The sequence below is a fragment of the Garra rufa genome, chromosome 11 (assembly GCF_049309525.1).
Source record: "Garra rufa chromosome 11, GarRuf1.0, whole genome shotgun sequence".
Lineage (NCBI taxonomy): Eukaryota > Metazoa > Chordata > Actinopteri > Cypriniformes > Cyprinidae > Garra > Garra rufa.
The window spans coordinates 5,232,978-5,448,292 of NC_133371.1; the positions used below are offsets into that span (position 1 = coordinate 5,232,978).

Genomic DNA, 215,315 nt, shown 5'->3' on the forward strand with positions numbered 1-215,315 from the left:
ATTGTAATGCATTACTTTCCCCAACACTGAAAATAACATGCATTTTGTATGATCTTGCATGAGCTCTCTTATTTTGGTCAAATAATAAACAAGGTGTATGTAAACTTTTGACCTCAACTGTAAATATTTTAGGAATGCAACTCGCAAGTATAAAGATAACTATAATGACAACTTGAGCCCTTTAAAGTCAGGTGGATTTTGTTCGTCTGTCAATGTGTAATCATGTATAAGATGGAAAGAACTCAATGGATGTTATTCCTCTTGGAATTAAAATGAATACTAAAATGTTATAGTTATCATTACAGTTTTAATCTTCAGTGTGAACTAGGCCTTAAATCACTGTTATTTCTTCTCTCTCTCCATGTTGTCCTGAGCTTGTTCTCTCATCCTGACCACCTGGTGTTGCTGAAGGAGCTGCACTACTCCTAGCTGATTGTGTGCCCTTGCAACGTCCTCTGCTGTCTCTCTCCAACTGCTCCTTATAGCGGGATCAGCACCTTTGTCTAGCAGAACCTTGAGCACCTGTGGATTGAATCACAAGATATAAGTTTCCTACATTTTCCCACAGGAAAGCCAAATCGCAGATGACAACTCAATTGGTGACCATAAAAGGCTTCTTCCAAATACTTAAAGTGGTCATCATTCTTGTGGGTGTGATGTCACACAGACAGAGGCCACTCCCACGATAGTTGATTGACATGAGCGCCTTACCTTAGCCCCGCCCTCATTGAGCCGAAACAGTCCGACTCCGATCGCCATTGTGTGACTCAGGTGCAGACAAGAATGTCTCCGATTGAGCGATTGAGGTGTTCTGTTGTTGGATATAATAATGAACATAGCAGTCGTCATTTACTGAAGATGCAGAGGAAAACGTTACTTTCGTTTTTAAAGGGGCCATGTCTTAAAATGAGTTGAGTTTTGCAGAGCTGATTTTGACAAGGTAAAAGGCTGTTTTTTTACACTACTATTGAAAATTTGCATTTATAAGTATATTATGACTTTTCATTAAGACCCTAAAGAATCACATGAACTTGTGGAAATGGGCATCCGATGACCCCTTTAATTGAAAGTCGATAATATACTTTGGTTAAAAATTCTTAACAGTAGTGTAACAAAACACCCTTTTATCTTGTCAAAATCAGCTCTGCAAAAGATCAACTTATTTTATTTCATGGTCCCTTTAAATGAGCTCTGCTCGCCCCGCCCCTCTCTGCTGTGGGATTATGAGCCGTAATGTTTACTTTAGCTGCGTTTAGCGCGTTCAGAAGAGAAACTTGCCAACAGCCAAATTATTAAGAAAGGCCATTTGCAAAGATGCATAAAAATCCTTATATTCACTTCTGCTGTGGGTGAAGCTGCATCAGGAATGTTTCACACCAACATAAACGCATATGTAGATCGGGATCAGCGCTTTCCTTTCAAAAACGAAAGTAACGTTATCCTCTGCATCTTCAGCGGCTCAGATGTCGGGAGTAAATGACTACTGCTATGTTCATTATTACATCCAACAACAGAACACCTCAATCGCTCAATCTGAGACATTCTTGTCTTCCTCTGCACCTGAGTCACACAATGGAGATTGGAGTCGGACTGTTTCAGCTCAGTGAGGGCGGAGCTAAGGTAAGGCGCTCATGTCAATCAACTATCGTGGGAGTGGCCTCTGTCCATGTGACATCACAACGACAAGAAGCTGAGAATGACCTGATTTTAAAAAGGGGATATTACTTTTAAAGATTAAAAAATACCACTGGGTGTTCACAAACTGCCAGCACACATTTATGTTCAAACTACATGTAAAAGTTAGATTTGCATCCGATGACCCCTTTAAATTTTTTTAGTGTAGAGTATAAACTTATGGAAAACATAAAAATGACACAGAATCAACACACCTTGCAGTGACCCCTCTCAGAACCCAAGTGCAAAGGTGTCTGTCCGAGCCGCTCCACAGAATTCACATCTGCCCCATAGTGCAGCAAAAGTTTGGCAGCCTCAACATTGTCCCTGAGCGTTGAGTAGTGCAGTGGGGTCATTTTGAGGTTGTCCTTGTCCTCAAGTCCAGCTCCATTCAGAATCAACAAGTGCACCACAGCCCTGGAGCCGCTGCGGGCAGCCAGATGCAGAGGAGACGCCACATCCCCATCCCTGACATCAACCTTAGCCCCTCCTGTTAACAGCTGCTGGAGGATCTATAGGGAAGAAGAAGATACGGTTTAACCCTCTGGTGCTCTTCGGTCACTTCTGACCGAAAAATTTTCTGTTTAGAATTTTTAAAAATCACTGCTTAATCGGAATGACATGAAACTCGGTGACTTTTATGCCATTTGGAATGTCAACACAAAAAAAAATTGAGGGCATGATTCAAGCAGGCTAAGTGGTCGTAAAAAAAATAGTCACACTTGTGCTCTTCGGTCTAAAATGACCGACCATAGGAAATGAATGGGAAATCGACAAAAATACAAATATTCAGAGAATTTTTGTGTGTACAATCTACAAATCCTCCACAATGCTGAAAAAAAGTACACAGCAGTGAAGGGGTGACACTCTAAAACACACCCATTCATAAACACACCCATTCACACACACACGCACACACACACACACACATTAATATACACACCTCTATTCGGTCACTTTTGACCAAAACATTTTCGGTTTAGAATTTTTCAAAAAATCACAGCTTCAACAGAACAGTACCAAATTCATTGACTTTTATGGCATTTGGAATGTGAACACACATAAAAAAATTAGGGCACGATTAAAAAAAACTAATAATAAAATAAAAACTTGTGCTCTTCGGTCTAAAATGACCGACCATTGGAAATGAATGGGAAATTGACAAAAATACAAATATTCAGAGAATTTTTGTGTGTACAATCTACAAATCCTCCACAATGCTGAAAAAAGTACACAGCAATGAAGGGGTGACACTCTAAAACACACCCATTCACAGACAGACACACACACACACACACACACACACACACACACACACACACACACACACACTAATATACTCACCTCTATTCGGTCACTTTTGACCAAAACGGTTTTGATTTTTTTTTTTAAATCACAGCTTCATGAGAACACTACCAAATTCAGTGACTTTTATGGACACACATAAAAAATGAGGGCACGATTCCAAAAAAAAAAAAAGAAAACTTGTGCTCTTTGGTCAAAAATGACCGACATCAGGAAATGAATGGGAAATCGACAAAAATACAAAAATATACAGAATTTTTCTGTCTCTTTCTGACACATCCACACACACATGCACAAATGAACTGAAACACAGCAAATTGAGAAGATGTAAAATAAAATAAAAATATATGTATAAAAAAATTACATATCCAGAGTGCAAAAGACACACACTCTCTTGCATATACAAAAAAATAACACTTCAAATCATATTTAAAACAAAAAACTATCCCAAACTGGATAATAAATAGTCTTTGAGATTGTTTAAATGTATGTTCAACTATTCCACCTAATAAAAATGCTGAATCAATTGTCTAAAAACAACTAGGCAATTCACAAGCTGCTTTGTAGCTTACTATACAGGCATCAAGTTACACCTGCCATTGCAGATGTTTTTCTCGTTTTTTACCAACAGATGGCGCTAATCTGCCTTCAAAAATTAGTGTTGAATGGCTGAGTCTCTATTTCAACCTGAAATACTGCATTCATTAAAAAAAAATAAAAAAAAAAATTAAATTAAAATTTTTTATTATTCTCAATGGCAAAAAATGGATATTAATTACAGCATAAATATTCATTATTACCACCAAACCCTCTCAAAATTCAAAAGAAAAAAGAAAAAATATTATTAAACAAAAATGAATTGGAATGGTTTTACTGAAAAAATTACAGGATGCGTTACAGGTGTCCGGTCACTTCTGACCGCGAAGAGCACACGTGTGACTGCTAAACGAAGAGCACCAGAGGGTTAAACGAGACAGACGACGGAGGAAGGAAAACAGAGAGTAAAAGAAAGATCAATTGGTGCTAAGGAGACAGGAACAGCACACTGCCCTTCACCCACACAAATGCCATCTGTTTCACAGCATGCATTTGGCTTGACTCTGACAGAACGTAGCCAAAAGGGCAGCAAGACCTTGAATTTAGAGTCTTGGCAAATGCAAGTTAGGCTGTGGTAATGGGGTTGATTGGAAACAAATGCATTGAGGTGTTTATAGGACACTTTATGTCTACAGATTGTTTCATTTCAGCATCACATGATCAGTGCTGGATAACATTGGATAGCATTACATTATTTAATCTTGTTTTAAACCATCTAACAGTTTCATGTATCATTTTACATGTCATCAAGCGGCATCTCACTAGCCAATTTTCCACACTTTAAATAATTTGTTACTTAAACTTTTCTGAGTTTCCTGAACTTAAAGTTATAAGGCATTATAACTTTAAGTTCAGTAAATGCAGAAAAGTTTAGTCAACTTTGATATTTGAGTTCATTCAACTTAAAATTTTAAGGCAGCCAGGTAGCTTACCCAGCTTTTAAGTTTAACAAACCATTTTTTTTGTTACGTCAACTCAAATATCTAAGTTGTCTCTTAGTACAACTTAACATTTCAAGTTGACTATACTTATTTAAGCTGACTGGCAGCAGGGTAACAAACTATGTTAAGTTTACTCAACAAATTGTGTTTTTTAGTTTTTTTTTTTACAGTACAGCCACAAACGTAATTGAGTTTTTAACATTTTTCCTAAAAACAGTTAGTAACTGTGATGTTTTGCCCATCCATGTTATGGGCAACCGTGGTATTTTTATTTGTATATGTCTAAATATCCAACATTGAATTAACAAACTGTAGTAGTACTTAACTGAAAAAAAGCTTGTTTTTTTTCCCCCAAAATGTTATATGTATGGTTTGGCTCAAACCTTAAATTGTAAGTTCATATTAATCAAAAACATTTTTTTTAAAATGACAAAACATTCATACTATGTTTATACAGTTCATACAGATTATTGATTATAAACACACACTTAATATATTTTCTTTAGACACAAGCCAAAATGTTTCATAATGTAGGTCAACATAATATTTTGGGGGGATTTTTACAATTTCACCATAAATAAAAGCTTAGCTATAATATAAAACTAGAATTTTAACTTAAGATAAAGATTTACTTAACCCCTTTACTGTCATCCCTATTTTTGAAAAATTCACGAGAGTGCACTATCCAAACTTAAATTATTATAATTCATAAGCGCTTTTAAATACAGACCTAAGGTTGGTCTCTTTTTAAAGAAGTCAATTAGCAGATTAGTGAAGTCTAAATTTAGTAGCAGTTTAAATTTACTGTAAAGAAAATGTATTGTACTATTTTTTCTTATATTATACCTAAAATAAATAATATGTCTAGTTGTGTTCCAAATTTGAAGTTGATATAAAAAAAATTGAGGTTCATATGCAATTTTGTTTAGGCGTTATACCAGAAAAAGCCACAGTGGCCACCCAAACTGTATTGAATTTTTTTATGAATTTCTGTCCCAAATCTATCAATTTCTCTCTTAATATTACATCTATCACAAAATAAAAAAGTTTTGATTCTAAAAGATCGTAATACATTTTGTAATATGACACCCCCGCTAAGGGGGAGGAGACCGCTAAAAGATTTTGAAGTGCTATTTCTATGATAACGCAATATCTGATTTCCAAAGGATTTTTTACAGGAAGAATTTTAAGATTTTAAGCTTTCAAATGGTATATAAATTATGTTGATTACTAAAACATGTGATAGGCAAAAAGGCAACGGAATAAAGACTTTTTGTGACAGAGGTCAGAACTCCTGTTATGATGTAGATTTGTAATAGACTCTTGGTGCACTCTTGTCATAAATTAATCTAACATTGTTCCTACATAATTTGTAACAAAAAAAAGGTAAAATATCTATTTAGGAGTCTTAAACCTTTCCAGTGATATATAGTTTGTCATGATTACATTAGGATTTAATTGTAATTTAGTGAAGTATATTTAGGCATCCTGTATACGGGATGGTGACAGTTAACAGGTTTTAATAAAAATAAAGACTTAAAAAGACTTGAATATTTACATTTTTTTCTATGGGAAGTGTTATTTGCAAACTAAACAGAACAGGTTTAAACTAGAAACCATAATTTTCAATTGACTGATATAAGAAATGGTATTAATTGACTGCATCTTGCACATTCTAAAGCATTTGTGAAAACCTAGAGTTGCATTGCAACTTCTTAAACTGCTTTAAACCATGTTTACACTGCAAAAAAATGCTTTTTTTCTTATATTTTTTGTTTGGTTTCCAGCCAAAATATAAAAAAATTCTTAAATCAAGAAGTAAAAATTATTTTCTTGTTTTCAGAAAAAAAATAAATAAATAAATAAAATAAAAAATCTTATTTCAAACAGAAAACAAGATTATTTTTCTTACCCCATTGGCAGATTATTTTGCTTGTTTCAAGCAAAACACACTTAATTTTGACTTGACAATAATTTTTACTCATCTAGAAAATCCTTCTTGATTTAAGAATTTGTAGATATTTTGGCTGGAAACAAGACAAAAAATCTAACTAAGAAAAGCATTTTTGGCAGTGTAAAAGTTACCAGGTTGATATTACAAGCCATTCTTAGAATAAAACTTTAAGACTTGCCAGTTTAATGAAAATCAAATCTTTGAAGGTAGTAATAACTGTAATTTTTGCTTTTTTGCTTTTTTCTACAACAGTCAATTATTGGGGTATAATCTTTTTTATATTGTTTATGCTCCTAAACCAAACAAACGATGGTTGGTTGTTTTACATGTTAGTATGTTTAAAGCTGATCAGCTCATATTCAATCACCTTCTTGTCTCCAGAGCAGGCACAAAGGTGCATAGCTGTGCGGCCGTTAGGACCCCTCATATTGGCATCTGCACCTCGGTGGAGCAGTAGCCTCACCCCCGCCTCATTCCCCACCAACACCGCCAACTGCAGAGGGCTCATGCCCACACCTTTTCCTCCCTCCACGTCTGCCCCATTATCTAGCAGGAGTTCTGCCACATCCCCCCAGCCTCCAAAAATTGCCCAGTGCAGGGGTGTCCACTTATGAAAGTCCTGGGGGTTCGGTGAGGCCAAGTGCTGGAGCAGAACCCGAGCCGTGCCCAGGTGTCCGCTGGCTGCAGCCAAGTGAAGGGGCGTCTGGCCGGAGCTGGACCGTGCTGAATGTGACGCCCCCTTCTGGAGGAGGAAGTCTGTGGTCTCGGGGTTTCCTCCACTGCAGGAGCGGTGCAAGGGAGTGCAGTTGAAGAAGTCCTGGCTATTTACCTCCACTTGGCCAGTTTGCAACAGGAACTTGATCAGCATGAGATGACCCTTGAAAGAGGCGTGGTGGACAGCTGTCCAACCATACGGGTCCCTGGAAGTGCAAAATAGCACAGTCAGCAAAAATATGTCTATATATTTATTTTGGGAATAACACAACAACCTTTTTATGGTATTAGACGTTACTATTTTTACACTGGTGCCTTATGTTACTAACGTGTGACACAAATACTTATTTCACTGAGGCATAATAATGAAAAAAGTGCAACATAAACAACAATATAGCAAAAAAATGTTAACAAAAAAGTGGTAAGTGTAACTTGTCATATTAAAGTTAAAATATTTTTTTCTACACTGCAAAAAAATGCTTTTCTTACTTAGATTTTTTTTGTCTTGTTTCCAGCTAAAATATCTAAACATTCTTAAATCAAGAAGGATTTTCTAGACAAGTAAAAATATTTTCTTGTTTTCAGAAAAAACAAGCCAACATTAAGTGTTTTTGCTTGAAACAAGCAAAATAATCTGCCAATGGGGTAAGAAAAATAATTTTTTTTTCTGTTTGAAATTAGATTTTTTTGCATACCCCATTGGCAGATTATTTTCTTGTTCTAGGTAAAAACTAATTTAATTTTGACTTTTTTTAAAAAACAAGATTTTTTTTTACTTGTCTAGAAAATCCTTTTTGATTTAAGATTTTTTTGATATTTTGGCTGGAAACAAGAAGTTTAATTTATATTTAAATGTAAAAATGTAATCAAATAGTTGGTCCAAATATAAAAATTTAGTCATTATTTACACAGCCTCGTGTCATTCCAAACACATAAAACTTTGGTTAATCTTCGAACCACAATTTACTTTAATCGTATGCAAAATACACTTTTACATGTTCTTTGAACATAAATGTGTGTTGGCAGTGTGTGTACACAACCACTCTATAATGATAAATATCCACCTTTTTTAAAATCCCTAATAATAATCACTTTCTCAGATCAAGCTTTTCTGAGGTTCCTGGCAGAATTACGTAGATCTACAAAGGCCCCTCCCACAACTATCGATTGACACGGCCGTCTCACCTTAGACCTGCCCTGAGTGAGTTGTAAACAGTCCACCATTGTTTTTGAAGGGCATGCGCCTCTGATCTGCTTAAATGCGTCTATGTTTGAAATTTTAACCTAAGTATGTTATAGTCTTTTCATTAAGAACCATATCAACTTGTGGAAAATGGGCATCTGATGACCCCTTTAATGAAACCTGATAGGTTTCTGTTCCCCTATTGAAAGTGTAGCCAAAGTCAACCAAAAAGTTCCAAAAAGGTAAAAAAGTCTTCGTAAAATGAATCTATATGAAATGAGCTAAACTGATTTACGTCTAGGCGAAGAGATATTATCCCTTTATATGATGAATATATATATTTTAAGGCTTTAAACTAAGTTTAAAGGGATAGTTCACCCAAAAATGAAAATTAGATTTTTATCTGCTTACCCCCAGGGCATCTAAGATGTAGGTGACTTTGTTTCTTCAGTAGAACACAAACAAAGATTTTTAACTCAAACCGTTAAGTCAACGGTTACCAAATCTTTAAGACAAAAAAAAAAAAAAAAACATACACAGACCAAACCAAATTAAACACTACGGCTTGTGACGATACATTTAGGTCTGAAGACACAAAATGATCAGTCTGTGCAAAAAACTGAACAGTATTTATATCATTATTTACCTCTGATTCACCGCAATGTCCAACTGTCCTGAGCACGTTCACAACAGCCGGCGTGTGACGCAATAACATGATCTGGTAATGTAGTCAGTGAAAAGTCAACACTCCCAGATGAGTTCGCATAAGGAAACGTAATCTTTTAGTTTTTAATCAGTTGCCAGAATCAGGATAAGCACAAGTAATTACCATTTTGAGAGGCCAATATGCACTATGTAAACAATGAGTGACATATACGCATTATAGACCGCTTTTGCGTATGCATCTATCCTGCCCTCCAAAGGCAAAGTGCAGCATCTACGCGAACACTGAAACTGAGAAAAATGCCTTTAAAGTTTTTACAACTGCTAGTCAAACATGAAACGGGACAAAATTGAACCAGAAGACTTTGCCACAAGACAAAACAGTTGTCACAAAGTCCATTTTAAGCCTTAACTCAATTTTGACCAAATGTGTAGTTACTGCGCTTTGCCTTTGGAGGGCAGTATCTGGGTGAACGCAGTCTGGACAGAAGAATGCTGCAGTGAATCAGAGGTAAATAATGATATAAATACTGTTCAGTTTTTTGCACAGACCAATCGTTTTGTGTCTTAAGACCTCAATGTATAATTTGGTTTTGTCTGTGTATGTTTTTTTAACTCTTAAAGATTTGGTAACCATTGACTTCCATTATATGACTGACAGACTGCAACGGTTTGAGTTAAAAATCGTCATTTGTGTTCTACTGAAGAAACAAAGTCACCTACATCTTGGATGCCCTGGGGGTAAGCAGATAACCATACAATTTTCATTTTTGAGTGAACTATCCCTTTAATGATCATTTATCAACCATTATAGACAGATCTACATATAAAACATCCAGAATTGGATTTAGTTTGCAGTCTGGATTATTTTTTTAAGATCCCCTGAATCCTGATCAATGCAATCGATTCAGCACCACCACCTTGGACAGCGCCACATGTGAGAACGTATACCTTAAGCAACTTCCTAAGGTAAAGTTAGGGGTACATGTGTGAAAAAGGCATACCTTTAGTCAAGAGTCTTCATAGCCTACTAAGAAATAACTTCATTCAGTAAATGCACCCATAATCATTCAAAAAATGTGCAGTATACGTGTTTGGAATGACATGAATATAATGGCAGTTTTTTTATTTTTTATTAATGAACTGTTCCTGCAAGGTTATAAATCACTAACTGGCAGTTAGCAGGCACGCCGTCTTCCAGCATGGCCTTGACTTGGTCCAGACATCCCTCCCAAGCAGCGTAATGCAGCCTGCGCTCGTCCAGGAGAGAGTGTTTGGGTTTGGGTCGACGGTGGATCCTCCACTGTCTGGTTCCTGCAGCCGTCCGGACCTTCCTCTCCACCGACCCCATAGACACCGAGTCATGGAGCTCCAACCACCTCCAGTGCACCTCTGGGCCTGCGTGGGCCATGACTGGAGAATAGTCTGTGGAGGAAAAAGGTCATGGTGTGAAGTTAGCAAAAACAAAAAACAAATAAAGTATTTATTTTATTTTCATTGCTCATTAGGAAGGATCACACTGAACTAAAAGAGTATGTACAGTTGTAAAAAAAAAAAAAAAAAAAATGAAAGTTTTTAATAACTATATACTCATTCCACCAGGGGGTGGTAAAAGTTTACAGAAGTTAGAAAACTCTGAGCCAGTTTGGTTACATCACTAAATTGGACCTACATTTAAAGTATGATCAATTTCCAGTTTGTGTAAATCACTGGAGCGCTTACGTAACTAATAAAGTTCCAAAATTTCAACAGAGATCAGTGCATGTTTTCAAAGACTCTTTTGATCTGTCTTCCTGCTGTAATTCCATCTGGAGACACGGTTGTCATGGTAACAACGGCTGCAATTACTATTTTAGAGGTTTTCATTAACTTTACTGGCAGTCTGTCATTTATAGAGGACTTACACATGGAAAACATTTTAGTGATATTATTAAGTCTATAGGGTTTTTAATTCTAAATCTCTCCGCAATATGCCACACCATCTGAGACAAAGTTTAATACAATGCTGTTTTTTCATGCACCTGTCAAGTTTGAGATTTTGGGCTTTTTGCTTTCTCAATAAAGTGTTTTTTTAGACTAGTGGAAAGAAAACATCTAAAATACACTGTTAGGTGTTTCTTTTATAGCACTTTATCTATTTTTGTCAATAGATTTCAATTACAATGCATAAAGGCCGTTTTCTCAAAATGAGTTTTTCTCCTACATTGAGCCATAAATCTCCACTTCAGTAGCACTTACACACACCACACTTTACATTTTTATTCCTGTCTATATCTTGAAGATTTTTACAGAGGGATTTGTTCATATACAATTAGCTTGATTTTATACAACATTTTACTTTTACTAAAAAATGCATGGTTTTCTGTTGGTTTAAAAAAAAAGAAGTTTTTTTTCTGAATTATGGAGACAAAATGAGATCCCCTCTGTAAAAACATTTGACTCTAATATGTCAAAAAAAAAAAAAAAAAAAAATTAAACAAGAATTTTAAAACTGACTTGATCCAGTGTTTAGATTTTTGTACTAGAAATGTATGCAAATTATCACATATTTCATTAAATAATTTATCATTTCCATATTTAAACCTAACATTTTCGAAAACTTGTAATACAAAAAATGTTTGCAGTTATCAATGTAATCAGTCATCTGAGTAAGTAAGGTGATAGCTATTAGTTAATTTTTTTAACCTATTCACCTGCAGTCTCTCGCCTTGTTTGAAAAAGTATTTATTTTAAAGTTTGTTTAAAATAAAAGTTGCTACAATTTTTTTGTTCACCCAAAAATGTCAATTCCATCAACCTTTACTCACTTATGACTTTCTTTAATTGTGGATTGTGGTGTGTTGTTTTTAGTAACCACTGACATCCATTGTATGAGCAAAAAATACATTTCTCAAAATAATCTTCTTTTATGTTCCTCAGAAGAAAGAAAGCAATGTAGATTTGCAACTCTAAGTATGTGACAGATAAAAAAGAGATGTAGTTTAAAAAGATTACAGCGTAAGTGTTATTCTTAGTGTGAAAGCGTGTTCCACGTCAAGCTATGAGCCACAGGAGATCTGGAGGCGTTCACGGCCTGTCATGTCGTGGGAGTTCGGGATTATGTGGGCGGACAACTGGCTCCTGCCCTTGCCATTTATCAAGGCAAAATATCTTTTAAAACGCAACCGCACAGATACACTGCTGCTGATGAAGATTAACAACTAGACATTTAAAATATAGAGCTTTTACAATGAAATTATTTGAGTCATAGTTCTTAGTAACAGCTATTAAACTGCTATTTTAAATGGCACCACAAACACTTATCAGTTCATAAGATAACTTGCATAATTTCTTGTGAATTTAAATGAGCATTTGCACGAACACACATTACCAGAGATTTGCTTTTCAATGTGTGGATCCGTCCAACTGAGTTGACTGGAAAGGAGACAGAAGTTACCTGTGAGTGCCAGTTACTCCATGATGTCTTGCTTCTCTCCAGTGTGCTGTTGAATAGATTTCTCAGGGTGACATAACACGCAAGTCCGGTCTTTCCACCCCCTGTGATATCGTTCATCAAGTGTTTTATGTTCATCTGAGGTTGCTATGGTGAGAATGGGCTTTTCAGAGCACTGTTATTATATGATGGCACAGACGAGAGAGTGAGAATGAGAGAGAGAGAGAAAGAGAGAGAGAGGGAGGTTTGGAGCTGCGCATGCCTGATGGTTGCTGTGGCACAATTACATTACATTACACACTGTATGCAATTGTCTCTTTTACTGTATTACATTGTATTTGAGATGTGCTATATTTGAGATTTTGCTTATTGAAATCTTTTAACAATTAAATGCATTTTTAATGTTTGGAATGAGTATAGTTTTCCATCAGGGTGTTAAGGAAGCAGACCGACGAGAGAGGTAAGTGAGAGATAATAAGGTTTATTTATAAACAGCAGAGCAATGAAGAGGATGACGTGCAGAGCCGGGTAAGTAGAGCTGTATAGATGAGTATTGAATCTTGGATGGATCGGAAGGTTGATTTAGGATGATTTCCTTTTTTGCAGGAACGATGAGAGGAGGACTTCGAGTGAAGATACACACGCACGCCGGCGGTGACGAGATGCAGACTTATGGCACACACACACACTGGAGACTGGAAGCGGCCGATTCTACAGACAGAGTGGAACAGAGCAGATATACAGGTAAGTAGTCACAGGTAAGTAGCAAGGTAGGTTTCGTGAACTTTGGCAGAGTTGCACGATGAGTCCGCTTTCGAACTAATGAGCCCGGACACTGATGGCTGTGTGTGGTGTGCTTAAATGTGCTGGGGTTGATTGCGTGCAAGTGTGTGTCTTTAGAATTCAGGTGAGAGTGATCGCTGTGTGAGGGAGGTGGAAGAACCTGGCCAATCCGTGACATTACCCCCCTCCCCAGGGCCCGCTCCTGAGGGCCGAGATCTCCGACGTCGCGGTGGTCTACCTCGTCCCCGAGGTGCTGGAAAGTCAGGATGAGTGTTGTGGAAATCCTCCAGAAGGGCAGGATCTAGTATGTCATCTCTAGGTACCCATGATCTCTCTTCTGGTCCGTATCCTTCCCAGTCTACTAGATATTCCAAGACCCCACCGCGACGTCGGGACTGCAGGATCTCCCGAACAGAGTATATGGAACCTTCCTCCAGGACCAAGGGGGGAGGGGGTTCCTCTTCGTGGCCAGGTTCTGTGGAGGGAAGAACAGGAGGGTGAAAAGGTTTCAAAAGTGAGACGTGGAATGTGGGGTGAATCCTGTATTGAGGTGGAAGCTGGAGTTTGTAGGTGACGGGGTTGACCTGTTCCAAGATGGTGAAGGGGCCAACAAATCTGGGACTCAGTTTCTTCGAGGGCAGGCGCAGACGAATATCTCTAGTGGACAGCCAGACCTTCTGACCAAGAGCATAAGTGGGACCTGGAATCCTCCTGCGATCGGCGACGACCTTGGTTCTGCGCACTGCCCTTTGGAGATGGTGGTGAGCCTCGTCCCAGACTCTCTCGCTCTCCCGGAACCAGTGATCCACTGCGGGCACCTGTGATGGTTCACCATTCCAGGGGAAGAGTGGCGGTTGGTAGCCTAGCACACACTGGAATGGTGTGAGTCCTGTAGTGAGTGGGTTGCCGCAGTGAATTCTGGGCATACTCTGCCCAGCCCAGAAACTGGTTCCAGGAGTCCTGGTGACCATGACAGAAGGTCCGAAGGAACCGTCCCACCTCTTGGATTTTCCTCTCGGTCTGTCCATTTGTCTGAGGGTGGTATCCCGATGAGAGGCTTACGGTCACACCTAGGAGCTGAAAAAAGGCCTTCCAGACTCTGGAAATGAATTGGGGTCCTCTATCCGATACTATGTCTTCAGGGATACCGTAGTATCTGAACACGTGGTTAAATAACTTTTCAGCGGTCTCCAGGGCAGTAGGGAGACCCTTCAGAGGCAGAAGTCGGTAGAACTTGGAAAAACGATCAACAATGACTAGAATACAAGTGTTCCCATCGGAAGGGGGGAGATCGGTCATGAAGTCCACTCCTAGGTGTGACCAGGGACGGTTCGGGACGGGCAAGGGATGGAGCTCTCCCGCAGGTAAATGTCGTGGACTCTTCGAGATGGCACATTCCTTGCAGCCTCGGACATATCGCCTCACATTCCTTGCCATGTCAGGCCACCAGAAGCGCTCTGAAAGCAGCGAGAGGGTGTTGTTGGCCCCTGGATGTCCAGTGCCCAGGGATGTGTGCGTAGAGTGGATAAGATCTACCCGTTGTTCCCGAGGGATGAATTGACGATCTGGTGGACAGCCCGGCGGAGATCTGGTTGCTGGAGTGGCGACGGCTGGAGGATTGGACCAGTTTATGGGGCAGATGATAATGTTTCTTGGAAGTATAGGTGTGGACGTTTCCGGGGATTCTTGGGTTTCATGGATTCGAGAGAGAGCATCTGCTCGGACATTTTTGGAGCCTGGACGGTAGGTTATTTTGAAGTGGAACCGGGAAAAGAATAAGGCCCAACATGCTTGTCGTGGACAGAGCCTCTTGGCGTCTCGAAGATATTGTACGTTTTTATGATCCGTTATGACCTGGAACGGGTGTAGAGCTCCCTCCAGCCAATGTCGCCACTCCTCCAGAGCGAGCTTGATAGCCAGTGACTCGCGGTTGCCGATGTCGTAGTTCCTCTCCGCTGGGCTGAGCTTCCGAGAGAAGTAGGCGCATGGGGAGGAGTACCGTTGTGTTGTGATAAGACAGCTCCGACGCCGGTAGTGGATGCGTCCACCTCCACCACGAAAGGGAGATCTGGGTCAGGGTGAGTCAGGAGTGGAGCTTGCATGAAGGAGGTCTTGAGGGACTGGAATGCTGCGGAAGATTCTGGAGATTAATGCAGAATTGCAATTAAATTTGAATTTAAAGAAGCAGAATAGAAATTAAATACATTTAAGGGGAGACACTGCAGGCAAAAACCTTTTTTCATGAACCTATCGAGTTTGAAATTTTGGGCTTTTTGGTGTTTAATAAAGTTTTTTTTAGACTAGTGGAAAGAAAACACCCAAAAGCACTTTATCTATTTGTGTCAATAGATTTCAATTACAATCCATATTTTTAAAGCCCGTTTTCTCAAAATTAGTTTTTCAACATGAGTCATAAATCTCCACTTCAGTAGCACTTACACACTAAACTTTACATTTTTATTCCTGTCTATATCCTAAAGGTTTTTACAGAGGGATTTGTTCATATATAATTTGCTTGATTTCATACATTTTATTCCCCCAAAAATGGTAAAAAAAAAAAATACACGGTTTTCTGAATTATGGAGTGACGAAATGAGATACCCAAAATCCCCTCTGTAAAATGTTTGGACTCTAATATGTCAAATAAATTAAACAAGAATTTTGAAACTGACTTCATCCAGTGTTTTGATTTTTGTACTAGAAATGTATGCAAATTAGTGCATATTTCATTAAACAATGCCTCATTTGCATATTTAAACCTAACATTTTAGAAAACTTGTAATACAAAAAATGTTTGCAATTATCAAAGTAATCAATCAACTGGGTAAGTAAGGTGATAACTATTAGTTTTTTTTTTTTTACCCTATTCACCTGCAGTAGCTTGCCCTAAATAAATTTAATTCACATAAAGTTTAAGTGTAAGATTTTGGTGGCATGTTTACATGGCTCAAGGGGTTCTGACAGAAATGTCTGTTCTACATAACATGGATATATTTGTGACCCTGGACCACAAAACCAGTTTTAAGTTGCACTGGTATATTTGTAGCAATAGCTAAAAATACATTGTATAGGTCAACATTTACAATTTTTCTTTTATGCCAAAAATCTTTAGGATATTAAGTAAAGATCATGTTCCATGAAGATATTTTGTAAATTTCTTACTGTAAATATATCAAAATGTAATTTTTAAATAGCAATATGCATTGCTAAGTACTTCATTTGGACAACTTTATAGACGATTATCTCAGTATTTTGCACCTTCAGATTCCAGATTTTTAAATATTGTCCTATCATAACAGTCCATACATCAATGGAAAGCTTATTTATTCAGCTTTTAGGCAATGTTTAAATCTCAATTTCAAAAAATGTACCCTTAAGACTGGTTTTGTTGTCCAGGGTCACATTTGTGTATTATTGTGTAATTAATTATGCAACTATTCTTGTCTTTTCACATAAAATGTTGGACTAATGAAATTCCTTTGCTGCCTGAGAGTTACATTTCACTGATTTATAATTTAGTTAAATACTGTTGTTTGTGGCCAGTTCAATTTAATTTATGAATCAAATGTCACACAAACATAATGTCTCTTAGACATTGTATTGTTTTTTTTCTATGCCTTTTTTGTGTATAATACTGTGTGAAATAACAGCATAAATAGGCAGCAATGATAAATGATGAGTAATGATGGTTCTTTGGAGTTTTGAGAGAGACAGGTTTAAAGAATTAAAGAGATAGCTCACCCCAAAATCAAAATTGTATGTTTATCTGCTTTCCCCCAGGGCATCCAAGATGTAGGTGACTTTGTTTCTTCAGTAGAACACAAATGATGATTTTTAACTCAAACCGTTGCTGTAACGTATCTGGTCTTCCCTGTCATCATGAACTCTTGCACCACACTTCATGGACTACAATCCCCATAAGCCACTGCACCAATCACTGCACACATCTGTTCCTCATTTCCCACTGATCTGATTGCTGCAAACACCTGTTTCACATTTACCCAAATGCATTTAAGCCACTCACACACACAGCCACCTTGCGAAGTCTAATTGTTCCCATGGTCATTATTCTAAGCGTGTTTCTCTGGATTGGATTGCCTGTGTATGACTCTGGACTGTGTACCCCGTTATTGATTCCTGCTGCCCGCCATTGTTGGATTATCTGTGTATGACTCTGGACTGTGTACCCCGTTGTTGATTCCTGCTGCCTGCCATTGTGACCAAGGCTTGAGTATTGAACTGTTTCCCGGATTACCTACGTTGTTCCTGTTTTCTGGCGTTTACTCCTGTCCGTTGACTATTCTAATAAAGCCTTGCAAATGGATCCTCACTCTCAGTCGTCCCGTTTGTGACAGAAGACTTCGCCAAACCAGGATCCAGCGGCTTTGTTTCACCCCCAGCATCATCATGGACCCAGTCGACCAACTTCTGCTCCTCCGACAGGAAGACCTCCCCATTGAGGATTATATACTCCAGTTCCGTAAGTTTTCTCTCCAAGTACCCTTTTATGATGAAGTGTGGCTGAAGGACTTATTCCGCCGGGGACTTAATGAGCCAACTAAGTCAATGTTGCCAGGAGGGGAATTCAGATGTCCACTAAGGGACGTAATGGACTATGCACTATTGTTATGTGGCTCTCCGCTTACTGTGGAGGTTCTAGAAGGGCCACAGTACAAGATGTCTGCTAGCTTCGAGCCACAGCACAAGAGGTCTGCTAGCCCAGAACCACAGCAGCCACACTTTACCACGGGGTGGCAAAGGTTAATTTCTAGCGTGGAGGACCCACCGCTGCTGTCGGCTCGAGCAGCTGGTCTCCCAACCAGCCCTCCAGTGACTGCGCCGCCAGAGCGCCCTCCAGTGACTGCGCCGCCAGAGCGCCCTCCAGTGACTGCGCCGCCAGAGCGCCCTCCAGTGACTGCGCCGCCAGAGCGCCCTCCAGTGACTGCGCCGCCAGAGCGCCCTCCAGTGACCGCTCGCTCAGAGCCTGCTCTTCCAGAGTCTCCGCTGGAGACGCCCAGCCCTCCTGAATCTCCGCTGGGGTCGTCCAGTTCTCCAGAGCCCGCTCCTCAAGAGCGTCGTCCAGAGCCCGCTTCACAAGAGCGTCGTCCAGAGCCCGCTTCACAAGAGCTCCGCTCCACTCCGCTGGTTCAGCCCTGCCTTCCAGACACTCCGCTGGTTCAGCCCTGCCTTCCAGAGACTCCGCTGGTTCCGCCCAGCCTTCCAGAGACTCCGCTGGTTCCGCCCTGCCTTCCAGAGACTCCGCTGGTTCTGCCAAGCCTTCCAGAGACTCCGCTGGTTCATCCCTGCCTTCCAGACACTCCGCTGATTCAGCCCTGCCTTCCAGAGACCCCGCTGGTTCCGCCCAGCCTTCCAGAGACTCCGCTGGTTCCGCCCAGCCTTCCAGAGACTCCGCTGGTTCCGCCCAGCCTTCCAGAGACTCCGTTGATTCAGCCCAGCCTTCCAGACATTCCGCTGGTTCCGCCCAGCCTTCCAGACACTCCGCTGATTCAGCCCTGCCTTCCAGAGACTCCGCTGGTTCCGCCCAGCCTTCCAGAAACTCCGCTGGTTCAGCCCTGCCTTCCAGAGACTCCGCTGATTCAGCCCAGCCTTCCAGACACTCCGCTGATTCAGCCCTGCCTTCCAGAGACTCCGCTGGTTCCGCCCAGCCTTCCAGAGACTCCGCTGGTTCAGCCCTGCCTTCCAGAGACTCCGCTGGTTCCGCCCAGCCTTCCAGAGACTCCGCTGGTTACATCCAGTCGTCCTGAGATTCCTGTCTGCCCGGTTCTGGTCACGGAGCTCAAGCATGGACTGTTCCCACCCACCCTCCCTGCTGCTCCAGTCCTGCCACCTCTGTCTCCTGACAGTCCCTCTACTCACCCCCATCCCACCTTCGTGGCAGAGGACTTGCCGTGGGACTGCCAGTCGCCATCGGTGTCCAGACTGAAGGACCCCTCACCATCACCTCCAGTCTCAGAGTCCTGGACTCCACCTCGGTCCTCCGACCCTGCGGCTCCACCCCGGCTCTGTGCTCCCTCGTCTCCGTTGTCGGCCGTCGGCCCAACAGCTCCTCCGGGCTCCATCGTCTCTCCGGCTCCGCCCCGGTCAGTCGTCACCCCACCTTCGCCTCTGGACTCTACTCCTCCGGCTGCGCCTCGTCACTCCGTCCTGCCGGCTCTGTGGACCTCCTCCCTCCCGTGGGCACAGCCTCGATCCTCTGTCACTCCGGCTCCGCTGCGTACCTCCGGACCTCCATCTCCGCCGGGGTCGCCAGAGCCTTGGGTTCCGCCTTGGCCCTCCGGATCCTCTGTGTCGCCCAGGACCATCGACTCTCCGGTTCCGCCTCGGGCTCCACCGGCTCTACCTCCGTCGGTCGGCCCCATGCAGGAGCCAACCCTTCCTCCTCCATGGCTTCTCCCTCCGTCGGCTCCGCCTCATTTCGTGGTTCCAGTACCACTACATGGACCTGGCCCTCCATCCCTCCCCCTGTTCTGCCTCCGCTCCACCACCCTCAAGATTGTTAAGGTGGTTAGAGCGTCTGGAAGCCGCTCCTTGCGGAGGGGCTATGTAACGTATCTGGTCTTCCCTGTCATCATGAACTCTTGCACCACACTTCATGGACTACAATCCCCATAAGCCACTGCACCAATCACTGCACACATCTGTTCCTCATTTCCCACTGATCTGATTGCTGCAAACACCTGTTTCACATTTACCCAAATGCATTTAAGCCACTCACACACACAGCCACCTTGCGAAGTCTAATTGTTCCCATGGTCATTATTCTAAGCGTGTTTCTCTGGATTGGATTGCCTGTGTATGACTCTGGACTGTGTACCCCGTTATTGATTCCTGCTGCCCGCCATTGTTGGATTATCTGTGTATGACTCTGGACTGTGTACCCCGTTGTTGATTCCTGCTGCCTGCCATTGTGACCAAGGCTTGAGTATTGAACTGTTTCCCGGATTACCTACGTTGTTCCTGTTTTCTGGCGTTTACTCCTGTCCGTTGACTATTCTAATAAAGCCTTGCAAATGGATCCTCACTCTCAGTCGTCCCGTTTGTGACAGTTGCAGTCTGTCAGTCATATAATGGCAGTCAATGGGATCCACGGCTTTGAGAGTCAAAAAAACATACACAGACAAAACCAAATTAAACCCTGCGGCTCGTGACGATATACTGAGGTGTTAAGACGCAAAACGATTGGTCCGTGCAAGAAACTGAACAGTATTTCTATCATTTTTTACCTCTGATCCACCGCAATGTCCAACTGTCCTGAGCGTGTTCACAACAGCCGGCGCATGATGGAGAGCAAGCAACCATAACTTCAGTCGATCAGGCTCAAAAGTTGGGAGTTTGCGCAAGCAATCATAATCTTTTAGTTTTTAATCAGTTGCAACAGTCAGGATAAGCGCAAGTAATTACCATTTTGAGTAGCCGTTGTATCCACAACATATTTGTGTTCTGTGTATGTTTTTTTGACTCTCAAAGCTGTGGATCCCATTGACTTCCATTATATGACAGACTGCAACGGTTTGAGTTAAACATCTTTGTTTGTGTTCTACTGAAGAAACAAAGTCACCTACATCTTGGATGCCCTGGGGGTAAGCAGATAAACATTGGATTTTCTTTTTTGGGTGAACTATCCCTTTAAGAACATTATGTATACAAATATGTATGGAGGGTGTTTTTGCTATTTAACTGCTGAAATGTCATTGTAACCTGTTGCAGATATTTCTCCTAAAATTCCTTGGGAGAAATAAAAAGAAACAAAGTGAATGTTGATACAGTAACCTTTGACTTCAGTATTTTAACAGTTCTGAATACAGTTTGAGATGTGACATTACTGAGATACTTATTACTTCACCAACGCCACTTTTGAAGTTGGTAAACAACAGTAGAATATAGTAGGGATGCACCGTATGTTCAGCAACTGAAATTATTCAGCCGAAAATAGCAAAAAAAAGCTCTTAAATAAAAGCCAAATAAGCAAAAAGACCAAATAAGTTATACCGAACAATTACGTGATGTGATCAAACAGAGGTGTGCACTAATGCAGCAAACAAGTGGCCAATCTGGAAGCATTTAAAACTGTCAGAGAAAGACAAATCATTCCAAGCACCGATAGTGAGAGACTGTTTAGTATCGCATCGCATGTCTTCCATGAGAAGAGAAGGAGCTGGTTGTTGCTGGTTACTGTATGATGACTGAAATCACCAAATGGCCTTCAACCATTAGTAAATAAACTACAGAACGTTATGTTGTCTAATACATGCACCATGTCACAGATCAGGCAGGAACACACGAACAACGGCGTAAATAAAAGACGTACATTTAATAAATCCAAAGGGAAACAGGCAGACACAGGAACACAGAGTGGAAACATTAAAGACCGACAAGAATACAGGGGAAAACACACACCTTAAATAGACAGACTGATTACAACATCCAGGTGACAACAATGAGGGAGAAACCAAAACACTCAGAACTGCGGGGGAAAAAAATGGGAGAAACCAACATAAAAGTCCGGGGGTGTGACATTACCTCCCCCTCCCGGAAGGCGTGTCCTCGCGCCGACAAATGGGAAACAGCAAACAGTCTCAGGAGGGGGTTTCGGCGGAGGACGGACTCCCGGGAGGAGGGCAAAAGATGGAGTCCAGGGTGGTGACTGAATAGTCCATGGAGGTGATGACGGAGGGAGGAGCCAAGGAGGTGACAGGAAGGGGCTGGAGCAGGAGGAGCCAGGTGGGACCCAGGCCGCAGCCAAGATGTAATCCCACGGTGGAGCCGATGGAGGGAGGAGCCATGGTGGAGGAGAGGCTGACGACTCCATGGGTCCGACCGACGGAGGCAGAGCAGGTGGTGGGAGAGCCCGAGGCGGAGACGGAAAGCCGAAGATCTTGGGTGACACCGCGGATCCGGAGGGCCAAGGCGGAACCCAAGGCTCTGGCGACCAAGGCGAAGATGGAGATCCGGAGGTCCGCGGCGGAGCCGGAGCGACAGAGGGCCGAGGCTGTGCCCGCGGAAGGGAGGAGGTCCGACGAGCCGGTGGGACGGAGCGACGAGGCACAGCCGGAGGAGTATAGTCCAGAGGCGAAGGTGGGGCGACGACTGACCAGGGCGGAGCCGGAGGCACGATGGAGCCCGGTGGAGCTGGTGGACCGACGGGCGACGGCGGAGACGAGGGAGCAGAGAGCCGGGGTGGAGCCACAGGGTCGGAGGGCCGAGGCGGAGTCCAAGACTCTGAGGCTGGAGGCGATGGTGAGGGATCCTCCAGCCATGACACCGATGGAGACTGGCAGACCCGCGGCGAACCCACCGCACAGATGGTGGGCTGAGGGTGAGCAAGGGGACTGACAGATGACAGCGGGGATTCATGAAGGCTGGACGGAACCAGCGGTGACTCTGGATGGCTGGGCGGAACCAGCGGAGATTCAGGCTTAGGCAGAAGAGGGAGGGTGGGTGGGAAATCCAGGCAGATGGGTATTTCCGTGAAACAGTCAATTAAGTCCCCAGAGTTGTGCTCTTGCTCACCCCCAGTGGCGGTGCAGTGGACGGGGCTCTCTACAGCCCTCTCTTGCTCCATGAAGCACTCCACCGTCGCTGATGTAGTAGCCGGCTCTCGCACCTGGTCGGAAGTTTTGACCCCATCGGCGCTCCATAACTCTGTCGCTCCGGGCTCGGGCTTCCCGTCTACGATGGGCTCATAATCCGCAGGTCGGGGTGGCTGGCTGGGCTCTGGGTCTGGAGTGGCACTGACGAGGTTCTCCTGGAAACGGGTGGGAAACGAGGGTTTGTTTCTCGCCAGTGTCCACTCCACAAATGCGGCGAAGTCCGCTCGAGGGCCGTCCTCGGACGACGGCGCTCTGCATGATGCGTTGAGGCTTGCATCATAGAACATACAGAGCGCGTCGTCCGGGTAGCTGGTGGTATGAGCTACGAGCTGGAACATCAAAGTGTAACCCTCGAGCGGTAAATCCCCCTGCTTCAGCCGGAGGAGGATGAATTCTGGACGGAGGAAGGACTCCATGGGGAAAACACTACGGAAACAAAAAGACTGGGAAAAACGAACGGGAAACAAAACGGAGGTGAACACGCCAAGAAAATAAACTGTATTGGTCGGTCTTTCTGTCACAGATCAGGCATGAACACACGAACAACGGCGTAAATAAAAGACGTACATTTAATAAATCCAAAGGGAAACAGGCAGACACAGGAACACAGAGTGGAAACATTAAAGACCGACAAGAATACAGGGGAAAACACACACCTTAAATAGACAGACTGATTACACATCCAGGTGACAACAATGAGGGAGAAACCAAAACACTCAGAGCTGCGGGGGAAAATGGGAGAAACCAACATAAAAGTCCGGGGGTGTGACACACCAATTGTATTTATTCTGACAGCGCTGCACCAGCTCCTTAGCCAGAGTTTAAAATCCAAAGCGCGAGGAAAATCCGCAAGATGAGATTCATTCATAAATCTGCTGCTGTTAACAAAAAGTAGGACTGAGGTCTTCTTGTGGAATTCCGCCAAAAATAAAAATCAACATTCATAAATGTTAGTATTGTTATTTTACTGTTGTTCTGTAAAATAAAATAAAACGTAAGACAAAAATAATGATAACAATCATTCCAACAGCTCTATTAATACATTTATTATAACATTCTCCTTTGCTTAGCAAGGCTGCATTTATTTGTACATTAAAAACACATGCCTTATTCAAGAAGGGGGTCTTAAAAATGACCAAAGAATATTATTTTACTAACTTATTAATTTAAGGTAATTGTGATTTGTTGGTAGGCTATAATGTCTACTAGAATGTTAAAAATGTTCAGTGTTAAGTAAATATTTTTAAACTGTTATTTTGTAATAGATTTTTTTCTTTAAAAAGCAAGCCAAAACTGTAAAAAAACACATTTTGGCTATTTAATTCTTGGAATGCTGAAAAAAATTGGCAAAATACATGGGGGAAAAACACACAAAACCATGTTCGGTAATTGGTCTTCGGCCCAGTGTTTCAATCTGTTTGGTTTCAGCTTCGGCCAAGAATTTTAAATCATAGATACTCTGGTAAAGTTTGTCTTGTCATACTCAGTTTGTAATGGAGTTCACATTTCCGTGTCAGATCTTATTTAGGACCTCCTGTTGTTCAGTTGACTTCAGGCATAAATTAGCAACCATACAAATGTGTTGTAAACACTGTCTTGACATAAGACATGAATATGACATCATCTTCGCTGGCGTTTATTTGCGCTTTGAGCATTGATTGTGAATGTTGTGCTAATGGCGGGTGGGTTTTGGGTGGTGGAGGAAGGCCTGTTTTTTATGGGCCTCAAAGGGGAGTCTCTTCAATAGTACATCATGTTTGTTTGGTTTCCCAGCAGGTTTCTGCCATTGACCTTCATCAAAGTACATGCACTGACCCACAAGAGGGCGATGTCTGTCTAGCAAAGATTTATTGTTACTTTGAACCACTAGAGGTGCTGTTTTAAACATTCATTAGACTGCTAGTCCAGTTTATATTAGAAGACATCAGTGATCTGAGACCTCAGTTGGTCCAGTGTGACATAATGTTGTGATATAATGTCCTCTATGTGCACAGTTTCAACCAACCACACCTGTTTTGCACGGTATCTGATGACTCCACATGCTTATTATACTACATCTTAGGATAAAAACTGTTCAATCTGCTCAATTCAAAATCTGCATGACTTTCGCTTTGCTTTGGAGCACAAACTTAATTTGAAGAATGTTCATGCTGCTCTTTTTTTAAATAACAAAATCAAACTCCAAAAAGGATCAAAAACACTTTAAAAGTCACTGTTTAATATCCTGGAATCTGCCAGTTTGTGGCATTTAATTTGCATGTTCACGTTCAAACACAAAAATGCTTTTCTTACTTAGATTTTTTTGACTTGTTTCCAGCCAAAATGTCTAAAAATTCTTACATCAAGAAGGATTTTCTAGACGAGTAAAAATGCTTATCTTGTTTTCATAAAAAGTCAAAATTAAGTGCGTTTTTGCTTGAAACAAGCTAAATAATCTGCCAATGGGGTAAGAAAAATTATCTTTTTTTAGTTTTCTGTTTGAAATAAGATTTTTTTTTGCTTACCCCATTGGCAGATTATTTTGCTTGTTCTAAGAAAACACAAGAAATAATTTTTACTCGTCTAGAAAATCCTTCTTGATTTAAGAATTTTTTGATATTTTGGCTGGAAACAAGAGTAAGAAAAGCATTTTTTTTTTACATTTAACAGAAGGCCTAATATACAGTGCATTATAAAAGTATTGTTAATACATTATTTTAATGCACCTTATGATCTTATGATTAGTTGTAACCACAGTTATAATACATTATAATGCTACACCTTTAGAAACTATAATGCATTAAGGCAAGACACTGCAGGTGAATAGGCTATAAAAAAAAGTACTAAAAGTTATCACCTTATGCTTACCCAGATGATTGATTGCATTGATAATTTTTTGTATTAAGTTTTCAAAATGTTAGGTTTAAATATGCAAAGAGGCATTATTTAGTGAAATATGCACTAATTTGCATACATTTCTAGTACAAAAAACTAAACACTGCATCAAGTCAGATTCGAAATTCTTGTAAAAATTTTTTGACATATTTCAAATGTTTTTACAGAGGGGATTTTGAGTCTAATTTTGTTACTCCATAATTCAGAAAAAAACTTTGAACAGACAGAAAACCTTTTTTTTTTTACCATTTTTGTGGGAGTAAAATGTTGTATAAAATCAAGCTAATTATATATGAACAAATCCCTCTGTAAAAACCTTCAGGATATAGACAGGAATACAAATGTAAAGTGGAGGTTTATGGCTCAGTCCAGAAGAAAAAACTCATTTTGACAAAAACAGCCTTTAAAAATATGTATTGTAATTGAAATCTATTGACACAAATAGTTGAAGTGCTATAGAAGAAACACTTAACAGTGTCTTTAGAGTGTTTTCTTTCCACTAGTCACTTTATGAAAAAGCAAAAAGCCTAAAATCCCAAATTTGCCAGATGCATGAAAAAAAAAAAAAAAAACTAGTGATCAAAATGTTTAAAACACATGGCAAAAAACTAGGGAATTTAACTATACTAAATACTGTAATGCATTACATAACATAAATTAAAAATGCATTATTCATATTCAAAGAAAGTGTGAACGAAACAAGAATTTACATGGCAGTAAGTTAAAAATCTGCTGAGTAAGGGAAAAACAACACGTTTTAAGAACAAAACTGCATGAACTAGATATACATTATGAGAACCTCCATGGTTATAACTGAGTGCAATATTTGGTCATTGACGAGTTATTCATTACTTCACTCCAAGTGTGTAAAAGGTTAGTCTATATGGATGGAACCCCCAGATTCCCTCTTCAGTGATTATGAAATCCATATGAAGCATATACAAACCATATACAAGTCCTTGAGTCCTTGAGGCTTTCTCAAAAGCCTTGTGGTTTAATATACACAGACATACCATAATCCATGTTAGAATGATTCATAAACCAGACTCTGAAACTAGCAAGCTTGCTGGTATGCAAGGGCTGAAATCTGCCAAAGCTCTCGCAGAACGTCACGTTCACGTCATTTAAGCGCTCCACTGACACAGCAGTTCCCGTTAAGAGCTCTAACAGATGGAATGAGTCAATGGCTGGAGGATAATTCAAACATCATACTTCAAAAGTACAGAGCGTTCAGGTTACTGAACGGACACGTATATGTGTAGAGAATATGTATAGTTTAGAGAAGAATGTGTGACTTCCATAAATCAAATGACAAATTGTGCCTTGATGATAATGTTTATGATACTAATGAGCAGTCTGGGTATTACACAATGGCTTTCAGGGGGGGGGGGGGGCTTTAGAAATAGAACACTTAGGGCACAATCCATAGTTTTTGTGAAACGCAATTTACCATAAAGTGATAAATGACTGTTAACAACACTGTCTAAGAATCTTTTGTCTATGGGGTTAAGGTCAGGCGAGTTTGCTGGCCAATTAAAGGGATAGTTCGAGCATTTAAGACATGAAGTTGTATTCAATCCTTATCAGCACTAGTGTCTACACACTGACCCACACTGCGTTCACCTCCCTGGTCAGAGTTCTGGCCGCTGGAAGTTTTTCAAGAAAGTAGTCACGGTTAGTTTCCGGGGCCTCAAAACTGTGCGTTTTTACGTGAAAAAAATATATGCGTTTCAAAGCTTGATTAATTTACATCACAAAAAACACTCCTGACAAAAAAAATCATACCTCAGTTTTAATCGGCACTATTTTCTTTCCGTTTCCATCAGTGGCGGTTCTACACGGAGGCCAAGGGAGGCCCGTGCCCCTGTAGACATGTCCTTGGCCACCCCTGTGGCCCCCCCTACTGACCAAATAAAAAAAATTAATTAATTATGGTTTTACACACGAGCGCCAAAAGCGGAACTAATGCGACGCATCGTTCTACTTAAATGGGTAAATTAGAGCGGCGCACACAAACACTGCAGCAACAATTAGAACTACTCTTGGATAGAGGAGCTACGATTTATTTCTCCTGTTGCAAGAGTCGAAGGTAAGCAAAACAATTTCATTTCGTGAGTGACTTGTTGTTCTTGCACATAACCGTGTTACTTTTGTTTTTCACACTGATAATTAAATCAAGTTTGTAAATGGCTTTGTAAAATCTTTGTTAACGTTAGTTAATAAAAATATACAGCTGTTCATTGTTAGTTCATGATCAAGTGCCGGTTTAGTTCTGCTGAAATTCTACACCTCTGAGAACTCTCTCATTAAAACAAAGAAAGTGTAGACATGATGTAAATAAGAGATTAATTGTACTGTGTAAATGTGATTTTATTACCTTTTATTAACTTTGAGAGATTGCGATGAACTACAGTAATGTATGAGTGACAGCTTTCCAGTGATTGTAAGGGGAGCGCGCACTTTTAAGACTATAATTAATTCAGAATTTGAATTCATTTATTCATGGATTCACTCTCTGATAACGCAACATCGCCATTGCTATCGTGCAGCACATAGGCTACTACATCAGTTACACAAACTAAGAGAAGGTAAAGCAGGTGCTTACTCATCAAAATATGTCTAAACAGCCGCACTGCACGTGTCGACACGCGCCCGTGAGTAAACATTATTTTTTTCTTTCACCATGCAGCAAACGTAAAAAAAAATTAAACCGTTTAACTTATAGTACTTCTTACTGTCGATTAACAGTGAACGGTCAATATGAGCATCCCTAAAATGTTTGTATGATTTTAAAGTAAAATAAAGTTTATAATCTTTAAATATCACTTGTTGTCATTTTTTAATGTGCCCCTCTGGTTAAACACTGGCCCCTTCTTGGCCCCCCTAGTCAAATTTGTCTAGAACCGCCACTGGTTTCCATCAATCCGCGCTGCTGTCAGTTCGCACGTTCCGATCAGCTGTTCCATTACACACTCGAATGACAACGACGTAAAAAGTAGAAAATTAACAATGGTGCGAACTTGTAAATTCCCAGGTTGTGACCACAAGAATGTGCAGGGATCGCCGTTCAGATTCCATCATTTTCCTGTTTCTGATATAGTTATGAGACAGCTTTGGCTGGTTGCCATCGGCTACTCTGCGGGAGCTAAAATATCCAGTATCAAGGATTTTCGTGTGTGCAGTGCCCACTTCAGCGAAGACGATTACATCCCCAACCAAGGAGGAAAAATCAAAAAACGGATTTTAAAGAGTTCTGCTGTACCAGTACCACGGGCAAGCTCTATTTACTAACTTTATGTCGCATACGACAGGTTTATTTTGAAGCTAACGTCGGTTTTTAGGCTAACGTTACACTGAGAATATTCTAACCGGGGCAGTGATAGCATCGACAATAATCGACTGTCTATGTGGTGAGAAAATCGGCAAATGTCATAACTAATGAATTTAATTGAATCTATATAACACAACAAAATATGATGCTTTGCTATATTTGTTATTGTCTGTAACTATGCGGAACGTGTGTCGGTATCATCGTGTTTATAAGTGTGCTTGAAGTCACATACAGGTAGGTCTAAACCAGGTATCGCCAACTCCGGTCATCGTGAGCTACATTCCTGCAGCTCGATGTTTTCCTATGACAGGACACCTTTCTCAAATGAGACATTCTGTACAAGCCTGCTAATTACCTGCTGATTTGAGTCAGGTGTGTTGCATCAGAGAAAAACTAAAACCAGCAAGACAGTAGCTCACGAGGACTGGAGATCCCATGTCTAAACTGTACAGTAAACAATCTGATGTTTAGACTCCTGTGGAAATCACGTGAAACGATGTCTAATATAAAAATATATATATCGTCTGTTCCGTCTGACATTGTGCTAAAATTGGTTTCATCATCAGAAGTTTCGTAGTCAGACATGTTGTCAGAGAGTCGCGCTATCAACAGCTGATCGGAACGTGCGAACTGACAGCAGCGCGGATTGATGGAAACGGAAAGAATATAGTGCCGATTAAAACTGAGGTATGATTTTTGTCAGGAGTGTTTTTTGTGATGTAAATTAATCAAGCTTTGAAACGCATATATTTTTTTCACGTAAAAACGCACAGTTTTGAGGCCCCGGAAACTAACCGTGACTACTTTCTTGAAAAACTTCCAGCGGCCAGAACTCTGACCAGGGAGGTGAACGCAGTGTGGGTCAGTGTGTAGACACTATAGTGCTGATAAGGATTGCATACAACTTCATGTCTTAAATGCTCGAACTATCCCTTTAAGAACAGGGATACCATGGTCCTTAAACCAGGTACTGGAAGCTTTGGCACTGTGTGCAGGTGCCAAGCTGTTGAAAAATGAAATCTGCATCTCCATAAAGTTGGTCTGCAGCAGGAAGCATGAAGTGCTCTAAAACATCCTGGTATACAGCTGCGTTGACCTTGGACCTCAGAAAACACAGTGGACCAACACCAGCAGATGACACTGCACCCCAAACCATCACAGACTGTGGAAACTTTATACTGGACCTCAAGCAACGTGGATTCTGTGCCTCTCCTCTCTTCCTCCAGACTCTGGTTCCCTGATTTCCAAGGGAAATGCAAAATTTACTTTCATCAGACAACATAACTTTGGACCACTCAGCAGCAGTCCAGTCCTTTTTGTCTTTAGCCCAGGCGAGACGCTTCTGACGCTGTCTGTTGTTCAAGAGTGGCTTGACACAAGGAATGCGACAGCTGAAACCCATGTCTTGCATACGTCTGTGCGTAGTGGTTCTTGAGCACTGACTCCAGTTACAGTCCACTCTTTGTGAATCTCCCCCACATTTTTGAATAGGTTTTGTTTCACAATTCTCTCCAGGGTGAGGGTTATCCCTATTGCTTGTGCACTTTTTTCTACCACATCTTTTCCTTCCCTTCGCCTCTCTATTAATGTGCTTGGACACAGAGCTCTGTGAACAGCCAGCCTCTTTTGCAATGACCTTTTGTGTCTTGCCCTCCTTGTGCAAGGTGTCAATTGTCGTCTTTTGGACAACTGTCAAATCAGCAGTCTTCCCCATGATTGTGTAGCCTACAGAACTAGACTGAGAGAGCATTTAAAGGCCTTTGCAGGTGTTTTGATTTAATTAGCTGATTAAAGTGTGGCACCAGGTGTCTTCAATACTGAACCTTTTCACAATATTCTAATTTTCTGAGATACTGAATTAGGGTTTTCATTAGTTGTCAGTTATAATCATCAAAATTAAAAGAAATAAACACTTGAAATATAGTCTGTGGAATGAATGTATACATTAAACAAGTTTCACTTCTTGAATGGAATTAGTGAAATAAATAAACTTTTTGAAGATATTCTAATTATATGACCAGCACCTGTATAATCAGTTGTGAGAAAATAAGTCATCACTGTGTGATAAAAGTTACTTTTTTTGTTTTGAATTTGCGAGATAAAAACATGCATTTGACCATATGCACGGAGCGTTCTTTAGAAGTTCTGCATAATCATAAGCCAGCTCATAAACTTTGCTGAAGCTCATTTTATATGTGCTATATATAGGTGGGCACTCTTGACAATCCTCTACTGCCTCGTTCTTATCAGAAACTGAAAAAAGTAATAATTGCAACATCGTAAATAATGATAGCGGCATGAACATTCAGTTTCATATTATTTAACAACATTTCATTTAAATGGGGAGCCTGGGAATCCCAGGAGAGTTAGGCTAACGTTAGCTAGATAGCGATACTTCTCTTCAAGGACATCTTAATCATATTCTTGATAATCGGTGACTTGCCTTCATAGTCATGAACACATTTTTAAAATCCTGTAATATTTTAAAGCCGTTATTATTTTTCAACTCTACAGCTGTGCAATAAAATTCACTTCAGAGATTCACTTTTCATTCATAAAGACAAAATGGAAAAAAAATTCTTTTCACAGAAAACGTCTTTTTTAAAGATGAAAATGACATGAAATTACCCATATAACCAGAAGATGGCAGCAGAGGATCACTCATTGGCTGCAGCTGCCATTTCAGTTTTTTCAAGACATCTTGCTTTTCAATTTATTATAAAATTACTAGTATAATAAATTGTAGTACTTTTACCGCACTTAAGTATATAGTATAACAATTGCGGAAAGTCATTAAAATAAATAAATATATAAATAAGCTCAGACACAAACAGCCCATAAAGGTGAATTATTTAAATACTTAGTTTATATATATATATATAGTTTACTACAAATTAAATAAGATGTGAATATGAATCAGTATGAATTTGAAATATTTTATATAATTTAATAAAAATCTTTTAAGCTTTGAATTGTGAAAGCTATTAAATAGCCTATATTTAACCAACACAAACTTGTTACCGCTGTGGTTCTGTTCCTCTGAATTTAGTCTTAATTATTTAATGCACAGCTCTTTTTTTGCCATCAGCTTGTAAGATGTTTTGTCTGGTTATTACTGTCAGTCATAGCAATGACTGGCGAATGTTTAGCCAATTTATTGCATATTTTTTTAAACTTGTGTTTGTCATTCTTGAAACGGTATACATGGACTTGGTCCTCTTAGACGAACAAAACCTTTCTTCGATTGTGAATGGATTATGTAGAGAAAACAAGCAAAGTACACTCCTATTATGGCACAGTACAGTTGACTGAGCTGGCTTGTCTAAAACAAGAAAGTAATCTGTGCATATGGTCAATTTTGAGATGAAAAGTCTGTAATATAAAATATGAAAAGTGAGAATTTTGTGATAAGACTTCAAAAAACAAACACATTGAGAGATAGAAACTTAGAATTTAAATATAAGCTAAGAATTGTGAGATGTAAACACTGAATCACGAGTTTATGTCTTGCAATTCTGAGTTTTTTTCTTCAGAATTGTGAGTTATATCATGCATTTCTATGTTTATATCACGCAGGTGAGAATGATTTTAGCTGTGTAATGAATCATTATATTATACAAGGCCAAGCTGTTGCATCATAAGAGTTTTTGAGTGCTACCTGTACTTAACGGTCATATATCACATTCCTGCATGTAGGCCTACTTCACTGAGTTAAAGCAGTATGTGTCAGCTTTGTTTTGTTATTTACTTGAAATGTTACGTTCAAGTCACAAATCAGCCTCTCTGGAGCCAGGAGTCCAATCAGGTAGAGTCAACGCTCTACAGAAAGGCTTATTAAAGCGAAATTTGAGGTAATTAAGACACATGCGGGACCCCACAGGGCCTCTAAGCAAATCACAGCCAGAGGACTCAATTGAAAACACATGCTGCCTCGCTTTTAGTGTACGCCGACTCGTGCTGTTTCTTCATCTCTTCGCTTTTGTCCCACTCAAGGATTTTTAACATGCATTTGATTTGCTTCTAATGCAATTTCCAAATCTTTTATATTTTATTATTGTTTTGCTTCTCTCTTCTCCCCCTTCAGTCTTCAGGGAACCTCCGAACAACAGTCGATTCTGGGATTTAATGAGGAGACTGTGCGCAACTGACTTAAACAAACAAAGATGTATCATCCTTGGAGAAAAGATTTTCTGCAAGTGACTGATTTCGATTCACTGTGGTTTTAAAGCGATGAATTCAAGACGTGTCTTGGCACCACAGATGTCCAAAAACAACCCCTTACAGAGTGGGGCAAAGGGAGAGGAAATATCTGGAATTCAGTTGCACATTGTTTGAAGAACACTGTTCTGTGTAAGTGACAAAACATCTTAAAAGCAGAGGAGTTTGTATGTGCAACATAAGGCATCTTTACACTGCTGAGTTAAGGCTGCTCTGTGCCTTAATCAAAATTCGGTGTAAAGACATAATGTTACATAAAAAAACAGAGTAAATTATGTCTGCTCTAACCCATCTCAGTCCCTAGTTTCAAAGTATACACATTCGAAAGGTGTAAAAGAGTGTTGGTGAGTAGGGGAGCGCGGGGCACAACCTAACACTTTTTGAATTTCGCGGTTTATGTAAATCCATGTGGGGTTCAGAGTACAAATTTTATCCACATTATTTACACACGTCTAGTACAAATATATCGCTTTTTTTTCATATTTACAGTGTATACGTTTTTCGTTATTTACCTCAAAAGAAAGGAAGTGAAACGTGACAACATGCCCCGTAGGTGGGGTACATTATAACATCTGAGGGGCACGTTGTAACACGACCATATGAACAATTGTTATCTGATCGAATGAAAAAAATATACACAACAAACTAAAATATTTTGTCAGTAAAATACATGTGTTAACTTTTTCGGTAACACTTTACAATAAGGTTCATTAGTTAACATTAGTTAACCACATTAGTTAACATGAACTAATAATGAACTGGACTTATACAGCATTTATTAATCTTTGTTAATGTTAATTTCAACATTTACTAATACATTATTAAAATTTTGTTAACATTAGTTAATGCAGTGTGAACTAACATGAACAAACAATGAACAATTGTATTTCCGTTAACTAACGTTAATAAAGATTAGTAAATACAGTAACAAATGTATTGATCATGGTTAGTTCATGTTAGTTAATACATTAACTAATGTTTAACTAATGAACCTTATTGTAAAGTGTTACCACTTTTTCAAATGAAGTAATGACGTTTAAAAAAAAAAATTGTCTAATTTTGGAGTTTGACAATGAACACATCGCAACAATGCTTTGAACAGCCCTGATCGCAACACACAGCTGTACAGTAGTTCAAAATAATGTGGAAAAATAAATGAAACACATTTAGACATTCAGAAAAACACTCCACACAGCTCTCATAGAACACCACACACATAAACGAGCCAAAATGCTTTACATATCTTAAAATAATAACTTCTGAACATGAAACATTGATTGTCAGCCTTTATTCATCTGTTTCTTGTGGTTTCTTATCAAAATCCTTAGAAGTAAATAGTGTAAAATGCATCGCTAATGTCACAGAATAGCATAGTTTAATAACAGCGGGGCATATTGTCACACAGTGTTACAACGTTCCCCATCTGCGCCACTGGAATAAATACAGGTTAGTGTCTTCTGCTGGTTTGTCAAGCATTAATAAAGTATCTAAACTGATAAATAACAAAATGGAGATTAAAATAATAGCAGATTTGTCTAATTTTAAATTAATACTAAAAACTGAACTGAAAAGATTACTTCAGGCAGAAATGTACTTTTACTATGGTAAAATAAATATTCAGCGATATCTTCAAAAGGCTTTTGAATTTTGGCGCACTTTTTTCTCTGCATAGTGTTGCTATGGCAACTAGTAAATACCATAAATTTGGTTGTGCTAGCATGTGGAAATATTTAAACCACGTGTGTTATAATTAACCCCGCGTTAGTTTGTGCCCGCTCCACCTTAAGTAAGGCAAGTTACATAATCAGATTACTTTTTTCAACTAGTAAAGTAACGGATTACTTTTTTATTTACAAGAAAATATCTGAGTTACTTTTTCAAATAAGTAACGTTAGTTCGTTTTTTTCTCATTTATTGACTGAAAACTCTTTGTCCCCATGTTGAAAGAAATCAGGAGTAAGTTGTTACTTTAGCTCTAGAATGAATGTGAACATGCGTTAATTCAAACTGATTTCTCAAAATGAATAAAAACAGAAAAAATGCAGCTCAGATTTTAATGCAAACCTCCTATAGTTAAATATGTTAAATAATGCAAATATCTTTTATGTATTTAATCCCATTTTATTAACCAGTGTCTTTGCTGCCGACCTTCAATGATTCAATTCAACCACACTAACAAGCAAAAATTAAGATAAACTAACATTTGTTCTTTTTTTTTTTTGCTGAAGAGAAACCTTTTTTTCCTGTGTTCTACTGTACAGATGTGAATTTACTTTTCCTTCAGCCTTAGGCTTTTGGTGTGAAAGGGTTTTTACATTTGTCAAAAATAGAACTTTTAATTTTTGAAAACAAACAAGCAAGCCCTGCCCAGATTTAAAAAGTAATATAATTAGTTACTTTTTTTAGGAAGTAACTCAATATTGTAATGCATTGCTTTTAAAAGTAACTTTTCCAAAACTCTGGTATAAACACACCGAATTATCTACAGACATTGTCTTTGTATTGTGAATTTACTACATTTTTATACAACATTTCTTGGTTATTGTAGTTAATAATATCTGTATTTTAACAAAACTATTCCAGCCAGACATAAAATAACTTCTAAATACCTTCTAAATACAGATTGTTTCTGTAAAAAGAAGGATAAATCCTTAAAAAAAAATGTGCTTACTGCATTTTTATGAATTATTACTTATTGTACATGGAAAAACTATTTGAAAAGTTAAGTACTATAGATGGACAAAGAAATGTTATAAAATAATTAATAAAATCTTAAATTTATGGTGATTAACCTAAAGGTTGGTTGGTTTTCTATGTAATTTGATGTAATTTATCAGTTTAAAAACAAATTATCAACTGTAATAAACTGTAATTTAATGAGTTTTGACCGTAAAGACTATTCTGTATTTTTACAGATTTTGCTTGTAATTTTGTGAAATGGTTATTTTCTGTAATTTAACGGAACATTTACCTTTTTTTTTTTACAGAGTGCCACTTTAGAAGCCCTTCGGTGCCACCTTTAAGCGTATATTAACGCATCTTTACACAGCTGAGTTAAGGATGCTCTGTGCCTGCTAAAAATAAAGTGTTAAGACGCAATGTTGCATAAAAGCTAGTCTAAATTAATATTGTGTTGTTTACTCTTATGAACGCATGTCAAAGACTGACACAGAAAAGAAGAAATTGTTAAATAAATTGTTTCTTTGCGGACAAAACGTATTCTTGTAGCTACATAACATTATGGTTGAACCACTGATGGCACATGGACTATTTTAATGATGTCCTTACTACCTTTCTGGGTCGAAAATCTCTCGGATTTCATCGAAAATATCTTAATTTGTGTTCCGAAGATGAACGAAAGTCTTACTGGTTTGGAATGACATGAGGGTGAGTAATTAATGGCAGAACAATTGATCTATAAGAGAAAAATAACATCAAAAGAAAACTATATTAGTGCAGGAGATACAAATAGAATTTTGTTGGATGGAAGTTGGTAATGCTGTTTTGGGTTTGGCTGAACTGTCACACAACTATTATAGATGCTGATCTTCCAGTATGTAAAAGATCCTCCTCAACCTCTCGCTGTCATTTCCTTTGTAAGTTTATGTATTTACAAGACGACCTTTGCTCATGCTTTCTTTGGCCTCGAGACGATATTTTCAGAGGAGATGGTAACCATAACCCTTTGACATCCAATCAGCACCTCATTTGCGAATCCACAATCAGAGATCACTGATCTTTCCTACAGATTGAGCTCATCTGTAATTCTCGTTTATGAATCTCTTATAAATTTATGAAATGAGCTAATGGCTCGCATGCGGTCATAGGAACAACAAATGTCCAGAGTTCCAGACACATGATGAGCAAACATAGTCCAGCTTCAAAAAACATCCAGACATTGATATACAACTTTAGCTAACAGTTCTGAACTTCGAAAACACTTTGCTTGCCAAATGTAATCTGTGGCTCTGCTCCAAAACTGGTCTATAGTGAGTTGCCTCACTATGTCTTCTGCATAGAAACTACACTATATTGCCAAAAGTATTGGGACACCCCTTCTAATGAACAGGTTTGACTACTTTAGTTATTTCCATGAGTACAAATCTTATGTTTAAGCATATAATGATATTCTAGGGAATTGTGTGCTTCTAATTTTATAGCAACAGTTTGGAAGGGACCCTTTTCTATTCTATAACACGATAACGCCTCTATGTATAAAGCAATGTTCAAATAGAAATGATTGATTCAGTTAGTGTGGAAGATAAGTCAAGTCGTAATCCCAGCTGAACACCTCTGGTGTGACTTTAAATGCAGTCCTTGAGCCAAAAACTCATATGTAAACTTGTACATATGGCTACAGTCATTTTAGACACTTCCAAAACTGCTGCAACAGAGATGGAAATAAATTTTTTAAATACATGAATTAGGCTTCCATCTCTGTTGCCACAAAAGTGCCTTTTTCTGTTCTAAAGAAGGGGGTGTCCCAATACTCATTGGTGTTTGCTGATGAGTTTTTGGCTCAAGGTCTGCATTTAAAGTCACTCCAGAGGTGTTCAGATGGGATTAGGACTTGCCTTTATGCAGAACAGTTAAGTTCTTCCACACTGACTGAATCAATAATTTCTTTTTGAACCTTTCCTTATACACAGATGCATTGTCATGTTGGAATAGAAAAGGGTCTTGTCCAAACTGTTGCTATAAAATTAGAAGAACACAATCCCCTAGAATATCATTATATGCTTAAACATTAATATTCGTACTCATGGGAATGACTAAAGTAGTCAAACCTGTTCATTAGAAGGGGGTGTGACAATACTTTTGGCAATATAGTGTACCTTCATCCTAATCAGCATGAAACCTCAAAAAGTCGTAAAGTTCTCAACACACTAATGTGCATAGAAATCCATAGAATAGGCAAATAATTGGGTAAAATATAGCATTTCTTTTTAGATAAATCTTATATCACTTACCCTCATGTCGTTCCAAACCCATAAGACCTTTGTTCATCTTTAGAAAACAAATTAAGATATTTTTGATGAAATCCAAGAGCTTTCTGACCCTGCATAGACAGCAATGATCTTATCTGTAAAGGATATTTGTGAAGCTGCCTTAAAAACAACTAAAATGCTAGAGAAAGAAAGACATCTGATATGCTATTTCGGGAATATTCTTCACTAGAGTTTAAAGTGAAATGCAATTTACCAGTTTATCACTTTAACGTTTACTCAGATTGTAAATATTCATTTAAAACCCATTCTACATTTTTGTCGCATTAACATCTGCACCAACTGTTACACTGCGTGCTTGTTCCAAAGTGTGGAACATTTCAAGACAGGAGTTTATTTGATCTAAAAGAGGCACCAAGGGCTGATCGGAACGATGAAGACAAAGATTTATCGAAATTCTTCTTCACTTTTCCAGGCACAAACCAGAATGCAGTCGAGCGGAAAGAACAACGCAAGCAGACCAGACCAGCCAAAGACAATAAATACTAGTAGCGGCAGGTCACACAACTGCTTTAACCCACATTTAAACACCACTTAGCTTTATTTTTTCCATTATTCTAGTACAACTGAATCATTTTTCCAACATCTGGGAATGCAGCACAGACATTTGCAGCTGCAACAAGACAAATTTATTTGTATACCAATTTTCCCAATCGTAACCTAACAGTCTGCTAATATTCTGAGAGATAATTGACATGTAATTGCAATTTAATAAGAGTTAGCTGATATGTAAGTTGCAAAGTTACCCACTAGAATGTCTAAAGTGGACTATCAAAATAAAGTGTAACCTGTAGTTTAACAAATTACCACAAAACCAGTCATAAGGGTAAATTTGTCGAAATTGAGATTTATACCTCATCTGAAAGCTGAATAAATAAGCTTTCCACTGATGTATGTTTGTTAGGATAGAACAATATTTGTGAATCTAAGGGTGAAAACAAAATCTTGAGATAATTGTCTTTAAAGTTGTCCAAATTAAGTTCTTAGCAATGCATATTACTAATCAAAAATTAAGTTTTGATATATTTACCGTAGAACATTTACAAAATGTGTTCATGGAACATAATCTTTACTTAAGGCGAGACACTGCAGGTGAATAGGGTAAAAAAAATAGTTATCACCTTACTTACCCAGTTGATTGATTATTTTGATAACTGCAAACATTTTTTGTATTACAAGTTTTCTAAAATGTTAGGTTTAAATATGCAAATGAGGCATCATTTAATGAAGTATGCTCTAATTTGCATACATTTCTAGTACAAAAATCTAAACACTGGATGAAGTCAGTTTCAAAATTCTTGCTTAATTTTTTTGACATATTAGAGTCAAAAGTTTTTTTACGGAGGGAATTTTGGGTATCTCATTTCGTCACAACATAATTCAGAAAAAACAGGAAATGCTATTTTTTGGGGAATAAAATGTATAAAATCAAGCAAATTATATATGAACAAATCCCTCTGTAAAAACCTTCAGGATATAGACAGAAATAAAAATGTCAAGTTTAGTGTAAGTGCTACTGAAGTAGAGATTTACGGCTCAGTGTAGGAGAAAAAACTCATTTTGAGAAAACAGCCTTTAAAAATATGCATTGTAATTGAAATCTATTGACACAAACAGATAAAGTGCTATAAAAGAAACATATAACACTGTTTCTTGGATGTTTTCTTTCCACTAGTCTGAAAAAACACTTCATGAAAAACCAAATCGAGCCATTGAGCCATGCATTTGTATATGTATATGTAATTATTGCGTGATGGCATTCATAGATGCCTTCTCTGAAACCATCATTGCTTTTATCCCAAAGGACCATCATTACTTTTCATAATTCATTGAGCAATATGCACCAACGGGATGAAAAAGACGTTTCAGATGAGTCCTGTTCCTCATCACTATACATTAAACATCAAATATGTTCTGATTGGCTATGACTGTATAACGTTGTACAGCTGTTTTGCTTTCAGTGCGGTTGGTGCTGGAAACTTGCCGCATCACGGCTGGTCATGACACAGTGTCAGTAAGGTCTCTATATGTTGACTGCGGAGGCCGAACAAAAATCTCTCTGCCAAGAGAAGACTCCAGACAGAACGCTTATAGTCCCAAGGGTCTTGTTCATGTTTTCCCAACTCAAGTTGGCTTTATGAACGGTGTAATTTACTTGCACACATACTCATGTTGGTAATGTGTATTTAGTACATATGGTGGTTGTATTTGTTTTGGAGCGGGTCCACCATCTCTCCTTGGTCTGTAGAGTGGAATTGAACATGGATATGTTTTGGCAGAGCTGCTGTGTCTACTCAAGGGGACCCAGGCACCGTCATATCATTCAGTGCAGTGACTGCTGTTTAGGCACGTAGCAGTAATTTAATGTGCAACCCATGAGGGCGCTCTGTCTGATGTGTGAACTACATGAAACACTACTGAAGTATGTAGGAAAAGGGCAACTTCACTGCTCAAAAAAGTTAGGGGAACACTTAAATCACACATTGGATCACGATGTAATGTTTGTTGAGAACAAAATTATGTGACAATTAAATCATCGAGAGCTGGATTCAAAATGAAAATCAAAAAATTGAATCGAAGTAAAAAGTAAAAAATTTAAATTAGAGGCTGAGTGAATGTGCATGAATTTCATTAAAGGAATAGTTTAACCAGAATGCATTCCTGTGTTGTTCTAATGCCGTATGCCCATCTTTTTTTTTTTCTGACCACAAAGAGAGATTTTTAAAGATGCTGTCTGTAATATTGACAGCTAGGGTTTGAAATTGGCAGTGTAATCCAAATTCAAAATACTGGAGAGCGCTGATTCTTCGGCCTTGCTCTGCTCAGACTCAACGCTCACACGGGTTGCCAGATTTAAGACACACAACAGAAACGAACACAACTGACAATGGAAGGTAAAACTAAGCTGATGAGTTAATTTATTAATGTTTAATATTTCTCTGGTCAGAGAGCTTTTTATGTAGATTTTTTTATAGTTGATGACTCAGTTCATGGCTACGATATGCTGCGTTTTCCACCAACTGGCAACCTGGGCTGTTTAGTAAGTGATTATATAGATCTTTATTATCCTGACCGCGGCCCACCGGTTGAGAATCACTGCTTTAGTATACACGCTCATGTTGTTAGCGCTGTTCGGACGATTAACAACTTAAAAACTAAATGACATTTCTCACAAGCGAGGTGGTCTTGAAGAAAATGAACTTAAAGTTTCACTATTTGCAGAGACGATGCTGCCAATCACTTCCCTGTTGAAAAAGAAACAGCATATGCTGGTTAGGTATGTTTTGGTGCTGGGATGCTGGTTTTAGCTGTTTTTTAGCTGGTTTTAGCTGGTCATGGTGCTGGTCAAGGACCAGCATAAACCAGCGAAGGACTAGCATAAACAAGCAAAGGATTAGCATAAACCAGCAAAGGACCAGCATTAACCAGCAAAGGACTAGCATAAACCAGCAAAGGACTAGCATTAACCAGCAAAGGACCAGCATTAACCAGCAAAGGACCAGCATAAACCAGCAAAGGACCAGCATTAACCAGCAAAGGACTAGCATTAATCAGCAAAGGACCAGCATTAACCAGCAAAGGACCAGCATAAACCAGCAAAGGACCAGCATTAACCAGCAAAGGACTAGCATTAATCAGCAAAGGACCAGCATTAACCAGCAAAGGACCAGCATTAACCAGCAAAGGACTAGCATTAATCAGCAAAGGACCAGCATTAACCAGCAAAGGACCAGCATAAACCAGCAAAGGACCAGCATTAACCAGCAAAGGACCAGCATTAACCAGCAAAGGACTAGCATTAACCAGCAAAGGACCAGCATAAACCAGCAAAGGACCAGCATAAACCAGCAAAGGACCAGCATTAACCAGCAAAAGACCAGCAAAGGACTAGCATAAACCAGCAAAGGACCAGCATAAACCAGCAAAGGACCAGCATTAACCAGCAAAAGACCAGCATTAACCAGCAAAGGACTAGCATTAACCAGCAAAGGACCAGCATTAACCAACAAAGGACCAGCATTAACCAACAAAGGACCAGCATTAACCAACAAAGGACCAGCATTAACCAACAAAGGACCAGCATTAACCAGCAAAGGACCAGCATTAACCAGCAAAGGACCAGCATTAACCAACAAAGGACCAGCATTAACCAACAAAGGACCAGCATTAACCAGCAAAGGACCAGCATTAACCAGCAAAGGACCAGCATTAACCAACAAAGGACCAGCATAAACCAACAAAGGACCAGCATAAACCAACAAAGGACCAGCATTAACCAACAAAGGACCAGCATTAACCAACAAAGGACCAGCATTAACCAGCAAAGGACCAGCATTAACCAGCAAAGGACCAGCATTAACCAGCAAAGGACCAGCATTAACCAGCAAAGGACCAGCATTAACCAACAAAGGACCAGCATTAACCAACAAAGGACCAGCATTAACCAACAAAGGACCAGCATTAACCAACAAAGGACCAGCATTAACCAGCAAAGGACCAGCATTAACCAACAAAGGACCAGCATCCAGCAAAGGACCAGCATTAACCAACAAAGGACCAGCATAAACCAGCAAAGGACCAGCATAAACCAGCAAAGGACCAGCATTAACCAGCTAAGGACCAGCATAAACCAGCAAAGGACCAGTATTAACCAGCAAAGGACCAGCATTAACCAGGTAAAACCAGTATCCCAGCACCAAAACATACCTAACCAGCATATGCTGGTTTTTTCAACAGGGTTTTGAGAGACGCACAGACTTGAGAAAGGTAATTCACAAACTTAATCTCTCTCTTCTTCTCTCTTTCTGTCTGTCTGCCTGTCTGCCGGTCCGTCTAAACTTCATTATTAACTGCATTAGTTTGCTATCAACGGCTCAAATGTCGTTACTAGGTCTAAATGATGTTTTGGAATTATTAACAAAGGCATTGGATGAGCTGCGTAAGAAATTAATCCTACTCACAATACTGTTTTAAAGACAAAAAACAGATGTCTTGAAATATATTGCAGAGGAATAATTGACTTTGGTCCGTTAAATTCTATGAAAATAATGCACACCCGAGGTGTATCATTACCTCGGGTGTGCTTTATTTTTTTCAAAGAATTCATGGCCCGTCGTCAATTATTCCTTACGTACTGGTTGTTATCTGGGAATATCTAACCTTGGAATGTGGTGACTGACCAATCAGAATCAAGCATTCCGCCGAGCCGAGTAATAATAGTAGTGAAATACTACTGGGTAAATTGCCAGTGGGTGGAGTCACACAGACCAAAACAAAAACACATTCTGATACAGAATAACTAGCTGTAGAATCGTTTTTCTGAGAAACAAGTATGTGAACATGTTTCCTAAAATCTGCAAACATATAGTATGTTTATGCTTTAGTACAGACAAAAAAATTACACAGCAACTTTTAAAAAATCTCCCGCGCAGGGCAGTGTATGGCAATCAACATCAAGCTTTTAAAAATATGCAAATGTGTGCACAGAGATAAACGGCCAGGAATTCAGGATATTCATTAAATAATGTTAAATTTTGGTTTGCTTTTGACCAAACCCTTTTGTATACCTACAGAATACTTGAAATATACGGCACCTTAGAGACAACTCTGGGATACTTTTGTGTCTTTTAAAAAATCTTGATGCCATACACTGCCATTACATGGATTTGCATGCGCTGGACATTTTTTTTTAAAACAAACTTATTTCATCGAAAAGGAAAAAAAAAAGGCATACAGCACTGGAGCAACCCAAGGGTGAGTAAAATTTTTGGGTGAACTATCCGTTTAAAGCAACTCATAATGTAAGTCAGTAGTAATGGCCCCTATAGTGCTTGTATGCACTCCCAACAAAGTTTAAGCATGCTCCTACTGAGATGACGGATGGTGTCCTGGGTGGACGTTGACCTGGGTCAGGGCATCAGTGAGCTCTTGCCGTGGTGCTGCTTGGTGGCTTTAAACACAATATCCCATAGGTTTTCAAATGGATTCATGTCTAAGGAACATGAAAAACTTACCTATATGTACAAATCACTGCAGTTTCCAATTGAAATCAACACTAGAGGCAGTAAAACTTCACACAAAATATAATTTGAACAGAGTTTTGATTAATAAAGCCTAATTTTTAAATGTTGTCAACACATATACAGCTTCATATAGTTTTATAATGCAGTCAGTTTGCTCGGTAGCTCACACGATATGACGTTGCACTTGGGTGAGGAAGAGCTCTGGTACAATCCCTGCAAAATGCTAAATGTTAAATAATACAAATATCCTTTATCTATTTAATCTCATTTTATTAACTGATGTCTTTGCTGCCAACCTTTGATGATCCAATTCATCCATACTGATAAGCAAAAATTAAATCAAGATAATCTAACATTTGTTTTCCTGTTTTATTTCTGAAGGGTTGACATTTTTTCTTCTGTGGTCTACTGTACAGACGGGAATTTACTTTTCTCTAAGCATGACGCGTTTGGTGTGAAAAGTCTTTTACATTTGCCAAAAATAGAACTTTTTATATTAAAAACAAACAAGCAAACACTGCCCAGAATGCAAAAGTAATGTAATGCATTACTTTCCATAAAAAGTAACTAAGTAACGTAATTAGCTACTTTTTTGGGGAGTAACTCAATATTGTAATGCATTACTTTTAAAAGTATCTTTCCCCAACACTGAGTATGAATACCATCCTGGAGGAGCTGTGTAACCTGATTGGGCTGCCTCATGCTACAAGTAGTAAGAAGGACCATAATAAAACACAAAACTGGAAACAAATGAGTCAGGAAGGATACGGAAAGAGCAATTGTGGCCAATTACTATACACTATTACACTCAACAAACATGCCACAGACCATCAGCCTGGTCTGACTTGCATTTGGCAGATGCCTTTATTCAAAGCAAATAATGTTGCATTCAAGAAAAACATTTTTATCAGTTCATTCATTTCCTGGGGATCAAAACCATGACCTTGCTGTCACAATACTCTACTCTTTGAGCTACAGGAATGACTTAATGTGTTGTGTCTTCCATAAATGCAGTATTGCATTAAAAATGTCTGAATAGCTATGTATCTATCATCAAACAATATCTAAACAACCACCCAGAACCTTGCACCTTGAAGTGTTTGAGATTCAAGGTAATGAAAGTAAAAGCAGCCATAATAATTCTATTGATTTATTTTTGGAAACTAATAAATCAGTTTGCATGTCATCAAACTGCACAAAAGAAAAAAAAATGTTTTTTTCATTTTCTTTTCATATCATTAGTCAGTAAAGGGTAGATTTAGTCTGTTTATTCCTATCTATAAAGAAACTTTGGAACATGTCAACTAACATTAATCTGGAATTATTTTAGCATTTAGTCATACAGTTGAAAACACTTGAAATAAATACAGATCAAAAGAAAAACAGACATTTTGATTTTATCCAGTGTTACAAGTATTACTAAAATTCCTAAAGTCAACATGAAATGCTCTTTGTAACCCTACATTTCAGTGTGAAACAATATATTCAACAACAACAAAAAAATGTGGAGCATGATTTGATTGTTTCTACTGAGAATCATCAAATCAGGACACAGGGTGTCTCATAATATGAATAGTGTTTGCTAAAACAATGCTTAAATAGATTTGGCTACTCGCATTATCCATTAGCTCACATGGATAATTGGATATCAAAATTCTTTGGAACAACATAATTACATGAATCTTTCACAACAAGACCCAGAAAACATTTTAAGAGAGTAATCTAGGTCAATTTCATGTATCGCTACATATATAAACATTTCTATTAACACTGAACGTCTTTGAAAAATCAGCTCTCACAGTCAGTAGTTCTTTCACTGTACATTCCAGTATTTTAAAAGGAAAACACAGTTCAGTGACTTCATTTGAAAAGGACAAAACCCTCCAGCATTCAATACAGAGAAAACAGACATTCGTCCCTCAGGAGAAACAACACAAACATAAGCCATGCTCATGTCACAGAGGTCATGTGCGCATGTGCACACCTTCATTTAGCAAGTAATTGGACAGATATTTATACAGCTGCCTGAAAGTGCATTTGATGATTAGATGAAACAAAAAGAGAAAACAAAACACTTTCAAAATAAATAAGCTCAGAGACCCCAACATCAGATGACCAGGAGAATGTTGATAGTTGGGAAATGACGTGAAACCATGAAAATGCAAATGTGTTTTTGGGGTCTTCACCTATCCTGGGACCTCGAGGCACCTTGCTGAGCTGAAAGCCCATCTGTTATGGGCCATTAGGGTGTGAGATCTAAATAAATGCTACAAGATGCTGACATGCATCCTGACTAGATTATGTTGTCAACTCAAGTAAATAAACAAAGGAACTCAACACTGTGAAGGAAAACAAGAAACATCTGCTGTCATATGTGTATTTGTTTTTTGGACGCTGAGAATTTCAACTATAACATTGCTTTTCACGTTACGTTTAGCCCTGGGTAAAGCCACATTTAACCCTGGGTTAAATGCTATGATGTAAAGGCCAACAGTTTAATAACAGAAAAGCAATCATAAACTGCTTCGATTATTGCTTACACTCTTAAAAATAAAGGTGCTTTAAAAGGTTCTTCACAGCGATGCCAAAGAAGAAGCATTTTGTTTCCACAAAGAACCATTCAGTCAAAGGTTCTTTAAAGAACCATCTATTTCTTACCTTTTTATAATCTGAAGAAGCTTCTTTCGCCACAAAGAACCTTTTGTGAAACAGAAAGGTTCTTCAGATGTTAAAGGTTCTTTATGGAACCATTCAGACAAAAATGTTATTCTACACTTAAAAATAAAGGTGCTTTAAAAGGTTCTTCTTTAGCATCGCTGTGAAGAACCTTTTAAAGCACCTTTTTTGTTTCCACAAAGAACCATTTAGTCAAGCGCTCTTTAAAGAACCATCTCTTTCTTATCTTTTTATAATCTGAAGAAGCTTCTTTCGCCACAAAGAACCTTTTGTGAAACAGAAAGGTTCTTCAGATGTTAAAGGTTCTTTATGGAACCATTTAGACAAAAATGTTATTCTACACTCTTAAAAATACAGGTGCTTTAAAAGGTTCTTCTTTGGCATCGCTGTGAAGAACCTTTTAAAGCACCTTTTTTGTTTCCACAAAGAACCATTTAGTCAAGCGCTCTTTAAAGAACCATCTCTTTCTTATCTTTTTATAATCTGAAGAACCTTCTTTCGCCACAAAGAACCTTTTGTGAAACAGGAAGGTTCTTCAGATGTTGAAGGTTCTTTATGGAACCATTTAGACAAAAAAGATTCTTCTATGACATTCTGAAGCACCTTTATTTTTAAGAGTGTATGGCATTGTGAAGCACTCTTATTATCATCATTTTGAAAAAAGTCAACCAAAAAAAAAAGGCTCAAGTGAAGAACATAAGTGGCCAGTTTATTATAGAAAAAGCTTAAAAAATAAAAACTTCAGACATAATTGTGGCAAGCAGAGTCGAGAGCTGTGGGAATGGAGCGAGTGCTAATGAGCAACACCTGTGCGATACACAGGTCTCGAGTCCCAAAGAGGAACTATATAGAGAGATATAAAGAGCAGTAACAGCAGTGGAGGGAGAGAGAAGACCAGGCCTGGGACACTTATGTTTTTCGTATGCAACAGTTGGCTTGTTTAATTTAAGCCGGTTCCTGCCTTTTTCTTCCTGTATCTAACAAAACTTGTTACAATAAAATAAAACATCCTTTTGCTGTGGTTAACTGTTCTGACGGCTGATGACAAAAGGCAAAAATGCATGCAAAATATGCATGTTGAAATATTTTCTACACAAAACCTTAGGTTTATTATAGATTTTTCATAACCTAGCAATCAGAACTGAAATGCACAGTAGGGAATTGCACCATGCACATTGTGTTCAGTTCAAGTTTTAAATATTAATCAAAGATAACACAAGTAAGCACAACATGCAGTTTTTGAATGAAGTTTTTTATTATGAAGGGAAAACTAAATCCAAACCCACATGGCCCTGTGTGAAAAAGTGTTTGCCCCCTAAACTTAATAACTGGTTGGGCCACCCTTAGCAGCAACAGCTGCAATCAAGCGTTTGCGATAACTTGCAATGAGTCTGTTACAGCGCTGTGCAGGAATTTTAGCCCACTCATCTTTGCAGAATTGCTGTAATTCAGCCACATTGGAGGGTTTTGAGCATGAACCGCCTTTTTAAAGTCATTCCACAGCATCTCAATAGGATTCAGGTCAGCTTTGACTAGGCCACTCCAAAGTCTTCATTTTGTTTTTCTTCAGCCATTCAGAGGTGGATTTGCTGGCGTGTTTTGGATCATTGTCCTGCTGCAGAACCCAAATTCACTTCAGCAGACAGCAGAATTCATGGTTCAATTTATCACAGCAAGTCTTCCAGAGTCTTATCATCAAGATGTGTTCTGGCAAAACCGAGACAAGCCTTTATGTTCTTTTTGCTCAGCAGCGGTTTTCGTCTTTGAACATTTTTGCCCAGTCTCTTTCTTATGGCGGAGTCATGAACACTGACCTTAACTGAGGCAAGAGAGGTCTGCAGTTCTTTAGATGTTGTTGTGGGGTCTTTTGTGACCTCTTTTTGAGTCGTCGCTGCGCTCTTGGGGTAATTTTGGTCGGCCAGCCACTCCTGGGAAGGTTCACCACTGTTCCATGTTTTTGCCATTTGTGGAGAATTGCTCTCACTGTGGTTCGCTGGAGTCCCAAAGCTTTAGAAATGGCTTTAAAACCTTTTCCAGACTGATAGATCTCAATTACTTTCTTTCTCATTTGTTTCAGAATTTCTTTGGATCTCAACATGATGTGTAGCTTTTAAGGATCTTTTGGTCTACTTCACTTTGTCAGGCTGGTCCTTTTTAAGTGATTTCTTGATAGCGAACAGGTGTGGCAGTAATCAGGCCTGGGTGTGGCTAGAGAAACTGAACTCAGGTGTGATAAACCACAGTTATGTTTTAACACACAGGGCCATGTGGATTTGGATTTTTTTTCCCTTCATAAAAAACCCTTAATTTAAAAACTGCATGTTGTGTTTACTTGTGTTATCTTTGATTAATATTTAAATCTGTTTGATGATCTGAAACATTTAAGTGTGACAAACTTCAAATCATTAAGGGGCAAACACTTTTTCATATATATATATATATATATATATATATATATATATATGGCACAGTTTATATGTTATAATATAATAATTTGGCATTAAACTTTAGTGATTAGAACTTAAGTAAGTACAATAACCATGTATGAATGCAAATTTGTCATGTTGACTGAACTTAGGACTGGTTGTGGTGCTTAAGATATTGTTTGTCATTTAGTGTTTCTATAAAAAAGGGAAAAAACTAAAAATAATACAGATAAGATAACTACTACGAATTCTACTACTAATAACAATATAAAACACACTAAGGATTAATGAGATGCTGGGTTCATGATTATTAATCACGATGTCTGCTTTCGCTGAAACTGATTTGCTGAAATCAAAACAGGGATGATAATAGGTGAGCGCCAGCCAATGAGATTGCCGTTTGCGCATTAGCTCCGCCTACTACCGGAGAAAGCGGCAGTTCTTAAAAAATTCTGCATGGTATGTAAGACTCTCTCGCTTTGTTTCTTGTGTGAGACAAAGTGACGGCTAGTGCACTGCACATCCATTCAGATAAACTGAAAATAAAAGTAGTAACGCCACATTTTATTGTCAGTAACGGTAACGGCATTATAACAGGAAAAACAGTAATTTGTATGATTAGGGTTAGGGTTATTACCTAATTTAATTCTTTCATTGAACCAGGCATCAAAACAACACTTAAACTTAAACATAAACTGAGCTATATTCGTTTTTAGTGAATTCCCCCCACTGCATTTAAAAAAATATACAATATAAAAATCATGATTAGTGTCCAGACGCATGATAATCTTCAGAAGCCGAACCACAGTATCAACAGTGAAGCAGAAAAATAAATGAATTTTGATTGCTTCGAGATACAATTTCACCTTCACCCCCATAATTGAGCCAAACCAATTTGTCACAGGGCAGAACCTATTGTAAAAGACCCAATGTGTCTCGTTCACTACGTTTTGCCTTTGCACGACAAAATAAGTATTACTATAAATAAATAAAAGGCTTCTATTTGAGTCACTGTTACTGTACATCATTACTGGTACTAGAAAAAGGGACAAACTCTGCCTTGAGACATGAAAGCCCACCCCAGCGCACGAAACACAGCTCTGAAACAGACACCAGTGGAACGAATTTCTCTCAACGCCATTGTTCTGTGGTTCACTAGAACTTTGCAGAGGTCCTCTGTGTTATTCAAGACGACATTGATCAACGTTTTTGACACGCAAAGGCCAAAGAACAGTCCTTTGGCCAAAGAACAGTGTGTACTGAAATCTGTTTCGCCACTACATGTGGCATACATTCGTATCCCCAGTGGTGAATGCTTTCATGTGCTGATTATTAGAGGCACTTCTTGATGCGTTTGGTCCTTTTTTTGTGAAATCAATCCAGCTTAATTCTTTCATTGCTCTATGCTGTAACAGTTCACATGGAGTGCTAAATGTAGTATAATATTATTGCTGTCGAGATAACATTGGCTCTTGCTGTATTCTGGGAGCAGAGAAGAGCTGGCAGTGAAATTATGAAAAGATTATGAAAACCTTGTGTTTACTATATTGCATGAGGCAGGAGGGCTCTGTCAATTGATTAAACCAGGGTTTCCCAAGGGGGTTCGATCAAATCTAATAGTTAACTATACTGAATGTAAAATTAAAATAAATAAATTGCCATTTCATTATAATTAAAATTGTGTACTGTACAACAATTATATACTACAGTGTAATATGCAACTGTAATATATTTCTGTCTACTTTTATCATTTCATATATACTGCTACTAATACTACTAATGAAAATTGTATATATTTTTTAATATTATTAGTAGCCTTATTTGCATTAGAAAACCATGAACATGTAAATGTGTCGTTAAAATATTAAATATTATTAATTTAAAATCTCAGGGTGTAGTTCAAGTAAATATAAGTAATATTAAATCTAAGGGCTTTGGCTGACCGAAAAAAGTTTAGGAACTCCTAGATGAAACATTTTAATCTCTAATTTTTGTAGTTAACATGCTAACGCATTCACATTCAATAAAATCAGAATTTATAAAAGGAGAATGGAACTTTTACATTTTATGATTTGACTATTTTCTACTCTTATTCAAATTTAATGAGCAGTGCAAAACAACACGCATCCTCCTACACAATACTTAAAAAAAATCTAGAAAATGTTTCTAAAGAGCCAAGTAATGCTTTAGTTATGAAAATAAAAACTTAGCCTAATATAACACAAACTTTCATAGTTATTTTTATGCGAAGTGATCATGGCAAATTAGTTATTTATGTACAGGACACCCTACAGTGATTTTAACCTTTACATTTTTTTACTGTATGTGCTAACATGTTAACTGTGACAGCCCTAATTGTAAGTATCTCCTCTATATTTTTCTGGAAGACAAAGATGAAATGAATGAAAACATTGAAAAATGAGGTCTAGAACAGACACAGCTCAGTGTTGCTCAGCCTCATTGTACGTCACTCTTTTCTTTGGTCGTATCCCAAATGACGCACTTGATGTTGACTTGTGGCCTTGTGCCCTTTCCTAACAAGTCTGAGAAGTCCATAAGACTGTAGAAAGTCCCATTGATCATTTCATGATTCTAAAGGGTACTCCTTTTTGGTCACAATGTGCCTTTGATGCCCTTTGCCAAGCTCTCCGTACAAAGTGCGGTCTTTGTGGCTTACCATCGCAAGAATTTAGGTGGAGGATGACTGCGAGGTGGCATTTGAGATAGGGCCTTTGTCTTTGATATTGATAAACTGTCTTGATGAGAGTCTGTATGACAGGATCCACAGCAGAAGCATCAGAGGTATGTGGTGGCCTCGCGGTTTTCACGTTCTTTGGCCTGGGCCACGGCCACATTGATGCATTGCAGCCACTCTTCCGCATGCTTCTCGTCTTGAGCTTTCAGCACGTAGGTTTTGCTGTCGGTGAAGATCTCGAAGGCTCTGGGCAGCCCGCGGTCACGCCTCTTCTTTGCAACCACCTTAACGCTTTGCACTTTGCTAAGTTCAATTGTGCTGTTGTCCATTTCGTCCTTCTGTGAGTAACAAGAGGGAAAAAAGTGCCATCAATCAAAGCTAATGCTTCACGCTCTAACATTCAGGAAGCTTTGCATGGACCACAGCCATGTGCATTGAGCCAGTAGTCTAACTCAGACCCTACACTTCATCTACAGCTTGGAAAAAATCCAAAACATTGTCTCATTGGCGGCCACCACAGAAGATCTACTCTGAATTTTAACTCACTTTACTCTCAGACTCCAATCAAACCTGTTTCTTTTCTTGTGGAAAACAAGCAGTGCACTTATTACAGAAACAATATACATTAAAGGATTAGTTCACTTCCAGAACAAAAATGTACATATAATGAACGCACCCACTTGTCATCCAACATGTTCATGTCTTTCTTTGTTTAGTTTAAAAAAAAAAAAATTCTGGATTTTTCTCCATATAGTGGACTTCTATGGTGCCCGCAAGTTTGAACTTCCAAAATGCAGTTTCAATGCAGCTTCAAAGAGCTCTAAACAATCCCAGCTGAGGAAGATGGGTCTTATCTAGCTAAACGATTGGCCTTTTTTATTTTAAACCACAAATGGTCGTCTTGTCTAAGGGGCCATTCACACAGAACGCATCTTTGAAGAACGCGAGGGTCTCGAGATGCATTTTTGAGACATGATGCAATAACCACAATAACAGAAATAATAGAAATAGGCAAACACTAGAGATATTCAGTGACAGAGATATTTCTCTCCAAGCTCTTTTTAAGAAACAAGTTGTGATAATCGCTTGAAGAAATGTTATATAATTCAGGGTATCCGGACACAGCCACTATGAGTGCCTCCTCCAAATCTAACAGTTGTCATGCCAACTTTCTACTGTAAAAAACAACACAAACAAAATAAAAACGTTCTACTGCAAACAGAAGCTTGCAATGCTTGCCCCGCCTCCGGGTTCTTTTGACTGGTCCACTGCTTTGGAACTGACATTGATGAATGGCATTGCGTCTTAAATATGCAGCGCTCATGTGCAGTTTCAATGCAGCTTCAAAGGGCTCTGAGCGGTCCCAGCCAAGGAATAAGGGTCTTATCTAGCTAAACGATCTGTCATAAAAAAATTAAACATGCGTACACTGTGCACTCTGGTTAGGGTATGTCAAAAACTCCCATCTCATTTTCTCCTCCAACTTCAAAAACTTCTTACATTGCTGCAGAAATAAAGACCCAGTGTTTAATGTAAAGTAAATGTGCAAACAAGGTCAAACACCCTTTACAAAAAAAGGTAAAACAGAGATGTAGAACAATTTTGGAGGTTGGAGGAGAAAATGAGATTGGAGTTTTTTAACATACCCTAACTGTCTTGAACCGGAATACACAGAGTACACATGTTTAATATAAAGAAAATGACAGATAGTTTAACTGGATAAGACCCTTATTCCTCAGCTGGGACTGTTTAGAGCCCTTTGAAGCTGCATTGAAACTGCATTTTTAATCTTCAATCTGTTGAGCACCATTGAAGTCCAGTATATGGAGAAAAAAATCCTCAAAAAAATTATTTGCGAATAAGGAAAGACTTGAATATCCTGGATGACATGGGGGTGAGTAAATTATAAGGATTTTTTGTTTGTTTGTTTTTGGACAAAAAATTAATTGCATGTTAATTAAAATGAAAACATTTTAAAAGTGCATTAAAGAGTGCTTTTCCAACCCACTGAGGTAGGACTGTACATCTGTTTATGTAATTTAATAATCAATAATCACATCAGCGTTTTTTATTTCATTAATATTACTTTACCTGCAAGAACAGTCTTTTAACGGTATTCTTTTAAGATTTGAACAACACTACAAGTCCATACTCAATAAAATTGAGTGCACATCTTTTTCACAAGGGTTAGGGTGCACTTACATAATACACAATCTTGTGGTGGCTTGCGGTGAGTCAACCACTAATCCCTGTTGGGAATGCATATGGGATTGGGTTTAGGTTATGGGGTTTTTGGTTGAAGGATCAAAGCATGCATTTCCTCTCTAGATGGTTCCAGTTCTCCTGCTCTATTGTTCTGCCTGTCTCTCAGCTTGTTTTTATGAGGTGCTGTGCAAAGTTTGCCAAAAATGAGGCTTATCGTTGTTTGTGCCCACTGATGAGAATGAGCACCATTAAAATGAAAGAAAAACGACAGAATTGCTAGCAAATTCAAGGCATAATAAAAACAAGATACCGTGACAAGAGGCAAAATTGCCCTCAAAATCAAACTGAAAGCGTTTGTGTCACGGCTGATAAAATAAAGACGCTGTCAAGGCTTTGCTAAATAAAAGAACACAGCAAAGCACCACTTTCCAGATTAAGATTTACAAAGAATCAAGATTTAATGTGTTTACAGCTCTGACAAATGAATTCATTTTTACTAAAAAGCTTTCGCTGGCTTTGCATCAGAATACTGTGAGACTGATTGATCTTAGATTTTGAGTCGCTGTTTGCATGTCATTGGTTATGAATTCTCTTTTGCACAACCCTAAATGGCTTCAAGTTAAATGGACTCTGCTTTGTTTAAACACTACAGAGAGATTTTGACAAGCCGTTTTACTTTTATTTAGTTCATACAAATCCCTACAGGGAAAGCTTAGGTGAATCTCAAGAATAAGTAATGGGTTTTTAATAAAGAAATGAGCATCTTCCAGAAAGCAGTGCTCTAGATTAATAAAATATTATTCTGTTTATGTTTCAGGAATTAATTAGGCATCATTTATACACACATTGCAACACAAGGATCTAATCTAATGCTACTTCAAGAAATGATATCTGGGAAAAAAAACACATAGACACAGTGTCCAGTGTTTTTTTTTTTTCTTACAATAAACAACCAATTTAGTCCCAGTCTGAAGCTTAAACATAAGGGAGACAAATACAGAAATTTCTTGAAGGAGGGCATTTGCCCCCCAATTAAAATGATAATAAATTAATAAATTGCTTGATGGCTTAATTTGATTGCAACTTGTCAAGCAAAAAGTAACATTTTCCTCTACATTCACTTAGTGTCATGACATTATAAACCCATATAACTTTTTTCTTCCATGGAACACAAAATTAGATTTATATTATTCACCCTTCTTTTTTCAATATATTGAAACCAGACCAATGATCAGGGGAAGCAATACAATAGCTTTGGAAAGCAATACAATAGCTTTTTGTGAGAAATAGACATAAATTTAAGTCATTGTTCACTATAAACTTGGCATTACTCTTAGCTGTCACTGTGTTTTTCAAACTTGCTCCTTCGCAATCAGTCACAAGACACAAAAGAAGCACTGGCATTTGTCATACTTTGAGTGACATGTCTAAAAGCGGCATGAAAAGCAAAACAATATTAAGCCCCAAATGAGGGTGAGTAAATGATTACAAAATCTTTTTTGTTTTTCCTTTTTTAGAGTCTTGATGGTAAGGATAAGGAATGCAGAAATAATACATGTAAATGAGACACTTACTGATTTTCCTCTTCGGAACAAAAGCTGGTTGCCGGCAAGGGTGAAATAACGTGTTTTCCACCTTTTGATGAACTTCCAGCGCACTTGTTTCTCCTTCAGCTTCCCCTCAATGAGTGGCTGGCCATCCTGGTTAACAACTGGGCAGAAAGAGTCGAAATAAAATGGTCAGACAATGTTAAAGCAGAGGAAAGAATCAGAGTTGTAAACTACTGTAATTGTGCTTTGAAAAATGCTATGGGAAGGCCTTCAGCGTGACTGCGCTCTGAATCACGTGTGAAATCAGTCCAATGCAGGAGCAAGACGCCACGGGCGGGCAACGTAGTGACCAGAAAGCATAAAAGCATGCGCGGAGAGAACAGCATTAGCTTTCTGCCATTCAGCAAGTGTTCTGTGTTGTGTGTGGCACTTTTTGTGCCAGTTTGCTTCCTTTTATTCGAGAGTGATGTCTAAGTCCAGTGAGAAAGTTAAGGGCAACTATAAGCAGCAACACTTTAGGTTATGTGTTCCTCCCTGACCGCACTTTATTGCGGGTGGGGATGTACACAGCGTATGTGTTGTATACTTGGGGGCTGACGCTGCATAAATTTCGCCCTCTTTTGGTGCGTTCACACCGCACACTTTGTCTGCGTCAGGCAACGCACCTAACGCATCTAGTTTGACGCATGTACGTTGAAGCTGGCAACGCTTGCTTTTTGGTGCGTTCACACCGCACACGTCAGGCAACGCTCCCAACGCATCTAGTTTTCTGCACACTTCCCCTGAATAAACCATGGCAAACTATTGGGACTGGACATTTTGGAAACCTCTCATGAACATGTTTCGCTAGCTAACGAAATGGGAAATAATTACGTTGAGAAAAGATTTGACAACCCGATCTCTTCAGCGATCTTCATCCAAGCAAGTTCCTTTACATTCCTGTCTTTATACAACAATGAGGACAGATCATACAATTCTCTGCGATTGCAGACGGCTAGAATAAGTTTGTAGCCGTCTTCAATCGCAGAGAATTGTATGTTTTTGTTTTTTCTGCTCCCGCTTCATTCAAAATACGTGTGGTGACGTCGCTACAGTGAGACGCTCTGATTGGTTGACGCACTGCGTCAAGTGCGTTAAGTCCGTCAAAAGTTCAACTAGCTGAACTTCTGCGTTGCTTGCGTTGGCTGCGTTGACGCTTGAAACGCAGGTAACGCTTGAAAAGTTGACGGATCCAACGGACACAACGCAACGCAGAGCCTCTGACGGACCTCTGACGGACTCAACCATTGACTTTACATGTAATCTTGCCGTAACTGACGCATGGCGGTTTGGGCGGTGTGAACGCAGCATTTGAGGAAGGAGCCTTTACCAGTGTTCCTCGTGGGTCTGGTCCCGTTTCCACCAAGGCGGAGAGGGGGCTGCACTCGTGGGGTTCGAAACTGGATCTGGTGGAGGCAATTGAGATGGGCGAGTCCCTATCTTCTTCCTCACCCGCCAGATTCACTGCTTTATGGGATTGAAAGCCCACTCAGCGGTTTCTTCCCCCTGGGGAGAGGGCTCGGAGCTCAAAGAGATGATCTTGCATCGGCAGGTCTATGGCAGCGCTGGTGACTGCGGAGAGACACCTGTGGTCGACCCTGTGCGATATTAAGGAGAAGGACAGGGTCTTCCTCATGGACGCCCAGGTTGCTCCTTCTGGCCTGTTCGGTGACACCATTAACACCGTTGTTGACAGACACCAGGAGGCTCGTAAACAAGCGGCAGTGTTTCAGCGGTTCCTCCCTCACCACTCTCCAGCTTGTGGGGTTGCTGGGCAGGAGCTGCCCCAGCCGTGTACCAGCTCCTCGTACCAGGAGGTACAAAAACAGAGCATCGCCTCTTGCACTCCCCCCCAAGGCAAGGTCTAAGCCGGGATCTGCAAAGCCGAAGACGGACCTGAGGGTTTGTAGCCCAAGACTTTTGAGGGCAGGCTCTTCTGGGGGAGAACGGAACACACACCATCATATGGTGCGCATCTCTCCTCAGTGCCCTCAGGAGATCTGCCTGCCAAACCTGCCACCCATGATGCTTAAGAACACAGCGGTCTTCAGCGAGCGCTTCTCTCAGCCACCACCCGGGAACATAGCGGTACTGGGGTCTCGCCACCTCTACGGAGGTCTCTAGAACAGCTAGTTCGGCCACCCCTGCTGGTTCGCCACTTCAGGGCACTGAGCTAGCTGCTCTGGCTACACCAGAAGTCAGTCTCGAGAGGCTGATTCCATTAGTAGATAATTTGGCAGCGTGGAAGCTTCTGCCAAATGTGTCTCAGTGGGTCCTGCACACTGTATAGAGCGGCTACCACATTCAGTTCAGTTTGCCTCCGCCTCATTTCAGCGGGCTCTTTCCCACCCTGGCGGGTGCCGAGCAGGCTCTGGTAATGGAGCAAGAAGTAAGCACTCTCTTGAGGAAGGAGGGCATCGAAGTGGTCCCTCCTCATGATAGGGAGATCCGGGTTTTACAGCCAGTACTTCATAGTTCCAAAGAAGGATTTAGGGTTGCGTCCCATCTTAGATCTGCGGCAACTGAACCACTCAGTCATGCAACTGAAGTTCAGGATGCTTACCATCAAGCAAGTCGTACCTCAGATCCGGTCCGAGGACTGCTTTGTCATGATAGATCTAAAGGATGTATACTTCCACGTCTTTCCTCATCACATGAAGTTTCTGAGGTTTGCTTTCAGGGCCGAAGCATACCAATATCAGGTTCTTCCATTTGGCCTAGCACTCTCCACTCGCACCTTCACAAAGTGTGTAGATGCTGCTCTGGCTCCTCTGCGACTCCAGGGTACGCTCTCGTGCCCCCCCCCCCCCCCCAAGAGAGTTGGGGACTTGCAGGCCCTCTTAGTTGCCCCTTTCTTATCTTGCGCCTGGCATGGCCAAGGCCTTCTTTTACCCTCAAGTGGGGTATGTCCCCAAAGTCCCCTCCTCCACAACATGGCCCGTCGTACTCCAGGCCTTTTGTCCTCCTCCCTTCCAGGAGCCTGACCAACAGAAGCTTAATTGTATGTGTCCAGTGAAGGGGGGACCAACTGCTTGTGTGCCCCTGTTCTCTCACCTTAGTTGTGCCCTTCCACACTAGGCAGGGATTTCTACCTAGTGCTCTGTCAAAGAAAGTCACAGACAAGTTTGCAATAATTTGAGGGTGAGTAAATGATGAATAAAATTTTGGGTGGACAAGCCCTATAATATTAGCCCCTTTCACATAGTAATGCCAGCAAATTACCGTAAAATTCCAGAACCACTTTTCCGGTAAATACACAAAATCTGCTGTTCAGCAATGGTGTTCTGGCTTTTTACTGTCAAGAGACCATTCACACATCAGCACCAAAATACCATAAACTCTGTGATGTTAGTCATTGAAAAATGATACACAATAGTATAAAACTACAGTCCTGTAGAACTAATGAATAGAAAAGAAGGCAAAGTGCAACACAATGTTCAAAGACGTCTGAATAATATGCCTTTACATAACTATTAAGAAGCAGCAGAGCATACTGTAAAAGACCCAGAAAAATCACGTCATCTCTGTCAGATCTTTATGATTGGCCCAAAGCAGACATCTTACATCAACACGTCCAGACTCTATTTGTGGTCATTCCAGTAATCTTATTTTTGTCCACACAAACTGTGGCACGGTACTGCTAATTTACTGGTAATGTTACAACTTCTCATACCGGAAAATTGCTAGGACTGATTTTACTGGTATTTTTGAAAAGGTCCTGTTTACTTATGATTTGTTAAGGGTAATTTACAAGTAAAGATAACATGTGTGATGGGGACTGTATTCTGCCCAAAAGAAACAGAAAGAGTCACTTAGCATTACACAACACAATACTCTTCACCCGCACAGCCATCCTCTTCTGGACCTACTCCATGCTATTTACACACACTGAGAATTATGGGTAAAGTTTTCTCATTAGACGAACAAAGGAGCCTTGCTCTGTGTTTACCACTACGTTGAAATATCTGGTGTGGTTTCAGACTCGGTGAATATTGTGTCTCCTGCCTGTGTTTGCTGGGTCTGTCTGAACTACACAAAGCGTTTCACAGATCTCTCTCATGGGTCTATTTCAGTTAAACAGGAAGCTGTGTTATGGCCCTTCCAGGATGGTACAAAGCAGCCTATTGTCTGAGTTTTCCTTTTTTTCAGCAAGGAAAACAGATGAGAATCTGCAGTGCTTTGAAGGCCCGCTTAAGATTAAGATCTCTGATAATCACCTAACTATGATCCCACTGGAGCGCTGATTAACACTGGGGTAAAAATTACCGCTTTTGAACTGCCTACGTTTACTGGAAAACCAAAAAGTGCCACATCATTTGTGGGTTTTGTTGTTGTTGTTAAACTAGGTTAGTATAATCATTTAATTTTGGGATATAGGATACAAAGTAGAAGCTGAAACCATGAAAAAATACATAATTTTGTTTTTGTTCTTTAACAAATTGTCAGTAAAAAAAAGAAAATATTGATCTACACTTAAAATTAGCTAAAAAAACAACAACAATTCAACAGATTATGTCAAAACAATCATTTAATAGCTGTTGAATGAATGTCAAGACCACTAAAATGGGACAGTTTTTCTAACACATGTAGTAGTTTTCACAACTTATGTGATTAGTACCATTAATGCTGTAAAACATAAAATCATGTGACACCAAAAAAGTGATAAAACACCTGAAATTGTTTCACTTTGGTATTTCTGGTCAACCACAGGACAAAAAAAAAAGGCAGAACAAATGAGAAGTTTTAGAGAAGATAATGACTGTCCTGGTTGTTTCAAGCCAAAACTTTCTGCAGATGTCTGCTAGTAATGATTGATAGTTGAATTATTGTGTGTTTATCCCATGAGCAACATAATAATTCTCTATTATGTATTCCAAATTAATTCTTTTTCATTTAACTTTGATTTTTTACTCTCTTTGCCTTTCTCTGGCATGCATGCATCAAAGCACTTGGTTGTGTTTGTGAGAACTTGAGCAAAACAAATATAAAATGTATGTTTCGTAAATCCCAGAACATTAAAAGCATATGTGCTTCTAAATAAAAGCCTATGAATTGATTTCTGTTCTCTGTTTTTTTTATTGTGTATATGATATTGTACTGTCTGTTTGTGGTCATTGAAGCAAAATATACACAATGATAAGAGCAGAGGCCAAAAACTGATACTCAGCCAGTCCGAAGAATTTCGCATCACAAGCGAAATACAAACCTGCAGTAAACAGTATATCATAATAATCTGGATTTTGGCAGTACCACTTCACACATAGCACAGAAAGCAACAACAGCCGATGGGAAAGTAGTATGCGTAAGAAGTCTGGAGCGCCAAGTTACCAATACATCAATATATCTTTTGAGGTAAGTATTGTTTATTCCAGTTCTCCTATAACTGTAAATTCATGCATTGGGTATTGATAGTCACTGTGGGGTTTATTTTTGTGCTGGTTGGTTATGTTATATATTTTTCTCTGAGCTTTGGCTGGCGTTCTGCTTTACTGTTGATTTAGAGTAGCTAAAGAAAGAAGCTCTAATAGTCAGACAGGATTCCAGCAACCCCTGCTGAGAATGTGGATCCACTTCTATAGAACTTACTGGACAGGGTTTCACATATTTTAGCAAAGTTGGAGTACATCCAACTCCATGCTGAAAACAACACATACAGTAGGATGAAGGTTCAGGAGTTTATTCAGGGCTTTAAAAGGTGAAACATCACTATATGTATAAAATTTCAAAAAATAAAATATGAATTAGCTTTTATACTCTTAAACATAAAGGTACTTTAAAAGGTTCTTCACAGCGATGCCAAAGAAGAACCATTTTTGGTTCCACAAAGAACCATTGTGTCAAAGGTTCTTTAAAGAACCATCTCTTTCTTACCTTTTTATAATCTGAGGAACCTTCTTTCGCCACAAAGAACCTTTTGTGAAATAGAAAGGTTCTTCAGATGTTAAAGGTTCTTCATGGAACCGTTTAGACAAAAAAGGTTCTTCTATGGCATCGTGAAGCACCTTTATTTTTAAGAGTATACAATTAGAAATAAAAGTCTGGTTTTAATAAGTATTTCTACGTTTTATTGTGAAATTAGGTCCATTTAGGTCCCACTGGTGTCTTTAACTACTATATAGTTATGCAATAAATAAAAAAATAATTAATAATAATAATACATTTAAAAAAGATAAATAAAAGACTAAATAAGGTATAATTTGTTAAGATTAGTTATTGTATTAACTAACATGAACAAACAATAAACAATGCATTTATTACACTATTTTTTTTATCTTTGTTAATGTAAGTTAATAAAAATACATGTGTTCATTGTCTGTTCATGTTAGTTCACAGTGCATTAACTAATGTTAACAAACATTTTGTGATTTTAATAATGCATTAGCAAATGCTAAAATTAACATTAACTAAGATAACTAAATAAATGCTGTAGTTAACTAATGTCAACCGACCCGTAAAGTGTTACCAATGACTTTAGTGAAACAAAATACTAAAATGTACCTGTATTTGAAATACTTTTATTTTGTGCTAAGTATACTGTTGATGCATTTACATATTTATGTGCTTAATAAAAATACCCTGCAATTGTACTTTTGGTATACTAAACTGGTACACTTAAAACACTTTAGAAACAGTTAATTTAGTGCTTAATACACTTTAAATGTAATGAAGAAGTGCTGAGGTCCAACTAAAGATGTACTGAAGTATATTTGATTGTGCTAAAGTGTAACTATTGCAAGTATACTTCATTTATCTTGCATTTAAAAACTGATATTATACAATCCTTATTAATAGTGATATTAAATCACATTTAGGCATAAAAGGCATATTAAGAACTTCATTAAAAGGTGAAAGTTTTTGGAAAGTTATGAACACAAAGTTTTGCCATTTAAGTATGGATACATTATTAATAGTTTTATTTCATTATTATTATATAATAATATCTTTCCAAACAATAGTTTAAGGGGAGACACTGCAGGCAAAAACACAGTTTTTTTTACACTGCTATTGAGAATTTTTAACCAAGGTAAATTATAGACTTTTCATTAAGACCCTAAAGAATCATATGAACTTGTGAAAAATGGGCATCCGATGACCCCCTTTAATAATCATTTGTTCTAAAGGCAATGCTCAAGTATATTTTTTACCTAAAATTTAAATTAGACAGGACAGTGAGAGAAAATCAGTCAACAGATGTAGCAAGGTAGGCAGCATCATATTGGTAATTTTAAAGCCGTTTCACAGCGTTCTGTACTCCTTGTTTGAATTTCTCTTTGTCTTAGCCAAACTCTGGAGCACTCTCAAAGTACATAATGTGCTTCATGAGCTGACGACACAGCAGACTTCTGTCAGACTGTAACACTGCCAAGGTATGTGCTGCCTATCCAAGTTTTGCTTACCCTTCCCCAAATCCTTATTTCTGTAAACATTCACCTCGCTCTATTAAAACCCAACTCTCTGCAAGTGGAAGCTGTCCCACATTCCAAATAAGGAGAAAAGAGGGTAGAATGTGTGCCACAACCCTCGTTTAATAAGCGGCACTTGCTATTGAGGTTTCAATGAGTCTTTTATTCCCACCTTGGCTGCTGGATAGTGGTGTGTAAAAACATTTCCTGTCTCATTAAAGTGTCTCTTCGTGGCCTAAACATTTGCTTTTTCTAAAGTGAAGTGACGCCATCAATATTTCATGTACCGCAGCAATCCAATACTCCACCAAACAGCAGTGAACAATTTTAACATTCAGCTCCGGGGGTGTTAAATATTCAAAGTAGAAAAACATGAAGAGTAACAAGAGTACAGACCCAAAGCCTACAAATATGTCTATTGAGCATCTATTGAGCATAAAATAACATAAAATATTAGAAATACTGGTAATAGCAATTTTCTAGGATGGGAAGTTGTAACCAGTAGCATTAATCTGACAACTTTATAATAATCTTGCAAGATTAATGTGCAAAATCAGATTGATTAAACTATAAACCAGAGCCAGACTGATCTAAACGGATTAAAAAATGAACAGCTTTCTGCTGTTTATGTAAAGTCTAAAGATCTGACATTGCAGTCTCAAAATCGATTATTTAAGGTATTACTTCACCTCTGTGTGATGTCATGAACAATCTGTATATTGTTAAACCAGTATGGTTCAAACAATAGAGGGACAACCATGTTACTGTGGTTTTGGAAAACAGTCATGACTAGCTAGTTCAGGGATGGCCAACTTTGGCAGTTTTTTCTTCTTTATACCAAGGGGCCAGATTACTAATCCACGTCCACACACCTCTTACACTGTCTTAATCAATTTGCTTTTTACTGAAGGAAATTGAAGTATAATTAATGTAATTTGTTTTTAAAGATTTTATTAAAGGGGTCATCGGATTCCCATTTTCCACAAGTTCATATGATTCTTTAGGGTCTTAATGAAAAGTCTATAATATACTTTGGTTAAAAATTCTCAATAGTAGTGTAAAAAAACAGCCTTTTACCTTGTCAAAATCAGATCTGCAAAAACTCAGCTCGTTTTAAGACATGGCCCCTTTAAATGCCACGAGCTCTGCTCGCCTCGCCCCGCCCCTCTCTGGGATTACGAGACATATAATGTTTACTTTAGCCACATTTAGCATTTTAGCTTGCCAACAAGCACATTATTAAGAAAGGCCATTTACAAAGAAGCACAAAAAATCTTTATATTCACTTCTGCTGTGGGTGAAGCTGCATCAGGAATGATTCGCAGGAACACAGAGACATATGCAGACCGGGATCGCACTTTCCTTTTAAAAGTGAAAGTAATGTTTTCCTCTGCATCTTCAGTAAATGACGACCGCTGTGTTCATTATTACATCCAACAACAGAACACCTCAATCGCTCAATTAGAGTCTTCCTCTGCACCTGAGTCACACAATGGCGATCGGAGTCGGACTGTTTCAGCTCGATGAGGGCGGGGCTAAGGTAAGACACTCATGTCAATTAACTGTATTTCACAACGACAAGAAGCTGAGAATGAACTGATTTTAAAAAGGGTATATTACTTTTAAAGATAAAAAATCACTGAATAGATTTTTATCATTGTAGGGTGGTTGTGTACACAAACTACCAACATACATTAATGTGCAAATAACATGTAAAAGTTAGTTTTGCATCGGATGACCCCTTTAAATAAACTTGTGCATTTATATTAGTTCAGAATGGAACTTTGTTGTCAGTTGACAGCAATATTACCCCAACAAGCCAATATAAACATCTCAATTGCATTGTCTGTAAATTTGCAACAAACAAATGCACAGAGGTCTTATTCTTTATTAGTGGCCTATAGAACGTATTCAAAACAAACGAAGAGGACAGTTAAAGAGGGCTTATTTCAAATGGTAGCCTACCATAATATAGGAATCTGCAGGATTAAAATCAGTTTCGTGTTATTATATTTTTAACAAAATTTAAATTCGTATCAAAGGGGTGTTTAAACCCGGGACAAAATGCCCCCCATCCCCCTGCACTTTATTTATCAAACTAGTTAGAATTCATTTGATGGAAAAACAAAGGATTTGACGTTCAGAACAGAACAACTACAGTAATTGCCCATTGCCCCCTGGGGGAGTTTAACCCCACTGATAATGTTTGAGAAAAACTCTGAAAACATAATTATATTTTTATTAAATAAAACATACTCCTTATCTACAGGCTCTACTTTTCTCATATCATATATGACTGTGATGTTCTACAAAACAACAAGCTTTAAAAAATTTTCTTACTGCTGAAAATTAGATAATATACTGTGAAATCCATTTTCTCTCCGGTACATCACCAGTGTAAGCTTCAGGGTGAAAAATTCTACGTCACTCTTGTCGACATAGTCAGTACACTGTAAAAAGCTTTCACCAGATTCAACTTAAAAACCTAAGTTCAGCAGCTGCCTTAAGTTTTTAAGTTAAATCAGCTTAAAACTACAAGTCATTTTAACTTATTACAATAAAAAAATGAGTTGACGTAACTTGTGAGTTTAAATGGCTTAAGTTGATTTAACTTCAAATCTTTAGGCAGCTGCTAAACTTAAGTTTTTAAGTTGAAACTGGTGAAACGTTTTACAGTGTAGTTACAATACAAATGTATCTTGGTTTCATCTTGTGGTTATTTTGGGAAAAACACTAGGGGGAGGGTTTCTCCCACCCTATCGATAATTAAGTTAAACAATTATTATCAATCAATTATTATATTAATAACATAAAAATATATCTTAGTGTCTTAATGGTTTAGATTTTTATAATGAATTAGCTTGTCAATCCATATTTAAAAATATGTGCAAAAACAGCAGACGGGCTTATTGAAAATGCAAATTCGTTCTCTGACAGCAAGTTTTCCCTGCTGAAAATAAAAAGCTAAAACCAGCCTAGGCTAGTTGGCTGGTTTTAGCTGGTCAGGCTGGGAGACCAGCTAAAACCAGCTACTTCCAGCTTAAACCAGCTGGACCAGCCAACCAGCTGTTTTTTTTTTTTTTCAGCAGGGTCGCTTTCGGGATGTAGGAAATATAGCGGTTTTCAAACAATCCATGTATGGGTATCCCCTTGAACTTCTGTTTACTATCTTGAACGGAAAATTCTGTTTTCATAGTCAGTTTTTCTATTTATTATTTGCTAATGTTAGTGAATTTTTACGCTGTAATTAATACAGTGAGCGGCTGAAAACTAGTGAACTCTGCTGGTTGGAGATAGTATTTACATCATAAACTGAAAGCAATCTTTAAGTGGCTTACTTTTCAAATGTTTCAAAATTAATCATCCGATTCTAATGATCCAGCGGGCCATACTAAGAGACACGGCGGGCCTTACAGCAGCTAACTACGTCGCTGTACATCACTTTCCTGTTTTTTTCCTGTCTCTATATGATTTTCTATACTAGTTACGAGAAACAGAAATTATCCGAATGAAGTAAACTTCCGTATAACAAATTAAACATTTAACAAAAAAAGTTCCAGATGTTTTGCAATAGTTAGGAACATCTTAGCTGGTGAAGCTAGTCAAAATGCACTGACCTTCTAATGAAAATTATGAAGCAATTAAGCTGTCCACTTACAAGAACACATTGTTTTAGACCTCACTACGCAAACTGCACCTACGGCAATGCAGAAGCTCTGTTAAACACATGGAAAATGATGGTGTGTTTCAGCAATATCAGTGCTGAGGCCTGGGTCTTTCTTTTTTTAGTGTTTCAAATGCCTATAAATGATCTCAGATGAAACAGACATGCTCCATGTGCACCAATTTACAATATGTTCCATTGTTTTTGGGTAAACATTCAGGCCAGAGGCAAAACCTCCTCCATTGTGTCTAATTGATTCTAATGGAAAAGTCCTAGTAAAGAGCACATCTGTATGTCTGGAGAAGGTTCAAAACAAAGCAATTGTGGATGCACTTGAATGGGATCAGAAGCCTCTTTGTCTCAGTGATGGACCTCCTAATGCTGGACTGATGTAAACTGTCTCTGTTTCAGAAAAGAGACAAACCACCTTTTCCTCTAGTTTTTGTTTCTTTCTTCTCCTCATGAAAAGCAGATTTCAGCAATCATAACAGAGGACTTAAGCTGTATGTGACATCTGGAGTCCTGATGTGCTTTTGCAAAATTATGTAGCCGCTAACCATTAACTTCAGAGAAGGAACAACCGTAACTCTTCAAAAATCACGACTGCCCTCTAGTAAGCTGTTAACAGCTGCGCCCAAAATCTCAGCGAGTTGAACTCGACAACCAGATCAATTTGTGAACGAATCATTCAGACCATTTTTGTGAATCGCAGTGCTAGCTCAGCTTCTCCCAGTGCAAGCTTGTGACAGTTTTATGCAACACTAATAACCGTGGTATATTGTCGCAGGTTTGAAAGCGGGTCATTTATTACATGCATATGTTTAAACAATCAAATGTTATTTACCTGTGGCTTTCTCAGGGTTACTGCACATGAAACAGAGCCAGCCACCCTCCTCTTCACTGTAGCTGAACAGGTCAAAGAAACGAACCTCCTCCAGATACATCTGCAAACTGTCCACATCCTGAGAATGAATACAGAGAAGGAGTAATGAAAGCAGAAGAAGCTATTCCATAGCACTGAAGATGACAAATTAGAGAAAGAGCCATTGGCTACTTTGTCTACCAAAACTCAGACAGTGTTACGCAATTACGCCGCTTTCTAAAATACTTAATTTTGGTTATATTTAAAGTCAGCAACACATGTAACCTTTACAAAGAATGTTAATATTCAACAAGTTCAGTTAAAAAAAAAATAATTTAAGAAAGCAAAATAAATTTTTTGTCTATGATTTCGGCGAGTTGTGTGTTCGACAATATGTGTGCTTTATGAATATTTATTTATTTAAGTGTTGTTAGCTTATAAACAAGCCCTTACGAAAAATACGTTTATTCAAGTGTGCTATTAGTATACTTCTTTTAAACTAAAAAATAGGAAAGTATACTTTCTGTATATATTTGTATGTACTTCTCAGAAATGTGCTTTATATACGTCTCAGAAATAAACTTAAAATGACATTTAAATATACTTGACTTATACTTAGAAAAAGTCTAAGTATATTTGAGCTATACTCTCTGTGCTCTGAGAATCTGTGTTTTCATTGTTAGACGCTAGGGGCGCTATTGCACATCTTCTGTACAGAATTTTCAAAACACAAGTGAAGAAGAAACCGAAACAACAGATGCTTCCACATGTAATCTAACACAATCGTCAGACATAAAACAGCATCAAAACCATAGATATGGAAAACTGTGTAACGTTATGGAATAAAATGTTGACCCATGAAGAGGTGATAATGACTGTCAAGCTTTGGGGTGTTGATCGACTCCATCTACGTTTTGATTATCATCAATAGAATTTTTGTTCTAAATGTTTATTTATTTTTTATTTATGAAATTTAACCACATTCAAGTGTTTATAAAAAAGAATGCATGGAGCTAGAATTTTTGTTTACAAGCAGATACCCTGTTTTTTTCTTTTGATGTTTTGCATGTTCAGATATTCATATAACAAAATATATGCACATAGATACCTAAATAGGGACATAGTAATATACTTAAAGTATGATGTAAAGTTCACTTAAAGACAACCTACGAGTATACTTGCAGTATAAAAGTCTTAAACTAGTAGTTTACTGAGACTATACTTCAAAGTGCACTGAAAATGCACAAAAATTATTTAATTAGTATTACAATTAGTATACCTATAAGTTCACTTTTAGTATACTTGTAGTACAAACTGGAAACACTAGTTGTGAACTCAAAGTTTACTACTGTTTTACTCAAAAGTATACTTTTATATACTAGAAAGTGGGCCAATTTAGTCCCAATGAGTATTGAAATAGTACACTTAAGAGTATACTACTAGTACAGTGATATTTTTATACTTACTAGATAAAGTATAAATAAAAAATATACTTGAACTTTACTTAAGTATACTTAATAAAATAAACTTTAAGTATACTTCTTTTTGGCAAGGGTGTTAATGCCAAACTATTGGAATTAACTGCAAGCAAGTCACATTTCTTGTGCACATTTTTGTGGAATAGCATAGACATTGTTGAAATATGTGTCCTGAGACATCAAACCTCTTTCTGTTGAAACTAAGATTCTGCAATCAAAATAATCATCAAAATACAGCTGCAAGCAGGAATTACGGGGCCAAGCACAACAGAGGCAAAACAAGGAGCTAAGCATGGCTGGAACAATCAGAGCAACTGCAACAATAAGTGGTTAAAGACATTGTTAGATAACTTTAGTCAAAATGGCTCAAAAATCATAAATACAACCACTAGTGATACAATTTTCTTGCTTATCACTTTTGACCAGTAGGTGACGCTATTATCAAATTACTATGGTGTGGTCAGAGTGAGTTGACAAAGACCTCAATATATCAAAATGTCAAAGAGTTGCAGCCTCAGAATCAACTTGGCATCATGCCAACAATTCATTGGGGTGTTATATGAGAACGGTTTTGTCTATCAAAAAGATTCTGATACATTTTTGTTAGAATGGTCTGAAGATGATCTGAGCCAAATTTGGTGAAATTCTGAACAATGGTATAGGAGGAGTTTGAAAAAGTAAGTTTTCATAGAAATTAAAAATTTGCATTTTTTGAAATGTCATTATAAATTTTATACTGTTCCCAAACCCTGATGACACATACCAAGTTTTGTAATGATACACTAATGCATTCATGAAATGACAAAATTCAAAATGGCCAATGCCTAAAATAGTCAATATGGGCCAATTATATATGAATCAATTTGGCATGATGCACTAAATCAGCTAAAACCAGTTTTAAAAACTGTGACCTTTAGAAATTTAAATTTTGTCGTGTATTCGACTCTGCATTAGCCAACCCCGCTGAAAAAACAAAAAACAGCTAAAACCTACCTAGGGTGGTTGGCTGGTTTAAGCTGGAAGTAGCTGGTTTTAGCTGGTCCCCCTATCCAGCCTGGCCAGGTGAAAAAAGGTGTCCAAAACCCCTCTAAAACCAGCTTGACTGACCAGCTAAAACCAGCCAACCAGCCTAGGCTGGTTTTAGTTGTTTTTTTCACTAGGGTAGGAATCAGAGAGAAAAAAAATGCTTCTAAACTTTATAAACATGAGTGCAACTTTGAACTGTTGGTGGCACTAGAGGGTTTTAGTTAGAGACTCCAAACTTGTTAAGGTTAATGTTGAGACTGTCCTCTAACATTGTGCCAAATTTCATAACTTCCTCACATGCAGTTCCATGGGCTACCATATACTTCCAGAGCAGAAGAAGAAGAAAACTAACATATACAAGAGATTCCTATGCACCTTTGATTCTTGGCCCCTGAAAAGAAAGACAGCACCAAACTATTGTTTTGCCAATTAAACAACTTTGAGGTGCTCTCCGTCTGTGTACAGGTTCACTGAGATATCTATGCTGGCAAAATGGGTAATATTTATAAAAGAAGAAAGAAGAGCTACCTTGTGAATGTGAACAGTAACAACAAGGCAGCTTACTTTTGGAACAGGGCTAACACATACAATACATTGATTTAAATGTGAAGATTTTCATTGTTGAGAGTTTGTGGACACCAGCGAAGCGTAAACCACAAGCTAGCTTTGAGAGAGTTGTGATAAGTTGTGGTTAGCCTCTTAAGGCTGCATGTTCTCAAGATTAATAGAGGATGTTTAAGAGTCTCAACAGTCTTTAAGCAGGACAGATGCTTGATCTAGTTATCCCAAAATCAGTTTTTGAAGTCTTTCCGGAAGGCCGTCAATGGCCTGAAACAGCTGCGTAATGACAATCTGGGATTTACTTTACGTATTAGAGAGTCAATAGCACAGCAAGACAGCTGAGCTTCAACATCTAAATGTGCTTACTGACTAAAATTTCCAAAGGAAGTGAGGGTGTGTGGCCTTTACCAAGAGCAATCTGCCAAGATAAAGACAACCAATGATATCTGAAAATGATTACAGATATCAAAATAAGTGAAATGACTATTATACTGAGCTGAGAAATTTTGGAAATGGACAATCACAAACATCACACATAAGAGCTTGGAGAAAAACAAGGATTTTTGGAAAGTCCTTTCCAAGAAATTACAATCACTGGCTTGTGCATTGCCTCCACCCTTAAAGGGATAGTTCACACAAACATGAATTGTGACATCAGATACCCTCATGTCATTCCAAACCCAATAAGAAATTCATTCATCTTTGAAACACAGATGTAGATATTTTTAATGAAACCTGAGAGATTTCTGTGCAAGAACCAAAAAGGTTTGTTCTTGCGTATCAAGCTAGTATGGTTGAGCTGCAGTTGATCATATTTGATTTGCTCTATGTATGTGTGTTGATCATTGCTTACGCATGAATTAAAGCCTTAATTGTTAAATAAAGTGACCATACCCTTACCAAAACTACATATACTGCACGTTTATTTTATTAAGTGTACTTTATACTTTATGCAGGAAGTATAAAAATATCAGTGTACCAGTAGTGTAATTTTGAGTGTACTATTTCAATACTCTTTGGGACTAAATTAGCCCACTTTCTAGTTTATAAAAGCAGTTGCAATTTGTACTGCAAGTCTACTAAAAGTGAACTTATAGGTATACTGATACTGTATACTTTTTATGCATTTTAGTACACTTTGAAGTTTAGCCTCAGTAAACTACTAGTTTAGTAGTTTCATACTGCAAGTATACTTGTAAGTTTTCTTTAAGTTTACTTTACATCATACTTTAAGTATACTACTATGTCCCTCTTTAGGTATTCATTTGTATATATTTTGTTATATGAATATCTGAACATACAAAACATCAAAAGAAAGAACAGGGTATCTGCTTGGAAACAAAAACATTTTATTCTAGCTTCATGCATTCTTTTTTTTAAACACTTGGATGTAGGTAAGTTTCAAAAAATAACAATAATAAACAAGAAAATCTTGACAGTCATTATCACCTCTTCATGGGTCGACATTTTATTCCATAACGTTACACAGTTTTCCATATCTATGGTTTCGATGCTGTTTTATGTCTGATGATTGTGTTAGATTACATGTGGAAGCATCTGTTGTTTCGGTTTCTTCTTCACTTGTGTTTTGGAAATTCTGAACAGAAGATGTGCAATAGCGCCCCTAGCATGAACATATGGATTCGAGCAAAAATCTAGCTCAAATGTACTATTTCTAAGTATAAGTCAAGTATACTTAAATGTCATTTTAAGTATATTTCTGAGAAGTATTTAAAGCACATTTCTGAGAAGTACATAAAAAGTAGACAAAGTATACTTTCCTATTTTTTAGTTTAAAAGAAGAATACTAATAGAACACTTGAATAATTCTTTTTTGTAAGGGTATCTTCCCAGAATACTTCATATGGATTACTTTTACGGTGACTTTGCGGTGAAATTGTGAGCGACATTAAAAATATCTTGAATCATTGCATTGGATCATTCCAAAGATGAATGAATGTCTTGTGAGTCTGAAACAACATGAGGATGACAAATTGTGGTTAATAAAACTATATATCACAAGCTATTCATAAAATCCTTTTGAGGAAAATAAAATAAGCTATTTTGAAGGTATTTGAAGATCTTTTTTTGTCTTCTTCAAAATATATTTTGTGAGTCACACGAGTAAGTGAGAGAAATTTTGTATGAGCTATTCCTATAAGATCACGAAGCTTGAGTCATACAGAGCATTTTATTCTGTTTTTTAAAGCTTGGGGGAGGGGGTCTTTTCCGTTAAGAGGGTCTGATTTTCTACTTTTTACATTACAGTTTCACCTCAAGCGAATAAAACCAGGTCATCAGTCACTCCAGCTTTCTCAGACCTGAGGCTCAGAGAGATGAATGGCAGGAGTTTTCACCATCTCCTTCAGCAAGGCAGCACATTACTTAGATTAAGTCAGGGGACACAGTCCAGCTTCCCCAGATAACCGATCAACATTAAATTTGTTGGGGAAGAAAGTGCTTCAAGAAAACTGTTTCAAATTTCAGCTAAGTGGTCAATTCTCAGAAGACAACTAAAGCTCTAACAACTTCCATTAGAATACAAGCTGTTCAGATCAAAGAGTAATCTGAAACAAGGAGTACACAAAGAGTTTAATTTTCACTGAGAGAATATCACAATCAAGAGCTATTCTATCTCTAAGTTTAGACCAAAGGGAGACGAAAGACCATCCACCACACATCATATGTTTTTAGATTTCTCTTCATGCTTGCCTGTAGATTGATGCAGGTCATTATTGAACCCCCGCGGACAGCCTCTCTGGCTAAGAAGAGTCGAGTTGAGTCATCTTACTAGTGCTCTGCCATCACTTATTTCATGCCAACTAAATCAGTGTAAGAATCGACCAAGATATGTAACGTGCATTTAATTATTTGTGCCACGAAAATCTTTCAAATGGTATCTGATGTATTTTTTACAGATGAGTCAAGTACATAGATCTAAATGAGGGCCATGTGTACATGTTCTCATATGTAGAGTCCAGTAGGGGGGATTTGTGCTGTGGTTTATGTTCCTTATTAAAAGCTGGGCTCAAAAAAAATCTAAGTTGAGGAGGATTTGCCCAGATCGTTTACTCTAAGGTAGTAGTCTTGAACTGGTGGTTCTTAGAACTCATTTATTGTCTTTTTGTGTGCAAGTATGCACGTTCAAGTTCATCCTTTGTGTCATTCCCAAATGTATCCAGGAGTAGATCGAGTGAAGGGAGAGGAAGGGAGAACCCCTTTGCTTAAAGGAGTAGTTCACTTCCAGAACAGAAATGTACAGATAATGTACTCACCCTTGTTATCCAAGATGTTCATGTCTTTCTTTCTTCAGTCGTAAAGAAATTATGTTTTTTGAGGAAAACTTTTTAGGATTTCTCTCCATGTAATGGACTTCTACGGAGGCCCCGAGTTTGAACTTCCAAAATGCAGTTTAAATGCAGCTTAAAAGGGCTCTAAAAGGGTCTTATCTAGCAAAACGATTGTTTTATTTATTTTTTATTACAATTTATAACATTTTTGACCTCAAACGCTCGTCTTGTCTAGCTTTGTGTGAACGCTGTGTATTCCGGTTCATGACAGTTAGGATATGTAAAAAACTCCCATATCATTTTCTCCTCCAGCTTCAAAATCTTCCTACATCGCTGCAGATGTACTGACCCAGTGTTTACAAAGTGAACATGCAAAGAAGGTCAAACAGCTTTTACAAAAAAAGGTAAAGCAGCAATGTAGAACGATTTTGAAGTTAGAGGAGAAAATGAGATGGGAGTTTTTTTTACATACCCTAATTGTCATGAACCAGAATACACAGGGTTCACAGTGCTAGACAAGATGAGCATTCAAGGTTAAAAAGCTTATGAATTTTTTTTTTTTTTTAAAGAAAATAACTGATCGTTTCTCTAGATAAGACCCTTCTTCCTTGGCTGGAATAGTTTAGAGCCCATTGAAGCTGCATTTAAACTGCATTTTGGAAGTTCAAACTTGGGGGCACCATAGAAGTCCATTATATGGAGAGAAATCCTGAAATGTTTTCCTCAAAAAACATAATTTCTTAACGACTGTTGAAAGAAAGACATGCACATCTTGGATGACAAGGGGATGAGTACATTATCTGTGATTTATTGTTCAGGAAGTGAACTACTCCTTTAACAAGCCCAATGGGCATGTAGGTCCCAAGTCCAGTGCTTCTTAAGGTCCCAAGTCTAGATTCTGATAGTCTTGGAGGACTAAAGTCTGCTTCATTTTTGGCATCTGCTGGGGTCCCTGATCACCTGGAGCCTGCATGGTCCATCCCTCCAGCTCTGCTCTGGCCATCCACCCGGGTTCCTGACCCGCCGGAGACCCCTTGGTCTGTCCATCATGTCCATCCGCCAATATTCGTGGTCTGCCGGAGCCTGGCCTGTCCGCCCCCTTGTCTTTGTGGTGCATTACGTGTGTGAAGCATTGTATCTTGACCTTTTATTTGATTTTGTTTTTGTTTTTGTTATAAGCAAAGGTTGAGTGTTCATTACCCAAGCACCTGGCTTTCATTGGCCAGGTGCTCTTGTGTTGTGATGTTTGGTAAAGCATGCAGCTTATGAGACTTTTCATTGTCCACGTGCTTTTATATAGTCATGTTTTGTGTGAGCATGTGATATTTGTTATGTTTGTTTCTGTATGCTATTTGTTTTCTCACCCCTACTAGTTATCTGATTAGCTCATTTATCCCACCTGTCCTCCCTCGTTTATTCCTCTGTCCCGTGCCAGATCATTGTCAAAAGTTGTTGTGTTGTTGGTCATGTTCTGTATTGCCTTGTGTGGATACAGTGTTTTTGGTCAAATGTTTTTACTACACTCTAAAAAACGCTGGGTTATTTTTTTTAACCCAATTGCTGGGTTATGCCTTTTGTGTCACTATGTTAGGTTATTTTTCCAGTGTTGGGTGGTTTTTTGTGTAACCCAGCTGTTGGGTTAGTGGCTGGGTCAATCTCTCTGACCGACTTGGGTTACAGATGGAGAGCGTGCTTTTCATTCGAGTCCTCAGCACCGCCGATTTAGTGGACTTCGGTGAAAATAAGGTTTGGTTTGTGTACGTTTTATTCCATCTAGTTTTTATTGTGCTGTAAATTATTTTATCTTACACAAAGCAACATACAGACGAGACGTCAGTCAGCTAAATGCGTCAGCAACAATTTTGCGTGATGGAAACGCCTTGCATAACATAAACTGAGTTTATTCATTATAATATTGCTTCTGATTAATTCGGATTTTAAAATATGTTCTCAAAACTTTGTACTGGTTGTTTATTGACAGGTTATAAAGTCAGTCACGTTATGTGGCGGTCTGAAGTTCAAAGTTTCCCCGGGGAATAGCATATATTTCAGCGACACATAGGCACAAGACTCTGCACTATTTCAGTTAAAAAGTATAACAGAGAACCATTGAATACACTTGAATTAAAATATGACTTTTAAATGTTATATTTTTATTTCTAAAATGCTTGTTAAACGAGTTTAAATGTACAGTCAAACCCGAAATTAGTCATACCCCTGGCAAATTCTGACTTAAAGTTACTTTTATTTTACTTATAGTTTTTTTTTTGCCCGGAAATGACACAGGCTTCTCCCAAAAGGATAATAAGACTATGTACAAGAGGCAATTAAAATGTTATTAAATTAACATTTGACTTTCTACTCAGCCAACAGCAAGAAGGCTTGCAAAATAATGAAGAACAGATGAAGCGGAGATGGCCACAATACCAAGTATTGGAAGGATATTTAAATCCAACAGGAAAAAGGAAAAAGGTTGCTGTAGTATTTGTAGAAAATAAAGATGACCAAATAAATTTAACAGCTATGTTGGTGGTAGTTACGGCATATGTCTTGACCCATTTGATTCAGTAATCTGCTTAATTTTCAATGGGTTTGTGCTCAGAAAACTAACAAAATATCTCAGAAAGAGCGTGAGAGCGAGGCACACTTTTCTTACTGCTCTGCATACAGCGGCTGTACTAATGTGCTCCGCAACACCCTGATGTTAATCAAAACTACCATTTAAAATGGCACTGCTCAAATAAATATGCATGTGAATATGGCAAAGAAATAATCATATATATATAATAATAAAATAATCCTGTGTAAAAAATGTGCAATGAATGAATTTACCTGCACTGCAAAAATACTTTTCTTACTTAGTATTTTTGTCGTCTTGTTTCCAGTCAAAATATCTACGATTCTGTAATGTGGGTTTGGGCTTTGTTCATGTTCATGTTTTCATGTCTTTTATTTTGAAGTATAGTTGTCTTGTGTTTCTGCTATTGGTTCCTCTATTCAAAGTGTCATGCTTATCTTTATGTTTATGTCTTGCCATGTGGTTCTCTGTTCTGTTTGTTCATTGGTTGCTATAGACTTGAGCCTTGTTTCCCATTGGTTGGTTTGTCTCATGTGACCCTCATTGTTTGCTATAAGTAGCCCTCTTGTTGCCATTGTCTCTTGTCGTGTATTGAAGTATGTAAGCTGCTGGTGGTGAGTCTGTTTCTGGTCAAGTCTGCTCATGTCAAGTCAAGTCCGTTCCAAGTCTGTTCCAAGTCCGTTTCAAGTCTGTTTCAAGTCTGTTTCAAGTTAATTTCAAGTCCGTTTCAAGTCTGTTTTAAGTCCGTTTTAAGTATGTTTCAAGTCAGTTCCAAGTCTGTTTAAAGTCTGTTTTAAGTCTGTTTCAAGTCTGTTTTAAGTCCATTTTCAGTATGTTTCAAGTCAGTTCCAAGTCTGTTTAAAGTCTGTTTTAAGTCCGTTTTAAATGTTTCAAGTCAGTTCCAAGTCTGTTTTAAGTCTGTTTTAAGTCCGTTTTCAGTATGTTTCAAGTCAGTTCCAAGTCTGTTTTAAGTCCGTTTTAAATGTTTCAAGTCAGTTCCAAGTCTGTTTTAAGTCCGTTTTAAATGTTCCAAGTCTGTTTAAAGTCTGTTTTAAGTCCATTTTCAGTATGTTCCAAGTCAGTTCCAAGTCTGTTTAAAGTCTGTTTTAAGTCCATTTTCAGTATGTTTCAAGTCAGTTCCAAGTCTGTTTAAAGTCTGTTTTAAGTCCATTTTCAGTATGTTTCAAGTCAGTTCCAAGTCTGTTTAAAGTCTGTTTTAAGTCCATTTTCAGTATGTTTCAAGTCAGTTCCAAGTCTGTTTTAAGTCCGTTTTAAATGTTCCAAGTCCATTCCAAGTCTGTTTCAAGTCTGTTCTAAGTCAAGTCTGTACTATATCATCAAGTCTTTAGGATTATGTTCTGTATTTACTGTAAATAAAACTACACTTGGGTTCATCACATCTTGCCTTCAGTGGACTTCTGTTACTGATTCTTAAATCAAGATTTCTACACAAGAAAAATTGCATAATTTATTTAGTCTTTTAAGTGTATTTTTCTAATTTTGCAAATTATGTGCCAATGGGGTCAGAAAAATAAACTTGTTTCCATTTGCGTTAAGATTATTTTTCATGTTTTAAGTAAAATGTACGGTGCCCGCCAGGGGACACCTTCGGTTCACTTATGTTTGTCGTGGCCACGACATATAAACTCGTGGGAACATGATATTATGTTGTGGCCACGAGATCATTTTGTCGAGGTAACGACATCCTTATGTCGTGGCCACGACATAATATCACGTTCCCACGAGTTAATATGACGTTCCCACGAATTAATATCTCGTGGCCACGACATAATATCATGTTCCCACGAGTTTATATGTCGTGGCCACGACAAACATAAGTGAACCGAAGGTGTCCCCTGGCGGGCACCGTAAAAATGCACTTAATTTAGATTCTAAAATATTAAGAAAGCATTTTTGCAGCGTGAATGAATGAGGTGTTTAAACATCACTTTAAAAGGGGGGAGGAGACTGAAAGAAACTCTGGGTTTACCAAAGAAAACCTGTTCCCGACCATGGTAACTCTGAGTATAAGTTACTTCTGTTTCAGAAACAGGCTTGACTTTCCCTGCTTTCTCAGGTTTGACAAACCTCTCATTCTGAAATGGAAAACCCAGAGTTTCCCTCATTTCAGGGTTAACACACTCAGAGTTTTCATTAACCTCTTTTCTGAAACGAGTCCCAGGTCTGTTCATATAAGGTTGCAAACAGCTGGGAAAAACTATGATAAATGCAAAAAATATAACTAACCATATAAATAGCACATAATCAGGATAGCAACAATAAGGTCATTCATTTTGAGGACTATGCTACCTTTAAACAATCTGATCTGGTTGAACACTTGGCTGAGGCAAAATCCCAACCATGGCTGTTTGTCAAATTTGGATGAAAGCTAATAAAAGAGATGTTAACAGCAGGAACTGACATCTGTATCAGTGTAAATATATATTAGACTGTAGACAGGCCATGTGCTGGTGATTTGTTTGCACATGTAGACTTTCAGAGATTTTCTGAACATCCCACAATCAGCATAGCACTCAACAAATTGATTGTAAATGGTAGTTAAAGCTGATGTGTGTCATTGTTTGGATGGTAAAATACTTTCGCCTATCTCATTTTAATGTGCAGAGACAACTTTAAGTAGCCATTTCTTCGGCTGATTTCCCACAAGAGTGTAAACACTGGGTCTCTCTAATGCTATAAAAACACCTCTAATTGAGCAGCCCGATATGTCAACTTCTGGCTCCACCAATGGCATGACTGCTTATATCCTGTATATAAATGACAGCGTACAGCAACATCATTCAGATGACCAGCTGGAGAGTGTGTTGTTCACTCACACCATACTTTGTGAACTCAGTGTTTCATTTTCACATGTTCATTCTTCCAAATATAGTTAGCTTTTGCAAACTACCATACCAAATGGATGACACATAATTAGCACAAAGTTTGTACAAGGTGCAAATGAAGCCATGTGACCCATATCTATATGAAACAGACCCCAAACATTTATACATATGGACAGTGCACGGCATAAATGAGTACACCCCCTCTAAAACGTAACAAATTCAGCAATTACTCTTTACTCAGATGACATGTTAGGGTTCTTTGGAGATATAATGTTCCAACAAGCCTGCTTGATCAATTACCAAGAAGAATGTCAAAATTATTCAGCAAAATAAGATTTTCTTATCAAAGTGATGAAATGTTGTGTTGCAAAAATGAGTACACCCTCCTGAAAGTAATTAAAAAAAGCTATAAAGGGTTAAGGCTATTTTTGATCAAAAGGTAAGTGTATTAAACCAAAACTTTTAAAAACAAGTAATTTCCTGACAATTAAAAGTGTTTTATAGTCCACTGAATCATACTCAGACTTAATGCTGGCAGCAATGGAACCACTTGGGAGAGAACTGCCAGGAGATTTATTTTTTTAGCATAAAAGAGGACAATGGTACAAGAGGAACACCAAATTATTGTTTTAAAGGTTGTATCAGCGATTTCTAGCCTAAAACATAAAGTGTCAATTTCAGCTCACCTTTCTTCACGATCCGCTCGCTGCCTGCCCCATAAATTGTCTGTGAAAAAACCGCGTCTCTCTGGTCAGCCTAGGGTCCGAGATATGCCAAAAAAGCAAACAGTGTTCCAACCAATCAGCGTCAGGGGGTTCGTGTTGTGGACTTTCTTACTGGTGCTGGGATGTGAGGGAGGTGGAGCGAAAGTCCACAACACCAAACCCCTGACACTGATTGGTTGGAACACTGTTTGTTTTTGTGTGGAAAGGTTGGTAGTGCCGATTGTTTTTTTGGCATATCTCGGACCCTAGGCTGACCAGAGAGACGCGGTTTTTTCACAGACAATTTATGGGGCAGGCAGCGAGCGGATCGTGATGAAAGGTCAGCTGAATTTGACACTTTATGTTTCAGGCTAGAAATCGCTGATACAACCTTTAAGTATAAAAATATAGCAGAAGTAGCACCGGCATTCAAAAACAATAAACTTGTGACAAGGGTCATGAAATAATCAGGTCTTCACTTTTAAGTTTTCAGCTAGGAAAAGAGCACAAGAAATACCATGCAAGTGTCTCAGAGCCGGCAACATCTATGAAAAGAGTAATCTCACATAGTACAACACAACCTGCAGAGGTGACATGCATGGTTGTTGTGACCACTAGAATTATCTACTGTAGCCAAAGCACAATAAACTTATTTAACCTCTTCCAAGGTCCATATTTACAACATATAGACTTCTGGGACTCTGGTCTCAAGAAACAAAGTCAATCATTTCGGATCCAAAAGCATTCAAAATGTTCTGGTGTTGCTAGAGGAGGAGTACAGTGAGAAGTGCCTGGTTCCCACAGTCACGTTCAGTGGTAGTAAAGCTCTTATATAGGGATGTATGAGTACTAAAGGTATGAGGGAGTTGTGCTTTATCAATGATGTCATGAATTCACACACCACTGTGTGATGTAATGCAAAAACTTTAAACAGAAGATGCTACCCTCTCCTCATTGCCTGCATTATTGGGCATTTTTTCAGCATGACAATGAAGATATTCATTCTCCTAATGTGAAAATCTTTCAGTGGACATGTATTTCTGTAACATGGGGTTTTGTGTCATGTTCATGTTTTCATGTCTTTTATTATGTAGTCTTTTCATCATGCTGTTGTGTCTTGCTTCCCTTGCCCTCATGTATTCCTGTCATTGGTTCCCTAGTTCCATGTGTCATGTTCTGATTGGTTGTCTTTGGTTGCTATGTCTTGTTCCTTGTTTTTCATTGGTTGATTCTAGTCATATGTCCCTCATTGTCTAGTATAAACAGCCCTTGTGTTTGTATGGTTCCCTGTCACGTATTAATGTTGTAACCTGCTGTTGGTGAATGTTTTAGTCAAGTCTGTTCATGCCAAGCCAAGTCTGTTTGTTCAAGTCAAGTCACATCATTGTTTGGATTATCGTTTGTATGTTTGCACTTTGGATTTAATAAAACTGCACTTGGGTTCTGCACATCTCATCGTTCAGTGGACTGATTGTTACAATTTCACTTAATCTTAACACTCTTGAGCAGATGTGGGGGATTCTGTAGAGACGAGCTAAGCAACACTCCCCATTAAACACCAGGGCATTTAACCCTTGTGCGTCAAAAAAAAAAAAAAAAAAAAAAAAAAACTTACACAAAGGTGCAAAATGGACAAAAATGTCCATGTCCAAAAACTGTCATAAAAATATTATTTATTAATATTTTTTTCCACTTTCACTGATGTCAATTTTTTAACGTCTGTTCTATCCAAAGACACCAAACATTCATTAATTTTCAGAATTACAACCCTTTAAATGCTGGTTTGTTTGCATAATGCCACATTTTTTTAATGAAAAATAGTAGTTTATTTCCATATACTAAATGCTAAACATAATTGTATTTCTTTGCTTATTAGATTCTTGGGTGTGTCAGTGAAGAACAACAACATTAATTTTGAGGCATTTATATTTTTTACGTAGTGTTAGATTTTTTTAAAAATTGTACATGCCAAATTTGAAAAATGGCACAATCTAGTAAAAATGTAAAATTTGAAGCCTTGCCGATAGAATGAATTCCTATTAGTAAATATTGCATCATTTTATAGTCAAATGGCCCTGGGTTAAAAATTACAGTTTTAATAGGTTTCAATGTGGACATTTTTGTCCTTAAGGACCTGAGTGTGAGTATTTTTTGAACGAAGGATAAAATTAATTTTCTTGAAGGAAATGAGGGTGAAATATTACAATTTCAATAAAAATAAACACCTAAGCCAAAATTTATGCAGTTGGCATTAACACAGGCACACTTATAACAAAAAACAAATGCAAAAATGTCCATAAGGTCACACAAGGGTTAAGGAGGTCGTCATCCAGTAGTTAAACAGGACAGATGCAAAAATTTGTCATGAACTTGTACACTCAGTGCCAAGAAGGGTCAGAGCAGTATACTTAAAGTTCTGAATGACATACTAAGTACTAGAATATTCTACATCTGCTGAATTAAATCTAGGGTGTACTCATTTCTGCAATCCTTCATTTAATCAAAATTAAACAAAAACAAGATAAAAAGAAGTTCATAAAGAATGGAAGCCAAATGTGCCTGCTTCACATGCAACAATCAATGAGGTTTGTTTTCTCTTCTTAATGGTTAAGCTCCCATCTCCCATCGACTTGAGTGACACACAGGAAATGATTAGTCAGTCCAGTGAATCACAGAGACATATGACACATTGAGAGTGGTTGGATAATTATTGGATAATTAGTGGTCTCCGACAGTGTTTAACATGCCTGGAAGTTCATTTCACTTTCTATTTCTGATCCAAAATGTTGGGCAATCCGGGCCGGCAGCTTGCCAGTGTTGGGAAACAGAGCTGAACAATGGGACTACGCTATTCTAGTATGTCAAAAGAAACACGTCAACACCAACCTTGACTCTCAAAACCCCCAGCGTACACGTGCACCGAAATGCTAAGCCCCAGATGTGTGCAAGCATCAGGGGACAACAGCCAAAACCATGGGGCCTATACATGCTAGCTAACATGTCATCATTATCCTGTGGAGACCGAAAAAGTACCAGAGGTCCTTCTGTTTGTAATAGATACTATTGCAACACTCTTCCCAGTGTCCTTTTATAGAGCCTCTATTGGCCTAACTCACACAACACATGAACATATACAGTCACACATGGATGGTAATAGGATCCTATCCACCAGTCAGTAAAACAGTGATGAGAAGCAAAGGGGCTTTTCTATATCCTCCAAATAGTTTCCATTATTTACTATTATTTCAGTGTGATCTATCATTAGCAAAGTGACATACTTATAATGCCTTCAAGATGTTGTGTGGTGAAAATTCCTGTAAGACCTCCTGCAATTTTATTTTTGTCTACTTCTGAGAAGAGAGAAAAAAAAAATCAAATAGTTGTAAAGGCATATCGCTGGTGAGTTTAACTGTCTCTCAAGCATGTGGCATATGACCCGGTGCCTTCTAGCACTTAATCCAATTTTCACTGTCCACTCTGATCCACTAAACACAGGTTTACACACGATTTTTGCCAGCCGTCCTCCCACTATACTATTAAACCTGGAGTTACATTAGCAGACTCAAATTCTTGGTGTCGCACTGACTTTAAAGAACGAAAGCTTGGAAAGCTAAATGGACCTCAAGCTGTAGACATCGTGTTTGTTTATCCTTGAAAGTTTTTTTTTTTTTAACTGTACTGGATTTTTTTTTTCTCTCTTGTACAGTTTTGTAAAACTTGTCAAATGAATTCAAATCAAATCCTTGTGTAAACACTGTGGAATGCAATGTAGCACACTGTAAAAGAAGACTGTAATGACTGTAACAGCATCAATAGTAAGATTCCTTAGCAGTGTTGGGCATGTTACTTTAAAAAAAGTTACTTCTCACAAATAGTCAGTAACTAAGTTACATCATTATAAAAGTAACTAATTACTAATGTTAAATGAATTAAATGGACACTAAATAGAATTATTATTATAAAACATCGTACACTAATCTACACTATTTTTAATATTGCTGTAGAAGACACCTATCAAATTGTAAATATTACCAACCCTCTCACCAGACTAATATTAAATATCTGATACATGTACAGTGCCCTTCACTAATATTGGCACCCTTAGTAAATATGAGCAAAGGTGACTGTGAAAATAAATCTGCATCGTTTATCCTTTAGATCTTTCATTCGAAAAATTCACAAATTGTAACCTTTCATTGAAGTAAAATGATGGAAAATGGGGGGGATATCTCATTTTGAAATAAATGTTTTTCTGTAGTTCACGTTGGCACCCCTAAAAATTTGTCTAAGTAAAATATCTCTAAAGTATATTCCCATTAATATTACAATTTTTTTTAGCACACCAGGGTGGCTAGGAGTATAAAATTGTCCAGTCATGGCTTTCTGTTCCGAAGGATTATAAATATGAGGAACACAAAGGCCAAATTCCCTTAATCATCATCACAAGAAGTTAAACCAAAGAATGTAGTTCTGATGTACAGAACAAGTTTGTTGAGCTTCACAAAATAGAATGTGCCTGAAAATCCCCATCCCCACCATCAGGGCAATAATTAAAAAGTTCCAATCAACTATATCTATATCTCACTATATAACTATATCTATATAATCTATATCATCCTAATGCATGATAAGGAGGAGAGTTTGAGTGGCCAAAGACTCTCCAAGGACCACAGTTGCAGAGAATTGTTGAGTCTGGGGTCAGAAAGCCTAAAATAAATGATCAAACAGCCCCAACATCACCACATGTTGTTCCAGAGGGTTTCGAGAAAAAATCCTCCTGGCTCACCCAAAAACAAACTCCAGCATATTCACTTGTCAGACACGATTGGAACTACAAACAGGACTGGCTTCTATGGTCAGATGAAACTAAAAATGAGCTCTTTGGCAGCTAACCCTCCAGATGGTTTTGGTGCAGACAGGGATAAAAAAGTAGCCCATGCTCACGGTTAAAAATACTGCTGGGTCTTTAATGACGTGGACCTATTTTTCTGCCAGAGGTCCTTGATCTTGTTTAGATACATGGCTTCATGGATTCTATCAAATACCAGCAGATAAAAAATCTAACCCTGACTGCCTCTGTTAGAAATCTTATAATGGGCAGTGGTTGCATCTTCCAGCAGGACGATGATCCAAAACAAACATTAAAATCAACACAAAAATTGCGTCACTGAGCACAGGATGAAGCTTCTACCATGAACCCTGAACCCTGTGTAGAAACTGAAGAGAAGAAGCACCAACATGAAGCTGAGAAGAGAGCGATTCTGGAGAATCTAGAGAGATTCTGTATGAAGAAATGGTCTCTGATCTCTTGTCAGGTGTTCTCCAGACTCATTAGACAGTGTTGGAGAAAATGCAGAACTGTTATCTTAGGAAAAGGACGTTGCACTAATTGGATGCCAATAATAGTGGCCAACGTGAACTAGAGAAAAACATTTATTTCATAATGAGATTTCACCCCTAGGTTCTATTGTTTCAGTTTTTTAAATATCTGAAAGTACACTTACCATCAGTCAGTGAAGCGTTATAATATGTTATAATGGTGGTGATGCTTAAGATATTGTTTGTCATTAAGCATTTCTTCAAAACAGGGCAAAAACTAAAGATAATACTGATAAAATAACAAAACGACTATGAATTCTACTACTAATAACAATATAAAACGCACTAGGGGTTATCACCTTACTTAGTTGACTGATTACATTGTTAATTGCAAACATTTGTTGTTTTACAAGTTTTCTAAAATGTTAGGTTTCAATATGCAAATGAGGCCTTGTTAAATATGCACCAATTTGCATACATTCTAGTACAAAAATCTAAACACTGGATGAAGTTAGTTTCAAAATTCTTATTTTTTGGATATATTAGAGTCAAATGTTACAGAAGGAATTTTGGGTATCTCATTTTGTCACTCCATAATTCAGAAAACACTTTGAGAAAACGATTTTTTTTTCTACAGTTTTTTGAGGGTATAAAATGTTGTATAAAATCAAGCAAATTATATATGAACAAATCCCTCTGTAAAAACCTTCAGGATATAGACAGGAATAAAAATGTCAAGTGTGGTGTGTGTAAGTGCTACTGAAGTGGAGATTTATGGCTCAGTGTAGGAGAAAAAACTCATTTTGAGAAAATGGCCTTTAGAAATATGGATTGTAATTGAAAATTAGTGACACAGCTAGATCAAGTGCTATAAAAGAAACACTTAAAGGTGTCTTTTGGATGTTTTTTTTCCACTAGTCTGACAAAACCACAAAGGCCAAAATCTCAAACTTTACAGGTGCATGAAAAAACAGTGTTTTGCCTGCAGTGTCTCCCCTTAAAATACACAGATTTTTTTCAAGTGAAAAAGAACATTGCGCAATTAACAATAATAAACACAAACTGACATTCCCAGATTCCCTATGTGTCAAACTTCAAGTTTTTCATAATTATGTTTCTTCTTACTTCTTACATTATATAAGTTTGTTTTTTACCGTAAATGTCACAGGTTTTTTTTTCACAATGTTACAATTGTTACACATTGAAAAGCATCAAAACTTTTCGTTTTTAACTTAAAGCATAACAATAAATAAAAGAAAATAAATAAACATGAATAAATATTTGTCATGGTAGGTTATTTTTCCCCCAAAGTCAAAGACACAAACTTTAAAGTCTCAACCACAAAAAAAACCTTTTGAACATTTCCACCATTATTGGCCAGGAAAAAGACAAAGCCCCAATATACTCGCTACGTGGGTTCACATATGTCTACAGTATGTCTACACAGTACAAACTCATTTCACAAGAGCAAAAAAAAAAAAAAAAAAAAATGTATCCTATGAATGTTGGCAAAGGCTGTCTCTTTAAGCGTAGGCCAGAGAATAAATCAAAGGAAATGTCAAGGGTTAGGGCATCATTTGGGGGGATGTTTACGAGTGCATTCAAGAAGAGTTTGCTAGTGTCCTGCCTCGTATTTTCGCATGTGCTCATGTGCCCAACACAAACACATACCATATGTGTTCACAAAGTTCTTCACTGGACGATAAAAGACCCCAGGTTTAGAAATGGGAGGAAGACACCAGCTGTACGATGTAATTATTCCAGAGTTGACATTTACGATGTTTGATAGGATCATCAGAGCACTTGGATTTACATGGCACCACAAAGAGGAAATGACCTAAGGTAAACATCCCCGTCTCAGCAGCTATCATGACCTCTGACCTGTCACAGTTTGCGTGACGTGGCTGTTTTCCACTGTGGACGTGGCTGGAACGGAGGGCATATGTTGAGCTCTCTTGCAGTAATGCCATAGAAGAACTATTTATGGGTTCTTCAAAAACCTTTCATGAAACAGCTCTCAAAAGAACATTTTTTTGAAACGTCTAATGAACCTTTTGTGTAATGTAAAGTATCCATGAATGTGTTACCGTTAACACATGCATAAATTTCCACTGGTAAACAGTACCTTCTCCTCAAAGGCAATAAATGTAGTCCTTGATCAGGATCAGACATACTTTTCCTATCCTGCTGGGCCACTTCTTCCTCATAATGTCCTGCAGGAAGGACGACTGATTTTTCCTGCTTATTTTTTCTAGTTTAGAGTTGGGGATTATCAGCAGAAAGCAATACAAATCATTTATTACACTGTCTGTATACACTACTACTAAACTGTTGGAATAATTAAAGGATTAGTTCACTCCTGAATTAAAATTTCCTGATCATTTAGTCACCCCCATGTCATTCAAGATGTTCATGCTTGACTTTCTTCAGCCGAGAAGAAAATAAGATTTCTGAGGAAAACATTTTCTACATTTAGTGGACTTCAATGGGGATCAAAGGACTGAAGGTTCAAAATGCATTTCAATGCAGCTTCAAAGAGCTCTACACGATCCACTGCAAAAAATGCTTTTCTTACTTAGATTTTTCGTCTTGTTTCCAGACAAAATATCTAAAAATTCTTAAATCAAGGAGAAATTATTGTGTTGTTTTCAGAAAAAAGAAGTCGCAATTAAGTAGAACAAGCAAAATAATCTGCCAATGGGCCAAGCAAAAGATTTCAAGCAGAAGATTAATTTTAATACCCCACTGGCAGATTATTTTACTTGTTTCAAGCAAAAACTCACTTAAGTTTAACCTATTTTTTTTTAAACAAGACAATAATTTTTACTTGTCTAGAAAGTCATTCTTTATTTAAGAATTTTTTGATATTTTGGCTGGAAACAAGACAAAAAATCTAAGTAAGAAAAGCATTTTTTGCAGTGTCCCAACTGAGAAATATGGGTCTTATCTACTGTAACGATCTGACATTTTCTAAAAAAAAAATATATATATATATAAATGTATATACTTTCTAATTACGAATGCTCATCTTGCACTATAACCATTTTCCAAAGCATTCTTGCTCCCTAAGATGGCCAAAGACAATACTTTGTGACATATTAATACAACTGATGATCTCTCATCTCATTAACTCTTTAATTGTGAGTTATATTTTTCACAGGATTTGTACCCAAGGATTCCACATCTTAAGTCCAATTCTGTGCCAACTGAGCTTGAGCAAGCTTGTTTTGTATGGAAAGCAAAACATACGGAGCTGTAATCATAACTGTGTACAAAAACAATTACAAGTGCCCGCTGTTTTACCGACACTAGTGTTCATTTCTGTTGGAAACTGCAGTGATATGTACTTATTGGTACGTATTTCACGTTTCACAAAGTTCCCACAGGTATGTTTTCGTCATGAGATCAGGTAGGTGATTGCAAGATTTGTATGCACCAATTTTAAGGTGCCATTTTGTCTTTTTAAAAGTGAACAATCCCTTCAAACAACAAGTGCGTATTAAGCCAAATCCAGGGTCATTTCTCATTTCTAAGTGACGAGAAGTACTGCATGTGTTCATGTTGGTTCATTTAGTTACAGTGCAGCTTTAAAGTTTATGAAGCCTTTACAAGTTTCTATATTTCTGCATAAATATGACCCTAAACATCATCAGATTTTCATACAAGTCCTAAAAATAGACAAAGAGACCCAATTAAACAAACGAGAGAAATATATTTGCTTTGTCATTTATTTTTTGAGAAAAATAATTCAGTGTAATATATATGTGTAATGCTTTCAGTATCTGGTGCGACCCTCTTTTGCTGCAGTAACTGAAGGTAAAGTTTCTTGTAAATGCTGATCAGTCCTGCACAATAACATGAAGGAGTTTTAGCCCATTCCTTAGTGCAGAACCACCACCTGTGTGATGTTGGTAGGTTTCCTTCTATGAACTGCTTGCTTAGGTCCTTCCACAACATTTCAATTGGATTAAGGTCTGGACTTTGACTTAACCATTGCAAAACATTACCTTTGTTCTTCTTTAACCATTCTTTAGTAGAATGACTTGTGTGCTTGGGGTTGTTGTCTTGCTGCATGACCCACATTCTCTCGAAACTCTGTTCTGAAACAGATGTCCTGATGTTTTCCTTTAGAATTTGCTGATATAATTCAGAATTCATTGTTCCATCAATGATGGCAGGCTGTTCTGGCCAAGATGCAGCAAAACAGGCCCAAGCCATGATACTATCACCACCATGTTTTAAGCTGGAATGCAGAATGTGCTTTTCTCTGAACATACTGTAATAACTTTTCATTTAAACCAGTAAGTAAAATTTTGGTTTCATCCATCCATTAAACCATTCTCCAATAGTCCTCTGGCTTGTCCACGTGATCTTTAGCAAGCAATTTTCTTTTTGGAGAACAGTGGCTTTCTTCTTCCAACTCTGCCATGCGCACCATTGGTTGCTCAGTGTTCTCCTGATGGTGGACTCATGAACATTAACATTAGCCAATGTGAGAAAGGCCTTTAGTTGCTTAGAAGTAACTTAAAAGTTACCCTGGGAACTTTTGCAACCTCACAGACTATTACACGTTCTGCTTTGGAGTGATCTTTGCTGGTTGACCACTTCTCGGTAAGGTAACAGTGGTCTTGAATTTCCTCCGTTTTCACACAATCTGTCTGACTGGATTTGTGGAGTCCAAACTCTTTAGAGATGGTTTTGTACCCTTTTCTTGCTCTTATTCCGAGGTCCTCAATAATCTCCTTTGTTTGTGACATAATTCACTTCCACAAACATGATCAGACTTTGATAGATCCCTGTTCTTTAAACAGGTCACATACTGACATTTGATAGTCATTGCACTGATCGAAAACACGTCTGCACAGATGAACTCTAATTTCACCTTTATATTAACTACTAATCCAACAGATTCACATACCTTCGCAACACACAGATATGTAACACTGGATATTTTTTCTCAATAAATAAATGACAAAGAAATTATTTTTCTCTCATTTGTTTGAGTGGGTTCTCTTTGACTACTTTCAGGACTTAAATGAAAATCTGGGGCCAGTTGCATAAACTTAGTCTCTATGTTAAGTCAGTGTCTTAAGAACTCGTTTGACCAGCTAGCAGATAACTAAGGGGTAATCAGTCTTATATTTTGGATCCAACTTAGACTAATCTAAGTTTTTATGTAACCAAATTTAAAAAAAAATGACCAGTCTTAAAGAAAAAAATTAGATGACTAACTTTTAAGTCTGTCTAAACCTTTTATGCAACTGGCCCCAGAGATGATGTTTTGGGTCATATTTATGCAGAAATATAGAAAACTGCAAAGGGTTTACAAACTTTCAAGCAGCACTGTATGTGTTTGTGTGAGTGACAGACAGACAAAGACAGCATAAAAGAGGAAGAGCACAAAAGAAATGTTTGAGGACTTTACCTTCTTGTGAGGAACAGTTGTCTGGGTCATGGCCAGCTCGAAGCTGTGAGCTCCCGTCAGCTGTGTTTTCTCCCAAAGTTTCCTCAGCTGCTGAACACACTCATCCTGACAGCACAACGCCTCGCTCACTTTACTCTGCACACAGATATAATACACTGCTAGCTTGCCAAGATACACGCTGTTATAATTAGAGGTGTTTGCTAAGGCAAGCATCTTACTGACTCATGGTAAGATAAAATTAACCACTCAGCCAAAGTAATAAAATGAAAAACAAAGAGAAACACAATAGAACAAGTGAGAGATCTATTAGTATGCATACTAGTATGATCTATTTAGTCCCGTCTGTTGTTATAGTTAGCAGTTTTCACTCACCAAATTCTGCAATTTAACTTAGCGGTAGGGATGCACTGAATGTTTGGCAACCGAAATCAGCGAAAAGGCAGACTAAATTATCCCGAACAATGACGTGACGTGATCAATTAGAGGTGTGCACTAATGCAGCAAACATGATGGCAGTGTGGAAGCATTTAAAACTGTCTGAGAAAGACGCAAAAATCATTACAAGCACCGACAGCAAAAGAAGCGCAAAAGAGAAAGAAGAGAAAGAGCTGGTTGTTGCTGGTTACTGTATGATGACTGAAATCACCAAATGGCCTTAAACTATTAGTGAATAAACTACAGAACGTTATGTTGTCTAATACACGCACAAATTGTATTTATTCTGACAGCGCTGCACCAGCTCCTTAGCCAGGGTTTGAAATCCAAAGTGCGAGAAAAATCTGTGTGATGAGAATCAATGATAAATCTGCTGCTGTCAGCAAAAAGTAGTACTGAGGTCTTATTGTGGGTTTCCGCCAAAATAAAAGTCAACATTCATAAATGATAGTATTGTAATTTTACTGTTGTTCTGTAAAAAAGTAATTCTCCTTTGCTCAGCAAGGCTGCATTTATTTGTACATTAAGAAACACGTGCCTGATTCAAGAAGGGGGTCTTAAAAATGGCCAAAGAATATTATTTTACTAACTTATTAATTTTAAGTTAAATTGTGCTTTGTCGGTAGGCTATAATGTCAACTAGAATGTTCAGTGTTAAGTAAATATTTTTAAATTGTTGTTCTGTAATTGATTTTTTATATATATATATTTTTTTGAAAAGCAAGATAAAACTATAAAAAGCACATTTTGACTATTTAATTTATGCAATGGTGAAAAAAAATTGCTAAAAACATGGGGGAAAAACACGAAAAACTGTTTTCGGTAATCGGCCTTTGGCCCAGTGTTTATTTTGTTTGGCTTCGGCCAAGAATTTTAATTTGGTGCATCCTTACTTAGCAGCATGGAAAATATTTTTAAATATTTTAATATTTACTTTTATTCAAATTGTGAATGGATTGGATACAGAAAGTGGGCAAAGAGCACTTCTATCAGTCACTTTAGCTTAGCATGAGCTCTTATAATAGTTGGTTATATTTGTTTTATATTGTTTTGTCTGTTTGTTTTATAGCTTTGGTAATATATATCATATATAAACATATAAAACCCAAAACACAATTTATTTTTTCAAAAAACATGAAAAAATATTCTGGGAACACTAGTGAGCCCTGCTGGAAAAAAATTGCTAAAACCAGCCTAGGCTGGTTGGCTGGTCTTAACTGGAAATGGTTTTAACTGGTTTCCCAGCCTGAGCAGCCTGGCCAGGCTGGGAAAGTGGCCAAAACCTCTCTAAAAGCAGCCTGCTGACCAGCTATGACCAGCTAAACCAGCCTAGGCTGGTTGGCTGGTTTTAGCTGGTCATAGCTTTACATCATGCTTTGGCCATTTTTTCAGCAGGGAGTAGACTGCTTAATTCAGAAATTATTTGAGAGACTTGACATTGTAGGATATTGTGTTTGGCTCAGATTGTTATTATATTATGTAATACAATTTGACAAAAAGAGAGATGTGGTATTTTAATGCAATGCTACTAGTCTGGAACAACAGCTTGTTTTTAGAAAGGCTATAAAAGTTACTAGAAAGGTTACAGCCAAGCTACCCATCATGTTTGGAAAACATGTCAATTGGAAAATGAAGTTAATGGTATTGCCACTTTTAGTTATTTATACCCAACAATGATGCATTAACACACACACTTGTTTTACCATGTATGCATCAGTATATCTCATAGACTTCCATTATTTTTATATCAGATTAATGGTTTTCTATCCTGACCCCAACTATTAAACATAACCCCAACAGCAACCGCTACAAATCCCTTGATTCACATAAAAACACGATTTGGCCGATTTAAAAGCCTAGCCACTTAAAATGTCCTCACAAGTTGGCTGTCATGATATTTTATTACATAAATTAGGACATTAGGCCCTCACAAGTAGCTGAAGTACAAGTACAAACACACACATTCAGCCATGAAAACAGGTTTGAGTGTTACCTGCAGTGCCAGTAGCATGATTTGGATCCAGAGGTGTGGTTGGCAGCTACATAGTGAGAAACAGGACTTCCCGTACAGACAGTAGTGTCCTTTCAGTGGACAGGAGAAGGACAGCTTAGCTACACAGCCACAATGTGAGTCTGGAGCACAAACACACACATAAACACAGGAGCATGAATTGCTTATGAATTCTTTCGCCAGAAATGGAGCCAACATTCCCAAAACCACAAAACATCCTAAAATAAACTCTCAGCAGCTAAACTGCTCTGTCTTGTAATACAATAGTGAAGTCAGACGCCAAACCACTGCAGAAGAAAACAATCAAGTATTTTTCGGTAAAACAGGCACTTGTGATGCTTTAAGGCAATTTCAGACCTGTAGATCATTTAGTTTGTTCTGAAACAATGTTGCGTTCATTGGGCTGATTACCATGTTTATATATGCCAGTACGAACCAAACTGAATCTGATTCCTAAACAGATGTTTCAAACAACGCAGCTGTCAAAACACCCGTAGTATATGATTAAATACTGTAAGAATAAGTATTTTTGTATTTCATATTGGCCATTATATTGGTCCAGTCCACCAGACGGCATGCCAACAGACTGATGACTACCCTTACCAAAAAGAAGTATACTTCAAGTTTATTTTATTAAGTATACTTAAGTGAAGTTCAAGTATATTTTAAGTATACTTTAAGTAGTAAGTATACAAATATCAGTGTACTAGTAGTATACTTTTAAGTGTACTATTTCAATACTCATTGGGACTAAATTGGCCCACTTTCTAGTATTTAAAAGTATACTTTAAGTATAACAGTAGTAAACTTTGAGTCCGCAACTAGTTTACATCCATGTTTTCAGTTTGTACTGCAAGTAGTTTACTAATTAAATACTTTTTATGCATTTTTAGTACACTTTGAAGTATAGCCTCAGTAAACTACTAGTTTAGTAGTTTTATACTGTTTTAAACATCTCCTTGTAAACAAAACATTTTATTCTAGCTTTTTTTAAAAATATAAATACTTGAATGTGGGTAAGTTTCATAAATAAAAATAAATAAATAAACACCATTTTGAACAAAAAGACTACTCATGATAATCCAAACGTAGATGGAGTCGATCAACACCCCAAAGCTTAACTGTCATTATCACCTCTTCATGGGTCGACATTTTATTCCATAACGTTACACAGTTTTCCATATCTATGGTTTTGATGCTGTTTTATGTCTGATGATTGTGTTAGATTACATGTGGAAGCATCTGTTGTTTCGGTTTCTTCTTCACTTGTGTTTTGGAAATTCTGTTCAGAAGATGTGCAATAGAGCCCCTAGCGTCTAACAATGAAAACACAGATTCTCAGAGCACAAGTATAGCTCAAATATATTTAGACTTTTTCTAAGTATAAGTCAAGTATACAAAATGTCATTTTAAGTACATAAAGAACATTTTTTGAGAAGTACATAAAAAGTAGACTAGTATACTAATAAGTATACTAATAAGTATACTAATAGCACACTTGAATAAACTTCTTTTTCGTAAGGGTACCCATCTGATATGTCTGGTCATTTTACAGGTTGGTCACATGAGAGGTTCATTGTATTTTTTTATTTGGTTGTGCCATTTGAAACTATCTCACCCTCCACTGTAGATATTGGCGTTCCCATTGGCCATTGTGAAGCCTATATTGGTAAACCACTAGTCATAACTGTGTTGCTTTGTTCTGTCTATTGATTATAGAAATCACTTAAAATCAACCTCTTTATAAACATCATCAATCATGCATTCATTTTGGCCTTCACTGACACTATATGAATGAGGGAGAAGAAGAGTGAAGTTAGTATTATATTGAGTTTATGTTTTTGGGTTTGTATATATGACGGCCTGAATGTCCTTTGACTCTCCATATGTGTTTATGAAACAACACTTGGAGCGTAATTATGCTTCGGTTCTTATATTCTTTTTTTTAATGTGGCTCAGTGACATGTGGATTATGCATCAACTGTTTAATGAAAAAAGAAAGAAAGAAGAGAGAAACTGCAGTTGGGCCTCTTAGAATAACTAAGTCCTGATGGGCTGAAGATAAATGAGCGTATTCTTGTAAAAGAAAATGAGTTCATGGAACTGAAAGTTTCTTCCGCGAGACAGAGTAGAATGAAGATGAGTGAATTATACTTTGGTATTAATGAGGTTGATGTTTGTTTCATCTTAGTGACTCAAATCTTTTGAATGTGTTCATCAGTCACATTCGTATACTGGGTTGTTCTGTATACGTAACATCAACATATCAGCAGGTGGCAACTAGTGAATGTCTTCTTATGAGTAAGTCATTGAATTATTTACTCAGCAGTTTTGTTCAAGCCTTTTTTCAAATGTGCATGTCTACAGATCCATTAAGAGACTCTAAATTGAGTGATTAAACATCACTAACTTTTTATAAAGCAGTGACAATAAAGTAGATGCATTTTTGTCCTTTTTGTTGACTGCTCTGAGCATGACTAGACTAAAACTACACTAGACTTTCACATTTGCTAAAAATCAAAGTTTTTATATTAAAAACAAACAAGCAAGCCCTGCCCAGATTTAAAAAGTGACGCAAAAGTAATGCAAAAGTAATGTAATGCATTACTTTCCATAAAAAGTAGCTAAGTAACGTAATTAGTTACTTTTTTAGGGATTAACGCAATATTGCAATGCATTACTTTTAAAAGTAATAAAAAAAGCTCAAACACTTTCTTCTGATGTAGTGAAGCTTGTTTGTTCAGTGGTTCAAGCCAATGAAATGCCTCTTCACATCCACACTCGAATGCTTTTTGCTCGCTCTAGTTGTGCATTTCAAAAGGGAGATTAGACTAAATCCCAAAAATATATCGGAAATGACTAGTGCAAACCAACAGAGATCTGCTCTCATCTAGTGAAGTTTGCCAATAATTGGACACTGTTCATCAAATCTTTCACCAAATCCTTTCTGACAGCTTTTCCACACATAACTATGACATTAGCTGATCCTCCATGAAGTGATATGACTGCACTGAATCCCTCACACTGACACACACATAAATGCACTCACATGCCAGTTCAGCGGGTCGCCGACTGATCGATTACCTTACAGTTTCTCAGTGGGAGAGCTGTTGAATAATGTGAAGGGGAGGCAGAGACCCAGTGTTAAAAATGTATTTGCATCTGGATACCAGAGCCAAGCTGCCCCTCAGTCTGAACTTTAGACAATCACACCCAGTGCACTGATAGATGATAAATAGTGGTGTATGAAAATGCAAGCATCACTCTAACTATTGTTCGTACTTATATATGAACAGAACCTTAACCTTAAGAATTAAGGTAAGCATGTAACTCATCCTGCACTGTGCTATGGATGTGTCTGCCCACAGCGTCTTCTGAGATTTCTAACAGTCCGATTCTCTCAAGTTTGCACTCAATGCATCCCTGATATTAAGAACACATCTGGTTACTTTCATGCATCCTCTCACTTCTCTTCTTAAATATTGGAATTGAACTTTGATGGTTAATGATGACGAGAACACAAAATCTCACTTAAAGGAGAAGTTCACTTCCAGAACAAAAAATTACAGATACTTTACTCACCCGCTTGTCATCCAAGATGTTCATGTCTTTCTTTCTTCAGTCGTGAAGAAATTATGTTTTTAGAGGAAAACTATGGTGCCTCGAGTTTGAACTTCCAAAAAACAGTTTAAACGCAGCTTCAAAGGGCTTTAAACAATCCCAGCTGAGGATGAAGGGTCTTATAAAGTAAAACGATCGGCCATTTTTCAAAACAAATTGACAATTTATGTAGTTTTTAACCCCAAAAGCTCATATTGTCTAGCTTTGCATGTACTCTGTGCAGTCCTGTTCAAGGGTATTTTGAAAAACTTTTTTTTTTTACAATTTCAAAATTATCATACATCGCTTTTTTACCTTTTTTTTGTAAAGGGCGTTTGATCTCCTTTGCTCCGGGTTGGTACTTCTGCAACAATGAAGGATGATTTTGAAGTTTTTCGACATACCCTAACTGTCTTGAACCGGAATACACAGATTTTATGCAGAGCTAGACAAGACGAGCGTTTGAGGTTAAGAAGTATAGAAATTGTCAATTTTTTTAGAAAATGACCACTCGTTTTGCTAGATAAGACCCTTCGGCTGGGATCATTTAGAGCCCTTTGAAGCTGCATTTAAACTGCATTTTGGAAGTTCAAACTTGGGGGCACCATAGACGTCCATTATATAGAGAGAAATCCTGTAATGATTTCCTCAAAAAACATCATTTCTTTACGACTGAAGAAAGAAAGAGATGAACATCTTGGATGACAAGGGGGTGAGTAAATGATCTTGTGCTGGATCTAAACTTCTCCTTTAAGAACGCATATTGAGAAACTGCCAATGTGTTTATAAATAGGTAAATGAATCATTCACTAAAACCATTTGTTTAAAAAAGCAAATTTGTGCAATAGCATAACACTGCTGGTTAAAGACATGCAACGGTTCTGCTGTGGCTTTGTTTGGAACTATTTTCGTTGGCCAAATACAGCAAAAACAATAATAGCGTGTCCAAAATGTAAGTAATTTAATATCATATAAAAATCAGTTTCACATCTGGAATTGTGCTCATATTCAGGGAAAAAAAATGGCACTCTTTTTGCGATATTTTTTAAATGTTGTGGAGTTTTGCCAGGACACGCAACATTATCTCTACAGAAAATGTCAATAACCAATGTCATGGCTAATATTAGGCAATATTATAATTATAATCATCTTTGCTTGTTGACTCAGACAAAGCAACAGCTCCAATCAAGAAATTTAATGGAAAAAAGTGACAAAATTTTGATTGAACATTTGATCCTCTGCTGATTTTGTACGTTTGCTCACTGACAAAGAAATGATCAGTCTATAATTTTAATGGTAAGTTTATTTGAACAGTGAGAGACAGAATAACAACAAAAAAATCCAGAAAAACACATTTTAAAAAAGTTATAAAATGGTTTGCAGGAGCACTCCCTTTAAGAGAGTGCTCCTAATCTCAGCTTGTTACCTGTATAAAAGACACCTGGGAGCCAGAAATCTTGCTGATTGATAGGGGATCAAATACTTCTTTCACTCATTAAAATGCAAATCAATTTATAACTTTTTTGAAATGCGTTTTTTGTATTGCCTTTAAAATTATAGACTGATCAATTCTTTGTCAGTGGGAAAACGTACAAAATCAGCAAGGGATCAAATAATGAATATGAATGAAATGTATCAAACAATGTAATATGCTGAACTCTTCAATCTAATGAAATTCATTCAGTGTCAACATTATCATAACAGGAAGAATCTTGTTCAGTCAGAAAGCATCTGTGACTTGACTGAAAAAGTTGGACGAATCACACATGATTACATATTTCAACATATTTCAAAACATGGCAGGAAAACATTCTCCTCATGTTGAACTAGAAGCTGACCTGAAATTCAGTCTTGTGTAAACATATTCATGGTCAAATTAGTTGTCTAAAATAATTTCTGGATGAGAATGCGGTAAAACATGTGGAAGAGAGCTCTCCTTCTGCACTCCTCATGAATGCAAGGTATTTTTTAGGTGTTGCTCTTAGATTTGACAGGTTACCTTCAATGACACAGTGCTCAGGTATGGGGATTTGTTTGATCATTTCCGCACAGAAGGTTTTGATTTCTTCCATGTTGTCTCTTAGATGGATCCAGAGTCGGTCTCCCTCCCGGGGGTCTACAAACGCCACCTTTTGCCCCTCACTGTTTAGAGATGTGTCAGGTTGCTTCTCTGTGAGTTTGTGGTTCTCCTGTGGGGTTGTGGGGGCAGGACCGGTCTCTGGGCTGGGACAGGCCTCACAGACATCGGGTTCTGCACTCAGATCCACCCCTTCTCCCTCTGGACCGCTGTCAGAGTTAATGGATCGTGTGCGTACAGCGTGAAGAGCCAGACTCTTTGACCTGAACACGAGAGAACAGCACACGTCAAAATACAAAAACTCAAGAGTCAGTTCATTTATTTTAGGCTTTGAGTTATTAAAAAGTGCCATGCTCTACTAAAATACGTAGAACATATTTGTGCAGTGTTGTATTGTGCAATCTCAAATCTAAGACTTGCATTAATGCAGAGGGGACACTGGCACATTTATTTTGGTTTTGTCCTATTCTGTATGTTTTCTGGTCTAACATTTTTGAATTGTTTTCTAGTGCTTACAAAATGAATATTCAACCTGACCACAATCTGGCTATTTTTGGCAATTCTGATGTAATGGATGCTCTTCCTCATACTCATTAACAGGCTCTGATGGTAGGCATGATTGCAGTGATATTACTCAATTGGAAATATCCACAAGCTCACAGATGGTTGAATGAGATGCTCTACATTATTCAAATGGAACATGTTTTGGTGAGCTTTCCTCACAGAAAAAATATGAAGCCACATGGAGATCTTTCTTGAGATTCTTGGAAATTTAATTTTTGTATTCTGTAAACCTCCCCTTTTATTTTTTTATATATATTTCTGTACTATTGTATTTATAAAACAATTGAGAATATTGTCATTTATGTTTATATATATATATATATATTTTTTTTTATATATAATTCTTTTGCATATATTTGTTAATTGAGGCTGTCCAGTTTTTTTTTGGTCTAATATGTTTTTTTTGTTTTTTTTTTGCATTTGTTTTTGCATTTGTGTTTGTTAAACTTCCAAAACTTTAAATAAAAAAAAAATTAGAAAAAAAAAAGACATTAATAAAATCAATACCATACATAGTCCTACATACAGACCAAATGTAATAAAGAACAACAGTGCAGAGATGTGATTGACTATTTGGGTGGAGAGTCATTTATCTCTGTCTTAATGTTTAGCAATTTTGAGCTTTTAATCTACTTCTAAATTCTAAGAGGTCAGGCCCACCTGTTGAACCTCATCTCTCTGCGCTCGTCTCGCGCTGCTTGACCCAGACTGTGGCGTCTCTGAGGACCAGGAGAAGCAGCCTCTTCCTCCAACTCCTCCACCTCATCGCCTATCTTCTGCTCAAAAGCCTGGATCTTCACCTGCAGGCACTGGGTCTCAGTAAACATGTCAGAACTAGACTCGGCTTCACATGGCCTGGACAAATCCTGCACCTTCTTCTCCTCTCTGACGAAAAAAAATAAAATCATGTTTAGAATGGAATACAACTGCACTGCTTAGTGTATACCAAACTGTACTGTATACTTTTTAAAAACAGTATTTAGAATAGCATTAAAGGTAACACTTTAGTGCTGTACTTACTGTAGTAGTAACAGTTATGCATAATTACACGCAGCTAACCCTACACCTAACCCTAACGCTGCATTCACATTGGGTGTCAGTGTTCACGCTTCTCATTTACATTGAACAAGTCATGTTATCCATTGCATTTTATCACTGGCTTTGCTTGTGGCATCAGCCAATTAGATTGCCTTTATGCAAATACCCTTACCATACACCCTTATGTTTTTTGAGTAAAACATTTCAGGATTTCTCTCCATAAAATGGACTTCTATGGTGCCCCCGAGTTTCAAGTTCAAAGTATGAACTTCCAAAATGCAGTTTAAATGCATCCTCAAAGGGCTCTAAACGATCCCAGCCGAGGAAGAAGGGTCTTATCTAGTGAAACGATGGGTTATTTTCAAAACAAACTTACAATTAATATAGTTTTTAATCTCAAAAGCTTGTCTGGTCTAGCTCTGCGTGTACCATTTTGGAAAAGAAGATAAGCGAGAACAAAAAGAGAAGGAAAAGCAAAAGTACAAAACGGACAGTTCTATCCTGTCCTTTCTATGATATGTAAAATAAATCAATAAATAAATAACAAAACAATCCACTATCCGGATTTCTCTTTATTCGTCATCTTTCCTACGCAAACCTATTTTCCTCAAGAGAGAACAAATTAAGTCTTAGAAACAGAGAAATGAACAAAATGTTCATTTCAAAACATTTTGAACAAAACTGGAGTACATCTTTACCTCATCAGACGTTCAGCAATAAACATGCCAAAACAATCACCAGCCATTGAATATTGCAGTGGTTACAGGATTAGTTCACTTCCAGAACAAAAATTTACAGATAATGTACTCACCCCCTTGCCATCCAAGATGTAAAGAAAACATGTTTTCTGAGGAAAACATTCCAGGATTTCTCTCCATATAATAAACTTCTATGGTGCCCCCGAGTTTGAACTTCCAAAATGCAGTTTAAATGCAACTTCAAAGGGCTCTAAACAATCCCAGCCGATGAAGAAGGTCTTATCTAGAGGAACGATCAGTTATGTTCTACAAAAATGTACAATTTATATACTTTTTAACCTCAAACACTTGTCTTGTGTAGCTCTGCGTGAACTCTGTGTATTCCGGTTCATGACAGTTAGGGTATAGTGAAAAACTTCCATCTCATGTTCTCCACCAACTTCAAAATCATCTTACATCGCTGTTATATCCTTTTTTTTTTTGTAAAGGGCGTTTGACCTTCTTTGCATGTTCACTGAGTAAACACTGGGTCGGTACTTCTGCAATGATGTAGGACGCTTTTCATCATACCCTAACTGTCTTGAACCGGAATACACAGAGTTTACGCAGAGCTACACAAGACAAGTATTTGAGGTTAAAAAGTATATCAATTGTAATTTTCTTTTAGCAAAAAAACTGTGTTTTCGCTAGATAAGACCCTTCTTCTTCAGCTGGGGTCGTTTAGAGCTCTTTGAAGCTGCATTTAAACTGCATTTTGGAAGTTCAAACTCGGGGCACCATAGAAGTCCACTATATAGAGAAAAAACCTGAAATGTTTTCCTCAAAAAGCTATTTCTTTACGACTGAAGAAAGAAAGACATGATCATCTTGGATGACAAAGGGGCAAGTACCTTATCTGTAAATTTTTTGTTCTGGAAGTGAACTATTCCTTTAAGGTGGACAGGCAGACAAAGGCCTGTGGATTAGGGAGCTTTTAAACAGAAGTTACTCCATCATAGTAAAACTTCAGTTATTTTAATAAAACCAATCACCCATGGGGTTTAAAAATATATATAACTTATACATAACTGGGAAAGTGTGCATGATTGTGTGACTACCTGCTAAGTGCACTCTCAGCCTCCAGCTTGCGTCCCAGCAGTCGAGCGATGGCTGTGAAACTGTTGCTCATGCGGTAGATGTCCTTTCCTCCGCCGCCCAGGATGGAGGTGTAGCGATCGGTCAGACAGCGGATTTCCAGCAGTAGTGTGTGATGGGCACTGTGCTCCATACTCGCTAACAGAGACACCAGATACTGCAGCGCCCCGCGAGCCTGAACCTGCACAAGAATAAAAATATATGAAGACTGGAGGTTCTGCAACTAGGGGCGCAGCATATTCGAGGAAACGAATAGAGTACTGCATGGTTGAGATGCTCAGGCCTGAGCCCTGCCCTTGTCCAACAACTTATCAGAACAGAGCCCGTGTTGCAGCCATTAACTTAGTTCAGTTTTGGATTTTAATGGCAAAGTGGCTAGATTTCGTTTAGTTTCTTCATTAAGTTAAATTAGAAATATGTTTGGAACATTTTTAGGTTGGTCAAATTCAAGCTTTTGTTTTTTAAAGTACTGACCAAGCGGCCAGTAGCAATGAGTTGAGCATGTGTGATCAATTTAGCCTTGCCTAAAATAAAATCTACAGACATAAATCACTTGATGGATTTCACAATATTAATTTAAACATTTAACCTAGATAAATGTGCGCTGTTAGACGCATATCCAATCGTTTGTGCGGAGAGTGGAAGCTAAAGCGCGCTTTGCAGGACACGGCAGCAGCAGTGCAACCGCTTGCAGTTTTTTCTTAATAACAGTGGAAACCTAAAATACGCCATCATTTTTGCTCATAAAGGTAAGAGTAACGGTGTGTTCACACTACAGCGTCAAATTTGCGCTCAGTGCCGCTGGCAACGCTACCACGCCACTGCTTTGGGGAGTGTCTAATTTAGGGCTGAGCACGCCTCTGAAAAACAATGTTCACACCCTATTTACGTTCCATTGTCTTCTTTTAACGGCGGTTCGCAAACTAAACTGTAGCATATAATGAAAACATGCAAAGTACATTTACTTTTGCTTGACTTTTTCAATGTTACGTGATTTCAGCTCAGACAATCCACCAATTTCTGAAACATAATCTTGCCTTGCCTACTTTTCACAGCGATTGGTTGTCGGCGTTTTGCGCTCGAGATTTGCATAAAGTTGAGGAATGCCCAACCTTTTGACGCTCTCAGCTGCTCTCAACGCTTTCTCCGCGCCGCTTCCAATCCCAAAATGCACCACGCGACCGTTTACGCTAAACTTCCATATGAATGAATTGAAAACGCTCACTTCGCCCCGCTCGCTACATGCCTGTGTGAACGCACCGTAACACATCATTCGGAACTGCAAAAGGTCTAATTTTATTTGTGCGCGCTCAAAATCTCAACAAAACATTATGCTTTTGTAAAATAGCTAAAGAAAACAAACATGTGCTTTCCTCCATCTCTGTCTTTAGGAGGAACGCTTCACAAAAATGATCCAAAATTTAGCAAATATTTGCCTCACAGACATGATAAATGTATTTAGAATGCTTAAAATTGCTTCTTTAATTTACTAAAATGAAAGAATTAATGTAATAAAATGTTTTTTTGCATAAAGTTAATGTGAATGTGTAATGTGTAAATTCCGCCTACTCCACCAAAAAAAAAAAAAAAATTCAGTGGCCTCCATCCTGTCTTCACATTTAACATGAAAAACAGCAAACAGCAATAAAAACGTAAGCTTCAACTCAGTTAACTGGCTGATTTATGAGAAAAATAAAACGATGTTGACAAAGTTATAGGCTTGTTGGCTTTTCTGAGGTAGGCTAAACGTTATGTTACTATTATTATGACTTATTCACAAGATGTTTTATTGATTTTTTTTTAACTCTGATCGCTTAGATGAGACGTGTTTCTTATTTTTTTAGCATGCATTCAAATATTTTTTCATGTTTATTTCGTGCTGCAAGTATTAAAAAGGAAAAGATCATTGATTCACATGCCGCTTGATTCACATTTGAGGTGAATATAGTTATCTCACTACAAATTAAAGAGCGTAAAAACACATTTATTGTTTGTATTTTATCATAAAATTTACCAAATTTATAGGCTGAGACTTGCATGCTACAAATAATGAGTGGACTTGAAAACGTTAAATATTATTTCCAAGCATTTATATAGTAAATAAAACAGCTTGTGAATACTCACGTAATGTTATGTACTTTGTATGTATGTACTCAAAAAATTGTTGCATATGGGCCTGGGGCTGACTTGAAAAATAACATACAGTATTTCTAAACATTTAAAAGTTGTATTAATTTATATTCCTTTTTAAAATTTTGACTATAATTATTTAAACCTTTCAAAAAAGTACTATGGTAAAATAATGCAGTGATCATACCTCAACGTATACCATTTAACATTGTACATTTGAGAAACATAACTTCTTTTTAAACAAATGGTTGAAAAAATGGCTTATATAGGACAAGAATATTGGAACAAAATGATTGGATACATTACAGGACATCTCAGCGCAATAAACAATATTTTAAAAAACTAAGTAAGGTCCAGAAGTAGGGAAAGATCACAGAATGATGGATTCCATGAAAGGAAGTTTCTATAAATGTACAAAACAGGGACTACATTACGTCTTGCACAATGGGTGTGTGTCTGGCTGTGGCTGTAAGCATATCGAAACACTGTTTTCCATTCCTATTTTAAACTAATATGTGGATCTGATTCAAAACATGTTTTTGCCCAAGTCAGAGTGGTGACTCAAAGCAAAAACTAAATCGAACCAAAAGTGGGGATAATAAATTATCATACTGGCATCAGCAAAATGAATTCCCCTTTGAAAACATAAGATTTGTATATCATGATGTACTACTAATGTGTCAGAATCTGGATGTGAGAGGTCAAAAACAACCTCTGATATCATATACAGACTGATCTATCTCCATCCCATGATGCCAAATCTCAGGGTCTAAAGAAACAGTTTATCCATCAACAAAAAAAAAAAAAATTGTCAAGATGTCTGGTTCCATTAACTGTTCTTGAACATCTGCATTCTTTTACACCAAAGTAAAATACTCTGAAAATGGAATAAAAAAGCATGCTCACAATTGAATGTATTTTTATCTAAATAGAACACAAAATGAGTTTCACATTTGCAATTGCAAATAATTGTGGATTTAGAGAGTTTTTTTATCAGAATTGTGAGAAAAAAAGACAGAATAGTGACATATAAACTCAGAATTGTCCACATTGTGATAGAAAGTTGCAATTACCTTTTTTACTCAAACAAGCTTTCCATATTTTTACCGAAAACGTAACTGTTAATGTAACAGAAAATGCAGACAAAAACAACTAAATAAATATGACCCAAAACATCATCATATTTTCACACAAGTCCTGAAAGTAGACAAAGAGAATCCAGTCAAACTAATGAGACAAAAATATTTATTGAGAAAAATTATCCAGTATTACATATTTGTGCATTGCAAAAGTATGTGAATCTTTGATTTCAGTATCTGCTGCTGCTAAACATTTCTTGTAACTGCTGATCAGTCCTGATTTGTAGGAGTTTTAACCCATTCCCCTGTACAGAACCGCTTCAACTATCTGATCTTGGTGGGTTTCCTCCTATGAACTGCTTGCTTTAGGTCCTTCCACAACATTTTAATTGGATTAAGGTCTAGACTTTGACTTAGCCATTCCTAAACATGCACTTTGTTCGTCTTTTAACCATTCTTTGGTAGAATGACTAGTGTCCCTGGGGTTGTTGTCTTGCTGCATGACCCACGTTATCTTGAGAGTTTGTTGTTAAACAGATATCCTGACATTTTCCTTTAGAATTTGCTGGTATAATTCAGAAATCATTGTTCCATCAATGATGGCATGCTGTCCTGGCCCAGATGCAGCAAAACAGGCCCAAGTCATGCTACTATCACCACCATGTTTCACAGATGAACTAAGGTTCTTATGCCAAAATGCAGTGTTTACCTTTCTCCAAAAATAACGCTTCTAATTTAAACCAAAAAGTTTTATTTTGGTCTCATTCAATGTTCTTTTCGGGGAGCGGTGGCCTACTTCTTGTGACTCACATTTTGCTTTTAGAGTGATCTTTGTTGGTGGACCACTCTTGGGGAGGTTAACAATGGTCTTGAATTTCCTCCATTTGTACACAATCTGACTGACTGTGGATTTGTCAAATTCGAACTCTTTAGAGATGGATTTGTAACCTTTTCCATCCTGATGAGCAACAGAAACTCTTTTTCTGAGGTCCTCAGAGATCCCCTTTGTTCCTGCCATGATTCACTTCCACAGACATGATCAGACTCCAACAAGATCTTACTGATTAAAAAATACCTTTAAACAGATGGACTAATTTTACCTTCAAATGAACAGCTAATCCTAAAGATTCACAAACTTTCGCCACTCACAGATATGTGATATTAGCTCATTTTGCTGAATTAATAAATGACAAAGTATATATTTTTGCCTCAATTATTTGATTGGGTTCTCTTTGTCAACCTTCAGGACTTGCTACTTGTCTAGCCATTACAATTTGGCCCTTTTCAAACTCGCTTTAAATCCTTATTCTTGCCAATTTTTCCTGCTTCTAACACATTAACTGTAACAGTGTATATATATATATATATATATATATATATATACACTGTCACTGTTACTGTTATATTAGTAAATGCAATGTAATAATAAATGTAAATATAGCAGCAATTATGGGGCAAAGCATATGATTTTATGATTTTAAGCAAAAAGGCTGAAAAAAACAAATACAGTCACCATTAAAATGATTGAAAGATTTATCACTTTCGACCAGTAGCTGTTATGAGATTGATGTGGTGTGGTCAGTGTGTGGTGACAATGGCACAAATAAAGTTTGGTGTCTATATGTCAAAGCTTTGCAGAGATACAGCCTCAGAGTCATTTTGGCATCATGCCTCACATTTGTTGTGGTGCTGTACAAATATGGTTTCGTCTATCGACATGAAGTCCATAACTTTTTGTCAGCACAGTCTGAAGATTATCTGAGTCGATTCTGGTGAAAATTGGACCAACAGACAAGGAGGAAAAGTAGGTTTTTAACATATATCAACATTGCAGACAAGAAGTTCATCCAATTATCATCCAACATACCAAGTTCCATAATGATACGTCAATGCTTAATGGCTGACATGGCTGACTGAAATTTGGTATGGTTTGATTTGGCATGCTCCAACAAATCTAAAGAGAAATGTGTTGTGATTTTTGGCCAAACCCTTGAGAAGTTATTAGCAAAAATAGCCATTTTGCATATCTGCTGACCACTAGGTGGCACTGCACTAAAACACTGCAGGTAGCCTCTTGTCATGCTTGTTATAACACACACCAAGTGAAGATATAGCCTCGCATTCATTTTTGTGTGCTTTTCGTAGAATTCCTTTACGTGTTAATCAAGAACGATTTGACTAATCAACTTAAATTCTATAACTGTTGGCCAGCATGATCTGACGATGATCTGAGCCAATTTTGGTGAAAATCGAACAAACCGTCTAGGACGAGTTTAAAAAAGTATGTTTTTGAGCAATTAAAAAAAATCCTTCTGTGCCTTACAGTTTGAGTTAGAGACTCCAAAACTGCTACGGTGACATTTTAGACTGTCCTCTATCAGTGTGCCAAATTTCACAACTTTCCCGCAAGTGGTTCTATGGACTGCCATAGACTCAAGAGCGAAAGAAATGGATGAAGAAGAAGAACGCCAACAGATACAATAGGTGCCCCCTGCACCTTCTGTGCTTGACCCCTAATAATAAATGGAAAAATAAATGGAAAAATTTTCTCCCCCATTACATCTATTTTATCAATGTGCAATCCAGTGAACCTGACATGGTCAAAATAAAAACTGAATCATCAGAACCATCATCCAAGCAATTCCCCTGCATAATTCTCTCCACTGGATATTATCCCAACTTCTAAAAACATTTCAAGTTGGCGCTTTGGTGGTGATGACAATATGATTATAGCCTGTGATGTCAGGTTCAAGTGTTGGATCTTACTGAATTAGGTAAGACACTGGTTATTATTTATTATTCATGTTGGCTGCCATGCGAATGGAAAACCAAAGCACGCCTTCGGTATATGCTCTTGAGTCACTTAAATAATTATCAATATGACGCAACTTGGCCTGCTGGTATGTGCTAGTGGCTTCCACAGTCCTAATGTCAGAAATGTTATTCAGTCAGATGTGCACACTGAATAAATTAATTTAATTCAAAAATGAGTTTTACATTGATTTCATAAAGGCACATCTGAGAAAAAAAAATGCCTTTTTGATCATTCTTGACATAAAGGTCCTAAAACTGTGCTTTTCCAGTGCTAAACTCAAACACAAAAGGTACAATTTCAACGGTAAAGTGAAAGTATCAGGACAGAGCAATCAAAGAATGACAAGATGTAGCTTGTAACAATAAAAAGGAAGTAAATGACGAGGTGCAGTTTCTGTTCATCAAATCAAATGAGGGATTCAGATTTTTGGCATACACATGTGAATTTTACAGGTTGAGTGCATATGTAAACATCTGGTTGTGTTTAAATCTGATATGAGCTTTGGGCCAGAGATCAAGTAAAGAGTGCCAAGAAAAGCCTTGGCCAGCCAACTTTGTCCCGTAGACATCGGGCTGAGCTCTGGCTCAATAAAGCAACACACTTCATCTTACTGCAATCTCTGCTTACCACCACCACAAATTTGTGTTCAGCCTAATGAGATTTTTCATCAAAATTATTATCAGCCAAAGAGTCATTCCACGAAACCAGTCCGATTTGAGTCCCTCTGATCTTTTTAAGTTTATTTTATCTATTGGGTCACCAAAATCTATTTTTAAAAGCTTTTGGTATTAATTGAAATGTCTCCTTTAATAAGGTTTAAAAACATGACATACATTTTCTCTTTATATTAGAAATAATCTTGTTTTTTTTTCATGGCCCTCATAGCCTTCTATGAAAGTGTACTTGGGATATGAATAATAAAATTCGAAAAAGGTCCATACATTTTGTCTTTCTAATAAATATCTATCTGTGCTTTTTAGCTGGTAATGATTTTTTCTAAGTAAATTCATGATTATTTTTTAAAATCATATTATTTATTTCCATGCCTCAGTAACCCCTCAACCCCGTTACACAAATCAATCTCCCCGCATTAAAATAATGAACTGATCCTTATGTGACATCGTTAACAGGAAGTGACATCATATAAGTCTTCTGAACAACACTGTGAGCAGACACAGCAAGTTACCACCTTCTTTTATAACTATAACTTATTAATATTGTGGTTGTCAAGCTTAAAGATTCAACCCTGTTACATTAAATAAAGATAGAGAACTATTACATGTGAAAATAATCTTTGATATTTTAACAATAAACATGATTTCCTAATATTACGTATCTTATGAACGTATAATCTTATAACTATTTATATGTTAAGATGTATTTGTCTCTTCAACCCAGTTACAATCTTCAACCCGTTACCCCATTCTCAACCCCGTCACACCTACATTTTATTAATTATTTTTTAAGTTTATGAAAACGTTATTTAATATTTGTTGAACTCAGTCTGAAATGTTCAGAGCAATCATAAGAATACTGATTTTAGTTTAAATTCTGAAGTTAAGCCACTTCTTTGATCAAAAATGATGAGGTTGCTGTCACAAAAAAATCTATTTCAGGATTTAGTATAGCAAAAGTGTGAAAATTTAAGTAACTTTTATATTTGCAAATACTGAATTAGCGTGAGGGACATCTGATTAATAGGAAAATGTTGATTTCATTACAACTACATTTTATAATCATATTCAGAGAGCTCCCATACTGTCCATAACGGGGTTGAAGACTAATAGTGCCCATATCTTAAAATAATGACCAACGATAATAGGGATTTGATGCCTGAGGTGGAAAAACATGTTTTTCTGGAAGTTAAATATGTCATTAATCTTGAGGGGTGTTCAGAAAAGTAACACATTTTGGTAAAAAATCTATGAATGTGTAAATCCAAATCATACCGGTTTCATAGAATGACCCCAAATTGAATGCAACAATGCCTTATACAGTTTTTAGTTTTAGAAATCAGCCAAATGTCAGACAGACAGATCTTTGGTAAATCTTTGGATCTTTGGTAGAACTCAATAAGCTCTAATGATAATGGAGAAAGAGTGGTATTGTTGCATTGCATTGCAGAATTGATTTGGTACCACTTTTGGGGTCTATTGGTTATGATGCTGCCTTAGGAAGTTGCTCCATATTTTAAAAAGAAATGCTTTGATCTGAGTATTTTCTAAATTGGATTTAAATATTTCTCCTCATTGCTGTGATGCATGTGTGTACATACATTTTATACACTGAAAAAAAAATGATATGGTAAATTTCACCAATAATTACAAAGAAATTGCCATTCACACGTGATTAAATGTGAAATTTTAAAGTAAAAAGACTAATGTAGTATTTTTTTGTAAAACATACTTAAAAAAAATCAAATGTGAGTGATTATTTTGCGTCTTATGACATGGTCAGTAAAAGAGACTATATATTTGGTAAAAAGCTTATCTAACATGTCATTAAAAAAAGCTTGCAATAGCTCTAGTGACGCTGGTATCGCTTTTCTTACTTAGATTTTTTATCTTGTTTCCAGCCAAAATATCTAACAATTTCTAAATCAAGAAGGATTTTCTAGACAAGTAAAAAATATTTTCTTGTTTTAAGAAAAAATAGTCAAAATGAAGTGAGTTTTTTCTTAGAACAAGCAAAATAATCTGCCAGTGGGCTAAGAAGAATGTTTTTATTTCAAACAAAAAACATGATTATTTTTCTTACACCATTGGCAGATTATTTAGCTTGTTAAAAGTTAAAAACACACTTAATTTTGACTTGTTTTTTTCTGGAAACAAGACAATAATTTTTACTTGTCTAGAAAATCTTTCTTGATTTATGAATTTTTAGATATTTTGGCTGGAAACAAGATAAAAAATCTAAGTAAGAAAAGCAGTGTTCTCTGGTTCTAAAGGCATGTGCTGAAGTTTCGTTTAGAGCCAGGAAATGCACATTTAAAGAAATATGTGAACAGGATTGCAACCTTCAGTGTCCATGTAAACAGAATCTGAAATTGGACTGGATTCACTGTGAAAATTAGCGCAAATAAACATGCTTAAAACAACAAGAAACAATGCTTGTCTAAGGAGAGCAGCGTGATTGATGGAAGTAAAGGAGATCTGCCTCAGCACTGCTCTGTAATTACCAGTGAATTAAAGTGATTGATCTGCTTCTTTGAGTGACTCAGTTAAGAGTCAGCTGAAATGCAAACTGATCTGATCAGAACAACACCCTTTTCCCCTTGATGGGACACACTCAACATGTGTCTCAAAAATATAGTTCACCCAAAAATAAATATGAAGTCATAATTTATGTCTTCCTCATGTGGTTCCAAACTGGTATGACTTTATTTCTTCTCTGGGATATGCTCTTATTTATTCAATGGCATAGACAAAAGGACCTTCTGCAATGTTTTTGATGTGTTGCACAGAATGACATGAGGGTGAAGTATTGATGACAACACTTTTTGGGAGAACTATCTACCATCAGTGCATAACGGTTCCTTCTATGAGGGTCAGAATTTATTTTTTGCTTCAAAAAATAAATTAGCTGCTTCACGTGCAAAATAACACGTTTTATAACAGCTGCCAACAAGTCAAGTTTGCAAATTCCCAAATTAACTAGTAGGTGTTTAAGCTTTAAGAAGAAACATTTTAGGAATCTTCCCTCCCCTCTTGCACATTTCTAGACAAACATCAAGCATTTCTCAAAGCAGACTGCACTTCTATGTGTTTAATGGATGTTGGAAGCCTGCATTCCCATCGTTCAAGCTGTATATTTGAGTTACCTATTTAAGAGTGATTAAAGCTAGATGCTTAGTGCACATTTCATGAAGAGCTGGCTGAAATACAGGTAATCATAACACTTACCCACAGCTGGATGCTTTTCGTCCATTTTCTAAAAGTTTATATTTCTAGAGTCTTTCGCCTAATGCTCTCGGAAAATAAATGTTTGGCCTGTCTTTCTGCGCCGTGGTAAATCTACGTTTTATAGATTTTTTTCTCTCATTTTCATAAATTATGTCTTTAACAAGCAAAACAAACTTGCTCAGTTTCTCTCAGTCCTAATTTATCGCTTTCTAGTATTTTTTCAGTTCTGAGAACTATAGATGGGGTTATGGTTGGGGGTTACTACAAGTCTGAAAAGGTGATTTACTTGACTTTTAGAGATTTTTTATTATTATTTTTGTGATAAAATGAGGTGTAAAGGAATATTATGTACTAAATTCACTTGACATTTAATGTACAGTATCTTAACTCAACAAAAGTGAGTACAGCCCTCACATTTCAGCAACCATTTTAGTATCTTCTCAAGGGACAATACTACAGAAATTAAACTTGGATATATTTTAGAGTAGTCAATGTGCAGCTTGTATAGCAGTATAGATTTACTGTCCTCTGAAAATAACTCAACATACAGCCATTATTGTCAAAATAGCTGGCAACAAAAGTGAGTACACCCTAAGTGAACTTGTCCAAAGTGTCAATATATTGTGTTAGCACCATTGTTATCCGGCACTGCCTTAATTATCCTGGGCATGGAGTTGACCAGAGCTGCACAGGTTGTTGCTGGGATCCTCTTCCACTCCTCAGAGCTGCTGGACGTTAGACACATGGTGCTTCTCCACCTTACGCTTGAGGATGCCCCACAGGTGCTTAATAGGGTTCAGGTCTGGAGACATACATAGCCACCCCATCACCTTCACCTTAAGCTTCCTCAGCAAGGCAGTTGTCATCTTGGTGGAGTGTTTGGAGTCATTATCATGTTGGAAAAACTTCAATTTGGCCTAGTTTCTGAAGGGAAGGCATCATGTTCTGCTTCAGAATGTACAGTGCATAATGGAATCCATGTTTCCCTCAATGAACTGCAGCTCCCCAGAACCATCAGCACTAATGCAGCCCCAGACCATGATGCTACCACCACCATGATGACTGTAGACAAGACATGATTTTCTTGGTAGTTCTCACCAGGGCATCGCCACACATGCTGGACACCATCTGAGCCAAACAAGTTTATCTTATAGTCTCATCAGACCACAGGACACGGTTCCAGTAATTCATGCTCTTGGATTGGTTGTCTTCAGCAAACTGTTTGTGGGCTTTCTTATGACCCAGCTTCAGATGAGGCTTCCTTCTGGGACAACACCTATGCAAACCGACTTGTTGCAGTGTGCGGCATATGGTCTGAGCACTGACAAGCTGACATTCTACTTCCGCAACCTTTAAAGCAATGCTGGCAGCACTCATGCATCTGTTTTTTGAAGCCAGGTTCTGCACCTGACGCACAGAATGAGTGCTCAACTTCGTTGATCGACACTTGCGAGGCCTGTTCCGAATGGAGCTCATCTTGGAAAATCTCTGTATGACCCTGACCACTGTAGTGTAACTCCGGTTAAGGGTGTTACTAAACCTCTAATAGCCTTGGCCATCTTTGTGGAGAGCAACAATTCTAATTATCAAATCCCAGTTGTTTGCTCATGAGATGCAATGTTGAACATCCAGTGGTCAGTAAGAGAGAATTGTACTTAAAGCACCTAATTTTAAAAAACAAGATACACAACTTTGTATGGTCCTGTCAAGCAGACAAAAACATAAACATGATGAATAGGACATGTGGCTTTGCATGGTTAAATAACATACTGCTGCTATCACTTAAGGTGTCCTCACTTTTGTTGCCAGCTATTTTGACAATAATTGCTGTATGTTGAGTTATTTTCAGAGGACAGTAAATCTATACTGCTATACAAGCTGCACACTGACTACTCTAAAATATATCCAAGTTTCATTTCTATAGTATTGTCCCTTGAGAAGATATACTACAATGGTTTCTGAAATGTGAGGGGTGTACTCACTCAAGTCATTTGTGAGTCGCTTTGGATATAAATGTATGTAAATGTAAATTCAACTTAATATGCCATGTTGCTGATTTCAACAGAACTTTATTTTGACTTTTTTGTTTACACAATGGAAGACTATGAGCAGAAACCTGAAGAACATACAGGATTCATTATTTAGTAAAACATATTTAATATTGGATCTGTAAAGTTGTCTCAATCTACCTTAAGGGGTTCTTCCACATGAAGGATTTTCAGATTATGTATTATATATAGAGCTGGGTGATACATTCAATATGAAAGGGGTCATGCACTTTTTTATTATTATTTTGTGCTGTTCTCTGAGGTCCTCTTATAAAGTTAAAAAAAATTATATGTCCTCTTTTGACCTCCCTCATCAGATGTTTGAATAGGCGTGCCGGATTGTAGACTCGGAAGTAATAAAAGCAATAGTGACCACATAATAAAAACAGTTATTATTGTTGTTTAATGAAGCCGGCACAGCATCGTCTTTTAGTCTAAATCTTTCTGAAAATCCTGCTTTGAATTGTTTATAAACAAATCTGTGAAAAAATGAAGTGAACAAAAGACCAAGTTCTTACTGCCGCAGTAAAAATAAAGTTCAACCACTTTTTCCTAATGTTGGGATCAGAAGGTAGGCAATACAACGACTGTTTTTTCACAATTTAGCATTGCACAGCATCTTGTTGTATTCCGAGCAATCTTTATTTGTTGGTTTCTGTGTAGACCTGTGTTTGCCTTTCGTTATTTACACTACATGCGTGAATAGGTGGGCAGGGCTAAACAAACAGTGGTGTAGAAGCAGAGGTGGTTCAGACTGCCTTCAGCATAAGCTGTTTTTAGACTTAAAACAAAGTACTGAAGTACTGAAACTTACAGGATGTTTTTATACTACAATGACCTCTTATATGTCAAAATATCAAGGGAATTTTGGTTTCTCAGTTCATGACTCCTACAAGTGATATTGCAGTAATCAAATAATCAATACACAATTATTGAATATCATAAATGTCAAATATTGTGCAAAACTGTGGAAGATATCATCAACAGGGAATTTCACTTCTCTTGCAAACTGGCCAAGAAGTGCTTATGTGTTCCAGCAACTAGTTCCCCATCTGAAAGAGTTTTTAGTGCCAGGGAATATAGTGTGTCAAGGCACTGAGCATCTCTTAAAACAGAAACAATTGATAAAATTGCATCCTCAGCTAAAACTTGTGAAACACTTGCACAATTTACCCCATGCTGCACAGTGTCAAATGTAGCATGTAAATTACATTGCTGTAGGGAACATGCACTTTTTGTAACCAATTTGAACTATAGTGAAAAAAAGTTGCCACTAAATCTAACATTTTCACCTTTTTAATAAAATAGAAAGTGCTTCATGGGCAATAAATGACGAATACAGCCTCTCTTGCTATCCTTGTGTAGATGTCATGCAAAAGATTTATTGGTTTATTTGATTTAAAAGGTCAGGATATTGTGAGTGCTTGAAGTCAGAATGATTTTCTGTGGTAATCAACAACATGTCACAGATGCTCACCATAAAGCTTAAGCTGTGTTTAACCCAGAATATTCCTTCAATAAAAACACATGTGGTTAAATTGGTGTATATGCTGTATGCTTTACAAGTCTAAAGTGTCATTAAGATAGCTGGATCTACTTTATTAGTTTAATTTGTGTCTTTTTCCTCATATTATTGTGGTTTGTTGTGATTTGTAGCTGTGTCGCTTCTTGTGTGGACAGACTAATTGCTTGTTGCTGACATTATTAAATCACTTATTCACAATCATTTATTCATAACATCACTGCATGTGAAACTCGGATAGGATAAAGTGTTTTAAAGGGATAGTTCACACAAAAATGAAAATTTGACATTATAAATAATGTATAATAATAATAATAAATAATAAACAGTCAAGCCCAAAATCATTCATACTCCTGGCAAATTCTGACTTGAAAGTACTTTTATTCAACCAGCAAGTTTTTTTTTGACCGGAATTGACACAGGCTTCTCCCAAAACACAATGTACAAGAGGCATCATTGTGGAAAAAAAATATTTCTCAGCTTTTATTTACATTTGAACAATAAGTGGCATGTCCAAAATTATTCATACTCTTTGCAAACTGTCACAGATATGGGGAAATCCAAAGTTCTATACCATTCCAAATAGTCCAAGCTGTTGTAAAGCATCCTAATTACCCTGATTCATTGGGAACAGCTGTTTTAATCAACTCAACAGGTGAAAAACAGAAGCTCTCTGCTGTTGGTTTGTGGACAGTCATGGATAAGACAAAGGTCACTGAGGACCTACAGCTACAGTGCAAAGTATTATTAAAAAATACAAGATGTTCAGTGCTGTGTATAATCTCAGAGGACGTGGTCGGAAGCCAAAAGTGACACCTGTGCTGGCCAGGAGGATAGTGAGAGAGGTAAAAAATAATCCAAGGATCACCACCAAGGCCATCCTGATGAATCTGGGCTCTGCTGGTGGCAACATCTCAAGGCAGACAGTCCAACAGACACTGCACACCGCTGGGTTCCACAGACGCAGACCAAGGAGGACACCACTTCTCCAGATAAGGCACAAAAGACTGCTTGGCCTTTGCAAATGCTCATCTGGACAAAGAAGAAGACTTCTGGTCTTCTGTTTTGTGGTCAGATGAAACAAAAATTTAATTGTTTGGCCACAATGATGTAGCCTTCATTTGTTGTACAAAAGGAGAAGCCTTCAACCCTAAGAACACCATCCCCACTGTCAAACATGGTGGTGGGAACCTAATGTTTTAGGGTTGTTTTTCAGCCGGTGGACCAGGGAACCTAATCACAGTAAACGGCACCATGAAAAAGGAGCAATACATCAAAATTTTCAACAACAACATCAGGCAGTCTGCAGAGAAACTTGGCCTTGGGCACCAGTGGACATTTCAGCATGACAACGACCCAAAACACACAGCAAAAGTGGTGAAGAAATGATTAGCAGACAAAAACATTAAGGTTTTGCAGTGGCCCAGCCAGAGTCCTGACAAGAGAATCTGTGGAGGGAGCTAAAGATCAGGGTGATGGCAAGGAGACCCTCCAACCTGAAAGAGTTGGAGCTCATGGCTTAAGATGAATGGGCAAAAATACCAGTGGAGACATGCAAAAAGCTGGTCAGCAATTATAGGAAGCGTTTGATTGCTGTAATAGCCAATAAAGGTTTTTCTATTGATTATTGAGAAGGGTATGAATAATTTTGGACATGCCACTTTATGTTCAAATGTAAATAAAAGATGAGTAATAATTTTTTCCACAATGATGCCTCTTGTACATCGTCTTATTATCTTCTGGGAGACATCTGTGTCATTTCTTATAAAAAAAAACTTGCTGGTTGAATAAAAGTAACTTTAAGTCAGAATTTGCCAGGGGTATGAATAATTTTGGGCTTGACTCTAAATACTGTTCAGTTTCTTGCACAGACCGATCGTTTTGTTTCTCAATACCTCAATGTATCATCACAAGCCGCTGGGTTTAATTTGGTTTTGTCTGTGTATGTTATTTTTACTCTCAATGATCTGAAGCCCATTGACTGCCATTATATGACTGACAGACTGCAACGGTTTGAGTTAAAAATCTTTATTTGTGTTCTACTGAAGAAACAAAGTCACCTACATCTTGGATGCCCTGGGGGTAAGCAGATACACATCACATTTTCATGTTTGGGTGAACTATCTCTTAACACAGAAAAATCTTTAGATGATGTTCTGTAACATTAAAGCTGTTTTCCAATTTGAATAGTTTCTAGGAAAATTTCCAAACAATTATCTGATGAACGTTTTTGGAAGCTGCTGAAGCACGTTACAACACACCCTTGGTGACTGTGCACTGAGTCATTATTGCAAATAATCTACTAGTTGTTGAGTCATTATAAGGTAAACAGATGTTAAAAATATCACAGTTGGGCAGAACACGCAAAGCCAAATCAAAGCTGACAATTGTGCCATTTACTGGCACTGGTAGAAACAGGCCCTGTTAGAAACAATCGCTTGATGCCCCACACTGTGGATCACACATGGACTAGCTGCCTAGTTTCATCACTCAGACTGGGGTAAACATCCTTCAATTCTAAGAAACGTCCCAAAAGAATTATACAAAGAGCATGAACAAGAGGCAAGCTTGCACACTGGACCCTATACCACAAAAATGACACACACAAACCACTGTAACAAAGTTTCTAGTTATTCCCTCAGAATTCACCTGAGTCATGGAATTAGTGTCTTCCATAACAAACTTATTTTAGTTACCAAAAACCTAATATTCAGCTGTCCTCTATTACAAAAAAAATAAACATGACTTAAAATTTTAAAGGTTTAATTCCATTTTCTTAATATTTAGTTTTTTTGTTTTGTTTTTAATTCACCCCAAGACAAAATATGCACAAGCAATATAATTTTTGGCAGGGATTACATGGTTTACATCATTACTATCAACACTTTGGAAAGTCTGAGAAGTAAACTGTCCTTTCTACTTCATAGACAATCAAACTCTCAACAACAACTCACAGTCACAACTGCGGAAATAAATTAGTTGCAGCACTTTGCTTCCCTGAAATGCATCAAAAGAAAGACAAATAAATCAACTTCCTCTCTCGGAACCAAAGATGTCATCAAACATGCTCTTGAATCAATGCAGTCCCTTCACAAAAAAACACTTAGTAGGACATTTGCAAATAAACAAGTGGAAAATAGGAAAGTACACATTTAAACATGTCATTAACGTTTATGTAAGAATTTATTATGATGTGCTGCATCAAACAACAACACATTTTGCAGCGTGACTGCTGTTGACGATCCACGCCACGCGTGACCAAAAGGAAATGATAAAGAGGGCCAGGGAGAAATCTGATTAAATAATCTCTTATAAAAAATGTGATAATTTCTTCAAGATTTAGTGGGAAAGTCGAAAAGTATTTAAAGCCACAAATAAAGTACATAATGACCCTTACAAGAAGTACCGTGTTTGAATCAGATGTAGAGTCTTATGATTTCCGAGATGCAGAAAACGTGGACAGAATTGCACATTTTTGGAAATTAAAAAGTATTCGACCATTTAATTTAAAGGATTAGTTCACTTCCAGAACAAAAATTTACAGACAATTTACTCAACTCTTTGTCATTCAAGATGTCCATGTCTTTCTTTCTTCAGTCGTAAAGAAATTATGTTTCTTGAAGAAAACATTTCATATAATGGTGCCCCCAAGTTTGAACTTCCAAAACGTGGTTTAAATGTGGCTTTAAAGGGCTCTAAACGATCCCAGCCGAGGAAGAAGGGTCTTATCCAGGGAAACAATTGGCCACTTTTGAAACAAATTGACAATTAATATACTTTTAACCCCAATTGCTCTTTTTGTCTCGTCTCTGCAAAGTGCATGTGTAGTCTGTCTAATCCAGGTCAATACAGTTAGGGTATGTTGAAAAACTCCCATCTCGTTTCCTTCGTCTACTTTAAGATCACCCTACATCGCTGTTTTACCTTTTTTTGTAAAGGGTGTTTGATCTTTGTATGTTCACTTTGTAAACACTGGGGTCGGTACTTCTGCAGCGATGTAGGATGATTTTAAGGAAAATGGTGCCCCCAAGTTTGAACTTCCAAAATGCAGTTTAAATGCAGCTTCAAAGAGCTCTAAACAATCCTAGCCAAGGAAGAAGGTCTTATCTAGCCATTTTTGAAACAACCTGACCATTTATAAACTTTTAACCTCAAATGCTTGTCTTGTCTATGTACAAGTGAACTCTTTTTCTGGATCAAGACAGTTAGGGTATGTCGAAAAACTCCCATCTCATTTTCTTTCCCAACTTAATCATTTCTTATCAACTGAGAAAAAAAGAATAAAAGAACATCTTGGATGACAAGGGGGTGAATAAATTATCTGTACATTTTTGTTCTGGAAGTGAACTACTCCTTTAAAGGATTAGTTTTAGGATTAGCTCCGAAATGTGAACCTCCAAAATGCTGTTTAAATGCAGCTTCAAAGGGCTGTAAATGATCCCAGCCGACGAAGAAGGGTCTTGTCTACCGAAAAGATCTGTCATTTTCTTAGAAATATGTTTTTTTTATATATATATTTTAAGCACTGAAACTCGCCTAGCAGTAGGGCTGAGATGCTGCTTACCCCCAGGGCATCCAAGATGTAGGTGACTTTGTTTCTTCAGTAAAACACAAACAAAGATTTTTAACTCAAACCGCTGCAGTCTGTCAGCCATATAATGGGCACCAAATCTTTGAGAGTCTTTGAGAAAAAACATACACAGACAAAACCAAATTAAACCCTGCGGCTCGTGACGATACACTGAGGTCTTAACACACGAAACAATCGGCCTGTGCAAGAAACTGAACAGTTTATATCTTTTTTTTTTACCTCTGATCTACCACAATGTTCAACTGTCTTGAGTTCACAACAGCTGGAAGTGATTTGTCGCATGTATACGTCACTCATTGTTTACACAGAGAGATTGTGGGTACAACGACTACTCAAGATGGTAATTACTTGTGCTTATCCTGATTGTTGCAACTGATTAAAAACTAAAAGATTACTTTTGCTTGCGTGAACTCATCTGGGAGTGTTGACTTTTTACCGACTCACAACTTTTGAGCCTGATCGACTGAAGTTATGGTTCCTTGCTCAGTTATGAACGTGCTCAGGACAGCTGGACATTGCGGAGGATTAGAGGTAAAAAAAAAAGATATAAATACTGTTCAGTTTCTTGCACAGACCGATTGTTTTGTGTCTTGAGACCTCAATGTATCGTCACGAGCCGCAGAGTTTAATTTGGTTTGGTCTGTGTATGTTTTATTGATTCTCAAAGCTGTGGAGCCCATTGACTGCCATTATATGACTGACAGACTGCAACGGTTTGAGTTAAACATCTTCGTTTGTGTTCTACTGAAGAAACAAAGTCACCTACATCTTGGATGCCCTGGGGGTAAGCAGATAAACATCACATTTTCATTTTTTTATAACCATCCCTTTAAATAGTAAATCCCCTTTATCTGCCAAAAAATAAAGTTTAATTTTCATTTGATTAAAAGATAAATTAATGTTTTATGCCTTCATTTGAAGAAAAAGTCAAAAGACACCACACAGAATTTCTATTTTCTATTCTAACATTATTAAAAATACATTTTCAAATTAGGTTGTTTTAATGCATTCAAATAATAAGACATGCTAATGTGCATAAACAGATTTCATACATGGCCCTAAAAATGTCATTTTTGTTAAACTTGTAACTAATTGATGTTGAATTGGATATATAAGTTTCATGCTTTTAATTAATAAAACGGTAACACTTTACAATAAGGTTCATTAGTTAACCATTAGATAATGTATTAACTAACATGAACTAACCATGAGCAATACATTTGTTACTGTATTTACTAATCTTTGTTAACATTAGTTAACGGAAATACAGTTGTTCATTGTTTGTTCATGTTAGTTCACACTGCATTAACTAATGTTAACAAAATTTTAATAATGTATTAGTTAATGTTGAAATTAACATTTAACAAATATTAATAAATGCTGTATAAGTGCAGTTCATTATTAGTTCATGTTAACTAATGTGGTTAACTAATGTTAACTAATGAACCTTATTGTAAAGTGTTACCAATAAAACTTTATTAAACCCATAAAAACGAGTCCAGAAAAATTAAAACAGGAAAAATCTTGCTTTCAAAATTAATAAAAAAACATGTGACTCTACATGTAAATGACTGCGGTTTATAATGGAGTAGTATAATTACTTCTCTTTTGCTTATTTTGGAACTTTCTTGACTTTTCAAAAAAAAAAAAAAAAAGTGCACATGCTAAATCAATTCAATCCTGCCTTTTTTGCCTTTAAGTACAACAGGTTTTTGTTTTGTTTTTTTTCTTCACAAGAAGCAGGAACACTTTGAAAATGCAAATTCGCAGCATGTGGCGCTACGCAGAAATAAGGGAGCAGTTTGGCCTGTCTCGAGCAATCTTCTGAGATTTACTATCCAACAATAGTCTGATCCATTCTCCATGGTGGTTGAGCATGTGTGTGTGTGTGCATGCTTTTGCGCATGTGTTTGTTTTTGTGTAAAATTATCAGTGGCTCACGTTTCAGTGACGCCTTTCTAAAACCACGTTAACATTTCTTTCCGCTCTTTTTTTCTGCTGTCTCCTTCAATTGCCCCTCTGCAAATATGAAAGGAAGAAACAACTTTTTCATCATTCAGCAATTTGGCACGTATCCATGCGACTGCGTAACAAGCCAACACTGTCTCACAAAGCTTTCTAAACGGCAGGGAAGACGGCCACATGAAGCCAGTTTAGTAAAAAATTGGCCATTTCCTCAACAGACCTGACTAGAAACCTTATAGGTTATATACATTTGTCATGTCAACATACCCATCATACCCATAATCATTTTCACTAGGTTTGTAATTGGTTTTGGAAGATTATTTCATTCTTTCACAGTTACATCATAGTTGTACAGAAGTAAAAGCTGAAGACGGTGCCATATTTCCTTGATTTTTTTCCTGCTAGGGCATATGGGAGCTTTGAGTAGGTCCACTCAGAAAGTAACAGGATTCCTCCTTAAGTTTGTGCCATTTTATCTCCACATGGCCCAGATCACAACTGGTCAGACTGTGGTCCATTTCCAAAGCAAACACATTAGGCAACATTGAAAAACGGCCAAATATGCTGCAGGTATCGGTTTACCAAACAGATGGAGAATGCTAAAAAGAACGACGTGTTAAAATGATTCCTCATCTCTAGGCACAGCAAGCAGTTCTGGGACAGCTCAGGGATGAGCACAGCTTAGTAAGGCTGACACATCCAGAACTGTGTCAGCACTTCCAGGCTACTTAGTTAACAGGAAAAGGTGAAGAAAGCCAAAGTGAAGAAAGCCATTAGTGACTAAACAAACACTGAAGTAGCTGAAAGTGGAACGAGGGGTGGGGGAACTAAAGAAAATTAACCAGATTTTAGTTTCTGAGGAAAATGTGAGTGTTGTTTGCTTGTGCAAAAACCATTAACACAATACTAGGGTGCTGAAGGTGGTTGCTAAGATGCTGGAAAACTACCCAGGCTCACTGGAAATATGCGCCTCTACCTACATTTCTGCAAACTCAAAAAATTTGAATATCATTAAAAAGTTGTCACGCTGTAGGCAGGAACACACGAACAACGACGTAGTAAAAAACGAACATTTAATAAATCCAATGGGAACAGGCAGACACAGGAACATGGAGTGGAAACATCAGGATAACATCAAAGACCAACAAGAGTACAGGGGAAAACACACACCTTAAATACACAGACTAATTACAAACACAGGTGTCGACGATGAGGGGGAAACCAAAAACATTCAGAACTGCGGGGAAAACTGGGAGAAACCAAATAGAAAGTCCGGGGGTGTGACATTAGTTCATTTTTTTATTGTAACTTATTTTAAAAAATGAAACTTTCATATATTCTACATTCACTGCATGTAAAGTAAAACATTTCAAAAGTTTTTTTTTTTTTTGTTTTTTTTTTTAAATTTTGGATGATTAGAGTGTACAGCTCATGAAAGTCAAAAATCTAGTATCTCAAAATATTAGAATATTTACATTTGAGTTTCATTAAATGACCATACATACCATATAAATTCTAGGTATCTCTTGTTCTTTGAAACCACACTAATGGGGAAGACTGCTGACTTGGCAATGGTCTAGGGACAATCATTGACATCCTCCACATAGAGAGTAAGTCACAGAAGATCATTACTGCTGTTTACAGAGTGCTGTATCAAAGCATATTTAATGCTAAGTTGACTGGAAGGAAGAAATTGGGTAGGCAAAGGTGCACATGCAACGGGGATGACCGCAAGCTTGAGAATACTGTCAAGTAAAGCTGATTCAAACTATTGGGAGAGCTTCACAAGGAGTAGAATGAAGCACTACCAAGTCACTTCTGAAACAGAAACAACATCAGAAGCATCTTATCTGGGCTAAGGAGAAAATGAACTGGAATGTTGCTCAGTGGTCCAAAGTCTTCTTTTCAGATAAAAGTAAATTTTGAATTTCATGTTGAAATCATGGTCCTAGAGTCTGGAGGAAGACTGCAGAGGCACAGAATCCATGCTGCTTGAAGTGTGAAGTTTCTAAAGTTAGTAATGATTTGGGGTGCTGTGACGTCTGCTGGTGTTGGTCCACTGTGTTTCATCAAGTCCAAAGTCAATGCAGCCATCTACCAGGAGATTTTGGAGCACTTTATGCTTCCATCTGCTGACAAGCATTATGGAGATGCTGATTTCCTTTTACAGCAGGACTTTAGCACCTGCCCACAGTGCAAAACCACTTCCAAGCGGTTTGCTGCCCATGATATTACTGTGCTTTATTGGCCAGCCAACATGCTTGACCTGAACCCCATTGAGAATCTATGAGATATTCAAAATTACACCGCTCCACTCCGCGCTCCGCTCACATACTCTGCTGCCCAGACAAACTTTGTTTCTAATAACAGCCCTGGCCGCTATTAGAGACCGGCCATTATTTACCTCAGCTGACAGCGAGACCGGCCAATGTTGGAGACATGGCCGCTAATGGAATACAGGCCAATATTAGAGGATTTACTGTAATAAACATTTGTATTTTTATACTTCACCCACATCTCCTGCTTACTTATATGAGGGAACCGAACCTGTGTTCTTAATTTACTCCATTTTTGGGTTTTGAGTATTGTTCCCTAGAGTTAATTTCTAGGGTGACGTAGTCGGATTTCTTTACTGGTAAAAGGTTATTCACATATGCTGCTCATAGGGGACGACTTGTATTAACCCTTCAGTTACAGCATGAAATTATTTAAACCTATTACAATTTATCTCACAATTGCAAGTTTATATCTCCTAATTCGGACTTTATAACTTGATTTAACTCAAAAATAGTGAGTTTTCTGCCACCAGATAAAAAAAAACATTAAAAATGTCATCCCTGTTTCGGATTTGTAAGACTATCCCACTATCTAACGTCAATTTTGTTGAATAAAAGTGCTTATCACTGGGTTAAACATTTTGAAAATGACATCTAATCAATATAATCTATAATCTTTTTTTATTCGATTTTGTACCGTATCAGTGTCTATTCGTAAAGGCTATCTCTCCCAGGTTTTCTGCAACCATGATGCACGCACATCCTGAATGTTTTAGGAACTTAGGACAGTTCAATCCAATGAACAGACTTTACATGTAAATCTTACACCTTTGTTTTGATTTACAATGATATTTAATACAGCAAACATCTATTGTATCATAGTTCAGTCACTTCTAAAAGTAATGGCACACCTCTCAACAACTTCATAACAACCATTCATTTTTACAGTTTAGATTTAATAAAGCTATGTAATAGTTTTGGATGTAGCAATTAAATAATAATAATGTATTAGTGTAAAAAAGTGATATATGAAAATAAAACACAAGAAGAAAGGCAACTATGGAATAAAAGGAAAATAAAACTATGGAGAGAAAGAAAAACACTGATCATGTGTATGACTTAAACTTACTGTGGAAATAAAGAGAAATTAAAAGGATAGCGACAGAGATTTTAAGAGAAAGATAAAAGCTACAAAAAGAGGAAGTCTAGTGAAAACACGTGTTTGTACTAAAACAATGGAGCAAAAAGAGCAGAGTCCATTTTACGCTCTCCTGATTTCTCTAACATGATGGCATACCTCTGATAATGATACAAAAACTCTGGAACAAACAGTCCAGGGTGCCAACATAATAACAAAAGGAGAAACCACGGGATCCACACATGCACATGTTCCTCATTCATCTTAACTCTTCATCGCCTGTTACAATAACCGTAATGTTGCCCAGATCTGCATTGGAATCCCCCATTAAGAAACCAGGAGAAAAATGCACCGCTTGGCTGTTTAAGGATATAACTTCAATTTTAACAAAAATGTGAAGAGTGTCACATCTAATAAAGATCACAGCAGTTTTAGCGTGCTACGGCTCCTCTCCATTTCTACATTCACCCCTAAAGCAACACGATTACGGTCATCAAAGCACCACTTCTGTAACATACTTACCTCTTTCAACAATAAACCTCACAGCGATTACTGTCAAACTTTAAAGCTTCCCTTTGGCATGCACATTACCATAGCTCCCTGTGATAGTTTTCCTCAGCAGAAAGATATTGAACAGTCAGCCAATCAGTGTAGCAAAATAAATAAAATGTTATGTAATGTTAATAAAATGTTAAAGTGCACCTATTATGGAGTTTGAAAATTACCTTTCATGCAGTGTGTAACACAGCTCTATGTAAATGAAAACATCCTGCAAAGTTGTTTATCTGAAAGTGCTCTGTGTATAAAAGAATTTAAAAAAAATGGTGAACAAAAAATACCCCATAAATCCATGTTTACCCATAGATTCACAGCCCTAACTAGCTGGATTTGATGCATGAACACATTATAAATGCCCACCTCACTAGTCAGACCCACTGCCCCATGGATCTTAGCGATGTGTCCCAACAACCAAGGGTTCTTCTGACCCACATTTCTTAGCGTTGACAAGAAGGCAATGAGAGAAGCAGGGCTTGCCTGAGCCACGTTCACCAACACACCCAAGGCAGCGTCACTGAGATCACTGTCATTGATGTAACCAATCAATGATTGCACCAAAGATGACAATACCTGAGGAGACAAACAGACAAGGTCAAAGCATAAGCCCCATAATGCATTCAAAATCAGTTTAGAAATCAGTCCTTTGACTTTCTGACTCGTGATCGCTCAAAAAACAGTCAAAGTTTATGAAAACTACATATCAAAACATAAATATTTTTTGTAGATTTGTGTGTTTGCCCACTGACCTTGAAATTATCAGTCTATAATTTTAATGGTAGGTTTATTTTAACAGTGAGAGACGGGATAACAACTAAATAAATCCAGAAAAACGCATTGTACATTGATTTGCATTTTAACGAGTGAAGATTTCTGGCTCCCATGTGTCTTTTATACAGGTAAAAAGCTGAGTTTAAGAGCACTCTCTTAAAGGGAGTGCTCCTAATCTCAGCTTGTTACCTGTATAAAAGACACCTGTCCACAGAAGCAATCAATCAATCAGTTTCCAAACTCTCCACCATGGCCAAGACCAAAGAGCTGTCCAAGGATTTCAGGGACAAGATTGTAGACCTACACAAGGCTGGAATGGGCTACAAGACCATCGCCAAGCAACTTGGTGAGAAGGAGACAACAGTTGGTGCGATTATTCGCAAATGGAAGAAACACAAAATAACTGTCAGTGTCCCTTGGTCTGGGGCTCCACGCAAAATCTCACCTCGTGGAGTTTCAGTGATCATGAGAACGGTGAGGAATCAGTCCAGAACTACACAGGAGGATCTTGTCAATGATCTCAAGGCAGCTGGAACCATAGTCACCAAGAAAACAATTGGTAACACACTACACAGTGAAGGACTGAAGTCCTGCAGCGCCCGCAAGGTCCCTCTGCTCAAGAAAGCACATGTACAGCCCGTCTGAAGTCTGCCAGTGAACATCTGAATGATTCAGAGGAGAACTGGGTGAAAGTGTTGTGGTCAGATGAGATCAAAATCTAGCTCTTTGACATCAACTCAACTCACTGTATATGACACCAAGAACACCATCTCCACTGTCAAACATGGAGGTGGAAACATTATGCTTTGGGGGTGTTTTCTGCTAAGTAGACAGGCCAACTGCACCGCATCAAAGGGACCATGACGGGGCCATGTACCATTGAATCTTGGGTGAGAACTTCCTAACCTCATTGAAAATGGGTCATGGATGGGTATTCCAGCATGACAATGACCCAAAACACAAGGCCAAGGCAACAAAGAAGTGGCTCAAGAAGAAGCATATTCGGGTGCTGGAGTGGTCTAGTCAGTCTCCAGACCTTAATCCCATAGAAAATCTGTGGAGAGAGCTGAAAGTTTGAGTTGCCAAACATCAGCCTCGAAACCTTAATGACTTGAAGAGGATCTGCAAAGAGGAGTGGGACAAAATCCCTCCTGAGATGTGTGCAAACCTGGTGGACAACTACAAGAAACATCTGACCTCTGTGATTGCCAACAAGGGTTTTGCTAAGTCATGTTTTGCGAAGGGGTCAAATACTTATTTCACTCATTAAAATGCAAATCAATTTAAAACTGTTAAAATAAACTTACCTTAAAATTATAGACTGATCATTTCTTTGTCAGTGGGCAAATGTAGAAACTCAGCAGAGGATCAAATAATTATTGTCCCCACTGTACATGTTCATGTTTACCAACAAAAGTCAGTCAATATTGGAAAAAGGCTAAATATAAATATATAACAAATGTTTCTGACACAAAAAACTGACAAATAATAATAATAATAATCAAACAAACAAACATTGTATATTTTAAGGGAATTAAAGCACTACTACAGTTCTCTGCTGTTCCTGAAAGCACATAAGGACATGCTATCTGGACTCTTCACAGGGGATGTAATAAAAATAGTAAAAAACCCACAAACACACTCATTTGGTCCTGAACTTTTCTTTCATCAGAGGTCCCTTATGGTGTAATCATGTTGTGTAAAGAACCACAGCACTCTGGCTGGTTTATTTCAGTGCCGCCCACTCATTAACCAGAGTCCCAGGTTCCTATATGAGCTTACAGAGAAAAACTGGAGAAGATAGTAAAAGAATAAAAATGCGGAGCAGAAGGAAACTCGTAATCATCCTCCCACTATGGACAGTTTATCTAGATATATCTGTCTGTTATATCAAAGCAGTGATGACCTTCAAAAAGAACAGTGACTCACAGAAGAAATAGAAATTGTGTGTTGGTTGATATTCGTGTCTGACAAACTGCAGTGACGACTAGAGGCAGATGAGCCACATGGGTCACATGAGCTCTTCTCTTCTGCATGAAATGAATCCAACTACACCCTTTTAGCGAGGATTTGCTTAATCCCATCATTTTTCATTGCAAAACACTTCACCTTTGAATTGGCAGTGGTTGAGAGGACGAAGAGAGGATCTGGTGGGGCTGGGAGGGCAGCAGACAGGACGTCCTGTGAGAAGCAGGATTCCCAGCCTCTGTCAGGATGTGAAAGCCACTGACTAATCTTTATTAATCCTGTTTGCTTCCAAATCGCTATATAAACTAGCAGCACTGGGACAGAGAGAGCCTGGGGTATCTCCTCTCCCACATGATTTCTGATATAGAAGGAATGTTTTTGATGTACCTGTCTATTTGATTATCTATTAACACATCCATTTAAAAAAGAAAATATATTATGAATTTCTATGCTGGTAGGTGATGGTTCAGTGTTGTTTCATCAACTAGTATGACTGGTATAGTCTAGGGATGCACCAAAATGAAAATTCTTGGCCAAAGCCGAACAAAATTGCACACAAACACGTTTTTTTGTGTTTTTTCCCCATGTATTTTGCCAATTTGTTTCACCATTGCATAAATTAAATAGCCAATATTTGCTTTTTACAGTTTTGTCTTGCTTTTCAAAGAAAAGAATCAATTACAAAACAACAATTAAAGAATATTTATTTAACACTGAACATTTTTAACATTCTAGTAGATATATAGCCTCCCAACAAAGCACAATTAAATTTAAATTAATAAGTTAGTAAAATAATATTCTTTGGCCATTTTTAAGACCCCCTTCTTGAATCAGACGTGTTTTTAATGCAGTAAACTATTACATATTATCTGGGATTATTAAAAGAAAATGTACCATTTAACATCTTGTTTGGAAGTACAGTATATATGCTTGGAAATATTTCACATCTTAGTCCATTCATTATTTATCGCAGTAAGTTTTGTGCTTTGTTACTTTTAATCAGAAATTAATCAGCATTTAAATTCTGTCAATTTTATCACAAAATACAAACTATAAATGTGGAATTTTTTTATCCACAGAAAGACAACAGTAAAATATGTGAGCAATGTCTTGTAAAGTCACATTTAGTCTATTCAGGAAAGACATTCATTGTACAGTCGTGACCAAAAGTTTTGAGAATTACATAAATATTGGAAATTGGAAAAGTTGCTGCTTAAGTTTTTATAATAGCAATTTGCATATACTCCAGAATGTTATGAAGAGTGATCAGATGAATTGCATAGTCCTTCTTTGCCATGAAAATTAACTTAATCCTGAAAAAAACTTTCCACTACATTGTTAAGAAGGCTTCAGGGCGTCCAAGAAAGTCCAGCAAGCGCCAGGATGGTCTTCTAAAGAGGATTCAGCTGCGGGATCGGAGTGCCACCAGTGCAGAGCTTGCTCAGGAATGGCAGCAGGCAGGTGTGAGCGCATCTGAACACACAGTGAGGCCAAGACTTTTGGAAGATGGCCTGGTTTCAAGAAGGGTAGCAAAGAAGCCACTTCTCTCCAAAAAAAACATCAGGGACAGATTGATCTTCTGCAAAAAGTATGGCGAATGGACTACTGAGGACTGGGGCAAAGTCATATTCTCCGATGAAGCCTCTTTCCGATTGTTTGGGGCATCTGGAAAAAGGCTTGTCCGGAGAAGAAAAGGTGAGCGCTACCATCAGTCCTGTGTCATGCCAACAGTAAAGCATCCTGAGACCATTCATGTGTGGGGTTGCTTCTCATCCAAGGGAGTGGGCTCACTCACAATTTTGCCCAAAAACACAGCCATGAATAAAGAATGGTACCAAAACACTCTCCAACAGCAACTTCTTCCAACAATCCAACAACAGTTTGGTGAAGAACAATGCATTTTCCAGCACGATGGAGCACCGTGCCATAAGGCAAAAGTGATAACTAAGTGGCTCTGGACCAAAACGTTGAAATTTTGGGTCCATGGCCTGGAAACTCCCCAGATCTTAATCCCATTGAGAACTTGTGGTCAATCATCAAGAGGCGGGTGGACAAATAAAAACCCACTAATTCTGACAAACTCCAAGAAGTGATTATGAAAGAATGGGTTGCTATCAGTCAGGATTTGGCCCAGAAGTTGATTGAGAGCATGCCCAGTCGAATTGCAGAGGTCCTGAAAAAGAAGGGCCAACACTGCAAATACTGACTCTTTGCATAAATGTCATGTAATTGTCGATAAAAGCCTTTGAAACGTATGAAGTGCTTGTAATTATATTTCAGTACATCACAGAAACAACTGAAACAAAAATCTAAAAGCAGTTTAGCAGCAAACTTTGTGAAAACTAATATTTGTGTCATTCTCAAAACTTTTGGCCACGACTGTACATAAACTTGATAGTCAGCTAAAAAAAAAATATAGAGAGAGAAGCATTTTATTACATTCATTATATTTTACTTAACCTGTCGCCTTCATTTTTAATGTTTGGAGAAATCTGTCATTGGAATGTGCAGGAAGACTTCAGATATAAAACCACAGACTTGTATGAAATGTTTACTCAATGAAATCATGGCGTGGTGGCTTGGCTTGTTATGATATCTTGAGCAATTCAGTTTTATATTAGTAGTTGTAGAAATTGCAGCGTGAATGTTGTCTTCGCTATCACTGTGGGAGAATATGTCCAGGCATAGTTGTACCGGATAGTAGTTTTAGTTGGTGCAACATGTGTAACTATTTATCAAAAAGCTGGATGTTGCAAAGCCCTGCGTAGGGCTTACACCCAGCTTTTTAATGTCTAGCTTGTGCAACTGGCCCCTGGAGTCATGTGGAGCACTTTTTATGATGGATGGATGGACTTTATTTTGCTCTCAACAGCCATTCACTTTTTTAATATAACTCTTGATTGTATTTGTCTGAAAGAAGTCATATACGCTTAAGATGGCTTGAGGGTAGGTAATGGGGTTTTTCATGGGCAATCTCCATCATGCCAACTTTTACTAAACATTTTTTGCATTTCAAACACAGCCAAAATTTCTACAGAACTGTCATACAAATCATTAGTTGTAATTAGATAATACTTTGATAGTACTTTGTAGCCTTTGAAACAAACCGCACCATTTTCTGAGAATGAGTCACATGCATTATGAGTCTTAGACACACGTGCCTACAGTATATGCATGTTTCTCATAATCTTAAAAATCTTTTAAATTAAAGTCTTATGCTTTTCACCCACAATACAAAGACATGCAGCACAGATGAATCAGAGAAACTAATTACAGGCACTAAACATCTACGCATGTGAATGCATGTCTCTGTGTTTCGATGGTTTGGACATCGGTCTAGGGTCAAAAAACGCTCACAGCTCTGTTATTGTGTAAACAATGATTGACCTTTCTGGTGTCCGCTTTTTCTTTCCAAAGAGCTTTTTTCCATTTTTCATTTCATTCAATAATTCCTTTTTTTTTTTGGCACAAAATACTAAAGATCAAACTGAGAGTCTGCTAAATTTAGTGTGCTTAAAATTTATAACAACTTCTAATTAGTTAAAAGTTAAAGACTAAGTCATTCAAAATCATATGTGTTAAGAACTAAACTGAATTTTGGGATGATATATTCCTCTACGATAGCCCCTCAGTGTCTACACTCTTAAAAATAAAGGTGCTTTAAAAGGTTCTTCACAGCGATGCCATAGAAGAACCATTTTTGGTTCCACAAAGAGCCATTCAGTCAAAGGTTCTTTAAAGAACCATCTCTTTCTTACCTTTTCATAATCTGAAGAACCTTTTTTTGCCACAAAGAATATTTTGTGAAACAGATGTTAAAGTTTCTTTATGGAACCATTTAGACAAAAAGGTTCTTCAATGGCATCGTGAAGCCCCTTTATTTTTAAGAGTTTTATGATGGATATGGGTGGACTTTGGGCTTCAGGAACGACAATATTAATTCTCAAAAACAGCACCATTTTCCATTGATCTCTCATTTCCTATTTTGGTAAATGCTAATGAAAGGAAATGACAACAGAGGCATTATTATAAAATAATGCCTTTTAATCTTTCCTAATCTTGCTATTGCTCAAGCATCCAATGTTTTCACGGATGAGCTGAGTGATATGCATGTGCTTATTACCCAATGCAAAATTAACTCAACATGACTAATGCATTCTTTTGACTCCTCACATCTGCTATTTGCCAGCAGGCTATCCCTCAATCCCTCAATCCCTAAAAAAAAAAGAGATGACTGGTTCAGTTTTTGCCAAAAGTGTGGTTTCCCCTTTCTTTTCCTGTAAATGTGTCTTCACTCAGAGCTGCTGGGGGGAAACGGCTTAGGATGTGTTTTCTGATATTTCCCCATCCGTTTGGCGGCTGCTAAACTGTGGTATCGCCAGAGGTGTTAACTATCGAACCGTTTTGCTGTGGTTGACCTTGAACTGCAGCTGTCTGCTTTAAAATAAATGCTAAATCACTCACTTCATACTCATTTATGCACACACCCTCCACTCCCTTGGTGTCCTTCAAATTCTTTTTCTGTTCCCCAAAAAAAACTCACCTTGACCAGGCTTCATCCTCAAATACCACGTTCATTCTTTCACTCACTAATTTGTCTCTTCACTCACCAGGGGGTGAAGGTCAGAGATCATCTGCAGTAGTCTGAGCAGGTGCTGTCTGCCGGCCTGGTCCAGCTGGGACATCATCGCCGTCAGCTCACGGATTCGTTGATGGATGGGCTCTGGATGTCGCGGATACACAGATGGCAGCACTCTCAACAGCATGGCATTACCTATCAAAACCAATAATTAATCAATACAGCACACTTCTCTTACACTGCAAAAAATGCTTTTCTTATCTAGATTTTTTTTTGTCTTGTTTCCAGTCAAAATATCTAAAAATTCTTAAATCAAGAAGGTTTTTCTTGACAAGTAAAAATTATTTTCTTGTTTTCAGAAAAAGCAGGTCAAAATTAAATGAGCTGTTGCTTAGAACAAGCAAAATAATCTGCCAACGGGGTAAGCAAAATAATATTATTTCAAACAGAAAACAAGATTATTTTTCTTACCCCATTGGCAGATTATTTTGCTTGTTCTCAGCAAAAACGCACATAATTTTGACTCATCTAGAAAATCCCTCTTGATTTAAGAATTTTTAGACTGGACAATATTTTGACTGGAAACAAGACAAAAAATCTAAGAAAAGCATTTTTTTAGCACTGTACAATAGTAATTGTTCTATACACTGCAAAAAATGCTTTTCTTATTTAGATTTTTTTGTCTTGTTTCCAGTCAAAATATCTAAAAATTCTTAAATCAAGAGGGATTTTCTAGACGAGTAAAAATGATTGTCTTGTTTTCAGAAAAAAAGTCAAAATTAAGTGCATTTTTGCCTGAAACATACAAAATAATCTGCCAATGGGGTAAGAAAAAAAATCTTCTTTTCTGTTTGAAATAAGATTTTTTTTGCTTACCCCATTGGCAGATTATTTTGCTTGTTCTACGCAAAAACTCACTTAATTTTGACTTGTTTTTACTGAAAACAAAAAAAAATGTTTTTACTTGTCTAGAAAATCCTTCTTGATTTAAGAATTTTTGGAGATTTTGGCTGGAAACAAGGCAAAAAATCTAAGTAAGAAAAGCATTTTCTTACTTAGCCATAATTTATGCCATAATACCATAGTGAATATTAATAAAGTACACAAACAAACAAAAAAACCTCCAGCAAAGTCCAAAAAAATTGGACTGTGGTAAAATGTGCATGTCATTTCCCCCGCATCCCCTGAGCAAGAGCTGATTCATTAATTAAGACCTTTTCTTGATAAATGCACTATTGTTGTTTTTGTTTGGGTTTTACTGCTCTTTGTTTCCTCATTAATTTAGTTGGAAATGTCAGGCCTCGCTGTTTTAGCTGACACACATATGGCAGAAATGATCTCACAGAGTAAAAAAGCCTACAACATCAAGAGAGAGAAAATTATTTGTGCTAAACAAATAACAAAAAGGTTTGGAATTTCAAAATTAAGTGTAAAGCCCTTCTTTATCTGGAAACAATCTATAACTCTGTGCATATGAAAGATCTCGGTTTGCAGTTTGAGCTCCAGTGGATGCTAGATCATGGAGCTGAGGGGTGAATGGATGGCACTACACTCTTAAAAATAAAGGTGCTTTAAAAGGTTCTTCACAGCGATGCCATAAAATAAACATTTTTGCTTCCACAAAGAACCATACAGTCAAAGGCTCTATAAAGAACCATCTCTTTCTTACCTTTTTATAATCTGAAGAACCTTTTGTGAAACAGAAAGGTTCTTGAGATGTTAAAGGTTCTTTATGGAACCATTTAGACTAAAAAGGTTCTTCTATGGCATTGTGAAGCACCTTTATTTTTAAGAGTGTACTGCTGTCAAAAAATCCATTTGAAAAATAAATCACCTCAACAATTACGTACAACTAAATTTGCAATAGCCCTTTTAAGCAATGATTGTGCAAGATCACTCAAATTTCCGTTGGATGTTATATAACAGGCCTTTGAAAAGTTTACTGGAAGATTACATTGAAAAGACTTTAAAGGATTAGTTCACTTTCAGAACAAAAATATACTCATCCCCTTGTCATCCAAGATGTTAGATTACAAGATCCTAGATTACATTTTAAAACATATTCAAATAGAACAAAAGTATTTCAAAACTGTACTGTTTTTGCTGTACCATGTCTTCTTCAGTCGTAAATAAATCGTGTTTTTTGAGGAAAATATTTTAGGATTCCTCTCCATATAATGGATATGTATGGTGTCCCCAAGTTTGAACTTCCAAAATGCAGTTTAAATGCAGCTTCAAAGGTCTCTAATCCCAGCCGAGGAAGAAGGGTCTTATCTAACAAAACGATTGGTTATTTTCGAAACAAATTGACATTTTATATACTTTTTAACCTCAAATGCTCGTCTTGTCTCATCTCTGTGGTGCGCATGTGTAGTCTGTGTGATCCACGTCAATACAGTTAGGGGATGTCGAAAAACTCCCATCTTGTTTTCGTCATCAACTTCAAAATTGTCCTACACCGCTATTTAAACTTTTTTTGTAAAGGGCATTTGATCTTCCTTGTATGTTCACTTTGTAAACACTGGGTCATAACTTCTATAGCGATGTAGGATGATTTTGAAGTTGGTCGACATACCCTAACTGTATTGACCTGGATCAGATGAGCATTTGAGGTTAAAAAGTACATGAATTGTTAAATTGTTTTGAAAATAACCAATCGTTTCGCTAGATAAGACCCTTCTTCCTCGGCTGGGATTGTTTAGAGCTCTTTGAAGCTGCATTTTGGAAGTTCAAACTTGGGGGCACCATTGAAGTCCACTATATGGAAAAAAATCCTGCAATGTTTTCCTCAAGAAACATAATTTCTTTACGACTGAAGAAAGAAAGACATGAACATCTTGGATGACAAGGGGGTGAGTGCATTATCTGTAAATTTTAGTTCTGGAAGTGAACTAATCCTTTAATGAATTAAATATTTCCTTGACCCAGCTTTTACTAACTCCCTGATTTAGTATCAAAGTGAACAATCTGTACCGATCATCCACTTAACTGCTAAAACAATGACACTTCATCAGAAACAAAATATGGTAGGAAACTCCCACCCAACATCAACAACAAATCTAATCTCTGCTCTGGCAAGCCATCTAAGTCAGGGCGGTCTGTTAGCGGACATAATTCTGTTTCGTCTGGCTCAGGAGGGACATTTAGGATTGCAGAAGACCTGCCCACCTGTCTCTACACACAGTGGGTGATGTTAATGAAGGATTAGTGTTATACATAACCTTTCATAATGAGACGGCCAGGGAAACGTTGCCCTAGACAGTTAATAGGAAATATCGGCAATCATTCATTTTACTTTTAAAGACCACATGTGATAAGAAATTTAATGTTTGCCAGGTGTTTTGGCAGAAGGTATTTTTTATATTTAGAGAAGTTTCAACCACTAACGAGAACAAATAAATACAAGTAACCAAAAGTTATACAAGACATAGCCGTTTTTCTACATAGAATTGTATTTGACCTTTGTTCCTCAGTCAAAAAAGCAGAGGTTGTGCCAAAAAAGATGTCTGATATAGATAATATAAAGACATTAGAACAAGTAAATTATATATATATTATTTTAGACTCTTTAGGCTTTATTTTTATATCATTTGTGACCCTGGACCACACAACCAGTCATAAGGGTCCATTTTTTTAAGGTGAGACATTGCAGGTGAATAGGGTAAAAAATAATAATAATAAACTAATTGTTATCACCTTACCTTACAGAAGATTGATTACATTGATAATTGCAAACATTTTTTGTATTACAAGTTTTCTGAAATGTTAATGATAATAGATAAAGTGCTATAAAAGAAAAAGTGTCTTTTAAATGTTTTCTTTCCACTAGTCTGAAAAAAACACTTTCTGAAAAACCAAAAAGCCCGAAATCTCAGACTTGACAGGTGCATGAAAAAGTGTTTTTTTGAAACACTGAAAAACATATTTTGTGTCTCCCCTTAAATTGACATGTATACATCATCTGAAAGCTAAATAAATAAGCTGTCTATTGATGTATGGTTTGTTAGGATAATATTTGGCCGAGATATAAATATTAAAAATCTGGAATCTGTGGGTGCAAAAAAATCTAAATATTGAGAAAATCGCAATTAAAGGTGCCATAGAATGCATTGAAACAATATTTTAAATTGTTCTCTGACATCTACATAGAAGCTATATGGCATAGAAAAGAGCAAAAATTCTCCAGAAATGGTTTTACAGGTCCATTTACAACCCTAGGATTTGTCCCTAGAATGAAATGCTCTGTTATTGCCTTATTTGGAAGCTTCGTGAATATTAATGAGGAGCTCTTCTCTGATTGGCTGTCTCACAGAGCTGCTCGCTCTCACACAGCTGTAAGAAAACACATGGAGGAAATATATATTTAATTACGGCCGCTTTATTTATTTAACTCTAGCCGCTTTTAATATGCGGTTTGTTGAATCTGCCGTTTTGAATCCGCCGACATTTTACTCTCTCTACTGTGATCACATGTGCTCTGTGTAACATTATAATGCAGCGAAGTAGTATAACGTAAGAAGGACTTACCACACAAGTTGATGCTTTAGTGATGCTCAGGATCTGTTAATCATTTGCCATCATCAGTGCACTCATCTCTCCTCACTCTGTTTATGTGGTAAGTGAAATCTTATGTACTGCAATGTAACAGGCTAGCGCTAGCATTAAACTAACCATGTCCCTTCAGTAGCTCGCCTTATTTTACTGATGTACTGATGATTGGGCTATGCAAATATTGGGGCGTAACTATAAACGATCGGGGCTATTGCGTAATAGTCGGTGTTATGTTGGAATTGACCTATTTTTCGGTGGTCTTTTGCAAACACCAGAATTATATAAGAAGGAGGAAACGATGGTATTTGAGACTCATGGTATGTCATGCCCATGTACTGAACTGTTATTATTCAACTATGCCCAGGTAAACACAGTTTTCCATTCTATGGCACCGTTAAAGTTGTCCAAATGAAGTTCTTAGCAATGCATATTACCAATCAAAAATTAAGTTTTGATATATTTACAGTAGGAAATGTACAAAATATCTTCATGGAACATAATCTTTACTTAATATCCTAATGATATCCTCATAATTCTGACCCATACAATGCATTGCTACAAATATACTCAATGCTACTTAAGACTGGTTTTGTTTTCCAGGGTCACATCTAATCCATCTCTACCAATTCACAAGATCCATTTAAATCGGGATCCTCCTTGAAAAGCAATCCATTCTCAAAAGGACGATTTAGACAACTTCACAGCTGTTTAATTCTTGCCCGCACAGCTTTTATCGTAAATGTATCATTGCATCTATCCTGAAATATTCCTTTAACTCAGCAATAACATAAATAACACTTGTAATAAATTACAAATATTGATTTCAAGGGAATGATAAACACACAGGTGTTCATTTTAATATTTCCTTCCTGCTCAGCCCTCTTGTTAGGTTGTAGGTGTGAGGTTTCAATGGAATACTGTGCCGCTTTAAAACTAGATTAGAGGACTTCATTGTCTGGGCTTTGCCGTCAATTGTGGTGTAGGTTCTGCTGGAATTTCATCATCAGCACTTTTCATTCCAAGGTGGCAGATTGACGGCATTAGCCAAAGCTGACCTTCCACTGTGTTCCCTTCTGACAACGAGACCAGTCATTCACATTTGTACTGTCCAGTAAGCCTGCCCTGAGTTCACATTCGGATACGCCTCCATGCTTTTTGCACCAGGCACTATGAAGTAAACGTCCTGAGTAGGAGACAACATTACTGTGGGAAATGAGACATTGTGGGGTGTTATCTGCATCAGTGGAAATTCATGCAGAAAATGTGTTGATGAGTAAACTTCTGACTGTTAATGGATTGATGACTAATGTAAAGCACACATTCTGGAAAGATTTGCTGGCATGCTGATGTTGTCGCAAACCTGGCTGACATTAGCAGAAAAATCCATCCGTTGCATGTAAAAAGCATTTTGTGTTGCAGACATATTAATGTCGACCTCACAAAGGGTACATGTCATGGGACCTTTATGTTTCCATTAAACGGCACTTGTGCCTGCATATGAAATATATCAGTCCTACAGCCTTAGAAGTTCAGGAGGCACCAAATTATTTGAAATTTGAGTTTTTGTTTCTGGAGAAATGAGCCTGTGATTTGCACCAAATAACAACCAATTTCTATGACCCTAGCACCCCACAAGAAAAACAAAAAAACAGAATCGGAGTCTTTCTTATTACCCCATTATCACAAACAAAGCTTGTGCACCATTACTTACCCTGAACAAACCCACATTAATAGACTAAATATTTAGTTTTCGCCACTAGCGGGCGCATTTTCAAAACAAACAAAGAAGTTTAAAGGCACAATATGTACGTTTTTGCCACTAGACCTGTTTCTCACACAAAAATAGCTTTAAATAATCTTTTGTCGGTATTTTCACACTCAAACTTATTGTGATTAATTCGATCAATTAACCAAAACATTGTGTAATTAGTTAGATAAAAAAATTATGTTGCAGACATATTAATGTCGACTTCCCAAAGGGTACATGTCATGGGACCTTTAGGTTTCCATAAAACGGCACTTGTCCCTGCACATGAAATATATATCAGTCCTACAGGCTTAGAAGTCCAAGAGGGACCAAATTATTTTAAATTTGAGTCTTTGTTTCTGGAGAATTGAGCCTGTGGTTTGCACCAAATGTTGTCAATTTCTATGACCCAAATCCCAGCACCCCACAGTAAACCAAAAAACTGAATCTGAGCTTTTCTTATTACTCCATTATCACAAACAAAGCTTGTGGACATTACTGACCCAGAACAAACCCAAATTAATAGACTAAATATTTTAAAGGCACAATATGTAAGTTTTCGCCACGAGAGGGCGTATATTCAAAACAAACCAATGAGTTTGATGACTTTTGGACAAGCTGAAGACGCGCAGTTTGAGAATTAGATATACCGCAATATAAAGAATTGCAGTAATCTAGATGAGATGTAATAAAACGCATGAACAGCTATTTGAAGAGTTTTGGGAGTGAGAAAGTTTTTTTTATTTTAACTTAGACAGTAGATGAAGCTGATAAAAACTGGATCCGATAATGTAAAATGTATAAACTTTTAAGTGCTGGTCAACAAGAACACCCAGGTTGTCCAAGTCAGGGCTTATACACAGTGTTCTCATTTGGACCAAAAACAATTACCTTGGTCTTGTCTTCATTTAGAAAGAGGAAATTTTGGGCTAGCCATGATTTTACCTCCTCTAAACATTGCAGAAGAGAAGTAATTGCAGTGGAATTGTTTCTTTTGATAGGTAGAGTATCTTGAATGAAAAGACACACCATGGTTCCTTAAAATAGAGCCCAGTTGTAGCATGAAAAGAGAGAATAGAGAGGAAGTCTTGTGGAAGGCCACAGGTCAGAGGGGCAAGGGAAGAGATAAAATTACCCAGCTTCACTAAAAACTTTCTGTCAGACAAGTATGACTGAAACCATTTCAGAATGTTAGCTTTCAGACCCACCCAAGACTCCAATCTAGATAATAGTGTGAAGTGGTCTACGGTGTCAAAGGCGGCCAATATCTAAAAGATTAAGAAGCTAATGTATTAAATACTTATTAAGGTCACTGTAATATGAAGCACGGTGGGGCTGAAAGTCACAAATTTATTATGCCACAGTCGAGCGCTTCTGAAAATTATTCATGATAATCAAAACGTAGATGAGTTGATCAACACCCCAAAGCTTGACAGTCATTATCACCTCTTCATGGGTCGACATTTTATTCCATAACGTTACACAGTTTTACATATCTATGGTTTTGATGCTGTTTTATGTCTGACGATTGTGTTAGATTACATGTGGAAGCATCTGTTGTTTCGGTTTCTTCTTCACTTGTGTTTTGGAAATTCTGTACAGAAGATGTACAATAGTGCCCCTATTGTAAAACAATGAAAACACAGATTATCAGAGCTCAAGCATACCTCAAATATATTCAGACTTTTTCTAAAAAGTCTTTTTTTTTTAAGTATATTTCTGAGAAGTATCTAAAGCACATTTCTGAGAAGCAGACTGAAAGTGTCCTCTTGAATAAACTTCTTTTTCGAAAGGGAGAGGTTAAGGATTGAATTTATGCTTGTTCGCAGTCATTTTAAAGACTGGTGGTCACAAGTTCACTGTACTTACATTAGTTGCTTGTAAGTGTTTCTGTCGCTGGATGCCCCAACGTCACTGGTGAGCCCTAGCTTTTAAAAATCTGATTACAAACTTGAAGCACTATCGGTAAAGACAAGAGATTCTGTCTCACAAGAGATGGATTGGTTGCTGACCATCTACACGTCTATTAGTAGTTGCAACTTCAGCTCTTTGTTAAAGGATTAGTTCACTTCCAGAACAAAAGTTTACAGATAATTTACTCACCGCTTTGCCATCCAAGATGTTCATGTCTTTCTTTCTTCAGTCGTAAAGAAATCATGTTTCTTGAGGAAAATATTTCAGGAATTATCTCCATATAGTGGACTTCAATGGTGCCCCCAAGTTTGAACTTCCAAAATGCAGTTTACATGCAGCTTCAAATGGCGCCAAACGATCTCAGCCAAAGAAGAAGGGTCTTATCTAGCAAAACGATTGGTAATTTTTTAACAAATTGACAATTTATACACTTTTTAACCTCAAATGGTCATCATGTATCATCTCTGCGATGCGTAGTCTGTGTAATCCAGGTCAATACAATTAGGGGATGTCGAAAAACTCCCATCTCGTTTTCTTCTTCAACTTCAAAATCATCCTACATCGCTGTTTTACTTTTTTTTTTTTTTTTGTAAAGGGCATTTGATCTTCTTTGCTTGTTCACTTTGTAAACACTGGGTCGGTATTTCAGCAAGAGATGTACTGTAGGACGATTTTGAAGGGTAAGAAAATGGGAGATGGGAGTTTTTCAGCATACTCTAACTGTCTAAATAGAAAGCTAGAAAGTACATAAATAGTGAGTTTGTTTCCAAAATGACCCATCGTTTCGCTATAATACCCTTTTTCCTTGGCTGAGATCATTTAGAGCCCTTTGAAGCTGCATTTAAACTGCATTTTGGAAGTTCAAACTTGGGGGCACCATAGAAGTCCACTATATGGAGAGAATTCCTGAAATGTTTTCCTCAAGAAACATCATAGCTTATTAACTGAAGAAAGAAAGACATAACCATCCTGGAAGACAAGGGGGTGAGTATATCATCTGTAAATGTTTGTTCTGAAGGTAAACAACTCCTTTAACTGTTTTCAACTTCATATGAAATATGACTATGAAATTAAGGGCTAGGGATAGGAACAGGAATGTTTTTAACAAGGTTAAAACTCTAGATTGAATTTAGGATTTCAGATAGAGACTGAGGGTTAAATTAGTGTTTAACCATTCATTTCTGATTTTAGGGAATTTGTTTCATGGAATTTGGTATTACAGAAATTCCTATGACTTTTCCAGACCACTATTTCAAAATTCTTCAGTACTTTCCCTCTCAGGTCTTCAGCTTGTACCTCTTTCCCAACATCCTCCCCCAATCTCTTTCTTTCTCTCTCTCTCTCTCTCTCTCTCTCTCTCTCTCTTTCCAGGATCAGTACAACAATTTGACTACCCATACCTCCAACGAAGAATTTTTCACTGGAGCTAACTCTCTCTCTCCCCCACCTCTTTTTCTCTCTCTCTCTCTTTCTGAGCGCAATGTTTATATAGACCACAGAGCTCTATCAGGCTCAGTTGCCTTTCAGCAGCAGTTCACCAAACAAGCAGGAGTCCAGCCAAACGATTGCTCAGCATCTAACCAGGAGGACCACCAGAGAGAAAAGAGACCATTATACACAAACACTCTGAGCCTTGTTCGTATCACACATGGCCAGCACATCCAAGTGGACTTTCCTCCAGGCCATGTGTCTGGTGGTTTCGTTGTCCATTGCAGTACCTGATAATTATGGGGAGGTTATCAAGGTGGGCTATGGAGGAAGTTATTTGAATGAGATCAATTACGACGACCAGGTGGAAGGTGAGTAACCTTAAAAAACATTCAATATTTTATTGTGATCAGTACTATTAGCTGTGACGTGTGTGTTGACAGGACAAATAAACTCTCAGCCTACGTGTGTCGACATTTCTTTCAGCGAGGAGTTATATTAGCAAGGAGAAAGACAGAAAAACAAACAATGTGACTCACTGGGATCATTTGTGTAAATATTTGTGAATGCAGGAACATTTGCATGTGTTGTGTCATGAGACATCATATAAATTAAATTATAAATGTATAATATTATAAGTTTTGTTTGTTGAAGATTTGTTGTGTTGTCTTTTGAGTATACTGCATGTCTCTGACAACAAAAAAAGAGAAAGAAAGAAAGAAAGAAAGAAAGAAAGAAAGAAAGAAAGAAAGAAAGAAAGAACCAGATATTTAGAAAATACAAAATATTTTTGATGGTCAGAAACTTTATAGCTTTAAAGATTTTTGGTTAAATTTAAATCAAAAGGGCTGATCATTATTTACAAATTGATTACTTTCTTAGTGAAAAAAATTCTCATTAAAGGACCCAAGGTTATAAATAAATGTCATGTTTTAAAGATATGTCTTCAAAGTGCATTCAAAATAAATTTTGCATTTCTGTTTGCTGGGATCATTCCTGAAAAGTTACTCTTTGGTTAAATTTCAATCTTAAAGTTTTCCCAATCTAAGAATTTATATCAACTATGGTTGACTTATAAACTGACTTAGCTATTTTAGTTGCAGTATTTCTTTATGCATAAACTATATAGATATACATCTTTATTCAAGCTACAAAAGTTAATCAGCGACAAGAGCAGTCCAGTGAAGATTTCTCTTTTTCTTTTGTTCTTCAATTTACATTACACTGCTTTTCTAGCTTAGATTTTTTGTCTTGTTTCCAGCCAAAATATCTAAAAATTCTTAAATCAAGAAGGATTTTCTAGACAAGTAAAAATTATTTTCTTGTTTTCAGAAAAAATAACTCAAAATTAAGTTGCTTAGAACAAGCCAAAAAATCTGCCAATGGGGTAAGAAAAAAAAACATTATTTCAAACAGAAAACAAGATTATTTTTCTTACCCCATTGGCAGATTATTTTGCTTGTTTCGAGCAAAATTGTACTTAATTTTGACTTTTTTTTTCTGAAAACAAGACAATAATTTTTACTCATCTAGAAAATCCTTCTTGATTTAAGAATTTTTAGATATTTTGACTGGAAACAAGACAAAAATCTAAGCTAGAAAAGCATTTTTTGCAGTGTAATTACAGACTTCAGCAGTTTTCACTTTTAAATCAGCGCGGTCTCTTTAAAACCTAATGCACATGATGCGGGTCTGACACAAATTGATTTTATCTCAACTCTTTAGAGTCATTTAAGACTCATTTAAGACTACATTTACGAGACAACCCAGCAAAACCACATATTTTGACATAATTGTGTGTGTTTCCGTCCATTGAAGCACTACTGAGAAAAAATTCTCATTAAAGGAGCCAAGGTTATAAATAAATGTCATGTTGTGAAGATATGTGTCAGTGCATTCAAAATAAATTTTGCATTTCTGTTTGCTGGGATCATCCCCTTGTTGCAGAAAGCTGAAAAGTTACTCTTTGGTTAAGTTTCAATCTTAACGTTTTCCAGATCTAAGAATTTACGTCAGCTATGAGTTACACAGAACCACGCTGCAATCTCCGCTGCTAACCCAATGGTGTCACTTTAAGACCATTTAGTAACCATTTCATCCAAACTCTTTTTTTCCTCTCCCTTGATTTCTCTCTCAGAGGAGGAGACCCCCACACCTACCCCTGAGCCCTGCAAAGCTCCAGCGTTCACTAAGTGGGATAAGCTCTTCACAATGCTGGAAAATTCCCAGATGAAAGAGAACATGCTCCTGCAGTACACCGATGATATCATCAAGGTGGAGCTGCAGAGTCTGAGAGAGGAGATGTTACAGTTTGTGGCACAGTACGGCGGCTCTTGCGCATCTGCGGTCGAGAGCTCGGTCCGACGGGTCGGGACTCAAACAGAGACGCGTTTGCAGAACGCGCTGGAGCGTGTGCGAGAGGTCTCAGCTGATCAGTACGCGCAGCAGGATGCAGCTCTGCAGCAGCTTCTGGTCGCCAGCGCAAACCAGGCTTTGCGGCTGGAGCAACTGGAGAATGGCTGCCTGAAATGGGGAGGAGGAGGTCTGGCCTCCCAATCCAAGAGCTTTCAGGCCCGACACCTCATGCAAGAAGTGACTGAGACAGAGAATGGAGGTCGGCTGGAGAAGGCTCTGGCAACCATCTCCAGTGAGCTGCAAACCATCCGGGAACAGTTGACCCTTAACACCAGAATGGCCTTTGCAAACAGCCTTCCATCAGGTGAGACATCTAAGCTATAAAGAGCAAAAGTAGTCAGTATTTTTGCTTCGTCATTGAGCGGCATCTAAATGATGCCTCAAAGTGTTGGACCACACTGTGTATGGGAAGGGTAAACGCACATGTAGATTGATTTTGTAGGTTCTAAACAACAAAACATCATGCATCGATTCTAACTTCTATGCTTTTCTTACTTAGATTTTTTGTCTTGTTTCCAGCCAAAATATCTAAAAAGTCTTAAAACAAGAAGGATTTTCTAGATGAGTACAAATTATTGTCTTGTTTTCAAATGAAAAAAGTCAAAATTAAGTTTGTTTTTGCTTGAAACAAGCAAAATAATCTGCCAATGGGGTAAGAAAAATAATCTTGTTTTCTGTTTGAAATAAGATTTTTTTGCTTACCCCTTTGGAAGAATTTTTAGATATTTTGGAAACAAGAAAAGTAAGAAGTAAGAAAAGTATTTTTTTGCAGTGAACTAACTTTTTGCCACACCTGCCAATGGACGATGACGTGATAAAATTTACCGGCCTTTTTTTTTTTTTTTTTTTTTTGTCAAAAACAGGCAGTTAATACTAGGCTACTACAATGACTAAACATATTTACAATGGTTTTAATTTGTACTGCTACTGGTGTCTCTATTAAATGCATTTCCCTCAGTTTTACCTATTAATTATAGCCAATTAACATTACAGTAGGCTATAAATGAAATCCATTGTTTTTAACATTTAATAGGCTGTGAAATATATAACAACTTTTAATTTAAGTGATTTTAAAACAATCTTCACTTAAACTATAAATTGTATATGCATAAACTAAACAGATATACATCTCTATTCAAGCTACAAAAGTTAATCAGCGACTAGAGCAGTTCAGTGATGATTTGTCTCTCATTAATTACAGACTTCAGCGCGGTCCTTTTAAAACCTGATGCACATGATGCGTATCTGACACATATCCGATTTTCAACCAACTCGTTACAGTCATTTAAGACTACATTTATTAGGTAATTTACAAAAAAATGCATGTTTTGACATAATTGTGTGTGTTTGCGTCTATTGAAGCACTAATGGTGTGCTGTCTGGAGCGGCTCAGCGTATGCGTACAGCCTTTTAGGCGGCGTAACTTATTTGAAAAAGTAACTCCGATATTTTCTTGTCAACTAAAAAGTAATGCGTTACTTTACTAGTTACTTGGAAAAAGTAATATTATTACGTAACTTGCATTACTTGTAATGCATTACCCCCAACACTGTTGGCGAGTGTTTCTTTTTAGGCCCTGTTTATACGATTCTGGTTTAGTGCTGTAAATTTTGAGCTGTAAATCTGCGATTTATGTGAACCACATGGTACGATCAAACCACTAGCCAACGTAGCTAACACAAACACAAAGCATGTCAACTCATAAGACCCCAAGGTAGGAGGTTTGATACCCTCAAAATCTGATAAATGTTTAACCTTCAGGACATTCCCCAAGCTCCTACCGAGTTGGGAAACAAACCATACCCGCATCACTTTGTTCAGTAAGCCGGATACCGTTCCTGCTCAGATTAAGCTAAAAATGATTTAATCTGCAAATGCCCCATGCCTTCTGCATTAAATAGCTTAGTAGAGATAGAGTAAATGAAAGACAGAGGGAGGTATAATTATTAACAGCTATGCAGGGCGACCACACCAAAGCGTCCAGGGGGGAAAACAGAACCAGATGAGACTGTTTAGAGAATGACTTAGCCTCCCTCCATCCTCCCAAAGCAGGAAACCCAAGACAAATGTAATGAAAATATTGTAAGCTACGGTAGGAAAGGAGAGCCGTGGCCTGTCATAGCAAAGCAATCACCCATAGGAGAGAGAATGTACCAATCCTATTAACCAGCCCCTTTCCGCTTTACAAAACTGTAATTCAGTTCCTTTTGGTTGAAGGTCCTCTCAAAACTGACCACCCGTATAAAACAAGCTCATGAACTTCCAAAAGACAACTGCATCATAATAGTCGGGTTCTACCTAATCAATTCTCCTCATATTTAACAGCGAATAAAGACTAAAAGCGTGAGGTTTCTTGATCTCTGTCTCTTTTGGGAGGTTCAGCACGAGCGAAGCCTGGACAGGATTCACAATGACTAAATGTTTACAGTGAAACTCATTACTTTGAACGCCTATTAAAATATAAAGGATGTGCTGAAGATTACATCATGAAAGACTGACATTTTAATGCATTTATTTACACTTTGTGATGAACTCTCTTTGTGTGAAGGTCATTCAGATAAAATAATAAGCTTTCAGTGATGCAATTGTTGCACCTATTGATGGGTGGAGTGGTGCAGTGGTTCTCTCTCTGAAATAAATAGGGTAAAAGACATCATAACAGATTAATTCTGTTCTTTCTAAAAGTGGATAAACAAAGTTTGTTAAAGGGGACATCGGATGCAAAATTCACTGTAACGTGGTGTTTGCATATAAATGTGTCTTTGCAGTGTGTGGACACAACCACCCTACAATGATAGAAAATACATTCACTACTTTTTTTTTAATTCCCAAAAAACCTAAACTATGAAAGCCAGTTTCCGCGACTGTATAAAATATTTTAAAAAAGTAATTGTAACTTTTTATCTCACAATTCAGATTTTTTTCCGCCTCAGAATTGTGAGATATAAACTCGCAGTTTTGAGAAAAAGTCACAATTGCGAGATATAAACGTACAATTCTGACCATAGAGCACACAATTACAAGTTATTAAGTAAGAATTGTAAGATACTGTATAAACCCACAATTCTGAGTCCCCTCAGAACTTGACTTCATAACTCACAATTGCGTGTTTATATATTGCAATTCTGACTTTATTACTTGCAGTTGCAAACAGTGTTGGTGAAAGTTACTTTTAAAAGTAATGAATTACGATATTGTGTTACTTCCTAAAAAAAGTAACTAATCACGTTACTTAGTTACTTTTTATGGAAAGTAATGAGTTACATTACTTTTGCGTTACTTTTTAAATTGGGGCAGGGCTTGCTTGTTTGTTTTTAATATAAAAAAGTTAGATTTGTAAAAAATGTAAAAGCCCTCTCACACAAAAAAGTGAAATAAATCAGCCTAAGGCTGAAGGAAAAGTAAATTCATATCTGTACAGTAGAACTGTAGGATAAGGAAGTTAAACACTTTTCAATAACGAGAAACATAAAGCACAAATGTTAGTTAATCTAACATCAAAGGCACTGAGGAAGCAGTGGATTAGATTAGGACGAGAGAGGGGAAGGGTGAGCAGTAGCTCATTATCACTTAAAGAGACATGTACCAAAATGGCTTGCTTTGAACAGAGCTGTTTTTGACAAGGTAAAAAGGGTGTTGTTTTACACAACCGTTGAGAAATTTTAAAGGAGTCCTATTGTGCTAAAATAAGACAAAGTCTTTATTTTGTTTTGGGGGTGCACTAGAACATGCTCTCATGCTTGGTGGTTTGAAAAATGCATTGTTTTTCACATAATTTGCATTATTACAATAGCTTTCTCCCCAGGCTGGCACAAATGGCTTGATTAGTTCCGGGTTTGATAAAGGTCCACCTTCCGAAAAAAACAAAATGTTTTGTGATTGGTTAGCAGTCCCACTGCATTGCAATTGGCGAACATCTTAGACAGCGTTCAGTCCTGCCACGCCCCTTCCCAAAGCAGCAAGTTCCGTGTACAACTGCACAAACTAGATTAAAGTGATTCTTACGTTTTAAATATGGATATTTTTCTTACAAAAACACATCGGATAGCTAAAGAAGGCTTTTACTGACCCCTCCGGAACCATGTGAGACACTTTTTATTATGGATCGACTTGTTTTGGACTGATGGAGAGAAACACTTGTCTAGTGGCAGGATTATTTTTTAAATAACTCCAATTGCATTCGTCTAAAAGAAGGAAGTCATATACACCTAGGATCCATGGAGGTTGAGTAAATAATACGCTACAGTAGTGTTGGTCCTATCGTCAGCTTGCGAGCTCGCCGATACATGATATTATCATTATTGTGCTAATTTATTTCATTATTTACACGGCATGGCTCCGACACGGACACTGATGATCGTCACACTAGTCGATGCTTGTGTTTATATCAGCTATGGCTCTGCATGTGTTTCGTCCTCTATACCACACACGTCAATGGCGTGGCTCCAGGACGGCTACCTGAGCAGTTTGTAGACACTTTAGTCAATGCTCACGTTTATACAAGCCGCAGGAAGCACCCAAGAAGTGGCTCTCCATGCTACATCGCTAAAGTTAGGCGAATCCCCCACCTGGTCCCTTCCCACCCGCCAACGATTCAAATTTCCGTAGGTGGGATTTATTCGAATGATATTCTAATGGACCGCGTTGTGACATAATAGCATCCGGAAAACAAATGCTGTAGTCCAAAGGAGCCATTCGTTGTAGTTCTTGAAAAGGGATTACTAAATATCTCCCTTTGGAGTGGACTTTGAGATTTGTAACTCTGCAGATCTTTTTTATGCCCAAACATACACACCACACACTGACTAAAATTCAGAAAGTGAAAAAGCATAATAGGACACCTTTAACCAAAGTTACACTTATAGGTAAAGTTACAGACATTGAAGATTATGAAGACCCTAAAGGAACCAACTTGTGGAAAATGTTCATCCAATGTCCTCTTTAACACTCTCCTTTTCCCCTCTCTCAATTCTTCTTCCTTTCCAGGCTGTGACACTGGGCTGCTCTTCCCCACACGTTCATCCACAGCTCACGTCGAAATCTCACCCAAGACACCCTTTCAGACCAGTGCCGTCACCATTTGCCTGTGGGTGAAACCAACGCAGGTGCTCAACAAGACCATCCTCTTCTCTTACAGCACAACTGGCAATGCCTACGAACTCCAGCTGGTGTTGAGCGGACAGACCGTCTTCTTTACGGTCGATGGCGAAAGCCATTTGGTGGAGGCTTCAGGGGCAGTTGAAGAGGGTCAGTGGGCGCACATTTGTGCAGCCTGGAGCTCGTATCAGGGCTTGGCTTCACTTTGGGTAAAAGGTCAACAGGCTGCAAGCTCTGCCGGAGTGGCTGAAGGTCATGAGCTGCGCAGCAAAGGAAGCATACTATTGGGGCAAGAGTATGGACCTTCGTTCAGGCATCACAGCATCCCAGACACGTTTGATGTGGAGCAGGCCTTCACAGGGAAGATGACTGGAGTGAACATGTGGGACCGCGTTTTGGATTCAAAGGAGATATCCCAGCAAGCACGGCAGGACGGGAGCGGTTGTGGGATCCGTGGTAATGTGGTGGCATGGGGCGTGTCTGACATTGAGCCAAAAGGGGGTGTCAAGTTAATATACTAAATTTCCCTACTGTCTTAACCACCTGAGCCCTGTATACAAATCAGCTGAGCTCCTACAAGCACATATTAAGAACCTGCTTTGCTACACCTGCACACAATAATAGTTCTCCTCTCTTTAGATGTGCGGAAAATGCTCCCTCATAGGGAAAATGTGATTTAGGGTGAACTGGCTGTAGTCGAGCAAGTTACAATAGTTAAACTGCTGCCATTGGAGGGATGTCATGTCATATATCTTTTTTTTTTATTACAAACTGTTTTGTTTTACAAGAATGTTTTCAATTAATATGAAGGATTTTTAAAAAAATATATATTATGTATCGTCAAAACTATTTATCTTGATTGATAATGTTTACATTCAGATTTGACTTAATTTTAATCTATTTGTAATGTAATACTTCCATTGTTATATTTCTTATGCATTTTATTTTTTCAAACTATAGGCTCTGTTAGATCTCGTGATTCATTTTAAAATATTTTGTTGTATGAGTTCTGCTAATGAGTAACGTCTTTGGTTTGTCGTTTTACCACTAGATGGTTGCTATGTTTTTCGATGATGGAACTGTGGAAAATGTTTACATATTGTGACTTTATTTTTATGTTTCCGCTGATGTGATTAAATGTATTATAATGTACTTTTTTATTAAGAGGCTAAGATGAATGTATAATGTACATAGATTTTTTCTGAGGGTTGGGAAAAACAAACCATAATAAAATTGTAAAACTAAAAATGACAAAAACATGGTCATTCAGGTTCTGTTGAATGCAAAAGTGACCAAGAGGTGAGTGCATCATATAAACTGTATGTTGCAATTTAATACATTATGATGGATTATGATTCCGGATATGGCTAAATCATTCTTAAATTCAAATGGTGCAAAGAGCTTACGAGTAAAGATATCAGTGAGAGAGTGTGGCCTTGTCCCAAATGACACTTAAGTGTACTTCTGATGGCTGTCCCATATTTTCGTAAACTCTGCAAGACTGTATTCATCATGTTACAGAAGGGCAACCCTTTGTAGCCCAAAGAAAGTGAAAACCAGGTACACTCTTAAAAATAAAGGTGCTTCACGATGCCATAGAAGAACCTTTTTTGTCTAAATGGTTCAATAAAGAACCTTTAACATCTGAAGAACGTTCTGTTTCACAAAAGGTTCTTTGTGGCAAAAGAAGGTTATTCAGTCATAAAAAGGTAAGAAAGAGATGGTTCTTTAAAGAACCTTTGACTGAATGGTTCTTTGTGGAACCAAAATTGGTTCTTCTACGGCATTGCTGTGAAGATTTTTTAACAGATTAACCCATGCTGACAACAGAAACTTGCTTCGTTTGAAAGTGATATACATAGCTGCACTATTGACAACAGAAAATTGACTTTTTTGGCCAGCAAAATTTTGTTGAAAAGACTGGACCATAACATTGCATTTGAAACAGCATTAGCAAATTCGATTTATCAGTTTCTTCAGATTTATCAATATCTATTGGTTTGTTAACTAAGTTTTACAAAGTCATAGAGAAGTGATGTGTTAGTTAATGTCAACATTCAAAACTCATTTTACTAATTTTTTTTTTTTTTTAATTGTTTGCTTTTTGAAAAGCATCTGAACGCTTGATAAATAAGCTTTCCATTGATATATGGTTTGTCAGAATAAGGACTATAGATATATAGTCCGAGATATAACTATTTAAAAATCTGGAATCTGAGGAAATCACCAGACGAAGTTCTTAGCAATGCATATTACTGATCGAAAATTAAGTTTTGAGATATTTACGGTAGGAAATTTACAAAATATCTTAATGGAACATGACCTTTACTTAATATCCTAATGATTTTTGGCATAAAAGAAAAATCGATCATTTTAACCCATACAATGTATTTTTGGCTATTGCTGCAAATGCTCCTTAAGGCTGGTTTTGTGCTCCAGGGTCACATATATTACAAAAATAAATAAATACACAGGCAAGCTGACAAGCATTTTCTTTTTTTTGGAATAACATGCACAATGATGTCAATGATAAGATACAATAAGATAATGTATTAAAAAGCAAGTAAGTAAATCACTTAATCAAAAACAAGAAAACATCATGGACCAGCATGGGGTGTCTGGTATAACAAGCAGCATAACCAAGGATCTGGATGGCACTGGTCACGGGTCAGCGTAAAAGAGGAACAAATCATTGGCTTAGCAAAAGCACTCAGGCCTCAGCTTGATTAGTGGATCCAGATGGTGCTAGAGAGACTGCATTCTTGAAGGGATATTACTAATAATGAGCATTGCTGGAGGGAGTTTGGGAGCCATTCAAAAGCTTTAATGTTTCAAAGATGCTCTTTTCCACCTCTACCTTTCCTGCTCCTGTAGTGAGTGTACACACCAGGGGAGCTGTCTCTAACACACTCCAGACCACTACAAACACTCATCGTACGTCCGGCATGACTTTAACACGAGACCCCTCTGTTGAGGCAACTACACACAACGGAAACTAGTAAAACACCTACGTAGAGCTCAGCAAACATTTTAGAGAGACTAGATGATTGTAAAAGTTGTTGCCTGTCCTGCTGAAAAGAGCAGCATATGTTTTTTATGGTGGCGGTCTCCTAACACTGCAAAAAAGGCTTGTCTTACTTAGTACTTTTGCCTTGTTTCTAGTCAAAATATCAAAAAATTCTTAAACTAAGATGCATTTACTAGATAAACAAAATTACATAAGCTATTTAGTCTTGTTTCCAGTTTGCTTAAAATAAGTACAATTATCTGCCAGTGGGTTAAGTAAAATACTTGTTTTAAGAATATTTTACTTACCACATGGCAGATGATTTTACTTGTTTCCAGCACTGCAAAAAATGCTTTTCTTACTTAGATTTTTTTTACTTGTTTCAGCCAAAATATCTATAAAAATTCTTAATTCAAGAACCATTTTCTAGACAAGTAAAAGTTATTTTCTTGTTTTCAGTAAAAACAAGTCAAAATTAAATGAGTTTTTTCTTAGAACAAGCAAAATAATATGCCAATGGGGTAAAAAAAAAATAATCTTTTTTCAAACAGAAACAAGATTATTTTTCATACCCCATTGGCAGATTATTTTGCTTGTTTCAAGCAAAAACACTTAATTTTGACTAGTTTTTACTGAAAACAAGAAAATAATTTTAAAAAAGCCTTCTTGATTTAAGAATTTTTAGAAAGTTTGGCAAAAAAAATCTAAGCAAAAAAAGCATTAAGTGCATTTTACTTAAAACAAGACTAAATATTTATGTCATTTTGCTTATATAGTAAATGCATTCTTATGCATTTCTTACTTAGATTTTTTGTCTTGTTTTAAGACAGAATATCTAAAAGTTCTTAAATCAAGAAAGATTTTCTAGACGGGTAAAAATTATTGTCTTGTTTTCAGAAAAAACAAGTCAGAATTAAGTGCGTTTTTGCTTGAAACAAGCAAAATAATCTGCCAATGGAGTGAGAAAAATAATCTTGTTTTAAGAATATTTTACTTACCCCACTGGCAGATGATTTTACTTGTTTCCAGAGGGAAAAAACAAAATTAAATACATTTTACTTAAAACAAGACTAAATATTTTAAGTCATTTTGCTTATCTCGTAAATGTATCTTAATTTAAGAATTTTTAGATATTTTGACTAGAAACTAGACAAAAAAAAAAAAAGATAAACCTTTTTTTTTGCAGTAAACTAGCTGTCTACACTGCAAAAAAAATGCTTTTCATACTTTGATTTTTTTGTCTTGTTTTTCAGCCAAAATATCTAAAAATTCTTAAATCAAGAAGGATTTTCTAGACAAGTAAAAATTATTGTCTTGTTTTCAGAAAAAACAAGTCAAAATCAAGTGCATTTTGGCTTGGAAAAAAAGCCAAATAATCTGCCAATGGGGTAAGCAAAAAAAAACTTATTTCAAACAAAAAACAAGATTATTTTTCTTACCCCATTGGCAGATTATTTTGCTTGTTATGCACTTAATTTTAATTTTTTTAGATATTTTGGATGGAAACAAGACAAAAAATCGAAGTTTTGCTGAAGTAAAGCTGGTCATGATCTCCTGTTTTCTTCACTTACCGTGGCAAATGTTTGATATTCAAAAGCCATTTGTCAGAATGAGCCTGGTCTGAACATTAACTTTTCTATGAGTCACTGCTCTACCCTTCCCTTTGCACTCTTCAGCGTTTAGAACCCCTCGATGGTACCCCACAAAACCTAACCTGAATCCCATTACCTCACTTCCTGCTTCACGGACTGTGAAGAGGTTGCACGTTTTTGGTTTTCTGTGAACCCATGGAAAGTAGGACCAGGGTGGTGTTAATGAGAGAAGGGGAAAGGAGACTGATTAGGAGGACAGACCCCAACGGGAGGCTTGCGGAAGGACAAGTCTGAGCTATTAACTTCTAATAATCCCGTTAGCTGGTCCTCTGCTATAATGCATGGAATATGGAGAAACCGCAAAAACCTGATATGCTTATACTGGATTACTATTACAGTAAGTTCCCTGAGTCATGCTGAATTTCAGCAAGGAAATGCAGGCAACTAATTCCTCCAGAGTCAAAGATCCTGGTCTTGTGCTTGTGTTACAGCTTTTGAGAAAGAGTGAGTTGAGTAAGTGCTCTGTTTTCTATCTCTAGGATTCATTCCAGAGGTTCTGCTAACTCGTGTATTGGCTTTCTTCTCCCACTCAGCCCTCTGGAGTGCTGTGATGGTACAAGATGTAATCAAAGGAGGCCTGAGAGTATATATACACAATGTATAGGTAATATGGAAACTCAATGCAAGCTGTTTTGCCTGTAGTGATCCGCCAATTGTTTACTGTATCCCAGGCTCCAAAAACCTGGGCAACTGTTGAGTGGAAGTCGTCATGACAGTTTCAAAACCGAGTTACGTAATCAGTTCTTGGACGAACATGATGGTCAAGCAGCAAGCCCAGTTTTAAGACAATGCACTTCATTTAGATCTCGAACCCCCATCGACAGTTAAATAATACAAATTAAAACCCAAGAGGGTCCCTCTTCAGCTGAGGCAATGTTTTCTATGTTGGCAAGAAGCTAAATGTTGAATGCAGAAATAGAAAGTAGAAAGTAGAATGAGGAACTATAAACCACTGTCGCATGATTAGATGGATGTTTACTTGACAGATAATTGTTCATTTGCTGAACAAACAAATATCTCTAATAGTATCTCAAGTCTGTGGTTAATCTTTTTAATGTTGCAGGATTGTACAGATAATTTACTCACCCCTTTGTCATCCAAGATATTCAAGTCTTTCTTTCTTCAGTCGTAAAGAAATTGTGTTTCTTGAGGAAAACATTTCAGGAATTATCTCCATATAGTGGACTTCAATGGTGCCCCCAAGTTTGAACTTCCAAAATGCAGTTTAAATGCAGCTTCAAAGGGCTCCAAATGATCCCAGCCGAGGAAGAAGGGTCTTATCTAGCGAAAGGATTGGCAACTTTTCCAAACAAATAGACAATTTATCTACTTTTTAACCTCAAATGCTTGTCTTGTCTCGTCTTTGCGATACGAATGCGTAGTCTGTGTAATCCGGGTCAATACAGTTAGGGGATGTAAAAAACATCCCGTCTCATTTTCTCCTTCAACTATAAAACCTACATAGCTGTTTTACCATTTTTGTAAAGAGTATTTGATCTTCTTTGCATGTTCACTTTGTAAACACTGGGTCTGTACTTCTGCAGCGATTTTGGGACGATTTTGAAGTTGGGGAACAAAACGAGATAAGAGTTTTTTGACATACCCTAACTGTCTTGAACTGGAAAAAAACAGTTCACGCAGACATAGAGAAGCGTTTGAGGTTAAAAAGTATATAAATTGTCAGTTTGACCATTCTTCCTCGGCTGAGATCATTTAGAGCCCTTTGAAGCTGCCTTTAAACTGCATTTTGGAAGTTCAAACTCGGGTGCACCATTGAAGTCCATTATATGGAGAGAAATCCTGAAATGTTTTCCTCAGGAAACAGAATTTCCTATCGACTGAAGAAAGAAAGACATGAACATTTTGGATGACAAGGGGGTGAGTAAATGGAAGTAAACTAATCCTTTAAAGAAAAAGGCTTGGGGGTTGCTCTCTACTCTAATTTCTGACAGCCTATTGTGATTTTGCAGTACCATGCTCACAACAAATTTATCACGGCACATGATAATCGTGTTTACAAAGCACCAGGTTGATATACCAAAGGTTTGCCAACGTTTGTAGGGTTTATAATGTCTGTGAGGCTTGGTCATTTTATCTCCATGTTCCCTCATATAAGCACACTTAATCAAAAGATAATCTGTTACCTTCCCCATGAGAAATAAACATGCAAGGTTGCCCACTAGAGCACTTACAAGAGTCAGTAACAGTACAATTTTATCCAAATAGAGCAGATGCATTTACTCGCTGATGAGTCTGTCACGCGAGCACTAAACAGCACTGTGAGATCGAGTGTGAAGTGCTTGAATTCAGTGAACACAAATGACTCGATGATTTAAACCCAAAGTTTAAAGCCAGATGAAACAGCGCTGATAAACAGAAGAAACACTGTGTGCTATGATACATCCAGAAGTCTACAAATCACCATCATTTACATACCATGGATTTAGTGTACACTCTTAAAGGTGCCATAGAATGCACTGATACAATATTTTAAGTTGTTCTCTGATATCTACATAGAAGGTATATGGCATAGGAAAGGGCAAAAATTCTCCAGAAATGGTTTTACAAGTCCATTTACAACGCTAGGATTTGACCCTAGAATGAAATGCTCTGTTATTGCCTTATTTGGAAGGTCCGTGAATATTAATGAGGAGCTCTGCTCTGATTGGCTGTTTCACAGAGCTGCTCATCTCAATAACTGGCACATGGAGGAAATATTTATTTAATTATGGAGCTCTAGCTGCTTTTAATATGCGGTTTGTTGAATCTGCCGTTTTGAATCCGCAACATTTTACTCTCACTATTGTGATCGCATGTGCTCTGTGTAACGTTATACTGCAGTGACACAAGTACTTACCACACAAGTTAGTGATGCTCAGGATCTGTAAATCATTCGCCATCATCAGCGCAGTCATTTCTCCATCATTCACCATCATCAGCGCAGTCATCTCTCTGTTTATGTGGTAAGTGAAATCTTATGTACTGCAATGTAAAAGGCTACCGCTTGAATTAAGCTAACCATGTCCCTTCAGTGGCTTGCCTTATTTTACTGATGTACTGACGTTACTGATGACTGGGCTATGCAAATATTGGGGGCGTAACTATTAACGATCACGACTATTGCATAACAGTCTGTGTTCTGTTGGAATTGACCTATTTTTCCGTGGTCTTTTGCAAACACCAGATTTATATAAGAAGGAGGAAATGGTGGCGTTTGAGACTCATGGTATGTCATGCCCATGTACTGAACTGTTATCATTCAACTATGCCAAGGTAAATACAGTTTTCCATTCTATGGCACCTTTATAAATAACGGTGCTTTAAAAGGTTCTTCACAGTGATGCCAAAGAAGAACCATTTTTGGTTCCACAAAGAACCATTCAGTCAAAGGTTCTTTAAAGAACCATCTCTTTCTTACCTTTTTATAATCTGAAGAACCTTCTTTCACCACAAAGAACCTTTTGTGAAACAGAAAGATTCTTCAGATGTTAAAAGTTCTTTATGGAACCATTTAGACAAAAAAGGTTCTTCTATGGCATCGTGAAGCACCTTTATTTTTAAGAGTGTAGTAACACTCACCGCACCATGGTATTGTGTTAGAAATGCGAGATATATTTATTTTAATTTTTATTATATTAGCAATGTAGACATGTATTAAATGATTACTCCACTTCCAGAATTAAAATTTCCTGATAATTTAAACATCCCCATGTCATCCAAGACATTCATGTCTTTCTTTCTTCAGTCGTTTTTTTGTGGAAAACATGATTTCACAGGATTTTTCTCCATATAGTGGACATCAATGGTGCTCGACGGATTGAAGGGTAAAAATGCAGTTTTATGCATCTTCAAAGGGCTCTAAATGATCCCAGACAAAAAAAAGTGTCTTATCTAGCAAAAAGATCCACCCTTATTTCTCAGCTGGGATCATGTAGAGCCCTTTGAATCTGCACTAAAAACTGCATTTTTAACCTTTAATCCATTGAGCACCACTGAAATCCTGGAATGTTTTCCTCAAAAACAAGCTCCTTCGTGGGAAGGTTTTAGAAGCTTGTCTTAAAGTCGATTTGTTTTTGGTGGTGGATTTTTATAATGTTTCGGTTGTAAAAACAGCCAGGAAGAAGGAGGTGCGAGACGTAATTCAAACTGCGCTCTTACAACAAGGTATTTTACAGCCTAAGTCTAACTTTGAGGTTGATGTGGCAGAAAGTGCAGAAGTAGGTAATGGCGATGCTTCGGTTACCGATCCTATGCTGCGTTCGTTAAGTGCTGCTCTGTCCCCCTCCACCACCTCCCACCACTTCTATAACAGCTGATGATTTTGCCACATTCTTTACAGACAAAACTACATCTATCAGTAATAAGTTCTCAGCTCCACACACAGGAACTAAAACTGACCACACCCACGGCTGAAACTCCACTTTTCTCCTTCCGTCCCCATTCTGAGGCAGAAGTAACCAAACTTCTCCTCTCCAGCCATCCGACGACATGTCCTTTAGATCCCATCCCCTCACACCTTCTCCAAGCAATCTCTCCTACCGGCGCTCACACACATCATCAACACATCTCTTCTCACAGGCACTTTCCCCACTACATTTAAGCAGGCCCGGGTAACCCCACTGCTCAAAAAACTTTCACTTAACACTTCACTCATAGACAACTACAGACCTGTCTCTCTCCTTCCATTCATAGCAAAAACATTGGAACGAGCTGTTTTCAACCAGCTATCTTTATTTCTCTCACAGAACAATCTATTGGATGCTAACCAGTCAGGGTTCAGGAGTGGCCATTCAACTGAGACTGCGCTACTGTCTGTCACTGAAGCCTTGCGGACTGCAAAAGCTGATTCCAAATCATCAGTACTCATGCTGGACCTATCTGCAGCATTTGACACGGTGAATCACCAGATCCTCCTGTCCACCCTCTCATCGTTGGGCATCACAGGGATTCACTCAGGCATTCACATTCACTTCGCTGGTTCAAATCCTATCTCTCTGGTAGGTCTATCAGGGTGGCCTGGGGAGGGGAGGTATCCAAAACTCATCAACTGTTCACTGGGGTTCCTCAGGGATCAGTTCTTGGACCCCTCCTCTTCTCTTCCAGATGATCCATCAGTAGCTGCACGTATCTCAGGCTGCCTGGTGGATATCTCTGCATGGATGAAGGAACACCATCTTCAGCTCAATCTAGCTAAGACTGAGCTCCTTGTCTTTCCTGCCACTCCAACTTTACAGCATGACTTCTCCATCCAGTTAGGTTCATCAACAATTACCCCATCGACTTCAGCCAGAAATCTTGGTGTAATCTTTGATGACCAATTGACTTTTAAAGACCACATAGCTAAAACTGCTCGATCCTGCAGGTTTGCATTGCACAACATCAGAAAGATCAGGTCCTTCCTAACAGAGCATGCTGCACAACTCCTCGTCCAGGCCCTGGTCATCTCCAGGCTGGACTACTGCAATGCTCTTTTAGCCGGTCTTCCAGCATGTACAATCAGGCCTCTACAAATGATTCAGAATGCAGCAGCACGGCTGTTCTTCAATGAGCCCAAAAAGGCCCATGTCACACCTCTCTTCATATCCCTGCACTGGCTACCAGTTATGGCTCGCATCAAATTCTAGACACTAATGCTGGCATATAGGACAGCTACCAGCTCATCACCTGCTTACCTACACTCACTACTACGCATCTACACTCCCTCTAGAAGTCTGAGATCCTCTAGTGAAAGACGCCTCATTGTACCACCCCAGAGAGGCATGAAATCACTTTCCAAAACATTCTCGTTCAACGTCCCTGCCTGGTGGAATGATCTCCCCACCCCTATCCAGAACGCAGACTCCATAACTGTCTTCAAGCGACTGCTGAAAACCCATCTTTTTCGACACTATTTGACTCAATAATAAAAAAAATTTTTTTTTACTTTGTTCTCCTCTCTTTCTTGATCTTCCCTTTCTAGCCCGTACTCATCTAACAATGCCTGATATATGTGACCCTGGACCACAAAACCAGTCTTAAGTCGCTGGGGTATATTTGTAGCAATAGCCAAAAATACATTGCATGGGTCAAAATTATAGATTTTTCTTTTATGTCAAAAATCATTAGGAAATTAAGTAAAGATCATGTTCCATGAAGATTTTTTGTAAAATTCCTACTGTAAACCTGTCAAAATGTAATTTTTGATTAGTAATATGCATTGCTAAGAACTTAATTTGGGCAACTTTAAAGGTGATTTTCTCAGTATTTAGATTTTTTGCACCCTTAGATTTCAGATTTTCAAATAGATGTATCTCGGCCAAATATTGTCCTATCCTAACAAACCATACATCAATAGAAAGCTTATTTATTGAGCTTTCATATGATGTATATACCTCAGTTTTGTAAAATTTAACCTTATGACTGGTTTTGTGGTCCAGGGTCACATATGGTATTTTTGAGCACTTTCTATGTTGATCTGCCTCCTTAGGATGAATCACTTGTTGTATTCCCCAATTGTAAGTCACTTTGGATAAAAGCATCTGCTAAATGAATAAATGTAAATGTAATGTAAAATGCAAAAATACCAGTGAAGACATGCAAAAAGCTAGTCAGCAATTATAGGAAGCGTTTGATAGCTGTAATAGCCAATAAAGGCTTTTCTATTGATTATTGAAAATGGTATAAATAATTTTGGACATGCCACTTTGTGTTCAAATGTAAATAAAAGATGAGTAATCAATTTTTTTTTCTTAATGGTGCCTCTTGTACATTGTCTTATTATCTTTTGGAGATGTCTGTGTCATTTCTAATTTAAAAAAAAAAAACTTGCTGGTTGAATAAAAGTAACTTTAAGTCAGAATTTGCCAGGGGTATGAATAATTTCAGGGCTTGACTGTATGTATCTGCATACCACTGTGCACCCTGTTTGCGCAGACAGCATACGTCATCAGTGCATTCACGTACGCTGGGCAGACAGAGTGAGAAAGGCAGGTAAACATGAACAACCTGATCTTCCTTCCTGGTATTGTAATACTTTTACTAACTGTACTATAAAGTGTTCTCACTTTTAATGACATAACCGTGTAACAGCCACTACATTTACGGTAGTTTTGTGGCAGACTGACAACTACGGATGTGCGTGTGTCTGTATGTTTTGGTAAGGTGAAAAGATGACTCGCTCTACCGACATCTGCCTCTCTTTATTTTATTTATTTCCTTTCTGTTCGTGACCTGAGTTGAATGCATGCTTGTGTAAATGTTTCCTCTCTTGATCCTCATGTATGTGGACGAGTGTGCTAACACGTGAGGCGTTTTATTAAACTTGGTGAGATAATACTTGATTAGTTATGTTTATTCAAGAAGGACTTTTAAGTAAAGACTGTAAAGATTGTTTTCCTCAAATCCAGCCTCTTGAAAGTTTTTGCAAATTTGGGTCCACACTGCTCCATAGTGTAGTGGTAAGCACTTTGAGCTTCAAGCAACACATTCTGGGTTCAAGACCTGGTCGTGACATCTTTCAGTTGTTTATTTCTTTTGTTTCTTCCATTTGTGAATAATCGCACCGACTGTTGCCACCTTCTCACCAAGCTGCTTGGCGATGGTCTTGTAGCCCATTCCAGCCTTGTGTAGGTCTACAATCTTGTCCCTGACATCATTGGACAGCTCTTTGGTCTTGGCCACGGTGGAGAGTTTGGAATCTGATTGATTGATTGCTACTGTGGACAGGTGTCTTTTATACAGGTAACAAACTGAGATTAGGAGCACTGTCTTTAAGAGAATGCTCCTAATCTCAACTTGTTACCTGTATAAAAGACACCTGGGAGCCAGAAATCTTGCTGATTGATAGGGGATCAATATTATATAATATATATAAAACATTATTTTGTTGTTATTCTGTCTTTCATTGTTAAAATAAACCTACCTTTAAAATTATAGACTGATCTTTTTTTTTTTATCAGTGGGCAAACGCTCAAAATCAGCAGGGGATCAAATAATTATTTTCCCCACTATGTATTGTGTAAATATTTATTTACAGCTATTTATTGTATACGTAATTTACCACAAATATGTAATTTCCCACGCCCATCACATCTGTGTAAGACACCAAAGGTTACTCATTGAAAGCAATGGAAAAAAATTATGCTAACAAGGTATCCTGAGCGTTTGTGTCAATATGTGACGAATTGTCTGTACGTTCTGGAAAGGTGAAGAGATGACTCGCTCTACTGACATCTGTCTTTTATTTATTTCCTTTCTGTTTGTGACCTGAGTTGGATGCATGCTTGTGTAAATTTTCCTTGCTCAATTCCCATGTATGTGGACGAGTGTGCAAACACGTGAGGCGTTTTATTAAACTCTGGCAAAATACGTCACTCCCGTGCATTAATAGCAACACAGTTTTCCTATCTTGTCTCTGGTCGTCTGGTCTTTGTGTGTAGATGCGTTCGGGAAGTGTGGCTTTGGACGGCGATTTGCAGGGAGGGTGAGATGTTCCCTTTCAGTGCTATCAAGTTAGCATTTCCCAAGATCTCCTATTGCACCTTTAAGATTTGAAGTTTATTGTGATAATCATCAATACTGACTGATATTAAATTTTGATAACATTTTCAGTGTTTCAGTATTTATTCTGTGGCTTGAAGGCATTTACAATATTGCTGTCCTTTGGCTGACCCAAACCATATGACAATGAGCTGAGGTCGATGTCAATTTGACCACACTATTCCCAAATGTTCTTCGCCTCTGATGACTTTGGCCAACAAATTCGCAGACTGACCCTTCCATAATGACAGTTTTAACACAATAAGTAAAACCCCACCAGTGAGATCTTTATCTTCGATGGGCAACGATTTGCGTGAGTGGAGAGTTTGAACAGCTGAGGGATAGTGTATTTTGGCACATACACCATGTTAAATATACCACCCATTCCTTCTATGTCAGACCGACTCTTTAAAAAATGCAAATGTTCCATTCAAAAAACACAGAATAACACATACTGCAACCAATTTAGAAGAACAATGGATGTAATAAAGTTTGCTTCATTGTGGATGTCTCAATCGACCTATTTAACTGCATGGATTCAGAACCAGAAATCAGAACCATACGTCCATACGTCATCTACACTACGCTAATGCTGTGTGTGGCACACTAGTGTTGTGGAAAATAAACAATCACTAGTCTCTGTGTGTGGATATTCTTGTAAAGGCACAAAGGGACATCTCTAATTACCACAAAGGCAATGAGGTGCACAGTCTGGAAAGCATTGAATCATGGGGAATATGACGTTTTATACCTTTCATGACTCAGTATTCTATTCTATTGCGTAATCAAATACAGCACATGGTGACAGTAACTTTGCCAAGCTGGTCCTAGAACAATATTCTTGTCAAACAAACTTAACAATTACCTACCTCAGCCCTAAACCTAATTCCACACCGAATGATGTTTCCTAACTAGGATAAATGCAACAAGTTTGTCTGTCTAAATAATATGAGAAACGGGTGTAGCACCATACACAGCAAATCAGATAACATTTCACGTTTATTCAGACTCGTCACATATTGATCCATGGTCAGGAGCCCTCGGCATCACTTTTTATTGCTCAGGGTACTCCTGTAGCGTCAGATCATGAAGCGCGTAATTTTTTGCATATATAAAAGTATACGTTTTATTGGTATAAAAAATGAAGTGCATAGATATTAGAAAATATTAGAGCATCTAATCCCACTCCTACCCTAAACCTATCCAATTCTCAACAATATAAACACTTACCAGGCAAAATCACAGGTACAGTGGGGAAAATAATTATTTGATCCCCTGCTGATTTTGTACTTTTGCCCACTGAAAGAAATGATCAGTCTATAATGTTTAAGGTTGGTTTATTTAAACAGTGAGAGACAGAATAAAAACAGCATTTCAAAAAATGTATGAATTGATTTGCATTTTAATGAGTGGAATAAGTATTTGACCCCTTCGTAAAACATGACTTAGTACTTGGTGGCAAAACCCTTGTTGGCAATCACAGAGGTCAGATTTTTCTTGCAGTTGGCCACCAGGTTTGCACACATCTCAGGAAGGATTTTGTTTGCTCCTCTTTGCAGATCCTCTCAAAGTCATTAAGGTCTTGAGGCTGTTGTTTGGCAACTCGAACCTTCAGCTCCCTCCACAGAGTTTCTATGGGATTAGGGTCTGGAGACTGGCTAGGCCCATCCAGGACCTTAATGTGCTTCTTCTTGAGCCACTCATTTGTGACCTTGGGCATGTGTTTTGGGTCACTGTCATGCTGGAATACCCATCCATGACCCATTTGCAGTTGTCCTGTCCCCTTTAGCAGAAAAACACCCCCAAAGCATAATGTTTCCAGCTCCATGTTTGACAGTGGAGATGGTGTTCTTGGGGTCATAGGCAGCATTCCTCCTCCTCCAAACACGGTTGAGTTGAGTTGATGCCAAAGAGCTTGATTTTGGTCTCATTTAGATGTTCATTGGCAAACTTCAGACAGGCTGTACATGTGCTTTCTTGAGCAGAGGGACCTTGCGGGCGCTGCAGGATTTCAGTCCTTCACGGCATAGTGTGTTACCAATTGTTTTCTTGGTGACTATGGTCCCAGCTACCTTGAGGTCATTGACAAGATCCTCCTGTGTAGTTCTGGGCTGATTCCTCACCGTTCTCATGATCATTGAAACTCCACGAGGTGAGATCTTGCATGGAGCCCCAGACCGAGGGAGATTGACAGTTATCTTTTGTTTCTTCCATTTGTGAATAATCGCTCCAACTGTTCTCACCTTCTCACCAAGCTGCTTGGCGATGGTCTTGTAGTCCATTCCAGTCTTGTGTAGGTCTACAATCTTGTCCCTGACATCCTTAGACAGCTCTTTGGTCTTGGCCATGGTGGAGAGTTTGGAATCTGATTGATTGATTGCTTCTGTGGACAGGTGTCTTTTATACAGGTAACAAACTGAGATTAGGAGCATTCCCTTTAAGAGAGTACTTTTTTAAATGCATTTTTTCTGCAATTTTTTGTTGTTACTCTGTCTCTCACTGTTAAAATTGCCTACCTTTAAAATTATAGACTGATCATTTCTTTGTCAGTGGGCAAAAATGTTTGCTCTTGCGAGTCTCTGTGAGATCTCATGTCACTGTGAAAAAGTTCCTACAATCCACAAGTGTGCCGTCTCGTGGTCTGCTCGAATCGTGTGCGCGTTCAGAGGATTATGAGGCTAAACATCGTCAAAAACTGTCTTCATGTCCGTGGTCTCCCATGGTTTGAAAATCGGTTAAGATTTGAAAATCATCTAGTGTGCAGCCAGCCTAAACTAACAGAAAGAGTTTAACACAATAATGGTTTCACAGTATAAGCACACGGTTTCAGACTTTTAGCTCACTGTGACCTCACACTGTGACCACATCATGAGTATCCTGGGAGCTCTCTGTGAGATGAAATTGTTGACTGGGTACCAACATTCTTCAAAATATGTTCTTTTGGTACAGCAAGAGGGTAAATGATGAGCAAAAGATTGTCAAATGTTCCTTCTGCTTGTCACAAGGACTTGTGACACGGCTTGTGACTACCCTTACCAAAAATAAGTATACTTCAAGTTTATTTTATTGAGTATACTTAAGTAAAGTTCAAGTATACTTTATGTAGTAAGTATACAAATATCTGTACTAGTAGTATACTTTTAAGTGTACTATTTCAATACTTCTTGGGACTAAATTGGCCCACTTTCTAGTATATAAAAGTATACTTTAAGTATAACAGTAGTAAACTTCGACTACACAACTAGTTTACATCTGTTTTCAGTTTGTACTGCAAGTATACTGAAAGCGAACTTATAGGTATACTGATAGTTTACTAATTAAATACATTTTATGCATTTTAGTACACTTTGAAGTATAGTAAACTACTCAGTAAACTACTAGTTTAGCAGATTTATACTGCAAGTATGCTTGTTAGTTTTCTTTAAGTGAACTTTACATCATACTTTAAGTATACTGCTATGTCCCTATTTAGGTATTAATTTGTTTATATTTTGATATATAAATATCTGAACATAACAAAACATCAAAAGAAAAAAATATATCTGCTTGCAAACAAAAAGTCTAGCTTCATGCATTCTTTTTTATAAACACTTGAATGTGGGTTAGTTTCATAAATAAAAAATAAATAAATAAACAACATTTTGAACAAAAAGACTATTGATGATAATCAAAACGTAGATGGAGTTTATCAACACCCCAAAGCTTGACAGTCATTATCACCTCTTCATGGGTGGACATTTTATTCCATAACGTTACACAGTTTTCCATATCTATGGTTCTGATGCTGTTTTATGTCTGATGATTGTGTTAGATTACATGTGGAAGCATCTGTTGTTTCGGTTTCTTCTTCACTTGTGTTTTGGAAATTCTGTACAGAAGATGTGTAATAGCGCCCCTAGCGTATAACAATGAAAACACAGATTCGTAAAGCACAAGTAGAGCTTAAATATACTTAGACTTTTTCCAAGTATAAGTTAAGTATACTTAAATGTAATTTTAAGTATATTTATGAGAGGTATTTAAAGCACATTTCTGAGAAGTACATAAAAAGTAGACTGATTTTTAGTTCAAACGAAGTATACTAATAGAACACTTAAATAAAATTATTTTTCGTAAGGGTACCTCAGATTTAAATGGAAGATAAAGACAAAACTAAGAAGATAAAGACACCATGACTGCTTAGGAAACGACCCACAGCACACTGCCATCCATGATAAAACTGTGAGGATTTTGTGTGTGTCAATGCAGTGTTAGTGACCTCCCTTACCTCCCAGCACGCTGCAGGTGATGGCCTCTGTGTGTTGGGCCAGGAGTTCAGCTTTAGCAATGGCAGCCAGTGACAAGTAGCTGGACATGTTTCTGCTGAGCTCTTGGTTCCCCTGCTGCAAGAAGCGCACTGCCACTGGAACCGCTAATGCCATCACCGGAGGCCTGTTGTAATTCTGGAAAAACAACAACAACCCAACTTTAGACCTGCATCTCAGGTCACATATTCTTTCAATTAACTGCAAACTGTTTACTAGTTACGACCAATACAAACATTGCAGACTGAATTGAGAAGCTCAATTAGAAGCTTCATTCAAATAAAGCAAAATCAATGTACCAGCGTGTGCTAATTCTGACTAGTGTATGCCAACATCACTCCATAAAGATTTTAATAGATTCAGAGAATGATCACATAAGGGTTAGCTGGCTGCTTAGTTAATTTAATAAAAATAACAAGAGATACTATATAAGGCATTAAAGGCAGCAGTAAACATGTTAAGATCAAACTGAACTGAATAGAGAAAGATGTGAAATGTTCTGCTGCCCTCTAGAGTAGAAGATGTGAACATGTCCGGTGGAAAATCACATGGATATTGCAAGAAATGGTAAGTTATTTTGTGATGGAGAAACGTTTTACACTACATAGCAATTACATTTGATATATGTGGTCAAAAAATTATTTGATTAAGGCGCTGCAGGTGAATAGGGTAAAAAAAATGTGAATAATAAACGAATAATAAAGAGTTTTATCGCCTTACCCAGTTGATTAATTATATTATTAATTGCAAACATTTTTTTGTATTACAAGTTTTCTAAAACATTGTTTTAACATGCAAATGAGGCATTATTTAATAAAATATGCACTAATTTGCATACATTTCTAGTACAAAATTATAAACAATGGATGAAGTCAGTTTCAAAATTCTTGTTTAATTTTTTTTTCAGATTTGAGTCAAAAGTTTTTACAGAAGGATTTTTGGGTATTTCATTTTGTCACTCCACAATTTAGAAAAATACTTAGAACAGGCAGAAATTATATATTTTTTACAGTATTTTGGGAAATAAAATGTTGTATAAAATGCAGCAAATTATATATGAACAAATCCCTCTGTAAAACCTTCAGAATATAGACAGGAATAAAAAGTAAAGTTTGGGCTTTTAAAAATATGGATTGTAATTGAAATCTATTGACACAAATAGATAAAGTGCTATAAAATGAACACTTAAGGGTGTCTTTTGGATCTTTTCTTTCCACTAGTCTGAAAAAACACTTCATGAAAAACCAAAAAGCCGAAATCTCAAACTTGACAGGTGCATGAAAAACTGTTTTTGTCTGAAGTCTCCCCTGAATGTTTAAATCTTAACAATTTGAGTGGCATAGTTAGTGATTTCTTCAAAAACATATTTATAAATCTAGTTACTGTACACAACAGACATGTGGAATTTCATTTAAAAGATTTGCCTTTTCTGTAAAAAGAATGGTCCTTTATATTCTTGCCCAAAGGGAACATATCTTTGAATATCGGAACTAAAACTTTAAAAAGCGTGACGCAGGGCAAATAACTTCCAAAGATCCCAAGCTAATTATAAAACACCCACTTGAATATGTGACTGCTGCTCAGATCAAAGAGCCCTTCCACAAATAGTTCTGAAGAACTCAGGCATAAGACTCAAGCTGCAGCTCTCTAATGAATACTGATCTCCACCACTACCCAGAATGCATCACTCTAGCTCAGCCTCTCTCTAAGCCTTGCTGTAAGATTCATATGCGGCTTATTATATAAGTGAATGAGTGACTGTGTGTGAGAGAGAGAGAGAAGCAGGAGAAACTGTGTCATGCCTGTGAAAAATTGTTTTGAAACAGAAATAATTAAAAAGAGATTACGGCTAATTGCTGTTGTCAGGCGTGTCTGTTCCATTTGGAGACATGTCACTTCACTCCCTGAGAATGAGTGTAATTATTGCTTCAGAACTGACAAATATGGACCGTTTTCACATTTCTGGGGTTCTCAGAAGCGAAAGTCGTCATAATTATAGTCTCAGCCTCAGACATCAGAATGACAGATGCATAAGATGCACAAATGAACTCATCATCCAATGGGGTGCTTTTTACAGGATTTCCTGGAGACGTGTGTGTCACGTTCTTTAACGGTCCACCTGAAAACAAAGCTGTTGTGACGCCAAACCCTCTCACGGATCCACTTTACATTTTTACGCCCCTAAACATGACGCTGAATAAAATTGTGGCTGGCAGCTTTACATGGCTTCTTAGCCAATGAAAGCCATTATAATTGGGTAAATATCTATATCTAGAGCGATGGCAGTCTACAGCGTGACATTGATCTATGAATGTCAATGGTTAAAGGAGTAGTTCACTTTCAGAACAAAAATGTACAGATAATGTATTCACCCCCTTGTCATCCAAGATGGTCTTGGCGCCAAAGAAAATATGTTTTAACTTCTATGGTGCCCCTGAGTTTGAACTTCTAAAATGCAGTTTTAATGCAGCTTCTAAGGGCTCTAAACGATCCCAGTCGAGGTGGAACGATTAGTTATTTTTACTTTTACAGTAAAACTTTTACAACTTTTACAGTTGCGTACCCTTTGGGCATCTAACATTTTTCTGAGTACCTGCACAATATTTATCTTTTATTTTATATTCTTAACACTCTATTAAGTGTATTATTAATATGTGACCCTGGACCCCAAAACCAGTCTTAAGTAGCACAAACCACACTGCAAAAAATGCTTTTCTTACTTAGATTTTTCGTCTTGTTTCCAGCCAAAATATCTGAAAATTCTTAAATCAAAAAGAATTTTCTAAATGAGTAAAAATGATTGTCTTGTTTTCAGAAAGAAACTACTCAAAATTAAGTATATTTTTGCTTGAAACAAGTAAAATTATCTGTCAATGGTGTAAAAAAAAAAAAAAATCTTGTTCTAAGCAAAAACTTGATTAATTTTGACTTAAAAATAATTTTTACTTGTCTAGAAAATCCTTCTTGATATAAGAATTTTTTGATATTTTGGCTGAAAACAAGGCAAAAAAAATCTAAGTAAGATGCTTTTCAGTGCAGTCTTATTTGTAGCAATGGGCAAAAATAAATTGTATGGGTCAAAATGATACATTTTTCTTTTGTGCCAAAAATCATTAGGATATTAAGTAAAGATCATGTTCCATGGATATATCTGGTAAATTTCCTAGCATAATTGTCAAAACTTGTAAAAAATATGCATTGCTAACAACTTCATTTTCAACTGTAAAGGTGATTTTCTCAATATTTAGATTTTTTTTGCACCCTTAGATTCCAGATTTTCAAATAGATGTATCTCGGCCAAATATTGTCCTATCCTCACAAACCATACACCAATGGAATACACCATTTTAGATGATGTATAAATCTCAATTTAAAAAAATTGGTTATGACTGGTTTTGTGGTCCAGGGTCATTTATTATTAAAAACAATAAATGATGGCAAAATTAAGTGATTAGATTTAAAACTAAATTTGCCAGTAGGTAGCGGCAAGTCACTGTCTTTTTGTTTAATTGTTATATAAAATCAACATTTGCAATTGTTTGGATATTCATAGAAAACTGCGTTCTTGCTTGTATTTTAAACATGAAAAATAGCTTGCACAGGGCATGTTTCTGTATCAAAGATTTCTTAAATCAATCTTTATGTACAGTCTGTGTCAATATTTGTTCTTTGCTATTAAGTGCTACAAATCTAAATCTAAAGCAACATACTCTGCATGCATCCTATCATACTTTCGAAAAAATTCCCATCTCATTTCTCCACCAACTTCAAAATCATCCTACATTGCTGTTTTACCTTTTTTTGTAATGGGCGTTTGACCTACTTTGTATGTCCACTTTGTAAACACTGGGTTGATACTTCTGCAGCGATGTAGGGCGATTTTGAAGTTGAATGAGAAAATGAAATGGAGTTTTTCGACATACCCTAACTGTCTTTAACCGGAATACACAGAGTACATGCAGAGCTAGACAGTTAAAAAGTATTTAAATTCTAAATTGTTTTTTTTTTTGTTTGTTTTGTTTTTTTTTAGAAAAGAACTGATCGTTTCACTAGATAAGACTCTTCTTCCTAGGCTGGGATTGTTTAGAGCCCTTTGAAGCTGCATTTAAACTGCATTTTGGAAGTTCAAACTCAGGGGCACCATAGAACTTTATGGAGGGAAATCCTGAAATGTGTTCCTCAAAAAACTATTTCTTTACGACTGAAGAAGGAAAGACATGAACATTTTGGATGACAAGGGGGTGAGTAATGGTAATGATACTTCCGGTTGAGTGAATGCTGTGCGAATTGTTTGCCGCTGCTCTCCGGTCTTATTGTTTTGTTTTATCAATTTAGTTTTATTTTATTGTTTTAGTTTAAACGCACTTAGTTTAACAGGGCTTTTTCGGTTCATGGTCCTATGCTCTGGAACTCTTTGCCCTTATCTATCAGATCATCCCCTACATTATCTTCTTTTAAATTGTCTCTCAAAACATATCTTTTTTCTCAGGCTTTTGTTTAATTTGAACATATTCTGTTGTATCTCTGTTGTCTTGTGATGTTTGCATTACTAATTTATTTTTCAATGATTTAATATTCTATTTGTCTTAATGCTTTTGTTAGTTGATTTTTGGTTGTGCAGCACCTTGGTCAGCACTCATTGCTTTTAAGGTGGCGGTGCTATATAAATAAACTTGAGTACATTATCTGTAAATTCTTAAACTCCTTTAAGATCACAAAATATCAAACCATGTGCATTAGTGCTTTTCTCATGCTGTGTTACATTCAATTTGGGACTCAGGAAATCCAAAAAAATATTTAGTTGCATTTGCAGATGTGATTTTATGCAAACATGGTGGCATCCAGGTACGTTGGCCCAGACTATTACTGTGAGGAATCTGCTGTTGTGTTTATAAATGTAGGGAAATCATTCAGGGTAATTTATGTGCTCTGGCCCTTAAGTGTTGCTCCTACCTGCAAGATGCAGCTGGTGATGTCTGAGGCGATCTTGGCATGGGGCGTGTCTTCATCCTTGCCCTGCGGCTGGAGGTTATGCTCAAGACACGACTCCCATAAGGACACGAGAGCTGCTCCGTGCTTCTCAATCGAACCGGTTTCCCTAATGGCTGTAGTGATGCGCGTGATGCAGATCTCCACCACCGCTTGGTCATTGTCATTGGTCAAGTAGTCCTGCAACCAATCACAAATCACATCACTGAATGAAAGACATGTGTATTTAAGACTCTGTCACATGTTGCACATTCTCAGGTGCATGTGAAATCTGTGCCATATGACAGCAGAAATCAAAGGAAATCAAACTGTGGAAATTTTAATATGCTATTTATACTAGGGTATATTCATGGCTTTTACTCTAATTTTACTTTACACTTTCATTATAATGAAAGCAATTTAGAGTCATGCCAGATTTATCAATTGTTTACCATAAACACTGCAAAAATTGTTTTTCTTACGTAGATTTTTTGTCTTGTTTCCAGCCAAAATATCTGAAAATTCTTAAATCAAGAAGGATTTTCTAGACGAGTAAAAAGTATTGTCTTGCTTTCAGAAAAAACAAGTCAAAATTAAGTGAGTTTTTGCTTAGAACAAGCAAAATAATCTGCCAATGGGGTAAGCAAAAAAATCTTATTTCAAACACAAAACAGGATTATTTTTCTTACCCAACTGGCAGACTATTTTGCTTGTTACCAGTGTTGGGGAGTAACTAGTTACATGTAACGGCGTTACGTAATTTAATTGCAAAATAGATGTAACAGTAATTCATTACAGTTACTTAGAAAAATGTGTAATTAAATTAGTTACTCATGAAAATGTTAAAGATTACAAATGGGGTTACATCTAAAAATTTTCTTTAAAAATCTGGGATATGTTGAATAATATTAATCTGTTGCTTTGCCTGTTTTTGATATGCACGATGCCTTCTGCTAAAGCCATTTATTAAAGCGGTGCTATTCTGATGCTTTTGATTGGTTTGAATTTGCGGTGCACCACGTCTGCCAATTAGGTTAATCCTCTTTGTCAGCGCGTTCATCGTCCTCTTTGTGTATTCGAGACCAATATTAAAAACATTCATAACAAATTAGCTTGCCTGCTAGCTGCATTTACCAGACACACTTGTATTTATGAACCCTTTCACAAAAAATATCGCATTTTTTCTCCTTGAATAAGGTTGGTAATGTCAGATCTAACTTGCGATTTTATCACATTAACCTATTTTAATTTTGAGTGTCATTTGTAAAATCAGTGTTTACACTACTGCGTGATTTTCAGCTGAAACATGACTAATGATTTGAAGGATGAAAATCCGCTGCAGTTTAGTTTATTTTCGAATAATATAGATCTATTTTTGTCAAGGGCTTGAAACTTTTCTCTATAATGATCGATGTTGACCTAACGTGCCACCTAGTGGACAAATCTCTCAATTAGTTCGTCCCATTTTGTCTTGCAAAATCGAGCTATCATCTAGTGAAGCAGCCCAGTTGGTCACTGAATCTAAGCAGTGTTTTAGATGAAATGTATTATTTAAAAAATAAATAAATAAACAATACCATGGATTTTATGACACAGCTACAATGATAGAGTCTGTTTGGATTTGGCAGTATCTATTCTAGAATCTATTCTTTCTTTTGTTAGTGAGAAATAATTATTAGCCCTGTATGGTATAATGATTTCCCTTCACACATAGTGGTAAAAAATAATAGTATGCAAATTTTTACTATTTTTTTTATTATATCAGTAAGAAGAACTTGTTTTTACTACATTATTATAATCTAGAATTGTGTTTTCTCTTAAATATAACTAAAAATAATTATCTATTATTTAGATAATTTAGATATTTAAAGAAATCTTTTTTAAGATTTACGTTTTTCAAAGCATTGTTACTTGCCAGTGTGTCCTGTCATAGCTATGCAAAATTTTGATTTTGTAACAACAGTAAACAATTTTTTTGTTATAAGGTCTGGTTTTGTGATGGCTGTTCTTTAAAATTTAATTAATGTAATCTTAATTCAAGTGATGAAAGATTTTTAAATTCTAACAATGAACTACTGTAAGGTCACACCTGCTTGGTATAAATGCTTGAAAATGATTTAGTTGAAAATATCCATTAGAAACTTAAAAGTAATCAAAAAGTAATCAGATGTAATCAGTTACTTTACTTTTCTAAAGTAATTGAAAAGGTACACTACTTATTACATTTTAAATAGGGTAATTTGTAATCTGTAATCTATTACATTTCCAAAGTAACCTCCCCAACACTGCTTGTTACAAGCAAAAACGCACTTAATTTTGACTTGAAAACAAGACAATACTTTTTACTTGTCTAGCAAATCCTTCTTGATTTAAGAATATTTAGATATTTTGGCTGGAAACAAGACAAAAAATCTAAGTAAGAAAAGCATTTTTTGCAGTGAATCTTGTTTTTTGGTTTGCATCCATCATGTTTAAGTAAACACATGTATTATATATACGTGTTTATTTCAAAATCCAGTGAATAGGTCTTCTTACATTTATGGACTGACATCCATCCATTGGCTACAAAGAATTTACATGGCACCAGCTTTATTTAAATTTCTGAAAGCATTAGGTGTCTATAAACTGGAAAGTTTGGCAGCAAATATTGTCATCTTTGTGGCGTGGCATGTTAAGAATGAGAATGTTATGCAAGTGACTGTGGAAAGGAGGACACTATAGGCCCTGGAGAGAGAAATACAAGAGAAGAGAGAACGAGACGAAAAGAGAACGAGAGAAGGCTACCCCTGAGACGCTGGATGAGCCCAAATCTGTTTACAAAAGCCAGCCAGAACAAAGAAGCCCAATCAGGCAAGAGGAACTGGCTTCATCACGCTCGCTGACGGCAACATTCCTGTGGAAGTTTACTCATTTAAATTTAAAATACACTCAGTGTGGCAATGAGGGGTCACCTTATTCAAATTATTCATATATGCAGTGCTGACAGGGTCAGTGATCAGCCAGAACAAGCCATATGCTCTCTAACTTCATAACAGAATAACATCAACTAAGCATGTGATCAGCTAGGGACAAAAAGAAAGGAAAACCTGTTCTTTTTCCCCATTATAATAATAATCATTTATTATTATTATATTTTCAGTAGGGCTGTCTTTAATACTCTAATCAATATGTGCATGGACAAATCTGGATGCTTTAAGTTTAAGCAAATGTATGTTTATTGTTAGTGAAACCATACTTGACATAGAGAATGAAGACTAGACATGTTTCAAAGGTCACAGATGTTTTTCAAATAACTTGTTCATGTCTATTAGACACATGAAAGAAATATCAGGTTCCCATTACTTCTCTTTCTTTGCACTGAGCAATTTACTTACACAGGTCTGTTTACATTATTTGCAGGACACTTCTTCTGAACATGCAAAATACATTTATTAGTTATTATTACATTTGTTTGCGTCTCAGTGCCCACATACTGTCATCTGATGCAGCCAAGTTCTCAACAAAAAAGTTTGCATTGTTATATTTTAGTGTTTCTGTGGTCAGACAACTTGAGTAATACGAAATAATGATTGAAAAATAAATCCTGAATTATGATCATGATTCAATCGCTGAAAAGAATCGTTTACCAGCATCTGGACATAAGTCACTATTCTCTGCATTATAATCATTGTTTTTAACTCACTGTTTGAATGCCTTCAGGATCCTTGGACTTGCCAGGAGTTTACCCGTTTAAAACTATGTGATCACAAAAACTTGCTTCTTTTAATTTCTTTAGGTATTGTTTTCATTATAATGTACTGATTCAAGAGCCCAGTCTCATGAAAATGTGTACTAGTAGCACGATTTTCTGTTTCATCTGTTTTCATTTGGCATGCTATTAATAACCGGTACACACTAGGTTATTCTCTAGGTTGGCATTGGCATTGTGACATTGTGCATCCATTTGTTTTACTATTGGCTAGGTAATGGATCAAACAGAAAATGCATGCTGCATTAATCATGCATGTTAATAAAATTAGTGCCGTTGAAATTCATTTGCGTTAACGCGTTATTTTGACAGCCCTAATTTTCAGATAAAGATAAATAAACATATTACTGTTTCAACTATTGTACATTAAAATAAAGAAATGTAAAAAAATATATATAGTATTGAATAATAATAATAATAATAATAGTAATAATTAGAAAACCACTAAGCTTTATATTTTGGCAGAATTCCACAGACCTTAAAGTTCCTCCTTTGTTGGCATTTGTTAGGATCCTCATTACAATTGGAACACGCTTGTCGTGTTTATAAATGCACATTATACACTGCGAAAAAAGCTTATCTTACTTAGTATTTTGTTTTGTTTCTAGTCAAAGTATCTAAAAATTCCTAAATTAAAATGCATTTACTAGATAAGCAAAATGACATAAGATATTTTGTTTCCACAGGGAAAAAAATAAAATAAGTGCAGTTTGCTTGAAAATAAGACAAACCAGACAAAAATACACATTTGGTAGGAAAATAAAAACACTGAGTAACATTCTAGGTGGACTTTGGAAAAGATGTTTTATTAAAGGGGTCATCGGATGCACATTTTCCACAAGTTGATATGATTCTATAGGGTCTTAATGAGAAGTCTGTAACATACTTTGGTTAAAATTTCTCAATGGTGGAGTAAAAAACACTCTTTTTATCTTGTCAAAATCAGCCCTTTTTAGAGCGAGCCATTCTGTTGCATCTTTCTTTAAATGCTAATGAGCTCTGCTCGCCCCGCCCCTCTCTGCAGTGGGATGACGAGCCGTAATGTTTACTTCAGCTGCATTTAGCCACATTTAGCTGTGAAACTTGGTAACTATCACATTATTAAGAAAGGCCATTTGCAAAGATGCATAAAAAAACCCTTCTACTCACTTCTGCTGTGGGTAAAGCTGCATCACGAATGATTCGCGCGAACACAGACACATATGTAGATCAGGATCGGCGCTTTATTTTCAAAAGCAAAACTAATGTTAAGCCTCTGCATCTTCAGCAGCTCAGATGTCGTTAGTAAATGACGACTGCTATGTTCAGTATTACATCCAACAACAGAACACCTCAATCGCTCAATTAGAGTCTTCCTCTGCACCTGAGTCGACACTATGGTGATCAGAGTCGGACTGTTTCAGATGGGTGGGGGCGGGGCTAAGATAAGACGCTCATGTCAATCAGCTATCGTGGGAGGGGCCTCTGTCTGTGGCGTCACACCCACAAGAAGCTGAGAATGACCTGATTTTAAAAAGGGGATATTACTTTAAAAGATTTAAAAAAATACCACTGGGTGTATTTTTATCATTGTAGGGTGGTTGTGTACACAAACTGCCAACACACATTAATGTTCAAACAACATGTAAAAGTGAGTTATGCATCCGATGACCCCTTTAAATAAACAATTGACCTCATTAAACTCAGAATGTTATGTCATGAATGTACTATTTTGGGATCGGTGTACTCACTGGTGCACAAGATATGACTTTGATTTCCTCCAGGGCTTGGGACAGACAGTCTTCAATCTCGCTGTCATCCAGAGAGAAGAGGTCTCCAGCACGGGACAGGTCTCTCTGTCCCAGAACGAGACGGAACAGCTGGTGCATTCTGGGACAGGCTCAGACTTGAGCAGGCTGCCCCTGCCCTGTGTTACCGCGATGACTTGACATGCTCCTGAAATGCAGACAGAATACATGCATCAGACACACACCTACAATCAGACAACAGAAAGAGAGAGAGAGAGACAGAGAGAGGAAAAATCATAGAGAAGAAAGACTAAGAGGAAAAGAAGACAAGAAAGAAAAAGACATCAATGCAATTAAACTTTGTTGATCTTTGTATTTTTTTTATTAAGGGCTGTAGGGTTGTACTTAGATTTATGAAGCTGAAATGATATCCTTTAAAAAAAGTTAACCACAAAATGAAAACTCAAAATTATTTGTATGATTTTTTTTTCCATTAACATCCAATCCACAAATGTTTAATTTGCTAAAATATATTTTAGCAAATATTTTAAAATATATATAAATCTAATTAGGGCTGCCACTGACAACTATTTTTATATTGATTAATCTATCAACTAATATATCGATTTAATCTGAAAGACTAATTTCCCGCAAAGAAATAAACCATTTTACTTAAGAACATGTTATTTTAATCAAAAAATAAATTACAGATGCGTTTGATTATTAAAATTTAATGGAACCTTTAAAATGGAATCTAGAAAAGTCATAAAAAGGAATTTCGTAAAAAAATAAAACTGTAAAACTCAATTATTTAGACAGGCTTTTTGATTCAAAAATGTTATTTAACCATTAAAACAGACTATAGAATAATTTAAATGGGAATAATTGAATTTGGAAATAAAACGGATTTCATAGGGCACTATTATTATATTTGTGTGTGTGTGTGTGTGTGTGTGTGTGTGTGTGTGTGTGTGTGTGTGTGTGTGTGTGAACAATAATATTTAAAAATACTTAAAATACATACATAACATAAATGAGGCAATAATAATTAGTTCAAATAAAGAATCAAAAGCAAGAAATCATGGTTTTATTGCACAAACTGTTGAAATACATTACATAATACATTATAAACAATGGAGGTAATGTACATTAAGCGTTACAACAAAGGCCTGCAGAGGGCGCCAACCACCTCACGATTGTTTTTACACTTCACTTTCGATCTAATCCTTGTTTAATATTGACTAAACAACATTTAAGTCAAATGTCTACTTAATCTTTAATTTTTGGCCATATCTTTACCACAAAATGCTATAGTCACAGTAATTTAATGAATATGTGGACATCAAAACGTGTAAACTTGAACTTTTATTTTGAAATCGCGATGAACACTGAGTTTGCATAGGTTTATAAATGATTTACCTTACAAATCTGATGAAATGGTGCACGTTGCCTTCCCAAATTAACGTTATAATAAATCCAAACTCACAACAACATGCAGAGATGGAGTTTGAGAGGCTCCACAGGTGTAAATAATGACAGTTCCTGTGGAACAGCATACTGTGAAAGGAGCTGCTGTGAGACGCACGTATGTAACCTACACGCATGTAAATAACTGACGCACATATATTAAACCTGCATCGAATATATTGAACTGAATTTAACTGAATTTAATTATGATTTTAAATGGGTTTGATATAAAATGCAGCCTTGGAAAACAGTCTAATAATGCGTTTCATGGATTCTTGTCTGTGAAATGCCACACCTCCGGAAATTTGCCGGTTAGTGGAAGCGGGCAAAATTAAATCGAGGATTTTTAAAAATCTAACAGTTGATAAGAATCGACAAATCGTGATTAATTTAAATATAAATATAATTGGACTGCATAATTATACATAAAATATAATAAAAAAAAATACAAATACTAAAACTTTACTCCTTTTAAACAGAACCGAGAAAAAAATAAAACGGGGAAAAGGGAATCCAGAAATATTGAAACTGAAAAAATACTAACAATTTTGGGGTGGAATAATAATAATAATTATAATATGCATTTCATAGAGTACATTGGACAAATGAGATTCAGCATATTAGAGTACTATAGTTATTTAGTTCAACAGCACTAGGACTTTTAATTGCTTGCATTATTCCACTTCTTCGACAATTTCTCCTTTCTCCAAAAATGCAGCATAACAGTTTGGAACGAGGTAAATATGCTACCAATCAAAAGTTTTTGAACTGTAAGATTTGTAATGTTTTTAAAAAAGTCTCTTCTGGACCAAGCCTGCATTTATTTGATCCAAAATACAGCAAAAGCAGTAACATTGTAAAATATTACAACTGCTTTCTTTTTGAATATATTTTTTAATGTAATTTATTCCTGTGATCAAAGCTGAATTTTCGGGATCATTACTTAAGTCTTCAGTGTCACATGATCCTTCAGAAATAATTCTAATAAGAAAATATATTATTATTGTTATCAAAATTTAAAACAGTTGAGTACATTTTTTCAAGATTCTTTGATGAATAGAAAGATCCAAAGATCAGCATTTATCTGAAATAAAACGCTTTTGTAACATTATACACTATACCATTTAAAAGCTTGGAGTATAGAAATTAGAAATCATAGAAATGAATACTACTACTAATACTATTGATCAAAAGTGATGATAAAGATATTTATACTAGTGTTACAAAAGATTTCTATTTCAGATAAATGCTGTTTTTCTGAACTTTTAGGAACTATTCGTCAAAGAAATCCACTCAGCTGTTTTCAACATAATGTTAAATGTTTTTTGAGCAGCAAATAAGCATATTTGCATGATTTATGAAGGATATTGTGACTGGATTAATGATTTAAACATTTTTAAAAATCTATTCAAATTGAAAAAATTTGAAAATATTCTAAAATATTACTGTTTTTGCAGTACTTTGGATCAAATAAATAAATAAATTCAGGCTTCTTTAAAAAAACATTACAAATCTTACTGGTAGTGTAAATAAATGAGGTGAACAAATATAGCCAGGATTCTTATTTTCACTATTCTTTTCAAATATTCTGATGGACTTCTAGGCTGAAAAACAGTTCTGCCAGTGTTTTCCTCAGAGTAAAGCTAAACCTCTGTTAATCTGTAATGTGTTAAACCCGTACCTGCCAGACTCCATCATTCATTAAAGAGTGTTAAAAGTCACACTTTCAGTCACAAACTCTTGAACATGCAAACATGGATCACTGCAGGAGTGGATGTGTTCGCTTTGGTTATGTCTGGGGAAGGGCTAAAGGATCCATTTTACTTCTATCGCAAAGATTGATCGGTTATTGGTTAAAAGTTATAAGCTTTCCTCGCGGCTGTCTTCGGCACGAAACAGCAGGATTCAGAATATTCCATTGCCAGAACTCAGCAATGAACAACAATCTGGCAATAAAAAAGAAAAGTTTCTATAGAAAGATCCCTGTCTTGGGCCTCTTGTTTGTTCTTTCATCAGTCAGTGATTCAAACGGATCAGAGGTCCTGCCAATCAGAAGGCATTATGAGGCAGGCAGCCAATGGCGTGTCAGAGTCGCTGAGGAGGTGACATCACAGCTGCACTTCACACCCCGCCCTCGCATTCCAGAGCTGAGCATCGCTAGGAAACCACAGCGAGAACGCTCACCAACCCAAACACTAATACTCAAACACAGTCCCAATGACTTCATCTGAGCCAGCGCTACAGGCTCCTGTGTCTGTCAGACTCTATTACTTGTGCAGCTATTCCACAAAAATGCTTTCAATCCACCTGGTCATGCCTCATTTCTGAGCTTTATGATAATGCTACAGAATCATACTAGAACCCTATGAAATCTGTATTATTTTTCCTCAAATTCCTTTTTTTTTTTTTTTGTTCTAATTCTTCGGAATTCCATTTTATGGTTACATTTTAGTAATCAAAAATCATCTTAATTGAAATCATTAAACGTACATAATTTAACAACAATTAATTAAAAATGTAACAAAAATGAACTTTTATGGCTCTATGAAGTATCTTTTTTCTTTCAATTTTATGTTTACTGTTTTAATTGTTTGATTTAATTTTCAAACGCAGAAAGCACACCTAATCAATCGAATTCATAAATAGAAATATATAATTTATTTATGTATTTATGTTACAAGAATAAATAATAGGGCCCTATGTTTTTTTGTTTGTTTGTTTTTTTAAGGCCCTTTAAAGTATATATTTTTTTTCATTATTTTTCCAATTTTACATTTTCTGTTTTAATTGTTTAATTTAATTTTAATAAGCAAAAAGCACACCTAATCAATTGAATTATTTAAAAAATATATTTATATTATATATAATATTAAATGTATTTATTTATGTATTCATTTTACAACAGTAAATAATAGGTCCCTGTTGTTTTTTTGTTTTTGTTTTTTTGTTTTTTTTGTCAGAAATTTTGTGTGGATTTTTTAGGGCCCTATGAGGTATCTTTTATTTTTTCCCATTTTCTTCCCATTTTACATTTTCTGTTTAAATTTTTAATTTAATTTTAATAAGCAAAAAGCACACCTAATCAATTGAATTCTTAAAAAATATAAATATTTATTTATATTTTTTTTTAAATAAAAATTTTGTGTGGATTATTTAGGGTCCTATGAAATATATTTTACTTTATTTTTTTTTATTTTTATTTTTTTACAATTTTACATTTTCTGTTTTAATTGTTTAAATTTTAATAAGCAAAAAGCACACATAATCAATTGAATTCTTAAAAAATATAAATATTTATTTATATTTTTTTTTACCAATTTTTTGTTGTTGTTGTTTTGTCAAAAATTTTGTGTGGATTATTTAGGGTCCTATGAAATATATTTTACTTTTTTTTATTTTTTTTTTATTTTTTACAATTTTACATTTTCTGTTTTAATTGTTAAAATTTTAATAAGCAAAAAGCACACATAATCAATTGAATTCTTAAATTTTTTTAAGAATTTAAATTTTTTATTTTTTTTTATTTTACAACAATAAATAATAGGGCCCTATGTTTTTGTTGTTTTTTGTCAGAAATTTTGTGTGGATTCAGTCACTCAGAATCCCCCCAACTTTCTGCATTTACAACAGTAGACGACAAAACTGCAGTGTATTAAAAAAAATTATTGTGCGCTGGTGTGGATGCTAACACAGTAACAGTTATTGTTTTTGGTGTGAACATAGGTCTTTAATCTTTTGGTCTTTAATAAGCCTTTAATGAATGGTCTATCAAATTGCTTTAAGAGCAAAACTATTTTAAAAATCTAGTATACAAAAACTAGTGTAAATGCACAAACACATGATGACATCCTAAATTGTAACTGAATAGGCTTGTATGTGTTGGACAGAAAGCAGGTCACTGGGTCTGGTCTCTTAAACAATCACCCAGTCACAATCCAGTTACAATTAATCTGAAGGTTACAGATCAGCAATCTCAGGAATGCAATCATGCTGGCACACACACGCTTCAGTGCACACATATGCATGCACTATGATACAAGCAAAGCGCCTCTACACATGGCTGTTCAGACCATTGCACAACAAATATTTAAAAGTAGATGTGTGTGCTTTTTTAACACAGAATATAAAAACGACTGTTTATTTGCACATCCCAATATTTAAAAAGTAGTTATGCACTGCAAAAAATGCTTTTCTTACTTAGATTTTTAGTCTTGTTTCCAGCCAAAATATCTAAAAATTCTTAAATCAAGAAGGATTATCTAGATGAGTAAAAATATGTTTTTGTTTTAAGAATTTAGAACTTAGAACAAGCAAAATAATCTGCCAATGGGGTAAACAAAAATATCCTATTTCAAACAGAAAATAAGATTATTTTTCTTACCTCACTGGCAGATTATTTTGCTTGTTTCAAGCAAAAATTCACTTAATTTTGACTTGTTTTTTCAGAAAATGATATTTTCGCTGGAAACAAGACAAAAAAATCTAAGTAAGAAAAGCATTTTTTGCAGTGTGTTATAGCTAAGTTTAATTGTGCAACTGAAAAACATTTGGCAGAGCGTAAGTCAGAACTTTACGTCTTAACTAGGCCACACTGCAAAAAATGCTTTTCTTATTTAGATTTTTTTTTTGTCTTGTTTCCAGCGAAAATATCATTTTCTGAAAAAACAAGTCAAAATTAAGTGAGATTTTGCTTAAAACAAGCAAAATAATCTTATTTCAAACAGAAAACAAAATTATTTTTCTTGCCCCATTGGCAGATTATTTTCTTGTTTCTAAGCAACAATGCACTTCATTTTGACTTGTATTTTCTGAAAACAAGACAATATATTTTACTCATCTAGAAAATCCTTCTTGATTTAAGAATTTTCAGATGTTTTGGCTGGAAACAAGACAAAAAATCTAAGTAAGAAAACATTTTTTCCAGTGCAAGCTGTACCCTTAGCACAGCTGATAAAACTGGCCCCTACACTGCAAAAAATGCTTTTCTTAGAATTTTTGTTTTGTTTCCAGTCAAAACATCTGAAAATTCTTAAATTAAGAATGATTTTCTAGACGAGTAAAAATGATAAGTAAAAAACAAGTCAAAATTAAGTGAGTTTTGCTTAAAACAAGCAAATAATCTGCCAATGGGGTAAGCAAAATAATCTTAATTCAAACAGAAAACAAGACTTTTTTTTACCCCATTGGCAGATTATTTTGTTTGTTTCAAACAAAAACAAGACACTTTTTCTGAAAACAAGACAATATATTTTACTAATCTAGAAAATCCTTCTTGATTTAAGAATTTTTTGATATTTTGGCTGGAAACAAGACGAAAATCTAAGTAAGAACATTTTTTGCATGGCAAGTTTTAACAGCTGGTACAACTGGAAAACTGTAAAAAAAAAATGCTTGGGTAAGCAAAATAATCTTATTTCAAACAGAAAACAAAATTATTTTTTTGCCCCATTGGAAGACTATTTTGCTTGTTTCAAGCAAAAATGCACTTCTTTTTGACTTGTATTTTCTGAAAACAAGACAATATTTTTTCCTCATCTAGAAAATCCTTCTTCATTTAAGAACTTTTAGATATTTTGGCTGGAAACAAGACAAAAATTCTAAGTAAGAAAAGCATTTTTTGCAGTGTACCACCTAGTAGCAACTCCCTAAGTTAACAAGCACTCAGCACAGCCCAGAGGAAAACCACCTTTAGCTTGAAGAATGTAGAAAGGCAGAGCATGTCATGTTAATAATGACCATGGATTGCTTGAGAGTTTGACCTTTATAAGGATCCCTAACTTAAGAGGAGAGAGAATGACTAACATTGATTCTTTTGTTTCCTTGCCCCCCTCCTCTACCACAGCAATCAAAGCCCCTTATGGAGACGTTTAGATAGAAGAACATCCTTACGATCATCCCTTTATACCTGTTCACAGAGTCTGTGTATGCCGTCCCAGACGGGGTGGGAGTGGGTTTCCTCCAGGCTCGTGGTCAAAGAGAGGCTTTGTGTGTCAGGGCTGAGGGTGGGAGCATAGTGCCCATTCATACATTCCTTCACCATCACAATCCAAACAATGCCAGATAAACGTCCTTGAAATTATAGCCCTCAAAGTCAGATATCTGGAGCAGAACTGTAGCTGAGGCTGACTGATTTGCTTATGTTGTTTTTGCTGAACTAGATTTGTTTGGTGAAAAAAGGATGAGGATTAAAGTCAAACCTAAGACAGTACTAGTAATGCAAGCGTCAACTAAATCCAATTTATTTCTTCCCAAATTCCAAATTTTTCTTTTCCAAATTTGGTGTTTTCTGTGTTTATTCTTCTGGCCTTACACTCTTAAAAATAAAGGTGCTTTAAAAGGTTCTTCAAGCGATGCCATAGATTCAAGAAATGTTCATTTCAGTCAAATGTTCTTTGAAGAACCATCTCTTTTTTATAATCTGAAGAAGCTTCTTTCGCCACAAAGAACCTTTTGTGAAACAGAAAGGTTCTTCAGATGTTAAAGGTTCTTTATGGAACCATTTAGACAAAAAAGGTTCTTTTATGGTCGTGAAGCACCTTTATTTTTAAGAGTGTAGTGAAAAATACATACGTACATATATTTGATTGTGCTAAACTGGAACTATTGTAAGTATACTTTAGGTACACTTTAAATATTTTTGCATAAAGACCGATATTATTTAAAGATCATACAGTTCTCATCAATTGTGTCATTAAAATATATTTTTAGGCCTAATATTAAGAAATGTGTATGTTGCACAAGTAGTACTCCAAATAAAACTTTTTAAAAATAATTTTATATTATTATTATAAGCGATATATCAGAAGAAATGTTAATAGACTTGAATTATACTTAACATAAAATAAATGCATTTTAAAAGCATCACGATTTTATTAGGGGGATCATGCTTTTAATGGTTTAATTACAATTTTTATCATCAAAATTGGTGCCTAATCAACAGAATTTGTTAAACGTTAACTATTTCATATTTTATTAACATTTTAATAAAAATAGGGCCCTATGGAATGTGTTTTATTTTTTGTATATTTATTTTGGAAATTCTCTGCTGTCTGTTCACATCTTTCTAGATTCTGTGTTTTATGATTTAATACAAATAATAAAAATCTTTTAAAAAGTCATCAAATTCCTTTCTTTTTTTTTGGCAAAGTGATGCACAACAGAGGTTTACTCTTACAACCAAATACATTTCTGTCATAATTTCTTCAAGTTAAACCAGACTTTTATTTTGAAGAGTTGTCATTTTGGAATTTCTGTGAAGACATTTTGAAATTTCTTTTTGCAGTTTAATCTTTGTAATTTTATTAAAGCACTACACTCAAATTAATCATTGTTATATGTTTTTTCATATTTTACAAATAAAAATACAAAACATTAACTAAAGGCAACACAACATATACCACACTATAATGTAAAAACATGGTACAATAACTGGCTATAATGGCTCACAGCACAGTAATGAGTTGAATTAGGATCATGCTAAAATGTACTCTAAAACAGGCCTTACATTATTTTTTTCTGTGCAAAATGAACAAGCACATGTGGATTTTTACACTTTCACAGATTTTTGTTGCAAACTGGGTCACACACGCTGGCATGCTAGCAATGTTTGCATTTACATTATCTCATTATGCAGATTCTGCAGGAACGTGTCAGGAAGACATGCTCTGAACTACAGAGGAACTTCACAGAAAAAAAAGGAAGAACATCATAATTTGCTAAATATGCCCATGAAGGAATCAGCTAGCAGAGATGTTGCATTATTTATGGCCTGCAGTACTGCAGCTGCTGTGCAGGAGTGGATGACAGGAACAATGCTGGAAGCTTGCATATGAAGTACAGATGCTCACACACTTTCCTTGCAATTACCTTTCTCTCATTCCTGCATACACATCCACACAACGCTACTATGCATGAGAACAGATATGGGAAAATATGGCATTCCAAGTGAACATGCACAACTCAACAACATGAGCACTGCAGGTAAATATGGATGCCACTTCTATCCTGAGTGCTTGCTGTCATTCTACACACTAGAGTTTGGTAAGTTGTACAGAATTTAAGTAGTGTATAGAAAATTGAGGTGAAAAATGACATCACAATAGTGTCCAAACATGACCTAATGATTCAGGTGCAAACCATACCAGAGAGAGAGTGCTGTAAAGGTGAAATTAAAGATCAAGTGTTGTGACATTTCAAACAAAATCAGTCCAAAATGAAGTTTGCTTCTGTAATTCTAACTGAAAATGACAATGTTTTTTTTTTTTTAAAGCCACTTGTTTTAAAGCTATCTATATTCATCTGCAATACGTCTATCGGTCATTTCCTATCAGATGTTCTATTAGATGTCTTTAAGATGTTTATGATTTAGAATGTATGTAAACCTGACATCTTACAGACGTCTGCCAGATGTTTATACACAGCAGACCCAGATATAACATGTGCGTCTGCAAGACGTCTGTTAAAGATCTCCTGATTTGGAAAGCTTCTGCTATGTACAAACATCTGGTAGACGTCTGTAAGATGTCAGTTTTACATACATTCTAAACATAAAAACATTACATAAACATCTTAAAGACATCTAATAGACATCTTAAAGACATCTGATAGGAGACATCCTATAGAGCACTCTAAAAAATACATCTTGCAGATGTAAATGCAGACATCAAATAGACGTCTCCATGATGTACGTGTGCTATTAGGGGATGCTTTCCAGATCAAGTGATCTTTAACAGACATCTTGCAGACGTACGTATCTGCAAGATGTCTGAAAAGGTCCCTTAATTTTGAAAGCATCTGCTGTGTACAAACATCTGACAGATCTAAACCATATGTCTTGCAGATGTAAATGCAGATGTCAAATAGGCATGTTTCCATTACAGATTTGCACAAAACTTTGGCGATATTTTATAAATGTCCATTAAAAAGTATTGCGAAATGTTGCAATACTTGTCCTTCCTGTGTTTCCTGTGATGTATTTGTGCAATCAGGGTGGTACCATTTAAGTTGCTAAGCCTTATAGTTTAAGTAGCTGCATTTCCATTACCCTTTAAATTATACAAATTGAAATTGCGAATTGAAAATAGACCTAATGGAAACGCGTCAATTGCGCAAAAACTCCCATACATCACAAAAAAGTTTTTACGTTCGCATTTGGTGGTTTTTCAGGCAATTCGAAAAAGGAATATTTCGCAAAACAGCAATGGAAACTTTTTCCGCATTTACAGGTCAGTAGGCACGTTTCCATTACAGATTTGTGGAAAACTTTGGCGATATTTTATAAATGACGATTAAAAAGTATTGTGAAATGACGGCATTTCCATTAACTGATGTAATGCGATTAATACGTAATTTTTTCCTCTCGCGATAAGTCATGGCAATGGATTTTTTGTGGGATTTTGCCTATATTTAATCGAATGTGACCTGTAAATGTGAAAAAAAAAACGTGTTTTGCGAAATAATTCCTTTTTCGAATTGCTTGAAAAATACACCTCATGCCAGCGTAAAAACGTTTTGCGATGTATAGGAGTTTTTGCGCAATTGACAGGTTCCATTAGGCATATTTTCAATTCTAAATTTAAATTTGCGCAATTTAAAGGGTAATGGAAACGCAGCTACAGTCTTTATTCCAGTTCGTTTTATTTGTAACATTTCTTCCACTTTGATATTAAAGTGATTTACTTTTCTTAATAACAAGGCGAAAAACGCTTAGAGAATTAGATTACAGCAAAGTATCTTTGGAAAAGGTCTATAAGGTGAGTTGACAAGCACATTCATTCCGATTTGTAAACAAAATGGCCAGTCCGATTCGCGATCAGCTCGTTCAGGGCTGGGTTTCCCTAAAGCATCATTAGCCTAGAGACCACTATAGTCTATAGTGCCAGCGGTTGCTTAAACAATATATTTTTTTGATGAATCGATTCATTGAAAAACACGATTCGCTCACAAATTGTTGCCAAGGTGACGATTGATGGAATGCGCGCGGAAACATTGTAACATCAACTGCTATTCAAGACCAGCGCGCTTTATTCATCCTTCACAGCAGAGCCGCTAGACATCAACAGTGTGCAGCGCATGATCCATACTTGCCTTAAAAACAACTTTAATGGGTTAAAATATGGACTCGCATGAATTCTGCATTGGGATATCCTTTGCAGAGTGACCGCGAACACGAGTTAGTCTTAGTCCAATGTTGAACACATCGATATCCATGCATTCTTAAGTATTTGTAATTAAATCGTTATCGCGCACAGATAGATGTTGTGTTTCTCGCACCCCCGATCAACTTTTGCTGGGACAAGCTGCTGCCAAAACACATTTCCTCAAGCATCATGTGAGCAAAAACAGCCTCTCAGAATACTCAAGGTCACTCACCCCCTTTTCTGTCCGCCAGTCCGCGTCTTTGCAGCTGATGTGAAAACAAGAATGCCAAATTTTGGTTTCTGAATAGTCCAAAGCGCAATGCTCGCTGTTTCTACCAACTTCTCCCACAGGACGCAGTTTTATTTGCAGTCGCCGGAGAGCTGCAGGCTGCCGCTTCGCCTCCGTGTGGTCAGGGATGGTGTTATTTAGCAACAGGTGCATTTCTGAGCTCCTGTAGGGGACACTTCACTTTCCCCTTGAAAACATTCAACATTTACAGCACTTATTAAAGTATGCGTGATGTGGTGGAAATGACATTGATTCCTCTTTCTAAGAATAATTTGATAGCTAGTAGGTAGGAGAGACCAGGGATAGTAACACTTTTTGTTTGAGCATCTTTTTTTCAAAAAAAGTGGACCTTTTTCAGTTCCCACCCATTCGGTATTTAATGATGAGGTTCAAACAGCCTACTTCATTTTGGTGACTTCTCATGCACCAGTCTGTGCTGGATTAGCATGTCTGTTGGTATCTTAATTAAAGATGAACCAAAAATATTTACAAGAAGAAAAAATGTTTTTTTTTTTAAATCTATTTAATCTAGGAATTTTCTTTTTAAATTAGCCCAAGCACTGGTTTTAATATACAATATTTAGGCTACTGTTATCATACAAATGAGATTGTTATGACTATAAATCATGTCAGAGTCAGAAAACACATTTCGATTCTCATTATAAAACCATTTGTAAATTAAATTACAAATTCCTCATTTCCATTTTCCCCAAAACTAAAACACTCACAATGAGATATGCATTGATTGTATGTTTACTGTATTTAACACTTATTAATTTTATTCAATAAATCTGTAGTATTTAGAGGAAATGTGCAGCACAGCAGGTTGGGTAAAAATAAGATAAAAACATGTTCGTAAATTGGAAAATAAAGAACCATCGAAAGTACAAAAGTTGACAGACTGAGATATATGCAGGTTGTTTGAGTCAGTTTCTGTAAACCTATTAAATCAGTTAAATTCCTCATTCAGCAACCAGAATCAGCCTGTACATCATCTTCTGGAGACACTGGTGTATGCAAGTGAGTTTGAATAGATATAAATAACAAGTTGTGAATGAATCTTATTTATTGGAAAAGGTGTACCAGGTTAGTTTTACAATGGAACAGTTTCACTGGAACAGATAAATAGTCAAACCATGAACAATGCATTTTGATTTTGTTGACCACAAAATATGCATAGCTCAAATACTGTTGTTTTTACTATTAAATCTAGAGCAGTGTAAATAATTGCTCCTGTTAGCAAGTCTATAATTCTCAGTAACATGTCAAATGCAATTTCAGTGGCACAGTGCCTGGATCTGAAAAGTCTCTGACAATATACAGATTTGACCAGTGTCACCAGGACAGAAACTAAAAGATGTCTGGCGCCCTCATGTGTCCCTGAAAGGAAACTCAACCATTTCCCATCAGTCCATGATGCTTAAAATAGACAAATGTGTGAACGATAAATCATTCCACCAAGGAAAGGGCCAGTTTTTGACTGAGTAAATTTGGAATAAATGATAATCAGTAAATCTGTGGTTAGATCTGACACATTTAAAGGGATGGTTCACAAAAAAGTTAAAGTTTTATGTGTATCTGCTTACCCCCAGGGCATCCAAGATGTAGGTGACTTTGTTTCTTCAGTAGAACACAAACGAAGATTTTTAACTCAAACCGTTGCAGTCTGTCAGTCATATAATGGCAGTCAATGGGACCCACGGCTTTGAGAGTCAAAAAAACACACACAGACAAAACCAAATTAAACCCTGCGGCTCGTGACGATACATTGAAGTGTTAACAAAACGATCGGTCTGTGCAAGAACCTGAACACTATTTATATCATTTTTTTCCCTCTGATCCACCACAATGTCACTCATTGTTTACACAGTTTATAGCTGCTACTCAAAATGGTAATGACTTGTGCTTCTCCTTATTCTGCCAACCGATTAAAAACTAAAAGATTATTTTTCCTTGCATGAACTCATCTGGGATTGTTGACTTTTGTAGGGGGTCGTAGTTTTGGTATGAAAATATGTCATTTCCATACCAAAACTACACATTTTACAGTCAGCGTTATGCAGATTAATCGTAAACACAACTAAACGGCTGTTTTATCACAGTTAGAATGCAAAATGTTTCAATATCAGCATTTCAGTCAAATGAAATTTCTGCAATATGTGCAAAACCTTTAACCCACGGGAGAAAATCAACCCGCCGCAACGGTTTAAAATGAGCCCAATTCTGTGGAAAATAATGCAGATTTGGCAACCCTACATCCAACACAAGCTGCATCCAAAGCGATTAAAATATACTGCATATTGATAGCGACTCAAACTGTCCCACTCAAGGCTTTGGGCGAATTCCAAACGGAAGTGAGCATCCCTATGCCCTACTCCCTTTGAAGGGCAGAGCCTCTTTTAAGGGAGTCTCTTTTAAGCATTTGGAACTCCCTCGGCGAAGGGAATGACTGACGAAATGTTACCTTGACAATGCTGCGTGTGTGTGCAGCATTCAGCACTCCATCAGTTGTTGTAAATAAATATTTCTTCTCATTATTATTTTATTTGAATATTTATTTTATTCACTATTATAAAACGGTTAGTTCCATTCCTCAATTCTGATTGGTCAGCAGCTGTGTCGTATTCATGATACGGCACTGCTATGACCGCTTCACTCAACGGTTTTGTGTATCATTGAACCTCCTTAGCAACCACCCTTAGCAACGTAAACACAGCTGCAGCAGTTAGGGACTACTTTTTACAGCGGAAGGCAGTTATTTATTTTACTTTATGAAAACGTACAACTTAATATATATAAATTAATATATATTTTGGATTTTAATATTTTTATTGTGTGGTAACCGTTTTATAAAAGCAATAAGGTACCTGAGGCCGTGCTGTATCATGAATAAATCACGGCTGAAGGGGTTGCAGGCACTCCGCTTCACGTCGTGCCTAACAACGCCCTTCAGCCGTGATTTATTCATGATACAGCACGGCCTCTCGTACCTTATTGCTTAATTAAACTTTTTTTCCAAACTAAACATGCTTAAGCTTGCTCACACTACCATCTTAAATAATATTTCTATCACTGCCGAAAAATATTTTGCATTACATTAAAATAAAGACAAATTTAATCAGCCTATTCTACTTTTGCTTGAATGTGGTCAAAATCAACCCCAACTTTGCTCCTAACTGAAGATCACATGATCACTAACGGAAATCACTTCCGTGAAGTGACCATGGAATGTTCCCTTCGCTTACGGACTTCTGGAAGGGCCCTTAGTGAAGGGATTAAGTTGCGTTTGGAACGTCCCTACAAATGGCATCCCCTTTCTGAAGTGCCCTTGAAGGGCGCAAAAAAGCCGCTTGGAATTCGCTCTTTAATAAACAATGAATGCCGACTGTAGAAAGCAAAAGCCAAATCCCGGACATTTTGGGCAATTTAGGAATCCTGGCCAGACGGATTTTTTTAAGTTTAAAAAGAGGACATCTCCAGGGAAAAGAGGACGTATGGTCACCCTACTTTTCACCGTCTATGCAAGATCACGTTGATGCGTCACACGCCGGCTGTTGTGAACACGCTCAGGACAGTTGGACATTGCGGTGGATCAGAGGTTAAAAAAATGATATAAATACTGTTCAGTTTCTTGCACAGAACGATTGTTTTGTGTCTTAACACCGCAATGTATCGTCACAAGCCGCAGGGTTTAATTTGGTTTTGTCTGTGTGTGTTTTTTTCATTGTTAGTCCATTGACTGCCATTATATGACTGACAGACTGCAACGGTTTGAGTTAAAAATCTTCATTTGTGTTCTACTGAAGAAACAAAGTCACCTACATCTTGATGCCCTGGGGGTAAGCACATAAACATCACATTTTAATTTTTGGGTGAACTATCCCTTTAATTACTAATTGTGAGTATTAGTAGTAAAACAGTATGGCCTACCTTTAAAAAGTATGACAATACTATTATAAATGAAGTAGTAATCCTGAACAGGGCTGCTGAAAATCATCCAGGATGTAGATGAGTTTGTTTCTTCATCAGATTTGGAAAAAAATTACATCACTGTCTCACCAATGGATCCTCTGCAAGTGAATAGGTGCCGTCAGAATGAGAGTCCAAACAGATGATTAAAAAAAAATCACAATTATCCACAAGCAATCCACACCACTCCACTCCATCAAAATGAAAAGCTGCATGTTTGTAACAATTAAACCCATCATCAAGGTGTTTTAACTTTAAACCACTGTTTTCTAGCCAAAATACCAGTTCGGAATTCATAACACTTCCTCCAGTTAGAAGGCTCTCATCATATCAAAATGCACAGATTTATTTGTTTAGAGCCATTTAGGCTGTTGCTTTTAAAGGGTTTTTGATCTATGCATATTCGGAAAAGATGACTGGATGATGTAATATTCTAAATAATGCCTTGATGGATTTATTACAAACATGGTTTTAATCAGCCGTTTGGACGCTCATTCTGACGGCACCCATTCACTGCAGAGGAGCCATTGGTGAGACAGTGATGGAATGCTATATTTCTTCAAATCTGATGAAGAAACAAACTCATCTACATCTTGGATGGCCTGAGGGTGAGTACATGTTCAGAAAATTATTCCTTTCAGTCTTGAAAATGTATTTGCTTTTTCAGGTTGCTCTAAAAAGGTCATTGAAATGTAATAATGCATAGTAACTCTATAACGTAAATATATATTAATTCTTGTTAAAGCAACAAAAGTTGTTGGCTCATTTTGCTGTAAATGCCACCCATGTGAATTGCATCTTTCCAAGTGCTGTGTATGCATGTGAAAACGCAACACGAGGCAACGTTCCTCCCATATTTGTAATGTGTTTTTTTCCCACCAAATTAAAACCTTTATGGTTTAATGTTTTAAAGCAAATACATTAAAACAGACATACATATTAGTGCACTGGTGTTCTGGAAAATGATTCTTGTTACTAATATATGTCTTTTTATTTTTAAAGTACAATGTTATTATTACAAAATTGTATTATATTTTACTGCAATAATAGCAATATTAGGATATTATTGCTGATGCTTTTGCTGGCATGTTAAATGCACACCCTGAACACAGAAACCAATAAAATAAAAAACAAAAAAACACAATTTGTTTTGTCACCTTAAAATTTGTAACCCAGCTACCTTAAAACTTCAAGTTCAGGCACCTCAAATAAGTTTAGTCAACTTAAAATATTAAGTTGCACTAAGTGACAACTTAGATTATTTGAGTTGACTTAAATTGGCTTGTTAAACTTAAAAGCTAGGTAAGTTAAATCAACTCAAATATTTACTTTGTCACTTAGTACACCTAAACACCTAAACTTTAAGTTGACTGAAGTTAAAATAAGGCAGTCAGGTAACAAATTATTGTAAGTTGATTCAACATTTTTTTTACAGTGTAGCTGCCTTAATTTTTTTTTAAGTTAAATCAACTGATCACTTAGTACAACTGAACATTTTAGGTTGACTAAACTTTTTTGAGTTGACTGAACTTAAAATAAGGCAGCCACGTTAAAAATATTTTAAGTTGATTCAACAATTTTTTTTGTTTTGTTTTTTGTTTTTTACAGTGTGGGCAAGTTACCCAGCTGCCTTAAAATTTAAAAAGTTATCACTTAGTACAACTTAACATTTCAAGTTGACCACACTTTTTTTTTTAGTTTACTGAACTTAAATACTTGTCATTCGTTCAGAGAATGTTTGACAAAAAAATAAATTTTAACGAAATGTGTTAAAATTTTAAGTTAAAGTACCCTTATGAAATACCTCAATTTAACTAGTTATAGATATGAGAGAAATGTGTAAATGCAAAAAAATGGCAGTCTTCAAGCCCACTATAAAAAATAATGTACAATTTATTGTCTTACAATTTTAAGTTGAATCAACTCAAATCTCCAAGTTATCACTTAGTACAACTTAACATTTCAAGTTGACTAAACATAAAATTTTAACGTTTCTTTTAAATGAATTTCTTGTCAAACTTTCTCCAACCGAATGCCAAATATTTAAGTTAAAGTACCCTTATGAAATGCCTCAATTTAGCTAGTTACAGATATGAGAGAAATATGTAAATGCAAAAAAAGCCGTTTTTAAGCTCACTTTAAAATAATTTGTTACCTGGCTGCCTTGAAATTTAAAGTTGAATCAACTCAAATATCTAAGTTGTCACTTAGTACAAAACATTTCAAGTTAAAACTTAGAGTTGACTGAACTTAATGTTAACTTTTTTTTAATGAATTTCTTGTCAAACATTCTCCAGACGAATGACAAGTATTCAAGTAAAAGTACCCTTATGAAATACAGCAATTTAGCTAGTTATAGATATGAGAGAAATATGTAAATGCAAAAAAAGGCAGTTTTTAAGCTCACTAAAAAATAATGTTACCTGGCTGCCTTAAAATGTAAAGTTGAATCAACTCAAATATCTAAGTTGTCTCTTAGTACAACTTAACATTTCAAGTTAACTTGAACTAAACTTTTGAGTTGGCTGAACTTAAAATGTTAACATATCTTTCAAATTAGTTTGTCAAACATTCTCTGACCGAATGACAATTAAGTAAGTTAAAGTACCCTTATGAAATACAGCAATTTAGCTAGTTATAGATATGAGAGAAATATGTAAATGCAAAAAAAGGCAGTTTTTAAGCTCACTAAAAAATAGTTACCTGGCTGCCTTAAAATTTAAAGTTGAATCAACTCAAATATCTAAGTTGTCACTTATATAACATTATCCGACCGATAGACAAGTATTTAAGTTAAAGTACCCTTATGAAATACCAATTTAATTATAGATATAAGAAATGTGTAAATGCAATTAAAAGGCAGTTTTTAAGCTCACTGTAAAAAATACTTTGTTACCTGGCTGCCTAAAATTTTTTTATTGTATCAACTCAAATATCTAAGTTGTCACTTAGTACAACTTAACATTTCAAGTTAACTTTAACTAAACTTTTGAGTTGGCTGAACTTAATGTTAACATGTCTTTTAAATGAATTTCTTGTCAAACATTATCCGACCGAATGACAAGTATTTAAGTAAAAAATAGCCTTATGAAATACAGCAATTTAGCTAGTTATAGATATGAGAGAAATTTGTAAATGCAAAAAAGGCAGTTTTTAAGCTCACTAAAAAATACTTTGTTTCCTGGCTGCCTTAAAATTTTAAGTTGAATCAACTCAAATATCCAAGTTGTCTCCTAGTACAACTAAACATTTCAAGTTGACTGACCTTTTTTTATTTTATTTTTTTTGGAGTTTACAGTGAGCTAAAAAGCTGCCATTTAATTGCATTTACACATGCATTTCATAAGGGTACTTAACTTAAATACTTGTCATTCGGTCGGAGAATATTTGACTGAAGGCAGCTTTTCGTTTGCATTTGAACACTGACCTTGGACTTTACCCAACACAAACTAGAGCTCGGTCAGTAACAGGACAGACTGAGTCAAACAATTACTTTATTTATGTTCAGGTAAAAACATGAACCTGATGCAGTAAATTATTGCAGATCTTAGAAACCAGCACATGAACGATGAGGACAGGAGAGCGCACAGCAGCACCTCCTCCTGGCCACAGACTGCAGTGCACACCACGGTTTGTTCCAAGCCAGCAGTGCAAAAATAAACTACAGCAAGAGGGGGAAAAAAAAAAAAAAACACAACGAAAAATAAAGAAACAATAGAAAATTAAAAAAACAAAAACAAAAAAAAGCAGACAGTCCCACCTCAAACCGGGTGTGAAAACTGCATATAAACTTTATTTAACTTTTTTTTTATTTTTTTGAAATGCTATCTGGCCATGAAACCATAAAATAAGACCAGCCAATCATTTTAAATGAATTTCTTGTGCTCAGCTACATTACGGGATTAAAGCCCGGCTTCACCAGCCGAGCAACTTCAGCAGGTCCGTCATTAAGACCTCAAGTCCCCAGAAGTCCAGCAGAGGCACACTACTATAACCATATAGGAGACTATTTATCCAACACAATGGATACATCATTTCAACATGGAGCTGACACTTTATGTGAAATGTCGGCCAGAAAACAATTTCAACTTGGGTTAAAAAAACAAAACAAAATAATAATAATAATAATAATTATAATAATAATAATAATATAATAAAGATACTACACTTCCAACACTACCCGCATTCAACCAACTGGAACTCTCTTACACGTTCAAAATTCTCTCAAATAAAAAGGAGGGGGAAAAAAAGTGACACACAAGAGGAGAGAGAAAATTAAACAAAGTCGAACCAAAACGTAACAAGACTTTCAGGGGGGTATAATACAGAACAGAGGGGAAACTGGGCAGGAGAGCACACAGCTATTCTATCAAATGTGTCGAATAAGCAAAATCTGCAAATGTTTGTCTGTACAAATGATCTTTGGAGCTATAGGAACCCTCGCCGGCTTGATGGATGTCCCCTCCCCAACAGGAACACACAGTGAAGATGTCATTCACCAGGAGAGAAAAAAAAAACATCCCTTTTTTCTTGATACATCAGACAGCAACGCAAGTTTTTTTTAAAATGTCACCCAGGTTTTCTCCTCTTTTTTTTTCTCGGCTTGAACATCTCTCAACTACTGATATATTTTTATAATCTGCTCTGAAGTGTTTCTTTTTTTTTTTAAACGTTTCTTTAAAAAAATGTTTCTTCTTTTTTTTTTTTAATCTGATGAGTCGCATGACACCCTTTCCCCCTGGTTAGGAGTCAAAAGGAAGTCTCTTATGTTCTATCGTTTAGTTTCTGCAAGCTGCTTTTCTTTAAACAAGTAGGCTGTACATGTTTTGCCTCGATGTGGGGGTTTAAAAAAAAGAAAGAAAAAAAAATAAGGAAAGAAAAAGGGCGGGGGGAAAAATGAAAGAGGAACTCTAAAGGAAGAAGTCACGATTTGTGTGGTTCTGCAGTGAGTTGATTGAAGGCCATTCTGAGTGAGAGGGTGCAGGAGGTGAGATCAAGACAGATGGAAAGACTGCTGGCCCTCGCGCGCAGCAATCAACAGTTTCTCGCGCATGATCTCGATGCTGGAGTAATCCGGCAGTTTCAGGTAGTTCACACACGTCATCACCGACGGGAGGAAGTCGTCCGGGTTCTCCGTCGACTCGAACGTCTTCCGGACGATGGTGAGGGGAGGGTTTAAACTCCGGAATCCTGCCAAGAAAACAAAGATGGAGGCCAGGTTATTTGAGAATATCTACCTGACGACTGATATTTAAGACTTTTTTTAACCTTTTTAATACCACCTTATATGAAATTTAAGACTTAAACCTGTAATGGAAATACACATTATATTACATACATATACGTCATATTTAATGCGTTTAAGGGGAGACACTGCAGGCACCCATCAAGTTCCAGATTTTGGGCCTTTTGGTTTTTCATAAAGTGTTTTTTCAGACTAGTGGAAAGAAAACATCCAAAAACACTGTTTAGTGTTTCTTTTATAGCACTTTATCTATTTGTGTCAATAGATTTCAATTACAATACATATTTCTAAAGGTCATTTTCTCAAATTGAGTTTTTTCTCCTACACTGAGCCATAAATCTCCACTTCAGTTGCACTTACACACTAAACTTTACATTTTTATTCCTGCCTATATCCTGAAGGTTTTTACAGAGGGATTTGTTCATATATGATTTGCTTGATTTTATACATTTTATTCCCTTAAAAACTGAAAAAAAGTGTTTCCTGTCTACGTTTTTTCTGAATTATGAGGTGACAAAATAAGATACCCCAAATCCCCTCTGTAAAAACATGACTCTAATATGTCAAAAAAATTAAACAAGAATTTTTTTGTACTAGAAATGTATGCAAATTAGTGCATATTTCATTAAATAATGCCTCATTTGCAAATTTAAACCTAACATTTTAGAAAACTTGTAATAAAAAAAAATGCAATTATCAATGTAATCAATCAACTGGGTAAGTAAGATGATAACTATTGCAGTGTCTCGCCTTATTGTATTAAAAAAAAATATATATATATATATAAAAAACTAAATATTATGGCTGTCGTAAATGATATTACTACAACATACAGTGAAATTTTTCATATCAGCAGACAATGTTCCACACAAAATCTCTCCTTAAGTACCACATCAATGAGGATTTTTGTTGGTTTAAGCAATTTATTCTGAAGCAATATTTTCAATGTTCAATTAGCTTTTACATACTTAAATCTGCACTTAAGGCCTATTTCTTAACTTTTGAAACATATACATCACCTTTCATGTCAAATTATTATAATTGACCAATAAAAAAGGAAAAAATCTTATGTCTGTCCAACTATTGTAAACGGTTTTTAGGTCCACCTGACTTAAGATATTTTAGCTGTAATTTTATTTCACAATAACAACTTAGATCATGATATAGTCAGTTTTTGTTATTTTATCTTTGTTATTATGATGCAAGTAAGAAACTAAAGGACAAATACAATAAAATAAAGACACAATGGAAATAACTAGAACTATTATATTTGTTTTATTCCTAAATAATAAATAAATTAATCAATAAATAAAATAATTTTTTTTTTTTCCAAATTCATTAGAATTTTTTGGGATTCCATTTTTCCCAATTTAGAATTTTTCTAGAATCTTTTTTAATTACTTGAAATCATTTAACGTACACAATTTAACCGCAATTTTAAAGTAGATTAACAAAAATGACATTTTAAGACCCTATAAACTGCATCTTTTGATTAAAGTCTGTGATAATCAAAAGCATGTCTTATTTATAAAGGAAGGCAATTCATAAATAATTATTAATTACTTCTTTCTTTTTTTTTTTTCTCCCAGAAATACTGTCTTGTGTATTTACATTTTTCTTGTAAATAAATTCTAGTAAGTAATTTATCTGGCAAGTATTCCTTAAACATATTTTTTTCCATTTTGAATTTTTCTAGACTCTCTTTCTAATGGTTACATTAAAAAAACATCTAAATAATTTTAATTGTTTCATTAAACTTTAATAAATCAAAAGCATGACTAATTCATTTATAAAGATTAATCTAATCTTATTTAATCTTTTTTCCAGAAATATGGTCTTGGGTATTTATAATTTTCTTGTAAATACATTTTTCTGTTAAATATTTTAACAATATTTTTATTAGGAGTAGTACAATCATTACATTAAGCAATATTTCTGTCAAGTTAAACCAAACTTTTATTTTGATGGGTTGCTGTCTTTATGTTTCCATTCATACATTCATACAGTATTTAAATATTATTTAAATATTCCATGTTATACAGTAAATTCAGTTTTTATGACTGGATGCAGCGATTCTGTCCATGTTTTCCCACTTTGCTTTAAACACAGGACCCTTGATAAACAGTGTTAATACAGCTCTTATAAAAATGCTTTCTTAAAGTAGTAAAATGCAGAATCATACTGTTTTTATTTTTATTTTTTTTAAAAGCAGGGTGTGACACCTTTATAGTCCTGGTATATTGTGCACCACTAGACGGCTGATATTCTGTGGATTGAAATGGTTTCTCACCTCCGACGGGAAGTCTGGGGCTGCCTGTGACAAACTGCAGGAAAAGTCTCTGCTGCTCCGCATCAAAACTGCTCAGCACCTCAAACAGGAACCGCACTGCACGGCTACAGACACACAAAACAAAAAATCTGTCATTTATACAGCCAGGAATAGTGCAGGTGATTATAATGCGTGTTGAGATTACACAACATGAAAATCTGTTCAGATTTTGAAACACAAGACACCAAACACTTGCCAACTTAGTAAATGGTAAATTCGACACACAAGATTCGAACACTGCAGAAAAATTAAAACAATGTGGTCTACAATCGGCTCAAAATATGAAACGCATTAGATATTGTACAATTAAAATGATCATAGTCTGTGTCCATCATATACTAGCTGACTATATAGCCATTATCTGCAGACTGGCTTTGACTTTGGTTCAGACTGCAAATTGGGGCAAAGTCCTATAGTGTTTTCCAGCCAATACAGGCAAGACAATAGACCAAAATATCGATTTGTAAACACTGGGGATGCACGCGTATCATGGTTGCAGAAAACCCAGGAGAGATAGCTTTTACGGCTAGAGAATTACACTGATACGGTACAAAATAGTTTATTTTAGATTATTATAGATCATATTCATTAAATGTAATTTTCATAATGATCTCCGCTTATTACAAGAGCTTGTCACCCAGCAATAATCACTGTTATTCAATGAAACTAATGTTATATAGTGGGATAGTCTTACAGATCCGAAACAGGGATGACATTTTTGGTAGTGGCTGAAAATAACATTTTTCAAGTGGCAGTCTATGGAGCCGTGGAATAAAAGAATTAAATAAAAAAGGTACATCTGATTTTATATTTCAAAATTCGGACTTTATTTTTGACCCTGGACCACAAAACCAGTCATAAGGTTAAATTTTACAAAACTGAGATGTATGCATCATATGAAAGCACAATAAATAAGCTTTCTATTGATGTATGGTTTGTTAGGATAGGACAATATTTGGTCGAGATACATCTATTTGAAAATCTGGAATCTGAGGGTGCAAAAAAATCAAAATGCTGAGAAAATCATCTTTAAAGTTCTTCAAATTAAGTTCTTAACAATGCATATTACTAATCAAAAATTACATTTTTATATATTTACAGTAGGAATTTTACAAAAAATCTTCATGGAACATAATCTTTACTTAATTTCCTAATGATTTTTGGCATAAAAGAAAAATCAATAATTTTGACCCATACAATGTAATTTTGGCTATTGCTACAAATATACCCCAGCGACTTAAGACTGCTTTATTTTATACATCACAGTCCTAGTAAGGAAAAACAACTCGCTATTCTCTCTTTTCCCCTCGGCTATAGTATAGAGTTTAGAATAGAACAGAGTTTGTATCCCACACTTCTTGCTTTTTTCCTATTTTCACTATTTTTGAGTTAAAACAAGTTATAAAGGTAATTGGGAGATATAAAGTTGCATTTGTGAGAAAAGAAAAATTCAGAATTGTGAGATAAAATAAATAAACGTTATATAAAAATGTTAATAGTAATAGGTTTGAATAACATTTATACCATTACTGTAGGGCTAATACGTCTCCTATGAACAGCATATTATAATATTATGTAGACCTATTGTTTAAATCAAATGTATGCTTTAAAAGCAGAGTAATCATAGCAGTTCTCATCTATAGTTTGTTCATTTAAACATCTGCGTTTAGCTTCAAATTACATCTTCTTCAACAGTATTCTATAAAAATTATTTGCATTCCGATTTTGACATCAAAAGGCACAGCAATTTTTGGATTTCACCAGTTTACCTCCCCTTGTTACCAAGTGTTTTTCTGCAACCACTATGCGTGACACAACTGACGTCTACTTTAAACTGGTCTATATACCTGTCATGTGTGTAGCCGTGGTCCGGTCTGCAGCACTCCATTAGTGTCTTCACATCCCACGACTCTGACCTACTGCCACATAACAACTGATCCAGCTGTAAAGGGAGAAAAGATTCAAGTAAATACAAATTTCATTGAAAAAAAAAAATCATTGTTCCCCAAGACGAACCTACAACATAAGTAGAATATTAAAAAAATTATAAATTAAGAAATAAGTCTATTTCCCTATTTTTTTTTTTACTTTTAATTATTTGTTTCAAAAACAATCTGAATGTTCCCTGACTTGAACTAAAGCAAATGGCTTCCATTTCTTTCCCACAACAACAAAAAATGCACCTGTACAGCTGTTCAGTGTAATTATGATATTGACACTGATAATAACAGGAGATTTGGCAAGGACGGAGCATTCTTTGATTGCTTTCTGTATATAATTTAATCAGAATTTATTATATATGTGACCCTGGACCACAAAACCAGTCATAAGGCTAAATTTTACAAAACTGAGATGTATACAGCATATGGAAGCTCAATAAATAAGCTTTCTACTGATGTATGGTTTGTTAGGATCGGACAATATTTGACTGAGATGCATCTATTTGAAAATCTGGAATCTGAGAGTGCAAAAAAATCTAAATACTGAGAAAATCACCTTTAAAGTTTTCCAAATTAAGTTCTTAGCAATGCATATTACTAATCAAAAATTACGGTAACACTTTACAATAAGGTTCATTAGTTAAACATTAGTTAATGTATTAACTAACATGAACTAACCATGAGCAATACATTTGTTACTGTATTTACTAATCTTTATTAACATTAGTTAACGGAAATACAATTGTTCATTGTTTGTTCATGTTAGTTCACACTGCGTTAACTAATGTTAACAAAATTTTAATAATGGATTAGTAAATGTTGAAATTAACATTAACAAAGGTTAATAAATGCTGTATAAGTGCAGTTCATCATTAGTTCATGTTAACTAATGTGGTTAACTAAATGTTAACTAAGGAACCTTATTGTAAAGTGTTACCAAAATTACATTTTGATGTTTACAGTAGGAATTTTACAAAAAATGTTCATGGAAAAATGATCTTTACTGATTTTTGGCATAAAAGAAAAAACAACAATTTTGACCCATACAATGTATTTTTGGCTATTGCTACAAACATATCTCAGCGACTTAAGACTGGTTTTGTGGTCCAGGGTCACATATTTTATATAATTTAAGCATTTATTAAATATTTCGATTTCTCAATTCATGACCCCTTAGGCACCCCTTGGCCAATAACTGTACGAAATCCAATGACGAGAATAAAGCCGACAAATGCAGCAGGTATCTGTGAGAACGTCAGCGCTTGGCCTTTAAAAACTGATAAGTAAGGGATAATGTACAGGCAGCCGGTAGTTATCGCAGAAATAAGCCCCGACAGTGTGATCAGTCTTGTATCACACTGAAGGGGCTTATTTCTGCGATAACTACAGGCTGCCTGTACATTATCCCGCTTATTACACGGCTACTTGCCACATAAGGAAAAAAAAACTGGACATGAATATGAATTTGAAACCTTTTATTGGCATATTTGTTTTAAATTAACATTTTTATCCTTCCGCGAAACGATATAGTACCACGTGACTAACATTCAAACTATGTACGTTAGTAAGACAATTTAAATAGATTAATGTCGAAATTTTCCATTGTTAATTGTGGTTGTCCAGTGTTTGTCACAAGATGGCGCCAAACGGTAATCTTTGTTGGCACGGAGGGATTTTAAACATACTAGTACCGGCTATGCGTTATTACTTTGGAGCGGTGATTATTTGAAAAGAACGAACCTGCAAATGTCTCAACTGACCAATCAGAATCAAGCATTCCAAAGAGCCGTGTAATAAAAGCAGGTTAAGCCCTCACCTCTTCAGGATAGAAGTACTGCAGGTGGTGCAGAGGGAAGACAGACTCAAACCCTTCCCTAAACGACTCAAACTGCCGAGAGACACCCTCGTTGAGCGTCCAGTAGACCACCAACTACAGACAGACGGAACAAGAGGTGATAAAGTTAGAGCGGTTTATTCAGGCTACATAAAGGACATATGTCAGGTTACTCGGTCCCTTACTCTGAGGTATTCCTCCAGGTTGTGAATGGTGACTGGCACGTCTTTGCCTCCTTTCTTCAACTCAATGTTTGGGAATCCAGGCAGAGTGAAGTCCAGGCCCAGATCTTCCACCGAGCAGCCGTTCATATTAAGACTCTCCAAGGCCTGCTGAAGGGTCTCCCGCGTCTGACAAATACAGACAGTCACAACACAATACAAAAACAATAGTCCAGACTGAAGATTGATGAAGTACATTGTTTTTGGTGTGTGTTTATGTAGTTAGAGTGCTCACATGTGATCTGTCCTGCTCTATTCTCTTCTTCTGGCGGATGATGTCCTCCAGGTGCTGGATGGATTTGGCGACACCAGGATCAATGTTGACCAGATCATGAGAGCTGATGGACGACTCGTGCCTCAGCATCCACTTATAGAACGGCAAACCTAGAGGCAAGTCCAACTAGAGACACAACCACATCTATTAACAAAACTAAAAAAAAAAAAAAGGATTATAAAGTTTTAAACATGGACATTTTTCTTACACAAACACATCGACTTGCTTCAGAAGGTCTTTATTAACCCTCTGGAGCTGTGTTAAGCACTTTTTATGATGGATGAATGCATTTTATTTTGCTTCAAAATCATGGCCATTCACTGCCATTGTAAAGCTTGGAAGAGCCAGGACTTAAAATATATATTTAAAATATAACTTTGAGTGTAATCATCTAAAAGAAGAGAGACATATATACCTAGGATGGCCTGAGGGTGAGTAAATCATGAGGTCATTTGTATTTTTTGGTGACCTATCCCTCTAAAATGCATTACTACCAAGTCTGGAGTTTCAACCAGATAGTTACTAGCGATAGATTATTCAAGGTGAAACACTGCTGGTGATTATGGTAAAAAAAAAAAAAAAAAAAAAAAAAAAAGGTAATACTCGTGAATAATAATAGTAACCATTTTTGCATTACACATTTTCTAAAATGTTAGGTTTAAATATGCAAATTAGGCATGTAATGAAATATGAACTAATCTGCATAAATTTCTAGCATCAAAATCAAAATTCTTGTTTCATTTTTTTGACATTAGTCAAATGTTTTTACAGAGGGATCTCATTTTCTCACAATTCAGAAAATATTTTACTTACTATTTTACTTAGTTTTTTTTATAATAATAAAATGTATATAATCAAGCAAATGATATATGAACAAATCCCTCTGTAAAAACCTTCAGGATATAGACAGGAATAAAAATGTAAAGTCGGGTGTGTGTAAGTGCTACTGAAGTGAAGATTTTTGGCTCAGTCTAGGAGAAAAAACTCATTTTTGAAAACAGTCTTTAAAAATATGGATTGTAATTGAAATCTATTGACACAAATAAGAAATACTTAAGTGTATTTTGGATGTTTTCTTACCACTAGTCTGAAAAACTCTTTCAGAAAAACTTCATATATTGTGAATATCATGACTAGTATATTGCAAAACCCTTTCATTAAAAGGCTGGAAAAGGCATCCAAATGAATGAAAAGGTTTAATGTTATATAGTTTTTGAAGCAGTGAATTAGTTTTAAATATTTTGACAGTGCTTCAAGTCATTTTGTCATAAGTAAACATACCAATCTGAAGTCCATGATGGCTTTAGCCATGAGTTTCCCAAGAAAACGGAACTTCATTTTGATCTTGGCGATGTGAGCTGGTTTGGTAGTTCGTCCAAACGGTACAGCAAACAACCCTCTGGAACTGAACATGTACTTGGTACCCTCCTGACTCCCTGCTCAAAGACAAACAGGGTGTATGTGTGTGTGTGTGTGTGAGAGAGACAGAGAGAAAAACAGAGAAGTGACAAACTTAGCGAAGAGCAGTAGAATGCTATTTGCATTACACAAAAATACGAGCTCAAAATTGTGACAAATGTATGACAGCTACCTTTAGGGTTAGAGAGTGTGACTTCCTCTCCTCTCCAAAGACCCAAATCGGCCCTCTGCAACTCCTGAGACACCAGAGCATAGAACTCTTGCGTAGGGCCGAGCCCTGTTCCCACCTGAGACGCAGAGAGAAGATGGATATAAATATAAATCAATCAAGGCTGACAGAAAAGTGGACCCTGAGGAGTAAAGGGACACACTAAAAAATTCAAATATACATACATAAAAGATTTAGGGTGACTGTGAGATCAAAACCATTTGTATAAGGGATTCAAATTTAATTAATAAATGTTTTAAGATAGAAACATACAGTTGTAACCAAAATTATTCAACCCCCTTGACCTGAAAATGTATGCATGTGTAACACCTAAAGCTAATTCTTGTTTCTAAAGGATTTTTTGTTCCCTACCATAAAAATAAGTGAATAGGTTGAATAGGGGTTGAATAATTGTGACATACCTGTATTATGAAAAAATCCTATAACTCAAAAACATCATATATTGACATTATCGCTTTTAATATGCCAGTAAACTGTTGATGCAATTTTTTATAAAGTCCTGGATCTTCAGAAAAGCTTGTACTTGTACTTGTAAAGCACTGCAGTTTCCAGGGGGGTGAATAATTTCATTTGCAACTGTAGTTAAATACATAAGTTTGATTTCACATGGTTTTGCATTTGAAAACTGACACTAGGGGAGCCATAGCTGTATTTGCATAAAAATCTTTTACAGTCAATTTTCTCTTTCAGTGATCAGTATGTTTATAGTGAGCTACCAGAATAATAACACGTCCTCAGCTCCTTGTTTGTTACTGTAACACAGTAATGCAAGAATAAATGATACGGTTAAAATGTACTGGCCAAGAATGTGTGTCTGTATTTGAGCAGATCATGTTTCAGGCCTAATCTTTAGTCATGCATACCTCGTTCTCATACTGAATTTCCAGCATGGCTCTGGAACTCCCGAGATCTTGCATTACTGACTCTGCTTGCTTCAGGAGCTCATCACGGTTTATCGTTCTCTATGCACGCAAAACAAAGAATGTTAGAAAGTTGCTCGTGAAAATACAGTAGTCAACATTATAAGTGGATCAAAAGATGTCCTAAGACAAAAAACAGGTATTGTTTTGGTTTTAGGACAACTTTGATTAAAAGTTTTGATCCACTTCAAATGTTGACTACTGGCATACATGAAGAAATGCAAATGCTGAAGCAGGAAATTTAGGGCAACCTTCTTCCTGTCAAGGCGTGGAGCGACACGGCTGTCTTGTGAGTCAGACTGGTTAATCTCTGGGTTGGTGTCGAGCAGGCGCTGCATGGCGCGATCGCGGTCAAACGCAGTCACGTAGAAGAGCATCTGCCTCGTGTCAAACGGGAAGAAGAATGGACTAGAAGAGAGAAGATTAGAGGTGTAAAAATTACAGAACAGATTCTGGGGAAGTTCAAGTTCACTTCACATAAGTGGAAATAGAAAAACGAAGAGTTTGCAGTACCAGGTCTTGCCAAGCTCAGTGAGCCAAGTGGGGATGTTCCCTGTCATGATGACCAGCGGATCCTGCAACTGTCTGTTGGCCTTTGCTGTAAGTTTACTGTTAATAAACTCACCAGTGGGAATGATCTCCTTACATGCAGCATTCTGCGGAAAAGAGACAAATGTAAATGTGCAAATGTAAAATCTACTTTGTTTGGGTGTTTTATTATTGGGCTAATCTCACTGAAACATGAAACATATGTGACCCTGGACAACAAAACCAGTCTTAAGTCGCTGGGGTATATTTGTAGCAATAGCCAAAAATACATTGCATGGGTCAAAATTATTGATTTTTCTTTTATGCCAAAAATCATTAAGAAATTAAGTAAAGTTCATGTTCCATGAAGATTTTTTGTAAAATTCCTACCGTAAACATATCAAAATGTAATTTTTGATTTGTAATATGCATTGTTAAGAACCTAATTTGGACAACTTTAAAGGTGATTTTCTCAGTATTTTTGATTTTTTTGCATCCTCAGATTTCTGATTTCAAATAGATGTATCTCAGTCAAATATTGTCCTATCCTAACAAACCATACATCAATAGAAAGCTTATTTATTGAGCTTCCATATGATGTATAAATCTCAGTTTTGTCAAATTTAACCTTATGACTGGTTTTGTGGTCCAGGGTCACATTTGTGACGCAATCTAGGAAAACCCAACATGGTGAAATTTGATCTTTTTTTTTAGGTTTTGATGCCACATGAAAGACAGGTTCAAGCTATTTCCAAAACTGTTGGTTAATAGCTATGATTTTCAGGAATGGAATTTTGAGAAAAAACAGGTTTAAAGTTTAACTTTCACTTCACATGTTTAACTGAGAGCTGTCTGTCAAGTCAAGAGCGCTATACTGCATCATCACACTGTTGTTTATGATAGGCATAGTGATACTCTGAACTTTTGATCACCCCTTGTATGTTTAAATAGCACGAATAGCGTACCTTGTAGTTTTCTACATTTAGAAAACGGTTCATGCTCCTTTTAATATAACAGACTGTCATCGCACGACTCTTTAGTAACTTCATCATCTGATCTTTCATCTCTGGATGTGAAATCATCCATTATAACATCAAGATTGAGCAGACTGAAGTGAGATCGTTTTAGCGAGCAGCTACAGTACTTCAGACTATGTTTTTGTGCTCCGCCATCTCACAATATTAAAAAATAAATAAATAAAACTTTGCATGCCAAACTTTACACAGGACTGGTGGGGAATGTGCATTGATACGTTTATTAAATGTCACGTGGTTTATTTTGGTAGGTTAAATGTTTTTGTGGTGTTCAAATAAAACACCTCCGCAGCGAGTTTAATAACACAAGACATTTATTTCAGCTTGCTGCAAAAAATAAAACAAAAACACAATATTTCTACACTAAACAAGTGAATTTTGCCAAGATATTTTTGGAAATGATAGACAAGATGTAACAGAATAATAATTTAATGTAACCTAATTTCTAACCAAAAATTGACATTCAACCTATTTTTTGAATTTCCTGAAAATGTCCCAGCGCAAAATCCGACGGGTTTTCCCAGATCGCATTACATTTAGAACCATCCACATTTTTGAATATCATCATAAGAATATATTCTGATAGATGTTTCATTATTGTATCTGTGCTTTTGTAAACACGGTACTCACGTCGTACAGGTAGAACCAGTATCTACTGATGGAGTGCAGGACCCTCAGCAGCAGAATCACCTCCATGGAAGGGTCATCAAAAGTGATGCCCTCTGGAGGATCACTAATGAGGTATGTCTCTAATGGGTTTGTCACACTGGGACACACACCCTCTGAAAACACACACAAATAACACCACAATCTGAATAAAGATGAAGTCCAGTCCAGTGCCTTCTATATAAATTCTTTAGTAGGTTATCATTACACAAGTGTCACCCAATAATTCCCTACCGTGCCACAGTTCGTCCTGTTTCTTGGCATTTCGAGGGGAGGTTTTAGTGGGAGCCGTCTGTGCACGACCTCTCTTCCCTCCAACAGCGTCCTTACAGCCCTCTTCATCCTCTCTGACTGGCTTATACCTGGAACACACAAACACGCATGTATTAACTGAATTTAAAAATTGGATTGTGGTTATGTCCACCATTAGAGATGGCGCTGTTTACAAAAGAGCAGTAATAGGAATAATGGCGTTATTTTTTTCAGTAAACGAGTAATCAGACAAATTACTATTACTTTATTTTTCAGTTCATCTGAACAGATGCACAGCACACCTGTATTTGACAAACTGTAAACTCCAGTGTGAAGACACACGACTAGCCGTCACTTTGTCTCTCACACATGCGAAAAGAAAGATACAGAGCAGGAGAGTCTTATATACCATTCAGAATTGTCGCGCTATATGGAAACGATATTCTTTGTTGCGTTTTCCTCTCAAAATAAGTGTTCCTTTGGAATTCTTCAGTGTTTTACGAACTGCTGGTTTCTCCAGTAGTAGGCGGAGCTAATGCGCAAACTGCAATCTCATTGGCTGGCGCTCACCTATTATCCTCCCTGTTTTGATTTCAGCAAATCCGTTTGCGCAAACACAGACAACGTGATTAATATTCATGACCCCAGCAGCTCATTAACCCATAGTGCGTTTTATATTGTTGAATTCATAGTAGTTTTGTTATCTTATCAGTAGTATTTTTACTTTTTTTCTCCTTTTTTATAGAAACACTAAATGACAAAATATCTTAAGCACCACAACATGGCAAATATGCATTCATGCACGGTTATTCTAAAGTTCGAATTACTAAGTTTAATGCTAAATTACCATAATGTCATATTATAATGCTTGAGTGACTGAAGCTAAGTGTTCTTTCAGATATATATTTAATATTAGAGTGGTGAGTAAAAAAAAAACATTTACTAGCCAGTGACGATTTTATAGCCAAACTGTCATTGGAGGGTTGATATTTATAATAATTTATTAAATTTGATAGGTGTCTCTCACATTGTCCAACAACATTAAAATACTGTAGATTAGTGTACAATGTTTTATAATAATGATAATGTTTTCTATTTAGAGTTCATTTCTTTTAACATATGTGACCCTGGACCACAAAACCAGTCATAAGGTTAAATTTTACAAAACTGAGATATATACATCATATGAAAGCTCAATAAATAAGCTTTCTATTGATGTATGGTTTGTTAGGATAGGACAATATTTGGCCGAGATACATCTATTTGAAAATCTGAAATCTAAGGGTGCAAAAAATCTAAATACTGAGAAAATCACCTTTAAAGTTGTCCAAATTAAGTTCTTAATGCATATTACTAATCAAAAATTACATTTTGATAGGTTTACAGTAGGAATTTTACAAAAAATCTTCATGGAACATGATCTTTACTTAATTTCCTAATGATTTTTGGCATAAAAGAAAAATCAATAATTTTGACCCATACAATGTATTTTTGGCTATTGCTACAAATATACCCCAGCGACTTAAGACTGGTTTTGTGGTACAGGGTCACATATTAGCTTGGGGACATCCAAGTTGCGGTAACTATTGTTACTTTTTTCTTTTAAAGTAACAACAGTTACTTTCCCTTGTAATTAGTTTTATAATGGCGTAACTCGGTTATTATTTGTAAGTAGTAACTATAACTAATAACTTTTTTTAAAGCAACATGCCCAACACTGCTAAAGAGTAGGAAAATAGTGTGCAATACAGTAGTAGTGTACCATATAGTGTGTGTTTTGGTCCAGATGCCAGCCCGTCCCAGAGGATTTGCTTCATCATCTGTGCTCTCTCTCTCCTCCTCGGCCTGTAAGCTAAACTGCCTGACGGCCTGATAAACAGTCATGTTGTACGGCAGCAGGTGCTCTCCGATGTAGAACTGCAGCCTGTGACGTACACTCCCAGAATTCAAGAACTGGGCAGCCTTTGGGAAAGTGAAGTCCACAGTTTTAAAAAAAAATGCTACACACACGTCATTTTAATCAGTTACTAAACAAGTAAATAATCATTGTACCAAAGATTCATCAATCTCATCATCAGAACCATCATCGTCACTGTCTTCATCCTCTTCCCTGATCCTTCCATACCCTGTGGAGACAGCAAAAGTCAATCATCTCATCTGAGAACTCAGAAACCAGAGAAGCAAGAACATTATGTTCAGATTCAGATTGTGTGTATACCTCTAACCACTAGGTATCTCTCAATAGCCTGTACCAGGGCCAAGGGGTCAATTTTGACCGGCCCGCCCTTCCACTGCTTGACATTGGTGCAGTCTGGGTGTCTCTGCAGCTGGCACTTCAGCTGATGAGTGTTAAAGAACTTAAGGGCTTGTGAACCCCTGCAAACACAAAAGAATAACAATCAGCATGAGACAAAAACAGAAAAACATGCAGACTGTTGCCATTTCAAATCTAAATATCACTTTTTAAGCAGCAGTTTTTTTGCATTAAAGCCACATTTTAGTTACAAGCAATCATTTTGACTTCACTACAGCAAACTTAATTTGGTTTAAATAAATTTTAAATAAAATACATACAATACGAAGATTTTTCAAACCATTGCAGCCTGTCAGTCATATAATGGCAGTCAATGGGATCCACTGTTTTGAGAGTCAAAAAAAAAACAAAAAACACACAGACAAAACCAAATTAAACCCTGCGGCTTTTGACGATACACTGAGGTCTTAACACATGAAACAATCAGTCTGTGCATAAAAAAAAAGAAAAAAAAAAAGCAGTATTTATATAATTTTTTACCTCTGATTCACCACAATGTTCAACTGTCCTGAGCGCATTCACAACAGATTGTGGGTCAGACGGCTACTCAAAATGGTAATTACTTGTGCTTATCCTGATTGTTGCAACTGATTAAAAACTAAAAGATTACTTTTTAAGTTTTGGTTTTTCAATGACTCACAACTTTTGAGCCAGATCGACTGAAGTTATGGTTGCTTGCTCTTCGCCACGCGCTCAGGACAGAGGTAAAAAAATTATATAAATACTGTTCAGTTTTATTGCACAGACCAATTACTTGGTGTCTTAAGACCTCAAAGTATCGTCACGAGCCGCAGGGTTTAATTTGGTTTTGTCTGCGTATGTTTTTTTGACTCTCAAAATGTGGATCCCATTGACTGCCATTATATGACTGACAGACTGCAACAGTTTGAGTTAAAAATCTTGGTTTGTGTTCTACTGAAGAAACAAAGTCACCTACATCTTGGATGCCCTGGAGGTAAGCAGATAAACATCACATTTTCATTTTTAGGTGAACCATCCCTTTAAAGAAGATACAACACAGGGTACAGGGGGCATTACCTGCTTCCATTGCCGTTCCCACTGGGAAAATCATGCACTTTAACAGGAAACTGTTCCATTTGACTAAGGCAGTTGTTCATCTTGTGCACCAGTGCCAGCAGTGGGCCATTCTCTGTTGGGTCTAAACGGCCCAGAGGTTCCTGTCCTGGTATCTGAATCACATGACATTAACAATGAGCC

General features: G+C 36.8%; 4 protein-coding genes across 12 annotated transcripts in view; 1 reads left to right on the plus strand and 3 right to left on the minus strand.

The window, feature by feature from the left end:
- Window positions 1-26: 26 nt before the first annotated feature.
- LOC141346120 (uncharacterized) lies at window positions 27-12,639 on the minus strand. Its single transcript, XM_073851032.1, has 5 exons — window positions 12,468-12,639; window positions 10,204-10,456; window positions 6,839-7,391; window positions 1,890-2,186; window positions 27-522 (listed from the first exon to the last, which is right to left on the minus strand). The coding sequence occupies exons 2-5, from the start codon at window positions 10,440-10,442 to the stop codon at window positions 343-345; spliced, it is 1,269 nt and encodes a 422-aa protein (XP_073707133.1). The 5' UTR covers window positions 10,443-10,456; window positions 12,468-12,639; the 3' UTR covers window positions 27-342.
- Window positions 12,640-51,563: 38,924 nt separating this feature from the next.
- veph1 (ventricular zone expressed PH domain-containing 1) lies at window positions 51,564-179,228 on the minus strand. 2 transcript variants are annotated; one of them, XM_073851002.1, is made up of 14 exons: window positions 179,032-179,228; window positions 173,539-173,754; window positions 168,549-168,723; window positions 133,985-134,148; window positions 126,999-127,208; window positions 114,282-114,287; window positions 102,598-102,789; window positions 100,405-100,610; window positions 99,103-99,443; window positions 93,486-93,625; window positions 91,058-91,192; window positions 67,813-67,930; window positions 55,887-56,023; window positions 51,564-52,445 (listed from the first exon to the last, which is right to left on the minus strand). In XM_073851002.1, exons 1-14 carry the CDS (start codon window positions 179,167-179,169, stop codon window positions 52,209-52,211), a joined length of 2,415 nt encoding a protein of 804 aa, XP_073707103.1. In that variant the 5' UTR covers window positions 179,170-179,228; the 3' UTR covers window positions 51,564-52,208. The 2 variants fall into 2 exon arrangements, with proteins under 2 accessions (XP_073707103.1, XP_073707102.1); XM_073851001.1 differs by lacking the exon at window positions 114,282-114,287 and having other exon boundaries at window positions 100,405-100,629; window positions 102,578-102,795.
- On the plus strand, window positions 143,667-152,362 carry ptx3a (pentraxin 3, long a). The gene is made up of 3 exons (XM_073850993.1): window positions 143,667-143,964; window positions 145,731-146,312; window positions 150,995-152,362. Exons 1-3 carry the CDS (start codon window positions 143,814-143,816, stop codon window positions 151,624-151,626), a joined length of 1,365 nt encoding a protein of 454 aa, XP_073707094.1. The 5' UTR covers window positions 143,667-143,813; the 3' UTR covers window positions 151,627-152,362.
- A 19,141-nt stretch (window positions 179,229-198,369) lies between the features above and the next one.
- Window positions 198,370-215,315, minus strand: part of trip12 (thyroid hormone receptor interactor 12) — a 59,468-nt gene continuing 42,522 nt past the window's right edge. For 5 of the 8 annotated variants that reach the window (XM_073849968.1, XM_073849967.1, XM_073849965.1 and 2 more), the window contains 17 exons: window positions 215,136-215,287; window positions 214,002-214,159; window positions 213,836-213,909; window positions 213,546-213,745; window positions 211,766-211,893; window positions 211,496-211,647; window positions 209,817-209,959; window positions 209,555-209,711; window positions 209,247-209,345; window positions 208,327-208,441; window positions 208,017-208,174; window positions 206,697-206,861; window positions 206,426-206,590; window positions 206,223-206,336; window positions 204,314-204,408; window positions 202,428-202,531; window positions 198,370-200,082 (listed from right to left, as the gene is read on the minus strand). In XM_073849968.1, coding sequence (XP_073706069.1) covers window positions 199,886-200,082; window positions 202,428-202,531; window positions 204,314-204,408; window positions 206,223-206,336; window positions 206,426-206,590; window positions 206,697-206,861; window positions 208,017-208,174; window positions 208,327-208,441; window positions 209,247-209,345; window positions 209,555-209,711; window positions 209,817-209,959; window positions 211,496-211,647; window positions 211,766-211,893; window positions 213,546-213,745; window positions 213,836-213,909; window positions 214,002-214,159; window positions 215,136-215,287 — 2,376 coding nt within the window. In that variant the 3' untranslated portion in view covers window positions 198,370-199,885. The remainder of the gene's footprint in view (window positions 200,083-202,427; window positions 202,532-204,313; window positions 204,409-206,222; window positions 206,337-206,425; window positions 206,591-206,696; window positions 206,862-208,016; window positions 208,175-208,326; window positions 208,442-209,246; window positions 209,346-209,554; window positions 209,712-209,816; window positions 209,960-211,495; window positions 211,648-211,765; window positions 211,894-213,545; window positions 213,746-213,835; window positions 213,910-214,001; window positions 214,160-215,135; window positions 215,288-215,315) is intronic. The other 3 variants (XM_073849969.1, XM_073849966.1, XM_073849963.1) reach the window with 1 other exon arrangement.

Coding starts and splice junctions, on each gene's coding strand:
- LOC141346120 (XM_073851032.1), bottom strand. CDS start 10,442: ATGGCCCACGCAGGCCCAGAGGTGCACTGGAGGTGGTTGGAGCTCCAT. Junction 2,187..6,838: donor CCTGCTCTGGAGACAAGAAG/GTGATTGAATAT, acceptor TCTTCCCTATAG/ATCCTCCAGCAGCTGTTAAC. Junction 523..1,889: donor CTGAGAGGGGTCACTGCAAG/GTGTGTTGATTC, acceptor TTCAATCCACAG/GTGCTCAAGGTTCTGCTAGA.
- ptx3a (XM_073850993.1), top strand. CDS start 143,814: ATGGCCAGCACATCCAAGTGGACTTTCCTCCAGGCCATGTGTCTGGTG. Junction 143,965..145,730: donor TTACGACGACCAGGTGGAAG/GTGAGTAACCTT, acceptor TTTCTCTCTCAG/AGGAGGAGACCCCCACACCT. Junction 146,313..150,994: donor TGCAAACAGCCTTCCATCAG/GTGAGACATCTA, acceptor CTTCCTTTCCAG/GCTGTGACACTGGGCTGCTC.
- veph1 (XM_073851001.1), bottom strand. CDS start 179,169: ATGCACCAGCTGTTCCGTCTCGTTCTGGGACAGAGAGACCTGTCCCGT. Junction 168,724..173,538: donor TCACCAGCTGCATCTTGCAG/GTAGGAGCAACA, acceptor TTGTTTTTCCAG/AATTACAACAGGCCTCCGGT. Junction 93,626..99,102: donor TGAGCACTGTGTCATTGAAG/GTAACCTGTCAA, acceptor TTTGTGCTCCAG/ACTCACATTGTGGCTGTGTA.